This window comes from Jaculus jaculus, chromosome 9 (genome assembly GCF_020740685.1).
Source record: "Jaculus jaculus isolate mJacJac1 chromosome 9, mJacJac1.mat.Y.cur, whole genome shotgun sequence".
Lineage (NCBI taxonomy): Eukaryota > Metazoa > Chordata > Mammalia > Rodentia > Dipodidae > Jaculus > Jaculus jaculus.
The window spans coordinates 129,435,845-129,724,202 of record NC_059110.1 but is presented as its reverse complement, the minus strand read 5'-3'; the positions used below and the strand labels follow the sequence as shown (position 1 = coordinate 129,724,202).

General features: G+C 39.5%; 3 protein-coding genes, 1 non-coding gene and 1 pseudogene across 5 annotated transcripts; 1 reads left to right on the top strand and 4 right to left on the bottom strand.

Moving 5' to 3' along the window:
* Window positions 1–34,892: 34,892 nt before the first annotated feature.
* Window positions 34,893–105,304, bottom strand: LOC101595231 (ABC-type organic anion transporter ABCA8A). 2 transcript variants are annotated; one of them, XM_045158156.1, is made up of 39 exons: window positions 105,057–105,304; window positions 100,869–100,973; window positions 98,965–99,166; window positions 96,949–97,110; window positions 88,120–88,223; window positions 87,202–87,428; window positions 84,243–84,384; window positions 83,552–83,737; window positions 82,043–82,184; window positions 77,774–77,930; window positions 73,610–73,668; window positions 72,897–73,007; window positions 71,993–72,168; window positions 71,173–71,292; window positions 70,549–70,687; window positions 69,593–69,683; window positions 68,942–69,081; window positions 66,842–66,961; window positions 64,553–64,751; window positions 62,263–62,429; window positions 61,634–61,767; window positions 59,743–59,880; window positions 59,393–59,503; window positions 56,987–57,160; window positions 55,219–55,332; window positions 53,288–53,407; window positions 52,513–52,581; window positions 50,967–51,058; window positions 49,231–49,351; window positions 48,028–48,145; window positions 43,317–43,408; window positions 41,675–41,835; window positions 39,785–39,860; window positions 39,620–39,714; window positions 38,828–38,947; window positions 38,115–38,255; window positions 37,073–37,152; window positions 36,168–36,223; window positions 34,893–36,042 (listed from the first exon to the last, which is right to left on the bottom strand). In XM_045158156.1, the coding sequence occupies exons 2-39, from the start codon at window positions 100,962–100,964 to the stop codon at window positions 35,944–35,946; spliced, it is 4,851 nt and encodes a 1,616-aa protein (XP_045014091.1). In that variant the 5' UTR covers window positions 100,965–100,973; window positions 105,057–105,304; the 3' UTR covers window positions 34,893–35,943. The 2 variants fall into 2 exon arrangements, with proteins under 2 accessions (XP_045014091.1, XP_045014092.1); XM_045158157.1 differs by lacking the exons at window positions 96,949–97,110; window positions 98,965–99,166; window positions 100,869–100,973; window positions 105,057–105,304 and having other exon boundaries at window positions 87,202–87,274; window positions 88,120–88,225.
* Window positions 94,534–94,637, bottom strand: LOC123463802. Its single transcript, XR_006639185.1, has one exon. It is a non-coding gene; the product is annotated as a U6 spliceosomal RNA (small nuclear RNA).
* Window positions 105,305–117,250: 11,946 nt separating the features above from the next.
* On the top strand, window positions 117,251–117,442 carry LOC101603671 (annotated as a pseudogene).
* A 26,240-nt stretch (window positions 117,443–143,682) lies between these two features.
* Abca6 (ATP binding cassette subfamily A member 6) lies at window positions 143,683–203,848 on the bottom strand. Its single transcript, XM_045158159.1, has 39 exons — window positions 203,537–203,848; window positions 202,180–202,280; window positions 200,785–200,989; window positions 199,405–199,566; window positions 196,981–197,084; window positions 195,637–195,863; window positions 191,481–191,622; window positions 189,785–189,970; window positions 186,789–186,936; window positions 184,778–184,943; window positions 180,778–180,836; window positions 178,640–178,750; window positions 177,936–178,111; window positions 177,261–177,380; window positions 176,724–176,862; window positions 175,877–175,967; window positions 175,284–175,423; window positions 170,386–170,502; window positions 168,475–168,673; window positions 167,664–167,830; window positions 166,623–166,756; window positions 165,301–165,438; window positions 163,879–163,983; window positions 162,429–162,602; window positions 162,118–162,231; window positions 159,351–159,467; window positions 157,494–157,571; window positions 155,974–156,065; window positions 155,235–155,355; window positions 154,011–154,128; window positions 152,119–152,210; window positions 151,351–151,523; window positions 150,728–150,803; window positions 150,550–150,644; window positions 148,358–148,477; window positions 148,023–148,163; window positions 146,332–146,411; window positions 144,400–144,455; window positions 143,683–144,289 (listed from the first exon to the last, which is right to left on the bottom strand). The coding sequence occupies exons 1-39, from the start codon at window positions 203,556–203,558 to the stop codon at window positions 144,188–144,190; spliced, it is 4,908 nt and encodes a 1,635-aa protein (XP_045014094.1). The 5' UTR covers window positions 203,559–203,848; the 3' UTR covers window positions 143,683–144,187.
* A 17,033-nt stretch (window positions 203,849–220,881) lies between these two features.
* On the bottom strand, window positions 220,882–287,121 carry Abca5 (ATP binding cassette subfamily A member 5). Its single transcript, XM_004655143.3, has 41 exons — window positions 287,036–287,121; window positions 279,616–279,685; window positions 276,794–276,828; window positions 276,547–276,663; window positions 275,367–275,571; window positions 272,145–272,306; window positions 271,216–271,304; window positions 268,430–268,659; window positions 266,379–266,520; window positions 264,858–265,046; window positions 262,807–262,954; window positions 262,089–262,257; window positions 261,261–261,319; window positions 260,222–260,332; window positions 259,012–259,187; window positions 258,305–258,424; window positions 256,135–256,273; window positions 254,942–255,032; window positions 254,645–254,784; window positions 252,669–252,788; window positions 251,303–251,504; window positions 250,200–250,369; window positions 244,734–244,861; window positions 244,101–244,238; window positions 241,860–241,973; window positions 237,309–237,479; window positions 236,276–236,389; window positions 235,788–235,922; window positions 233,453–233,527; window positions 232,420–232,511; window positions 229,356–229,482; window positions 228,979–229,096; window positions 228,787–228,878; window positions 227,634–227,809; window positions 226,979–227,054; window positions 226,775–226,869; window positions 225,802–225,921; window positions 224,197–224,346; window positions 223,730–223,809; window positions 222,315–222,370; window positions 220,882–221,414 (listed from the first exon to the last, which is right to left on the bottom strand). The coding sequence occupies exons 4-41, from the start codon at window positions 276,646–276,648 to the stop codon at window positions 221,307–221,309; spliced, it is 4,929 nt and encodes a 1,642-aa protein (XP_004655200.2). The 5' UTR covers window positions 276,649–276,663; window positions 276,794–276,828; window positions 279,616–279,685; window positions 287,036–287,121; the 3' UTR covers window positions 220,882–221,306.
* Window positions 287,122–288,358: the final 1,237 nt, after the last annotated feature.

The following is a 288,358-nucleotide window of genomic DNA, read 5'->3' as shown; positions in this document are numbered from 1 at the left end:
AAATGAAGAAAATCAACTACCACTAGACTCCCACTCCAGATTAAATCCACTCTTGGATATCCCTATAACATCTCTTTGCCACTTGTACATCTGAGTGGACACTATGTTAAATTAGCACCCGTGTAGTTCTTGAGTTTCCTTGGCATGAAGAAATCCGATGGTGAGGATTATCTCGAGGGTGTGCTTTGAGAGCAGAAGGTGGAGTCAGGCCTAGCGTGGAGGATGTAAACCATTGGGGATTGCTGCCAGAGTTATTGGCAGCAAAGATGAATAGCATGCTGCAACAACATGCCCTGGTGAGAGTGATTTCTGATGAACTGCCTCTTCAGAGCGGACAGGGCTACGGTATCCCTGGGAAACCCTCAATAAGCCCAACTTAGTTTAGGTAGGAGACAAGAGAGTCAGGCTGGGAATAATCATGAGCGAGGGTCCTCCGTGGGAAAGAATGTGCCGCTAACGCAGCATAAGCAGTCGGTTAATGTGGACCGCAGACGTTGCGGACTTTGTAAATAGTACCGAAGGGAAAACCTTGCAGGATGGCATGCCAGGGCTGGTCTGATGCATCTGCTGTTTTGGTGCCAACACACCCTTCCGTCCTCAGCCTCTTGTTATCATGCACTGCTTTCTCCTGTTCCACAGCCCTGTCGCCTGAGCACCGCTGCTCCACACAGAAAACACTGCCGAGGGTCAGCCTGCACGTGTCTTGTTATTTGGTCTCTATGTTCTGTTGCTCATCGTGTCTACCTTGCTGAGTGAGAAGCTGTGTCCTTCCTTTTGCTGTGGACCCCTTTGGTCTGCATTCAGAGACAGTCTCCCTTCAATATAGTTGCTAGCATTCTTTCTTATTTACCCCCAAGAACTTTTCCACAATTTATGGTCTACCAATTATCTCTTTTATTATTTATAATAATAATAGATATTATTATTATTATTATTATTTATTATCACCATATACTTGTTTTCCAATTCCCCCCTGTAATTCCTAATGATTGAGCATGGGGGAAAAGGATACATTTACTTTGAGACATAAATCTCCCATTCAAGATAGAAAGAAAGCAGACCACCTGAGTCAAACCAAACACCTGCCAGGAGGCAGCTCAGGAAGAACCAGGTTCATACTGGCCGATGGTTCACAGCCCGGTTGCATTCTTTCCATGTGGGGAAGGTGCTGTAGCAGAAGCGATGGGTCAGCTGGGCACATTGCAGCTAGATTCAGAAAACAGAGGCCACCAGGAACTGAGGCAGGCCTTTAAAACACTCAGGCCTCGTCCCCACCCAGTGGCACACTTCCTCCGGCAAGCCTCCACCCTGTACAACCTCTCCAAACAGCGCTGCCAGCAGGGACCACGCCTCTGGGGGACACGTCATATTTAAACTGCAGCACCAGCAGGAGTGCTTTCTAATTTTTTTTTTTTTCATTTTCCACCCCTACCAGACTCACCGTCTTTTAGCAAGTTTGACGAAGGGTGAGCACACTCCACAGTGAATCACTCCTGAGTCACTAATGGAAGTACCTCGTGAGAACATTCTGTCCCTTTCTGCACTGCGAACAGCCCCAGCTCTGCTGTTGTACGGGCCTTAGAACTCTGCCCTGCGCTGTGGGGTTCTCATGGCAAGCTTTGGAGAAGTCCCTGGGTGGGAAACAGCCCGCATATTTCTTATGTTCCTACAAAGATTGGACATAAAGACTTTATTGAGTAGTTGGAGTAACAAAAAAGAAAAAAAAACAGCAAGAGGCTCCATTATTCATCTATTTAATTCAGAGCCTGAATGCACTGGGGGGAGGCATTCTTCAGTGCCAGTATGAGGTGGTGAAAACTGGGCTCCTCCCATGCCAACGTCTTGAGAATAATGAAAAGGATAAGTTGTACTTTAATTGCTTTTTCCCAATAGTGGTTTATTTAACAGCCCACGTATTTTTCTACCAACATGTCTCAAAGATTTTTTGAGTTCAGATTTGCACATTTTTCTTCCTGCCTTATAAAAGTCACAAAACATGGCATATGTAGTTCCAAATAACATAAATTCTGAATTTTCTATTAAGTTAAAAGCAGCGTATCATGAATGTTTTCTTCCACTTGTCTCTAATATTTAGTCCAAAATTTGAGATGCCTCAAATTAATTTCCCTCTGAACTTTGAATTGGCAAGGCATTCAAATTGTAAAAAAAAAAAAAATGTTCTTGCTGAAGAAATTGATGTTTGGCTCAGAAATGCATAGATTTTGCCAGTTTAGATGTGAGAAAAGAAGAGAGGAAGCCCCCAAGGAATCCAGGAATTTAATGGAATCTTTCCTGGATCTGGAGAGTCTCAACAGGGTACTGCTGCTGTCATGAGGGAGGTGGCCTGGTACAGAAGAACAAGACACCCACCGGTCATGTCAACACACAGGAAGGTACTGGAAGTGTTCAAATGCAGCCAGAAAATTGGTTGCAACTACACGTAGATCTAGCCAACTCTTTTCTGAATTACCACTTCATCAATATAGTCTGTTATGAAAAATTGAAAGGTATTTAATGAGTAAAGTTTTTGAGATAAATAATAGTGGTTTTGTTTTGGTCTAGAATGAATTACCACTTCATCAATATAAGCTGTCATGGAAACATAGAGAGGTATTAAATGAGAAAATTCCTGAGATAAATAATGGTGGCTTTGTTTTGGTCTAGAATGTTTTATTTGGCTATGGAGAATATCTTATATGAAGTCTGAATATTTAAAACATTTAAGTGCAAGAAAAATGACCGCTGAAGACTTTGAAGAAGTCTATGGGGGTCCTGGAGTAACCTCTCCTCTCCATGGAGGATTGGGTCAAGAACATCCTGTAGCCAGTCTGCTTTCCTTTGGTCACTGAGAGATGCTGGCCTCCCACAAGCACTGCTGTGCCCATCCTCTTCCACATGGTGTCTCCTGAGAAGCTGTGCCTCTTAAGGAGATGTGACGCTTCCACGAGGACTCATTCCTTCCCATCCCCTAAAGCACTGCTTGTTCAAAACAAGCCATTTTTCCAATCTCCATGCACCCCTTCTTCAGTCAAACACAACTCTTCCAAATACTGAAGTTGAGCCTCAGGGGAAGGCAGAATTAGGCTGCCAACTAAGGAAGCCAAGTAGAACAATATTTCTTGGGGTCACTGGGAACATGGGGTGGGCAGGATATTCAGACCCACCAGTGTGATGCTCCTGATCATGTCTTTGAACCAGTGGGAGGTGAGGCAAAGATTTAAAAGCAAGTAGGTGGCACAGGTTTAGTTCAGCAGCATGACCACACGGTTGCCCAGTGAATTGACTATCTGACAGGTGTGGTGCTGACACCGAGACACTGAAGTCAACTGTCCCCAAGTCAGCTGTCTTTTCCAGCCACCTAAAGCTTCCTATGCCTGGCCACTTCCTGAGAGTAACTCTTCAGCTTTTTTGGAACTTCCATGAACTCCTCAACTACCTTTGTAGCTAACCTTTTGACCATCACCAGGTTTGATGTCTGTGACTTCAACTCGCTGTTGCATTGTTGGCCAAGTGATTCCTTGAGGCTTTGTCTTAGGAGTAGAAACCTTCTTGAGTTCCTGAGTTTATACACACAGGTGTGCGTGTATAAATCCACGGACCTGGCTTATCTCATCAGAAAGCTGACCCAAAGGATATCATATATATATATTCAGGTTCCTTTTTCTAGGAAATGTACTATTTTGGTTAAAAGGCCTTTAAGCCAGGCTGGGAAGTTGGCTCATCAAATAAGTCTGCTTTCTGTACAAGTGTGAGGGCCTGAGACTCTCAAAGTTCAAATGTCCATACACCACAACCCACATAAACAGAGGTATGGGCCACACATGCCTGTAACTCCAGTCTTGTAGGCAAGCAGAAATCTTGGAATTGCTGGAGCTTATAAAAAACTATGCTCATGGTGTGCAAAAAAAAAAAAAAAAAGGCACTGGGAGAGCTGTGAGTGGTGGTAAGCACCTGTAACCCCAACAATCTGTGAGATGGATTAGTGTTCAAGACCAGCCTTGGTTATGTAGCGAGTTTGAGACCAGTCTTGGCTACATGATACTGTTCTGTGTCTCAGCCCCCACTATCCCTCCAAAAACCTCAGGATCTAGGGAACAAAGGGCTCATGTGCCCTCTGACTCTTGCTGGTACCTGCCACCCACCAGGAACTATTTGGATTTAAACACTGCTGCTCCATTCTCTTCCCTGTGTGCACATTTCCCACACCATATGCTTTTCTAATCTTTGTAGGGTGAGCGCCTTGTCTTTGTTATGTACGTCCATACTGGTGCATGTTTTATGTCACATGCCCATCACTCCCCTACTCCTAGCTCCTGTTGCTTACATAGCTCATGAAAATCCTTTATGAAAATGAAGGATTATTTCTTATCCTTAAGTGCCCTTGAGTCACTTGGAGACCAGGGCTGAGTGAGGAAACCCATCGTCAGTGTGTCATGGGACAGGCCAGGGATTAGATTAAAATCTCTATAGCATCTTTGTGCTTTGGCGGTCAGACCACAATTTGAGTAGAGGCTGTACTCCCGACACTTTGAACCTGTAAAGGCATCTGCTGCTGCTTGGCCTGCGTGGGGGCTCAGGAGTGTGGCCAGAGATCCACAGGTAGTCAGTCTGCACTGGGACACAGTGCTGGGCACAGCCATCTTCCCAGTCCCACAGATCCTCAGAGCTCTGAGTGTTCATATTTTGCAGGCTATCATGGGTATGTACCATGCATCTATTTGTAGGTGTGTAGAAAGGATGTTAATTATTTCTGCCTCCCTGTGAACAAAATACCTGACAGAAACAACCTAAGGGAGGAAAAAGCTAGTTTGACTCACAGGTTCAGAGGGTGTCCATCACGGTGCGGAAGGCCTGGCAGCTAGAAACACAGTCCCAGGCAGCAGGAGCCAGTGGAGGAGGCTGCACACGTAGTGTGGACAGGGAGCAGAGCAAACAGGTGGGGACCAAGGATAACTTCAAAGACAGGCCCGTCTCTGGCTATCTACTCCTGCCAGCCAGGCCCCATCTTCTAAAGGCTCCAGAGACTTCAAAATACATCAGCAAGCTGGGGACCGAGAGTTCAGAATATGAGCCTAAATGGGGACATTGCAGATTCAGATCCTAACAGCGGGCCTGTGTGGAGAGATTATAATTTTCTCAGCCTTTCTAGGGCCTCTCAACTTCTAGGATCTCTCCCTTAAATTTTTATCAAAGCTGTTCACTTGAATTCTCTTCCTCCAGTGACAGAGCTGTAGGCTTCTTTCTGCTAACTTCAAACTCGGTTTACCACCATTTCCCCCTTGTAAGGCTCCCAGTAGTCTCTGTGGCAGGAGTGAGGAGGAAGGTGAGAAGACTTTTGGGAGGAATACCATGTACTTGCCACCCATTAACTGCATACACTCCTTTTTCAAGAGGGAAATATCCAAAAGTTTTAGTATTTTTCATGTCCCTTTCACCACCTCAAAGTGTCTTCTTTTATTAAATAGCAATTTTGCCTCTTTTTCTACTTATTCTCTGTGGAAAGGAATTATCTGACCTCATGCTGCTTTTACTGGAAGCTGTCTTAATAATTGTTCTGGGAAACAAGATAAATGAGCTTAAAGTTCTCATATATGAGCAACTTATAGTTTTGCAGAACAAATTAAGTTTTTCTTGATAGCATGCCAGCACAATGGAGCCATTTGCTTACCTTCTTACAGGGACAAATTTTATTTTCCCTCTGTTTTCTGGAATGTGGCTCGTGGACCCACCTTTTTCTCCCAGAGGTCTTTAGGAGCTGCAGGCCTTTCAAGTCTCCACTGGTTGTGAAGTGCAGCTGGCCAGATGACATCAACTCCTTTGAGATTAGGTTAGGGCCATTTTTAATAATGATAGATAATGCTGTTTTCTCTTAAAAACACGTGTAGAAATGGAGCGTGTTTTCTATGTGTGTATTTCTTCTTTATCACATCTTTCCCCTTCTCTCATGAGGGATTTCGTACATATTGTTTTTTTTTTTCTGTTTTACACTTTTCTACATAGTATGGTTTTCTTATTCTTTAGCTATAGGCTATCTTTAAAGTTTTTGGTGGTGGTGGGAGGCTGAAGAGGTGGCTCAGCAGTAAAAAGAATGTGCCTGCGAAGACTGGTGCCCTGGGTTTGATTGCCCAGTGCTCACACAAAGCCAGATGCACAGGGGCATAAGGGGTGCATGTGTCTGGAGTTTGTTTGCAATGGCAGAAGGTCCTGGTGTGCCCATCCTTACTTTTTATCTGCTTCTTTCAAATGAATATATAAAATTTTAAAAAAATTATGTGTGCGTGTATATGTGTATGGGCGTGCACCACAGTGTGTGTGTGCGGAGGTCAGAAGACAACCTTGAGGTATCTGATCTTTCACATTCTCTGTGATGCCCCTGCAAGTGAGCACCAGTCTAGGTGGCCTGTGAGCTTCACACTTTTCTGGCTGGCTGGTGTGTCCTATTACTGTAAGTACATTGGAATCACAGATGCATGTGCCACTTTGCATTTGACTTCATGTGGGTGCTTTGTAATCAAACTTGTGTCTTCAGGCTTTGCAAGCAAGTGCCTCTAACTCCCAAGTCATCACCTCAGAGCCTAGTGATCAGATATCTGAACTCTACTGCAATATGAGAGGGTATAAATATAAAAGGTGAGAATGTTACATGCATCAATACTTTAAAAAAATTCTTGTATGTTTAAGCTAAGAGGTATGCTATGGGGCAATTGAAAAACTTGCATTGTGCTTTTGCCTCTGTTACCTATATGCATTCCAAGAGGATGATTAACTAAGGAGGAACAAACACTTTGAGTTTGAGCTTTTTAACAGACAAGGTCCCTATAAATGATAAAAGTATTCCTACTATGCTACTGGCATTATGCAAAATGTATAATAAAAATTAACACCCATGTTTGATTTGAGACAACTTAGTCTATAAGTTGAGTAACTTTGCACTCCAGTGGGGTATACATTAGAGTCCCAAGATCTGTTAGAATCCTGCTCCCGTTCTATTTGAACAGGATTGGATACTCAGGAAAAACCAGCTAGTATGACTATGTGGTAGCTTGGTTCAGGTGTCCCCATAAACCTGGGTGTTCTGAGTGCTAGGTCCCCAGCTGATGGCAATTAGGGAATTAAAGCTCGGAGACAGTGGATTATTGGGGGCAGGCTTAATGGTAGTATAGCCAGCTGCCTTGCACACTTTTCTGTTGCTATTGTCCATCTGATATTGGTCAGGAGGTGATGTCCACCCTCTGCTCATGTCATCATTTTCTGCTTCCATCATGGAACTTCCTCTTGAATCTGTAAATCAAAATAATCCCCCTTTCCTTGCAAGTTGCTCTTAGTTGGGTGTTTTCTGCCAGCAATGTGAACCTCATGGCAACAACTTAATATCTCCCAAATCCCAAATGCAACATGGTTATATTGTTCAGGCTGAGGTCACATATCCCTGTCTGCTCAAGAGAACCAATAGATTAATTCTATAATTTGTTGGCCAACAATTAATTTTGCAACCAAAATTACGAAAACCATATGAGATGCAGTCCTTGCCCATACCTCACCTTGAGATTTTTGGAATGTGCAGTTGATCAGTGTTGTTTAACACTAGTAACAAAGACAGCAGAAGTATATTGTTTGGTGGTTTTTAGTGGGGAAGAAATGATGTTATCCTAGACATCTTTAAAAAATATTTTTGCTTATTTTTATTTATTTGAAAGCTACACAGAGAGGGAGCGAGAGAGAGAGAGGGAGAGAGAGAGGGATAGAGAGAGAGAGAGGAAGAGAGAGAGGGAGAGGGAGAGGGAGAGAGAGAATGGGTGCACCAGGGCTTCTAGCCACTGCAAACGAACTCCAGATGCGTGCGCTCCCTGTACATCTGGCTAACATGGGTCCTGGGGAATTGAGCCTCCAACCAGGGTCCTGAGGCTTCATAGGCCAGCGCATAACCGCTAAGCCATCTCTCCAGCCCTAGACTTATCTTAATTTGGGATATTTGTGCCAGTTACATCATTAGATCTTCAGGCTGGTCTCAGAGGCTCCAGTAGCTTAAACATGTCTCAGTGGCACATTTCCTTTTGTTCAAATTCTAGAGTTCTAGTAATTTGAATTGCTAGAACTTTCCTTCCTTTCTTCACTCCCTCCACCCTTCTTTCTTTTTCCTTCCCCTTCTTCCTAGGACACAAATGGTGGTAGATCCACTCTCTCCCTTTCCATCCTTGTCCCCCCACATTTTGTTTCTTCTCCTTTCTCAATTTTCCAACATTTTATCTTCTTGCCCTGCTGTGGATTCTTAAGGGATGCAGGGTTTTGAACTTTGTGAAGCCAGAGGATGTTCCTTTGTAAGTTCCCATGTTTTGAAGAGGAGATCCGTGGCACAGCGTTGCAGAAATCTGTGTCCATACAGAGAGCAATGTCCTCATGTATGTTCAAGCGGCTCCACTAGCCAAAATGCTCTTTTAGAGAAAGCAGAGGAAGTGGCCCTTCACGGAGGAACCTGCAGAGTTTATAGTGGAGCAACTGGACATGTTGCTGCACAGACAGGGGCACATTAAGTAAATGCTCAGCAGCTGTGGTTTGCAATTTGAATAAGTACCCAGTAAAATCTGATACTGGATAACCACTCTCTATGGTCATGGTCATTATATAAAGCATAGTCAAAAGGCCTGCAGTTCAGGGTGGCATAGGTCTGAAAATAAGGTCTTGTTTTTTTTTTTTATTTTAACTACCAGTCTTCCAATTTTCTAAGAGGCTAAAAAAAAAAATTACTTCATGTCTACTGGGCTTACCCTTGAGGGATCACCCTTGTCCACCTCAGAATAAAAGTAAACCACTCATCTCAAAGGAGAGCCATATTCCTAATTGCTTTGCTCAAAGTTTCATTTGATATTGAATTTGCCAGTTTTTTTTTCTCCAGTCTCTCCCTTTTTTTTCTTTCTTTCCTCAATCTTTCCCTCTCCTTTCCTCCCTTTCCTTCCCTCTTTCCTTTATTCCTCTCCCCCCTCTTCTTACTTGTTATCCTCAAGTTCACACATGTAGCTGAGAATGAAGGACCTTGATCTCCCAGTCCTCCTGCCTCAGCCTCCAGAGTGCTGGGCTTACAGGTCTATGCCTCTAAACCCGGACCTGTGTATTTTATCTAGAAATGTCCAGATCATAGCTGGAGACACCAGTCAGCAGTGCTCATGTGCTCATGAACTTCTGCTCAAACAACGTGCAGGCCACTTTTAGTCACATGCCTTGTTTTGAAGGAAGAACAATTTATTTTTCATAATCCTTTGCTTATTTTCCATTTATCCTACTGCTTTCCCTCATACACTTGATGTTTCCTTCAAATTTCCAGCAGTCTATGATAGACAAAGATCAAACTGGGTCTGGAGAGATGGCTCAGGGTTTATGAACCTTTGCTTGAAAAGCATGAGAGCCTGAGTTTGATTCCCCAGTATCCACGTAAAGCCAGATGCACAGAGTGGTACATGCATCTGGAGTTCATTGGCAGTGTGGCCAGAGGCCCTGGTCTGCCCATTCCCACCCCCCTCTGTAAAAATAAAAAAATTAAAAAAACCCTTTAAATAAAATTTATCATACTCAGAAACAGACACAGTTGTATGACATAAATGTATTTATTTGTCATTGTACAAAGGAGTGGAAGTAGGGCAGCCTGGGGGAGGCAGAGGCTAGAATGCTAAGGACCCTGTCCCTGCAGGCTGGCCTCTGCCCAGACTTGCTCCTCCGCTCTTCCTAAATGAACCATTGCAGTGTTCATATCATCATTAGAATATATAATATTATAAAAATGAACCTCTTTGACAGTCAACACCGGCCTGAGGATTTTCCTGAGGGAGGGGCCTCCACTTTACTGGAGGGTCAGCTCCCTCACCTAGTCCAGCTCTTGCTCCTTGGAGAGCTCCAGAAAGACCTGGAAAGGAAGGGAAAGAAAGATCAGAGAACACAAATTCTACACTTAGTTTGTATTTTTTTTTATACTTAATTGTTTATTCAATATATTGTGCTGGAAGTACATGGCAGCTGTCATCCATCATCTCTGTAGCTTAAAATTTAGCAAGAAAATTTGTATACACCACTAGCTATATCAAACTGGGTAAGTTCTATATAATACTTAGATTTTATAGATAGTGCAAAACCGTGAGAGCTGACTTGCCTGCTCCCGAGTGGACATTGAGAGGCTGTACTCCTCCAGGTTGAAATTCTGCTCAACTACATCAGGAGAATGTATGTTAAAAGCTCAACATTTGTCATCTCTAAACGGCTTTATAAGGCAACACACAGAAACCATAGTTAATCACCTTAGATAGGCTAAGGCAACATTTGTCCATGTCTTAAGTATATCATTCAGTTAAAATATTTTTTTAAAGATTTATTTGAGAAAGATGCAGAGAGAAAGAGGCAAAGAAAAAGAGGCAGTGAGAGAGAGAGAAGGGGGAGAGGGAGAGTGGATGGGTACGACAGGGCTTTGGCCACCATAAGCAAACTCCCAATGCATGTGCCACTTTCGGCATCTAGCTTCACATGGGCACTGTGGAATCAAACCCTGGCCATCAGCCTTTGCAAGCAAGTACCTTTAACCACTGAGCAATCTTTCTAGCCCTGATTAAAAATATTTTAAATATGTTTATTAAACTTGGGGAAAATTGCTTGTGTATCAGGCAGTTTAAGAAAATGCTGCCAAGAAAGCTTCTTCCCAGTACGTGAGGCTGTGTTTCTGCGCAATCAGCCCAGCGGGCGTGGGAGGAAGACCCTTTGAGAAAAGTTGTATCGAAAGATTACAGAGAAAGCTGTGTGCTTTGTTAGGGAGTGGACATCCTCATGGACCTCTTTCTTCTGTGGACTTCAATGACACTTCCTCTGAGCTGAAAAGACTTTCTGTTAACCAAAAGAAGACTGGAAAGGGACGTTAGGATCTCAGTCGGAACCCAGGAGAGTGGAATGTGCCACCCACAGCCCGGGACCAGCGCTGGGCTTGGTGCCAAGCTCCCGAATGCAGCAACGGGTGAGATGGCCCAGGAAGCAGGAGAGAGCTCAGCTCTGAGAATGCGCTGCCCAGGACTCCCGTGTAAGCCAGGCCACACAGCTCTGAGAATGCGCTGCCCAGGACTCCCGTGTAAGCCAGGCTACACAGCTCTGAGAATGCGCTGTCCAGGACTCCCATGTAATCCAGGCCACACAGCTCTGAGAATGCGCTGTCCAGGACTCCCGTGTATGCCAGGCCACAAGGAGACACAAGTGCACAGGTCGCCCATAAGCACAAGATGGCACACACGTCTGGAGATTGATCACAGTGGCTGGAGGCCCTGACATGCCAATTCTCTCTGTCTCTTTCACTCATTTGGTAGTGTTTTCTTTCATAACAATTACAAAAAAAAATTTCTTTAAATGTGAATTTAAATAAATTAGTTTGACTCAAGTTGTATTGATATGTATGCCCAGATGCATGGAAGAATCTAGAAAGCAAACTTAAAATAATTCCCACTAACCCCTACCACAAACAGATTCCTTCATCTCATTGTTTTTGATGCTCCTAAAATTTATGTCAGATTTTATTTTTTGTCATTAAGTTATTGCATTATTAGTATCTATCATCTTTTGGGGGTCTTATTTCAAAGTCATGGTTCTTACCTTTCTCTAATTTGAAGAAAGCGTGTGCTAAAGGTCGCGCAACGTCTACTGGTAACTTATGAACCATCAGAGAAGAGTTCCTGAGAGAGAAGGGAGAATATCCAGAGAAGATGTAAGCTGATAGCAAACACTACTCGGGCCGTTTTTAATTATTTTTAGTTGTGGTTAGGAATGCTTAAAATGTTTGCAAGAGGACAGATCTCTTGTCAAGTGCTGAACGCAGCAGTGGTGGCTGTGGCTATAACGGACAGTGGACCTACAGTGCTTACTCACCTGATTAACTGAAACCCTTCCTGCGCCTGACTTTCCTGACTCTACTTCCCATTGCTATAGGCATGTTGGCACCGCAGATATGTGTACCATGTTGCTTAGGCTTTCCATGGCTGCTGAGAACTTGAACTTGGGCCAGTAGGCTTGTCAGCAAGTAACAGTCGCTGCAGAGCCATCATTCTAGCACAGTAAGTGTTTTTGAAAATAATTTATTTTTCAGAAAAATGTAAAAAATTATATTTTATATTTTATTTCACAAGAGGTCATTTCAATGTAATTACGGGACAACCATTCTTCTCCACTTAACTTATTCTTCATACCTTCATGATGTATTTTTATCCAGTCCTATTCTGCACATTGAGTTATAGCATTGCTTAACCTCATGTAGTAGTGTATTTCTCACCTTATCATTATGATTTGTTTCTCTGTATTTACCTTGATTTCCTTCCTTAACTTCTAAGTCATTTTTGTGATGTAGGAAATTCTAGGTGTGAAAATAACACTGAAGACTGAAGTTAGTCTTTGATTTTTGCTCTCTTAGTTTCATCAGAATGGTTGCATTAACAGATTTTTATATAAAATTCAAAGTGTTAATAGATTTGAAACAAAATGATTAGATTTGCATCTTGGTTCTGCCCCTTATGAACTTCAATCACGTATACCAGCCAGCCTCCAAGTCTACTGCCTTTTCAAACAGATAATGACCAATTCATTTATAAAGAAACATGTCTTAAAGGCCAGACCCCCAACATATTTGAAGTCCACTCATTTAAAAATCATTTATTTGCATGTTCATGTGTGTATGGGTATGCCAGGGTCTCTTGTGCTATAAATAAATGCTTTATGGGGGTAGTTGGGGAATTTGAACCCTGACCGGTAGGGTAGGTTTGGCAAGCAAGGTCCTTTAATCAGAGAGCCATCTTCCCATCCCCTCACTTCATTTCTGTTTTGGAATAGCCATGAAAAGTCTCTGAGGATTGAATAAGATGACAAGATCTGGCAGCAAGCAGCACATAGTGTGAACAAGGCACGTGCTGCACCAGCTCTCTCTAGTTTACTTCCTGCAGGATTCAGTGAGAAAACCTTCTCTCAGGGGTCCTTTTCAAATGGCCACAAGTCAGCATAAGTGACAGGTGGAGAAGTGGATACTTGGTACCAGATTAAAAAAACAGGAAACAACATCACCTTTGTTGCCGAGCTGCCTGGGGGAAGAGCTTCAGGATCTCCTCATGGAGAGGCCTCACCTGTGAGGGGGTCTTTACCTTTATCTCATGTAATCTTTACCCTATTTGCTCTTGAGCTGTTGGATGGAACCAATACACCTGGAGGCAGAAGGAAGAGGACGTAGGCATACTAGGCAAAGGGCATATAGGAATGATGTTAGAGAACTTGCTTTGTGGCTGGCATTGTCTCAAGACCCTTGCCATTATGTTCTGTTCACAGTTCTCTTTCCCTATCCATGGGCAAACGCATCTAGCCATGCACCTTGAGGCAAGCATGTTCTCAAGACGCACACTCACCTGATCTTCCCAGACTCCATGATGGCCATGTGGTCACACACAGCCTCAGCCTCTGCCATGTAGTGGGTGGTCAGCAGGGCACCCCTGTCTGTGTTTTTTATGGTGGCCTGGATCATCTGCCTGTATTGCCAAGACATTTGCAATTCATTGAATCAGGAAAGGATAGAAAAAGTAGCATGCAACAAAGAGGGCATTGTCAGAGTCCAGAATCCGTGACAGGCCGGTATTCAAAGAGGCACAGAGGAAAGAAAGCAGAAGGGCAAAAGGGAGCAGAATCGCACGGAACTCAGCCACAGGGTCACCTCGCCCCGGGGGAAGGAAGTCAGTGCAGAGCCAGCACCCATGACAGTCGGTTCTACAACTTAATGAGAACTGCGCATCAGCCTAGAAGAGTGCCTGCGTAAGTTCACACAGTGATTAGCCTGGGCCCTCATAATCTTTACTCGTTCCTCATGAGACATGCTTCTGAGAGATCAGGGAAAGATTTGCTATTTTTTAAAAAGGTTTTAATGGACCTGGATCTCGGGAGGAACTGAAGCAGAAACCAATTCCTACTAAGCGTGCTCTAAATCCTCCACCTTGCACCCTACTCCTCGGCCAGGCAAACCCACGCTTCTCCTACGGTTTGGATAGATACAAAGAAACCTCAGTCTTGGGGGAGAAGGAGGAAAATCACCTTTCTTCCAGAAAGAGCTTCCCACTCATTAAAGCCACCTGTGTGGCTACTACGCAGCGTGGGTTCGAAAGCCTTTGGTTCCTTTTCCCAAACAAAGAAGAGGTACTGCCGAGGGATGCTTTGGGGGTGCAGTACTGATTCAAGGCAGGGTTCAGCTCTACTGAGGAAGAGGACCCTCTCCCCTATCTAGGGAAGCCCCGCCTCAAGGCTGGGGGCATAGAACCCAGTCCTGCAGAAGCCAAGGCACAAAACGGTTCATCTCCGTCACATTATCTTCTTGTAGCTTCCTGTGGCAGGCACAAAGCGCCAAACCAACAGCAGCTTGTGGAAGGAAAGGCTTATTTTGGTTTTTAGCCTCGAGGGGGAGCTCCGTGATGGCAAGGGTGTAAAAACAATGGCATGAGCAGGGGTGGATATCACCTCTTGGCCAACGTAAGGTGTACAGCAAACAACAGGAGATTGTTCCGAACACTGGCTGTAGCACTCATAAGCCTGCCCCTAACCACACCTCCAGCATAGTTCCAACTCTCACATGGCCCTCAGCTGGGGATCAAGCATTCAGAACACAGGTTTATGGGGGACACCTGAATCAAACTGCCGCATTCCATCTCCAGCCCTCATAACCTGAACCATATATGAAATGCATTCAGTCTGACTTTAAAAGTCCCGTAGTTTTGGGGCTGGAGAGATGGCTTAGTGGTTAAGCGCTTGCCAGACTCCGCTGGCGGGGGCAGGTAGTGCTGCGGAAGGACCAGGCCTGCTGGTTCCTCCCAAGGGGTTAAGGAGGAAGATGAGTGTCAGACGACTCAGACCTCTCCTGGCCTTGGAGAAAAACCACACTGAGTCAGGAGTCTTGTGGAAGCAGGAACTCGCTTTATTGCTATGAGCAGTTGCCTATATAATGTTGGGGACGAAGGTGGGGATTTTAGAAGGGGGGGAGAGGTAAGGGCCAATAGTAAACTGTGACTATTGAAATGGTAATTTCAACTCCTGTGCGGAAGTAGCAGGCCAGGAGCCATTAGGCGACTTGCTGAGTCATAGCTGGCCAGAGACAGGTCGCCAAACTTTAGCTAGGCTCAGGAAGTTCCACTAGGCCTCACGCCTGGGACTTTCAGGGCCCAACAAGCGCTTGTCTGTGAAGCCTTAGGACCCTGGTTCAAGGCTCGATTCCCCAGGACCCACGTTAGCCAGATGCACAAGGGGGTTCACACGTCTGGACTGTTTGGAATCGCTGGAGGCCCTGGTGTGCCCATTCTCCCTCTATCTGCCTCTTTCTCTCTGTTGCTCTCAACTAAAAAAAATAAGTCCCCATAGTTTTTTTAAAATTTTAATTATTTGCAAGCAGAGAGAGAGAGAAGAGACAGACAGAGAGAATGGGCACTCCAGGGCCTCTAGCTGCTGCAAACAAACTCCAGACTCATGAGCCCATTGTGCGTCTCGCTTACATGGGTAATGAGGAACAAACCTGGGTCTTTTGCCTTCACAGGCAAATGCCTTAATCACTAAGCCATCTCTCCAGCCTAAGTCCCTCTAGTTTTTCTTTCTTTCTTTCTTTCTTTCTTTCTTTCTTTCTTTCTTTCTTTCTTTCTTTCTTTTTTTTTTTTTTTATGGTTTTTCGAGGTATGGTCTCACTCTGGTCCGGCTGACGTGAAATTAACTCTGTAGTCTCAGGGTGGCCTTGAACTCATGGTGATCCTCCTACCTTTGCCTCCCAAGTGCTGGAATTAAAGGCGTGCGCCACCATGCCCAGCTTCCCTCTAGTTTTAAATCAATCCCAAAGCTATTCAAACATCCCCATAGTCAAAGATTTTTTTTTTCTTTTAATTAAGAATGTACTTTGCATGGATACATCATGTGTTGGTACCATCTTTCCCATCCTCCCTGCCCCATTCTACTGAAGACTTTTAACTGAGCCGTGATATCATATATATATATATATATATATGATAAGCATTTCTTAGCTTATCAGAAAAAGAAAGATTGAAACAATATAAGATTTAAGACAAACAGGGCAAACATCAAATTCTGTAACTCCAAGTCTGGTAACTGTAGGAAGTGACAAGTCTGAATTTCCAATTCTATCTGGGCTCCTCAAAACCCTGAAAGAAACTCCATCTGAGCTGATAGCTCTTCTTAGCAACCATCCCATAGTCCTGGCACTTCCACTGTGTCTCCATTGCAACCCACAGTTCGTCCTCATGGCTCCACTGGGCCTCCCACACAGACACTACAGTAAACCTGCTTTACCTTGCCCATGGCCATTTCCATAAAACAAAGCCACATCGCAAACTCCATGGCCCTCTCTTTTCCATATTTGTTCTACTCCGTAGTATCAGGTGGGCTACGAATTTGTCATTGGTTGGGGGTCGGGGGAGGAATAAGGCCGACTTTGAAGAGCAGGACACTCCTTCAGAATTCAGGCACTTCCTTTGAAAAGTGTGAGCATTCTTTCGGCTGCCCTAACGCAGAACAGCTGGCCTAATCTCCATGGTGGTGATCTCTTAAACAACCGCAGCTGAACAGGCACTGTTACCTTTAGCCTGAGGCTTTCATTTCTTGCTGTGCCTTGTCCTTCTGCTCACACTAGTACGTTTTTACACAACACAACCCTGCACAAGTTCTCAGGACACACGGGGCAGACCACATCAAGCTTCTCACACAAACTGCATCTAGTCCAGTCCCAACAAAGCCCTTCCCTTCATCAGCCAAACCCCACTGTTCCTAGTTCTTACTGCATCCGCATCTTCAGCTGTGACCAGAAGCCATCAGGCTGTACTTAAAGCAAGGCATCTCATCTCTTAGACCAAGGTTTCAAATCCTTCTATATGTCTCTCACAGGTCAGTTCCAACAGCCACCCAGGAAAGCAATGACCCCACTGCTCTACCCATTTTATTGTTGCTTTACATTACTAGTATTGAGGGAGGAACATTGTTTACTCTGACTTACAGACTCAAGGGGAGGCTCCATGACGGCAGGGGAAAATGTGGCATGAGCAGAAGATGGACACAACTCCTGGCCAACATCAGGAGGACAATAGCAGCAAGCAGTGGCAAAGGGAAGCTGGCTATAACCTTCCCATGAGCCCACCCACACCAACACACCTCCAGGAAGTACCAATTCCCAAATGGCCATTAGCTGGGGATGAAGCATTTAGAACAAATAATTTATGTGGGATACCTGACTCAAATCATCATATACTTCAAGCACTGAATTGAGCTACAATCCACACCCATCTATGAATGGACTGGGAAGAGAGAGTAGACAGGAAGTCCTTCTGTGGCTCAGGTGCATAGGGCCTTTGAAAGTTGAGGGTGAAACAGAAACACAGAGGCAAACATCTCAGTGATCAAGAAATGAGATTGTTATTGTATTTGAGGCATCAAATAATTTTGGTGAGAGTTATTCTCACAGCTGAATACACATTAGCTAAATGCTGCTGTTCATACGTCTTAGAAATATTTGGTCAAATTTCTTCATAGAGATATAAAAAGCCAGTTGCAATGGTATTCCATTTATTCATTCAGGTAGCTGACTCTCTATCAGGAGATGAGCTACCCCTTCGCCTATCAGCTAGGACCCAGCTGAAACCACAGAGGAATTGGCGGAATGAGCCACAGTGCTGCTTCTCTGTGCACTTGACAACCTGGGCTGGGTGATGGTGACGGACACTGAGACAATCAGAATGTACCAGGGCAGAAATGCAGAAGCTACTGGGAGCTTATTACTACAGTGGATTTAAAACACACCCACCGTGGCTCAGGGAATTCTGCAGGGGAAGAGGGAGAAAGATTATAAGAGTCACGGGGTGAGAGGGAACATCCGGAGGAATTGCCCCTCCCTCACATCCACTGCTGTCCTCATAACTCATAACCCACAACCCCCTGGTGAGTGCCAGCAGTCCGCTGAGAAGGTTCTCAGTGGGATGGAGGAAAAGAGGAGGGGAATGGTAGGTAGTACCAACACATGATGTCAACACATACTAAGCTTCTACTTAGTAAAATAAAAGATTTTAGCGTGTAGAGTTTTATTCTACATGGATTTTTAAAAAAAGCTATTAGGTTTTCCAGTAACATTATGTACTTTGAGTCTCTACAAAAGTTTTATTGAATGCTTGTGCCAGATTTACAAAATTTATAACTGTGTTTAGCTTTTTAGTGTATTATATGCACTGGTAATTGCTGACCTACAAAAATGCTATGGATCCTGTATATCAGTCTTGGATCTTAGAATAACAATGGGTTCTCTAGTGAGTACAGTATTTTAAAGATGAAGACTCCTATATTCTAAGATAGGTAATTGCATCATCTGAAAATTTCCTTTTAATATCTTACATTCTTTCTTGTCCTAACAATTATAAGGTTAGGGTTATAGTGGGTACCCTTATCTCATCTTCCTGATTTAAGACAAAATACATGAAATTTTTACCTTGATGAATGACAGTATATTATGGAAAATGATATTTACTAAATTAAGAATATCAGTTGCTTACTACCTTTCTTAAAATTTTCATTCATAAATGAAGTTTGCATTTTATTTTTGTATTTTAGCAAATACTCTCCTATATCACTTATCATACTATTTAGTATGATCTGCTAATTGATATGTTATACAAAATTTCTCCTGTTTTCCAGCAAATACTGCAATTTGTTATGTTCAGCATTTTATACTTTATGCAACTGGATTGAATTTGCCAATATCTTCCTTGAAAATATAATAATAAATTATTGTGGATCATAACTTAAATTTTCATCTGTTGTCCTTGTCTAATTTTAATGTTAACATTATTCCAGCTTCTATTCTGGGTAGTAGTTGTTGTTTTTCAATTCTCCAGTGCAGTTTGTAACACATGGGATGATTTGATATGAAAACCCTGGCATACTTGCTGATGAAACCTGAGAAGTTTGATGTCTTTGACATGAGAATGTACTGTATGCTAATTATTGTTAATTATCAAAGATTTAACTATTAATGATGCTTGGTTGATTTATTATTTCTATTTAAGCTTAATGCAATTGTAATAATTTTCATGAAAAAATATCCATTGTATTTAAGATTTAAAATTTAATAGCCATAAGATGTTAGTAATTAGGATCTCTGTAACTACAAATGCTATAAAAACATATGTATTTGTCTCTCACACTGCATGAAGTTCAACTTCCGATGAGTAAAAGCCATCATTGTAAAGTCCAAATCCCTGAAATGCTTACAGGAAAAAGTAAGGTATGGAAGAAAGTTCTTAATGGGACCCTGGTGGCCCAAGAAATAATGCAAAAAAAAAAAAAAATTAATGGAAACTCATGAAACCAAAAGCTTCATATATATGATTAAGTATACATTGAGTATAATATTTTTAGAGATAAAGCCTCCTGTATTCTAAGATAGGGTATTTGCTTTTCTGCAGCTCCCCTGTGCTCCTTGGTTGAGATAGATCACTAGTGTGAGCAGAGTGGCTGAGAATACCTACTCTGGAGTGGGGTTAGTGATCACATGTATCACTTCTGGGGAGCAACATTAAGCACTGAGCCATCTCTCCAGACCTGATGTTTTCTGGTTTTAATGACTTGTTTTTTTAATAAAAATGTTAATTTTATTTGCAAGCAGAGCGACAGAGAGAGAACGGGCACACCAGGGCCTCCAGCCACTGCAAACAAACTCCCCATGCACGCACCATTTTGTGCATCTGGTTTTACATGGGCACTGGGTCGTTGGGCTTTTCAGGCAAGTACTTTAATCACTGAGTTATCTCTCTAGCCCCTTTTGTTTTTATTTTTAACAAATACAAATAAAGAAGCCACTGTGAGGATGGGTGGGAAGGGAGGCTGCAGAATGGTGTCTTTTGGATTCAAGTCTGCTACCCTCAATGGACTCACAGCAGATGTGGTTTCCTGTGCATGAAGGGGTCTCATCACAGCAGAGGGAAGGGTCCATGAGATCCTACACCTCTGGAGTAAACAATGGAAGCTGATGATTGTGTGAGAGGGGGCATCATGTCCTTCAGAGGTGTAGCTTCTGGAGGACTGTCCACTTGGCAATTAACAACCTCCTATTCATGGCTATACAAGTGGTCCTGATTTAAATAGGTAGGTCAAAAAATAGTCAGAGCTTGGGAGTAGGATGAGAGTCTAAAGAGAAGACTTTGAGTATTGTTCTTAGTGAATACAGTAAAGTTGATATCATTGTTAGGCTCGTCCATGTTCTACCCTCTCCCCCTGCCCCTCCTTGTTGAGGTACATGGGTCATGGATTGTGGAGTTAGTCCACAGTTATGGGTAGGAGAAATGTCTCTGCATATAATGACCCAACATGTGGCTCTAACATGCTTTCTTCCCCCTCTCCTGCAAAATTTCCCTGTGCCATGTTGAGTTCATTTTTGGTTTGCTTCAATAATGAGGTGTTGGGAGCCTCTGTTTCTCTGGATATCTGATTTGGTAGGAGTTGATTGTTCTGAAGAAAACTTTTGATTGATCTTTATCTTCTACATCATTTGAAGAGAGTCTCTCATTGATGTTCAATGTTAAGTTCACAAACTACCAAGAAGGTCTCCTGTCTCGGCTTCCTTTCCCCACTGAGATTATTGAAACCAGTTCTACCTTTTGGCTTCGATGTGGAGGCCGGGGATGTAAACTCAGGTATACAGAGTTAGATGGCAAGTACCTTATCCACTGAGCAATTTCCCCAACTCCTTTTTTATTTTGGAGTATGTCAGGGAATTATAACTAATTTTTATGAAATTTTAGCATTATTATCGATCTTCTTTTAACAAATACTATGAAGGTATTTTGATTCTCTGATGAATTTTAACTTGATCATTCTGGTTATTATATAGAAATGTGATTCGAACTAGTAACCTAATGTATGTAATGCAATGTAAATTCATGTCTACCAGTGATAGCTCATTATATTTTCCAGTGAATCATGTACACGTTGTATCTGGAATGGTCTTGAGATAGAAGTGAAAACTCTACTTGCACTGGGTTGAATTGGGTGTGTTTGTCACCCATGGCACTTTGTCCTATGCATGGGCTGTTTCACTGTGACAGCATCCCATGGAATTTACATAGAATTACCTGCAGAGAACAGCATTATTCTTCCATGGACATTGCACTGGTCACCAGTGAGCAGAACAGCAGCTTACTGGTTGGGTGGACCAGCCAGAGAGAAGCAGCAACTCAGAGTCAGCATATTCCACACTGAGAAATAAGCATGCACATGAGCGAATATGTATGTGGATGGGTGGTTTAGAAGGAGAACTTATGCACTTATTTCATTGAAACAGGATTGTGAAACACCAGAAAGAAAGGAGATGCCTTGGAGCATTGGAACACTGCATCCTTCCATAGACCCACTTGACTAATATTATGCCAATATGATTTGCTGAGCTTCTCTTTAAGCCTATGAATCATTAAATGAACTGTCCATAGTCATGAGGTGGGTCTGTCCTTACTGGAGACCCTCAAGATGTTCATGAGGTAGAAGCTCACACAGAAGTGTGTTGTAGAATCAAAGCTCAGGTAATGTATTCAGGAGTCATTCTATTGGGAGGCACATTAGGCACAGGGGGCATTGCCAGAGAAGGGACCTACATTGGGCTGTATACTGAGAGGAAAGATTGAGACACAGATGGAGAACAGGGAGGAGTGGCCATAGAAAGAGGGGAGGGAAACATAGCTCTAACCAGGCAAACAATGCAATGGCATCAGAGCAGAGTGTTCATTGAAAGAGAGACCAAGAGCACAAGCTGAGGAGTCCCATAGATTGTTCTTAATCCATGGAAAGCAGGTGGACACTTTCATGGAGATAGGGAATGCTACAGAGGAAGAGAAGTTGGCCAAGACTCATCTCCTCACCGCAGAGTCAAGCACAGCCCTACAGGGCATCTACTCTTCAACCTAATTCCGGTCCCCTTGGATTGTCTTTTGTGAAATCGTGTTGCTACCTTATGTCTCCCCAGCTAGCATATGCTCCACAGTTTGTACAAAGATCAATATGATGGAATTGGAAAAAAGATATACTGATGTATCTCAAGCCCAGAGAAAACAAAAATCTCGTGTTTTCTTTCTAATATTAATTCTAACTTTTAATGTTTGTACATGTGTAAACAAGGGAGTGTGAGACTGAAGGCTATGGCTCTATCTACACCCACAAAAGGGACAAAAAAGGTGATGACAAGGGGAAGGACAAAAGGAAACAGGAAAGTATAAAAACAGAAAGGAGGCTACGCTGGAGGAGAGCATAAGGGAAAGAAGAAGGGAGAGAGGGGCTGAGAGACGGATTAGTGGTTAAAGTATTTGTCTGAAAAGCCAAAGGTCCCACATTTGATTCTCCAGGACCCATGTAAGCCAGCTGCACAAGGGGGTATTTGCATCTGGAGTTTGGTTGCAGCAGCTAGAAGCCCTGGCACACCCATTTTCTCTCTCTCTCTCTCAAATAAATAAAGAAAAATAAAATATTAAAAAAGAAAAAGGGAGAGAATGAAAACAAAAGTGTATATGAAAACACCATGATGAAACAACTAAATGTGAATAAATTACTTTTAAAAAATCTTATATTTATTTATTTGAGAAAGAGGGAGAGAGAGAGAGACAGAGAGAGAGAGAGAGAGAGAGAGAGAGAGAGAGAGAGAGAGAGAGGGAGAATGGGCATGCCAGAGCCTCCAGCCACTGCAAACAAACTCCAGATGCATGCACCACCTTGTACATCTGGCTAACTTGAGTCCTGGGGAATTGAACGTGGGTCCTTTGGCTTTGCAGGCAAATGTCTTAACTGCTAAGCCATCCCTCCAGCTCTGAGTAAGTTACTTTATAAAAGACTAAAATAATTTTCTTTTCAGAAGTGTGTGTGTGTGTGTATGTATGTAGTGCCTGCAAATGTATGTGTGTTTGTATGTGACCACTCATATGTGTGGACGCATGTAAAGCCAAAAGACAACCTTGGGTGTCATCATCAAGAACACTCTCCACCTTCTTTGAGACAGGGTCTCTCTCATTGCCCTTGTGTGTATCAACTAGACTGTACTAGCTGGTCAGCCAGCCCCAGTGCTCTTCCTCTTTCCCTTCCACCTCAACAGTGGGATTACAGGCATGAACGGCCACAACTAGCGTTTATGTGGGAACTGGTATCAAACTCAGGTCCTCATGCTTATGAGGCAAGCACTTTATTGATTAAGCCATCTCCTCAGGCCCAATTCTTATACATAGGTTTCCAAGGGGAATGGCTGATTCTTTTTCTTCTTACAAAGTTAAATTCAGACCACAATTATTTTGTATAAATTTTTTTTTAAATTTTTTTGTTTACTTTATTTGAGAGCAATGACACACAGAGAGAAAGAGACAGATAGAGAGATACAGAGAGAATGGGCGCACCAGGGCCTCCAGCTGCTACAAACGAACTCCAGACATGTGCACCCCCTTGTGCATCTGGCTAACGTGGGTTCTGGGGAATCAAGCCTTGAACTGGGGTCCTTAGGCTTCACAGGCAAGTGCTTAACCACTAAGCCATCTCTCCAGCCCATAAATTTTTTTGTTGTTTATTTTTATTTATTTATTTGAGAGCAACAGATAGAGAAAGAGGCAGATAGATAATGAGTGCACCAGGGCCTCCAGCCACTGCAAACAAAGTCCAGATGTGTGCACCCCCTTGTGCATCTGGCTTATGTAGGATGTGGGAATCGAGCCTTGAACCAGGGTCCTTAGGCTTCACAGGCAAATGCTTAACCACTAAGCCATCTCTCCAGCCCATAAGTGTTTTTTTTTTGTTGTTGTTGTTTATTTTTGTTTATTTACTTGAAAGCACAGATAGAGAAAGAGGCAGATAGATAGAGAATGGGTGCACCAGGGCCTCCAGCCACTGCAAACAAACTCCAGATGTGTGCACCCCCTTGTGCATCTGGCTTATGTAGGACCTGGGAATTGAGCCTCAAATTAAGGTCCTTAGGCTTCACAGGCAAGCATTTAACCACTAAGCAATCTCTCCAGCCCCAGACCACAATTCTTAAACCACAGGAATAGGTCACTTCTGTTTATCAGTGTGCATTGGAAATTATATTGTTATAAAGAAAGCTACATACTTCACATTCAAATTGAACTCATGGTATCTAAGAATGAAAGAGGGCTGGAGAGTTGGCTTGGTGGATAAGGCGCCTGCTTGTGAAGCCTAAGGACCTAGGTTCAACTCCCAGATCCCTCATAAGCCAGATGCACATTGTGATGCATACGTCTGGAGTTTTCTTGCAATGGCTAGAGGCCATGAAATGCCCATTCTCTCTCAATCTCTCTCATAACTAAATAAATAATAAAATAAGGATCCTCTAAAGAGTGAAAAATCTTGGAATGCATGTGCATTTCTGAAGTTCTTATTTTCCGAGAGTCAAAGGGAGAGACAGATAAACTATTCTGTAAATGTTCCATGGTCTTTGTAAACAGTCTCCAACTCAGAAAAGTTCCAATCCAAAATGCCGTCAAATTATTGTGTCATCAAAGTACATATAACTTCAATGTGACCCAAGCTTCCAAATCAATTTTGAAGATTCTAACTTTTTCACTATGAATTTGTTGTTTATTTCCATCTCATTCCTTCATACACATTTTGACAACACAATGTGACATCTGTATGCTTTAAAAAACATTTTAATTAAAGCCTTTATTTGTTCATACTACAAGTTACAAAAAGCTTTAGAATAGCACACTGATTTTTAAAATAATGTTGGCAAAGATATTTGACAGTCATTCATAAAACTATCTCAAGTTCATGGTAGGAAAAAAAATTCTGAATACTAAAACTCTAAATCCCACAAGACAAAACAAGAACAACATGCACTTACTTTTGGAAAACTTGAAGCAAGGAATCTAGAACACAGTTTATCCGCTGGCAGTATTTAGAAGGAAATAATTCAGACTATCTCCTGGTCTCTAACACCTCTGAATTTACTTTCACTTTTTGACTTCTGTGAACATGTTCCCTGAAGGCAGCTGTCTGCAGTGACTTTACGATCTCAGCTCTGCCCATCTTGCCAAATAACACAGTTCATGTGACTGCTTTTTAGTGATGCCCAGCCAGTCCCTGCAGAGTGCTGCCATTTACACTGGTTGCCCAGTAGGTCTGTGGCATAAAGTGCACTCCCACAGGGAAAATTCAATATTCTAAGCTTTAAATATTCCTAAGCTTTGTCTTTAACTAGAAGAAGGTAAGGCAGAGAAAAGTTCAGAGTAAAGCTCTTCTCTCCACCCCAAACTCCAGATTGTTTACTCAGCATCTTCACTGACATGACTTGCATTTTCATTCCTGTTTTCCATTTTTTAAATTAATTTATTTGCGAGAGAAATAAGGGAAGAGAGAGAGAGAGAGAGAGAGAGAGAGAATGGGCCTCTAGTCACTGCAAACAAACTCCAGACACATGTGCCACCTTGCATCTAGCTTATGTGGATACATGGGAAAAGACCCTGGGTCCTTAGACTTCATAGGTCACGCATCTTAGCCGCTAAGCCATCTCTCCAGCTCTGCAGTTTCATTTTCATTCCATTCCACCTTTTGATTTCTCTTATTCTTTGCAACACTGGGCTTATTTAATTATCTTAATTGCCAAATGCCTGGAGAGGGTTATCTTTTGGTTGTTGATTTTTACTCTACTTCTATGACAGTCAGAAACTATCTGCACGTCAAATTGCTTGTTGTATGATGCGTGATAAGGTCTGCCTCAGTAGAGACTTCAAATGCTCTTGAAACGATGCAGTCTTGTTGTCACTTAATTAACCAAACAATGAAATACGTTAATATTCAGCATTGCCTGTAATGAGGGCTGTGGTGATTTTATAGCCCAAGGTTAATGAATTTCTCAGGTTGATCTGTTACCAAATTTACCGATAGAAGAGCATATAATCAGTTATACTTTTGTTTCAAAAAATTTGGCAGAGAGAATAAATGAATGAACAAATTACCTGCCCTGTAATTCTAAGTAAGCACAAAGCTATATTTGTTGATCCACATGTAAAGTATTATATTACCGCTACACACTAATATTACATATAAGGTATTACATTACCTTCTCACACTAATATTACACATAAAGTATTACATTGCTGCCACACACTAACAGTACATATAAAGTATTACATTGCTACCACACACTAATGTTACATATAAAGTATTACATTGCTGCCACACACTGATATTACATATAAACTATTACATTACCTTCACACACTATTGCATACACGTTCATTACCTTCACATACCAATATTACATATAAGATCCTTTAATGCTGCCTTAGAGACAGTGGCCTTAGGGAGGCCCATATCCTCTAGGTCAAAAGTCTAACTATAAAAGGAAGAATTTATTTATTGTTAAGTGTTTATTTATTTGCAATGGGGGGGGTGTAGAAAATGGGCTCACCAGAGCATAATGTCACTGCTAACAAACTCCAGATACACGCACCATTTTGTGCATACAGCTTTATATGGGTACTGGGGAACTGAACCTACGTTGTTAGACTCTATAGGCAAGTGCCTTCCTTAACTGCTGAGCAATCTCCTCAGCCAGGAAGAAGTTATTTTAAAAGTTCACAAAGTAGTCTGAAAAAAATTACACAGGATACAAATTGTAAATGCAAAACTATCTCAAATGCAAAAGATAAAGCAATAGATATGTAGGAACTGCTTGTCATAATGTCCAATATAACAGAGCATTTGCTAGTGTTTGAGGAAAGAAAATATTTCTAGGCAAATGATAGATAGCTTGGGATATGGAACTTCAAGGGAAAAAAGGACGCTTACAGGGCTGGAGGGATGACTTAGCAGTTAAGGTGCTTGACTGCAAAGCCAAAGGACCCAGGTTTGATTCCCCAGTATCCACATAAAAAAGCCAGATGCACAAAGTGGCACATGCATCTGGAGTTTATTTGTGGTCTCCAGAGGCCCTGTAGCACCCATTCTCTCTGTCTCCTCTCTATCTCTCCCTGCTTGCAAATAAATAAATAAAAATAAATTTTAAAAAAAAGGACACTTAGCAGTCTCTTGCTCCAGACAGCATTCCCCCTGCCCCATCTCTTGTACCCTCAGCTGAAGGAGGAGGAAGGAGGAACAGGGAAGCAGAAAAAGGCTATGAAGAAAGACATCAGCAACTTCCAAGGGAGCCTGGTAGACCTCTTTCATGATGCCACTGCCCTTTGCCCTAAGGGGATTGAACAGCCTCCTGATTGGTCAAAGTCACCTGGGGAAAGGCAGTAAGAACATCAACAGGATCTCAGCCTATAGAAAACACACTAATGGTCTCTGGCCAAGCCAGAGCACAGTGGTGACCCAAGATGAATGACAGCAGTGACCATGTGACGCAGAATGCTGGCGTGCTCAACCTCACCAGAGTGTGCATAACAGTGCCACTGCCACAGATGGCTTGCAACAGGGGTCAGAAGGGTGTCAAGAGCCTCGAGGTCCAAATCTCTTCCTTAGGATAAGCGACAGGCAAATAAAAAAAGTCACTGAGCAGAGACAATAGTGTACGCAGACAGCTGGGATTAGCAGAGCTCCTAGTCTAAGGCAGCAGGGAAAGTAAGCACAAAGGCTCTGGAGTTCTGGTGGCCTTGATGTAGGATGCTTGGCTGTAGAGTGCCCCTGACTGAGGAGCCATTTCTTCTTTTTTTATTGATAATTTTCATACATGCACATCATGTTTTTTGTTGTTGTTGTTTGTTTTGTTTTGTTTTGTTTTGTTTTCAAGGTAGGGTCTCACTCTAGTCCAGGCTGACCTGGAACTCACTTTGTAGTCTCAGGACAGCCTTGAACTCACAGTGATCCTCCTACCTCTGCCTCCCAAGTGCTGGGATTAAAGGCGTGCGCCACCACACCCAGCCGTCACGTATTTTGATCAGAATCCCTCCTCATTATCTTTTGCTTCTCCCTTCCCACTCCTTTCTTCTTGAGTCCCTCTTCTATTTTGATATCATTTTTTAGCTCTCATCCATCATCTATGATGCAATATTTATGGGCTCAATATCATGCAGGGTTTTGCAGGTAAAGACAGCCCCTGTGAGGTCATGACTATAACCACCACTTCATGTCCAAAGACAGTGTTCCAAAGTCCTGTTCCCCACTCTCTGGCTCTTGCCTTCTTTCTGTCCCCCAGTTCCGCAATGTTGCATGAACCCTGGTGGGGGTGATATAGATGTCTCATTTAGTGCTGAACATTCAATAGTCACTTCTCGGTACTTTAATGAATTTTGAGTCTACTCAATGCAGATATGCTTCTTTAAAATTTTTTAAAGTATTTATTTATTTGCAAGGAGAGAGAGGTAGAGAGAGAGAGAATGGGTGAGCCAGGTCTGTAGCCACTATCATCGAACTCCAGATGCGTGCATCACTTTGTGCATCTGGTTTTACATAGGCACTGGGGACTTGAACTAGGGTTGTCAGGCATTGCAGGAAAGGGCCTTAACTGCTGAGCCATCTCTTCAGCCTTAGACCTGTCTCTTAATACATGCTATAGACTAGTGAAATGACACACATGTTCAGGCAAATGAATAGTAAATGTCATGTAATTGGTATGTGTGCCATTATAGCATTAAAGAATGTGACTTCCTTTGATGGATGCAGAACTGAGTTTTGTCTTTTCCTCACATGCACATTCCATGTGGCAACCCATCCTCAGAAATGCATGCATGCATGCATGTGTATACACATACATACATATGCAGAGTATATGCCTGTTGGCTTTATGATCTTAGGTTCAGTTTGAAACACTAACACTTTATCAATTTTTATCACAATTCAATGCATCATATAGATAATCTCAATTTTGAAATCAGTTATCTCCTTCCTAGAATCCCTTTCTTTTTTTCTTATTTCTCTCCCTCCCTCTTTCTCTTTCACAGGGTCTCATGTAGCTCAGGTTAGCCTCAAACATGCTATGTAACTGAAGATGACCTTGAATTTCTGATTTTCCTGTTTTCAACTCCTGTGTGCTTATAATACTGGGTACCCCTCCATACCTGGTTTATGAAGTGCTGACCATTGAATCTATGGCTTTGCACATGCTAAGCCAAGCACTCCACCACCTGAGCTACAACTTAATGTCACAGAGTCCTGTGTGGAAATTCTCTTTCTCACCTATCTTTAGTTTGTAGAAAATGTGGGCTAAGTGTTATTCATTCACACATTTTCTGCTATCAACTTTTGGATGCTCAGGAGAACACCTGAGCGATTTGAGAGGGCTGGTACCTGGATTTTTAGATCACAACCTCAAGCTTGTGCACACCTTCAGGAAACATCTTCCTGGGCTTTTCTCTGGATGAATACAAGTCTGGTACAGTAAGTTAAAAGAAGTAGAGACAAAAGAAAACTAGTCAGCATAATGTTCAGGGTGAGTGTAAGGAAAGAGAGTAGAACCAATTTAAATGGCATTTTGAACCTTAATTTTGGCACTTATTACCTTATTTTTAAAGCTGCATGCTTGACCTTGAGCATTACTACCCTAAACCCCCCAAAAGAATGCAATCTTCTGTTAGCACCCTGCAGTTTCCCAAAAGTTCAGTTATCATGAAAATCTAGTCATGATCTTTACAGAGCCATTGATATCTCCTTTTATTCCATTTGTACAAGTCTAAGTATAGATTGGTATGATTGATTCTTTGATTAGAAGACTGAAAATATTCATGAATTTAACATCAAATTCTATTCAGAAATCATTAATAATCACAGTTTGGGAATTAATGCCTCCTGGAAGCAGTGTATTTTGGGGGACAGGCTTATGGGTATCATAGCTACTGTCCCCCTGCTAGTGTTTGGCACACTCTGTTATTGCTACTTTCCACCTGATGTTGGCAAAGGGGTGCTGTTCACCTTATACTCATGTCATCTTTTCCCCCTGCCATCATGGAGCTTCCCCTTGAGTCTGTAAGCCAAAATAAATCCTTTCCCCCAAGCTGCTCTTGGTCAGGTGATTTCTGTCAGCAATGCGAACCTGGCTGCAACACCCCTCCACCTTACAAAGGCTGACTGCTGCTTTCACACCTCACAACCTGCAAACCTGGGGTGATGCTGGCAGTCTGCCTGAGGAGGGCCCTCAGGGGATGGGGCAGGGAGGAGGGAAATGATGCTGCTGACATATGATGTATCCATACAACTTTCTACTTAACTAAAGAAAGAAGTAGTAAAAAATGGCAAACTTTAGTAGTTTATGGAATTTCTTCTCCCTCTCAGCTTCATTCTAAGACAGTGTAACAACCTTTCTCTTTGATAGAAGATTTTGCTCTGCTTGGAGATAAACAAATAGGAGGAAACAAGGTAAGAGAAAAGTACATGAGCATAGGGAGCAGAGAATATTTAGATTGCTCAAAATATATCTTTAGTTCTGATGTGACTTTGAAATTGTTATTTTATTATATATTTATTTATGTGGGAGAAAGAGATAGTGAGAGAAAGAGGCAGATAGAGAGAGAGAGACAGAGAGAATGGGTGTGCCCATTTATCTTATGCTCTTACTTTCAGGACAGCTCTTCCCACTTTGTCTCGGGCCTGTGCCACAGGATCACTGGAGTGTGAGGGGGCTCAAAACACAGAACCCATAATGTTCCCTCCAGTCCAGAAACAGGATGCGTTTGTGACTGCCCTATGAAGCGATCGCACAGCCTGAGCAGTTCCTCCCTAACAGCTCCATGTGTTGAGCGAAAGGAATAATTTCCTCCTACTTTCGGTGTCTTTATGGTCATGTACTCATGGAACTAAAGGATGCAAGAAGCAGAAGTTACAGAAAAATGCAGAAACAGATATGGGAGGGGTGGCAGGAGAAAAAGGCTGAATGTCAACAAATAAAAGAGGCTTTGAAAGCAAGCTAGGACCTCCAAAAAAGTAGCATCTAAACATCTGACTCAGAGTAAACCAATGGACCATCAACCAAACTAAGGACAGTCTGAGCCCTAGAAAGAACTCATTCATATTGTCCTGAGGAAACAACACCCGGTAGCTGGGTACAAGAGGCCTATGCTGACAAGGATGACTTCCTCAGTGAGAGGGGAGCATCCTTGGAACCTGCCTTGAGGGACAAAAATCCATCAATGCAAAAACTGTTTTTTTCTTATGAGACAGAGAGAAAGAGAGAGAGAGAGAGAGAGAGAGAGGGAAAGAATGGTCATGCCAAAGTTTTTTAAAAATATTTTTTGTTCATTTTTATTTATTTATTTGAGAGAGAGAGAGAGAGAGAGAGAGAGAGAAAGAGAAAGAGAGAGAGAGAGAATGGGCACGCCAGGGCTTCCAGCCACTGCAAACAAACTCCAGACGTGTGCGCCCCCTTGTGCATCTGGCTAACGTGGGTCCTGGGGAATCGAGCCTCGAACCGGGGTCCTTAGGCTTCACAGGCAAGCGCTTAACAGCTAAGCCATCTCTCCAGCCCCATGCCAAAGTTTGTGGTTGCTACAAACAAACGTTAGATGTGTTTGACCCCTTGTGTGCATGTGCAGCCTTGTGTGCTTGCGTCACTGTGCATCTGGTTGATGTGGGACCTGGAGATTGAAACATGAGTCCTCAGCCTTCACAGGCAAGTGCCTTAACCACTAAGCCATCTCTCCAGCCCCACCCAAAAACGTTTTTTGTTTTTAAATCTCAAATGGAATGAGGGGTAGTTGAATCTGGAGCCAAACATGGACTCAGGTTACTCCAAATACCACCTTCCAAAGTGCTAACAGTCTCATGTAGCTTTTTTAGTTACAGAACAAAAGAAGGTCAAAAGTCAAGATGCTTTCAAATGCACTTGCAGGAACAACAGTCAGATGAACTGCAGCGAAGCAGGGAAATGTCTGCTGTCGGTCCAGATGCTGTCTGATGATGTACTGAGCTTTTGAAATTTAGTTCACAAATATTTACTTGGTGTCACTGTCTTTTGCAAATATTTGACTTATTTTGATTATACAAGAGGTCACAGTTAAGAGATTGTCTGGGTCTCAGTAGAGACCTTGCACTTTTGGACTTTGGACAGTGTTGGAACCACACTGTTGTTAAAGATTGTACAAGGATGATTGATCAGAATTTTCATGGCTGTGGGGAAATGGAATGTCACAGAGCTGGACCCAAATTATCTTGGGCTATCTAAATGTCTATCCATTGCCCACATCTGTGTGTGACCTAACATTCTTGTGACTATCACATGGATCCATATGGAATTCATTACCAGACCACCAGCTTCCAGCAACTCAATCTCCAGGTCCTACCAGTTTAGGTTTTGGGTTATATTACTGAACCTGTCTGGATATTGACTTACATATATAAGAAAAAGAGAAGAGCTTAGTGTCTGGGGTCCTTTTATTAGGAAGGTGATAGACATGAGCAGTGGAGCTGGGGAAAAGGCATTCTGAAATATAGCCTAAGCCCTGGTCCTGGTTGTAAAGCTCTGGCCACAGCTTTCAAGATAAAGACCGGTATTAAAAATGACAAAATGTCTTTAACTGTTGGCCAGTCATTAGCTCACTCATGTGGCCCTTAACAGTCTCAAAAGGGAGGTAGATGTGAAATATCCAGTATACTACTGTTATTTTTTAGTAGCTATATCTCCTGACCATCAGAATGACCAGTTGTGTTTAAACGTCCTCAAGACTGCAGATAGACAGGGTATGTCAGAAACTATTGCAACAGAAAGTTACATGTGCATTAATTAAGAGCTTGCACTCTCAAAAGATCTAGGCTTCATCATAATATCATTTCCATTTGACAGCTCTTCTCCCTGACTTTGTGGGCTTTTGGGGATCACAAGCAGCATTCTAAAAGGGAAATTTGGATCCACTATGGTTTGGAAGTGAAAAACGTCACCTTACCTCATGACTATGTCCCTCATCTCATAAATATTCATCAGAACTCCTTATAATTCCACAAAGCATAATGTTTGGGACAGCCACTTCAGTGTCTCTTTGGAGTGCTTGCTTTGCTAAATAAACTACTTAAGCTGTGTCTCTTGACTGAATTCTTTCTATCAAAGAGATGGACATGAACCAAAGCAATCTCCTAGAACACATCTTCTATAAGTGTGCCATACATTAAGGCTTGGCAGGGCTCTGGAATTTACTTCTAAATATATATCTAGAAAAAAAGTCAGCCTGGACTCAAGTTTCTTGGGATTCCAACTCAGATAAGCACTTCATGTATATCTCAAAAGTGAATTAAATAGGCAAAATCAAGACTAAGACAAACAAAATATCAGCATTCATTATGTTATGTTAAAAGTAAGTAGGAGTTGCTATGCTTATATGCAACAGAATAGACCTTAAGGTAAAATTATATAGAACGGATAGATATAGGCAAAGAAAGACCCAGGGATCTTTCAAAAAAAATAGAATGATTATATATATATATATATATATATATACACATACACACATATATATGACTATATATAGTGTTATTTAGAGCACCCAGTTTACAAAACAGATACTACTTGACATAAGTGATGAGATAGACTGTTGATAGCAAGAGGAAGAGCAGAAATCATAAACACAATGAAGTTGGGGAAAAAAAAACACAACAGAATGAATAGTAGACCATCAAGGAAATCAGTGAAAATGAAAGTTCAGTTTATCGTATAATGTGAAAGCAGTATCTGCAGGGAGGTATGTAGCAGCAAGTACCTACTTCAAAACTACCTACTCACGTACATCAAGGTCTTATCAAAACAAAACCCACCAGATGTTAAATTATTAGAGAATCATGAGTAATAAAGATCAGAAAGGAATGAAATAAGATGAAAATAACCAATTAAGCAATGAGGTGTTGTTTGGAAGATAAAGTTAACAAGAAGCAGATAAGCTAATTGAAAGATAGAGAAGACCCATATGAATGACATTAGAATTGAAGCAGCAGACATCAGAACAGTACCACTAACACCACAGAGCATTAGGGGATATTTTGAATTAGTAAGCTGGAAAATCTGGAAGAAATAGACAAATGGTTAGGCACCTATGACCTACCACAATTGAACCAAGAGGATATAAATACCTTATATATATTAATAATAAGATTGAAGTGGCAATAAAATCTTCTAAGAAAGGATAGGTGTAGTGGTTAGGGTCAGATGTCTCCTATAAAATACTGTGTACTGAATTATTAGTCCCCATTTGGTGTAATTTGGGATATGGAGCCTTGCTGGAGGAGGTGTGTTTCTGGGGATAGGTTTTGGGATATTTTTATAGAGAGCTCTCCTTTGCCAGAGCTTGGCTCACTTTCTTGTTGCAATTTGACATTTGCTCTGACAGAGGTGATGTCCAGCCTCTGCTCATGCTGTGCTTTTCCCTGCCATCATGAAGCTTCCCCTTGAGAGTATAAGCCAAAATAAAAACTTTCCTTCCACCAGCTGTTTTTGGCTGGGTGTTTTGTCCCAGTAGCATGAAGGTAACTACAACAACATGGGATTAGATAGATTTACTGCTGGATTTTATCTGACTTTGTTTCTTTGTTGCTTTCCTCTTCCTTCTCTCTGTTTACCTTTCATTTTTTTGTTTTGTTTGTTTTTGAGCTGGGGTCTCACTATAAACTCCTAAAATGTCCTAGAATTTACTCTGTAACTCAGGCTGTCCACAAACTCATGGCAATTCCCTTGCTTCACTCTCCCGCATGCTGTGAATACAGGTATTATCAATCATGCCTGGCCAAATCAGAATTTTTAAGAACTGGTGCAAAGTTCCTCAAATTATTACATAAAATAGAAAAACAAGGAAAACTTCCAGACACTTTCTATAAGAGCTAGTATTATATTGATCCTTAAACTTAGAACAAAATTGAGTAACATAAAACAGATAGCTGCACACCCTTATTTATTGTGGCATTAATCACAATAGATGTGGGAATCAACCAGGGAATGGATAAAGACAATTTGTTATATATATCATATATATGATACATATATGTGTATATAAAGAAAGAAATCTTATTGTTTGTAGGAAAATAAATGAATCTAGAGGACATTGTGCAGAGCAAAATATACCAGACAAAGAAAGCCAAGTATTGTAATTTTTCTCTCTTATATGGTAACGAACATAAAATATACAAAATATCTGAAGGTAGCAGATGGACATTAAGGACTGGAATGAGGCTGAAGGGAGAGAAAGGATGATGAGAGAGGACAAAGAACAGGGAAGGGTGTAACCCATGCACAATGCACACATGTATTGAAATGTCACAGTAAAGCCATTAACTTGTATGATTAATATGTATTCATAACTATAATGACCAAGGCATTCCAAGGCTCAGGGAACATTGAGGAAGCAGGGGTAGAAATAAATGTAAGAACCACAGTGTGGGAAGGTACCCACTGAGGCACTATCTGCCACACAGAGACTGACTGGTGCATTCATGACCTCAGAGTGAATACTGATAACTCCACCGAGGAGGGCCCTCAGTGGAATGGGGTGAGGGAGAGGGAACGTAGCAGTATAACCCAGTGGGAATATGGCCAGTATGTAACATGTTTATATAATAAAGATCTCAAAAATATGCCAAAAATTGTAATGACCAAAAAGACTTTAAGAAGAGAATGAGTTAGCTCAATGGTTCTCTTTTTCTGGGCATGAATCCTATTCACAAGAGCACTGCCTCATGATCCAATTACTTCTTGATATCTCTATCTTTGAATACTTCATTGACTTATAATGGATAGGTAGCAATAAAGACTTTTTTTTTTTTTTGCGGTAGGTTCTCACTCTAGCTCAGGCTGACCTGGAGTTCACTATGTAGTCTCAGGGTGGCCTTGAACTCAGGGCGATCCTCCTACCTCTGCCTCCTGAGTGCTGGGATTAAAGGCGTGCACCACCACGCCTGGCCCAAATTTTATTTTTTTAATAAACCACTTCTGTTGGGGAGCATGCACCCATAGGCAAAAGCACAGAATATCTGTAGACTTTAAGGGTCTTCCTGTGGGAGGAGTTTCCACTTCACTGACTGATCCAGTTCCTCTTCAAACCCATCCAACTCTTGCTCCTTGGAGAGCTCCAGGAAAACCTGGGAGTGAAGAAAGAAAGTGTGTGTGTGTGAGAAAGAGAGAGAGAGAACCTCATACAACTTTGGGTTAATTCAAAGACTATGCATTTAATAGCTGGGAAATAAAGTGACCAAAATTGACCTACTTGCTCCAGGGTGGACTGCGAGAGGCTGTACTCCTCCAAGTTGAAGTTCTGTTTAACTGCATAGAAATGGATAGACATCAGGGCTTTATGCTATTTTGAAATCTGGTCGTTTTGTTAAATCATCCCAGGGTACAGCATAGCAACAAATGCAAATCCTCCATGAAGTGACCAAACAAGCATTCCTGTTCCAAGGAAGCTATGCCTGAAGGGCTAATGCATAATATTCAAACTTAAACTTAAGTCTACTGGTGGATATTGGGTTATTTATCTTTATACAGGGAATTTGTTTCTTATTATAGCCTAACCCAATCAAATAATGTGTATGTTAAGGCCATATCTCTTATATATGATATATAAAGTAACTAAGTATCTCTGATCCACAATAATGTAACATTCCAGGTATAATGAGGTTTATATTGCTTTGTACTCTTATATGTGCAAAGAAATAAGATGAAAAAAATTAAAAATAGCCTTGCCATGCTCACGTTCATACAGATGCACTTTCCCTCCTTGGTTTTCAACTGGAATTCAAATGAACTTTTTTTAAAAAATTTTTATTTATTTATTTGAGAGTGACAGGCACAGAGAGAAGGACAGGTAGAGGGAGAGAGAGAGAATGGGCGCGCCAGGGCTTCCAGCCTCTGCAAACGAACTCCAGACGCGTGCGCCCCCTTGTGCATCTGGCTAACGTGGGACCTGGGGAACCGAGCCTCGAACCGGGGTCCTTAGGCTTCACAGGCAAGCGTTTAACCGCTAAGCCATCTCTCCAGCCCTCAAATGAACTTTTAACGGGGAGGATTAGCATGCGCTACTCTGATCCATCATGACATTTATCATCACTGGATTCGTTTTGAGCTTTAGAGTGGTCTGCTTCTCAGGGACTCCTCCCCACTGGCCTCTCTTACCTGTCTCCAGTTTGAAGAATGCTTGGGATAAGGGTCTCACGTCCTCCATGGGCAATTTATAGACCATCAGAGAGGCGTACCTGGGAGGAGAGGAGACCTGAGTTGATCTCTAGCTATGCATGTCCCCACTTCACGGCATTTCCCTTAGCTGTTTTCATAAATAAGAGTGTCACAGTTGGAACTGCCACAGTGAGCTCGTTAAACAGGTCAGTTCACTGGAAGGACTGCGGGATGCGGAATGTAGTTGTCAGTTTAGTACTTCAGGGTACTTGGAGGAAAACGGGTAGAGCCAGTCTACACCTTTTGAGACCTGCCTTTCTCACCAGCTCTCAAGGAGAAACTCAAGCTCTTTACACCACCTGAGAGCTCCTAAATACAGTAGCCATCTAGATGCATTTTGTACGGAGCCTGGCAGCCCCTCAAACGCATCATAACGTTTCACTGATAAAGCAAAAAGGCTTCAGAGGCCAAAGTGGTCTTCAAGAGATCAGCATGAAGTTTCCTTCAGAAGGGGTCAATGGCTATCAATTACTGCTCAGGAATATATTAATGTGTGTACTGTTTACAAATAAACTAAATTTGATTTTAAGGGATTTGTTTTATTTTTTTATGGGACAGCCAATTTCACCCACAAAACACATCCATGTAAGGCATTTTATATGAAATTAGGTTTCTTATAAACACAATAAAATAACTTTGCCATCAGTCAACTATGTCATATGTCCTCATTTGTTTCTGTAGAAAGCTTCTATTGATAGACATGTTCACACAATCCACTCGGCACATTCCGTATCCAAGCAATTCGCTGGGATCACCCTTTAAAGATCTGGATGACAACTGACACAAGCCCAGCACACCCACAGCATATGACCTGAGAATTCCAATCAGCACTCTCTTCTCTAGTCCACTTCTTGTGGTATCCCACAAATGCATTCGCCTTTTTGTGGAATAAACATGACACCCAATGTGTATAAACTCAAGCAGATCTCAAGAAGAAGAAGGGGGCATTTGCTACCAGACCAAAAACAGGAACTTTGCTTACCGTTCCTGCCGAGCAGCCTGGGGAAAAATTCTCAGGATCTCTGAGTGGAGGGCCTCCACCTGTGCAGGGGTCCTCACCTTCATCTCCAGTTGGTATTCTTTGCCAAATTTGCTCTTCAGGTGTTGGATAGAACCAATACATCTGGGGCAGGAGCGAGGAATTGTAAGTAGACAAGGAAAGTAGGGGAGACACGCACGGGAGAGCGCATTACCGGAGCCCTCCCGCTTGTACAAAGAGAACCAGCAGCTCCACCGCCTACTGTTGACTTGTTCAAGAGCAAAGTCTGGAGGCTACTGAGGTGGATCAGTGGGTGAAGTGCTTGGCACATGAGCATGAAGACCTGAGTTCACATCTCAAGAGCCCACATATAAGCCTGGAATGGTGGCGCGTGCCTGTAATCCCAGCACTGGGGAGCTGGGAAATTGGGGGATCCCTAATCTGGAGGGCTAGCTAGTCGAGCTGAATCAGTGAGATCTAGGGTCAGTGCAAGTCCTTGTCTCAAATATTAAGGTGAAGTTTATCTGAGAAAGACACCCAGCCTTGACCTCTAGCCTCCACATACACACATGCAAACATGTTTCTGTACATATGCACATACCATACACACATGCAAAAAAATTATTTTAAAGCAAAACCAGTGTTTCTTTGGTCATAAAACAATAACAACAACAACAACAAAAACATCAGGCGAGGGCTGACACCAAGCACCCCACCTCAGCCTTCCAGACACCATGATGGCCACACGATCACACACGGCCTCGGCTTCTGCCATGTAATGGGTGGTCAGTAGAGCTCCCCTCTTGGAATTTGCAAAGGTGGCCCGGATTGCCTGCCTAAATGGCCAAGAGAAGAGTTGCAATTAATTGAAGTCCTCTAAGTCATCTGGAAACAGAGAGGGAGTCCCACTTGGTGGAAGTGAGATACAACCCCTTCAGACAAAGCAAGAGGGAGGCAGAGAAGCTGAGTGTTCATGGTTCAATTTAGAGAACTTGGGGTGGTCATGGGGTAAAATACAAACTTAGTGGAGGGATACATGAAATGAAAAATTCTGAACTGAGAATTGGTTACAGGCAGCTAAGAAAATAAAAGAGAGATTAGGAGACGAAGTCACATGTGTCCTCAGGGCTGCAGAGCAGTACCCAGGGTGGTGTACACACGTGACAGAAACGGCAATCCCAAGCCTCACAGGGCAAGAGACCCCAGACGCTCCCGCTAGCTTCAGTTACTGTATTCACAACTTTTACATTACCGTCCTAACAGGACACCTCTCGCAGCTACAAGGCCAAATAAGCAATTCTAAGAATAATGTCTGATCTTAGAGATAGTGATGTTACCCATTTTCTGTTTAGCGAGAACTAGATTGTAAACCGTCTATGTACCCAATGTGAATGGTGCTTGCCACACTTAGAAGGTCTTAAGGGAAGGGTCTTGTTTAACAATATCAATACAGTTCTCTGAGTCCCTGCCAGGCGTCTGTGCATCCTCGATGGCAGCGAGCCCCTCACCACATCTGCTGCTGGCCCTCGGGGTCCATCCCGGTGGACGGCTCGTCCAGAAGCACCACTGACGGGTTCCCCAGGACGCTCAGCACGAAGCACAGCTGCAAGGACAGGGACATCCGTCAGGCCCCCGCCTGAGGGCTGCGCAGACCACACCGAGCCTGCCCGTACCTTTCTCTTCACCCCCTCTGATAGGGTCTTCACGGGAGCCTTCAGCTGGTCCTGCAGCTTCATCGCGTCCACCAACCTGAAGGAAAGACAGCCGAGCATCACGGTCTGCTCCACCGTGGGGAGAGCTGAGGGGAGGACCCGCTGAGCCCGGGCAAGCCGGGGGAGCCGGGCTGAGACAGGCAGTTCTAGAAATTCACAAGGACATTCTACCAGGCCAGTCTGACAACTGCCAGAATGCTCTAGAATGAGATTTTACTTCTTGAAAAAACTGTAAGAATTGGTGTCTAGATACTTCTGTAATTATTAAATATACTTAATTACTTTTGTCTTTCCATGCTCAAAATGAAAGCTAAGGGTTGGAGAAATGGCTCAGCCACTAACGGCCCTTGCTTGCACAGCCTGCCAGCGCAGGCTCATTTCCACAGTATCCATGTAGGGCTAGCTGCTGCACGAAGGGCACAGGTCTCTGGAGTTCACTTTCAGTGGAAGGCGGCCCTGGAATGGCCATATTCCTCTCTCTCTTCTCACAAATAAATAAATAAATATTTTTATAAAAAAAAACAAAAAACATTTGTCACTGGAGAGGGTAGGATCAAGACTGACCTAAATCTCCTACATCTTCCCTCCCTCCCTCTCCCCCTCTCCCCTCTATCTCTCTTCTCTCTAACTCTTGTATATTAGTTATCTTTTTCCTCAATTTCTTAGTGGACACTGACCTGTAACCCCCACTTCCAGCTTGGGCCTACAATCCACAATGAGCTTTTGATCAAAGAAACCTACAAGGTTTCCCAAAACAATAACAGACTTCTGTCAGAGTAATTGATGACCCACCAAAGGCCAGTGGTAAGACCCTATTGCTGAAGACTCCATACGCAGCTGACACGTAAAATGGAATGACATGGCTGGAAGACAGGAGAGAGTCAGTCCCCAGACAGTCAGCGTGTCTAGTGCCAGAAGGCGCTACATAGGCGACTGGGGGAAGTGACCAAGATCTGTCCAAGCAACACATTGTTTAACCTAAGTAGCAACAATTAACCGGATGTGATACCCATACAAGTGCAATAGTGGTATACAGCCATGGTGAGGAATCAATTGCTCTTGATTTGGCTAACTGATCCACTAAGTGGTACTAGACCCTTAGCTGGAGCTGGGAAACAAGTCAGAACCATACCCAAACACAAGCCCACTCTACAATATCAAGCTACCATCAATCACGGGGTATAAGAGGGCCTACACCTATCAAACTGTCTATCAAAAAAGTAAGTGTTATCTCAATTTTCTGGGTGCTAACTCACTCTCCGTTGGAGAATCTGCTTCTCTTTTCCAGATAGATGCAGATCCTAAGAAGAGAGCTGCCCCAACATACCTCAGAAGGGGCCCAACTGAAACTAAGGACAACTGGCGAAATAAGCAAGGGTGATGTTTTCCTGTGAACTGGATACCAGCACAAAGGGGAAGGAGATCAACGCAGAGAAAAATCAACTCCTACCAAATCAGAGAGCCAGAGCCTCAGAGGCCCCCAACACCTCAGCACTGAAGCAGACCAAAAATGAACCCAACATGGCTCAGGGAAATCTTGCGGAAGAGGGGGCGGAAAGAATGTCAGAGTTACATGTTGGGTCATGATTTTCAGAGACATTTATCATACTAATAACTGGGGGCTAACTCCACAATGCACGACCCATTTTCAATAATAAGGAGGGTCTAATGGGAGGGGGTAGATCACAGATGAGCCTAAATAATGGTACCATACTGCCTGTATTTACTGAAAAGAAAACTAATAAATTAAATTAAAAAAAAAAAAAAAACATTTGTAAGGTTTCTTCTTGTTTGGGTCAACATTCAAGCCTTCTAAGTGGTTGTTACCCAAAACCTGGGTGAGGAACGCACCGTGTAATGGCCACCATGGCGTCACCTTTGCTCAGCCCCTTCACTGCAGCGAACACCTCCAGATGCTCCCTCACTGTTAGGTTGGGCCACAGATTATTCTCCTGAGGACAGTATCCCAGGAAACCCAGGTCATCTCCTCTGCTGCTCCCATTTAGTAACACCTGTGGGGAATAGATCGTGGTCAGAGCCACACTCTGCACTGTTTCTTGGAGTGCTTCTTTGATGTGGTTCTTTATTAAGTGCCCGTCATAATCTTCCAAAAGAGAGAGAAAGTTCATTCAGAGAATTAAAATGCACACCCAGGTGTGTGCAAAAGTAGCACACTATCTTACGTTACAAATTATTGGCAGGAAAATGCAAATTAAAACCAGGATGTGATATCACCACAAACTTGTTGGAATGACTACTATCAAAAAGTGGAAAGGTAAGTGACGAGGAGATAAGGAGAAGGGAAACCTTGTGCACCGCTGGTGGGAGTATATATTAACAGAGTCATCATGGAAAATAAAGTGGCATCTAAGAAATAAAAGACCTAAGGTATGATCCAGCTATTTCTGGGACTGAAATGATAAATCACAACGAAGCCTGCACTCCTGTGCTCTTTCAGCATCAGCCACAACAGCTAAAATATGAAATCCCCAGGTGCCCACTCATGAGCCTTGGCTCTGTGAACAACAGAATACTCCTCAGCCTTTGACAGGTGGAGGTGCCCGATCCATGACAACGTGAGTGGACCAGGAGATCACAGGGAGTGAAATCACACAGGCACAGAAAGACTGATGCTGCTCAACCTCACCCCCATGTGCCACATAAGCATATTGGGTTTTTAGGAGCAGAATGTAGTATGGCCCACCCCAGAGGGTGGGATAAAGGAGTGGGAGATGCAAGGGGAGGCTCTGGTGCAAATGCAAGGGGAGGCTCTGGTACAATTGTCCAAAGGTTTTCTTCTCTCTTTATTTTTTACACAGGAGAAATGAACTTTCATGACCAATGCCACAGAATTCTTACTTTAATAAACAGTAGATTTCAGAGTATTTCCAAAGGAAGTTTTAGAATGCAGGTGGGGATATTGTTTGTCTCTGGCCTATGACATCTCTCCCTTTGATAATGCTAGGTAGGCTCTCTGACTGTTTGCCTGGCCACTCTGCTTCTAATACAGGCAACAGTGGTGGCTAACTCAATTCAACTTTATGCCCATGAATCTTGATGCCCTTCTACTCTGAGAAGCTGTTTACTGAAATTGTACTTGGAAAACTAATGAGATGTGTGGCTCAATCTGTGACTTGGTAGCAGCTCTTCATGAATGTCAATGAATAACTGAGTTCTCTCATACAATTCTATTCAAGGTAAATGGTAGCAAGCTGGAATGACCATGTTCACTGAAAGTTATAATCCAAGAGTTATGTGGTCCAATAAACAGGATTTGATAATGAATGATTCCTGATCAAAGGCCTCTCATAATACAGGATATAGGAGAAGAAGGACCTCATTTTAATGACCAGCATCAGTACCCTTAAAAGTAAGATATTATTTATTATTAAAATAATATTTTAAAAGCTCTAAATAACCGGTGAGTCATAACATGTATCAAGTTGTTATCTGGGTATTGTGGATAAAAATACTATCACTCTCATCCACCTACCTGTCCTGCACTTGGTTTTGTCTCTCCGGTGATCATCTTAATGCATGTGCTTTTACCAGCTCCATTGTGTCCCAATAACCCTACAACCTCTCCTGAAAAAAAAACATGAATAATAATGGTACAGATTATGACAACCCTCTCTGTGTGATGGGCTAGCCTATAAACCTTAATATATCGTGTTATATTTTAATGATCTAATTGTGAATGCTATGTTAAAAGCCTTGAAATAAATAGGTATAAAATGATCATACCCCAGAAAGATGCAGACTATTGAACACAAATTCACAGCCAGCATCATCATATAGAAAGAAAACCCAATGTGTTCCTCTAAGATTGATAACAGAGCCTAGGGCACAGAGCACTCCTTTCATACTGTACTAGAAATGTCAGCCAGACCTCCAGGCAAGAGGAAGACATAAAAGGTCCTTAGACAGGAAATGAAAAAACCAAGTCACCTCTATAAGTCTTCGAGATCCCAGTAGAAGATGAGTAGAGCTGATATATCCAGTAAAATAGCAAGCTAGACAGCAATATGCAAAGTTAGTAGCTTTTCTATGTACCATAGTGAACTTGCTCAGGAAGAAATCAAGAAGTTTGTTCCATTCACAATAGCCATAAAATATAAGATACCTAGTAACAAAATCTAAGGGGGTTAAATGATCTTGACAATGAAAAATATAAAACATAAGGAAAAGAAATAGAAAGCATTAAAACATGTCTAGGCCAGGCTTGGTGGCACATGCACTTTTAATCCCAGCACTCAGGACACAGAGGTGGGAAGATCGACATGAGTTCGAGGCCACCCAGAGACTTTATAGTGAATTCCAGGTCAGCCTAGACTAGAATGAGACTCTACCTCAAAAAACAAAATAAACAAACAAACAGAAAATTATGTCTGGTTGTGATGGTTTGAATAGATGGCCCCCAATATATTCAGTTTTTCATTTGTTTGTAGTTTGCATCTGCAGCCACCTGGCTGGAGGCAGTGTCACTGGGTGGATCTTAAGGTGTGGTGGTAGGTTTCAGATTTCAATCTAAAGATATGCGAAGTGTGTTTACCTGGAGTTCCTAAAGTGTGCTCTGTGGCTTTTGGCTTTTTGGCTTGTGCTTCTTTCTCTCTGCTTGGTCCTGTGAAGGCAGGCCAATTTCTTCTGCCATTATGGAACTTCCCCTGGATTAGTAAACTTCAATAAATATCCCTTCCTCCATAACTGTCTGGTCTGAAAGTTCATCTCAGTGAACCTGAAGCTGTCTGCTACACTGGTATTCATAGATTTGAAGAAATAATATTGCTAAAATGTCCAAATACAAAGTGGGGTTGGAGAGATGGCTTAGCCATTAAGGTGCTTTGCCTGCAAAGCCTAAGAATGTTTGTTCAAATCTCCAGGTCCCACGTAGTTAGATGCAAAAGTGAAACAAACATGCAATGTCGCACAAGGTGGTGCATGTGTCTAGAGTTCGTTTATAGCATCTGAAAGGCCCTAGCGGGCCCATTCTCTCTCACTGTAAAGTAAAATAAAATAAAATTTAAAAAAATACAAAGTGATCTGTAGATTCTATACCCCCCACCACCAAAATACCAAACGCATCATTCACATAAGTGGAAAAATAATCCTAACATTCACGTGGAAGAACAAGAGACAGCAAATAACCAAGACAATTGCCAAGTGATCAAGGCCAGCGAGATCACAATATCCAATTTCAAAGTGCACCACAGTTATGTAACAAAAACATATCATTAACATAAAAATGCAAAGAACAATGCAATAGAATAGAGGACTACAAAATCAACCCAAATATCCTCAGCTAAAGAACTCTTTACAAAAGTACTAGAAACATGAGTGAGAAAAAAAAAGACAGCTGGGAAAAGTGGACATCCACATGAAGACTTAAATCAGATTCATATCTCTCACGCTGTAAAAAATTAACTGAAAGTGGGCTGGGAAGATAGCACAGCAGGGAAGAGTGAGTGCTGGGCAAACATGAGGACCTGAGGCTGTCTGGACCGGATTCTTAACACCCACATGAAAATCCAGGTATGGCCACAATGCCACTCCTTCAGGAAATGGAGACTGGAGGATCACTACGGCTCACTGGACAGCATGCCTGACCAAAATGCCAATTCTGGGCTCAATGAGAGACTCCATCTCCAGGAAACAACGAGGAAGTGAGATAGAGGATGACACCTAAGCTTCTCTTGTGGTCTCCATATATGTACATAGGGTACACACACACACACACACACACACACACACACGCATGCACTGTATGTGCACACACTCCACCATAATGCTACACAGGCATACAGAAATCAACTGAAACTGAATCAAAGGCTTTAATGTAAGACCTAAAAATATTGGGGAGACAGTTCCAGATTCTGACATGAATAACAATTTCTTGGATAAGAAACAAAAGGAAGGGGCTGGAGAGATGGCTTAGCAGGTAAGCCGTTTGCCATCAAAGCTTAAGGACTCAGGTTCAATCCCCCAGTGTCCATATAAAGCCAGATGCACAAGGCATTACAAACATCTGGAGTCCATTTGCAGTGGCTAGAGGCCCTGGGATATCCATTTTTTCTCTCTCTCTCTGTGTCTTTCTCTCTTTATTTATTATGAATAAATAAAATATTTTTTTTAAAGAAACAAAAGGGGCTGGAGAGACAGCTTAGCAGTTAAGCACTTGCCTATGAAGCCTCACAACCCTGGTTTGAGGCTCAATTCCCCAGGACCCACATTAATCAGATGCACAAGGGGGCACACGCATCTGGAGTTTGTTTGCAGTGGCTGGAGGCCCTGGTGTGTCCATTCTCTCTCTCTCTCTCTCTCTTTGTCTCTTTCTCTCTCTGTCGATCTCAAATAAATAAATAAAAAGAAACAAAAAATAAAAAAAGAAACACAAGGAAGAAGGGACAAATTCAATTTTTACCAAATTATAAAACCACTGTACCACAAAGAGAATATGAAGAGATAACCCATAGAATGGGGAAAATATCTTCAGTAATTTGTCTGAAGATTAATGTCCAGATTACCTACATAAGTCCAAAAAATCCAACAACAAAGAAACAAAGGAATCAATAAATAGGGAAATGAATCAAAAAGACCCTTCCTAATGAAGAGATGTAAATTTACAATTTAAAAATGTTCAATATTTGTATTGACCAGGATGTGCAAGTCAGAACTACTACAAGATTCTATACTGCCTCAATTAGAATGGCTGCTATCCACCCCCATAACAAATGCTGGCAAAGATGTAGAGAAAAAGAAATCCTTGCACAGTGTGGATGGGAATGTAAAATAGCACACATTCTGGAAAATAGTATGGAGGTTTCTCAGAAAACTAAAACTGGAGCTATCATAAGATCCAGCTAGCCTATTTCTGCATATACATCCAAAGGCAATAAAGTCAGCATAAAAAAGAGGTACTTTTATGTCCGTGTTGTGACACTGTAGCCAATATTTATTTATTTATTTATTTTTTAATTTAATTTATTAGTTTTCTTTTCAGTAAATACAGGCAGATTGGTACCATTATTTAGGCTCATCTGTGATCTACCCCCTCCCATTAGACCCTCCTTGTTATTGAAAATGGGTCGTGCATTGTGGAGTTAGCTCCCAGTTATTAGTATGATAAATGTCTCTGAAAATCATGACCCAACATGTAACTCTGACATTCTTTCCGCCCCCTCTTCCGCAAGATTTCCCTGAGCCATGTTGGGTTCATTTTTGGTCTGCTTCAGTGCTGAGGTGTTGGGGGCCTCTGAGGCTCTGGCTCTCTGATTTGGTAGGAGTTGATTTTTCTCTGTAGCCAATATTTATAATTTTTAACCAGCCTAGATGCTCATCAAGCTATTAGAATTTATATATTTATATATATATTTTTATATATATTTATATTACATATGATGCAATATTATTAAAACACATAGAAAGAATTCCCATTCTTTGCAGAAAATGGATGGAACTGGAAAGTATTGCTATTGAATGGAATAAGCCTGATAAGGAAAGTCAAGTATTAACCAGTCGATCCAGTAGAAGGACATAGAAAAATGAAAAGAAGATGACCCAAACATTGAAGAAGAACTACTAGGGACTGGAAAGGTGCAGAGGGTGGAGAGGAAAGTGGGGGTGAGGGTAAGAAAAATGTGGCTTGGCATGACCCATGTGCCACATTTGCATGCATGGAAATGTCACAGTGAAAATCTGTACAATTCCTCTGTGCTGATTATGGAAAAATTATATAATGTCATGAGTAAATTTTTGTCTTGATGACACTGAGAGAAGTTTAAACTCTCAGGGTTTCAGTCACCTGCCTAGGCACACAGAGATTAGAGGTGACATGGCCACATTGTGTCAGAGGGAGAAAGGCAGAAATCAGCAGTAGGTTCCTTTCACCCTTGTGCTCAAGATTTCAGGATGGAAGCAAGGTCAGTCCCCCCTCATGAAGAGTGTTAATCATCAGGAGACAAACTCATGTTAATTGAGTGGGAAGATTTCATTTTGATGATTTATCTGAAAAAATTTGAGATTTATGTTAGTGTAACTGTGCCCCCAACTCAAGGGGAAAATAATTTACATGGGAAATGACAAATTCAAGGTCATTCTGCAGACAAGAAAGAGGTAGTCCAGCTCTGGAGGATACAAATGCTAAGCATCAAGGGCTCTAAAGGATGGAGGATGTGACCCAGCCAAAAATAAGAGCTCCTGTATCCAACCTTTTCTAACACAGAAAGAGATATTTCTTGTTGCTATTTTCTTCTTTTTCTTAAAATAGAAACACTTCTTCTTGTCTGAGTATTCCTTGCGAAGGCAGCTGGCAATAATGGCAGGCTTCTGTAAATGATAAGCCACAGAAGTGAGTACTTTTTATCAACAGGTAATTTATAAAATTTACATGTTAAGTATCAACTTGGTTTGTCCTTGCTGCTATACTCATCTTTAGATAGTACAGTTATAATCTGTGCTACCACATTACTATTCAAAAACTAGGTATTTTGGGGGCTGGAGCATTGGCTAAAGAAATTTAAACATGCCCAAGAAACTAATGAAGCCTGAAACAGTTAATACTTTCCAGTGTCTGCTGGGTGATAACACAGTGAAAGAAATCACAGTGGTGACACCTTGCAACAACAGAAGTTTTAACTGCAAGTATGAAGTCTGATCTTGTGGTGGTCTGAATGTGAAATGCCCACCTCCCCACCCCACTGTCTCATGCGTTTGTGATTAGGCCTTATACTTTGGGACATGGAGCTTCAATGGCAGAAGTATGGCACTTGTGGCTGTCCTTGTGGTGTTACACAGCCCAATCCTGGAGCTCACAGATTCTTCCTGCATCCCTACTGATGTGTTAAGATGTGATACCCAGCCTCTAGTCTGCTCTTCTCTGCTCTGCCATGCCATGATGAAACTGCTCCTTAAAACTGTAATTTGAAATAAATCCTTCCTGCTCTTAAACTGCTTTTGGTTAAGTGCTCTTTCCCAGCAGCAAGAATGTAACTGTAGCGGAGCTCACAGTTCATATACAGAACTAAACTTTAACCTTTCAAGTTTATCATCTATTATCAGAGACAGTGATGCGTGGGGCCAGATTTAGCAACAAATCAAAGCATGGATAAAATATTCGGAGTGTTGGGTCAATTCTGAACCTGGACCATGTATGGTTATAACTTTACCAATCATGCAAAAGCAACAAAGGGTGAAACTATCAGAGCAAAATCCAGCAATGGCTAATTAGTGAATGGTATACCACCATGCATACTGGGAAATTACCAATTTCTTTCAAACATGAACTTGAAGAACTAAAAGGATTCATTATTTTGAAGTGTAATGCTCAAATACACATTCTATTATCCTGAATGTCCAACGAAGAAGACAGATAAACACACCTCACTTCTGTGCCACACGACTCTAAGATTTACCTCTTCAAAGTCTGCTGAAGTCAAAGCATCAGCTGTTCTTGCTCTCTCCCGAGTAACATCTTCATCCTCCCCTTCTGCCTCTTCTGGATTAGGACATACATGGGCACTTCTGGAAGCAATCCTACAGCCAAAGTAATCTGTTAATAACTAATAGTGTCTCAGGTTGTACCAAGATCATTTTGTTCTCTGAGTTTTGTATTTCATTAGGTCTGCTGAGCAATGCATCTTCATAACATCTAGCCTTCTTAGTAAACTTTTGACCCTTAACAATGATCTTGCTTTTGTCTAAAGTGTCATTAAACAAAGCAGACATTTTGTTTATCTCTATTATTCTCTTGACTACAGAACTGCCATTTTTTAAAAATATTTTAAAACTTTTGGTCAACAAACTTCACACATATACACAAGGTACCCTGATCATAACCCCACCTGGACACCTGGACACATAACGGCCACCTGGACACATTTTTCTTTCCAACTAGTCACTCTTTGCTTCTGATGTCATCATGGCCTTTGCCTTCATATCATGCAGGCCTTGCGTAAGTGGCAGCAGACACTGTGAGCTCATAAATGCAATGGCCACTTTGTGTCTGACAAACAATACCATCATTTGCTCTTATGTTCCATCTGCACCACTTTTACAGTGGTCCTTGAGCCTTAGGCTGTGTGACAGAGATCTCTTTTAGTGTCAAATACTCCAATGGCACCCCTTCTCAGCACTTTTATGAGTTTTGAGATGGAGACATCATTTGTAATCTCAATGGACAGCACAATAGAGTGTGGAAAACCCATTTCATATCATAATTCATGAGATAAGTACTCTAGGAACCAAAATTTTCACATCAAATTATGAATATTGTCAAAACTTTTGTGAGACTTTTGGACCAGAATACTTAAAATCAAGATCATCACAGAAAATTTTAGCTATGGGATTAGGCACAGACATTCATTCAAAATGCATGTCAGATTAACCCTTTTCTTTCTATGGTAACTCAGACCTTTATGACTGTGATGAGGTAATTAGTCTAGATTCTTTTCCTTTAATCCCTTCTTCATTTTGGTAATGATGTCTTGAAGGCTAGCTGCCATGGTAACAATATGCTACCAACTTTGTCTAACTTCCAAAGACGATATTAATTTGGAAGTGGCATGGTCAACCATCTTTGTTTGCCTGGAACTGAGGTGTTGCCTGGGATATGGGACTTTTAGAAAATGAAGACTTCTAAATGAAGAGTTTGAAGATGAATGAGGACTCCTAGGAACAGGATGCTTCTGGCTTAGTTCTTGAGTCATAAATAGTACATTTTTTACTTTCAAGGTCTTTTGTTATCTGTTCTGTTATAGTTGAATAGAAATCGTCCATGGCCACTTAAAGATAGGAGTTGTTGCTATCATGGTCTATATACTCTGGGTGCCTTCCTGGATCCACTGTTCCTCCAGCTGCCCAGTGCACAAATCCTTTGTGATTCAAACTCAGTGCGCTGCATGTACACAGTATCAGAGGAAGCCTTAGATTTTTGGTGTTTCTAGTGTGGTACAGCTGTTCTCATCACTATACCACAATCTCCTTAAGTCTCCAAACCCCACATTCTGTCTATATACACTGTCCTTTAGTTCTTCATTATAAACAGACAACACAGGCAGGATATCCTTGATAGATGATTGTTCTTTCCTTTGTGCAATATCATTTAACAATTATCATTAAAACAATAATAAACCATTTGACATCTGCAAACCTAAAGACTGGGTCCTTCCTCATTGTTTTCTTCCCAAGCTTGAATTCCAGATATCGTAGAATAACAAGAAAGATGATAATATGAACAAAAGGCTAGAGAGAAAGAAGAACATTCAAATTAGAAATTATGCATGGTAACATCAGATGTACGTTAGTAGTTATTTGTAAATGTGCCTTCTACAAATAAGTGTTGGGCAAAACTATTAAGCATTCAAGGACAAGCTATTCATACACTTACAAAAAATGAAATTCAGTCTCATTTTTTAAAAAACAGAAACAATGAAAGTATATTTATATTATTCAAGTACAATTTATATTATGTTAAACATAGAACTATATTCATATTTTGCTACATCTTTGTCTCTAGCAGTTAAATATTATTTTTAAAATTGAGAGCTATAAATTATATTACTAGATTATTGTAAAACTTGTTTATATGTATAGAAGCATTGCACTTTTTTAGGGTCTAGTTGTATAAAAATTCTTTTTTTTTTTAAAGATGCCTAGGCTTTATTCTGTAATGTTTCTAAGATTGTATCTATTAAATGCAAACAAAAACAAAGGAGGAAGCCTTGGCAGAACAGGAGAAGTGGTGCACACTTGATGACCAGATCGACTTAAATATTGTTCATGGCACATAGCCTAATCCATGCTCTTGCTTTTGGTCTTCCACTGCTCGGCTACATCATTTGCTAACGGATCATCTGGATTGGGAGCTCTTAATGCCAGGGCTGATAGCAGAACTGTGTGGATCTGCAGTGCTGGGGACCACTTATTTTTCAAAATATCTTAACATATTCTTCCCAACTTGTTTACATTAAGATGATAAAGTTTGGTCATGAAATGTACTTTAGGAGCTGCCATTGGGTATTCTTCTGGAAGGAATAATTCAAGTTTAAAAGTCCCTCCCTGAAAGGGGGGAATCCTGGGTGCCAGCAATGACCAAATGAAAATAATGGGCATTGCTTTCATCTGGTTCTGCTTTGATGCCAGGAATGGGTTCTGCCAGCAAACGCTGGGTTTCCTTAATTATCCTGCAGGGCGGCCTAGCCATCTTGTTAGATCCCAACTCCGGCCTTTCTAGTGGCATAAAGATTCTTAATTTTCATAATAGATTGGGAGATACAGTTCAGTGGTAGAACATTTGCCTAGCATGTATAAGGTTCTGGGTTTGAGCTCCTGAACTGAAGTTATTTTTAAAATTATTTATTTATTTATTTACTTGAGAGAGTGAGAGAGGGAAAGAGAGAGAGAGAGGGAGAGAGAGATAGAGAGAATGGGCATGCCCGGGCTTCCAGCCACTGTAAACAAACTCCAGACGCATGTGCCTCCTTGTGCATCTGGCTTACGTGGGTCCTGGAGAGTCAAACTGGGATCCTTTGGTTTTGTAGGGAAATGCCTTAACTGCTAAGCCATCCCTCCAACACTGAAGTTTTTTTTTTTTTTCTTGTTGTTGTTTAAAAAATACAATCCAGGAAACACAATGATAGAGTATATTTAATGATATCCTCCCTGTGCAATAATATTCAAATGAGAGGGCTACTTACTGTTAGGAACAACAAATAGACAAATTTCCTTGCTGGTTCTATAAAAACAAGGTCATTGTATGCACGATACTGCAAAAGAAAAGACAATGCTAAATACAAGTTTTATGATTCATGAATTTTATCCAAATAAGTATGATGGGCCCTTTGGCCAACACTGCTAATATTTTCTCATGGGGTACAAAGGGTGTTCCGACTTGTACATATATGGTAAAGAGGCTGTTTTTTTTACCTCTTGGTCTGTGAGACAAGCCACTACTATTCTGGATGAGTGGGACTCAGTGTTGATGGTTCAACTGCTAAGGGAATCTTTGGCTCTGTGTTAGAAATGGCAAATAGTAGAGGAGAAAGGGCCACTGGTAAGATGCCCATGCTTCTATAAATGACTCTAATGAAATCCACTGGATTATCAAAAAATAAAATAAAATAAAAGGACATGTATGTAGAAGGGAGTCAGATGAAGGAAATCAGCATGAATGGGGGAGGACAAGAGAGACTAACAGGGATGGATGAGTAAGATCACAATACATGATATACATATATGAAAACATAATGGAACTCATTATGTATAATGACATATACAATAAAAATCATTTAAAATATAGTATCAAAATTCATACTAGGGTCCATCGAGAAGTCAAGTTACTTCAAGTCCCAAAGATTAGGGGAAATTTTTATGTTTGCTATTAAGATTGATCACATGTAAAGATTATATTAGTATAAATACTTTTCATCACTGCTCACTACCCATCTCCACATGAAAAAGTAGATGCTTTACCTCAAAGTGCAGTAATGTACAGCCAACCAGCGTAGCAGGTGGAATTAACAGAGTAATACAAAACAGCGCTGTCTCTCTATAGTATTCAATCAGCTCAAAAGTTACAGAAAAAAGGGTAACCTAAAAGAAAATTAAAGATACATAAAGCTGCCATCTAAAATTCAACATATTTCCAAATAAGGGAAAATTTACTTAGAGTGCATTCTCATTTGGAATTCCATTCCAATGTCATCATCAACAATTCTTTGTAGGCATAAATTTGACAAAGCTGAACACATTTAGGATCTTATGGATAGGCTAAAATTGTTATATTCTGTTTTAATTATAAAAGAATGAAAGTAAAGTTGGTATTATTTTGTCTTTGGACTTAAGGATTGAATAATATGTAGATAATAACAAAATGGAAATAATTTTGAAACTCATTAGAAGAAATCTCAGATATATTGGTGAGAGAAATATAATCATGAGGCACATTCCTCAATGGCTTAGATGCAAATGTTATTATAGCAATTATTGCAAATAATTCAACAAAAAGCTATAGGCATATTATAGCCATGTACATGTTTCCACATTATAACAATGCTTCCCTAGAAGGTTCAGTGTGCTTTTTATTTTATCATGATAGTGCCAGAGAAGTGTGCCTAAAAGTGTGCTCTGATGATATTTCTATTCTTAAAGCTTAAGTTCTCCCGCCACAAAGCATGAACTCCTGCAGAGTAAGTCTGTGAGCGTGTCATCAGGGCCAGTCCTGGGCAGCTTCAGCTTTTCTTTTCCATCTGTGTTAGCTAGGTCCCTGCCTGTGTTGCATCTTCTTTTCAGACACATGCTACACCAAGTCCCTGCTGCTTCCTAGGAGAAATCTAGCTCTTTCTCCATCTGGATTTTTGTTCTATGTGCGCAATCTTCTAAAGAAGAGAAACATTTCTTCAGGAAATCTCTTCTCTAGGAAATCTTGCCTTCTTGCCTTCTTTCCTTCTTTCTTTCCTTCCTTCCTTCCTTCCTTCCTTCCTTCCTTCCTTCCTTCCTTCCTTCCTTCTTTCTTTCTTTCTTTCTTTCTTTCTTTCTTTCTTTCTCCCTTCCCCTTTGTTTCCTGGTTTGGTATGTTTGTGTGTAGAGTATGAGTGCATGTGTGGCGTGGGTTGGTGTGTGATGTGTGTGATCTATGTGTTTGCAGGTGCTCACGCCCTGTACACATGGGTGTGGAGACCAGGAGAGAATGTTGGGTATCCTCTTCTTTTCACTTATCTGCCTCACTCAATCCAGAGTTGTCATTTCATCCTCCTCAATCTCAAGTTCTGGCACAAGGAAAACCAATGAATATTTATTAGATGATAATTTGACACATTTTTTAAAATAACAAAACAGGATAAATGCATGTGATTTACACATATTTCTCCTCAATTTAGAGATAGAATTATATTTTTTTTCAAATAATCATGAGTAAGGGATGTAGAGAATCTGTTTTTAGTTTTAGCTTTTTATTAACAGTATTTATGGTCTGAAAATTCCTGGGGCCCTTGAGACCTCAGGTAACTTTTATTTTTACTAAAAGTTGTTTTTGGAATGGTGTTGAGGTTTCTTTCAAACTACAAATAAAAATTAATAAAAATAAAATTATACATACACACACACACACACACACACACACACACATATCCATTCCATTATTTTTATTTTACTTATCTTGCTTTAAAAACTGTAGCCAAATTTCTTAGTAATATATCTCCATAATTCTATCATGGAACAACTGAAAATTTCCCAGAAATATTTTAACTGAAATATTTTAAAGTGCCATTCATTCTCTTATAGAAATTTAAGTATCATATCTCAACCACATGATAAAAGAAATAGCACTAGGGGCTGGAGAGATGGCTCAGTGGTTAAATGCACTTGCTTGCAAAAGTAACAGTACTTACAGTAAACATACTTACAATATAGAAGCAAAATGACCAAATGCCACTGTTTTTTCTTCCCTTGCGAGAAAGGAACGATATCATGTATGTCATGAAGATAATTGATGTGGCATAGCCAACAATGTACAGGATCTGAAATCAGTAAGCATGTAAGAAGAAAGGCAAGCTGCTTCGTGGACATAATGCTGGACATTATTTTTAAGTTCTTTCATCTGTAATGGTTGATGATTTAAATGTTCAGAGGAGCATTAGTAGTGAATGACACAGTATGCCTCCTGGATTTCCCACTGTCCAACAGAAGCATACAAAAAACAAGCAGGACTGGAAGAACCAATTTTGAATGATCCAAGCAACAAATAGTTTTAAAAAAAACACCTTTAGGGCTGGAGATAGGCCTCAGCACTGAAGGCACTTGACTGTAAATCCTAAGGACCCAGGTTCAGTTTCCCAGAACCCACATAAATCCAGAGGCACAAAGTGGTGTCATGCTTCTGTAATTCATTTGCAGTGGCTAGAGCCCCGGCGTGCCTGTTCTCTTTCTCCCTCCCCCCCCCCCCTCTCTGCCTCACTCTTTCAAAAAAAATTTTTTTTTTTCAAAGAACAACTTTAAACTGTTTGGGAGTGTCTTACTTTGTTCTTACCCAAACAAATTCCAGATTAGTGACAGCCTTGTAGATAGAAGCCTGTATTCTCAGAGCAGGACCTTGGGTTATGGCCCCAGAGGAGGCAGAGGAGATCTTACTATGAAATTACAGTAAATATCTGCTCCAACCTTCTGGGCACTATCTAAATGGCTAATCAAAGCACAAGGGTGAAGGACACTCAACACCTACCAAACCAGAGATCCAGAGGCTCCTAAGAGCCTATCACTGAAGCAAATTTGAAACGTACCAAACCTGGCTCAGGGAAATTTGTGGAAGAGGGAGAAGAAAGTGTTAGAGCCACAACTTGGGACAATATTCACAGAGACATTGCCTCTCCCTCATAACTGACTGCTGCCCCACAATGCATGAACCACAATCCCCGTGGGGATGATCTGCACCCCCTATGAGGAGGGCCTCTTTGGAAAAGGGGCAGGGATGAGGGAAAGGGTGGTACCAACATGTGTTATTTACATAAATATGTCCAGAACCAATAAAAAATTAAAAAATATATATATGCTCAACATCATTACTCATTAGCAAAATGGAAATTTAGACAATGAGATACTGGACCCTCATGTTGGCCATGATAGTAGTAATTAAAAAATGAAAGACGTGTTGGTGATAAAATAAAAAACTAGTACAGCCACTGTGGAAAACTGTTTGATCTCTCCTCAAAAAACTAAACTTAGGGCTGGAGACATGGCTCAGCGATTAAGGCATTTGCCTGTAAAGCCAAAGCACCTGGGTTCGACTCCCCAGCATCCACTTAGAGCAGATGCACAATGGGGCGCACGCGTCTGGAGTGTGTTTGAGGTAGGTAGAGGCCCTGGCTGGCCCATTCTCTCTCTCTCTCTCTCTCTCTGTCTTTCTCCTTCTCTCCCTCTCTGCCTTGCTCTCTGTCAAATAAATAAATACATAAAGTATTAAAAAAAGGCAACGAACTAAACTTAGAATGAGCATATCTAAAACCAAGTCATTCCACTCAGAGGTATATGTCCAAGGAAGCGAAACAGCATTGTAACATACACGCTTGTGGCAACGAGTACTGAGTGCCGGATGATTCACAGCGGCCTAAACGTGGAAGGCGGCCAGGTCTGGTTAAATCAGATAATGATCCTACTTTTATGAATGCTGTCACTTACCTGAATAAACAGATCTAGTGTTGCAAACACGACCCCTTGCAGGTGTACGGCATAGTACGCGACGTACATGAACAAGATGAGCAAGCTGTAGATGGGGACTTCCACCAGAGCCTGCCCAAACCAGTAAGCAGATGGGTAGAGGCCAGAAGCCCACAGCTGGAACTGGGTTTTGCTCTGTTAACAAAGCGGAAACATCGTAAATTGGTTAGTGTAATCTGTGTGTGGAGGGAGAGAATGGGAGTAGTGGGAGGGAATTACGGTTTATTGTCTACACTTAGGGAAGTTGTGAATAAAAAGTATTTAAAAATATAGAACGAATAGAAAATGATCAAAGGATTATCCATAACTACAATAGATCCCATGGATAAAGGCTACACAGACTAAGGGGTATGTAGAGGCCCAAAACTAATGTGTCTCCATTTGCTGTTACAATTCATAAAATCAAATTTATTCAAATTTGCCCTTATGATTTTCCTGATATAGCTTATATTGTGACCTTAAAAGTCCTGTCATTGTCATTTTTGTTTCTTTGTGGTATGAATCTTTCTTTAGGGTACATGTAAGATATTTTTATCACTAGTTTCAGAAATTTATAATTTATAATTTTAATTCCTATCTCAGGGTCTACTTTGGGCTTACTTATTTTAATTCAATGAAGTTATATCTGTGCAGTTATGGTTTTCAACAAAGTTTGAAAATTAAAATATACTTCTGTTACTTTATATCTCCTTGGCTTTAGTGAGTCCAGTTAAAAGTATGGTGGACCGATTGGTATTTTCCTATAACCCTTTAAATTCATAAAGCCCTGTGTATTTATTAAGAGATTTTCCCCTCTGTGTATTAATTTTGATACATTCTTCCAGTTCATTCTTCTTTTCTTTTCTTTTCTTTGTTGTTATTTTATTTTTTATTAGTGTTGTTTATTTATTTAACTTTATTCCAGTCACTGATAAGAAACCTGCAATCATTCTTCTTTTCTTATAGTGTGTTGTGTTCTGTAAATTACATTCATTGCTTCTTTTCATATAGAGACTATATTATTTGCTCGTACCTTGCACAAATTCTATTTCATTTTATGCATAGGTAGGATGTGTGCTCGTGTGTGTGTGCACATATGAGTGTACCCTGTGCACACATGTGTAGAGGCCAGAGGAGGACATGGATGTCCTCTGCTATTACTATTTCCTCGAGACAGGGTCTCTCTTAAAGCTCATTCTGCTTTGGCTAGTCGGGCTGATGAGTTGCCCTCCTGTCTCTGCCTCCCTCAGTGCGTACAGCAGGTGTGTATGGCCACGCCCAGCTTTCTACATGGTGCTGGGGATTTACTTTTACAACTCTCTTAAATTACCACCTTTACCATATTCTTTAATTTAGTTAAGTCCTGGAGTATATTAATATTTTCTTCATTAATGTTATGATCATTCCTTTATAATTTGGGTGTCTTTTCTCAATAGATTTCTATTTGTTTTTTCCTACTTAGAATGCCAAGGAATTTTTCTTAGATGTTGGTCACTGTGGATTTACATGGCTATGAATCAGATTCTTTTTTCTTGCTTTAAGAATATTCAGTTTTGTTCTGGAAAGTGATTAAGCTGCCTATCAATTCACACAAGCTTTCTTGTTTCAAAGAGTGCTTTATTCAAGCACTAAGCCCTATTTTGAATGGCATATTCCTTGGTTGAATCCTTTGGCAGACTCTTAAAACTGTTTATAGGAACTAAATACTTTTTAGTCTTGTATTGATTCAACAACTTGTATCTTGTAGAGATCCGTAGGTTCTGGACTTTAGGAAGTTTGGCTCCACTCACATACAGCTTAGTATCACCAACAGATTCCAAAAACCCCTTATGCAGAGATTTATAAACCTTTTGCTAATAACATCTTCCTTTTCAATACACAGTTAAGCAAATTCCAGCTACATCAGCCTTATAAATGATCAAGTCCAATGTTGTCAGTTTAACAAAGCTGCTTGCCTGTTGGTCTATTTGTCATTTGTCTATTGCTTGAAATTTCTCCTTTTCTGGTCCTTGAAATATTCCCTAAAAGTAATTTGTGACAAGTATATAACATAAATTTATTGTTTCTTACCTCTAAAGAATCCCATTTCTGCCCTGAAAATAGAGTCAAAAGTATTCAGGGTATGAAGTCAAATTTCATCACTGTTTACCCATTAGCCAGAAATAAATGAAGCTTTTATGTATCTATCTCTAATTTTCCTCTCCCTCTTTCTATCCCTCCATTTATTTCTCCACCTTTCTTTTTTCCTTACTTCACTCTTTTATTTAACTCCTATAACCTGTTAATATGTGAAAATTGACTTTTCAGAATGTAAACATTCATACCATACTAAATAAATTTCCTACAATAACAATATAATTTATTTAAATCAACTAAATTTTCCATTACCTTATAGTCATCAATGTTGGTCATGGATATATAAGGAGAAACGCAGGTCATCAAAAGGATCCAGGAGATGATATAAAACATGAAGTTATACTGTCCAGGCTCACTTTCACCCTAAAAACACAGGCAAAGACATAAACTAGAGACACAAAATTGAAATTCACTGCCTGGATTACATTCCCAAACACATGCATGTGTAATCTGATTATCTGCACTCTTGCTTTTCTTTTTCAAAGCCAGAAAACAAGATGGATCCTAATGCTATACAATTAAACCCATGGGGATTATTCTGGTAGAGCAATCTAAGAACTACCAATAGACAGAGTAGAATCTATGAGTAAGCATCCACCTACCTTATAAAAAGTGCTACGGTCAGTCTGAATGCGCACTGATGGTGTGAACAGTCCAAGTAGCCCATTACTAACAATATCCATAAGAACTGGGAAGCAATTCAGTCTTTTTGTATTGCATGATAATGTAAAGTTGTAATTCTAAAACATAATGAAAGGTTACAAGTCCTGAGGAAGTGAACATGAAACTGATAAGCAAAATGTGCAAATATACTTTTTTAATATGAAAATTTTAGTATATTGTTTTTATTGACAATTTTTACATGTATAAAATGTATTTTGATCATAATCCTTTCTTATGACAGTATTTTGAATTCCTTCCCAACTGGTCCCTCTTAAACTTTGACTTTCTTTAGGACTGTCTTCATCAGTTTGAATGGGGAATTATTTACTAGAGCAAAAATCAACATTATAATTTTTAAATGTCCTAAGTAAATTATGGCACATAACTAAAGTTCAAGAAAAATCCAACGGAGGACAAAATAATCACAGGCATATAGCTGTTTCTGCCAAAGTTAAACATTCCCTGCTGGAGAGAAAAAGGGAGATTAATAACCCTCAGGAAGCTCAAAGAATTTTAAGAATCACAATGCCCTTCTCTAAGGCTAAGCCATTGCTAACACAGTAAGCAATTGCTGGGGAGAGGAGACTCTTCAGTGGAGCTCCCTCTGAGTTGAGTACAGAGCTCTAGTGATGCAGCTTTCCTGAGTTGTTTCCAGTGCGGCTGTTATCACTCACCCATGCTCCTGGAGGAGCCCAAATAACTCACTGTTTCCCTAAGATAGACTTGAGTGGAATTGTTTCTTTGGTCGTCATCCTTTCCCTCTTCAATGTATACAAAAATCACAGACTGTTTCTTATTTTGGAATTACCTTTGAGATCTCTACTCTAAGGTTTATTTTCTTTAATAAAACTTTTCTTTATTTATTTTGAAAGAGAAGCAGAGAAAAACAGGAAGAGAGAGAGAATATGTGTGTCAGGACTTCTAGCTACTGTAAATGAATTCCAGACTCATGCACCAACTTGTGCATCTGGCTTACTTGGATACTGGGAAATCAAACTTGGGTTGTGGGTGCTGGGGAACCAAACCCAGGTGTTTAGGCTTCATAGGCAAACATCTTAATCACTAAGCCATCTCATCAGTTCCTATGGTTTCTTATAGCTAGGAATAAGGAGTTTATTATTTTTATATATCAGTTGCAGAGTATGTGGATTATACATTATATTGTGATATTTTAGATGATAGTTTTGCTAATAAGTATTGATTAATTAAGAGTTAATAGTGAATACCAGTTAAGTCTACCATCAATTTCATGAATACAATTCACTGATTAGTAAATAAAATGTACTCTTAAGTAAATATGAAGTTGAAGTGATTTAAAACAAACCTGGATTCTCTCCAATGTTATGAATTGTTTGTTTGCATATAGATAAATATTTTTCAACTAAAATGGTATACTATATAAGAGATCACATTGCGTTTTATTTGAAGTACTATTTTTTTGTGTGTGGGGAGGGTTGTGAGTGTGGGCACAGGCATGTCATGGCACAAATGTGGAGTCCAGAAGACAACTTTCAGGTTATCCAGCTCATTTGAAGCAAGAGTTTTTCACTCTGGATTCTCCCTCCTCTGTCCATGGCTGTGCTCTACATGAGTTTCTGGGAACTTCTCCTGTCTTGCCATCAACAAGCTGGGATACAGAAGCTCACTATGGCTTCTCACTTTTTATTTGAGCTCTGGGGATCAAAGTAGGGTGATCCAATCTGAGAAGTGACCACTTTATCCATGAAGACATCTCCACAACCCCTCACATTACATTTTTTTATTCACCTTAACATTACACTATCGAACTCACAGCTCTGTAACAGAATGAATAATTGGTGATTCACAAACCTTTTTGTCACCTGACACAATGATAGCACCATTGTACAGTGTCTCATCGGTACCATTTCTAGCTCCGAAAGCATCCACTTCCAAAGCTATGTTTTGCTGTTCCAGGGCATGTATAAAGTCATCAATCTTTGTTCCTAATAGTTAAATAGAAGAGGCGCCATGAAACTAAGAGACATCTTTCAAGATGCCAAAATAACCCTTTATTGTCACTTCCATAGACTGTCAAAGACTGCATGCTTATTCCATGACTATCCTTTGCTCTTTTATACATTTTGTAAGCATAGTTTAATAATTATAATTTTACCTTACTTATGACCTCTGCCTTTAAATAGATAATTTATTCCTACCTATAAGATATTTAACTTGCTTAATCTCCTTTTCTTAGTATTACTATTAGTAGTATTAGTAATATTGGGAAAGCAAGTTTTCAGTATTTTTGTATAAACCATTTTGCTTGTCAATATGTAATGACATGTAACATTTATTGTTTATCAAATTCAGCATTATAGTAGCTTAGGATGGAATTTCTTAAATTGTAAGACACACTCATTTATTCTTTATGTTGGTGTTCTCTGACAAATGTCTATCATAGTGAACACATCCAGAAACAATATTTGCAACATTTTTACCTGTCTTATTGATGATCAGTAAGTTAGTGAGAGGATCCCGCGGCTGTTGGTTAGGAGCAAGGAAATACATGTTAGGAGACAGATCCCAACAGTAATCATCTTGATATGCTATCCTGTGAGCATTTGATGCCAAGATATGAAGAAGTCCGACTCCAAAAGCCAGAATCCTATTAATAAGTAACAATAAAGACTAATCATTTACAGTTTTAAAAAAATTTCTTTTGGGACATGAACAGAGTGAATGCATGAAAATATTTTTTAAAAATAGGCATATAGGGCTGGAGGGATGGCTTAGCAGTCAAAGTGTTTGTCTGCAAAGCCAAAGGGTCCAGATTCAATTCCCCAGGACCTAAGTAAGTCAAATGCAAAAGGGGGCACAGGCATCTGGAGTTTGTTTGCAGTTGTTGGAGCCCTGGCACACCCATTCTCTCTCTCCCTCTCTTTCTCTCTGTCAAATGAATGAATAAATAAATAATAAAATATTTTTTAAAACAGGCATGTACATATATTTCTCTAACTTATTTCTTGATTTTTCTCTTTATTTGTAAAATGAAACTGATAAGGGTATCCTTGGTCCATTTCTCTCACTGTTTTCTGATCACAGCATAGCCCATGCAATTTTAGGAAGGTGGCTTCTCATATTTCAAGATGAGACCTAGCCTCATTTTCACCATCTCCACCCTAGTACCCATTCTTTCTGAAGCGTGCTCCACCAGTGTTGCAGACTTGGGGCTCTGGCATTCTCTCCCGCCTCCATGGTCCCGAATCATTGCAGCATGCCTCTCTAAGTCTCCAGGTTCAGAATCTCTCTAATGTCTGTGCTCTCCTTTCCTTGCATTCTCCACTTGCAGAGGTTAGGCAGGTCTTCTCTTCTGTCAGCATTACAGTCCTAATCCTGAACCTCACTCCAAGCTGTGGGACCTGTAGGCATCCCTCTCTACTCACGTCTCCCTGTCTGCTTTGCTTTCAAAGATTCTTCTTCTTCTTTATTTAATTATTTGCAAGCAGGGAGAGGTAGAAGAGAGGCAGACAGAGAGAATGGGTGTACCTGGGACTTCAGGCACTGCAAACCAGATGCATATGCTACCTTGTGCATCTGCCTTGATGTAGGTACTGGGTAATTGAACTCTGGTCTTTAGGCTTTTCAAACAGGCAATTTAACCACTAAGCCCTATTTCCAGCCCTAATGATTATTCTTTAAATTTTGCTCTCACTAATCTCTTTGAGGCCCTTAAAATTGTAATTACCAATTTATTCAACAAAGATAGATTGTAATCCTACCATAGGCTATGCTTCCCATGTGTGTATTGATTGAAATTGTTGGTTAGCTATGTGTACTGAAGGATACAGGAAGCTATGTGATGTTGCAAATGCCTTAGGAGCCAGCTGATGTCTTCCCTTTCCAGCTCCTAAAACTGCTTGACTTAGACCGATAATTGAAAGGAAGGAAGGAAGGAAGGAAGGAAGGAAGGAAGGAAGGAAGGAAGGAAGGAAGGAAGGAAAGAAAGAAAGAAAGAAAGAAAGAAAGAAAGAAAGAAAGAAAGAAAGAAAGCAAGCAAGCAAGCAAGCAGTTGCTTAAGAGTCATAAGGAAACAGCACCAACTTGAAGTGTGTCAGCTTGACAGTTCCAGAAGATTTGGGAGAGCTGTAAGACAGAATGATGTCCACATACACTCATATGCTCACACACATGAACTGACAGTTATGTTCTGGATTGCCTCTCACATCTCCATGGAGCCTTTTAAAGAGTAACAATAGATAAACTTCTGTCTAAAAATACCCCTGACAGATTATAAATTCTCCAAATCAGTACAATAATGGGTCAATAACAGGAATGTAGACAAAAAGAACAGCTATGATGCATTTAGAGTTTTCTTGTATCTTTTTTTTTCCTGCTATTGCTAGGTGCACTTTTAGGTATACTTAGGCATACCAGGTATACTTTTTTGTGCCTCTGTATGTATAACATGCATGGTGAGTGGTTTATGCAGATGCACATGCCCCATGTGCATATGTGTAGAGGCCAGAGGACTCCTCTTGAGATAGGATCTCTCCCTCAACCCAGAGCTACTGTCTATCAATGAGCCTCAGAAATTCTGCAGTCTTCATCTCCACCAGAGACTAGGGTTATAGTGCGTGTGAGCTCTGGGGAGTTGAGCTTGGTGATCATCCCGAGAGGCCTTCATGCTTGAATTGCGAGTGTTTTTAACCCACCAGCCATCTCCCCAGCCCATTATTCAGATATTCTTAATACAATAACTAAAAGTCTCTGCAGCGTCTTAATACTCACAGCATACAGATAGCTTTTCTTTCATGCTTTAACTTCAAGAAACGAAGTCTCGTAACTGCACGGAGTTGTTGCCACCAGAGAGCCATGCCTTCCTGAGTCTTTTTCATGCCATTTAGTGAACAGACAAGTTGCTCCATCTCTACAAACCCTGCTGTGTCTCTTGTCCCTGCAGCCTGTGTATCCAACAAAGCACTGGCATCTATAAAATAAAAGTGGTCTCTGGTAAGTGATAACTCACGTGGTGAGAGAGAGAGAGAGAGAGAAGAGTGCATATATGCATGATTGTATCTGTGTGGGTGCACATGTGTGCAGGCGCCTTTGGAGCCCAGAGGTTGACACCAAGGCACTTGCTCAGTTGTTTTTCATCTTATTTTTGGAGACAGGTTTTAGTGCTGGACCTATAGCTCATTGATTCAGCTAGATAATCCAGACAAGGAGCCCCAGGGTTCCTCCTGTATCTGCCTCCCCAATGCTGGGATTACAGGCATGTGCCACTATGTCCAAACTTTTTATGTGGGTGGTCTGGGAATCCAAGCTCAGGTCCTCATGCTTGTACATCATGCTCTTTACCACTGTCCCATCTCTCCAGTCCTCTGAGATTTTCTGAGATGTTCCTGATTAAACTTCATGAGAATTTAATTCAGAGGTTTAATAAAATGCTCAGATAGAAGGATGCAGAAATTCTAAGAAAAATTAAAATATGCATCAATAAGATCTTTTAGAATAATGTTCATAATAACATTGTTCCAAATACCTTATATTATTAAAAAAAAAAAAAACCTGAGAGTGGCAAGCTTAGTGGATAAAGGCACTTGCTTATGAAGCCTAAAATACCCTGTAAACTACACATAAAAAGGGACACAAATAACTGGAGTTAATTTGCAATGGCTACAGGCACTGGTGCATGTGCACACACACACACACACACACACATACAAAACAAATGTCTGTGTATGTGCAAAATAAAGAAATGAAAATAAAGCAAAAAGTAGAAAAAACTTCAAATTATGTCTCCACGAATAAAACTGTTGAGTGTCACTCAGCAATGAAGGGCAGCAGTCATATGATACTCATAGTGACAAAGCCGACCTCCAGGGGTGTAATACTGAGAAGCACTGTCTTTCCATGTAAGTCATAGAACAGAGAGACACAAAGTTGCTTAAAGAAATCTCATGGGGTGGTGCTTGGGAAGGGCACAAAGCAGCTTCCTAGGGTGAAGGAAGTATTCTCTGTCTTGTTTTAAGTGGTTGTTTCAGGACAGCTAATATCAAAATCCTCAATGCCAAAAGTTGGGCACTTCATTTTATGTAAAGCATGCCTCATTAACTCATAATGACAGTGACCCATGGTGAAACTCAGCAAGTTCTACAACAAACTATACTAGGATAAGAATCCACAATGTTTGGTGAATAGGTCAATTCACACAGATTGGACATATTTATATGCTAAAATATTCAGACTTGAATTTGTTTATTTATTTTTGTTCTTCTTGAGATGGTGTCTTGCCCAGATTTCCTGGAACTCATGATCCTTCTGTCTGAGCCTCTCCAGTGTTGGGAGTGAGAATAAAATAACAACCATAAGGAATAAAGATAGGAAGGATTATGAGTTACTGGGGATTCCTTTACCAAATGTGTAAGAGCTTCATGGACAATAAACTTTGGAGAGTGACATAAAAGATATTAAAAAATACGAGAGAGCCAAGCCAAATTCCTGAATGGGAAGACACTACTTTTAAAATGTTATTTTCATAAATAATACAGGAATTCAATGCCTAGAAATGACACAAAAAGGGAAGCCCTGTTCACTATCTGGGATGGCTATATCCCAACCCTGTGACAGTTGAATTTCTTGAGCAAGTGGTCCTTTGAGAACATGTCCACTGGTGCCCCAGTGACACACACCCCTGTGGTGAATGTGCTGACGAACTGTATGATGTCTCAGTGTTGGGGAGAGAAAGGGGTTAAATATGTGTATCCTTCCTTTTAAGTAGAAATTTAAAAGGAAGAGCTTTGATAAACACAGGCTACAGCATTTGGGATAAATGAATGTTTGGTTAGCTCTTGATAGTCAGGAGTAGAATCACATTGTACAGGCTAGGAGGTGATTAGTATTGAGAGTGCAGGTGACATAGAATCAGTGAACTTACCCACTGATCAGCTTTCTGAAGAGTGACCAGTGTTGTAGAACAAAATGCAGTGACTGTTGAAATGGAGTGTTTTCAAAATGGACACACCACACAATATAGTAAATACCATCTATATGACAGTGGTCATTCAGCTTTTTTACCTGACTGGTCAACAGCTGATTTTCCTTCTAGGCTCAAGAACACCTCATTCAATGTTGTCATAGAAACACCATAATTCTCAATTCCCAGGTCAAAACAGCTTTCGAGATCTCTATAAAGATCTAAATAATAGGACCAATCATAAATCAAGAGAAATATATCACAGACATGCTGGTTAATTACACTCTTCTAATTCTACAGAGGAAGGTCTGAAATTGTTATTATGTGAAAGACCTCCATTACAAATTAACACTTTATAAGAGGCCAAGTTTAACCTATAGAAAATCTTCTTTCATTTGATATCATGTATTAGAGCTCAAACTTAATTTTCTCCAAGTAAAAAGTTCATCATACTTACTCTTCATATTTCTACTTAAAATTTCACATTGATTTTTATCTGATAGTGCTTAAAGTTAAATTCATGAGGCACTTAATTTTTTTCTAACTCTAGGCCTAATTATGTAAAAAATGATTTCCAGGGAATAGAGTTTCCTTAAATTGTTTTAGGGACAAATAGTTTAAAATACAAATGGAGAATCATATAAAATATAATCAACAGAAGATAAAAAAATTAATACTCCAAAGGCATATAGGTAATGCTGAGTCATTTTCTCTTTAGAAAATATCAGTCTAAGAGACACTATAGGGACTATGTCCTTCATTTCTGCTTCTGGGTACAGAAGGAAAAATCAAACATAAATTCATATATAAAAACAGTGATCTGATTTTCCCAGATGTCAGAAAATACCAAGGAGACCCAAGACTAGAAAAGAAAGCTGACTGCTTAGGCTGAGTCAAGTCATTCCTATCACATCTGCCAGGGCTCACAGGAAACATTACTGAGGAAGAGGTGGCTTAAATATTAGAGCTTCTTTCTCTGTTAGTCTGAAAACCTCCTCCAGGGGCATGGAGGTAGATACTGAGGAGACTCAAAACTCATCAAAACAGGCAACCAGAGGCTTCTGATAGCTCAACACTAAAGGAGACTTCTAAAACACCCTTCAACCCAAGACTCAAGGAACATCATGGAAGAAGAAGTGGAAATAGTATAAGAGCCACAGGCTGGGAAGATGTATTCTGAGGCCTTGACTCACTCCCCTCCAGAGTCCTGGTGGTGCATTGTTGACCCCACTGTGATTACCAATAACCACATAGAGGAGGGCCCTCAGTGAAATGGGGGCAGGAAGAGAGAACAGAGTATAACCTGATGGGAATATGACCAATGGTAATATGCCTATATAATAAGGTTCTCAATTTAAAACATTAAGAATGGGAGGTTGACTTGGAGCATACTTTGGCCAGGATAGGATACAATGCTAATATTATTCCTTGCAATTTGGCATCTGTATTCCATGGCAATAGAAACAGCCACATGGGAGGCTATTAATGAACCAGAAAAGCAGATGCTTTCTAATTGCTACATTCATTGTAGATTTATGAACATAAAAATATTTTTTAAACTGTTTCATTTTATTTTATTTATTTGGGAGAGAGAGAGAGAGAGAGAAAATGGACGTGGCAGGGCCTCCAGCTGCTGCAAATGAACTCCAGACACACGTGCCACCTTGTGAATCTAGCTTATGTGGGTCCTGGGGAATCAAACCCAGGTCTTTTGGCTTTGCAGACAAGGGCCTTTACCACTGAGCAATTCCTCCAGACCCAAAATATGTTCTTAATAATTAAAAAAAACTCTGAACTTTAAAAATGTATGACTCAGACATCCATAAACTTAAAAACATGACACAGTAAGTTTATCTACATTAGCCTAGAATGGGCACCACTATTTTGAAGAGTTCATTGAACCCAGAAAAAGCTCTAGCATTTGAACCAATAACCACAAGATTACCACATCATGTCCTCTTTTCTAGGAGAATGAAGCCTGAGGCACAATTCCTCTTTGGAACAGTGACTTAGTAACTAACTTCAGTCCATTTCCTCAGTCTATTGTGGGACAGTTATTGCCGCAAGTTCATGGTTATAGTGAGAATTCTGTGTCATGATCCATTTTAAAAGCTTAGCATCATACTGCATACATAGTAATTTGACACTATAAGTTACTTATTACTGTAGATTTAATTTCATGTTTATACGTAATGAATTACCTGGAAATTTGTTTGTTCTTTCTAAGGGTAATATATAGCTAAGTTTATCTTCACTCTCTGCTGACAATCTGGCCTCAGGGATGTGCAGTCTGACAAGTGATGTGATTTTTTCTTGCACACACATTCCATTCAGCTGCAAACTGTAATGCAAACATGAGGACATGTTATTTGAAATACATTCTCCAGTATCCATGAAAGATTACCAGAAAAGAGCATTAACATATCTAATACAAGGAACAAGTCATGCAAACATGAAAAAAGGGAAAAAATATAAATATGGTACAAAGTAACTGAAATTCTAGTTGAAGAGAGTATATTACATTCTGAGTGAAGGATAAATACAGTCTTGCAAAGGTTGAGGAAGTTGTAGGGCTACTACCATTTAAATAAGCAAATAGTATAGACGTTTACCTAAATCTATCCTAAATTTTATTATTCCTCTACAGCATGCCAGGTACCCTATATTCCAGCCTCACACATTCTTGACCTTTCTCTTTCTCACTCTGTCTCCCTCCCCCAACACACAGAAAGAGAGAGAGAGAAGGAGACTCACAACCTTTAAGTATGCGCACATAGGTTTCTTATGCATTACAATGATTGCTCACTCTAGTCTGTCCTCATTGGCCTGCAGTTTTTCTCTAGTGATCTTACCTTAAGTGGTATCCAATCCCCCACTTCTTCTTTAGAAATAAGGATGAACCTGCACACTTTAGCTTCCCTTTGGAGAGGAACACTTTCCTATCTGAAAAAAAAAAAAAAAGACACAAAGTATGATGATTACCACCCCCATTTCAGAGAAGTATCAGGTAAAGTGCTCTACATTGAACTCTGCAGAAGTTTGTGTAGCTGTAAAATCCACTTTGAGGAGTACTCGGATCATCTCTGTGTCTCCAATTAAGTGACTTAGGTATATTTTTGACACTGATAAGTGTGGTAATTTGAATATATGGCCTCATAAACTCAGGTTTGAATCTTGAGTCTCCAGTGGGCAGACCTTATTGGGGAAAAAGAGATGTCACTGGGGAAAGATCCTGGAGTCCAGCCCTATGCTGTGTTTGGGGACAGATCTTCAGTGCAGCCCAAACATGGAAAGATCAGTTTGATCACTGGGTGGTTGCGTGTTGGTGCTGGTGTTTGCTTGTTGCAGTTGTTTCTCTCTGCTTGGACCTATGGCAGTAAGCAGCTTCTTCTGCCATTGATGGCACTCTCATGGAATTTGTGAACTTGAACTAAACCCCCTTTTGTCCATAAGCCACATGTGGTTGGTTGTTTGTCTCAGCAACGTGGAACTGACTGCAACAATAAGCATCAAATTATATATTTTACTTGATCATTCACGGACTTTTCAGGTTGATTTCTTCAGTTGGTGGAATTGGATCTAATGGCATTTATTTTGCAATTAGTGAGATCCCTAGGAGATCATACCCTACATATCCACAATGCTGTAGAGTATGAGGGGATATAGATGCTCAACAGTTTTATCAGGAAGATCCACTGGCCCTGGTTCACAGCATCCAGCAGTATATAGAGAGGAGTAGGGAATATCATCAAAGGTTTCCAGATCTTCTAAAGTCCTCTTCATGGAACTGAAGGAAACCAGTAATTACCAGCCAGGATGTCAGCCTCGTCCATGAACTGGGTACTGAAGAGGACCACACGGCCAGCTTTGCGTTCCTTAAGGAGGTTCCATACTCGGTGCCTGGAAAATGGATCCAGCCCAGCAGTGGGTTCATCCAGTAGGAAAATCTAGAGGTAAGAACAGATGAAAGAATGCATTCACCCCAATGGAAATAGGTAGCACAGAAATTAGCTATGGTTTTAAAAGACCTAGTCCTTCAAAGAGGCCAGAGCTTCCACAACCTCCTAGAAGCTGTTGTTTCCTATGTAAGACCTAAATAATACTGGACCTATCTACAAATTGTTATGGATGATGAAAGGGGGGTACAAAACTGATGACATCAAATTAGAAGAGGCACTAGTTGGAAAGAAGAAGGTGTTCGGTGGAGGAGGGCAGGGGATGGGGACAAAGGAAGATATTAGGAGGGGATTATGATCAGGGTTCTTTGTGTATAATATATGGAGGTCATCAATAAAGTTATTTTAAAATGACCTAGTGCCTAAGCATTTACTATCATATTCAATGTTCTACCATATAAATTTTATTGTACATATCCTATGTAGGTTAAGTGCTTTTAAATTTGTATTCATTTATACATCTAGTCTTACTTTACCTGAGGGTCTCCTAAAATGGCAATTCCAAAGGTTAGTTTTCTTTTCTGTCCACCACTCAAGTTCTGAGCAAGGACATTTTGAATATTTTTCATTTCCAATTCCAGTAGAATTCTTTGTACCTAAACAAACAAACAAAAGGAATATTTCTGCAATAACTAGAATTTTTTTTTTTTTTTTTGAGATAGGGTCTCACTGTAGTCTGGGCTAACCTGGAATTCACTATGTAATCTCATGGTGGCAACTGACTCATGGTGACCTTCCTACCACTGCCTCCCAAGTGCTGGGATTAAAGGTGTGCACCACCACACCTAGCTTAGAAGTTTAAAAATAGATTTAAATACTAAGTTATAAAGTACAGTGATTACAATTATGATGGGTTGGAATGTGCTCCATGCTCACTTGCTACAAAACTTGGGGAAATGTATTTGTCCCTTCGTATTTCTATTTTTTTTGTAAAGTAGAGAAAATCAAAGTATTTACCTCGAAGATTGTCCAAATGGAAGTTAGTATATTTAGAGCTCTAGGACAATATTGTAAGTTACACATAAGTGTTTGCTGTTACTAGATTTTTCTGTCTAGCATTTGCACATTGACTTTCATATAGGTGATTTAACAAAATCAACATCAAGATAAACTGAATTAACCAGTTAGACTAACAACACATTAGCACTTTTTATTGAACATTTTTATTGATTTTTTATAAAAGATTGCACACATAGATCCCCCTCTCCCCTGCCCCAATTCTGCTGAGAGTCTTCAGAATGGTTATTGGTATTCAGCACTTTAAAATTTTTACATTAATCTTAAAATATCATGTACCTCATTATTCACTTCATGCGGATGAATTCCTTTTATCTTAGCGAAGAGCCTGAGATTTTCCCTCACAGTGAGGAAATCAAATTGTACATTGCATTGTGGACAAACTCCAGTGAACTTGCTAATACATTCTAAATCATTCATTTCTGAAAGTTTGTTATTATAGATTGTGACCCAACCTATAAACAGAGGTTCAAAAGACACTATCAGAAATAATATAACAGTTTTAATTTAAGATTGCTTCAAACACGTTACTAACTGAAATTGGACATATGATTTTATCTTTAACAGTCATATGACCTATATATTCTGAACTTCCATTCTGGTGTTCCATCTCCCTGCATTTGAAAACATGTGTGTGGAGGTAAAGTCAATTTCTCTCTCCCTTGAATAGACAATGAATCATGTGACTTGGTTTGTACAATGAGATCTTAGCATCAGACATCTAGGAAGACAGAAAATGTGTATGCTCTGATATTTGTTCTTTCTTGCTTCTCAAAATCCTAAGAATCCCAAGTCTAGAAATCTTTGTGGGAGAAAGAGACATATCCCAATGGAAATCCCAGATATGGCTGAGGCTATCTTAGGTCATAGGCTGCAACCAATGCAGTCAGACTCATTTAGTCATAGCAAATAGCACATTATTGATTTTTTAAACATCAATATATTTTGAGGAAAATATACTTGATATTTATTGAAACAGTATTTGGTAATTCTATGTAAATTTGTATATTGTAAAATATTAAAAATTCTGTATATTTTTATTAAAACTATATTTTATTAAGTATAACAAATTAAATATAAATTTTGGTCACTTGTCTCTAATAATCTGTGTCTATACTTGGTGCTCAGAGGACAAACAAAAGCACAAATGATTCATTTATCAATGTTGAGGAACATCTCTCACCTTTGGTGGGAACACATAGTCCACCAAGAATATTTAACAGTGTTGACTTCCCAGCTCCACTGTGACCAAGGATTGCAGTGATCTGGCCTTCATATATGTCCAGTGCCAGATCTGGATGAAAAACAAGGAGGTATAGGAGGAAGGGATGTAATTAATCTAATACACAAATATGGGTTTAAGAGACCCACATAGTTTCTACGTATTTCTTTTCTATGGCTATAAATTGTGATTGTATAAATTTGTTCATTTGTAAACAATTAATAATATAGTCTTCAATTTTGCAAGTATGCACTTTTAAAGGAGTGAAGAATATTTCAGAGGTATAGACTCAAGATCATTGCCTTGGTACCATTTAGTCATTTGATAATGATTTATTAAATTAAAAATCAGCCAACCTTGTTAATACATGGCTAAAAGTACTATGGACAAACTATACTTTTGTCACCCCTTTAAAATAATATTCATGAAATATTAAAAGTATGAGGTGCAGAGGAAATAATCATTCAATTTCTCTAAACAATATACAATATATATATGATTTCCATATAATTCCAAAAATTATATCCCAGAGTGGTAATGAATAGTAACATTGAAAAGAAAAGTAACCATGAGATTTAATACTAACTTTAAAGTCTTGAATCAACCTGCTAGTCATTCATCAAGAGAAAAATTGCATAAAAATTAAGTTTTTGCATAATATATAATATTTTTACCTTTCAAAGCTTCTATACATTTTGGTTTTCCTGAATATTCTTTTGTGAGGTTTCTGATTCTGAAAGAAAAAAAAAGGAAGAAGTTAGGTAAAGGGTCATAATTTTCTGTAACTTGCACTCTGAAATTTGGTTAAAAGATTTGGATAATTCCTGTCTTTAGAATTCCAGGATATATGGCAGAACATTTGAACTTCATTTAGTTGTGGTTAAAGATGGAGCAGTGCTTGGGATTGTCTGGGAGAGCTTCTGTTCCTTTGGTAGGAGCTGTGGCTGAAGCTCTGTAGTGGATGACCAGTGTCACTCCTGAGCTAGACCACCTCAGCTGATGGGGAAGCTAGGCAATGAGCTGACACAGCTCAAACAAGACAGAGTGAAGCACAGGCAATGAGATGTCACAGCTAAACTGACAGGACAGGGTGGACCACAGACAATGAGGTGACACAGCTCAATTAACCAGACTGATTGAACCATAGCAGCAAGCCAGCAATGAAGTCTCCATGTGGTCCACCATTTCTTAATATCACTCATGCAGTGTAATAATGGAGGCAAGAAGAAATGCCATGAACAAAACAAAGGCTATTTGGTATCATTCTACTGTTAGTATTTCATACCTGAAAAATATCATAAACTCTTATAAGTCACAGTTTGCTGACTTTGAAAAAGGGAATACTGGGCTGGAGGGATGGTTTAGTGGTTAAGGCACTTGCCTGCAAAACCAAAGGACCCAGGTTTGAGTCCCCAGTACCCCCATAAGTCAGATGCACAAGATGGCACACGTGTCTGGAGTTTGTTTGCAGTGGCTGGAGCCCATGGTGTGCCCATTCTCTATCTACTACTCTCTCTCAAATGAGTAAATAAAAATATTTTTTTAAAGATAAAGGGAATACAAACCTAACAGACTTATTTCAAAGACTGAACAGAATGTTTCTTTCATGTTTCATACAAAATGAGTAGCCTGTGGAAAACATTTACAAATATTTTTTATTATTGATTAGATTATTGATGTTAATTATTGACAATAATAATTAATTAATGATAATTAATATTATGGTAGTATAAGCAACTAGTTGTTATTTTACCTTCAGAATTTTAGGTAACTACTATGTTGTACTCCATCTGATAAATAAGGAACTTAAAAAATTGATCTAAGTCATGTCTGTTGTTACCTATAACCTATTCATCTAAAACTTAGGCTTCATTTATGTTGATTAAATAAGATTTCTCATGCCTACTGATACAATAATGGCATGACTGTTATAGGGGTAACCAAGTGCTCTCTGACTATATCTAAGGCTCATTTCACAGAAGGAAATACATACCTGGTACTGAAAACCTAGTCAAAAACCAATGACTGAGAAGACCCAAGAATGGGAAGTTATTGCTTCTAGTGATACAGAAATTGAGAGCACTGGAGCCTTTCTTGGCTCTTGAGTGGGCAATAACTCAGAAGCTAGAGTACCAGACACATGGTCACACAAAGCTTCTGTTCGAGTGGCATCTGGGTTCTTGTCTTGAGAATTTTGATGAATGAAACCCACCGACCAAAGAATAAAGTTTAGAAAGATTTTATGGCAGAGCTTATGAAGATAGAGCTGATGAGGAAGAAAGCAAACTGACTCCTGTCCAAAGAGGACAGAGGAGGCTCTGGGAATGTGGGAAAGCCCACTTAGAGACCCCGACTGGGGACTTTTCTTGATGGGAGCTGAACTGACCCTGACCCCAGATGTACCACTAGGTTTTCAGGAAGGGGAAGGATCTCATCTCTTAATTTTCTCTTCTAGGAAACAAATATATGGTATAAACCTGACTCTCCCCTTATGTTCCTGACCTTGAGCAAAGTGAAGACTGGCAGGACTCCTTTGGGTGGGAGGAGATAAGGCAATCCCGATTCTCCCCACAGAATAAAGAACATCCCTCACTATTATTTTCAGGGCACTGTGACCCCTAAACACTAATTATTTGGCTAAGTGGATATGTTGTACTCACTGAATACCTTCTGAATATTTATGTGTATGCCCAGAGATTAATGCTGCTCTCTCCTTTGGTCAGAGAAACTTCTTTTTGCATTTGGTGATAACTACTTGTGAGATTCAAAACTTGTCATCAACATGCTGAGAATAAAGTGACCGTTACTTTCTCAGCACTAAGTGAGATATCTATGTCACACCCTTAGGCTGAGTGAACATTGTAGGAGAGGGGGCAGAAAGGATGTTAAGAACCAGAGGATGGGGAGTAGTGCTTTGGAAGGCTGTCCTCTGGAAGTGATTGCTGCATTCGTGACTTCCGTGTGATGGGCATTCTATGTACAAAAGCTGCACAATGTTGGGCCCATCAACACTCCATCATGGGTGTTGGAGGCACAAAAGACTAAGAAAGAAAGAAAGAAAGGGAGAGAGAGAAGAGAGAGAGAAAGAAAGAAAGAAAGAAAGAAAGAAAGAAAGAAAGAAAGAAAGAAAGAAAGAAAGAAAGAGAGGAAGAACAAAAGAAAGGAAAAAGGAAGAAAGACAGAGTATAGAGAGGGACTAGCTGGAAAGAAGGTGTCAATGGAAGGGGTTGAGGAGAGGCTGTGAACATTATAGACATTGCATACTTCATATACATGCATGGAATCTTTCAACAAGCATAAATACTCATAAACAAAAGGGTTATGGTAATAATTTCATAATCTAGATGAACAATTTTTGGTCACATCTTTTGAGATGTAGGATGAAATACAAATGGGTATATTGTGCATGATTCTTTCAATATTGTACTCAACCTGGGCATTACTATAGCATTTTATACATATGAAGTGATTCTTTTCTTATTTTTAGTGTTCTTGGGGAAGTCATCTTCATTTAGAACAGCTACCTTTAAAATGGAAAACATGGAGAAATCACCATATTTATTTAAGTCTCTTCTCTCATCAACACATTTTTCTTTTCAAAGGGAAATTCCGACAGATTATATCCTAAATTTCTCTAATTATAGAAATTGCCAGGGTATTTGCCAAAAATGTATGCTACCTGTTCCTAGAATTGAGAGGGGTCAAGTAATATGTATTTTATACTACTCAATTATTCTTTTTTTTTTTTTTTCTTGGTTTTCCAAGGTAGGGTTTCACTCTAGCTCAGGCTGACCTGGAATTCACTATGTAGTCTCAGGGTGGCCTCAAACTCATAGTGATCCTCCTACCTCTGCCTCCCGAGTGCTGGGATTAAAGGCGTGCACCACCACACCAGGCTTCAATTATTCTTAACATTGAGGTTATTTGGAATTTTTTCTTATTTTATGGTAAATTTATTTTAAGAGTATTATTGTCTCATAAAGTTAAAAACACAGTAAAAATAGATTTCTCACTTCTGTTTAATCCTCTTTTCTTCCACAGCCCTTTTCATTCAGTGAGGTAGCAACAATAATGTGAGAGAGAGGCAGCTAAACCAAACCATTACCCTGGTATGACTTTCTCTGCCTGTAGTTAACAGTGACTCAAGCCCATTGCAAACAGACCTATGATTCTAACTATGGAATAAAGTATCGATCAGAATCTGCATTGGTCTGTAAAAAAAATCTGTAATGATCTAGGACAGAGCTCAGGAGTTAACAGGAGCTGGTACTGATGGAGGGAATGGTTGAACACTCTTATTTTGAAATAAATGCAACTAGCATCAGATAATTTATTGTCACACAGAAAGTAAGTATACACGATTATGAAAGGAGTATTGTTCTGAGTTTCTTTTTTTTTTCTCACTAACCTTTTTCTACCTTCCCCTTCCTCTTTCCATTTTGTCTTCTTTGTAGAGGGAATGAATGGATAAGGAGACTGAGATGAGAAAAGAAAACTGGATGACATACCAAATGAGATGGGGTAATTTGTGAATTATTGACACAAAAGAAGTCATGAAAACATGGAGCAGTATGTTCTGGGCAGAGTGGAGATGGTCTTCACTGAGATTTCTGGTTTCTTAAATCTTTCATGTGTAGTTTGATAGGAAAGACAGCCATCTTACAGTTTTTAAAGGAAGTGGGGCCACAGGCTATGGACAAACAAGGTGACATCCAGCGGGAGCCATGTGAAGGACTCAAAGCTGGATTCAGGTGGCCTTGATGTCTGCAACAGGCTTGAGGCTGAGGGGAGCACTGGTGCATCTGACCTGATTCTCATCAGCGTCCACGCAACCTTACCTTATTGCTTCTTTCCCATGGAATTCTGTAGACACTGGCTCAAAAGACTCATCAGAAAATTCATAGTCCATTTCATTCTCAAGGACCACCATTTTTTGTTGTGACCAGAATGAGGACTTCAGGAAAAACAAGGGTGAATACCGATGGCCATATTCATCTGTTTAACCAGGACATAATCACATACTGTATCAGTTATTGTTCTAAGGGCTACCACCTAAACTCTAAACATTAAAACATGTTTAGCAGTCAACATATTTTGGCATGGAGAGTAGTAAGGAAGAAATCACTAAGATATTTGTAGTAAAATAATAATCCTTGGGCTGGAGAATGGTTCCTGGGCCAATGAAGGGTTCTGAAAGACTGCTTAACTTTGGTCCCCAGGACAAACATAAACAGCTGTGCATGGTCACATGCATCTGTAACTCCAATCCTGTGTGGAGAAGAACCTCAAGAATTGATGGAACACACACAAAACAGGAAGCTCCAGGATCAGTATGACACTTGGCTCAAATAAGAACTAGGAAAGTGGGAGGGAAGAGTGATGGAGCACTACACCCAAAGTAAAAATGTAGCGAACATTTTTGCATGTGCAGCATGTATAGTTGTGTGTGTGTGTGTGTGTGCAGGAATGCACACACACATGCCTGGGTGAGTGTATGCAAGCCATTCAGAGTCCTTCCTCTATTGTTCATCCAAGGATTTCCTTGAGCAAAGTCTCTCTAAATCCAGAGATTCAGTTTTCATGAGCCCCAGTGCTTCATGGCTATCTACTAACCATAAACCAGGATTACAGTGGTGTGCGGTTAAACCCAGCTGTTTATGACATGTGGGGTGGGACTCTCAGGCCCACATAGGTCTTAATGCTTGTAGCAGGCTCTTTTACCTCCTCATTCATCACTCTAGCTCAAAGAAGGAATTTTGATACAAGATTCACAATATTCCTAGTCTCAAGATAGCCAGAATGCAGAGCCAAACATGCGGCATGACACAGTCAATGCAAAGTTGAGAAGTCACTGACTATAAAGCACAGACACTGAATATCTTTAGGGAAGACAAACCACAACTGAAGAAAACTATGTAGTAAGTCAGAAGAGAGAGGTGACCAACAAGTGAAAGGCAGAAGAGGGTTAATTATACTGTAGTGCAAACAAATGTAATTTATTTATGCAGATGTTCTGATCATGTTAATTCATTTGGTGGCAGGAAACATTAAAAATAGAGCACTAGTGAGCTATATGATAGTCTCAACTGGCTTAATAATATACATATACATACATATATATATGACATATATATATATGTATATATAGATAGATAGATAGATAGACGATAGATGGATACATAGATAGATAGATAGATCTAGATCATAGAAAAATCAATAGAGAATGTGCAAATGAGAAAAATACCCTCAAATAACATTTTTCAAGAAAAAGAATTAGAAGGCAGCAGTTTTGAGTTGTCTTGAAATAAACACTCAACTTTGATCCCAAAACAAACATCTTTGCAGTGGGTCAATGAATACAAAAATTCTTAAAGAATTTGTTGTAAGCTAGATAAATATTGCTTTGAATAGTTTTTTGTAGTAGGTTTTTCTCTGTGTTAGGAAAATAAAATCTAGAATATAGCATCATACCAAATGAACTGCATACTCACCCAAACATATATGGCTATATATGTATTTGAACTACTTATAACTACTTATAATGTATGTATGTATGTGTGTGTGTAGATATATATACAGTGATAAACCAAATACAATTTTATGCTAGAACTAAATAAAACAGAAATAATTACCATACCTCAGCCTTTGCAGAGTACTGAGATTAAAGCTATACACCAACTTTCTCAGCCAAGAAGTTTCTATGCATTTGTATCTTTTTTCCCTCAGTATCTTTTCCTAAGTCTCATTTATTTATTTGAAAGAGAGGGAAAGGGCAAAGATGGCCACGTCACATGGCACATGCACACTTTGTGGGTCTGGCTCCACAGGGCTGCTGGGGAATCGAACCTGGCCTGTCAGGCTTTGCAGGCAAGAAGGTTTAACTGCTGAGCCATCTCCCAGCACCTCTCGCATCATTTAAGATTTTTATCTTTTCATTAGTTTTAAGCCCTTTGATTTTGCAATAAGCTTGCTCCGTGTGTGTCTCAAAATCCGCATGATCAATTAACTAGACCCCTCTGTTGTCACTTCTCTCTCTGCACGTTCGAGCTGTCAACAGGGCCTTCTCTGGGATGAAGCCCTAGTTATTGTAGATTGCATGAAAAATGCAGGTGGGGAAAGAAAAGTTTCTATTTGTTTTATTTTTAATTTATTCGCAATCAGAGATATAGTGGGAAAGACAGACAGACAGAGAGACCATCCAGGGTCTCCAGTCACTGCAAGTGAATTCCAGATGCATGCATCAGTGTGCATCTGGCTTTATGTGGGTACTAGAGAATTGATCCCAGGCTATTAAGCTTTGCAGGAAAGTGCCTTAACTGCTGAGCCATCTCTGTAGACCAAAGTTGCTATACTTTTTTTTTTTTTCCCGAGGTAGGGTTTTACTCTAGCTCAGGCTGACCTGGAACTCACTGTGTAGTCTTAGAGTAGACTTGAACTCATGGCAATCCTCCTACCTCTGCTTGCTGAATGCTGGGATTAAAAGCATGTGCCACCATGCCTGGCTAGAGTTTCTATTCTTGATAAGAGAGGAAATAATAACCAAGAACAAAATAGTATCCTGTTCAAAGTTTACTAAGTCAGGCTGGAGGGATGGCTTAGCAGTTAAGGCATTTGCCTGCAAAGCCAAAGACCCCATGTTCAATTCCCCAGGACCCATGTTAGCCAGATGCATGGGTGGGAGGGCACACATCTGGAGTTTGTTTGCAGTGGCTGGGGGTCCTGGCACACCCACCCCCGTTCTCTGTCAAATAAGAAAAAGGTTTACTGAATCCCTAGGATGTCTCAGGCCCTCTTTGGGTACCCAAGATTTTCCAGCCAAGAAGACTAAAGCATATGCCTTTGAGGGACAGATTAATACATTGCAATGAATTAAAATTACACATATATGATTGTATACCGTGTATGTATTACTACGTTAGGCGGGAGCCCTGGTGGTGCTCTTCAGCCACTGAATAAGAATGTCTTGGATTGAGCTGGGTTTGGTCTCACTTTAAAATCCTCTGCAGACGTTATGTTAAGTGAAATAAACTAAGCACAATTAAAAAATACCAGCTGATTTGAATTATGTATGGAATTGAAGGTTGAATTCATAAAAGCCGAGTAGAATGGTGACCAGCAGAGCTAGGGAGGGCACCATGGGACTAGGTAAATCTTGGCCGAAGGACACAGAATTTGAGTTAGACTAGAGGGAAAGGCTATGGCATGGTGACTATAGAGTGTGACAGTGTGGTCTACTCTTGAAAATCCAAAGATCACCTTGGATAGAAATATGAGAGCTCTGCTTATGTTCATTAGCTCCCCTAGGTTAGTCCTCACTCTACACATTGTTCAAAACACTATTAGAGATGATCAATGCACACAATATTTATTTATCAGCTTAAAAAAGCAAATTAAGCTCCCTGTGTGGTTCTCCTCTGATCTCTAGGCAGAATTTAGAGCCACTGATCTGTAAGAAACTACTGATTCCTATGATGAACCATAAAGCCAGAAAACATTTAAAAACTGTAATTCCTAAATTGTAGGAAGGAGAAAGGGATGGAGAAAGAGAAACTAACTATATTCTTGAAACTAAAAGACGCTATTTACAAATTTGAGACTTCAATTCTGAGCAGGTAGTTTCCAAGAAAGAAGTGATTGCTTTCATGGGTGGTGATAATGTCTATGGGCATTCTGTTTGTTATGGTTTGATTCTGGTGTCCCCCATAAACTTAGGTGTCCTGAATTCTAGGTTCCCAGCTGATGGACATTTGGGAATTAAAGTCTCTTGGAGGCAGTGTATTGTTGGGACAGACTTATGGGTGTTATAGCCAGTGTCCTCTTGCCAGTTCTTGACACACTCCCCTGTTCCTGTTGTCCACCTGATGTTGGCCTGGGGGTGATGTCCACCCTCTGATCATGCCATTGTTTCCCCTGCCATCATGGAGCTTCCCCCCAAGTCTCTAAGCCAAAATAAACCCCTTCCTTCCCTCAAGCTACTCTTGGTCAGGTGATTTCTGCCAGCAACATGAACCTGAACCTGACTGCAACACTGTTCATATCTAAATTTTTGCAATATAGACAATGCTTTGATGGGCAATATTTTCAACAGTACAATTGCTACAACTTACTTGGTAAAACCTTTTCAAAGTAAAATGTAAGCACCAGGTAAAGGGAAGTGTCAAAGAACAGCATGAAGGTTGTAGCCATGATCAGATTTGAGTTGCTCATTGTGTCTGTATTAGAATTAATATCAAAATCCACATGTAAGAGCTGAAAATTAAAAATAAACCATTCAGTAAAAGGGAAATAATGTCTTTTGTTTTAGCTAGTGCATAGATTATAATTGTTACCTTTGTTCAGATCCTGAAAAGACAGTGAAACCATATAACTGCCTAATTCACAGGTTTCTATTGTGTTACAGGGACATATGAAACATATAATATAATTTAGTAATGGGTACAAAAGGTATATGTCCAAAGTAGGAAATCAGAGGAGGTGAAAGATTTGAGCCAGTTATATAAAAGCCTTTCACTAAATTGAGGATGGGGTAAAGGTAGGATATTATGGCATATGTTTGGATGAGAGTCAAAAATGTGATGAGAATTTTTGTAGTGCTTAACCAAAATCTAGTAAAAAGAAAGAATCCATAATTCACTCTTTTTCTTGGCAGATATGCTGGTGAAACACTCCAGGATTGTCGTTTATTTAATTACTATAATAACATAATAATGGAGATTAAATGGTTGGCCTTAGTCCATAGTTGAGGGAAACAGATGGTCTGTTCAGTGTAAGAACCAAATAGGTAAGGAAGGAGAAGAAACATAATTTAGTAATAAAAAGGAGTTTCCCAGCCCATGCTAGGTCAAATAAAATTTTATTGTTCATTTTTCCATTTTATGGTCTTCAGATTATCTCACATATCATGTTAAGATAAAATTTAGTAAAATGATTAAGTGAAATATGTTACTTTAAATTCAACTCACAACATCAACTCTGTCTCTGGAGTGATGAAACATGGCATGAAGTATGTGAAGATATCAAAGTCGAAGAAAGACCAGTTGAGAGAAGAAGGAGTTTAGTGGAAGCAGAATTATGAGGAGGATTAAAAGAAGGTTCTGGAAGAGTGTTTGATCAAAATACATTAGATTTTTATGTTAATAAATTTTTTAAAAAGAAAAAGAATTATGAGTCTACTTCCACTTTTACCTACAAAATAACTTATTAGCAAGAATGAAATATATTCTGGTTTTTAAGGTTTTCTGTTAAAACCTTACAAGTATGTTCCATTAGACCATAAATCTTTTTTCCTATATATTCATTTCAATATTTTATTGATGTATATTTTCATACATAGTATGGGGCTTCATAAAGATAACTTCTTTTCTTTATGATCAGGATTTATTTATTTTTATAATATTTTTAATTAATTAGTTTTGTACTCAGTGAATACAGTCAAGTTGGTACCATTGTTATCCTCCTCTATGTCCTCCCCTCACCCCTTGGCCCCTCCTTCTTGAGGCATATGGTAGACCATAAATCTTAAAAGGCTAAATATGGAAGTGACTTTAGATTATCAAATTCTAGTGGGGAAAGATATTTGGAGGTTACCATTAATAAACACACAAATGACTTCCCACCTGGGCCATTCCAAGTGTGAAGGCAAAGGGACTAAAAACACACAGAATCCATTCCAAGGGCATAGGAATGTATCTGTACAAGGACGCAAATCCCAGACTTCCCCAGAAGACAGTGAGAATGAATACCACGAAGTCGGTGAGGAAAGACTTCTTCAGCAAGATGCTCATTAAGAAAGACAATGTGATCTACAATGAGAGAAGACCAAGTTTATTTGAACTCATCTGAGAATTATTACCATAAAACAAAACATTGGGCTGGAGAGAATGCTAAGTGGTTAAAGCATTTGCTTGCAAAACCTAAGGAGCAGGATTAGATTCCCCAGTATCCATGTAAAGCCAGATGCAGAAAGTGGCACACACATCTGGAGTTCATTTGCAGAGACTAGAGGACCTGGACCTGGCTTGCCCATTTTTTTCTCTCTCTCTCTTTCTATGTCTCCTTACTTTTATCTCTCTCTCAAGTAAATAAATGAGTAAATAAAATATCTTAAAAATTAAAAAAATAGTGCACAGAATTATAGTTTTCTGTACAAACTATACTAACAGTAGGAACCACAAAGCACTACAGATCCAATAGTACTTGTCTACAGGTTGTCTCATGCCAGTAGAAAATAAATATATTCAACATAAGCCAGTCACCTAACTGGATAGTAGCATTGTTCTTTGATGTGAAAGCTGAACACCAACTCACCAAAGAAAGGCCATAAAAGAAGAAGAGACTGAAGACTGCCATGAAGCCAGTCCGAATGACAAACTGGACCTCCTTTACAATAAGTGCCAAGAAAAGGGACATAATGCAGATAATGGCAGTGTAGAGCAAACCCCAGGAGAGCCTGAGATAGAGACAAAATTTATTTTAGTATTGTGTTAAAGTTTGAGGGCTTCACATTGGTACTCACGTGATCTTTCACTCACTGGTGCATTTGTCAGGTATTCATAGGGTCTTCTAGAATATGTGATCAGAACATGATTATTTGAGAAGAACATACTCTTTTTAATACGAAGAAAGAACATTATCTCTCATCTCCATGTGATAGATTTGGATTCAGGTTGTGTCTCTAATGTGTCTGGCTCTGTGGCCATCAGTAGCTAGCTCATTGCCTCAGGCTGCATGTCCTCCTCTGGACAATGGAAACACCAGGGTGTGGATTCAATGAGCTGATGCATGCACCATGTCAATCCTTGAGTGAAGGTGAGTAAATTCTTTCTGTTATCTATGAAGGTTCACTGGTCTAAAATTATTTTCCATGAATTCATATGAAAATAGGTAATGCTTCCTGATGCCACATACTGCACCTCTCCTTTTCCCTACTGGGCGAATCATCAAAGTTAATTTTTCTCCTTATGTGATGTTGCAGGTAATGCCATGTGGCAGCCACAGAGCACCTGACCTAAAGCAACTTGTGGGAGGAAAGGGTTTATCTTAGCTTACAGACTTGAAGAGAAGTTCCATGATGGTAGGGAAAGGGAGGCATTAGCAGAGGCTCGACATCACCTCTGCCATAGCAAATGGAACACTGAAGCATGAGAGTGAGCTGGACACTGGCAAGGGGAAGCCGGCTATACAACCCACCCGCCTGCCCCCAGCAACACGCCTCCGCCAGCAAGGGTCAATTCCCAAATTGCCATCAGATTAGCGAGGAACCAAGCATTCAAAACACATGAGTTTATGAGGGACACCTAACTGAAACCTCCATAGATGGATGACAAATATTCTATAGGTTTCAATACCAGCAAGGAATTATTTATGATAAAGTTGCCTTCAGTCTGTTGTTGTTGTTGTTATTATTATTATTATTATTATTACTATAGAACATATAATCTCTTCCACTTTGTGCTTTTAGGATAGTTCTTTTCCCTTATTTTAATAATTTTAATACTTTCTCTGATCAATTTTAGCATTATACATAGTCTTAAAAATACTTTACAGGGATGGATGGATTGCTTAGTGGTTAAGGTGCTTGCCTACAAAGTCAAAGGACCCAGGTTTGATTCCCCAGGACCCACGTTAGCCAGATGCACAAAGTGCCACATGTATTTGGAATTCATTTGCAGTGGCTAGAGGCCCTGGTGTGCCCATTCTCTCTCTCTTTCTCTCTCTCTCTCCCTCTTTCTCTCTATTAAATAAATAAATAAATAAATAAATAAATAACAAGCAATAAAATTGCTACCTCTACTAATCTCTTATTATATTGATAATAAATTATCTTGTGTTATACTATTATTGACACCACTTCACAGACCAAAACACTGAAAAGCAAAAAGAAAAAAACAGAAGAAAAAAAAGCTGATTTTTTTTCCTTTGGCCTCAGAGCTATAAGAACTAAACTTGTAGAAAATTAATCATAAGACAAATGTTTCCTGCTTCTACTTATACATTTAATTCCTACTCATGCAGTGTAAATTAATTTTTTCATGTGAAGAATAGTAAGTTCACTCCTTATTTCAACTGATTGTCCCATCTTCCACTGACCCATCTAAAAAAAAGATGTATAGACTCCACCTGCATAACCCCTAGGAACAGGAAAACTACAGATAGCAAAACACCTGGCAATTTCTGAACTCGAGAGAGGAGAATGGGATACATGGAACACAGTGCAGTAACGGGGCAAGTAAACTATACTATATGGCACTGTCCCTGTGGCTATTTCGTTCCACATCTGGTGAAAATTACTTAGCTATACAACAGGGTCAGCTCTAGTGTGGTCTATACTCTTCCACTTGATGAAAATGAATCACACTGGTTTACCAATTATGACAAATATATTACTGCAAAGTTTTACCAATAGAGGAAAATGTAGAGGGCTGAAGTGAATTGTTTCTACTCTCTGCTCAAGAAATTAGTGCATTATTAAAAAATAAAAATTTTAAAAATGTTCTGACCATGACATGATTCAGACATATCATATTACATGATGAGCCCTAAAGACCAAAAACTTGGACTCTCAGCTTGAAGCTTTACATTCTTTAATATACATATAATTACCCATGCTGTCAAACCTTGATCTAACACTAATAGTTATCATTCACTGATCATTCAGTAATTTTCGAAGGAGAGGTTAGGGTTTTACACGAATTGTTCTGGCTAGCCATGTCAACAATCCTCAAGGTTGGCTATTATTCTTTGCTTTTGGAGAGAGGGAAACTGAGACCAGCTAATATAGGCAGTAGGGTGAGGGGAATTGGAGACATGAGTAGATGCTAATTTTATCTACTCTGCTCTTTGGAGTCTTGTGACCAAAGCTACTTTTCAAGGAAGATAACAGGTCTTAAGATAATCAGCTTTGTGGTGGACTTTTCTATAATGCTTTCAGAATAATGTCTCATTAAAGTGATCAAGTCAATGGCTTCATCATTCAACAAAAAAAATGCTATGATGGAAATATTTCATTTAATGTCAGACATGTTAGATTGTCGTTCATCTGAAAGTAAGAGATGTTGATTGTCCACTATATGAGATATTTCTCAGGATGACTACCAATTCTTTCTTCAACGTAGGCTTAAGTGTGGGAAAGTTCAACCTTTTCCCAGTAAATGTTACATCATGGGAACCAAAGGAAAACATAACTAAGGATTTTTTTTGTGTGTGTATAACTGATGATGTTTAGAAACCAAAATCTCACCTTTACAGAGTCTCTTCATTGACTTACCAGAAGGCAGAATCTCGAAGACCCATCGCTTTCATCAAGCCCTTCATCCTTTTCCGTTCTCTTGTGACACCAGCTGACACATAGTATGTGAATGGAGAAAAACAAATAATGCAGATGAAAATGAAGAAATCAGTCATTATTCCTCCTTGAGCAATGAAGGGATCTGTTTTCATATATGTTCCAGTAACAGACATCAACTCTTCCATCACTGAATGATTTGTTGTGACCTAAACCAACAAGGTACCAGTGAGCAAAATGTGTGCACTTAATGGAGCACAAACGATGTAGGCTATCTTCAGAAATGGGCTTGTCTAGGCTTGAAGCTTAAGTTTCCACTTCTGTGTTCTACCATGGGAACGCTGGGCTCCCAGAGTCTAACAGTTCTCTCTGGTCTATGCATGTTTCTTATAATTCACCCTGTGTTTATTCACCTCCACGTTTATCATCTGCTGCTCAGTTTTCTTAGAATTTCCCTTCATGTCATGTAAATGAGACATATTCCTCACAGGATAATTCATTTATGACTATTACTTTAGAGAAATTGTTCTATCTGGGCTAAGAATAGTTTGCTTCTGTATAGATAAAAGCATTAGACTTATAATTTTATGTTAGCACATTTCTGTTCTAATGATTACATGAGTACATGTCTGCCTTCCTAACACTACTTACTCCCTATAGAAAAAGCTCCTGTTTTATTGATGTTGCTATGTATATTGTTATGTTGTTCCTGGCAACAGAACAACTTTGGTGAACTTCCTTAGAAAAAAAGAGTAAATAAGAGTAAGCAAATAAGTAACTGTATACGTGAACAAATGGGAGAGCAGGGATATATACTTACACCTTACTAACTTGGAATTAATTTGCACTGAACATGGCTTTGCAGTGAACATTAATTTGAATTGAGCATTTTGTACTCACTTCTATAATTGCAGCATTAATGGCAGCTTGAAGAGTCACAAAACCATCTGTCCAGAACATGGAGCTATCACAAAACATTGTCATTCCATACATATGACAATGAGCTTTGAGAAAAGAAAAAAAATTACTATCACAATGGAATATGTTAGTGCTTTATACATGGCAAACATTTTATTTCACAATGTTCCCAGGTTCCCAAAGCTTGTGTACTGACTCAAAACCCATAAAAATACAAACTGCAGTAAGAGCTCTCAAAGTGCAAACAGAAGAGAAATCCCTCCTGGGGAATCTTCCTTATTTCTCTTATTCTGAGTCACTCGGCTTATTTTGGTTTTGCACTGTACATCTCTATCTTTCATGACATTTGATAGCTTTTTCCCTCTGTTTTTGTGCTACTTTTTTTTTTTTTTACAAAAAGTAGTAATATTCACTGGAAGTACCTCTGACAGAGATTTAATATTGAGAATCTACAAAGAACCCAAAAGCCTAAACAATATAAAATCAAGCACCTTATGCAAAAAAAAAAAAAAGGCAGGAAGTTGAACAGAGCGTTCTCAAAGGAAGAAATACTAGTGGCCATTAAACCCTGAAGAAATGTTCATCATCTCTATTCATCAGAGAACTGCAAATTAACATGACTATGAGATTCTATCCCATTCCAGTCAGAATGGTGACATCAAAAAATCAAATGACAGGCTGGAGAAATGGGTTAGTAGTTAAGGCACTTGCCTGCAAAGCCTAAGGACCTGGGGTTAAATTCTCCAAGTCCCACGTAACTCAGATGCATAAAGTAGTGCATGCATGCGTTTGGAGTTCCTTTGCAATGGCTAGAGGCCCTAGCATGCCAATTCTCTCTCTCTCTCTCCTTGCAAATAAATAAAAAAATTTAAAAGAAAATCAAATGACAATAAATGTTGGTGAGGATGAGAGGAAAGAGTAATCCTTGCTCACTGCTGGTGGGAGGGCAAGCTTGTACAACCACTATGGAAATCAATATGAAGACTCCTGAACAAGATGAAATAGAGCTACCATCTGACCCAGGTGTTTTCCTACTGGGCATCTACCTTACAGGCTCCACTCTTCACTGCAGAGATATTTGCTCAACTTTGTTTATAGCTGCTCAATTCACAATAGCTAAGAACTGGAATCAACCCAGATGTCTATCATTTGCCAATTGGATAATGAAGATGCAGCACATATACACAATGGAAATCTATGCATCAGTAAGGAAACATGATACAGTGAAATTTGTAGAAAAGTGGGTGGACTTGGAATAGATCATGCTAAGCAAACTCACACAAGCTCAGGAAAACAAATGCTGCATGTTCTCCCTCATCTGTGGTTCCTAACCTAGAATAGTGTGAGTTGCAGGCACACCTGACAGGCAACTTGAGAGACAGATAATAGGTATGGAAGGGTTTTAGGGAAGGGAGATAAGAGGGCAGTGGTGGGGGATGCACACAAAACTGAAACCAAAAGGAACTGGTACTATAAAAACCTTCCTCTTGGATATCAAACTGAAAGATATAACCTTCAGTAGGAGCATGGAAGGATCATTTCATAAGAAGGGACCCTGGAGAGGGTGGAATGAAGGCTAACCCTAAAATACTTGGCCCTGGCTTGTAACTCCCAGCACCAAAAATTAGTTAGAACCTTCACTGAGCTGTTGATCGGAGAGAACTACAAGGTCCTCAAAACATGACAGACTTAATTACCCACTTCAGGTGAAAGGTAAGACCCTATTCCTGAAGACTCCACATGCTACTGACCCAGAACATGGAGGGTTCCAGCTGAATCTGGAAGGAGCCAGCTCCAAGATGGTCAGCCCACATAGCGCTGCTTGGTGAAAACAGCCAATACTGCTGTGAGCCAGCCTGGGGCCTGGCTAGATGTAAACAACCAGCCTGACAAGATGTACATTCCTGTGCCATAGTGGCACACAGCCTAGGCGGGGATAAGAGATCCACTCAGGGAAAAGGAACCCATAGGTGGAACTGGAAACCAAGTCAGGATCCTAAGGAGACCAAGATTATAGACTCCAATGAGAAGCTCCCACTAGTCTTTGGTCACAAGGGAGGCTACATCCATCAAAAGATCTCTAAATTAACAATGCTTATACCCTTTAGCCTATCCTGATCTCCATTGGAGAATCTTTCTTTTTCAGAAAGTAGTGAGAACCAAGGACAACCAAAATCCATCAGAAATGATGGTACCAAAATATGATATGTCCACACAAAGTTTCTACTTAATAAAAAAAAAAACTTTAAAAAACCAAATGACAGCACATGAATTGTCAATGAAGATATGGTACATATACACAATGAAATTCTACTCAGTGGTAAGCAAAGATGAAACAGTCAAACTTGCAGGAAAATGGGGGACTTGGAAAACTCATGGTGAGTGAGGTCACACAGGCTCAGAAAGGCAAATGCTGCATGACCTCTCTCATAACCAGTGTCTAATCTGGTCCATTGTCAGTTAATTGTAAGCTGAAATAAATATCTACAGTATGGACATGGTACTAGAATGAAGATGGGAAAAGTAGGAAATAGTGAGGGAAGGGAGGAAGGGTTCCTGGACAATAAGTCAGTGATCAGCAGACAGAAAGAAAGAAAGGTATGGAAAGACCTGGGCGCGGGGGTGGGGTGGAGGTGCTGTAAAGGAAGAGGAAGGATGGCGGGCTACAGGAAACTAAAGGCAACCTGAGTCAGTCCCACAGAAACCTTCTTTATGTTTGCCATTCTACAAGTCATTACCCTCAATAAAGGGAGGGAGACCCGCACAGAAAAACTCAATAAAAGGCAGAGAAAGTCTATCTTAAAATCATGGGCTGTGGCTGGTAACTCCCAGGGCCAGAATGGGGTCACTCCAACAGTGAACTGTTGGTCAGGGAGACATGAGGTTCCCAAAATAATGCAAGCTATTGACAAAATGTTTGGTTACCTCCAAGAGTTAAAAGGTAAGTCCCTATTGCTGAAGACACCATAGCCTGCAGCCACAGGACATCAGTCATACTGGATCTGAGATCCAGTGATCATAATGGAACTAAGAGGGAATCCAGTTCCCTCCTGTTTGGCCCTCATAGTGCTGGAAAATGCAATGAAAGGGATGAAGAAAACAGTTGCTAACTGATTGATTTAGCAGGAGATCTTTCCAGTTACAAAATCAATCAGTTGAGTAAGAAATGTACACTTGTGCAACAGTTGCACACCTCTAATGTAGGTAACCAACTGCTCCTGGATTGTACATGAGTTCAGATCAGTGAGATGAACTCCTATCTGGCTCTGGGAACCAAGTCAGATTCCCTATAACTGGAAACCAATAGGCTTCAGAGAGAACCTCCACTGCTCATGGTAAGAGTGGATATACACATCAATATGTCTTTCTAATGACTGGACTTACACCCTTTTATTCAAACTATTCAAACTGTTCTCACTTTTCCTATTTTACAGGTGGATGAGAGTACAGGGAGAACAAGGATGCATTGATACATCGAGAGAGAGAGAGAGAGAGAGAGAGACCCAACTGTCTACCAGGAGATGGGTCGCCTCTACCTCGTCTGGCTGGGCCCAGAAGTCATTGCAGGGGAAGTGATGACATGAATACTGCTTTCCCAGCTAGCGTGAAAACCAGTTACGGGGAAATGGTGATAGACACTATGGTCACTCAAACCTCATAGAAACAGAGATCCAGAGTCTACAGTCTAAATCACCCAATCTCTACCTTTCCCACCAAGGCTCAGGGAGCCTCTCCGAAGAGGAAACAGAAAGACTGTAAGAGCCTCAGGGTGGGTGGGAACAGTCTGAAGACACCGTGTTTCCCCCATTCCTGCAGAGACTGACTGAGGCCTATAGGACCCCACAAAGAGTACCATTAATCTCATCGAAAACCCTCAACAGAATTGGGGCAGGGGAGAGAGGGTCTATGTGTGCAACCTTCTTATAAAAAATCAATAATTTTGAGGTATGATGGGGTGGTTCTTTCCTTAGGGTCTGACTAAGAATAATTGGTGAAACAAGCAAGGGTGCTGTTTTCTTGGTGAACCAGGTACCAGCACAAGGGTGAAGTAGATCAACACAGAGAACAATTGACTCCTACCAAATCAAATATCCAGAGACGCAGAGGCTCCCAACACCTCATCACTGAAGCAGACCCAAAATGAACCCAACATGGCTCAGGGAAATTTTGTGGAAGAGGGGGCAGAAAGCATGTCAGAGCCACACGTTGAGTCATGATAGGCAGAGACATTTATCCTACCCATAACTGTGGGCTAACTCCACAATGCATGACCATGTACCTCTACAGGGAGGGGTCAGGGGAAGGAGGTAGGACATGGACAAGCCTAATAATGGTACCAACTTGACTGTATTCACTGAGTACAAAACTAATGAATAAAAAATTTAAATCAATAATTTTTAAAAAGTAGTTTTTCAGGTGATTATAAAATAGTAAAGTAGTGCAAAACAAGGACTAAAACTACTGAAATAAAATGATTTCCAATAAGGTAAATATATAACACAAACCAATGGGCAGGTAAAACTTTTCATAAGATAATAATTAGGAAATCTTTTGAGATTTTTTTATAAATGAAATTTTGATATACAACCAAGTAAAAGAAGCATTACTGCGTAGATCCTCCATGTCAAGGAATAAAGCTCTTTGTTGACTAATGCTAAGACACATAATTGGTCAAAATTCTGAGAATAAGTAAGTGATAAGTGCTCAGCACTAACCAGGACATGTATATCACCCTCTCAAGGCTCAGAGAACAATGATGAAGAGGGGATGAAAAGAACAGGTATGGAGAATGGAAAGATGTTCTGTGGGACTCTGTCTTCCAGACATGACATGGTCTTTGCACTTAAAAAAACTCATGACAGGTATTGATAACTGAACAAAATGGGGATATTCCATCTTGGGGATGAGAGAGGGACTCTTGGGGTTCCACCTCTCCATGACAAAAAGGTTGGCAGCTGGTGGTTGCTCAGGAAATCACTTGCGTCAGTAGTGTAGACACTGGTATGTGTCCGTGCTCCAATAAATAAGCTCCTCTCACATGCTTATGCAAGCAATCCCAAGTAACTTCAGTAAGTTAATTAAAAAGAAGACATTAAAATAGAAAGGGGAGTGTTTTGGAAGAAGAAGGGATTCAGCAGGCATGGTAAGGGGAATAAAGAAGGCAAATAGAGGTGAGCGTGATCCAAAAACTATATTTTCAAGCAAGAAATTGTCTATAAATATTATAAGAAGAATTAAAGGGGCTGGAGGGATGGCTTGATGGTTAAGGCATTTGCCTGAAAAGCTAAAGGACCCAGGTTCGATTCCCCAGGACCCACATCAGCCAGATGCACAAGAGGCACATGCATCTGGATTTCGTTTGCAGTGGCTAGAGGCCCAGGCATGCCTATTCTTTCCCTCTCTCTCCCCCCGCCTCTCTGTCAAATGAATAAATAGATAAAGATAAAATATTTTAAAAATAATTAAAGCCCTAGAAGGCTGAAATCCCATGTCTTTTTTAGTCTACCAATAAAATCCACTAACATCCCATGACAAGTACTTTTCTGAACTTTATGCTCATCTTCAGTTTTCTTCAAGATATTTGCATTACTAAGCATTTTTTGAGTAGGTTAAAACTTTATGCATGTTGTACCATATATTTGTTGTTAATACGACCTTTAATATATTCAGAATCCTAATCCTTTGTTTGTTTCATTTGCTTGAAATATCACAATGGGACCCCTTTTGTGATCCCTTTTTAGAAACAGAATTATTGTAATGTCCTTTAACAAAATTTTACCATTTTTCTCATTATAGTTTTCCTTAAGAGTTACAGATATATACTTCCCTTAAGATAACTTCATATTTGCAGTGTCTCTTGGATTTCCTGATAGTATGCTTTTTATTCTCTTTTTAATGCTCAAATGAAGTGTATATAGCATGTAAGGCTCATATGTTCTAAAGATAAACAATGCATCTCTTCTGTCTTGAGAAGGAGTCTGGTTTCTTGCTCTTTTATTATTATTGTTGTTGTTGTTTAGAAACTTTGTATGGGCATATCATATGTTGATACCACCATTTCCCTCCTCCCTGCCCCCCTTCACTAGGCCCCTCCTTAGTGGGGCTTCTGGTATTCACCACAGAGTTGTGAGTTAAGAGTTGTGAGAGCAGCGGTCATTGGGGGGGGGGGGGCAATGTCTCTGGATATTCCCTTTCACTCTATGGCTCTTATAGTCTCTCTGTCTTCTCTTCTTCAAAATTCCCTGATCCTTGGTGGGTGTGCTTTAAGTGTACATTAGTGTTGAGCTCTCAGAAGCTTCTGGATTTCTGCTTTGTTGTGTTTTGAATACACTCGGTGTCTGTCTCCATCACCCTGGCCCAGGTTGTCAGGCTCGCCATGGAAGAAGCACTCTTGCTCAAAATATGGAATGCTTCATGAATCTGTGTGTCAACCTTGAGCAGGGGTCAAATTTATGTTCTCTGTATCATTTCAATTATGCTGGGTCTATACTCAATAATTGTATTTCCTGAATGTCTGATTATCTCTACCAACTCTTATGCATACTATCAGTAACTGTGGATTGAGATTGCATATGCAGGGATGACATGACTTTGGGTTCTGATTTGGGACATAATACAGATAGGTTTCATAATTGCTTCGATTAGACATTCGCCATGCAACTCATCCCTATCATTATTGCTGTTTGTTGTAAAATTTGTAATCCAGGTCTCACTACTAGGTAGGTATTGCTTTAGAATCAAATCCATCCTACATCAAAGTAAGAAAATACTAGAAATTATTACTATTTTATCCTAAACCAGAGAACAAATAAAACACAGAAGCTTCTTTGTTCCTTTTTTCACCCATTTTGATCACTTGCATTGTAGGTGTATCTTTTGATGTTGCTCATTTTTATTATTTATTTGTAAACCAACTGCTAGTTTATTTTTAAATTTACTTATTTATTTATTTGAAAGAGAGAAAGGGAGAGAGAATTGGCATGTCAGATCCTCAACCATTGAAACTGAACTCCATATGCTTGTGCCACCTTGTGGACATGTGCGACCTTGTGCTTGCCTCTCCTTTGTGCAGCTGGCTTACTTGGGATCTGCAGAGTTGAACATGGGTCCTTAGGCTTTCACAGGCAAACACCTCATCTGCTAAGCCATCTCTCCAGCCCCATTTTTATTTAGTATTGTTTTTTAAATTTACTTATTTGAGAGAGAGACTGATATAGAGAGAGAATGGGCATGTCATGACCTTTTGCCACTGCAAATGAACTCCAGACACATGTGTCACCTTGTACATCTGGCTTATGTGGGTTCTGGGGAATTGAACCTGGATCCTTAGGTTTCACAGGCAAGCACCTTAACCAGTAAGTCATCTCTCCAGCCCCTTATTTATTTATTTTTGTTACTTTTTTTTTTCCAAGGAAGAGTCTTACTCTAGCCCAGGCTGGCCTCAAATTCACTATATTTTCAGGCTGGCCTTGAACTCATTAGCAATCCTCCTACCTCTGTCTCGTGAGTGCTACATATAAAGGGATGTGCCACTTTACCCAGATCACTTCTATTTATGTTTTTAAAGTATTACACAATGATTTGTTCAATTCACTCTTGTATTAATCAAGGTTCTTCAGAGAAGCAGAACCAAAAGAATGAGTGTATGTGCGTGTCTGTCTGTCTTTCTGTCTGAAGAGATTTATTTTTATATTATGATTATTATTAACAATATATTTTGTATGGATACATCATATGTTGTTTCCCTCTTTTCCTTTGTCCCTGCCTCCATTCTGCTAGGGACTCTCCTCAGTGGTGTTGCAAATACTCTTTTTATTTTTTTGAGACAAGTGCCACTCTGTAGCCCAGGCTGACCTAGAGCTCAGTATGTCACATGAGCTGACTTTGAACATTTTTTAAGATATATTTTTATTTATTTGTTAGAGACAGAGAGTGGGGTGGGGGAGAAAGAGAAAGTGAGAATGGGTGTGCCAGGGCCTCTAACCACTGCAAACAAACTCCAGACACATGAGCCACCTTGTGCATCTGGCTTACTTGGGAACTGGAGAACTGAACCTAAGAACTTAGGTCTCTCAGGCATGTGCCTTAACCACTAAGCCTTCACTCCAGCCCTGGCTTTGAACTTTCTGTGATTCTTTTGCCCTACCCTCTTGAGTTACAGGCATGAGTCACTGATCCAGTTAAGACTAGATCTATTTTTAAAATTTTTTTGTTCATTTTTATTTGTTTATTTGAGAGTGACAGAGAAAGAGGCAGAGAGAGAGGGAGAGAGAGAGAGAAAGAGAGAGATTGAGAGAGAGGGAGAGAGAATGGGCACCACAGGGCTTCCAGCCACTGCAAACGAACTCCAGATGCATGCACCCCCTTGTGCATCTGGCTAACGTGGGTCCTGGAGAATCAAACCTTGAACCGGGGTCCTTAGGCTTCACAGGCAAGCGCTTAACCATTAAGCCATCTCTCCAGCCCAAGAATAGATCTTTTTGACAGTCTTCGGGTGATTAAGTCAAAACATAACATGATTTGCTCCTGATTGCCTTGGAACCTTAAGCTTCTTGCCTGCAAAGACTGGAGAACTTGCTGGATGTCATTACACACGAACACTACATTTGTTTCAGGGATCCCCTTCACTGTTGGGTACTGGGCTTTCCTAACTGTGATTTTACTTTAGGATGATTTTTAAGGTATATGTCTTAACCTAAGAGTTTCAGTTTATCTAACTTTGCTGAAGTATATTATTTTGTCCCACTGAAACACCCTACACAGTTCTGTCATAGAATTGAAAACAATGTAACTTTCTAGCCACAAAGTTACCTGAATGGTCTTCATGTTCCTTTATGGTTGGGATTCCAGCTCCTTCCGGAAACTTCAAGTGATAAGAGTAAGTATTGGTAAAAATAACTCTCACAGCATGTTCATCACTTGAATGTGATTCTGTCATATTTCTTTCTTCTGGAAATGCCATTACTTTTATTCCTAATATTCCAAGAAAATATTATTATCATAAATAAATTACTACAAACAAAAGCTAAGGAAAACCATGTTCTATTTTTTATTTTTTTATTAAATTATAATTATTTTCTGGCATACAGAGAATTAATATTAGCCATCATGCCATTTTCGAATACAACTTTAGTTGATTCTCATTACACCTCCTCTCCTGAGTCCTCCTCCTCCTCCTCCTCCTCCAGTACCCTCCCCTTTCTGCTGACATCACAAGAGTAATGATTAGGAGATGATCAGGAAGAGAGGTGAGGTAAGAGTGAAAGGACACATATGCTAGTCCTTTTTATTTCTTTTGTGGAAATCACATGTTGATCTTGAATAAATCACTCAGATTAAGGATGAGAATAAACAAATTTCTAATATTGTAGATAAAATAAGGCTACATGTAACTTATTTACTTGTAACTTTACATGTAACTTATATACTCTTATTAATGAACAAACTCCACTGATATAAAAAATCAGGCATGGCATATATATGTATAAATATATATAACAGCCTCTCAATCACATTATTTATAGGAAAATATATAAGTACAACAATAGTGTAAAGCAGTGACTATGTATGTAGTTCAGCTATGCTGTGCTTTTACATAACAGACATAATTGTGCAAGATTATTTCCCTTAAAAACACCTTATAAATGAGCAATGGGTCCAAAGTTTTTATAATTCCTAACAGAATATACCAATAGAGTGTATATTATTAATTTTCTACAGATACTCATTGAACTGCCTAGATATACATTATATGAACATAAGTGTTTAACAAGTCTGAAAGTATACTAATGATTGTTTTCACCTTGGAACAGGATTGCCATGCATAAAAGAAGAAAAAGCAGATATCATGTGTTCTTATAGAAAAGATTTTAATCCTTTTTCCTTAAGCTAAATTTGTGGGATTCATAAAAAGCCACCAAACAGGGCTGGAGAGATCGCTTAGCAGTTAATGGCGCTTGCCTGCAAAGCCAAAGGACCCACAAAAGCCAAATGCACAAGGGGGTGCTTGCATCTGGAGTTTGTTTGGAGTAGCTGAAGGCCCTGGCACACCTATTTTTTTCTCACTCTCTCAAATAAATGAATAAAATAAACAATATTTTTAAAAGCCACCAAACATATTTCACAATAATCTTAGAGCTCGTATGTTCATTATGGTCTCTAGGTAAGGATCTACCACACCACATTCATCTGATGAGCATCATTATTATCGCATGTAGCTTCAAATGAAGGTACTCTGCAAGGCGTAACTCAGGATATTGGGAAACCCAGGAATACTTCTGTGAAACAGAGGATGAGAACAAATGCCTTTGAGGAGAAGTTGAGAGACAGGCCCTTCAGATCAGAGTATGATCTCAAATCATTGAATCAGAGTAGATTCAGTGGTGAAAGGTAAGATGCCCAGTGCAGACATTGAAATCTAGATGTCAGAGTTAGGATGCTTGATGAGGTGCTATGGGAAGGTAAGGTGGGCATGGCTCATATCCACATGTCCCTGCTTGTATAAGGAGGTTTAGGCAGGAAGAAAAAAAACAACTTTGTTTGGGAACTGAGGGCACAGTGGCTCTCAATAACAGGTGTCAGAACACCTACTAGAGTCTGCTTTTTAAGTCAAAACCCAAGTCCTAGGGCACTGGAGGCTGAGGAAGGAGGATTGTGAGTTGTACATCAACATTCTTTGATCAAGAACACAATCAAAGTATGTTAAAGAGCTATGTTGTTTGGTAACCTTAACAATGAAATGTTTATCAAAGAATTGCAAATTAATCCTCTCATGTTTATGATCAAATTAACTAGAAACAGAAGCTTCTGATCTTGTAGAAAACTTACCTTTCATGAAGGAAGCAGAAGAGACTTTATTCATTATTCTCTGAGTTGTTTGGGTGTCTGGTGTGTATGCGATGGTGAATGTAGAATCATTGAATGAATCAATACGTCCCAGGCTCACAGTAGGAAATGAAAAATCATAAACTTGATGTACTTCAGGAAACATATATAAGCTCACTAACAGAATGGCTGAATACAAACACTCCTACAAATTTAGAGGAAAATAACAAAGACTATTATTCCAAGGAAGTCAGTCACCAGCAGTCTGTCACACAGCTGGGCTTTTGTTGGCTAATATTCCATTTCCTCTGTATCTCTTGAGATACACTTTTTGAAACATGAAGACTACAAAAATCCAGCTGTTCTTATAATTACCATGGACCTCTTTTGAGACATGGGTTTTTATGTAAACTTAGGCTGCCTTTGACATTGTGACATTTTGGCCTCAGCCTCAAATGTTGGGATAAAGGAGTGTGTCACTACACATAGCCTCCTTCAGTGGGCTTGAAAATCATTTTATTTTATTTATGAGAGAGAGAGAGAGCAAGTGATAAAGACAGATAGAATGGTCATGCCATGAGCTCTAGCTGCTGCCAACGAACTCCAGACGCATGTGCCACCTTGTGCATATGGCTTATGAGTGTCCTGGGTAATCACACCTTGGTCCTTAGGCTTTGTGGGGCAAGGGTCTTAACTGCTAAGCCATCTCTCCAGTGAACTTTCTTTTTTTTTTTTTTTTTTTTGGTTGTTCGAGGTAGGGTCTCACTCTAGCCCAGGCTGACCTGGAATTCACTATGGAGTCTCAGGGTGGCCTCAAACTCATGGCAATCCTCTTACCTCTTCCTCCCAAGTGCTGGGATTAAAGGCGTGCGCCACCATACCTGGCCTCTCCAATAGACTTTTGATGGAAATAAAGTTGACTGCTCTAGTGCAAGAATGTGCATTGGTTCTAAAATACAGCAAAGATATACATGGTAGGCTGTGGTGAGGGCATAAATGCAATGCACTACTCCTCCATTAGATTTTGCTGCAAACATTAATGGCAAGAAACAATGCCAAGATATTAATAATATAACATTAATACATTACCCTGGTCACAACTTAGATTGCAGAACTAGAAACTCAATTTTAAAAAGCAGACACCTTGGAATACTGGCCTGAATTGGCAGGAGTTGGTTGCAGAATCCTGTGAACTACAAATAAAATACTTCTCAGGTTTTTCAAAATGCTTGGTCTTTAAAAGAAGTTTACTGAATGAGTATTTAGCATAATTTTAATTTAGTTAGTAAATCCTATCTAGTTGTACCTTTGTAATACTTAAGTGATATGATTGTAAGAAGGGAAGATTTCTCTCTACAACATAATATCTTTGAAGTCTTGATTTTCTTAAAACTAATGTCCTTTTAAAATAAAATGATATCCATGGCTGGAGAGATTGCTCAGTGTTTAGGGCACTTCTGAAAAGCCTAAGGACCTAGGTTTGATTGCCCAGATGTGCAAAGTGGCACATGCATCTGGAGTTTGTTTGCAGCATCTAGAGACCCTGGCATACCCATTCATCCCCCTCTCCCCTAGCAAATAATAAAAAAGAAAATGATATTCAAGAGTGAAAGCCAGTGATGTCTAGATGTGTTGGTTAATACTTGACTCATTTCTTTAAACTTCCCTGTCTTGGTCTCAGTGTAAATGAGTGATAACATTTGTATTTTTAATGATTTTGTAAAATTTTAAGATGTCTCTTGAATTGTCATTTGATGTAATCTTTTATTATACTTAGTCCTTAACATGTGATCTCCTGCTTGTGTCATGTAAATATGTGATTTACTTTTGAGGGGTCATCCAAAAGGCACTTGCACATAGGATAGATGCATTGTGCTAAGAAAAAAAACATAGATACTGAGTCATACCAATATTGTGTCTCTTCTCATTCTCTTTTTTCTAATCAAATTCTTGCATAATAGAGTCCATGTTTGTTGGCAAACACTTATCTCTCGGTTAACCATTTTGCTCTGCTAAATGAGAAGAGAGAAGAAATGTTAGGTCCAGAGAAGAAATAGCCAGCAAACATGTCATAGCCTAGTTGTTTTACATTTCCAAAGAAGTGCTTAGGTTATGGGAATTCCAAATTTTGTTATTGGATCAATCTCTGCTATTTAACTTCAGCGCCTCTCACATCCAGACTCTTAAGTGAATGTACGCCTCTTGAATTCACAGATACATTTTAACACATTTGCATTCAAACTTACATAGTATACTTAGCTTATTTAAAGACATCAATACATGTAATATTTTAAAGAAGTCAATATATCTAGTATAATTTTAGACTACCAAATTCCCCTTCCTCTGGGGGAAAACAATCTTCTATGCAAATATTACATTGTTAAAGTAGAAAACATAGCAGAATTTTGGATCTGAGTGATTCTAGGTAATGTAAAGAGGATGATATTGTGAATGGTGTTGACTCCCTGTGCATATGTGTGAGAATGTATCTGGTAATGAACCTAGAAAAGATGTTACAGAGTTACTGGACATAAAATCTCCAGTCTTCATAACCCTTGTTATTGTTCTAGAGAATCTCAGTTCTACCCTCTCTTTATAGTACACCAAAGAAGACACCTTATTACAACCAGGAGTTGAAGAGATGCAGAACTGATTCTGCAGATTATCATGGGAAGTCATAACTTGTTTGAATATGTGCTTGAGGTGATGTGAAGAATCTCCCTTGCAACTGTGTTTCAAATAGGCCTGATTACAATCCCCTGAACTGTGACCTGTTGTTTTCAGCTTCCTATTACGTTTCATCTGGGAGCATCTAATGTGTGGGTAATAAAGGAAGTGGCTGCTATCTTAGTAGGGTTCGCATAACATAGTACATAAAAATTAGATGGATGTGCTTAGTTGGAAGAACCTGGGAATGAGGAGAAATGGCATTTACTGCTTTTGACTTACTAGTAGCAAGACTGAGGGTTCATATGTAACGGAATATGAACCTCCTACATACACTTCCCTGGTGAGTAGTGCTTATCAATGTAGACACCATGCCCAGCCATTCTATAGTAGATACTCAGGAGGATACTATTTAAAGCATGCTTGGTTTCTGGTCCAGGGAGAATGTGAAGAACTTGTTTCAGGTTTCATAGCAATGTACTGTTTTTGCAATGTAACTCCACAGTTTTGTCACTCATTAAAAGTAATTGTGGAGTAGAAATAACACGATCCTTTATTGGGTGGTTCAAGAGACGCTGGTGAAGAATGTTCTGGGAGGATAGGGTTCTTTCTAAAGCTGACAGCAGGGGTGGAGCTGGAGTCTGCCGAACTGCACACAGCGGTTTCCATGGAGAGGTGTGCCATGAATGAAGGTACAGGCTACGTGGTGAAGATAGATACATTATTTGGTCCAGTTCTCCAGGCCTTGGGAGACATGGTAACCACGGATTGCTGAGGACACGAGTCAATGGTAGTTCTATTGGGTGTGTGTGTGTGTGTATGCGTGCACGTGTACTTGCCAGTGGGTTTGTGTGTGTCTGGAGATGATCTGCTGAGAGACAGAGAAATGCAGAGATACAGAGATGGATCAAGATAACCCAGATCTGGAGGTCCTTCAAAGTCGTGTGCATGAATGGTGGAGAGCAGAAACCAAACAGGCCCTCCTGTGGCAGAAATAGCAACCCACAATTCTAGCTTATACAAAAAAAAAAATTCGCTGAGCCTGTGAAGAAAAAGGGGGAGCCTCAGAATTTGGTGACTGTATTAATCAGGGGTCTCTAGATGGAGACAGAATAGGACATTGTTAGATCAATATCCAGTATTTTGTTGATAAGAGAGAGGGGGGAGAAGCAGATACAGATTAATTTATTTTCAAGAACTGAATCACTCAATGGTGGGGCTAGCGATTTCAAAATCTGTTATAGGCAGGCCAGCAGGCTAGAAATTGAGGGAAGAATTGAAGTTATAATCTTGTTAAGGCAGAGTTTGCATGTTACAATCCTGAAAATAATTTATATTCTTTTTTAAATTTTGTTCATCTTTTCTTTATTTATTTGAGAGCAACAGACAGAGAGAAAGAGGCAGAGAGTGAGAGAGAGAATGGGCGCGCCAGGGCCTCCAGCCACTGCAAACGAACTCCAGACGCATGCGCCCTCTTGTGCATCTGGCTAACGTGGATCCTGGGGAATCGAGCCCCCAACCAGAGTCCTTAGGCTTCACAGGCAAGGGCTTAACCGCTAAACCATCTCTCCAGCCCAGAATTTATATTCTTTGCTGAATTCCAGCCTTATGTTCTCAAGGCCTTTAGGTGAGTCAATAAAACCCAATCACCCTATGGACAGTCACTCACACTGATTTAAACATGAATTATATCTTTTTAAAAAAAAATGCCTTGTTAACAGAATCTAGACTGGCATTTGGACCAAACAGCTGGGTCCTGTATCTTAGCTACACTGAAATAGGAAATTGACCATTAAAATGGTGGGTTTATTACTGTAGCAGAAACCTAAAACATCCCTTAGAAATTTTGATGCATGCTTGAACATTCCATTTTCCCATGCCCCAACCAAAAATCCCATGCAAATATTATTTGAAAGATTTTTCTTGACACTTTATCCATGAAGGAAAAACAAAGAAATAGAAACAGAAGCAATTGTTGGTCAAATGTTCATTAAAAGTCTACATTACATAAGAAAATAGATTGCTTGGTCTGAGTTACAAAATCAAACATTAGTTTTCTGAGAAACATGTTAGAGCCATGGCTTGCATAATCAGACTGGGAGTCCAGGCATAAAGCCAGCAGCTCATTTTGGCCAATGTGTGTTGGTTCTTCAGTGTTGATATTTAAGTAACCTTTGTTTCTCAACATGTTACCTAAGAACAGTCTACACAGTTGTGATGGACTATTGCCATAGAGATAAGGAATGTGTTTGTCCTTCCCTGAAGCTCTCATGTCATTCATGAGATGGAGTCATACATAGGGGCAGTGTGTTTTCAGAGTCATAGCTCAGATAAAGAATCCAAGGGATGTTCCAATGGGCAGCAGCGTGGCCTGGGAAGCAAACCACACGTGGCTGTTCAGTGTGACTGAGACACAAATGTAGATGCCAGTAGATGGAGAAAGGAGCTTAGAGAGCCCACAGAATGACAGTTGGAGGGAAGAACACAGACCAAGAAAAGAGTTCTAGATTAGTGTATCTAGGAGCCCCATGAATTGTCCCTGGGAGGGGAGATACTTAAAGAGATTGTTGCACAGCAGGTGAACTAGCTCGGGATGATGGAGTCTGCCACCACCCCAGCCTGAACAACTGAGTATGATCCCCAGCCCCTGGGACTTTCCACTGTAAATCAGCTCTCAGTCTTGCCGTGTAAATAAGCTCATTTAGAGCATCCTTCCTTCCCCGATTCATATATATAAACTCTGTGCTCTTTAGCTCATCTGTAAATAAAAAGTAAGGCTGCTTCACTGTGAGTAAATATTACTGACTCCCTATGTCAATAAATGAGAGTCTGCTTATTCCAAAGTATGCTGAATTTCAAAGCATATGAGCTTTGAAATAATAAATATAAAATGAAAAGTATGCAGTTCTCAATCTAAGAACATATTGCATTCAAAGAATAAAAGGTGCAGGAAAGAATATTACTCTGAGAAAATGTAAGTCCTAGAAAGACAGGCAGAGACATCAAATCATGACTCCAAATGTTCTAGTTACATACAGTTAGTGAAAGTAGATCTACAATGCCTGAAAAGTCATATGCAATAAAATCACATATAGAATTGCAATTTGAAAATTCATTTACATTCAGATTTGCATAGAAAGTGCTTCCTAAAATTTTACTTAAATTCCTTCTGGTAATTCATTAGCATGAATTTCTAGCTTACTGTCACATTCACACTGCTTTTTTTTTTTTTTAACGTGATATCATGGTTACAATGTCTTTAAAGTTAGGTACAAACCTAACCTTTTTCTGTAGATTGTATTAGCATAAATTTAGAAGCATTAAAGCCATTTATTTTGAAAATAATTTCTCCATAATTGTCATTAAATATATGGAATCTCATTTATAATTACATTATACAAACAAAGCAGGAAAAACAATGAACTTACTTTCAGGACTTGTGAAGAAAGTGATCCAGAAGCTCAAATATGCCTGTGGCTCGAGACTTCCAGGGCGATGTTTTCCATTTCCTCCTGGACTCTACATCTGTGCTGTGCTGGATCTGTTTGCTGCTTTGGAAGTTCCCAGCCAGACTGCCTTCAGAGGAGGATCACAATTGTAATTCTCTTGGCCTGGTGGAGGGTGAACTTCACGTGACCACTTGAACAAATTCCCCCATTGACTTCCAGCCAGCTTCCATAGCAGAGGACTGACAACATGATTGTTTCACTGCTTGCAGGGCCAGAAAGGGCTATGTTGCGGAGGGAGCCCACGGTTCGTAAACTTTTCATGCCCCAGAAGAAAGTGGCACAGCTCAAAACACAAAGTGTGTGCTTAACCAATAAAAAGTTCTGGACATTCTGATTAACGTGCTGAACCAGATAACCTAGTCAGGTGGTGAATAGTTTTAAAGGCAAAACCTTCATTTTTATTTTTACTTTTACTGTCATATCTTCTTCCTTCTTTCCTTTAACTTGGGAAGCATCACCACCCTTCACTTGCTCAGGCCAAAACTACAGCATGCTTTCTTGAATATCCCTCACCCTCACCCTTGCAATATACTCAACACCCAATCATCCCCAGATGGTATGACCTGCATTCTACAGGACGATGCGTCCCGTGGTCTATCTCCGTTCACCGTCTGCACCCTCCTCGAAGGCTCTAACGTATCTCAAGTACTGTGCCAGTAGCCGCCTACAACGCCCCCTGCAGGCTGCTGGCATCATAATCTAGTCTCCACCTGGAAGCAAAGGCTATCTTCTATATCCGATAACATACCTTTCACTCAGCATCTATTCTCCAGTGGTTTTCTCTCTTCTGCTTTCCGATCTCTGCCTTCATGTTAGTGAGCTCTCAACTTGTTATTCCAGGAGAGGTCTTTAGTGTCGCGCTTTCTCTGTTGCCTCTGGCCTTTCTGAAACCTGACTAGTTACCCTTTTCCCTCCCCTCACTCCGTCCCCTCCTCATATTTTCTTTCTCATTTTTTATAAAAATCTTTGTCAAAAATTTACATTATCTCCTCCCAGCGCCCTTCTTTATTAGCCCTTCCACTCTTTTGCATGGAACCCTTTCATCTTTCTAACTATTCTTCTCTATTTTAAAGTTCTTTATTTTTTCTTTTTTGCTCCTGCTTCCATCATCCATATGTTGATGGGCCAATACTATGTGTGTCTTGTTTACATAATAACATGATCACATGTTTGGTGGTCAAAAATGTGTGTGTGTGTGTGTATATATATATATATATATATATATATATATATATATATATATATATATATTCTCACAATTACAATAAAAGTTTCATTTCAAAGTAGTAAATTTAACCCAATGTTTTAAGTCTTTTGCTTTGAAATTGCAACAGACTCAGCTTAATAAATCCACTCAAGTTACTATCTCTTGAGCTGACACTCTGGAGATGGTGCAATGTATATAAAATTCAGAATGAAGAAGGATCCAGTAGCCAGGGAGACAGCATGGATAAGCATGCAGGGAGACAGGGTGAGTATCCTTGAACTGCAATGTTCTGCTCCAGACAAGGACTGTGGACGACAGTTAGGCAGTTGTGCCAGTGCCCTGCATAAGATACACTTATTCCAGGTTTTTGAACATAGCCTTCTCTTTGTATGAATGAATTTTAGTCAATGTAATGCTAATCATTGTACCAAACAACTCCAAAACCTCAATAATCTTGGTATCTTTGTAACACAAAATATTTGTGGAAGTTTAGTTTTTCTCTCTTAATTTCGTTCCTCACAGCTACTACAGTATAGGCCCACCGATGTTCCTTCTCCCATGATGTCAAAATCTTCAGAGTCAGACAGGGAACACCGCCTCCCTGCTCTGAACCTCCATGACTCCCCCCTTTTGCCACTGGACAGGGAAAGCTTTCCATGTGTGAGGATCAGGTGATGAGAGAAGCAAATGTCATCTATATGTGCCCACAAAGATAATTTTTCTGTTAATGTCAAGTGTGTCCCACGACATATCAAGCACGAAGGAGCACCATCAAACCATATTCATAGGGTCAAGAAATTAGGGGGCATCCTTAGGGAGCTAGTTTGGAAATCCACCTCCCATAATGACAAATATAAATAAAAATAATTTGTTTCAATACTGTTATGAGTACTGCCTAATATTATTATATACACAGACTATTATTACATTATGAATTCTTAGCTTTCTTCTAAATTATATAGTCCCTTCTATAAGTGTCAATAGTTCTGGAACTCTCTGTGGTCCACATTTGCAAGCTCAGTTTCTTTCCTGAGAATATGAGATATAGAGCCACTCTCTGAGACATGCTCACTTGGAGCATCTACACTGACGACCTTCATCTCTTAGCTTTGAGAGCATACTCTCAGAATGGGAAGGGAATGATCTTGGTTGGCTTCCATGGCATAGCACCCTGACACATTCTCTTTGAATTGTCTCACTAAAGTGCTTCCTGATCCTAATAGAGAATGGAATGCTGTTAGGATAAATGAGAAAAGTCTTGGAAAGTTGTGCATTATTTAGTGACTAGCTGTAAGAAAGGTGATTCATAAATACCAAGGCAGTTATTTAGTGACTAGCTGTAAGAAAGGTGATAACTGCATAGGTTTGTAAGGCTCAGCAAAATCCTTTCTTCTGGGTAGATACTCAATGGACTTTACATCCTACCACAGAGATATTTGAACATCTACACTGTTTACAGTAGCTAGGAAGTGGAACCAGCCCAGATGTCCATCAAAAAATGAATGAATAAAGAAAATGTGACCCATGTATACAACGGAATTTGATTCAGCTCTGAAGAAAAATTAAATTGTGACACTTGTAAAAAAATGAATGGAAATGGAAATTATCATGTTAATCACAGTATCCCTGACTCAGACAAATGTCCCACATTTTCGCTCACATAAAGAGTCAAGATCTTTATTTATTTATTTAAAAGAGGGGAGGCAGATAGAGAGAATGGGTGTGTCAGGGCTTTCAGGTGCTGCAACCAACTCCAGATGCATGCACCAACTTGTGCATCTGGCTTACATGGGTCCTCAGCCCCTTGTCTTTATAGGCAAGCATATTAACCACTAAGCCATCTGTCGAGCCTTACATTTTAATTTATATATGTGTGTATATGTGAGGGGATTGGGTCATAAAATTAGAAATCAGACAGCAAGAAGAGAGGAAAGAAGTACTAAGGGAGGCCAGGGGTGGGGGGAAGAGGATGATAGAATACGCGTAACATATGAGACTAGTGGAGGAAGATAGTGGACTTGCACAAGGGGCTGGGTCAGGGGAGAGGAGTGGCAGAAGATCAATAATAATAATATGAAAATGAAAATACTGAAACACATTACTCTACAGGCTAATTATAAAAATCTAACTAAACATAAGTAAAGTACTTTTAATATGTTGATATACATCAATAGATTTGTCATTCATAAATACCAAGGCAGTTAGTGGGATAAACATTAGTGCCTTTTTTTTGAATCAAAAGCTTGGAACTTGTTGCTCAAGCTCTCATGTGAGTATCGTCATAGGTGGAGGAGAGTGTGTTATTTGCATAAACTAGAAACATACAACACTACAATCAGAAGAGAGGTCTTTCATATACCTGCCTTTCACATCCTGCTTGATTAGTTAGTAATAGTAAGAGTTGTAACAACAAAATCTCACATAAATAAGAGTGTGCAGGGTGATTGTTTTGATTTCAAGGTTTTTAAGTTTTCAAGTACACAAATAATAACATATACAGGTTTGGCCAGTTAAAACCTGTAAAATTTTATTGCTTTTGCCCAAGAACCTTGCATCATTAAAACACCTTAGAAATTTCGGGCTGGAGAGATGGCTTGGCAGTTAAGTGCTTGCCTGTGAAGCCTAAGGACCCCGGTTCGAGGTTCGATTCCCCAGGACCCACGTTAGCCAGATGCACAAGGGGGCACATGCATCTGGAATTCGTCTGCAGTGACTAGAAGCCCTGGCGTGCCCATTCTCTCTCTCTTTCTTCCTCTTTCTCTGTCTGTCACTGTTAAATAAATAAACCAAAAGTAAAAATAAAAAAAAAACTTAGAAATTTAGAAATATGTTTCACATTTCTATGCAAATATACTTTTTAAAATGTCCAACTTGATTATTGAGCACTTAAGGTCATGTGTGTGTGTTGTGTTGTGTTGTATATGGGAGATGGATGTGCCATGGTGCACGTGTGGTGGTCAGAGTACCACCTAGGAATATTGGTCCCCTTTCTACGTTGTTTTCAAGACAGAATCTCTCTTGTTATTGTTTTTCCTGCTTGGAAGGCTAGTCTAGGTGGCCATTGAGTTCAGGATTCTCCTGGCTATGCCTCCCTTTGCTTTAGGATGTTGGGAGTTACAGACACAAGGGCCACTTTGCCTCCGTCTTTACGTAGGTGCTGGTGATCAGACTGTTTGACCTAGTTGTGCACCTGGTGTGTTTAAATGCTGAGCAATGTCCCAGCTCCTGATAATGTAGATTATCAATGCAAATATTAACCTTCATGAGTTCTGAATTTCCTTTGTATTCATAGTAGACAAAACATTTACTCTATAAATGAAAATATGCAAAACTTCAAAGAAGAAGAATCAGTGAACGAACAGGTTAATGTGAGTTGCAAAAAGTAAACACTGTGTGGGTGAATAATCAAATGATTCTCTTTCACCTAAACCCAACAGTGTTTAAATTGTTTAAATTTATATCTTAACTAACCAAGAAGAAAAATATTCAATATTTTGGAATTCTGGAGGAAAAAATCAAGCAGCCTTTGTATCATCTTCAGAGACAAGCAATTATAAATATATTACATTTTTGATGTAGGGTCTCACTTTAGCCCAGGCTGACCTGGAGTTCACTCTGTAGCTCTAGGCTGGCCTGGAACTCACAGAAATCCTCTTACTTTTGCCTGCTGAGTGCTGGGAGTAGAGGCATGCACCACCACACCTAGCTATAAATGCACTTTTTTAGCTTAATGCTGTGTGTGGTGGGACTGAGTTGTGGGTTCTCTGGCCGCACGGTCTGCCCAGCTCTCACTTTCCCGCTCTCATATGTACTATTCAGAAGAATTATGATGTGAATTTCAAAAGTATTTTGTGCCATGCGTCTGGAGTTCGTTTGCAGTGGCTGGAGGCCCTGGCGCCCATTTTCTCTCTCTCTCTCTCTCTCTCTCTCTCTCTCTCTCTCTCTCTCTCTCTCTCTCTCTCTATCTGCCTCTTTCTCTCTTTGTCACTCTCAAATAAATAAATAAAAATGAACAAAAAAATTTTAAAGTATTTTGTGCCATATCTGAGATAAGAGACACTTTGATGCTACAGAATATTATCTTCAAAGGGGCCACAAACTTAGACAGCAACCAAATGTTGGGAGTGTGAAGGTTGTTCTGCAGGGAGCAGTTGCCACTTCACTGAGGAGTCAGGTTCTTCATCAAAACCATCCAGCTCTTGCTCCAGGAAGACCTGGAAGGGGTAATACATAAGTACACAGTGAACCACATCAACAAATGCAGAAATAAGAAGTACATAAATAAATGGAGGGCTCGAGAGAAGGCTCAATAGAGGTACTTGTTGGAAAAGCATGATGGCCTGGGTTTGATGCACAAAGTGGCACATGAATCTGGTGTTCATTTGCAGTGGCAAAAGGCCTGTCATTCCCATTTTCTCATGTTCTCTGTCTCTTTCTCCTCTTAATAAATACATACATAAAAATAAATACAAGAATGGAGAGATTTGTCACACTGCCTTTCATAATTACAACTAAGGGAAAAGGTCATACACATACTATGCACTTCTTTAGGAGTGATTACAAAATCATTTACAATAACCCACCTGTTACAGAGTAGACTGTGAGAGGCTATACTATTCCAAGTCAAAGCTCTTTTTAGCTGTAAGGATGAATTAAATATCCATATATTTTTATTCAAGGAACTTTTTCCATGTTGTGTATGAAAAGGACAGGAAAATAATAGGGAATAAATGTTCTTGTGCTAAATGCTAGAAAGTAAGTAATTATGTAATTATATAACAGGATACAAATTCTGTCTTGTTTCCTTAGAGTTTGAGCAGAGTCACTGCAAAATTGGAAAACAGTATAAGATATTGCAGGCCACTGACAGAAGATAAGCTGAAGCAGGGTTCTCTCTGTGCTGGAAAACCACCATGATCCTTCTATATATGACCTTGTTCTTCTCTGTCCAAGTGGCTGATGTGAAGAAACATGTCCTAGTATGTACTCAGCAAGAGGGACAGAGGACAGGAAGGTCGTGGTATGAAGAGAATGTGACACTCATTCTTTCACTCTCTTTGACACCAAGCGAGTTCCCTTGATTGAATGTCGCTATTTCTTTCACGAAAAGTAAATCTTACACAACTCTACTCCCATATGGTGGTTGAATGTAAAATGCCCCCATAGACATATGTGTTTCAATACTTGATCCTCAGTTGGTAGCAATGTTTGTGGAACTGTCAGGAGGTGGAGTCTTGCTGGAGGAAGTATGTCACTGGGGGTGTTTCTTGGAGTGTTATGCGCCAGCCCTTCTTGGTGTTTTTACACATTAGTCTTTTCTACTTCCTCCATGTTGATGTGAAGATGTGAAAGTGAGTGTCTGCTTGTGCCTTGTTTTCCTTGCCAAGATAGAAACTTACCCTTGAAACTGTAAGCCAAAATGAACTCTTTCCTTCCATAAGCTACTTCTGGTTAGCTATTTTGTCGGAGCAATGAGAAGTGATGGATACATCCCATGCTATAGTCACTGCTCTGTTGCTCTGGATCTAATATTGTAGGAAACATTTTGTTTATGTAGCCCCAAGATAATGCAATGTAATCCTAAATAGGAGTTTTAGTGCTGATTATGGTGCTAAGCTTGTTACATTACTGCCTCTTATCCCTTTTTTTTCTTTTCTTTTTGTTACTTTTTAAAATTTATTTTAGAGAGTAATAGAGAGGGAGTCAGAGCAAGGGAGAAAGAGAGAATGGGCATGCCAGGCCTCTAGCCATTGCAAACGAACTCCACAAGCATGTGCCACCTTGTACATCTGGCTTACATGTGTCCTGGGGAATTGAACTTGGTTTCTTAAGTTTCTCGGGCAAGTGAGTGTCTTAACCATGAAGCCGTTTCTCTATCCCCCTTCTTCCTTTCACTGCACCCCGGGAAGGCTGAGAACATGGCCTTTAGAGTCTAGGATGACTGGAGTAAGAAGAGAGGTGGACGTGACCATGCATCTTCCTAGCGGCTGATTTTCATAGTGGGGATAATTCTCATCTGAGAGAGACTGGTAACATCAGTGTTTTGCTGGAATTTGCATGACCCAAATGTGACCTTCTGCAGAGGGATGATGAGTCTATGCAGCAGGATAACGGAATGGTCACTCAGCATGCAGTTTTGCGTGCAAAGTACTGGATGGGCCTATCTTATCCAATGAGTGTGTGCTAGCTGATAATATAAAAATGTCTAATGGCATTTGGGGAGAAAAAAATGCTAGTTATATTTCCACATTTTGAATCATGTGTCATTTTCATATAATAGAGTGGGAAATTCTCATAAAATTGTGTTTTTCCTCTTACACGAGGAACTCAGTTTTAGTAGGTCAACTATAACAGAAGGAATTTGAGATAGGGGAAGATATTGAAAGCAGCAACATTGGGAGGCTTTTTAAAGAAAAGCTTTATTATATTACAGAGAGACAGCCTTTGGGGAACCTTACTCCCTTTAGCACTAATCTGCTAGAGAATGCTTTTTGTTTACCAGAGCCACCGTGAAAACATGTCCCATTGGAATGATGCAAAACTTGCCAAAAGGCCTAAATGACCAGTATGAAAAATAGACCATAAAATCAGGTTGCCTAGGAAAATAAGAAAAGAAAACCCAATAATGTGGCAAGGAGACACTGTAATCTGAGAAAGGTGAGTCTTTAAAGGGAAGCCTGAAATTTGCTAAGACCTACAGTACAAGTCCAGAGGAGGCATGGAAGGGTTGCCGTCTGAGTACGAAGTGTCCTCCATAGGCGATGCCTGCACCGCTTGGTCTCTGGCTTGTGGACCTGATTTGAAGGTCATGAATCCTTGAGGAGGTAGGACTTCGCTCGTAGAAGTAGGTTACTAAGGGTGAGACTTTAAAGATGATCCCAACCCCTCATCCTGACTGACTGGCTCCACTTCCTGTCTGTCACCATGACTTGAGGAGACGCAGGAGCATTTGGCCACAGTAACACAAAAGTAATGCAGAAAACTGGTACTGGAAGTTGGGGCCATTTCTGTGACCAAACGTGACCATCTGGTTCTCGGGTCTTTGAAATTGGTTTGTGGGAGAAATGTAGGAAGGTTTGGAGAGGAAGACTTGAGAAACCCTAGATTGACTTTCCCATAGTTCATGGGCCATTCTGGCTTAGAAGACCAGAAAACCAATGGGAATGTACATAGTAACATTGTGCGCATGAAGTCTCCATGGGAACAGGCACTGTGTTTGAAATTGGCCAAGAAGTCACCTGCGGTACTTTAAGCAAATGACTTGCTGCATTCTGCCAGCATCCTGAGATTTTAGGAAGTACAAGTTCAGAAGTAATGGACTAAATTCACTCGGTGGAGGGAATATCAAGCTAGCACAGCATTGCTTAGTATGGGCTGCTTTCTGCTTTTATCCAGGTTTCCACAGGGAATCAGGAACAGAAAATGAAGCAAAAGAATTTCAAAAATGTGCATTTTGGGAGCTTGGGTATATTTATAGCTGCTCTAGAACAGGTGGGTGTCAACAAAACGCCTGTACTGTGGAAGGGATCTGCACCATGAAACAGAAGGTATGCACTTTGGGCTGAGAAAATAGGAAAGTTGCCTTGAGGGTCAGACTTCAATCATCAAAGACCACAGGGCATAAAAATATAAACTCATTCAAAAGATTTTCATGTAAAAGATGAGATCTGGATGGAAAGTGAATGAGGGCACCTTGCCAGAAAAGGGAAGATGTCTAGAAGTGTCGTTTTGGTTTCAGGGTTCCAAGCATTCAGAGTTCGCTTCAGTTCTGATAAAAGGGAGCCTGGCTAGTTCTCAAGCTGACATCAGAACTTTGCATCATTTTCATGGTGCTAATTTTGCAGATATCCCAAGTGCATATGTTGCAACCTGTTGTATAGCAAATTTTGAATGTAACCTTCCCTCCTAAGGGGAGGAGGGAGGCTCGGGAGACTCAGGTGGTCAACCCTAGGAGAGCTGAAACTTGAAAGGTCACAGGACCACTCCCCAGGGTTATAGGAATGGTATAGGTTGAGGAACAAACTTTGACTAGTGCTGTGGAGCAATTAAAAGTCCTTCCCAAGGGTTAGAGGGAGTCAAGAAGTCTGGGGGAAAAGGTTATGAAGCCTCTCCCTAGAATTACAAAAAGGATAAACAACTGCTTGGAGAAGAGACTCTCCCACTTGTGCCTGCAAGCCCTGAAGTGTGCTTTGAAACCCTCGGGCATGTCCTGTTGAGCCTGCCTCAAGACTCTCCAACAAGCTGACCTGCCTGCAGCTGGTGCAGTGAAGTCCAGAGATGCAGCTTCTGTGAGTCATCACTACGTGCTACCTGGGCTTTGGGGTGACGCAGCTGACTTTAAGTCATCAGTGCTCCTCTTTTGTTAAGCACCCTGCTCTGACCCCAATAATCTCATTGGTTCACCCATACCAATTTTGGTACAATCATGCTTTAGTGTGTCATGTGAGTCCTGTCTAGGGTGAATAGATGAGTGTCCATGTCTCTCCAGAGGGGGGAAAGTGTTTCACCTGTGACATAAAGTAAAAGGGGCTTTGCCAATGTTCCAGAGAAAAGCCTGGAAGGCCAGACAATGTGTGGCAAGGTCAAATTCCTAAGAAGGATATGTGTGAATCTTTCAGGGTGAAGTCCAAATTGTGAGGGAGACTCCAAAATTGTGAAGATTCCAGTAATGATGAATGGCTACTTAGGAGAGCTGAAGGGCCCCACTGGAGCAGGTTCAAGAGAAAAGCCACATTTATGTAAATAGCAAGGTCATATGGTTGGGACTACACAAATCTGTTGGTAATTATATCATGCAAAATAATGTACTATATGTCTGAAATGTAGCTACAGAATTTAATGTTTGCCCTATGAATTTTGCTCTTGCTTTTTGGTTCAGTCTTTCCTTGCTTCTGTTCCTCCTTTTGAAACTGGAATATTTTCTCTGCACCATGGTTTAGTGGAAATATGTAACTTTCTTTCTGCTTTTCACAGTCAAGAGTCTGCCTTGAGTCTAAGAAGAGACTGGACTTTACACTTTGAACAGCATTGGGATTATTAAATGGGGACTGTAGGAGCAAACTAAGCACCTGACTAGAAACATCTATGGAAGGAAAGTGTTTAGGTTACAGTTTAAAGGGGAAGCTTCATCATGGCAAAGAAGGCATAGCAGGAATGGGAAGTTGGCTCACATGATCACATCTCAGAAGTCTAGAGAGGGAGCTGAGCTCTGAACACCCAGTGGGCCAGAATAATAATAACTTAAGACCTGCCTCAACTGACAGATCTCCTCCGGCAAGGTTCCACCTCTCAAAGGTACCACCAGCTGGGGCATAAGCAGGAGGCTTCATCACAAACACATAAGGCTAAGGGTGCATTTTGCATTCAAACCATCACATGGACACTTGCAGTTAGCCTGACTGAGTTTTGCATGATGAGATGGCCATCAACAACCCCTTGTTGAGAACCACTGCTTGGACTTCTTAGCAATTTATGATTCTATGTTATAATTCTTTGTATACTTTTCAGTGCTAGGTTAAATTTTGTTTTCTTCTGTTTCTCAGAGCATTATTTCTAAACAGTCACTTACTTCTCTCCAGTTTGGAGAAAGCCTGTGATAAAGGCTGTACATCTTCAACAGGCAACTTATAGACCATCACAGAGGACTATCTGTGAAGAAAAAAGAATGAGGTCAAACTCTGGGTTTCAAGGTCATGGCCTCTGATGGGTGCTTGCCTGAATAGTTACAAAACTGCTGTTAGCCATTTACTTAAAAAAATATATATATATATATATATAAAGAAGTTATTTAAATATGCATTTAAATATATAAAATCTATTAAAATATAGACTGTGATAATTACAGGGTAAGTGCTTTTTTTTTTTTTTTTTTTTTTTTTTTTTTTTTTTTTTTTTTTTGGTTTTTCAAGGTAGGGTCTCACTGTGGCCCAGGCTGACCTGGAATTAACTATGTAGTCTCAGGGTGGCCTTGAACTCATGGCGATCCTCCTACCTCTGCAACTATGTAGTCTCAGGGTGGCCTTGAACTCATGGCGATCCTCCTACCTCTGCCTCCCGAGTGCTGGGATTAAAGGCGTGCGCCACCACGCCCGGCTAGGGTAAGTGCTCTTTGATCAGAGGAAGTTAGTATACTAAAAGCAATGGGATACTAGGCAATATATATATATATATATATATATATATATATATATATATATATATGACTTATGCCTTACAAGAGAAAGAAACAAGGTTACTTTTCTTTTTCCTTAAAAAGAAGAGCACTTTAAAAAATTTACTTGTTTACTTAGAGAGAAAGAAAGAGAGGCAGTGAGAGAGATAAAGGTAGGGAGAAAGAGAGGCCGTGCCAGGACCTCTAGCCTTTGCAAACAAACTCCAGATGCATGCGCCACCTTGTGCATCTGGCTTATGTGGGTATTGGGCCCGGGACATTAGGTTTCTCAGGCAAGCGCCTTAATTGCTAAGCCATCTCTCCAGCCAGAAAAGAACATTAAAGTAAAATAAAGTACTTATGTGGTATTACCTAATCTGTAGCACTGCTATAGAAAAAGAGTAAAAGTGCTAAGATACCAGACACTGAAATTTAATGCCCGGTACTGCTGCATGGGTTTCATGCAGAGGAATCTCCTTTAACAGTGATTTTATTTTTACCCTGTAGCAGTAGCCACTGAGACATATGATAATTCCTGACACATTATGAATGTCTGCAAATGCTAATTCCCTTGTTGGAGTCAGCCTCTAAGTCAGCACCTTGTCTTTCTAGTTATTTCCTGTTGTAGTCCTTGGAGTTGAGCCTTTCTCTTAGCGGTTAGGACATTCACAAAGCTTGAGAAGTTAATATATGTCCTGAAAAGTTAAAGCTTTTATTTCTCATCACTGTAATAAAACAGTGAGGCACGGAGCGGTCATGTCTGTCCCGACGCCGCTGCTGCTGAGGGCCCGACTGGCCGGTGTGGCATGCGCAGCTCCACTCCCAGCCTCCGCGGGAGCAGCTCGGGGACATGGAAATGACCATTGCGCTCACCTCCTCTTCCTGTGCTGCCTGGTGCCTGCAGGCTGGGTCCTGTCACATCTGGAGAACTATAAGAAGCGGGAATAAAGGGGCTTTTCCTCATCTTGTGACCAGAGCACCCCTGCCAGCCTGCCCTGATCATGTTTCATGCATTCCTGGCTGGCCTTCCCTGAATCATGTCATCTCAGTGTCTCCATGGTGACATCTGGGACCCCATATATTGGGCTCTGCTTGGTGGGGTCCCTCTTGTAACAATAAAGTCTATTTGAAATTTGCTCTGAAAAAAAAAAATGAAAGACAAAGATAAAATAATACACCTGTATTTACCTTTGCTGCCAAGCACCTTGTGGGAAAAGCCTCAAGTTCCCGTCATGGAAGGCTCTGTCTGTGAGGGGGTCTTCACCTTCATCTCTAGCAGGTAATCTTTGCCAAATTTACTTTTCAGGTGTTGGATGGAACCGACACAACTAGAGGTTGGAGGAGAGTAAAGTTAAGCAAAGTGAGGAAGATACCTGCTGTTTACGGTGCTAAGTTTATGGAAGTCAAAGGCAAGACCAGCTAGAGGCAAGCACAGTCTCTCTAGCTGTTTTCCATGGGTAATCAGAGCAAGTAACCAAGGGTTACAATACTCACCTCAGCCTTCCAGACACCATGATGGCCACATGGTCATACACGGCCTCTGCCTCTGCCATGTAGTGGGTGGTCAGGAGGGCACCCCTCTCTGTGTTTATAAAGGTGGCCCAGATTGCCTGCCTACAGTTAACTCAAGGGGAGAAATTAACTAAGAGAATGTTCAAGGTATCATAGAAAACTTTCAATGACTTTTTTTTTTCATTGGCACAATATGAAATAAGAAGTAAATTCAGGCCAGATCAAAAGAAAGATTTTTATAGAAATGTTAGGCATGGAAATAACCAGACTACTGATTAGAGCATAAAATTTACATTAAAAAGTTATTCAGGGTGAACATAGAGGTTGATATCAGGGAGAGGTTTGGTTAGAAAAGTGCTGGTCTTCAGGGGTATTAGTGAGTAGGCTGAGGGAAGAAAGTGAGAGCTTACTAAAATATGTGATATTTGGAACACATATCATACAGATACAAAACGGTGCATTTCATAAATTCCTGAAATAATTATAAGGCAGATTGAGAAATTGTGCTATTCATTTTCCTCTCCCCAAGACTAACATGCAAAATGTTATGGCAGAAAGAGTTAAAGGCTAATGTTGATTGAATGGAGTAAGTATACACAATATGACACCCAAAAGACCTAAGAAAACAAAAGGCTTGCAATAGGTATCAAATGGAAAGAATATATCATTTCTCTTCAATAAAAAACTGTTAGTTTTGCTTGAGAAGGAAAAAACTCAGTAGCAGAGGCCAGTATGTTAAAAAAGATATAAAGGGAAGAGAAAGGAAGGGAGGAGGGTACTTAATAGGTTGGTATTGTATATATGTAAGTAGAATGATTGAGATGGGGAGGGGAATATGATGGAGAATGGAATTTCAAAGGGGAAAGTGGCGGGGGGAGGGAGGGTATTATCATGGGGTTTTTTTATAATCATGGAAAATGTTAACAAAAATTGAGAAAAAATAATAATAAAAATGGAAATGAAAATAAATAAATAAATAACTGTTGGTTAGGGGCTGGAGAGATGGTTTAGGATTAAGACCCTTGCCTGCAAAACCTAAGGACCCAGGTTCGATTCCCCAGGACCTATGTAAGCCAGGTGCACAAGGTGGTGCAACTGTCTGGAGTTTGTTTACATTGGCTAGAGGCCCGGGTGCACCCATTCTCTTTGTCTCTCTCTCTCTCTTCTGTCTCTCTCAAATAAATAAAAAAAATGTTAAGAAAACTGTTGCTTGGGACATGAAGTTGGATATTTGTTTTTTTTCTTAACATTGCTTTTCCTGATAATGGATGGATACCTTTTTATTTCTAAGTAAACTGTGTTGAAATAGTATATAGCTATTGCACACAAATGCTAGTAAAATAGCTAGGCTATATTAACCCAAGAGTCACCCCTAGCATGTCTGTATCTCCTTCAGCAAGAATCTACCTCCTAAATGTCCCCATAACTTTCCCAAATTGCTATCAGCTAGGGACCAAGTACTGAAAACCTATGAGCCTATAGAAGGCATGCATTTTCTCCACACCACCACAGAAGTAATGGTAAGAGGCATTGTGAATCTTTAACTGGTTGTTGCAGGCTCCATGAATCCTGAGACCTCACCACATCTGCTGCTGGCCCTCGGGGTCCATCCCGGTGGACGGCTCGTCCAGAAGCACCACTGACGGGTTCCCCAGGACGCTCAGCACGAAGCACAGCTGCAAGGAGAGGGACATCCGTCAGGACCCCGCCTGAGGGCTGCGCAGACCACACCGAGCCCGCCCGTACCTTTCTCTTCACCCCCTCTGATAGGGTCTTCACGGGAGCCTTCAGCTGGTCCTGCAGCTTCATCGCGTCCACCAACCTGAAGGAAACAGAGTCTTTTTCATTATGTCTGAGCACTGGGAAATATATGTGAGAGAAAGAATAATTCAGACCAAACACTGTGGAAAGTCACCAGGGTGTGCATTACTTTGAAAGTACTAGGGCACCGTTGCTGCTCAGACACATTTTGCTCCTCAAGAGTTCGTGTGCTGACAACTTGGTCCTAGGTGGTTGCCACAGTTACCCTCTTAATGCTGGGACAAAATACTGAACCAGAAGCAGCTTGAGGAAGGAAAAGGTTTATTTCAGCTTATGGTTGGGAGCAGACAAGCAGGTGAGCAACACACCTCCACACCGGTAAGACACACTTGATGCACGAGGCTTGGATTGAGCTATGTTACCCCAGCCCATCCCCAGAAACACATGTTGTCCAGGAAGTTTCCATGTCCCAAAGGCCCCACAACTTTCCAAATTGCCAACAAATTGGGGCCAAGTATACAAAACACATGAGCCTATTAAAGACATCTCTTTCACACTACCACACTGTGATTTTAAGAGGCAGTATGAACCTTTAAGTGATGGGTGATGGAAAAGAGTAAATTGGGTCAATTAGGAGTGTCTTCAGAGAGGATGATGGCATCCTTGTCCCTCTTTGGTTTCCTGTCTGGCCATGTGCTCTCTCCCTCTTACACACATTCTACATTGAGATCACCTGGTATTTGGCCCTCACCAGAGGCTGAACCAATGGGCCTGCCATCTTGGACTTTCAACATCTAAGTCTGTGGGTCAAATATATCTTTCATCTTCAAATATAGCTAGCCTCATGTATTTCGCTAGAATAATATAAAACTGGCTAATATAGGTACTCCATATTCATATGTTCCATGTTTTTCCATATTGAGTAGAATCAATAATATTTTTCTCTCCAGGCTTAAAACAGGAGAAAATGATAGTGAACTGAGTTCTAAATGACCAAGTGACAAACCACTTTCTTTAATTTTGTGTGAACATCAACAACATCATGTCCCCACAGCATGGAATGAGTGGGTTTTCCCCGTGTAATGATGATCAAGGCGTCCCTCTTCTCCATCCCCTTCAGTCCAGCGAATACTTCCAGGTGCTCCTTCACCATCAGTCTGGGCCACAGTGTTCTCCTGAGGACAGTATCCCAGAAACCCTGGGGTGTCCCCTTCACTGTTCCTTTTCAAAGTTACCTACACAAAAAGTACTTCATTACATTGGGGTCAAAATTGTGTGTGTATGTGCATAATATAAAAAATATAAAGTGATTTATTTTCATGCATATGGAGGCAAGAGAAGTAAGTAACCATTTAGCTCAGGGGACAAGAAGATAAAGCATTCAAACACTGAACAGTCAGATATTCTACATTATGACATCCCTGCATTACAGTTTAGACTTTATCTCTAATACCCCCACCCAGGTTGAAGGTTGCCTTTTTTGTGGTTGGATGCTTGAATTCATTATTAATCTGATCATTCAAAACAACAGCTATTATTAAATATTTCCCCCTGAGGGGTTATTCCCAGGCAGGGCAATTCTCTCAGAGCACATTTAGCAATGGCAGATGTATTTTGTTGTCATAACTGTGTATATTTGGTAGGAAGGGTGCTGCTGGCATCTAGTGGGTAGAGGCCAGGCTGTTAAATATCCTACTACATTACATATACAACAGTTATTCAATCCAAAATGCCCTTAGTTTGTATCATTAGTCTAAGGGTTAGACAACTTAAACTAAGTAAGTGAGAATTGAAAAGCCATTAACATTATGTCTAGTACATGGTGATCAATAAATTAATTATTGGATTCTATTTTTATGAGCTAGACACTGTGCTGTGTAGTGCAACATTGAGCCTGTGTATACTTCTCCATCGCTGGGGAAGAGTACATGAGACCCCACACCTCCCAGAGTAGCTAATAGCAACTAGAGGTTGCGGAGAGGGAGAACTGGATCCAACAGTGTCATAGTCACTGGTAAGTTTTCCATTCCACAGTAAAAATCCTTCCACCCATGATCATGCAAGAAGCCCTAATTTAACTCAATTGCCCCCCCCCAAAAAAAAACCCACATGATGGGCTGGAGAGATGGCTTAGCGGTTAAGCGCTTGCCTGTGAAGCCTAAGGACCCCGGTTCGAGGCTCGCTTCCCCAGGTCCCACATTAGCCAGATGCACAAGGGGGCGCACGCGTCTGGAGTTCGTTTGTAGAGGCTGGAAGCCCTGGCGCGCCCATTCTCTCTCTCTCCCTCTATCTGTCTTTCTCTCTGTGTCTGTCGCTCTCAAATAAATAAATAAATAATTTATTAAAAAAAACCCACATGAAAATAAGATGGGAGCTAATGGGGGAGATGGAAGAAGATTGTTAGTGAGAAAGAGAGGGAGATGCGAGAGTAGTGGAGGAAATAAGATCAAAATACTTTATATAGGACCAAAGTTTATTATCTACTTGTATGAAAATACCAACATGGAAAAATGAATAAAATTTTCTTGAATGACATCTAATGTGTATTCAGTGCTGTTCTGTGATGGATACAAGCATTGTCTGTACTTGAATCATGTTATCCTTATAAGCACATTCTGCTAGCCATGTTAGCTTTTATCTCTCTTGCTTTGGATATGCTGGAATCTCCTGTGACTGGTCATGTCATTATAGTCATGTTCCAAGTATTTCTCTCAATTATTATAAGAAAGTGTTTGTTGGATATTTTCTTTGAAAATACCTTTGTAGTTTTACTTGCATATGGTATCTTCTACAAGTAGCACATAATCTTCAATTACAGCCCCAAATCAGAGAACAGTTGTGAAAGATGAAAACTCAATGTTTTACTAATGACATCCACTAGGACAGGAAAGCAGTTTAGCCTCTTGATGTAGTACACTACTGAAAACCTGGGATCCTAAAATATAACAAGTATGTCTAAATCCTGAGAAAGCAAAAAAGAAAATGTAATGCTGAATATGTTAGAAAATCATTCAAAAAGGCAATACAGCCACAGCCTATATTATTTGATTAATTCCCAGAATTCTTAAAGGAAGCCAGAGTTTTGGTTTCTACTCCCTCCATATTTCTACCAGATGGATTTGTGCCTAGAATCCCACAGATTAAGGTAACTCAACTGATTTTTAGCTTCACCACAAAAATTCCATAATGCAAATTTGCTTCAATGTGGCCACAGACATATTTCCCAATGTGATGCACTCATTTCACAAGTAAAGATGTATGCATACTTAGAAAGCAAGAGGCACATAGAGGAAATGAAACCATAGCTTTTCCAAAATACTGAGCTTACATGTAAAATTTCTTTTAAAGTTATATGTAACATAATATTCTCACACATATAATATGATTATGTCTCCTGATAAAAATAAAAGTAAATTATCCAGATTTCCAAAAATACAGAAATACATCAAAATTGAACTTTAAATAAATAACAGAGAGTAAGAATTAGAAAAAGAGAATGAAAGGCAGAGAGAGAGAGAGAGAGAGAGAGAGAGAGAGAGAGAGAGAGAGAGAATGGGCATGCCAGGGCCTCTTGCCACTGCTAAAGAACTCCAGATTCATAGGCCACTTTGTGCATCTGGATTTATGTGGACTTGGAGGAATGAAGCCTGGCCTATTAGACTTTGCATGCAAGCACTTTTAATCACTGAGCCAACTCTCTTGTTAAAAGCAATAAAGCAAGCATATTGTATCCTTCCCAATTGCCTAAATCAATGTTAAAACTACTTCAAAGAAATGTTTTCTTGGTGTATTGGAAACCAACTCCATGAAGACTTGTGGGGGAATAGGTTGATTAAAGATAATTTCTTTCATTTTCTTTTCAAGTCAATATCTCCTTGTTTAGCTGGGGCTGACTTGAATTTAAAAAACTCCATACTCGGAGATAATTTCTAAGTCTATTGCTGGCTTGGATATTATTCCTAAAATATAAGCTTTGATAAACATTAGGCTTTATGACATCTACTGAGGGATTTATACCTTTAAATTCATTTTCTCACTACTGACTTCTGTGACCAGAACTCCTGCAGGGTCCGAGTGTGACACATGAGTGAGGCAGTTGAGAGATGCAGTAAACAGCGGAGGGAAGGCCACGTTTCAATCAAGCAGTTGTTCTCAGTGCCATCTGGGAACAAGATTTCAATTGATTGCTAGACTGGGATCTAACTGACAAGATGTAAATAAGTTGCTGTGACATTGGTAATTCATTTCTAGTGGAATGTAGCAGAGTCCAACACCCCTTCTCTCCCCTGACGCAATGACAGCCCTGCTGTACATGGTCTCCTCTGTACTCTTTCTTGTTCCTAAGGCTTCTACTTCCAAAGCTTCCAAAGCTATGTTCTGTTCTTCAGTGAATGTATGAAGTCATCGATGCTAGACCCTACCATGGAGGTAAAGACCAAGGGAAGCAAGAGGAAACAAAAACATAAAAAATTGCAACAAAATAATAGTCAATTGCTATGAAAAACTGAAACAACCAAAATTAAAGGACATTATTCATTATCATATGTATGAACTATAGATTTCTATAAACGTCTACATATCTTTTTAAAAGGTAGAATTTGGAGGCTGAAGAGATTGCTCAGTAGTTAAGTCCGCTTCTTGCTCAGTCATGAGGACCCAAGAGGTTCTAAAACCACATTAGTTTGAGTCTCCAGAGTCCACAGAAACACCTCAGTATGGCCCATGCCTGGCGCTCTTGAACTGTAAAGTCTGAAATCAGTGAGAGATTCATTTGCAAGGGAAAACAGGAAAGTGAATAACAGAGGGGGAGACTAGTCCATAGGCCAGGATATAGGACACAGCCTCACCACACACACATGCACACACTACACACACACACACATGCGCACACACACACACACAACAGTGCTGGGGTAGATAATAGTTAAGATGCATTCTAATATCATGGGAATAATAAAGTTTCTTTACCTAGAGCCAAAATTGACTTGTATTTAAAAATCCTTCTTAGTGGACAGGGAACATAACTCAGTCATAGTGTATGCATGAAGATCTGAGTTTGAGTCTCAGTGCTACAAAACAATGATTAAAACTGGAACTCAGCTACTAATTCATGTTGTCATTGTTGAAGCTATGAGCCATCTATCTTCTTATGACATGGGAACAGGTTTTAACTCCCCAGAGGCAAGAATACAACAACTTACAAAATGACACGGAAGACATCTAAGGACAATTAAGGACTGGCCTTCCCAGACCCCGCCCGTGTTTACGCCTCATGGTTTACGTCCTCTTCAAGTCTGCTCACACAACAAGCACGACACTTGTACTTTTTATTTTCAATTAATGTTCTGTTGAGTGGGCCTCAAAAACATTTTCTAAAACCTACAGAATTTATCTTTCTCTTTATGTTTCATGTTTTCTGAGCAGTCTCCCAACACATGTTAAAGTTGTATTTTGACCTCCTGTTTACCTGTTTTACTGATGACCAGTAAGTGAGTCAGTGGTTTTTGTGCCTGTTGCCCTGGTGCAAGGAAGTGCATGCTGGCAGACGGCCTGCACGAACGATTTTTGTGGTATAGCTCATAGAATAAATGCTCCAAAAGTTGAGGCAGAAAACTAATCCCAAAAAAGCAATAACCGAGGTAGAGGACCATAATATTAAAACATAATTTATGGAAACTTTTTTAGGTTATTAGATTTGATTAGACACTGTATTTAATAACAAAGGAATAAAAAGCACCAAGGAAACAATTAAACTGTGGCCTTTCTCTCTTTTTCTTTTTTCTAAAATGAAATGGTTCTTAAATCTCGAGCTTTGAGAGTTGTTGTTGTTGTTGTTTGTCTGCCTGCTCCTCTTCGAACACTTCATCTTGGTCTAAGAAGTCTTCTGATGGTGACTTCAGTCTCTCCAGTGCTCACTTCGCTGCTTCTTGCCAGCCCTGCATTTCTCCCTTCATCTAGACCTAGTAACCTAGCATAGCACCATCACCCAAACTCTACACTCTGAACCTTCTTCCTATCTGGTGCCTAATTTCTGTGAATTCTAACACTGTATCTAGCACTTGTACTCCAAAACTAAAGCTAATCTATCATCTAGTCCACACAACAATGCAAAATACATCTTTAAAATAAATCTTTTGTAACTAGGCATATCTATAACATATGTATTGTATATAATGTATGTGAATACATATATATGAATGTATATATGTACATATAATATATTATTAATATATAATAATATATAATATATAATTATATATATCATACATATAATTATATGTAATAAAATATATAATTGGTTATAATATATAATATATGCATATATGTATATATAACTTATATGTATTATATATAATATATGTTATATATATGTTTATAAAAAAGATTTTTTACAGTTGTATTTTAGATAAAAGATGTATTTTAAATATATATATATATTACTTGTACATTAAGGATGTATTTTATTTTATTTTATTTATTTATTTTTTTAATTTTTTGTTTTATTTGAGAGCAACAGACAGAAAGAAAGAGGCAGAGAGAGAGACAGAGAGAATGGGCTTGCCAGGGCTTCCAGCCCCTGCAAACAAACTCCAGACGCATGCACCCCCTTGTGCATCTGGTTAATGTGGGTCCTGGGGAATTGAGCCTTGAACCAGGGTCCTTAGGCTTCACAGGCAAGCGCTTAACTGCTAAGCCATCTCTCCAGCCCAGTATTTTAAATATATATATATATATATATATGTATATATATATGTGTGTGTGTGTGTGTATGTGTGTGTGTGTGTGTATAAATTACATGTACGTACGTACTTTTTCATTTCAATGAAATTATCTTTCATTCTGGGATTTTCCCCTTAACAGACTCACACTTGTTTGTAGTGTGTGTGTGTGTGTGTGGATACATGTGTGTGAAGAGCACACATGCACATGTGTGTGCATGCATGTGAAGGTCAGTGTTAGATGTGATTCCTCAGTCACTCTCCATTTTATTTATTGAGACAGGCTCTTTCACTGAACTTAGAACTCACTGATCTTACTAAACCAGCTAGCCAGTAGTCTCAAGGATCTTCCTGTCTCTGTTCCCAGAGCTGGAGATGTGAACATGTGCCACCATGCCCAGATTTCACGTGGGTGTCAAGGATCCAAACGCAGGCCCTTGTGCTTGTATGGCAAGCGCATTACAGACTGAACCGCCTCCCCAGCTCTGAACTTGGGGAGGGGAGAGGTGGGATTTCGAACATTCCAGATTAAATTTGGAATGTTATATTGTGCATAATTTTGTTAAAAATATGCCATTTAGATGAGTGCACAGTGAGAACTATCTAACAGCAAAATATCTACTATTAACATTTGACAGTGGTAGTGTTTTGATCAGATGTCTAAGACAACAAGCAATTGTCAAGTTTGGAAAGTGTATACTTGAATAGTTATTTTATTGAGTAGAATACAAATGGTTACTTAACCCACATTTTTGTAGTCTGAATTTTGTTGAGTGTGTGCTTCTGATATAATTCAACATCTTCCCTTATCTTCAATGGATTTCCTGAAGCACATAGTTGCATTCAGAGGATTAATCAGACTCTGGCCTACCTAAGCCTTTTGGCCAAACTATAGTTGGTGCATTGTTTGCTCAAAAGCTCATAATTCCTGATCACCACTCTTTGGGAATATTAACTGTTATTAATGCTAAGAACCTTAGATCCAGTCAGTCAGTGGAAGTTTCAAAACAGTGCTGTTCTATTTTTTTTTTTACTTATTTTTCATTTATTAGAAAATATTTACAAGGTAGTACTTTTTATTATCTGTTTGGTTATACAATGATACAGTTTATATAGGATCCATGTTGGTATTCTCTCTTTATTTAAAAATTTTATGATAAGAGTTTACCTACTATATCATCTTCTACTGTAAAAAGCCAGTCACATTTTTCTTTTAGTCTCATTATGAAAACATGGACTTAAATATATATTTGATGAGTTTCAAATCATTGAACTTGCAGAAGAAAAATTTATGCCAATTTGACCACTGGGTTCTTTTGACATAATTCTTAGTTCTTGAAGGCTTCCTAGCTATCTGGAATGATAAGTTTCCTCATCCTATGAATTTACTATCCCAGAACTCTGCATCTCATATCTTTTAAAATCATTATATTTATTGAGGGAAGTACAGAGCCAAGGAAAGGCACCCACATGGCTTGAGATCCCATGTTGAGGGTATGGGAAACCTGAGGACAGAAAAGAGAAAAAAGAAAGTTCAGGGCTGGAGAGATGGCTTAGCAGTTAAGAGCTTGCCTATGAAGCCTAAGGACCTCGGTTCGAGGCTCGATTCTCCAGGACCCATGGTTAGCCAGATGCACAAGGGGGCACACATGTCTGGAGTTTGTTTACAGTGGCTGGAGGACCTGGCGCACCCATTCTCTCTCTCTCTCTCTCAGCCTATCTGCCTCTTTCTGTCTGTTGCTCTCTAATTAATTAATGAATGAATGAATGAACAAAAAGAAAGTTCAAAGAGCTCCTGCCATGTGTGGAGCTGGAGGTGATAAAGAGCCCATGAGGAGAAACGGGCTAGAGGGCTGTCCACTGGCTCAGGCCAGGCCCAGCCAAGGACAACTCACCAGCAGCTCAGAAAGTGTACACTACTTGCTTCTTGCTTTGGTGAACCAGAGGAACAGCTGATTGGTTAGGGCTAAGAGGCTGTCTCGGGAAGAGGCTAGTCAAGTTCTGGGATCTAAGATTGACCAACCACAGTGTAAAGACCTTCCTCCCAAGAGGGGCCCAAGTTGCTTGTGGAAAAATAGGTCTAGGGAACTAGGTAATAGATAAGAATCCAGATCACCCTTTGATCTGCAGCAGTGCAGATTATTTTCCTGCCATTTTTAAAAATTTATTTATTTATTAATTACTTTCAGGGGCCCAGTTGCCCTAACTGCCTGCTTCCTCCCATTTTCCACTCTCTTGAGAAGGCACAGTAACTGCTGTTGAACAACAACCAATCAATCTCTGACTGCTTCCAGTTGAATGGGGCTGTAAACATATGGCAGTTAAAGTCTCTCCCAGAAAGGGGAACTACTCTCAATGACCCCAAAAGTGTATTGATGGAGTGCAGGAAGGTAGTCTTGGAAGAAAATGTTGGGGAGAAAAAATAAAAGTAGGGTGTTAATGAGAAGTGAGAGCACAGCAAACTGGTCATCTTCAGGGTTGTCCTTCTTGTGGACTTGTAGGCCTTGGGGAGCTTTCGAGGAAACCCAGAGAGATGGGGTTGGATTGTCTCAGGACCATCTGAGCACGAGCTGGCTGAGATTTTCTTCCAGAACTGTTCACCAAATGGCACAGAAGGGTCTGGCATGGTCTTAACCTGTTTCTGTATGGTTTGTAAAACAGATGATATGTTAGCAGAGTTGCCAGGAATATGCCATATATTGTATAATAACCTCCCAGAGTGTACCATTTTTAATATGTCTGGGGGCAGTCAGGGACAAAGATTGGTATCATAGAGCCATTGTGTGTCATTAGGGCCCCTACAATATAGCCTTGGCCTTAGGACTTATTTAATGATGTCCTAGCACAGTTTTGAAGGTACTCACCATTATTCCCAGTGTAATTAATTCTTTTGAACTAATTGGTTCTTGGTTAGATTTCATATATATATTTATATCTATCTATCTATCTATACATATATATCATATGATATATTTGTATATATAATGTTTGAAATAATTATACTTGCAAAAGAAAAATGCCAAGTTGGCCATTGGGTTCTTTTGACATAATTTTTACTTCTTGAAGGCTTCCTAGCTATCTGGAATGATTAGAGAGGGGGCCAACATGTCTGAAAGCCTTGTTTGTTTGTCCTTTTGGAAATCTCTTGATGTATTACTTACTAGGTCATTTTTATAATATTTGCGCATCCCATGTCTTTAATAGTGAGATTCCTGGGTTTCAAGGTCAGAAGTGAGAGAATGAGACTATTCCATAGATACTTATTTGGTCTAGTTCACTTTAAACATCAGAATGTCATTCTAATATTCTATTACATAGTATTATAGCACCAGTATAATTACTGAAACATAGTCAGTTGCTATTCTCAAGTTGACTGTATCTGCTTCCCAGTAGATGCTTATAATTTCTGAAGGGCCTTCCCCACACTCTCCTGATAGCTGACAGCTTCCCACGCTTTCCTATGAGCCCCAGAGACATGATAGGGTGCCAATATAAGGGCAGTAAATGCTTCTTCCTTAATCATTTATGTTTTGGGGTACAAAGAAGCATTTTATCATCTACTTTTATTATAAATATTTCCTGTGGGTTTGTGGCATTTTTTGGAAAGATTAAAGAGCAATCCTATCACTGCTGTCAAATATTCCCAGAATTCTTTCAAGCCTACACACGCAAATCAGCTACGCTGAGTACCTCATTTTGCCATGCTTTGTAAAAGTAATAAACTTTTCAATATAGAATTGCTTAAGTAGGACACTAGTGAACATTGTAAAAAAAAAAATCCTTGATATTGGAGAGTAGTGTACATACATGCTGTAAATGAAATCCAGGAATACAAACATTTAATATAATCAATCAAGGAAAATCCAAAAATGAATATGTGTACTTTCTAAATAAGGAAATTGTTGGGAACTGACAAAAAATGTACCTTTCATGAAGGGGGTTGATGCCACCTTGTTCATTACCTCTTGAGTGGTTGTGGACTCCGGAGCAAATGTAATGACATAATTAGAATCATTAAAAGTACCTACATGTCCCAGATCCATTGCTGGCATTTGAGGAGAGTCATGAACCTGATGTAAGTTTGAGGACAATAGATATGTGAACGGCACTAGAAAAAAATGAGAAAAACCATTCCTAGGCAGCAATGAGAAATAAAAAATGAAGTGAATCACTATACGTGCTGCCACGACAGTAGAAACCATTAAATTTTATATTCTATTTCCCAATTTTATAAAATAGTTGATTTTCTAATAGGGTGAAAAGTCAACGGTCTGAACCGTCAGTGGCCCTGTGAGGAGCACATCTGACCAGGCGAGATGTCTCACTGTGCCGTAGTAGCATGTCGGTTACGGAGTAACCAGCTGCCCTCCCGTAGGATTTGAGGCCTGCTCCACAGCAAGAAAGTCATACCTGGTACTGAAAACCTAGTCAAAGCCGATGACTAGAGAGTTCATAGGTCCCAGGGGAAGGGAGAGAGTCTCAATCTTACTTTTGCTCTTTGATTGTGTGTTTGATAATGTGTTCATTGTCCATCAAGAGAAAGTTGTGACATCAACTCCATTTATTGAGAATGTTTCCTGGTGCTTTTATTTATTTATTTTTTATTAGAGATAGATAGAGAGAGAGAGAGAGAGAGAGAGAATTGGCACACCTGGACCTCAGCCACTGTAATCAAACTCCAGATGCTTGCGCCACCTAGTGGGCATGTGCAACCTTGTGCTTGCCTCCCCTTTATGCATCTGGCTTACATGGGATCTGGAGAGTAGAAAATAGGTCCTTATGCTTCTCAGGCAAGTGCCTTAAATGATAACCCCGTGAGAATGTTTCTCAATTCTAATGCAAGGCTACATTGCCAGATACACAAAATTGCACCTATGTCTGGAGTTTGTTTGCAGTGGCAGGAGGCGCTGTGTGCCCATACTCTCTCTCTTTGTCTGTCTCTCTCTCTCTCAAATTAAAAAAGTAAATTTTCAAAAGAAAAAAAATCTAGCCTTTTAATTAAGGTCTATAAGAAGCATTAAATGAGGACTGTGCTTGTGCCACTGCAGAAATACTTGTGCTTTTGTAAATATGAAGACAGAATGCAGAATATGCCAGCAAGGTCGCCCTTGTCCTCCTCCCCTTCTTAAGACTGTTCTTGCAAAGAAGAGCCACACTTGCTGACCCACTTGCAAGCGCGTCTTGCACTTTGTGACCTATTTATTTTGAAAAGGAAAGTAAATGTAGAAGTCTGAAAACTTTGTGCAATAAGACCTAAAGGAAACATTCTAACAGCTGTTTCCAATTATATGCTTGGAGAAGAGGGATGGGGGGGAGAGATTGTTAAATTGAGCATTGAAAGAAGTAAAAATTTATAAAAAGTGAGTGAGCATCATTTTCTCATCAGGCTGATATGTTTGAGAGTGTCAAGTGTTGCTGTCCCACAGCAGTTGAAACTTGTCCCATGGGAATGAAAGAATGCTACTCTAACAGAGGCATAGAATTGCCATTCGTCGAGGTGACTTAACTGTAACCCTTACTGCTCTTCTAGGTACATGTCCTGAGGAATGGTTGTACAGAGGTGCTTCTAAATGTCGACGACCCTGGCATGGCGTGTAAAGCAAATTGTTACACCGTCCAAACATAACTGTCGGAATCAGAACCAATATTCAGCTGATATCCATGCATCCACATGAAGAAATATGAATAAAAAACAAGGTCAAGTAATTTTTAAAAGGTAAAATTAGTTATATCACAAATTTATATGAATTCATACCATATGTGCTACATATTTTCAAAGGAAATTCTGTGAGTAAATGATTGCTTTCTTTAGATATAGTTTTAGAAGGTTCCCTTTGGCAATGAGAAATAGCAATGGAGGTCAGGAGTGAGATAGGAGTTAGAGGTCAAAGAAAGTAAATAACAACAACAACAACAAAAAATTCCTGGACAATTTGTATGTTATGAACTAAAGACAATAAGTAATTCAACCTTTCTTTGGTCTTTTATAATTTAACTCAACACACACACACACACAAAATCCAAGTCTAATAGTGTCAATATACAAAAGTAAATGAATAGAAAATCCAGAGAAGTTCATTTTGCATATTATGTCTGACTTGGCCAGCTATGTAAATGACCTCCTAATATTAACACCATCAGGAATTTTGGGCCACTGCAAACCTGGTTAATATTAGCCTACAACATTTTCACTTATGAAATGAAAGTTGTGCCAAGTTCTGGCATCTAAAAGTATTAATCAAGTGGCTACTCTTCTTTCATGGTGTGAATTAATGTATATTTTACAAAAAAAATCTAAATCAAAATAGTTATCATGATTTTTATGTTCTTGACTTTTAAGGTTAATTGTTCCAGTGCACATGCTGATGTAAATAACAGGGAGAAAAAACCTGCTTATCATAGAAGCACAAAATATCTAGTTATCTTAAATTAATTGTTATGAATAGTAAATTGTGTAATTTAAAAGTACTGAATTTTAAGAAGACAATCATTTCCCAATTAGACAAAATTCTTGCTGTTCAGAGAATACATGCATCACACAGCAAATCAAATATTTTTATATTCGGTATGATGTGACCAAGAAAGTATTTCCTTAAGCACCCTTCAGAAAATATGCATTATTTTAAAACAATTTAAAATTTCTAAACTCTTGCGTCCTGAAAGTTGTGTTCCCTCAGCAGTAAAGCTGCTTGTGGATGAAAAAGAAGCAGCAATGCAAATAACTTTGGAAAACGTTCAGATGTCCAGAGGCAACATGAAGTTAACATTCCTTTTCTATGATCCAGTAGCCTGTTCCATTGCATGTGCTATTTGTCTAAAAATTCTTTGGTCATGGGGTAAAGAGAAAAATTTGAATTTTCAACTTCAATTTCACTGTGCAATCTAAAAATCTCAGACCTGGAAAAAAAAAAAAACTCACTAACCACTTATTAAATTGAATGAGGTCCACCCAAATGTTTGGCATGCCTATTGTAATATATTACATTATATTTCTAAGTGCTAACCAGCACAGTTAGAAGTCAATGTACTCTTAGGAAGGTTGAAGCAGACAGACTGTAGACAGTTAGTCCACAGATCTCTGCGTCCTAAGGAAGAATTCACACTTCTTCTGGGTTACTCCTGACTCACGGCTTTCATTCCGTGTGCATCATGGACCGTTTTGTTTAGACCCACTCCTGAAGAGGATTCCTGCTGTGTTCTCAATCAAGGAGGCCAAAACCTCTCTGCTGTCATAGTGACAACCCTATCCTATTTCTTTGTTTATAGCCAGCTCCTCTGCAGGGAGTGTGTGGTTTAAAAATGGTTGGCTGGATATTAGCAACTATCAGACTAAGCCAAAACTAGGAGTTCTCATGTTTATGATTTTCCCGAGTAGGCCATCATAGGAGAGTTGACACAATATTTTAAACAAAAATAAGACAAAAAAATCCAGCTCAGAGTAGAATAAAGCAGAAGGAAGCTTTTTTTCCCCTCTCTAAATAACAGGAATCAACATACAAATTACATCAGAAAATATCTCAAAAAATTTTAAAGGTTCTTTTACTTTTGATGGACAATTTTTATACATCTACATAATGTATTTTTATCAAAACTTCCCCATTACCATATCTTGTCTCCCCTACCCTGTCCACTGAAGCCCTTCTTTCCAACTAATTCCTTTGATTTTCTTTTTTTCTTTTTCTTTTTTTCTTATCTTTCTTTCTTTTTTGTTTTTGTCCTTCTCCACTGAGACAGAATGTTGATGAGCTCCATACTGTGTTGGTCTTGGACAGGTAATGTCTTACAGATTCTTCAAAGCCTTACCTAGAAGTATAGCTTTAAAGCAATGCAGCTTTTTTATAATAACAGGGTAAATTCTGAATTTTCACAGCTTCTTGTATGTGCGCTACAGTATATAATCTCGGGAGCATTCAAACACAGCCAACTCACTCATATTAACTTTATTTTGACATTTTATTGCTTAAATCTCATGTGGTCTATGTTTTTAAATAAGCTTTAGAATCAGCTTGCCAATTAAAAGAAGTTAACGGGGATTATAATCAAAATACATTATGTTCATGTATGAAAATTGTCAATAAAAAAGTTATTTTTATTTTTTTTCTTTTTTTCCTGGCCAGCCCTGCCCCCCAAAAAGTTTTTTTTTTTTAAGGGAAACTCTTCTGTGTGAACTTTTAGAGTGAAATCCTGTTTACTATCATATCCTTATGCATGAGAGGCATGCACATAACTAAAATCAGATGCTCCATTGATAAGGACATGTGCAGTAGAGGAAAGCTTATATAAACCCAAGCCTGTCAATCAAAGCAGAGATAAATCATATCCTACCCCTAGCAATGAGCCCCTCCTCATGGACCCCATAAAAGGAAGTCCCACATGATAACAAGCACTCTTGGACACATGAGCCCACTCTTCCCTTGCAGCTTGTTCTGTACCGTCCATTTAAATAAATTTCTTGTTTATTTTCTTTAAAGAAATAATAGCCCTACTGGTTTTCAAAAATGAACATCAATGATTTTTAGCATATTTGTTGAACATCTACTTATACCATCTATTACATGTCAGATACATTTGTTATGACTATTATTAGTGTTACTACTGTCTGAGGTACACGTATACAATGGAAATGCTACACCAATGAGCTATCCTCCTCAGAGGCCTCACTTTAAGCCACACAATAAATGCTATAAAGTAGGCACTGTTAGAACCAACCCAACTCTCCAGAGGAAAAGAATGTGGAGTTTAAATAGTTTTCCCAGATTCTCAGTAGATGAGCAACTAAATCTGCCTTAAAACCCAGACCACCTCTAGAGTCTTGCATCAAGTACAAATGCTCTGCTAGGCATCTGGTATGTAAGTATGTAAGTATGTATGTATATATATGTATCATATATGTTTGTGTCTGGTCATGCATGTCTGTAAAGCCCAGTGAGGAAGAGTGCAAAGACCAGAGACTCTCTGGAGCCTACCTACCTAAAACCTGCACCTCAGAGTTGAGGGAGAGACCGTATCTCAAGGAAGAGCAATAGACAGGGTATGCAACATCCTCCTCTGGCCTCCACATGCATATGTATCTGTGCACAAACATGCAAAATATTTATAAATACACACACCCAAGAATGTATATCTGCACATACACATGCAAGCATATCCACACATACATGTGAAATATCTACAAACACAATGCACATGCATACATATCTACACACACACACACATCTACACACATGTACACACACATGAATGCATATATCTGCATACAAATATGCTGCATATCCACACATATGCAACAAATCTATAAATATGTACACACACTTATCTGCACATGCATGCATATATACCGACACATGTGCACATATATCTACACACATCATGCACACACATATACATGCATGCACATATATCTACATGCATGTGCACATACCTACACACGTTAATTGCTCATCTGCACACACATATGCATGCCTATCAACACATACTGTGCAAAATACCTACAAATGTGCATGCACACATATCTATGCACAAAATGCATATTTATAGTACATGTATGCACATCTACACACATGTACACATGTATGCATATCTGCACACACACATGTGCCGCCGACTGGCAAAGCCAGGACCACCAGTCCAAGGGAGAACAGGGCCTTGGGAGGTTGGCAAGGAGTCGGCGAAGTGACAAACAGACACACACACAAGGTGAATGTATCTGAGTGTATTTTACTGAAGTAGAGCATCAGGTTATATCCAATTCTGGCTGCGTAAGCTTAGCCTTTGTTTATTCATACAGTACAATTTTTATGAATAGCTTGTTCCAGGGGAGGCATAAATACATTGAGAAAAGGTTACAATCACAAATTTAATAGTTAATATCTCATCAAAATCAGTGTTAGACAGTCAGTGGTTACAAATGACGTTTGGTTTTTAGCCTGCTTCAAGCATCAAGTATTTTTAACAAAAGTTCTAACAAGGCGACTTCATAACTCTAATATATTTTCTTCTTTGAACAATGCCACAAAAATGTAGGTGTATTAAAGCCTGCTTTCTCATAATTGGATCCCAGTTGTTTCCTAATGTTTTCTCTTTGTGCTTTCGTAAGCAAGCACCAAGGTAGCCTCGACCTAGCAAGTCTGTCCAAAAAAGTTAAAGATTACCAAGAAACATGCTTCCCACCATTGTTTACTAGCGTATCCCCATTCCTATACACTCCTGTACAAGGTAATGGTTCATTGACTGGTTCTGGTCCTTGGAATTCTGACCATGGCTTAAAACAACAGCAGGGTCTTTGGAGGAAGAGTCACACCATCAGGTGACTCAATTTTATCTAATTTTTACTAAACTGTGAAAGAACATCATGCTGCTGTCATATGCCAGGAACACAACAGTAGTAATGAAGAAAAACAGCTATTAGAGAGCAGCAAAAGGCACTATAAGCCTGGAGAATGCATGTTCTTCCAGGAGGCTTTCTTCCTTGAAGCTTTCGCCTCGACCTGGTGAACAAGTCACACAGACTCCACTGGAGTTGGCGTGGCACACATGCACACATCTATACACATGTGCACATATCTGTACACACATATGTACACTACACATAAGGACACCTCCCAACATGTCACATACATGCAAAAGAAAATAATGTATAATTTCTTTGTCTTCAATGTAACTTGCTAATAAAAAATGCTTATATAATTGTTTCTTCATTAACTTGAGGATTTTAATTTTCTTACTAGGAATCTTTAGGATTATACTCTTTGGCTACCAGTGTGTAAAATGCCACGAGTTCAGGTGCGGGTTTTTTTTTTTTTAAAGTTTTTTGGTTCATTATTTATTTATTTATTTGAGAGCGACAGACATAGAGAGAAAGACACATAGAGGGAAAGAGAGAGAATGGGCGCGCCAGGGCTTCCAGCCACTGCAAACGAACTCCAGACGCGTGCGCCCCCTTGTGCATCTGGCTAACGTGGGACCTGGGGAACCGAGCCTCGAACCGGGGTCCTTAGGCTTCACAGGCAAGCGCTTAACCGCTAAGCCATCTCTCCAGCCCTGGGTGCGGGTTTTATATTATCTTGCTTGGCACTTTGTGGTCACTTGCAAAGACCTTGAGTTGTTTTCTTTTTCAAGTATTTGGAAATTTACAACTAATACTTTTGTCAAATATCACTTCATTTGTAGTCTTTGTGTTTTCCTGGCAGCTTGTAGGATGTTGGGATAAGTCATCCATGCATCCGTCTTGTGTCTGTCTGCCTCTCTGGCATGAGGAAGCTATCCTTTCTCACACGGCATGAAATTATTATGTTACCTGAGGCTGCTTTGAGGGGGCCTTGCTTGCTTTGAAAACACAAGACTTGACCAGCTGGTACTGCTTCTTCCCTGGCCTTGCCCCTTGTCCAACTCCAGTCATAACTGAGAAACTTCTTCTTTAGTGACTGTGCCATATTCTCATTAACCTCTGTTTTGTCTTTCATAAGAAAAGAAGAAAATTATTCTCATTTGGAATAAAACCTACAACCAAAAGAGCTTAGGGTTTTAGGCAGTAGAGAACAGGAAAGGCCCCCAAAAGGCCCATGTTGGTGTAAAGAAATGCACCTCTGACACCTGCCTCTTGGCAAAAAAGGAGTTGTGTAGGACAGTGATTTTAGTTTAGTATTTTGTGTGTGAGATGGAGTCTTGATGCACAGTCCAGGTGAGCCTGCAACCCGTGGTAATCTTGTCTAGGATTATAAGCATGTACCACAATGCCCAGAATGCCAGTGATTTTTGCCTCTTCTCCCCCTCCCCCCGCCCTTAGAATTAATGCCTGCTCTCCATTGGCCTTCCCCTAATGACAGCAGCTTCCTATCTCATGAAACCCCCTTTAATTATTGGCTCTCACCTTTTCTTCCCCCAAGAGGTCCTCATTACTCTAATTGTGGGTTACACTCCGCTCCCAGGTGCTCTTACAACATGCTATGATTACCAGTATCTTAGCATACGCCTCATTTTATTTTATTATTTTATTTTATTTATTTAATTTGTTTTTCGAGGTAGGGTCTCACTCTAGCTCAGGCTGACCTGGAATTCACTATGTAGTCTCAGGGTGGCCTCAAACTCACGGCAATCCTCCTACCTCTGCCTCCCGAGTGCTGGGGTTAAAGGCATGTGCCACCACGCCCTGCTCTTTATTTTAAACTAGTTATATTGAGCTCTCTTCCACTAAGTTAGAATAAGCACCCAAATGATATGAATTGGTCCTGCTTGGCTCCTCACACAGCCTGGGACATGAAAGTTGTTCAGTCCATGTTTGTGGTTTTAAATGTGGTAGCAAAAGAAAAGGCACTGATTCTTCTCTAGAAGGCATGAAGGGAAGGAAGTTGGGGTGAGAACCAAAATGAGTTGTTTTGGTCAAAGGGTAGGTTTTATTTATGTGGGTTTTTTTTGTTGTTGTTGTTGGTTGTTGTTGTTTGTTAGTTTTATTTTCTGAGATAGGGTCTCACTCTAGCCCAGGCTGACCTGGAATTCACTATGTAGTCTCAGAGTAGCTTAGAACTCATGATGATCCTCCTACCTCTGCCTCCAGAGTGCTGGGATTAAAGGTGTACACCACCAGCCCAGCTTTATGTTATTTTTTTTTTAAGATGGGATCTCACCGTATAAGCTAGGCTGTCCTTAAACTCATGGTAATCATTCTGCCTCAGCTTCCTAAGTACTAACATTATAGATGTGTAAGCCATCATGCCCGGTTTTGGTTTTGGCTTGCTTTTTGAGATGAAAAATAGAAAGGGGAAGTAAAGACGGAAACGCTAAGAACCCAGAAGAAATCAAGGAACAAACAGGGCTGCTTTTGAAAGGGGTGTGGCTAAGAAGAAATTGGAGCAGAAGGGAGAGGAAATGACAATCTCACAAGGGAGGAGAACTGGTTGTATCCTATAATAAGAAATAATGGAAGCACCAGTGGAAGCTGATAGAATGCTTAGACATGACAAGAAGTAAAGATTTCAGTTGAGAGATATTTTCATAAAGTATAATTATATAAAAAACAAGGAGAAAATTTAGGACTGGAACAGCAAGAGGTATAATTGAGGATCACTGTAGAAATAGGCATCAAGGAGAATAGAAGATTACCTTACTCATATTAAGAACTTGCAAGTCTTGCTTATTTAATGGAGAGCTAATTAACGCAGCAGTCAACCTGGCCTCTGCACTGATGCCTCAAAACAACACCTATCCTAAGGCATTTACTGATTGACACCATTAGTGGAGTGAGAAAGACATCAGTGGCTGCTGAAACTGATAAACAATAAGAAACTTAAAGACTTGATGAGAAAAATGCTTCTGATAAGGGTATGAAGTTATTTTTCTTTATGCCATGGTTAAAAATCTAACAAAAGGAACTTAAGGATGAAAGGGTTTCTTTCAGATCGGAATGCAAGGTGATTTAGTCCATCAAAGCATGTGAATTCATGAAGCAGCAGGTCAAACCAAGTCACAATCAGGAAGTAGAGAGTGGTGAATGATGCTCGTCTTATCTTCCACTTTTTATGCAATCTAGGTACCCAGCACATTGAATGATAATTGGTGCCACCCACATGTAAGGTGTGTCTTCCCAGATCAATCAACCTAATTTAGAATGTCCTTCACAGACATGCTCAGAGATTTGCTTCCATACTGATTCTAAATCCTGTCAAGTTGACAACTGAGATTAACCATCACAACTGAGATTAACCATCACAAGTCTACCCTTTGTCAATTTGACACTTAAACACATTACTTACAAGTCCACCCTTTGTTCCCGTAGGTTCATGACCATCAAATGCTTTGGGCCTAACTTCAAAAGTCATCATCATCTTTAACAGTTCCTATCCTGTTCAAAAGTATAAGTTCAGAGTCTGGCCAATTCTCAACTATCTTCCTGTAAGATCAAAACAAGTTAATTACTTCCAACATGCCATGGCACAGAGAAACCATTCCCAACCCCAAAGGGAAGCAAAGAAAGATCAGAGCAGAGCAAGACCAAAACTCAGCAGTGCAAACTCCAAATCTTGCATCTCCATGCTGGCACTGGAGACAAATGATGGAGTCATCTCAGCTCTGAAAAGGCTGGCTACCCGCCTTCAGCTTTGCTGCTTTCATCACGTATGTAGTGGTACTTTGGGACAATGGTACTCCATGACTGTAGTTTCCCTTGTAGACATCCAAAGTCCTGGCATCTCCAATGCTCCAGGGTCTCCAGTGCTTAGAGTTACCTTCATAGCTTCAGGCAGTGGCATCTCTGGTCCTCCTAGCAGGGTTGTTGACCTTGCCACACATTGTCTGAGCTGAAGCTTTGTACAACTTACATGTTTTGTTGCTCATTCTTTTTACCTGTCATATTTTATTCAGATGCTTGATTGAATAAACATGGTGGATTTCTTTTTCTCTACATCAAAATTATTTTGTGATTATTACTGTAGGAAGACAAGGTGTTCAAACTTTTTGAAAGTGTTCAGTGGGAACTTAAAACAAATGTACTGTCATGTGAAAACAGGGCTTATGACACACAATCATTACTCTTCTGAACCCACTCCACAAGGATTTTTGCAAGTTTTTTAATGTAATAAGTTGACATCTTTATGCAAAAATTTTCAGAGTGGTCTTATCAGGGTTATGTCGGCAGGAACTATTAGTATCCTCAGTAAATTTATCTCAGAAAGGAGTAGTTGCAGACTTTATGTTTGCAACTTAAGAGGAGAAACATGACCACAGCTAAGTTCCTTGGATGCCTTATAACTCAAGATCAGTGCCAAGCCAGACATGGTGACACACACCTTTAATCCCAGCACCTGGGAGGCAGAAGTAAAAGGATTGTTGTGAGTTCAGGGCCAGCCTGGGACTACATAGTGAACTCCAGGTCAGCCTGAGCTACAGTGAGACCCTACATTGAAAAAACAAAATGGAAAAAAAAGATGATGTGGTGGTTTTATTCTGGGTATCCCCCATAAACTTAGGTGTTCTGAATGCTAGAGCCCCAGCTGATAGAAATTTGGGAATTAAAGCCTCTTGGAGGGCTGGAGAGATGGCTTAGTGGTTAAGTGCTTGCCTATGAAACCTAAGGACCCAGGTTCAAGGCTCGATTCCCCAGGACCCATGTTAGCCAGATGCACAAGTGGGTGTACACATCTGGAGTTCATTTGCAGTGGCTAGAAGTGCTCTCAAATAAATAAATAAAAATAAACAACAACAACAACAACAAAAAAGGCGTGTGCCATCATGCCTAAAAAATAAATAAATAAATAAAATAAAGCCTCCTGGAGGTGATGTATTGTTGGGGTGGGCTTCAGGGTGTTATATCCTGTTTTCTCTTGCCAGTGTTTGCCACACTCTTTTTCCTGCTGTCCATCTGATGTTTGCCAGGAGATGATGTCCACCCTCTGCTCAAGCCATCATTTTCCCCTACCATAATGGAGCTTTTCCTTGAGTCTGTAAGCCAAAATAAACCCTTTTTTTCTCATGAGCTTCTCTTTGCCAGCTGTTTTCTACCAGCCATGCAAACCTGACTGCAACAGTAAAGTTGGTACCAAGAAGTGGGATCATTACTGCCAGAAACCTGACTGCATGGCTTTTGGCCTTTTGGAGCTGATTTTCAAGAGGAATAAGGAAAGATTTGAAACCTTGGCCTAAGAAATGTACTGCAGTGCTATAAGTACAGATCAATGGACTATTCTGTTCAGAACTGAAAGACTTGAATGCAGTAAGAAGTATGGAGTGTGAGGTTTGGCTTATGAAGGTGAGAAAGAGCTTTGCCTGCTAGAAGCAGTTTGTGTGAGAGGCTTGCTGTTATACCCATGTCTTGAGAACTTGTGAAGGATTGCAATGTGTAGAAATGGAATGGTGTGAGCAGAAGGACATGGTGCAGAAAAAATGAAATCTTTGGGCTGAAACTTCCTGTTCAGCTGCAATTGTGTGGGAGATAACAAGCATTTGAGATTGGCCAGCTGACCTGCATTGGGACAATAGGAAGAATGAAGACTCTTTTGCAGGAGCTTGGTTGCTAAAAGAGTGTCCTCTTCTTCAAAGTCTGTTTTATTCCCCTCTGAATTAACAAGTTGTTAGCCCACCTGGTATTATGGAGTATAACAAATGCAGGAAAGAGAGGGTCATTGAATTTTCAACATGGTTTTGTACACTGGAAATGATCATGTGCAGTGTGAATCATGCTTGCTGAATTGCCTGTGTGGAGCTCTGTAGATTCTCTGTAGGATGAATAATGGGTTGTTGTGGAGACCCAGTGGAGATGCTGGTACTATGAGATGGCTGTCAAGGAGATATGCAGGCACCATATGAAGTTTCCAGGACTGTGAGTAGCCTAGCTGGAGGGGTGGAATTGGAACTCCAGATACTTACTGCTGCTTTGAATTGTCAGACTTGGAGACTTGCCAGTGACTAGAGTTGTTGGACTTGGAGCTGCAGAGTTTTGCTATGTTCAATGCCATCTTTTGCAGCATGTTTATTCCGTGCCATTATGGGTCTTATTTTTTTTATGGCTCAATTAAAAGATCTTGGTCTATGGGAATGATTGAATTTCTCTGGAATTGATTTAAAACTATGGGGACTTTAAAAGCTGGACTGAATGCATTGTATTTTACATCATGTATGGTTATCAGTTTATGGGGGCCAGGGGCAGAATATGTTGGTTTTATTCAGGTTATCCTCCATAAACTTAGGTTTTCTGAATGCTAGATCTCTAGCTGATGGAAATTTAGGAATTAAAGCCTCCTGGAGGCAGTGTATTGTTGGGGGAGGTCTTTTGGTTATTACAGACAGCTTCCCCTTGCCAGTGTTTGGCACAGTCTCCTGCTGCTGTTGTTCACCTAATGTTGGTCAGGAGGTGATATCCACCCTTTGTTCATGCCATCTTTTCCCCCTGCCATCATGGAACTTCCCCTTCGAGTCTATAAGCTAAAATAAACCCTTCTTTTTTTCTCACAAGCTGTTCTTGGCCAGGTTTTTTTTTTTTTTTTTGGCCAGCAATGTGAACCTAACTGCAACAGATGGGTATCAAGATAATGATTAACTTTGGAACTATATCCAATATAACTGAAGCTCACTCCAAGTCGGGATTTAAATTTAAATTAACTCAGAAACCATAACATTCAAATTTTAATTCCTTTACCTCTGACAAGTAAGTCATTTCTTATAAGAAAATCCCTCTATGAAAATTGGAAATTGATGATATTTCTTGCATACATCATAGATTGATGTTTCAGGGCAAACTCCCACCATGAAACACATAGTAATAAAGTGAATTCAGAGAATTTCACACAAAGACAGCTTACCAGAAGTCAGAAATTGGTAGAAATGTATAATGAGGTAGTGATTTGATGAATTTCTAGAGGCCAGGTGTGGGGTATAGTTGGAAATGAGTGAGCTCCTTAATGGTTTTAGGGATGCAGAAGCACTTACTTGAGTCTAATGGGGGAAGACTTGAAGTCTTCTGTTACTACAGGTCTGTCTGTCACCTCTCACCAAAGGTGAGAGGGAGAAGTACTCAGACCCCGCTTTCCCTCCCTCCAATCTTTTTGGGATTCTTTCACAGGATGGTCAAAGCCAACTGGAAGCCAGTCATCAATGAAGAGAATAGATGTTTTTCTGCACATTGGTCATTGTCTTTTACACAACAAGCTATGCTAATTATTACATAAAACATAAATTTATAGGTCATCCACAAAGCATGGTTAGGTCTGAGGCTTTAAGGTTCATCAGAATGAGGGAGGAGTCTCCACCTCATGGTTGTGTCAATGTCTTCATCATCATTTCCCAGTTCTTGCTCCTTAGAAAGCTCCAATATTACCTACGCAGGAGAGAGAGAAAGAAAAGGAATTGTAGAGCTGTTGATTGCCTTCCAAACAATATGTTGCTTTCATTTGTAGGGATAACACCAGGTCATACAAGTAGCCTTACCTTTTCCAGTGTGCATTGAGAGAGGCTATATTCCTCCAGGTTAAAGTTATGTTTCACTGAAAAAATATAAAAGAAGAGGAGTAGAAGGTCTTGATTTAAGGCCAAGAAAATTTTCAGTCATATACACTGAAATAGACATGACTAATATGAATGGAAGATAAATTGAATAAAGAGATGCTTGGCAGAAAAATGAATGTACCTTCTTACACTTCATACTTAACACAGAGAGTGGCATGTGTGACTTCTACAGATTAAGTGTTGATTTGGAGATATTTGTGTGAATTTCTCAAGTAAAGCCTAGCAGAAATAAAGCAAGAGTTGATAGAAACCCATTCTGGATTCATCTTGGTGTTAGGATATTTTCTTCAGATGTTCTGATAATATGTGCTGTGCCTTTCAGAGTTTCCTGGGAGAGAAATATAATTTCCTAAGGAACCACATCACTGAAATATTATTACATCTGAGGAATATTTCAAATCCATTTCTTATACTGGCAAAGACCCAGTACTCCCTTCACGCCCTTCACTGTCATATCGGATCTCTGCCGGGCTTCCTACCTGGAAATCTGAATGGCAGTTGTCATTATAGTCACATGTTCATGTGCTCATGGCTTCCCCTTCATACACTGAGAATTTCCTATGTGCAAGGCACTCTTAGAGGCCAAGCATGGAACAATAAGACAAGCAAAACCTTTAACCTACTGAATTCCTTTTAGTGGGCGGATATGAACATCAAGTTCATAAACACCTGGATATATAATAAATAGCCATCATAATGTGGAGAAAATGAAATCAATAAAGATATTGCCATGAGTTCTTTTTTTGTAGGATGATTAGGAAGGTGATTATAGTAAGGTGGTAGTTAATCAGAAACCTGGCAAAGGGAAGAAGCTACCTGGATATTTAGGAAGGTGAAGTCCAGAAAGAAATGTTAGCAAGTACAGAGCAGTGAGGTGGGGGTATGTGTGTCCAGTCACATGTGGGGAAATCCACGCAGTTAGCTATATAGATTAGGAGCAGCAAGGTGGAGATATATATTATATTATACTAGTTCCATTGTATTATGATATATTATCTCAATCACAATGCACAATGCACCGTGCACTGTCCTAGTTACTAAGAAATTAACTCCTTTACTCCTCAAACAACCTTGCGAAGATGCATTGATAGTAGCCCTCACTACAGAGATGTGTCAGCTACACGTGTAAAGATTGGGTGATTTCACTCAATGCCTCCCAGTTCCTTAGCAACAAGCAATGCTGGGATGATAGCCCAATGAGCCTGTCTGTAGAGTTTGAGCTCTTCGATACTCTACTGTGCTGAGATATTATACAATGATGGTTTTCTGTTGGAGATGATCTAGCTAAAGGTAAAAAAAGAAAAATCTGATGATGTAAGAGGGACCGAGGACAATTTTGAGTGTGAAGAGGAGTTGTGCACCACCGGGATTAGCCTGAGCTGTCTTTCAGCCGACACAAGGCCAAACACACTGGAACAGAAAGAATGTGGCTGGTGGGCCGATGGACGCCTTCTGTGCTGTTTTCATGTTGTCACTGTAACATGAAGCAGGTACATCAACACGCAAAGGAAAGCAGGCAGGAAGCATGTAAGGAAAGAAAAGGAACGAAGCAAGCGTGTAGGACACTTGGTGTGTGGAAGGACTGTGAGCTGTGGGAGAAGCCGGCCACAGTGAGGGGTTTTCTGGAGTTAATAGGGATTCACAGTAGGAGCAGCCAGCTAGCCTCGCAGTTCCAGTCCCTGCATGGAGATGCACCTCCTCCCGGAGGGCTGAATTAGCCTTCATTAGGATTCTTAAAACTAATGACGTGCAGGGTTTATCTTTATAACACACTATACAAGCATCTGCAGTTAAATTGTTCTCCAAGTCTGAGTTGATCCTTTAAAGGTTGTGTTTAAATATGGCCATTCTTACCTGCTTCTAGTTTGTGAAAGGCCTCAGACAGAGGGTAAACATCTGCTATGGGTAGTTTGTAGGTCAACGAGGCAAAACACCTGGGGACACATAAGCATTACATTCAAGGGGAGGTGACCTTCAGAATAAGGCTGTGTTTCCAATTATATCCTTTTTAAAATAAATGTAATGTAAACTAATAGATGGCTTAGAGATGAAAACAAATCATTTATTGATGGAAACATTTTAATTATTTTCTGTAGCTATAGTAGGTATTTCTAGTAATTACCAAACATAATTATTATATTCTTATACTTGTAAAAAATAGATATCCTAAACTATTCCCCTCTGACTAGTTCAAATTAGATTAGGAAGTAATCTCAAATGAAAGTTCACTTGGTCATCAGGAAGCTAACTTGTAAGGATAGAGATTACTTTGGGAGGAGAGACAAATAGTTAAGTATTGTAAGGATCAGAACTGATTTAGGACATTTTGATTCTTTGTGTTAGTTCTGGATTTTCAACCTCATGTCCTATTGTTGGGATTCAAAGTTGAACTTTTAACCCACTCTGCACCTGCCTTGCTGGCACAATACTAATCCCAAACAGTAGATGCATTTCATTAATCTCTCATATGCTGTGGTCACATATTCCCTGTTGTTCTGTTCTGTTTAAAAAGCTGACACCTCAGACAATCACACAAGCTCTGCCACTTCCGCAGCTGGAATGGTTCTATTTCCTCCCTGATCTTTTCCTAGATAGGGTTAGTCTCCGCTCTCTTTCAAGCGTAAACTCCTTTGATGATTAGCCTTCATAAATAATCCCCAGGAGTGCTGCAAGTGCCTTCATTAGTCATCTACTCCTTGAACCTCTTACCTATAACCCTGACAGTGAACAAAATGTGCTTTTACTCCTAGTAAAAGGCAAGCTTCCCTTTCAGCTGTATGCTTTCCAATCAGAGGTTGCTCAGTTACGAGAGACTGTGCGGTCTCACTGGCCCTCAGATCATTCCCTCTCCTTCTGTGCTTGTCCCTGTGATCTCCCACAGCCCGTCCTTAACTCACGCCCAGGTGAGAGCATGTTGCTACCACGCGGGTGTCAGGCGGATCAGCCCTGCAGGACGGGCTCTTTTCAGAGAAGCTCATCCTCTCACCACTCATGACCTTCCCACGTATATCAAAACGACTTCTCTGCTCTGTGAAACCAGAGCTCACACAGTAGGAAGCAGTTACTGGAATGCACTGGAGAATGTCTTAGGTAATTTATTACACTTACTGCTAAAATGAAACTAGCTATTTTTATGTTGTGTTTCTTAGACATGCTTACCCCCACAAGGAATTTTAAATTCACTTCCAGTTCCACACCCTTATCCTGCCACCAATGTCACACAGACATATGCAAACACACATACATATAATGTACATGTACACACATATATATGCTTCTTTCTAGTCTCTCTTTTGAAGCATGAACATTCAATTAAAGGAAAAGTCTGTATCTTGATTGGAGTTTCCCGGGGGTGGGGGATGCTTGGAGACAGAACTCCCTGGGTAATTTCCATATCTCATAAAATCTACAATATTCAACAATTCTCTTTTGAGGATCCAGAAATATTATTATGAAATTAAATTAACAAAATGTTCTCCTGGAGCTCAAAGGAACCCACAGAGTGTGGAAAGAAGACACGTTTCCGTAGTCAGTAGTCTTTTCACCTTTCCTGCCGTGCGGCCTGTGGGAATAGTTTGAGCACCTCTGTGTGGACTAAAGGTTCACTGGACGGTTCCTTCACTTTTAGTTCGAGAATGTAATCCTTGCCAAATTTCTTTTTCAGGTGTTGGATGGAACCAATGCACCTATGGGCAAGAAGGAAGACATGTTGAGAAAAAAAGCTCTGCCCTTGATTTTTATGTTGTTCTTGGGTTTCAAAGGTGGTAGACGTTGTTAGTGAGGAAGACGAAAGGAAAGGTCTCAGCTCTCACAAGGCTCTGCTTTCCCCCCAGGGCCTCTCACGGTGGGCTTGAGGTATAGGTTCTAGAGACATACTCACCTCAGCCTTCCAGACACCATGACGGCCACACGGTCACACACAGCCTCAGCCTCAGCCAGGTCGTTGGTGATCAAGAGGACACTCCTCTCAGTGTTTTTAACAGCTGCCTGGATGACCTGCCTGCAGTGAGCAGAAAGGTTGGTAGCATTTAAAGTACAAAGTACAGAAGAAAAGAGAGAGAGAAATGAAAGGGAAATGTATGAAAAAAAAATACAGCTTATTGAATATCATTATATTCAAACCCTAACAAAACCACCAGGGAAACACCAGCTTTTTGGTAATATAAAGTTTTAAAAATATTTTAAGGCCGGAGAGATGGCTCAGAGGTTAAGGTGCTTATTTGCACAGCCCAATGACTCTGGTTCAATTCCCCAGTGCTCATGTAAAGCCAGATGCACAAAGTGGCCAAGTATCTGGAGTTCCTTTGCACTGGCTGGAGGCCCTGAAACACCCATTCTCTCTGTCTCTCTTCTATCTGTCTCTTTTTGCTTGCAAGTAAATAAAAATGTTTTAGATGTGCTTCCAGTATAATAGGTAAGTTTTCTTAAGCCTTATCTTTAAGAACTACTAATTGAAATAGTTACAGATCAAAAGATATTCTATCTCATATTGCCATCAAAATGATTAGCAGCTAGACCAGAAAGTGGGTAAAGATATGATGTAAAAGGTTGGCCTTCTTCTAGTGACAAATATTGATGCTGAATGGTAGATATGATTCATGAATAATTTATGATTCATGAATAATATATAGGCATAGTTAATAAAATTTTCTGCATTTGCATAAAATTTATTTTGATTATTAAGATAACCAGTGCTTATTTTAAATGGTGAAAAGTATTGGATAGTACAAGCATGGAACAGATGGAAGATGTTAGTAATCCAACAAGTAACTCCCACATGATAAAGTAGGAAGAAGTCAAAGTGACAAGTGGGGCAAAGATCTTGGATGGATTAAGTAGAAGGCTTAAGAGGAAAATGGGGAAGTTATGTCACCAAGTTACCAGTCCTTAGGGAAGCAGGGCATAAATAGGAATAGTCACAGACATCTCAATAATTAACATGTAGAATTAATGCATGTTCCAAGTTAAAATAAATTCCTAACAAACTAGTTAATCTTTCTTAAGTCTAAGTAATACAGCACTATAAAACAGATTGGATCATCCATATGCTAAACATTTGTCTTTCTATGAGAGGAATTATCTCTGCTACCTTTTGCATCTTCCCTAAACGCCCATGGTAATGGCTTCATCTCCAGACTGGTATTATTGGGAGATGTGAAAACTTTTTTTTTCTTAAATATTTTATTCATTTATTTATTTGAGAGTGACAGGGAGAAAGAGGCGGGGGGGAGGGGGAGAGAAAGAGAGAGAGAGAGAGAATGGGCGCGCCAGGGCTTCTAGCCACTGCAAATGAACTCCAGATGCGTGCGCCCCCTTGTGCATCTGGCTAACGTGGGTCCTGGGAAATCGAGCCTTGAAGCAGGGTCCTTAGGCTTCTCAGGCAAGCACTTAACAGCTAAGCCATCTCTCCAGCCCAGATGTGAAAACTTTAAGAAGCATAGAAGTGCAGCCTATGCAGAGGTCTTTAGTGTATTGGGAGCAACTCTTTGAAGGGGATTGTGGGACTTAACTCCTTCTCCCTCCCTTTGCTCTCTGGCTTGTGATGTGACCAGTTTTCCTCTGTCCTATGTACCTACCATAACATGCTGCCTCCCCACAGGCCCAAAGTGAAGCGACCAACCCACCAGGGCCAGAAACCTGCAAAACCACCAGCTCACACATGAACCTTTTGCTCTTTGCAAGGGGATTAACTCAGCTACTTCTTATAGTAGCTGCTGGTCTGGCGGCTGACAGATCAGCTTTCCAGCACTGCGTCAACTACAGAAGGAAGAAGGGTTTTAGGAAGTTCCAGAAGTTTCCATCCATGGTTGATTAGATTCATTGCTTTGGGCCGGTGGCCAGGCAGAACACCACGGTAGGAAATGCTCGGTAGAACAAAGCTGTTTAACCGATGGTGACCTGAGTCCCATACCTCCTTCAAGGCCGGGTCCCTCCCCGCCCCTCGCTAGGCGCTCCCTACGCCTCCTCGGGGTCCTAGCGCCTCCCGCCAGCGCCACCTGCCGGCACGAAGCCTTCAGCACGCGCGCGTGCCGGGCGCTGTGCCAGGGCAGCTTGACCCGTCGCCGCGCTCACCACATGCGCCGCCGGCCCGCGGGGTCCGCGCCCGTGGATGGCTCGTCCAGAAGCAGGACAGGTGCGTTTCCCAGGACGCCCAGCGCAAAGCCCAGCTGCAAGGCACGCGGACGAGGGCCGTCAGCTTCGACCCCGCGGGAAGCCCTCGGAGGGGCGCCGGCGCCCCCCCACCCCTTACCTTCCTGGTGGCTCCTGCGGCTAGGTTGCGCACGGGGACGTCCAGCTGCTCCTGGAGCTTGAAACCGCCCACCAATCTGGGGGTGGGGGGAGGGCGGGATGAGAACCTTGGGCCGAGAGAGGGGCTTGGGGAGATGAGAGCTCACGGGCATTGAAGGGATGCTAGTCAGTATTCTCAAACTTTTCATTGGCAAAACAAATCTCAGAATTAGAATTCGGAAAACGAAAGCACATGGAGCTGCTACAGCATTGAAGGGAATGCCCTTCAAAGTCATTCTGCAAATCCCGTGTCATGACAAAATCGTCAAGAAAAAATCATTTTCACATCGTAAATAAGTGTTTTTATGGAAAACAAATTCCCAGTGAGAATCTGATATTGGAATTAGAAATTCTATTTCTGGGTTGTTTTTTTTTTTTATTAGAAAGCTGAAATAGATGACTACTCATTATTACCAACGCATTTGCCCCTTGCCATCTATTTATTTTCCACAAGCCCTTATTAGGCTTCGTCACTTCCAGCACCCGTGATCTGCAAACGTGGACGTGCCTCTCCTCTCCCACACTGCACTAGTGAGTCCTCCACGGCCCCTGACAGAAAGGAGTGACCGCAGCTCGCAGCTGTACCGGTGGATGACGGCGGCGGCGTCCTCCTTCCTCAGCCCCTTCACGGCCGCGTACACCTGCAGGTGCTCCTTGGGGGTCAGCGAGGGCCACAGCGCGTTCTGCTGGGGGCAGTATCCGCACCTGAGCGCGTCCCGCTGGCGCGCCCCGGCCGGGCTGCCTGCGCTCAGCTCCACCTGCGGGAGCGCGCGCGGTTAGAGGCGCGTGCAGCCCGTCCTCGAGCCACACAGTCCAGAAACCCACGGGGGCTTTGGCTCGGTGACGAGACAGAGCACTAGGGTGAGGATCGAACAGAGCTACTCCAGGTGATGGTGAACAGAAAGAAAGAAGAGATACAACGGGGACTAGAGTCTCAGTGTAGCCTTCACGATCATCCAACTTCCCTATTCTAGGTTCTCCCCAGTACCGTTCGTAACCCCCCCCCCCCAACAGCATCACCTGGGAGCAAACCTTCCACATACCCACCTCTCATTACTACACAAAAGAGCGGAAGCTGCTCACAAGCAAGCGTTGTCTCACAAGTGAGGGAGGCAGGAGAGACCCGTGACTCCAGTGTATCTGGAAAGCTGTGACGAACCAGCGGGACTGGGGCTTCTACTGATCTTACAACTTCTTTTATGAACTTATAAATGTCCATCAAAAACCATAAGGGGAAAAATAAGTGTACCCAAAATACCAGCAGAAGAACAGTGTTACTAAGACATAATCTATCTATATTTATCATAAGATTTCTATTTGAGGAATGAAACCACGTTCCTCACTGTTCACTACCTCTCCAGACGTTGGCTTTGTGATTCCAGCTATCATCTTAATACAGGAACTTTTACCAGCACCGTTGGGCCCCAGCAATCCCAAAACTTCACCTGAAAGAAAGAATTGGACTGTCATACTGGATATACTGATTTACATAAGCCTGGTTCATCAAAGAACCCTTCAGAGGTCTGTGCATGACTCAAGTGTTCACTTTAACTTACAACATATATAGAATCTATGTTTTTTAATCTTCACCATTATCTAAACTGTTAGCAAAAGAGTATCAGTTTGGTAACAATACATCTGTTTTGTATTTTTCCCCTCAGGTTTTCTTATTTCAGTTAAAAACATACCCAAGGGCTGCAGTGGTGGCTCACTGGATAAAGTGTTTGCCTCCCCAACCAGAGCACACAAGCTTGAACCTCAGACTCCATCTAAAAAGCGGGAAGCAGGACTGGAGAGATGGCTCAGTAGTTAAGACTCTTGCCTGCAGAGCCTAAGGACCCAAGTTTGATTCCCCAGTATCCACATAAAGCCAGATGCATCAGGTGGCACATGTGTCTGGAGTTTGTTTGCAAGAGGCCCTGGTGTGCCCATTCTCTCTCTCTCCCTCCCTCCCTTCCTCCCTCCCTCCCTTTTTCTCACCCCCCCCCCAATAAATAAAATGTATTGTTTTTTTTAGAAAACGTTTCACTGAGGCAAAATTTGTATGTCATAAAGTGCACATTTAAAAAACAAAACGGTGGGAAGCAGTGGCGGCCTTCTGTCAACCCAGCACTCAGGTGGTGAGATGGGAGGCGGAGGCAGGAGAATCGCCCTGAAGTGCGTGATAAAAAAAAAAAGCTTTCCATGTGTGGCACTGTGTAATGTACATACATATGTTTGTATGTACGTGTGTAGTATTTTGTGTGATGAATTTAGGTTCACATTTATGTGGAGTTGTGTATGTGATGTATGTATGTACATGTGTATGTATGTGGTGTGTGTTATATGTATCTTTTATTGTATTATGTGGGTTGTGTGTGATGTGTGAATGTATGTGTACATGTATGTATGTGTTGTGTGTGTGCAATTCATATGTGTGCATGTGTTCACATGTGGAGGCCAGAGGGGAAGATAAGCTTCCTCCTCTATCGCTTTCTACATTGTTTCCCTTAGAAGTCTCTCACTGAACTCAAAGCGGCCCTTTTTTTTGTTTTTTTGAGGTAAGGTCTTGTTCTAGTCCAGGCTGACCTGGAATTTACTATGTAGTCTCAGAGTGGCCTCAAGCTCATGGTGATCCTTCTATCTCTGCATCCTAAGTGCTGGGTTTAAAAGTGTGCATCACCACGCCCAGGCCAAAGCTTCCTTTTTTGGTCAGACTGGCTGACCAGCGAGCCTCAAGGAGTCTCTAGTCTCTGCCTCGCATAAGATGGAGTTACAGGACTGTTGACTGTGCCTGAATTATTTATGGGGATTCAAGCTCAGGCTCTCTCGCTTGCAGGGAAGTACTCTTACCAGCTGAGCCATTTTCCCAGCCCCTAGGTGTGTTGTTTTAAAGGTCACTGCCCAAGGGAGGTCTCCTCTCACCCTAATCAAACACAGACCGTGTCATATGTCTTTATTGTTTCATGTGGAAGTATGTAATACTTGATGCTTTCTATGATTGGTTTTTTTTTTATGGATTCTGTCCTAGGATATAAATATACATGAAGGCAGGAAGATTTTCTGTTTTCTTCATAATCATATTTCCACAGCCTAAGGCAGTCTCACAAAAAGTAAGCAGAGGGCTGGGATGTAGCTCAGGGGTAAAGTGCTTTCCTAACTAATATGGATGATGCCCTGGTTCAGTCCTCAATATCATAAAAATTAATCACTAGTTGGTTAATTAAATTTTAAAATGGTCAATTAAAAAAGTTATTGCTCCAAACCTTTTTTAACACAGAAAGAGATATTTCTTGTTGCTACTGTCTTCTTTCTCTTTGAAAAGCAACTTTTCCAATGACCTGTGTACTCCTTGTATAGACAGCTGGCAATGATACCTGGTTTCTAAAAGAGATAGCAATATGGTTTTCTTCTTATGTTTTAGAGATTTTATGTCCTATTTTCATTTTGCTAGAACATAAACCAAATATGTTATGAATTGAGAATATTCATTGTTGTTACAAATATAAATATGCATTCATTAGCATGGATGGTGTTTCTCACTTCCATATACCCTAACACAACACCATAGTTTCATAGAAGCCAGCTCACTGGCGTGCCAGAACAGAGGAGCTAAACTCATGGAAATATCACATCTACATTACATAAAAGAATAACCTTCACTAGGGAGATGGCTCAACGGTTAAAGTTACTTACTTCAAAAGCCTGCTGACCCAGGTTTGATTCCCTAGCACCCACATCATAAAGCGAGATGCACAAAGTGGCACATGCACCTGGAGTTCACTTACAGTGGCAAGAGGCCCTGGAATGTTCTTGCTCTCTCTTTCTCTCTCTTTTCTAATAAATAAATAAATAAGTAAATATACTTAAAAAATTTTAAAAATGAATAACTGTGTGCTGGGAATATAATTCAGCAGTTGGTCATTTGCCTAGCATTATGAGGCTCTGGTTTAATCCCTAGATCTCTACTTAACATTCTCTACCAAAACTTACTTACATTCCTCAATGCATGAAGCCTCTAAAATTCCATTCAAATTGTCAAAATGGACTCTTCTCAAAAGAATAAAATAATTAAAGTTTATATACTTTTAAGTTTCTGGGACACTCAAAGTGTCTGCAAATTTAAAGGTTAAAAATGGGGCTGGGGAAATGGCTTAGCAGTTAATGCCTGCAAAGCCTAAGGACCCTGGTTCGATTCCCCAGGACCCACGTAAGCCAGATGCATGAGGAGGTGTATGTGTCTGAGGTTTGTTTGCAGTGGCTAGAGGCTCTGGCGTGCCCATTCTCTCTCTCTCTCTCTCTCTCTCTCTCTCTCTCTCTCTCTCTCTTTCTCTCAAATAAATAAATAAAATGTTAAAAATATTTCTTAAAAAAGAAGGTTAAAAATGCACCCAACTCCAAATTTTCAAAGTTAAATGAACATGTAAAATTACAATCTGTGCATCTTTTGGATGTCCTCAATACCACCTCACTGCCCCTTGCCCTCCTACCTCATCTGAACTTGAGGTGCTGAGGGCAGCTGATGCTCTCGCCCTTTCTGCCTGGACGTCTTCGTCCTCATCTGTAGGGTATTCTGGACTTGGCTGCACATCAGGACTTCGGGGTGAAATTCTGTGGAGAAAAGCAAACTCATTGCATGTGGATTACCAGCTGTCCCTGTAAATTTTTCACATCCCTGTTTCCTGAGAGACTGGTGGTGCTGATGACTGTCGGTGTTGTTTCTGCTTTTGCAGAGAACTCCCACCCGTTGGATATAACCCTTCCCTGCGGTGCCGTGAGCATCTTTGACCTTTCTAAACTTATCAGTAAGTCTTCTTTCTATTGAAAATTCAAGTCACTCCCATGACCACTGGTCACTGTAATCACATCTTGACCATGTCACATGTTTGTTTCAGCATCTGTTACTCTACAGTCGTTCTACTTGTAGAACACCCTGAATTCCACTGCTCAGTATATTAATTTCCATCTCTTCTATTCAAGGATATAGATCATCTCGAATGGGAGAATGACGTTTTTGGGTAGTCAATTGCAGTTTTTGAGAAATTAGAATTTGTCTCAGCTATTCAGTGGCTGAACTCTTGCTGAAAGATCATTTATTGACAGGAAGCTAGAAGTCCCCCCACCATAATCACACCTTCTCAATATAAATCCACATGAGCAAGGTCACAGTGCAACCATGCAAGAATACTGAGATATAATATTAAATATGAAAATAAGCATTATTCCAACCTGAAAACAGGATCCTTTCGCATTACTTTCTTCCCATACTTTAGCTCCATGCATCTTAGAGCAAAAATGCACAGCAAAGTGTGAAAGTAAGGCTAGAAGCAAAGAGAAAGCTTTATTTAGACACAAGTTCAGAAATATAACCAAACAGACAAAACTTGTCTTCAGGTAAAGTAGGAGAAAAAGCTAATAAATTAGGGGGGAAATCTAGCCACTGTGTCACATTCAGCTTAGTTCAGCCTGTCTCCTTCTTCTCACAACCCAGATTTAGTCTGTCAGTGAATTCTATCTGTTTGATTTTTGAAATTATCAGTAATTCAACTAAGTCTCACCCCTGTAGTATTAATCCTGCCCAGACCCAGGTCATTGCTGTTTATCACCTGGACCATCACAAATCATCCTCACCTGCCCTCCTGGTCCATCCTCTTCTCCTACATAATCTATTTTCACAACAGTAACTAGAACTATTCTTTCCACAAAAAGTCTGACAAGAGCTGGAGAGGTGGCTTAGCAGTTAAGGTGCTTGCCTGGGAAGCCTCAGGACCCAGGTTCAATTCCCCAGAACCTATGTAAGGCAGATGCATCTAGAGTTCATTTGAAGTGTCTAGAGGCCTTGACACTCCCATTTTCTCCCCCTGTCCTTCCTCTCTCTCAAATAAATAAATAAAAATAAAAACATCTGTTGATATAACTTTCCTTAAAACCTTCCAGTGGTTCCTCAGTTACTCAAAGGTACACAGAGTATATCCATAGCCCTGTCCCCAGCTCACACTTATCACTCAAACGCCCTCAGAACCATGTATGGCCCTCTGCTTAGTTTACACTTAATCATTCCGTGTGACCCACATTACTGTGTCACCCTCTCCCTAGCTCACACTTTGCTCCAGTACTTCTGTAATGCTCTATCCCATTATCTCCCCCGACCCCCGTCAAATTCCAAATTCACACAGGCCTCCTGATGACCCCAAAACAAGCCAGAGACACTTTTGAAACCCTTTAGTGGAATGTCCTTCAAGTCTTCCTGAATACATACATACATATATATATATATATATATATATATATATATATATATATATATGTAGTTTTTGTCTAGTTTTTTCATGAGAATATAAGTTCTACACGGGCTCAGAGACTTCTATTTGCTTTTGACACATAGTATTTGAGATAGTAGCTTTCATCATCCTATACATGACAATATTATTTCTCCATTTACTGTTATCTAACCATTTCCATTTTATCTATAACATTAAAATTAACTTAAATTGCTTCTACATATTTGTATGCTTTATCAAATTCTGAGGTGGTACAACAGAAATTAATTTTATATTGAATCCTGAACTTATGAGTTCTGTATGTGTGAATAAACATTGACTCTTGGACTTCAAGACCATGCTGACTACCATTGCTTGTTTCAAGAATCGCGTTAAAGCACATTGAGTCGGTGCACTTGCACAAGGTTAGAGCGTGCTCATCAGTGACAGCCATGCAGAAGGCTAGGCAGGGAGGGAGAAAGGTCTTACTATTAGGCACATTAGATAATCAACTCCACTTATGTCATAATTTGGGTCTTGAAATTCTTGGTAGTTCTCGTGGGCTTTCTGAAAAGACAAAAACATATCTATATGTATTTGCTCATATTATAGCAAATTTCACTCGTTGACAATTTTCTTCATGAAGCACAATTCCAACACTGGTGACAGGCTCTCTCCCGTGACCCCTCCCCCGCCGCAGAGCACCCTCCTGCTAAATACCAGTTCTCAGTCAACACCTATCTCTCACCTGTCCCTCTTTTCCAGTTTCCTTCATCTTTTGGTCTAAAGCCAAAACATTGGCTGGTAGTCAACCGAAAGCATAACAGATAGAGGTGCTGACATTGAAATTTTCTTGGAATTTGTGTCTGATGTTTGCCACATGAACCTATTCATGAGATTTCTTTTCACCTCAACAATGACTGTTTCCCAATCTTAACATGCAATCTGTTTGTATAAATCTTTCTTCATCCACCAGTTATTCCAGGAATAACTCATTACTCCTAAATTATGTATATTAGGTCTAAACTATTTCGTCTTACATAACTACTTATATTTTGAGGTGAAACAGCTTAAGCAAAGACATGAGTTTCCAAATAAGGATCCCAGCCATAGCTATGTTAACAAGCATTTTCTCAGACAAAAGACCTTCCCAGTTCTTCATGAATACAATTAGTGAAGCCATCTCTTCTCTTAAAACTATTTCATCTAGGATGGTACAGATCCCACAGTGTGTTTCCAGTTGAATCATTGTGTCTTGGTCCCTCCTTACACTCTGTCCACTTGAATCACACTTTAGTCCTTGTGGTCTTTCCCCTGCAGAACATCCTACCCCTTGCCTGGGTCGTGCATTCCTTCTCAACGTGCTTTCAAGGAATACATGTAAGCATCCTTTCTCTGGAAGGGCTCTAAGTTGTATCCACCTTGGTTTACATCTGGCCCTACATCCTTCTCTGATGAAAACTTTATGTACATTGCCTTCACTGGAGGTCAAGTGTCCTTGTCTGTGCTGAGCTGTGTGACAGGAAGAACTCTGCTACTTTGTTCATCAGGTGTCCCCAGTAACAAGAAGTGACAAACAGGGAACAGAGTTTGATGAGTGTTTCTGAGTGGCAGAATGCCACTATGCCTGAGATCTTCCTCAGTCATGAGTGAACACATTTCAAACCACAGAGAATTTTACAACCTGGCGTTAGATTCAAACAATATCTAACAGAGCCTGTATTTTGCTACATACATGAGCAGCTGCTTTTTAATAGCTCTGTTGAGGTTTATTTTTATGCTGTTAAAATGTACCACTTTAGGAAGATGGTCCAATGGATAAAACTGCTAGCTGCACAAAGATGAGGAACTGAGTTCAGTTCCTGGTACTCATGTGAAAAACTGGATGTGGCTGTGTATGCCTTTAACTCCAGCATTGAGTGGGACAAAGACAGGAGGGTTTCTGAGGTTTACTGATCCATGTTCAGTGAGAAGTCAGGGAAATAAGTCAGACAAGCAATTGAGGAGGACACCTGACATCCTCCTCTGGCCTGCACAGGCATGCACACAGAGTATGAACACTGGCGCACACACACACACACACATGCATGTATCATGCTAACACCATACGCATGCAAAAGAAAAAAATTATTTACTTTATATAATTACAATTAATATTTCACAACTTGTACAAACCACCACAATTCAACATTAGAACACTTAAATCTTCCCAAAGAAATCCCTATACCCATTTGTTGTCACTCCCAATTCCCACTAATCCGTACATTTTTTTAATCTAAATATATCTGGGCAAAGTAGACAGGCTACATATTCCATACTAATGACACAGCCGATGACATGTCTTACCACTGCAAAGAAGACTAGATATGCACCCAGTGAAATCAAAGGAATGAGTGTCATGCTGGATATCGTAGCTAGGCTGAAGAAATTCAACTGAACAATATCAAACATAAAAGTCAAGACCTGCAGGACAAGTCCAAACACATTGCATCAGATACATTCCACCCACTGATATTTGAGCAAACAACTAAGATTAAGTGTCTTATCATACATCTTCTAACTTCCCATATGGAAATGCATGTGCAAAGCCATCACAGGTTTGTTAATCAGAATACTTACAAACTTTAGCTTCCAATAGAATTTTTTATCAAGAGCCGGGCGTGGTGGCACACACCTTTAATCCCAGCAGTGGGGAGACAGAGGTAGGAGGATCACTGTGAATTCAAGGCCACCCTGACACTACACAGTGAATTCCAGGTCAGCCTGGAGTAGAGTGAGATCCTACCTTGGAAAACCAAAACAAAATAAAGGAAAGAAAAATAATAATTTTTTTGGTTAATACTAGCTCATTAATGTGTTCAATGATATCTTTCTTTTGTGGAAAGTAGAGCTTTGCCAAACATTGAAATCAGGGCCTCATGTATACTAAGTATGTGCTCTACCGCTAAGCCATGCACCAGATGGTGTGATATTTGACCAGATATGTACAGAACATGCAGGCAATTAGTTTTACCCTCACCTTATATGTGTGTGTGTGTGTGTGTGTGTGTGTGTGTGTGTGTGTGTGTGTGTACACATAGAGAGACAGAGACAGAGACAGAGACAGAGAGAGAGAGAGAGAGAGAGACGGGGGGAATTATCCCATTGCGATGAGGAATCCTCGAAATCATTCTTTCTAACAGTTTTTTAGTAGCTATTACCAAACCTTCTTTTACTAACCCTCCCTCTCTCTCATTTCCAAACTTCTAGTAATCACAATTCTACATATAAACTGACTTTTCTTAGCTTCCACATATGAGGGAAAATGTGTGTTGTCTTTTGTGTCTGGCTTATTTCAGTCATCTTAATTTCTTCAGGTTTCATTTTTTTTTCTGCAAAGGACAAGATTTCATTTTATTGCTGTATAATATCCTCATGTGTTTTTGTGCCAGACATCTCTATTCATTCATTGGTTAATGGGCACTGAAAGATGAGCCCATATCTTAGCTATTGAGGATAGTTATATAACAAATAAGAAACGCAGACATGTTTCTTTGGTATACTGATTAGATTTTCTTTTTATATAACTAAATAGTATAGGTAATAGGCAGTATGGTACTATAGAGGATTTTTTAAGTGCCTACATAATTTTAAACCTAAACTTTGTGACTTTACATGTAAAAATGTAATTATTAGTTCTTCTGAGCCTAAATTATTTTGTTTAACATTATGATCTTACAGTTTCCTGTAAATGACATAGATTTATTCTTTGTTATGACTGAGTAATGCTCCATTGTGTATATTTCCATTGTCTTTACCCATTCATCTGCTGATGGGCACCTAGGCTGAGTCTGTGTCTTGGCTATATGAATAGCATTACAACAATCATAGCTATGTAGTTATGTCTTTTTTCTGCTCATTTGGATTCCTTTTGATTCATACTAAGGGGTGGTACAGCTTGATCACGAGGAAATTCTCTTTGACCATAAAGCTCAAGAAACACTTTACTCAAAACTACTTGCAAACACTTACAGTGGGCACAGGCTCTTTACTCATTTCTGCTAGACATCAGAAGAGCAGAGTTGAACATAAACAAACAAGTGTTAGTGAGACTCTCTACTCACGATAACTGTCCAGCATAGCAGGTATCTGTGTAACACTGGACAATCAAGAAAGTCCCCAGGCATATTACATAGGGAACCAGCTTTGGCACACAGAATCCCACGGTTGACCTCTATTGGAGTCATGCAACTTACTGTGTAGTGCTTTCTATAGCTTCTGTACTTGGGATGGACTGTGGAGATAATGGCAAGACAGAGAGTAATAAACACTATTTGTTGGGTGTAAACAAACACAGCCCAGAGAAGTGCAATCAGGTAGCATGCATAGAGGAGGAATAGCATCTTGCAGTAGAAGGTCCATAAGGAAGTCAATTAGTGATGCCAAATATATAAAAATACAGATGATTTTCAAAACTCTTGTTCTAAAAGCTGATAGCTATTGTGTAGATGAACATCCACCTATGACTTGGGCAGATCAGTTTAAAGGCAGCCAGAAATGCATGCAGACCACTGCATTCTGTGACTTCATGCTTTTATAGCAAAGTTCTCCATAATCTTGGACAAACTCTATAGTTTCACACATAGATAGATAGATAGAGTCTTTTATGAAGTTCTCCATGAACTCTGTTCAAAGAGCTATACCTGAATTATTCAGACAGATCATTAATGTGATAATATGAGTTATGTTTCCACTCCCGTGCCATGGTGTAATTTTTTATAATTTTATTTATGTATTTGCAAGCAAAGGGAGACAAAGAGAAGACAGATGGGGAGAGAGAATTCCTTGGTCAATGGGACCAAAATCTAAACAAAAAATTAAGTTATTTTAATGCATACTTTGTATATAAATGCATATATGTATATAGATTGCTTTATATGGTCTATTAGGAATGAGTAACAAGTTGTTCATATGCCTGAGCTTTGACTAGATACCATCATATGAAGTTGAGTATGAGAATTTTCTATGTGTGGTAGTGCTCAAAAATTTGAAATTTGATATTTAATCTATATTTTTAACTTCCAAATGTTTAACTATTTTTCTTGTGTGTGTGTGTGTGTGTGTCTGTACTTACGATATAGTAGCATAATGACCATAGGCCATTATTTTTTCTCCTCTTGCAAAAAATGAATGATATCAAATATGCCAGGAAGATAAGAGAAGCTGCATAACCAAATGAAAAAATAGCCTAAAGATGACACAAATAATAGTCAAAAATTTAGCCAGTACCTAAGGGAAACTTTAAGTAATAAACATATAAAAATATTTTACTGTATTTGCAATTTTCATGTTTGATTTATGATAAAATAATCTCAAATATGTAAAATATTCACATTATGTTTCATTAATTACATTATAAATTTTTTTCTATAGAATGTTACTTACCATAGGTAATATAATTTGAGGTACAGTACTCATTTCTATTATTTTTGTTATATAGAAGATCAAATACATTAAACTGAAAATTAAATTGAAGAGGCTGATGTCCACGATTGCCTGTCCACACCAGTAAGCAGAAGGGTAGAGGCCAGACACCCATAGCTGGGAATCCGCTTTCCTCTGAGGAGAAAACACGGGGTTACATAGATTCAGTTAAATGCAAAGCAAAAGATCATTGTAAAAAATTTTAAGATAAATATAATTTAACCTCATAATATTATTACCAACAGGTTCATGTATATTGTTTAAAAACCGAGGCCCATAGATCTAGTTCTCTAAAAGGTGGATACTGGGATGGAGGGATGGCTTAGCAGTTAAGGTGCTTGCCTGCAAAGTCAAAGGACCCAAGTTCAGTTCCCCCGGATCCACGTAAGCCAGATACACAAGGTGATGCATGCATCTGAAGTCAGTTTGCAATGGCTGGAGGCCCTGGTGCTTACCCATTTTCTCTTCCTCTCTCTCACTTTCTCTCTCTCAAATAAATAAATAAAACAAAAGGTGGATTTAAAAATTATGCTTTCTTATTTGGTGGATTTGATTTGCAGTACCACTTTAACTCATGAAGAATAATTAGAAAAGTAAACTTAGTGATGATCAAGCACAAAGCTCTTTCAAAAGAAAGGTCATTGTGTGACCTGTTGAGCATCAGGAATTGTTGCTGTCTACATATCTTCTCTGAGAGTCACTGACTCTAGATTGTGCAGGCAGACTTCTATTTATCTAATTTTTAAATATATTTTATTGAGAACTTTAGTATATGAACATATCGCAAATTGGTCATATTCCTATTGGACTAGACCCTTCATGTCCCCTCTCCCCTGCTTCCACTCCATGGAGGGCCCTCTTCATGGGGTCATTCTATTCACTGTGGGATCATGAGTGTGGCAGCGAGCCTCTGTGGGGGTGAAGAACAATACCCAAGGATACTTCTTCCCACCCTGTGGCTCTTACAATTCTCTCTGCCCTATAAATCTGATTTTAATGTTTTTTTTCCAGATAATGGCCATTAAAAAGCACAGATAACATAAAATTATAACTTTCAGGGTGCAAACATTACCCAAGTCTTAAATTTGATCTTAAAACTTTAAAGAAAAAGTAACTTATCCAGCTTTCTGCATTACTAACCACATTGAATTAATGATGTGCTTCTGTTGTTCCCTCCAAGAGGACAGCACATTGACTTCAGAACATTAAAGACAGAAGTACTACCAGATGTGGTGGCACAGGACTGATACTAACACTGGGGAGGCTGGTCAGGGAGGTTAGGAGTTCAAGGTCATTTTCAACCACATAGTGAGTTTGAGGTCAACATAGGCTATATGAGTCCCTGTCTCAAAAAAAAAAAAAAAATACAATTACTGAAGTTCTTGAAGTCCCTCTCCCCCATCATTATTACTTTGTAGTCACTGGCGCTGCTCATGGCGATGTAAGGAGAAATGCTGCACACGACAAACAGTAAGAAAATGGAACCATCTGGAAGCCCAACCCAGATCTTATGTTTCTGCAAAGATATAAAGAACTGTAGTGAACATTTTAATAAATCCACACTAAGACTCATAAAAGACATGTTCTTTAAGGTTTTAGAATCTATGCTTTATAAATTCCAGTTTTTTCCCCAGGAGGAAAAAATGCATTTCCCAATATCATATAGGAATGAAAGTGTGCTCTTGGGGTTGAGCAATGCCAAACAGTGTGTTAACAGGAAAAGGCCTGTTTGTTTTGATCTTGAACAAACAGGCAATCCAATCAAGGAATTGAAAACTCAAGAGGAAATAGCAACTGGCTCTTCCTTTCTGGTTTCACATGGTTTCCCTTGTAATGGTGGGGATCAAACCAAAGGTTCTGTTCATGTGAGGGAAGTGGTATGCCACTGAACCACACCCTGATCCCCTGGCTTTAATATCTGAAGAGTTCCCTCCAGTCACCACTGCTTGAATGCCCTGTGCTCTCCTTGATCGCATGGCTGACTTGAAAGCATATGTATCCACCATGGACATCTCGAGTATGTTCCACCCATTTTCTCCATCACCTTCAGAAAATCAGTAATTCTATGTACTGTCAGGACCACTGATTCAATGGAAGCCAAAACCGAACTGGACACTTCTGCATTGAAATGAGTTTCCCTTTTGGCTGATCTATTCCCAATCCTGATGTGAGGCATTGAACTCAGTTTTGAGAGCTGCCTCTTGATATCAGTCCAAAAACTATAACCACAGTATATACTTAAAATAGAGGAGAATTGATGATAAAGGAGTTACATGGATGATGGTCATCCAATAAGAATGATGAAATGGGAAGCCATTGTCACTTGTGGGCTGGAGTGACAAAAGCAGTGATGTGACTATAAATCTTGTGAGGGTTTCTCAGCTCCTGTCTCCCATCAGTGTTTCCTCCTCCTTAACTTTCTGAAGCTAGACTGTCGCCAGGATCTCCAGAATTCAGCCTGTGTAAATCAGACACCCTGGCAGTACGGAGGAACACTGGGTCAGTGAAGACATGCATCTGGATAGTGTACAATCCCAGGTGTGAAAGAGTCCCTTTCACATCAGTAAATTTACTAACTTAGTCAGCAGACATTCCACTGATGCATTGTATTAAGCTCACAGATCCTAAGGTGGGATTCAAATGCATTGAATCCAATCCAGTGCTTTCTTTCCACCTCTGTGTCAGTTTTCTATCTCTGCCCTTTTCTCTAGTTATGGGGAATGATAATAAACTTTAGGATAAGCAAGCAAATATCAGTATTTAAAGGCTTAAAAAAAAAAAGCAAGCATTGTCAAATCCTCAGCTGTTCAGAACCAGCACATCTAACACTTACAAAAGAAAAGCTACTTCTCTCGATGCGAATACGCTGCGTTTGATTAAACATACGGAGGAGCCCATTGCTGATGACGTTCATAAGGACGGGGAAACAGTGCACCCTCTTGGTGTTACACACGACTGAAAATCTGTAATCCTGAAAACAAATAAATAAGATTATTTCTAAATACTTGAAAAATAACAGAAGAACTCTTACATAAAAGCATTGACAGTGCCACATCGCAGCCATGTTCTACCTCCAGGTTAGCTTGCTCTACTGAGCTAGACTTTCCTGACCCTTGACAGATGATGCTGCAGAGGTTCTTACAAGGTTGAAATGAGAACGTATACATTAGACCATCACACAGTGGATAGTGTGGTCAGCATCTACTTTGTTTTTGACTAGCATTACTAATTTTATATTATTTTGTTCTCATTTTGTTGATGAGGAAATTTTAGACAATGGCCTTTAAAAGTTGCCCAATGAAAAGATCTTGTCAGTTTATGGTGGGCAAGCAAAGAAATGCTTATCTTCTGGATGGGAGACAAACATGACATTAATGAGGTAGTTATGGTCATATCGTTAGTGAAACACTGTTATACTCTCGAAGACAAGGTTTGTGCTTCATGCTTATGGAAATGTTCAATATCGTTTAAATGTTACAAGCAGCTCATTTTAAAAACATGTAAGATAAATGGAGCAGTTGTCAAACAAAGTTGTTCCCAAAAGTTGGCACAAGATGGTTGATGGCATGTACACAATACATTTTGATTAGTGAGAACTGAGTTCAGTGAAACATCTTCAAAGGATTTTGTTTTGTCTCCCTTGTAGAAAGAAATAAAGAGGTAGCTCTTCCAGTTCTTGGGCTGGAGAGATGGCTCAGTAGTTAAAGGAACTTGCTTCCAGCCCAGGAGTTCTGCTTATGATTAGGATGCATTTTCAAGAGTCATTTTCTTTATGGAGCTCTATGATTTGTCCACTTCTACCATAATTAAAATACTTTAAGCTAGCACTTCTTAGAGATTTCACATAGATATCATAGTGTGATCAGTTAGCAATTAAATAGTATTCCTTAATTTCACAATTAAATTGGTTGATGATAATCAGCTATGACATGTTATTGAGTTTGAGCAGTGCAAGTCAAGATAGTTTATAATGGAAAGGTAATCTAATTTAATACAAAGATGTCATTGTGTATTCAGTATGGACTCAAATCCTTCTCAGATTTGCCATATTCTAGTTGGACTGATTTTATATAGTTCTAAAAGTGCTTAAGATGAAGTCCTTACTGTGTATGTATGTTATTGTCATAAAGTAAAAAAAACAAGAGATAAGCATACCTTCTGTTTACCAGAAACTATGATAGCTCCATTGTATGACAGGCCTTCAGTGCCATTTCTGTTTTCAAAGTCATCTACTTCCAAAAGTATATTTTGATGCTTCAGTGATTGTATAAAATCTTCAATATTTGATTCTAGCATAAAGTTAATAACAAAGCAAGAATATATTTATTTTCTAAAGAGTTCTAAGAGGCCTGAAGAAGTGGGTCAGTGGTTAATGTGCTTGCCTGAAAAGCCTAGTGACTGAGGTTTGATTCCCTAGCACCCTTGTAAAGCCAAATACACAAAATGACACATATATCTGGAGCTCATTTGCAATGGTTGGAGGCCATTCTTTCTTTCTCTCTCTCTCTCTCTCTCTCTCTCTCTCTCTCTGTCTCTCTGTCTCTCTCTCTTTCTCTCTCTCTCTCCCCTCTATTTTTCTCTTTAAAATAAATAAATAAAAATATTTAAAGAGTTTCAAAAGTAGATATTTACAGTATACCATGTGAAAGCATGTTATTATATAACCTGGAATTGGCAAAGAACTCATCAAGAGAGAACTTACTTTGGTTTTGTTAAACACCTTGGGGAAACTTAATGTTTTCCCTTCCAGAATATTAGTTTTAAAAAATTACACATTCTTTGGGCTAGCAAGATAGGTTTTCCTGAATCCTGTTGTATCTCACTGAAGAACATGGGTACAGATATACGCATCTTTACATGTCAATCTCTTCATATCATATGTATGGTATATAGGTTAAACTGTTGTAACAGAATCTGAAAATAAAGGGGCTCAACTAAGATAACATTTATCTGTCTTAGGGTTGCCAGGCAGATAGAAGTAGCTCTACTCAAGTAGATTGCGCCTTGACTTGGGGTCCTTCTCTCGGACCCTCCATCACCCCTGTGCCCTCCAAATTCGAGGAAAACACACTGTCTCACATAAGCTCTTTTCTGCAAATGTACATTGCCCTTTTGTTTTAATTTTCTTGTCCTCTCATGTTCTATTTAACAATAAAAGTAATTTCTTTGTGGGTGAAATCTTTGTTTCTTTTCTACCTGTGTTATTGATGATTAATAGGCTGGTACGAAGATCCTGAGGAAGTTGTCCAGGAGACAAGAAATATAACTCTGTTTTAAATTCCCAGTCAGCACCCTCATCCACCATAGAATGAGCTTGCTTTTCCATAATCAATGGGAACAATCCAATTCCAAATATCAATAGCCTAAACAATAAGAAAAATTACCATAGGACCCTAGGGCAATTTTATTTGCTCAGTGAGATGTTCTACAACTATTTGTCAAAAGTTAAATTACCTTATGCCAGCTATGATTCTAGGTGCTACAGTCTAAGTCATAGCTCAACATACTACATAGGGTTAAGTGCCCTTGTTATTTAAAGGTCATGTCTTCTAACTATGAAAATTAAACATAATAGGCTATATTTGTAAGTTGAATCAAGAGCTAGGTATAATCCCACTTTCAATGAAATCAAATGCAACATTTGTCTTTCCTTTCTAAATAATTTTCTGGTTTTAATCTCTTATAAAAGTCATTGTTCAGAGCTGGAGAGATGGCATAGTGATTAAGTACTTGCCTGTGAAGCCTAAGGACCACAGTTCGAGGCTTAATTACCCAGGACCCACATTAGCCAGATGCACAAAGGGGTGCATGCATCTGGAGTTTGTTTGCAGTGGCTGGAAGCCCTGGCATGCCCATTCTCTCTCTCTCTATCTTTCCATCTATCTATCTATCTGTCTATCTATCTATCTATCTATCTTTCACTCTCTCTCTCTGTCACTCTCAAATAAATAAAGATGAAAAAAATTAAAGTCATTGTTTAAAACAATGACAATGCTACAATACTCACAAGGTCAAGAGTGATTTTCTCCCACGTTTTAACTTTAAGAGACGGAGCCGTGCCATTGCGCAGACCTGCATTCTCCACAGACACATGCTGCTCAGAGCCTTGTGCACGTCCGGAAGAGAAGAGTAAGTTGACTCTACTTCACTTAGGCTTTCTGAGTCTCTTACCATTTCTGTGCATTTGAAGCCTACATGAACATATACTCTAATTATCACCATCCTAGGGTATTGTGGCTAATTTCTTACTTAAAGTGTTTATTTTATATTTGTTTACAGTTTTATACATAGATTCAGAGAACTTGTTTTAAAAAACATTTTCAAACATATACTCTAATTATCACCATCCTAGGGTATTGTGGCTAATTTCTTACTTAAACTGTTTATTTTATATTTGTTTACAGTTTTATACATAGATTCAAAGAACTGTTTTAAAAAACATTTTCAAAATCTTATGAAGATCACTGTCTTGAGTATCTTCTTTCTATAATTGTATTTTATAATTACCAAATGTAAAAAAATTAAAATATTCCAAATAAAATTGTGGTTACATTGCAGACCATAGAAGAAACCCAGAATAATGTTCAAATTCTACAAACTCAATGAGAAAATACACAAAATGCATATCAAAAGAAGAGTTGAGGGCTGGAGAGATGGCTTAGTGGTAAAAGACACTTGCCTATAATGGGTAAGGACCCAGGTTCAATTCCCCAGTACTCATGTAAGCCAGATGCACAAGGTAGTGCATGCATCTTGGGTCATTGGCATTGCTGGATGCCCTAGGCCTACTTTCTCTGTTTCTCTACCTGCCTCTTCTCTCTATTGCTCTCTGTCTCTATGTTCTCCCTCTCTCAAATAGATAAATAATTTTTTTTTAGAAAATAAGAGTTTAGAAAATGAGTGACCTTGCTATGCTTAGTATTTTAAAACACGAAGTATCAAATGTAATAATATTCTGGGGGATTCAAAAAATTCCTCATCATGGGCTAAAAATTGGTGATTAAAGGTGCTTGCCTGAAAAGCCTGCTGGCCTGGATTTAATTCCCAAGGTACTCATGTAAGCTGGATGCAAAAAGTGTCTCATGTGTCAGGAATTTGTTTACAATAATTCTGAGAGGCCAGACATGTCCATACATAAATACACACACACACACACACACACACACACACACACACACACACACACACACGTGTTAATAGTAAAACCTCATCATAGAAATAATCCATCATCAATATGTAATACCAAGGCATAAATAATTCAGAATTATAGGGAAAAGCTTGCCACCTCTGAAAGATATGTCCGTGAGTCCCACATACATAAATTAAACAGCATGACTTGGGAAGGATTATTTATCTGCTCTAAAGTCTGATTTTTTTTCACCTGCAAAATGGTACCAACCACATTTGTTACTGTAAAAAGGAAATGCTGTGGTATATATCAATTTCTACCTACCCATATACTGGTTAAAGTATCTGGCAAAGGATGGGCTCCAAAACATCATTTCTTTTGATTATCACCCTTTAAACTACCTAGAAGGTAGTAATGAAAATCCTTTTCAATTTGACCTTTTTGTATTAATAAGCTACAAATAATTTTAATAACATATGAATGCTCAGACTTTCTGCTTAAGGGTTTCATTGTCCGTAAGTATCTAAGAAGCAGTGAGCACCTAGGGATAGGGGAAACTGTTGAAAGATGAAGTAGATAGTAGCTTCCAAGGAGGAATAGGCACCAAGACAAAGTATATGGTTAGTTCTATCAGCAATGTTAGGAAACAATGCAGCCATGCCAAACACAGAGACAACTTTTTAAAGATTCACAGTCCTTACTATGAATCATGCATAATAAATTATAAATACTGAATGGACACAGGTCATTTGCAAACTGAGTTCTGTGAACTATACTACTGATTTTTACCTGGTTTGGTAGTAGATTCTCCTTCCAGGTTCATGAACACTTCATTCAGGGTTGACATGGAGACATCATAGCCCATCATATCCTTACCAGTATATTTCTCCAGATCACTGAAGAGGTCTAAGGCAACAAGTAGTAATACAGACATTTACAAAATAGCATCAATAACCAAACCTAGAAAATATTCGAGACTTTTCTTCTGCATGGGTGGAGGCTTGCAACTGCTCTTCTCAAAGGTCATGAATTTCCCTTGTGTTCTGAATTTCATTCCTTCTCAGCATTCCAAGCACATTCCAAATGTGACCTGCTCTCTCTCTTCCTTTCCTCCATCACCATTTTCTTCTATCCTAGGTCACCCCAAATAATAAGCAAAGCTGCTACAAGACCCATGAAACAAAGATAAATAGGAACAACACTTCCTCTTGCCCCTCCATGTGCATGTGTGGTCAAAGCAGCAACAAAATGTAGTCACTTCCCCCCATCCCCTCCATGTGCATGTGTGGTCAAAGCTCTCCCTGCTTCTCATTGTCACGTCTTAGCACCACAAGTCCATGTGTTGTTCATGTGCTACATAAAATATTCCCTTCAAAATGATCAGTAACTTCAATTTCCCACCCAGTGACTAAGTTTCCATTTTTGTTTTAATGTTTTAAATTTATCTTTCTCTTCTCCCCACTTTTTCTTCTACCTTTAACAAAACACAAGCCGGGAGTGGTGGCCCACGCCTTTAATCCCAGCACTTGGGAAACAGAGGTAGGAGAATCGCCATGAGTTCGAGGCCACCCTGAGACGTCATAGTGAATTCCAGGTCAGCCTGGGCTAGAGTGAGACCCTACCTCAAAAAACAACAACAAAAACAAAGCACTTGGGCTGGGAATACAGGTCATAAAAAATAGGATTTGCTAGTTCTATCCTCTAGAAACATTTTCTTCTTTGATTATGGAAACATCATTTCAATTTCCCTCTAATTGCATCTATAACTCTCAGTTTCTACTACATTCATAATTCCTTGGCTTTCTCGCAAAGTTGTAATCCATTGTCTCTCTCTCTCTCTCTCTACACACACACACACACACATCCAGATCATCTATACGCTGAAGTTTCCCAAATTCATATGTCACTTTGTCCCTTGATGTTGAGTGTCCTGTATACTTGAGTTCTCCTCGGTGAAGTCAAAAGTCATCTTCAAGTTGTTCAAAACAGAGCACTACTGCTGGTGTCAAGTGTTCTACACATCACTTTACAATAGATTCCATCATTTTATATTGAATAAACAAAGCTGAAAATCTAGAGACCACATTCTACATATAGCTATCACCCAGACCTTTAAGCTTTATCACTCATTATGTTTCAAACACACCTATCTCCATCCGTCTTTATAGGTGTGCTGTGGTAGAACAGTCACCATCACCTTTTACCTGGGCCTCTGAAATGCAGTCTAGTCTGCAATGGTCTGCTATTGTTCTGTTGTTCCCCTTTATCCTGACTTATTCTTTCTTCAGAAAATGAAAATATAAGTCATTATCATATTACTCCCAGTTCAATGTCTTTTACTGGTTTCTAAAGACATTTAAAATGAAAATCAGTATCAATACAAAAACCTCTACAGATCCATAAAAGCTATCCATATAAAACTTAAAACCTAAAACTCCTTTCATAGTGCTTTAGACTTAGACATTTTCCCCTCCACTTGGAGTATACTTGACCATTTTCTTATAGCCTTTTATGATCAGTGATAGAGTTGTTAACTAGCATACATGAAGCCATGGATTCAAACTTTAGCATAAGTGTGTGTGTGCACATGCAAACACACACACACACACACACACACACACACACACACACACACAGATGAATGAGTTAATAAATAAATGCCACCTTAACAGCAGTCATCACTCTAATTCATGTGGCTTTTGTGTAGCATTTTCTCATACAATTTTATTGACTTTGCACATATACTTTTTCCTCTCTAGTTGAACATTGCCTGCCTGAGGGAGCAGACTCATATGCCGTGTCTAATTCTGTGTTTCTAGTCCCTGAAGCAGTTCCTTGAATGTAATGGATTTGTGGTGAACATTGATTAATCATGTCTTTCCTAGGGATACTGGGATGTCAGCTTCTTGGGGAATCCAGAATTCTATCTCTCGTTACGTGGGTGGGATGATGGGCCAGCACTAGGACTGAGCAACTAGATAAGCGAGACTAGGCACAAGCAGTGCGTTTCCCTACATGGGCATGGCATTTAAGAGACCTGAGTTCCATGTACTAGGATTGGCACAAGCATGCCATTCAACCATTAGAAGGCTTGGTTGGTGTAAAGTGTCTGCTACGTGGTGAGACTTGAACACCAGAAGCTCTGCCTACGTGGTACCAGAGTATGACTATGCATCATCCTTCTTTGACAAATAAGAGATGGGGAACCAGTTGTACTTCATGTGCTCTTAATCCAAAACACAGGATAACATAATGCAGAATATCAGCTTCCATGCTGCTACAAGGAAAAGAGAGATTCCATATTGGAGAATACAGCTGAAATCTGAGTGAATTCCTGATTATTTCCCTGAAAGACTGCTCTGAAATAGCTTATTTAAATTAGGACAATAGGGCTGGAGAGATGGCTTAGCGGTTAAGCGCTTGCCTGTGAAGCCTAAGGACCCCGGTTCGAGGCTCAGTTCCCCAGGTCCTACGTTAGCCAGATGTACAAGGGGGCGCACGCATCTGGAGTTCGTTTGCAGAGGCTGGAAGCCCTGGCGCGCCCATTCTCTCTCTCTCCCTCTATCTGTCTTTCTCTCTGTGTGTCTGTCGCTCTCAAATAAATAAATTAAAAAAATTAAATTAGGACAATATTCTCTCTACTTCTGTTTACATGTCACCTGTGTCATTTCACCCTGCCCTCACCCCTCTTACAGCTCATTTCTTTATAGTCACTTTTTGTTACCATTCTACCTTTTTGCATTAAATGCTGTTTTAATTAGGAATAATTGCAATAACAAAGCAAACAACACTTACACATTATTTTCAACAAGCTTCAGTTTGAGAAACTGAACAGCAGAAGTAAGTCTCAGGATCTGCATCAGGAAAAACTGGCAGTTCTTGAAATCTGGGCGCTGTACTAGCAAAACCAGACACAACACACCCTCACCTGAAGAAAGCCCTGCACTAGCTTGGAGGATAGCTGAACACTGGCTACAACTTGTTCAGTCTGAAGCCACCTGAGAAGGTGGCCGGAGGAATGAAGACATCCAACGGTCCTGGTGGCAAGCGGGAAGTAAACTTTGTATGGGTTCATAACTGAGCATTTTTTAAATGGCTTTGGATTTTTAAAAAAGTGTAATGCTTCATTGTGTGTGTGTGCTTTTCAGAAACAAATCAAAAGATTAGAGGTCAGCACCAGGTGGGAACACAAAGTGGATGTGGAGTGACTGGAGGTCACTGCAGGCGTGGTATGTGCTGCCCAAGCCACGGCGACACTGACTCCAAGGACTGACTTTCTCAAATGCCATTCTACTTTTACACATTAGATCCTACAGTGGCTTGGAGGAGAACTGGGAGAGTGGGAGAGGAAAGAGTGTGGGGTAGAGGGGAATTGGGGATGATGTAGAAAGAGAAGCAACTAAAACAAATTGTATATGAAAATGTCAGGATGAATGATACGTAAATCTCTGTATGCCAAGTTAAAGATAAAACAAAATAAATTAGGATAATAGAAAGTTACACTTAAAAATAAATGTTTAGCCGGGCGTGGTGGCACATGCCTTTAATCCCAGCACTTGGGAGGCAGAGGTAGGAGGATCGCCATGAGTTCAAGGCCACCCTGAGACTACAGAGTTAATTCCAGGTCAGCCTGGACCAGAGTGAGACCTTACCTCAAAAAACCAAAAAAAAAAAAAAAAAAAAGTTTAAATAAAATAAAAAAGCTGTTTAAATAAACAAAAACTATATTTCTGCATTTCTATAGCACCACCTCAGAGACTAGGTATACTGGATGTCTTGAATGAGCAGATACACATAAAACCATAGGACGGTAACTCACATAATTTGCATGGTATTCTTGGTGTATTTTAGAATGCCCTTTAAAAAACAGTTCTAGATTGCACCTGAAAAGATGGCTCTGTGATTAAGGTATTTTCCTGCAAAGCTTAATGACCTAATTTCGATTCTCCAGTACCCACATAAATTCACAAAGTGATGCATGCATCTGGAATTCTTTGGTGGTGGCTAGAGGTCCTGGTGTGTGCATTCTTTCTCTCTCTCTCTCTCTCTCCTTGAAAGTAAAAATCCTAGTTTGAGCTACCCAACAGACTAAGGGCACATGTTAAACTCAAAATAAGTAAGCTATCTTCTTCTCTGCAAAATAAATCCATATAAATTTTAATTAAAATACAGAATGAAGCCTATGGCATAAACCTCAGTGCCCCACTTACATGTTCTCCTCACCATCTGGACACAATAATTATTAAAAATAAAAATAAAAATCAACTACCTGACAAGATTCTAGGCTTGGCAATATTCTAAGTTCATGTTCCCAGAAAGCCAGAGGGCCAGAACGTTACTATTCCTGAGTATATCCCTTAGCCGGTGATGACTCCTCAGTGGGACACTGAGCCACATACTCATTCCTTTATCCCCCAGCATGTTTCCCTTCAGTGGTCTATCTCAGAAACCTGGCCAATCACGCGAACTTCCCGAGTTTCCCTTCCTCCCTGTCATGTCTCCATCCTCTTCTGGTGCTTCCACACACCAACTGCTAAATGAATTATTCACATTCAAATCTTCATCTCAAGTTCTGCCCAGAAAACGAGGACCTGAGGCAAAATTCAAGTCCACTACATAATGAAAATTACAATAGTTGCACATTCTTATTCTCAAATTTAAATATATTGTAGTCATATGTAAGTTACCTGGAAATTTATTTGTCCTTTCCAATGGCAACGTATACACAAGCTTTTCTTTGTTTTTTATTTTTAATTTTGCATCAGGGATGTGGTGAGTAATGGATGATGTTATTTGCTCTGGATCACATGCTTCATTCCTATATAAACTAATGTTAAAAAGAAATGACAACTACATTTTTTGACTGTTACCACATAAGCGATATCTAAGCCTTTATGAAGATATAAAGAGCCAAGAAGATAATATTTGGAAAACACTCATCAGGACACTATAGCAGAGATGAAACATGAGATTCATTCTGTTTCTTAATTGTAAGCATTTTTCTATACCAATATAAAAATATCTATATCCAGGGCTAGAGAGATGGCTTAATGGTTAAGATATTTGCCTGCAAAGCCAAAGGACCTCGGTTAGATTCCCCAGGACCCACGTTAGCCAGATGTACAAAGTAGCACATGCGTCTGGAGTTCGTTTGCAGTGGCTGGAGGTCCTGGAGTGCCCATTCTTGCTCTATCTGCCTCTTTCTCTCTCTTGCTTTCTCAAATACATAAATAAGTTTAAAAAAATCTATATCCAGTCTTTCCTGAAAAAAAATCTTTACCTTAAGTGATAGCCAAGACCCCATTTTCTCTTCAAAAAGACAGAAGAGCCTGCATACTTCAGACTTCCACTGGACATGATCATTTTTCTATCTGAGTGAAAACAAACAAATGAGAAAGAATATTAGAAGTCATTTCCTTCTCTATAAAATATAAGTAAGACATCACAGCTCAGAATTCAAAAGAAGTGTCCTCTGGGGTATGGCTATACTATCACATTTTTTATATTTATGAGAGAGAGAGAGAACAAGAGAGAGAGAATGGGTGTACCAGGGCCTCTAGCCAATGCAAATGAACTCCAGATGTATGTGCCACCATGTACATCTGGCTTACGTGTGTACTGGGGAATCAAACTTGGGTCCTTAGGCTTCATAGAAAAGTACCTTAACAGCCCCTACTGCACATTTTTATTGGGAATGTTATTTTATGGAAATATTGCATGTTGGTCATATTCACAATTGGGTTATACTATTTTGTTTCCTCTCCCCTACCATTGTAAACTTGAAAACATATAGCATCTCCAAAATCCCACATGAGGGGAGAATTGCAAGGCACCTGTGGCACCTTTTAACAATGAGTGACTACTTTCAAGTAAACATGTTAAATAAGAGGGTGCTTCAGTGAACACATGGCTTATCTGGAAAAAAAAATCATCACTGTTTTTCCTTAGTGGTCAGAAGCTAGCAAACACCCAGCCCATGAGGAACTCCACAAGGGGCCAGCTTTGTATCATCCTCGATGGCTTTGGAGTCTAGGTAATGAGAATAGGGCTCTTCTTCAGGAATAAACATAACATGTAAATGTCCCAAACTGTTCATTGTGACACTGAGATAAGAAGCCCCCGATTACCAGCTAGGATGTCAGCCTCATCCACAAACTGGGTACTCAAGAGGATCACACGATTTGCTCTGCGTTCATTCAGAAAACTCCACACTCGCTGCCTCGAGAAGGGATCAAGCCCAACTGTAGGTTCATCTAAGAGTAAAATCTATAGAGAATAAAGATAAACAAAATATGTCTTCTTCATGTTTGCTATCTCCATATGATAGCAGGGAAGATAGGAAGCAAACAAAAACCAAACAGCCAGGCGTGGTGGCACATGCCTTTAATCCCAGCACTTGGGAAGCAGAGGTAGGAGGATTGCTGTGAGTTCGAGGCCACCCTGAAACTCCATAGTGAATCCAAAGTCAGCCTGGGCTACAGTGAGACCCTACCTCAAAAACCTAAAAAAAAAAAAAAAAAAAGTCTGTTTCCTGTATACTTATGCATAGATACTCAGATTCTCCTCCTTACTCTCCCAGTGAAAACTATGCCACCATTAGTGATAAAAAAGAATGTGACTTTTCACTGGCAATCTCCTTTCCTCCCATGCATAATGTCACTTACTCGAGGCTCTCCTAGCATGGCAATCCCAAAGGTCAGCTTTCTTTTCTGCCCTTCACTTAAACTTTCAGCAAGGTTATCCTGAATAGGTTGCATGTCCATTTCCAATAAAATTTTTTGTACCTGTACAAGAGAATATACGAAGCTAAGAATACAAAATGGCCCATTATTATACAGTTGTTTGGTTGTTTGTTTATGTGTGTGAATGGATGTGGAGGGCAATCGTGGGGTGTCTGTCCTCTCCTTTTGCCTTCATTTTGAGACAGGGCCCCTCTTATTGTCTTGTCCCAGTATGTGCACCAGCCTAGCTGGTCAATGAGCTTCATTGACAATGAGGTCCAGTGAGCTTTCATTGACATAAATGCGTTGGGATCACAGACCTGTGCAGCCCTTTGCACTGTTAGTTACTAGATACATGAGTAATGGGGAACTGGACTCAAGCCAGCAGGCTTGCAAGCAAGTGCTTTTAACCACTAAGTAATCTTCCCAGTACCTTCTGCCCATTATTATACAATTTTAACTGTCCATAAAGCAGTAGATATGTTTATAGGATCAAATGTTACTCACACAGGTTGAGAAGTCACTAAGGAGAATTCTGTGATCATGATTTAATGTGGGCAATGGCTGGCAGTTCCGTGAATCTAACCACACAACAGTGAATCTAACCACACTACCTACCTCTCGTGCCACCTCTCCTGGATGAATCCCTTTCACTGTGGCAAACAGGTGGAGGTTCTCCTTCACAGTGAGGGCATCAAACTGAACATTATGTTGAGGACAAACACCAGTTATCTTTCTGATTTCCTTCAGGTCTTGCATTTCAGAGAGATTTTTATTATAGATGGTTACTGATCCTGGGAAAAGAAGTTAAAAACAAGTGAATGTTGGCAAGGTAATTTCTTTTATTAATTTTAATTTATTTGTTAGAGAGAGAGGAGAGAATGGGCACACCTGGGCTTCTAGTCACAGCCAACGAACTCCAGGTGCATGTACCACCTTGTGCATCTGGCTTACGTAGATACTGGGGAATCAAACCTAGGTCCTTAGGCTCCACAGGTGAGTGTCTTAACCACTAAGCCATCTCTCCAGCCCAGCAAGAAAATTTCATAGATATTTAAAATGATGACTTAATAATTTGACAGAAATTTACTGTTCTTAACATAAATATAAGCCTATAGTAGTATACATTTCAGAAATATCACACTATGGGATAAAGAGGATTCTCATGAAAACTGTGAAATAGTTTCAAAATCATAGAGTTCTAGAAAGCAACTTTAGATAAATACTATGTCTTTCAAGTCACAGAATTTAAAAATAAAGCAGGTATACCCAGGCCTTTGATGATCAAGTAGCTAGACTTTGGGTAATATCTTTCTGCTCACCTTCTGTTGGAACAGATAATCCATTAAGGATGTTTAATAATGAAGATTTGCCGGCTCCACTGTGACCAAGAATTGCTGTGATTTGACTTTCATATATGTCAAAGAACAATCCTGTTATAGTATAAGATATAAATATTATAAACACAAGGGAGTTAGACAGGGCTGGTTCCAAATGTGTAACAAGACAGCTAAATTCCATGGTGTCTTCATCAAAAATTTCAACACTTTATATAATGTTCAGTGTTTCCTAAGTGCCAAAATAACACACTGAAGAGCTGGAGTAACTCGAACAGTGCCACCATGCCATAGTGACATCAGTGCCATGCACATAAGTTAACACAGCATGACTCATGGAAGGCTAAAGTGGGCAAAATGAGTATAAAAATTAATAAAATTAACTTCCAAAATCTTCAAAAATTATCTTCCATTATTTAATAAATAAGATTCAATAAGTTTTTTTTAAAAGTACACTAATATCTTTTATCCTTGTTGTTTTTTAATGGAAAATCATGGTGTTTTAATTTCAAGAGTGAGAGACAGATGATGCCAGTTATCCTTGGAACTGTCTCTTATCACAGCAAAAAGGCAAGGCAAACCTCAGGTTCCCCATATGCAATGTTAGGGAGATTATTAATCTAATTTTCACCAAATTAAATATAAAAAGTATAAAGTACTTACCACAGGTCCCAGCCCATGGTATGTCCTCAGTGAGGTCTGTGTATTTATTACTATTGTCATGTTTAAATATATATGCTTATAAGTATGGAATTTTAGAATCTTACAGGGAAATGAACTGAAATATGAATTGAGACTTAAAATTATTAAGGAAGTGAGCTGCTACCCATTTATCTTCAGGAAACAATGACCATCATAAAGATTGAGCAAGAGCATTCATTCTAGTGCTTGTGATGTTCTCACATCACAAAACAAATAAAGTAGATGTCACACACTTTGGGGGTAGTTGAGCTGATCATGTCAGTACAGTATCACATGTTACTTAGCCACTGTAGATAGGGGATTTTAACATCGTGTTCTCCAAGGTGACCCAGAGCGGACTCAAGGACTAGCTGCATAAAGAAAAGGCTGAGAGCATGCACTCCCACCTAGGACTCGCAGTGAGCAACTCCACGTGGCTCCAATTCTGTTTTTCTGTACTAAAATGGGAAAAATCCTTGAATAATTTAAAGAAGTTTGGATAGGAGAAGTTTGTGGTTATTTATGAGAAAAAGGGTAGCTCATAATGTACTCTGGAAATTTGAATTAAAATTTTAAATTACCTCAAGAAATCCTCAGCCAAAAGTAAAAGAAATCACAGCTCTGGATGGAATTTGATGAGGAAAAAACTCAAGGGAGAATAAAGTTGCTCTCAAACACATTTAACCATCAAACATCCTACTCAAAAAAAAAAAAAAAAGAGTCAATGGCACGTGTTGGAAATGAACACGATAGAAACAGAGTAGATAGAGAACGCTCTGTCTTAGGCAGGGCTTATGGTTCATTTTTCTAGGTTTTAACTTTCGTCTTTTGCAAAATATGCCATTCTCATAACAATTATTTCTTAAGAAAAGCAAGTGAACCTCTAGGAAATACAGTTGCCAACTTTGATATTTGCTTAAATATTTGTTGTATAAAACTACATGTATTAGACCTGCTGGTAATAAAATATGCTTGTTCACACAAAAATTATAAACTATTTTTGTCATAGGACATTGACTGGAGAATTTAATTCACTGCCAAAGATTTTAGTCATCTTGTTTCAGTTTCACTACTCCACTGGTGCTATGTGTGTATTATATATTTTTATATATGTATTTCCCTATTAAAAATGTGTGAGACCCTAAATGTGATGTTCTCACATCACAAAACAAATAACACATGTATTTATAACAAAGTTACATTTAAAAAATAAACTGAAGCTTGATTTTTGCTTGTATGATTACATTTTGTTAAATTAATAGATCAATGACTATCTTGAGGAATTTTACAACAAAACTTCAGTTATTTTTAATGTCCAGGCAGTAGGGTTTAGAGACAGGCTTATTTTCTTTCCATTGTTTCCATATCTTCACATTCTCATATTGAAGGGTTTGCAGTTTTTCCTAATAAAGTGAAAGGAACAGTGAAATATTTTCCTTTACCTTTCAGTGCTTCCACTTTGCCAGACTTTCCTTTATATTCTTTTTTAACATTTCTGATTCTGAAATAGTAAAGGAGTATTTACTCAACTAACACACAGGTAACAAATAATATAGAAAGATGCAGAAATTTATCCAAATATACTTTATGTAAAAACACATGAATGACATAACTGGGATATTCAGGTAAAAGGACCCATTTTTAATTAATTAACTCCTGAGCTTAAAAAAAAAAAGACACTAGGCATACTGAAATCCAAAGGGATATGTTGCCTGATAACTACCCTCAAAGATTTCAATTAAACCCACATTAACTAATCTAAGATGAAGAGCAACTATTTTTTTTTTAGACAGGTCTCATGGCCTCATTCTTGGTAGGTTGCACATGCAAACCTTAAACTCCTTCATCTTTCTGACTTCACTTCCTAAGCACTGGCTTTATACAAATGTGTCTTCATGTCCAAATTAGGATGATTTGCCCCTGAAGATTATTGTATTTACTCCTTATCACTCCTTGGAATTTCCTCAGAAGCCTGAGAGGGAAAGCCAGGGTTCCTTTGGTTGACATGACTGGTTCTTCAGTCATGAGAGATACGATATTGAAGGGGGTCATGAAATCTTATACCACAGTTCTTGAGAGCCACTAAGGCCAGGCAAGTTACTGCAAGGTCAGAGTTCTGGAAGAGGCCATTGTGTGAAGTTGCAAAGGTGACGTTGACACTGCAGTGGAGACTCCCAGATTTTGTAGATACTTAAGAAAGCATGAAATGGAGCCGGTGCCTGAGAGGCTACATGTGCTCCAGGCATGGAGGGAAGGCGTCTGCAACCGGGGAGACTGGATGACTCCACCCCAATTTCAGACGCTGAGCAGGGAGATCCAGGGTTTGGTGTCTGTCCTGCTGAGTTTGGGTCTTGCTTGGGTCTGATCTTTCCTTGCTCTGCTCCCATTGCTCACCTTTGGGATGGGAAGGCTCACTCTGTATTTTAAATGGTGTTGGGACTTCTAAAGACCATGGGTACTCTTGAAGTTGGACTGAATGCATTTTGCCTTATGAGATGTCCATGAGATTATGGGGACAAAAAAGTTAGAAGATTAAGGCTTTTTGAATATCAAGTTAACAAGGGGTGGATTTGTGATGGTTAATCTCTCCTGTGAACTTCGTTGGGTCTAGAATCACCTGAGAGATAAACCTCCAGTCTTTGAGGGAGTTCAAGCTGTGGGGAGTCCCATCCCATGGAATGGGAGTCTCAAACTGAATACAAAGGAGAAAGCTGCCAGACTGTGGACTAGCAGCAGCTACTTTTATGCTCCTGATACCATCCCCCCTCTCCCTCTGTTTCAAATAAAAATAGATAAATAAGAATAAAATAAATGAGACCTTTTTTTAAAAAAAAAAAGCCATAGTAACAAAAACAGTATGGTACTGTCACAAAGACAGATACATAGTTCAATGGAATAGAATAGAGAACCCAGATGCAAGTCTGGGAAGCTACAGCCATCTGATTTTCAACAAAAGTGCCAAAAATATTCATTGGAGAAAAGACAGCCTCTTTAACAAATGGTGCTGGGAAAACTGGATATCTATATGTAGAAGGACGAAAATAGATCCGTATCTCTCTACATATGCAAGAATCGAGTCCAAGTGGATCAAAGATCTTAATATCAGACCTGAAAGTCTGAAATTGCTGGAGGAAAAAGTGGGAGAAACCCTTCAATTTATTGGCGTAGGCAATGACTTTCTAAATATAAACCCAGTTGCTCAGGAAATAAAACCACTAACCAACCACTGGGATCTCATGAGATTACAAAGCTTTTGTACAGCAACAGACACTGTGAATAGAGCAAAGAGTCAGCCTACAGAATGGGAGAAAATCTTTGCCATCTATATATCTGACAGATGATTTATATCCAGGATATATAAAGAACTCAAGACACTAAATAATGAGAAATCAAACATCTCAATTAAAAAAAAATGGGCTGTGGAAGTAAACAGAGTTCTCAAAAGAAGAAATACAGATGGCTTATGAACATCTAAAAACATGTTCTACATCCTTCCCCATCAGGGAAATGCAAATTAAAACTACTTAGAGATGGATGTGGTGGCACACGCCTTTAATCCCAGCACTCGGGAGGCAGAGGTAGGAGGAACACCATGAGTTCAAGACCACCCTGAAACTACAGAGTTAAATTCCAGGTCAGCCTGGACCAGAGTGAGACCCTACCTCGAAAAACAGAAAAAAACAAAACAAATGAACTACAACAACAAAAAATTACTTTGAGATTCCATCTCCTGTAGAATGGCTATCATCTAGAGAACAAATGATGAAACCACCCAGGTTGTTTCCCTCCTCCCAGTTCCATGGTCTAGGTACCCTGTGGCTGGCTTGTGGCTGCCTTGACCCTTTGCACATGCTGTTGAGGTGGGGCCCTTGCTCAGCCTTCGTCATGGAATGGGTCCCTGGGTCCCCAACTCTTGGATCCCCTGTTTAGGAGGGTGCAAGTGCAGAGTAGGGAGAGCTGAGGAGGTAAAGCACCCCTCTCATCTCAGTCAAGACCTAGGTGAAACCACAGAGGAAATGGGATGAAGAGCAAGGGTGCTGCTTCCATGGTGAGCCTGACATCCTGCGCCAGGGTGAAGGAGACAGATAATGAAGATACCCAACACATAACAAAGCAGAGATCCAGAGGTTCCTAAGAGCTCATCACTGAAACAGACTTAAAACATACCCACCACGGCTCAGGAAATTTTGCAGAAGAGAGGGTAGAAAGATTTTAAGAGTCATAGGTTGGGATATCATGCCCAGGGGCACTGCCTCCCCCCAGTGTTGACTGCGGCTCCCACAATGCATAACCCACAACCCCATGGAGAATACCAGTAACCTTACTGAGGATGCCCCCTGCAGAATGGGGGCAGGGAGGAGAGAAAGGATGCTACCAAAATGCGATGTATCCATACAAAGTATGTTCTTAGTGAAACAAAAAAAAAAGAAAGAAAGAAAGAAAGAAAGAAAACAAATGACAATAAAATGCTGGTGAGGATGAAGAAATATTGGAGACCTTCTATACAGTTAGTCAGAATGTAAACTGGTACCATTGTGGAAATCAGCGTGGAGGTTCTTGAGACAACTAAAAATATATTTATCATACGACTCAGCTATACCACTCTTAGGCATATATCTTAAGGACTCTTCTCACTATCTTAGAGATAGATAATTGCTCAACCATGTTTACTGCCACTGTATTGACAATAGCTAGGAAATGGAACCAGCCTAGATGTCCTTCAACTAATGAATGGATAATGAAGGTGTGGTACATTTATACAATGGAGTCCTATTCAGTGGTAAAGAAAAATTAAATTATTAAGTTTTCAGGGAAATGGATGAATCTGGAAAGGACTATACTTAGTGAGGTAATCCAGGCCCAGAAAACCAAATGTCACATGTTCTCTCTACTATGTAGATCCTAGCTACAAATAAAAGCTCTGTAACTTAGCTCTCCAGCTGCCTGGCTGGAGGAGGTATCACTGTGGGCGTTTCCTGGGGTCCAGCCCTAAGGTGTTATTGGGGGCAGATCTTATTTCCCGCCAAAGATATGCAGAGTGTGTGAGCTCTGCCTGGTTCCTGGAGGGTGCTTGCTTATGGCGCTGCTGCTGGTGGTATCTGTCTCTGTGTGGACCTGTGAAAGGGGGTCAACTTCTTCTGCCATCACGGAACTTACCCTGGATCTTTAAGCTTCCATAAATCCTGTTCATCCCATAAACTATGCCTGCTTTGGAAGTTCATCCCAGCAACATGAAACTGACTGTGACAGGAGGTAATCAAAGGGAATTCTCCTTTCAAGGAGCAGTGAGAAAAAAAATTAAAAATTTGGGTTACGGCAGTAGCAGGGTTTAAAGCGATCTCCATGAAGACACATTCCTTCCCCTTCCTTGTTTTGTCACCGGCTCATTGGATTGCTTTGGTTAACCCACACTCATATTAGTATAACCAGACGTGGGGTTACCTGATGGCTTCTTTTCCTTGGAATTCAGAAGCTATGGGTTCAAAATCATCAGTGGGAAGCTCAAGGTCTATGTCTTTCTCAGTGGCCCTATTATTGGTCTTCCCGTGTTGAAAACAAGACGGTGAGTTGAGGAAAAACAGTGGCGAGGAACGGTGCTCATCCCCATCTAGTCAATCAAAAGCAATGTGACACCAGGTTATTAGTGTTAGTACAGTGTGCAAAGAAGACTTGCTCAGAGTCACCCCGAATGTTATGAGCTTTTGTTTTGTTGTGTTTTGTTTTGCTTTTGTTGGTTTGTTTGTTTCTCAAGGTAGGGTCTCGCGCCAGTCCAGGCTGATGTGGAATTCACTACGTAGTCTCAGGGTGGCCTCGAACTCATGGCGATCCTCCTACCTCTGCCTCCTAAGTGCTGAGATTAAAGGCGTGCGCCACCACACCCTGCTTGAAAATGTTCTGAGCTTTTAAACATCATAGCAAAAATATTTTCCTTTTACCTCCCAAAAAAGAAGTAAATAATGAAAACCCAAAGTAAATGACCTTACAAAAGTTAATATAATACCATTTTAAACAAAATATATATGTTTGCATAAAATCTGTCCCATATGAATGAGTACAGTCAAACATTTGAAAAGCTCACATACATTAGTATGGTGCATAAAATTATGGACATTTTTGTAATTTGTAGTAGGCATTTTTATAAGCAAATGTTTTATTAACTTTTATAAATATATTTGATGCATTTATTTGTATATACCAGGGCCACTTGCTGCTGCAAACGAATTTTAGATGCATGCACCACTTACTGCAACTGGATTTACATGGGTACTAAGGAACTTAACACAGGCCAGCAGGCTTTGCAAACAAGTGCCTTTGACCTCAGAGCCATCTCATCATAACCTCTAAAATGTCTTTTTGGGGCTGGAGAGATGGCTTAGCGGTTAAGCGCTTGCCTGTGAAGCCTAAGGACCCCGGTTCGAGGTTCGGTTCCCCAGGTCCCACGTTAGCCAGATGCACAAGGGGGCACATGCGTCTGGAGTTCGTTTGCAGAGGCTGGAGGCCCTGGCGCGCCCATTCTCCCTCTGTCCCTCTATCTGTCTTTCTCTCTGTGTCTGTCGCTCTCAAATAAATAAATAAATAAATTTTTAAAAAATATTTAAAATGTCTTTTTGTTTTTCTTTTATAATTATATAATTATTATTTAGTTTTTTCAAGGTAGGGTCTTGCTCTAGCACAAACTGGTAATTCACTATGTAGTCTCAGGTTGGCCTTGAACTCACAGCAATCCTCCTACTTTGCCTTCTGAGTGCTGGGGTTAAAAGTGTGTACCAACATGCCTGGCTGAAATTGTTGGTTGTTGGCAATTTGAAAGGCTACCTGCATAATTAATGTACTTTTGTAATTATGAGCAAAATATAAAAAATGTTGAGGGAACTGAGGAGAAGACTCAATACTTAAAGGCACTTGCTTGCAAAACTTACTGACCTGGGTTCAATTCCCCAGTACGTACATAAAGCTAGCTGCCCACGCATCTGGAGTCCATTCATAGTGGCAAGAGGTGCTGGTGCACACATTCTCTCTCTCATAAATAAATAAATGAAGTATTGAAAATGTTGAGAATAATGTTAACAAGTATCTGTCAGAAACTACTTCCACAGTGGAGTGGCTTCATACCAGCCAAACTGTAGTAAGAACCAACTTATTTTAGTTTGAAATGATGCAAATCCTCTTTCAAAACACTTTCAGAGATACTTGCAAAATCAATATTATTTATTCATACATAACTGAAATACATTTTAATTGACATTATCATGTAATTATGCCATATTATCATTTTGAACTCTGAATAAGGGTTTTACATAAAAATGTCATTAGACCATGAAATCCATCAATTATAAATAAATTTAGCCTAAGAGAGAAACATTTATTTTACTACGAAACTATACTAATATAACCCTAAGAAAATCTCTTTAATATAATTGTAAAGGTCAGAAAAAAAATCACTATTACTTACGGGGTAAGATTTTATCAAAATATAATGCCAATATCAAGTAGATAAGACCATCAAAAGCCAATATGGAATATGTGGCTATCATTACATATGAATCTCCTGATGGATCAGGAAAGACTACTCCATTCAAGTTGTAGTCCAGGTGGATAATCTAAAATTCAAACAAGCATGATAATAAATGTTTAAACACAAAAAAAGTTGGCATAATACTAAAAATCATTCGTCTACAAATCAGCTTCTTCAAGAAACTTTTATTAGGTAATAGTAAAATATATAAGAAAATAAAGCAGTTAAAATATTTCTGTTATAATAACCAAAGCAATATTAGAGACATTGCTTTTAAAAATACATTTAAGGACTGGATAAATGGCTTAGTGGTTAAGCGCTTGCCTGTGAAGCCTAAAGACCCTGGTTCAAGGCTCAATTCCCCAGGACCCACATTAGCCAGATACACAAGGGGGCGCACGCGTCTGGAGTTCGTTCACAGTGGCTGGAGGCCCTGGCATGCCCATTCTCTCTCTCTCTATCTGCCTCTTTCTCTCTCTGTCTGATGCTCTCAAAAAAAAAAAAATTAAAAATACATTTAAATATAGCAATTTAAAATGAGATTAATTTAATTTAATTTTACTAAATCATATAAATATTGAAAAGTATTTATTTGATGAAATAAATCATGAAAAAATTTCAGAAATAATATAAGAGGGCTGGAGAAATGACTTAGCACTTAAGGCACTTGTCTGTGAGGCCTTAGGACCAAGGTTCAATTCCCCAATACCCACATGAGCCAGATGTACATGGTGATGTGTGCATCTAGAGTTTGTTTTCAGTGGCTGGAGACTCTGGTGCACTGATTCTCTCTTTATCGGCCTCTTTCTCTCAAATAATGAATACAAGTTAAATATGTTTAAAAAAAACTAATATAGGAAACTGGGGCCAGAGTAATGGCTCAATGGCCAAATGTTCTTCCTTGCATAGCCTGCTGACCTGGGTTCAATTCCCCAGTAGCCATGTTAAGCCAAACATACACAGTAATGCATGTTTCTGAGGTTGGCTTGCAGTGGCAATAGAACTTTCTCTGTCATTTAAAAAAAGATTAAAGACTATAAGAGGGCTGGAGAGATTGCTTAGTGGTTAAGGTGCTTGCCTGCGAAATCTAAGGACCTATGTTTCACTCTGCAGGTGTCACGTAAGCCAGACAGACACACAAGGTGACTCAAGGTAGCGCATGTGCGCAAGCTGCCCGCGTCTGGAGGTCACTTTCAGTGGCTGAGGCCCTGGCATGCCAATCTCCCTCTCTCTTTCTCTTTTTACTCTCTCTCTCTCTCTCTCGTTCTCTCTCACACAAAGGCATGTGCCACCATGCCCAGCAAAAAAAAAAAAAAAAAAAAGAATATGAGAAATTGTTTAAAAATGTTAATTAAGGGTTGGAGAGATGGCTTAGCAGTTAAGCGCTTGCCTGTGAAGCCTAAGGACCCCGGTTCGAGGCTCGGTTCCCCAGGTCCCACGTTAGCCAGATGCACAAGGGGGCGCACGCGTCTGGGGTTCGTTTGCAGAGGCTGGAAGCCCTGGCGCACCCATTCTCTCTCTCTCTCCCTCTATCTGTCTTTCTCTCTGTGTCTGTCGCTCTCAAATAAATAAATAAATAAATAATTTTTTAAAAAGTTAATTAATAGAATATATATCATTTAATAGTTTTTGCTGGAAACAAGGGTTTGAATTTATAATTTGCCAAATAGAAATAGCTATTTTACTTTAGGCACTGTTTTCTGTGCTTTCTATATTATCCTATTGAATCTTTATCTAACCGTCTCAGGTAAGTCTTGTTATTTTGTCTTTGCATTTTATATGTAATGAAATTAAAGCACAGCAAATTGAGTAGTTCAGCCAGTCAACATAGAGAAAACTATCACATGGCAAACCCCAAACCAACATCTAAGGCGCCCGACTCCTCAGTCCAGCTCCTCCCCTGCCATGCACAACTTCTTACTTCACATTAAACGGCTCACATGTTCATGACAAAGTTTAGTTTGTTCTAGGAATGCAAGACGGCATCAACATTTCAAAAGTCAGTAAGTATAATTCAGATTGAAAAGGGGAAATGATTGCTGGAGCTGAGCTGAAAACCTCTTCCATGCAGAACAACTGACAGAAAGCTGGAAAAAGTTACACTGCATTCAGCCTTATGGGAGAAAGAAATCATCAGTGGTGAACAGTGGACACTGCAAACCTTAAATGTGGCCAGCCAGGCCAAATGAGCCAATGGGTGCAATGGTGGCATGTCTGTTATGGAGGAAAACAACCACTTTCTAATTGGACTTGAGGTCCACTCCATGGGAGTGAATACATGCCTGATACTAAAAACCTATGATGGGGAAGTCATAAGTCTTAGGGGTGTAATGCCTGCTGCTGTCTGGCTAAATGCATATATTATACCACCAAAAGCTCTTTCTTTCATGTGCATACCAATATAGTGATGCTGCAACGTTACTCTCACTTTTGGTTTAAGAAACTTCTCTTTTCAGATAGCAGTGACTTCTGGCATCACTCACTTAGCTGGTAATGGAAAGCAAGGAAGGAAGAAGAGGTGATTCAGGGTCAATGTCAAATCCTAGTTCTTATTCCAGCTCATGAGTTACCTTACAACATCTGTTACACTGTGTGTGTCCTGCATTGTTCACATTTGACCCACAGTTTATGAAATGAAACATTTTGAAATAAGTTTACACAGCAATTTTAGTAAACTGGCCGTATGCTCCTTTATGTGAAGTTAAAATTAAGGTAAATACCTGTACTACGTAGGGGAAAAAAAAAATAGAAGAAAATGCCTCAGATTTTTACTTTTGTTTACCTAATCAGTGCTAGTTTTTCTGTAGTGTAGTAGCATTTTCAAGTGTAGCTTTACAGTGGATGAGTTACATGTTACATGGGAAAGTGCTCTTTTAAAGGCAGTGTTGAATGCACAAGACCTGGGGCACCACCTTCTCCCGGTCTGCTTTTACCTGAGCCATCCCAGCGGAAAAGGCAAAGGGACTGAAGATACTCAGGATCCACTGCAGAGATGAAGGAAGCTGCCTGTAAAGCACGGTGAGCCCCACACAGCCCCACAAGAGGGACAGCAGGAGCATGATCAGATTGGTGAGGGCAGCTTTCTGCAACAGGACACTCATCAGGAATGTTAAAGCGATCTGCAAGAGAGCAGACATTGAGGGATATTTCGGGCATTGAGGCTCATTGACAGCACAGTAAAACAAAGTTTTGGTTTAAAAATTTGTCAATGAGATAATGATGGAGTATTAAAGCCCAATGCCCCTGTTCTGCTCAGTATCTTTTAGTTTTGTAAAGAAGAGCTTTATTTGTTCTACCCAAGGATATGGTAGAGAGTGGAATAGTGGTCAGTAGAGATGGGGTCAGGTAAGGAACAGGGGACAGAAAACACTGAGGGACCATCTGACCTCAAATGTTTCAGAGTGGCCCATGAAAGCAAATGGTTCCTAGGAGAGGGGTTGTCAGGTTCACCATGGTGGTAGCCACTAGGAAGGTGTCCATTCCAAAGAACATACTCTTGTACCCAAGATCATGCAAGCAACCCTAGTTTTACTCAAAATGTAAGGTGGATTAGTGGAGGGAAAGGAGGCTATTAATGGGAGGCATATAAGAAAGCATAGTTGGGAGAAATATGATTAAAATACAGTATGTGTGTGCATGCATGTGTGTATAAAAATATCCAATTGGGACTGGAGAGATGGCCTAGCAGTTAAGGTGTTTGCCTGCAAAGCCAAAGGACCCAGGTTCAACTCCCCAGGACCCAGATAAGCCAGATGTACAAGGGGGTACATATGTCTGGAGTTCATTTGCAGTGGCTGGAGGCCCTTGTATGCCCTTCCTCTCTCTCTCCTTCTTTCTCTCTCTGCCTTTCTTCCTCTCTCCTTCTCTCTCAAACAAATACAATAAAATAAAGTTTAAAAAAGTTAAAAATTAAAAATATCCAAGTGAGCCAGGTGGGGTGGTGCACACCTTTAATCCCAGTACTCAGGAGGCAGAGGTAGGAGGATCACGGTGAGTTCGAGGCCAGCCTGAGACTCCATAGTGAATTCCAAGTCAGCCTAGGCTAGAGTGAGACCCTACCTCAAATATATGTGTGTGTGTGTGTGTGTATATACACAAATGGAAATGTAAAGGAAAATTTAAAAATTGAAGGACTTTTAGAGACTGGGAAGGGCAGCGGGAGCTCAAGAGCAGAGGAGCAACGTAGAGAGGATGTAGCACCTATGGAAGCATCGCAGTGAGTCTCACGACTAGTAGTATGTGTTAATGGTTGCAAGAAGCACCAGTGGGAGCATGGATGACTTTCTTAATTCTTGAGTACTTTTTAAAGTTAAAATCTTTCATCCTGCTTCTTGATGTGTCATGTCATTAATTCACACCTTTGTGCAAAAAGAGAGACCTGGCCCAGCATAGTGGTATACACTTTAATACCAGCACTTAGGAGGCAGAGATAGGAGGACTGCTGTGAGTTCAAAGCCATCCTGAGATGACATAGTGAAGCCCAGATCATTGTCTCACATCTATGGAGATCTTCTCAAGTAAGCACAGTGGTCATGACAAGGGTGCCTTACTCACTGACCAGACCTCAATCTTTGCTGCAAGGAGCTAAGACCTACGCTGTAGAAGGTGACGACACATGCATAAACTTACCAGGGATAAACCATATAAGAAAAAGAGAGTAAATATGACCATGAAACCAGTCAGGACTATAATCTGAGAAGATGTTATAACAATTGTGATGACTATGGAAGTAATAAAGATGACGCCAGCATAGAGTAAGCCCCAGGACAGCCTAGAAAAGACAAAAATATATGTAAATAGTTCAGCTTCATTTTAAAAAATATTTTAAATATGTGAAAACATCTAAAGAACGCTGTGATTACCCTGGTACCTGCAGCCTAGAGTGCGAACTATGATATTGATAATACAGGAGAAACCTTTGAGTCCACTTCCTCATTATGATTCTCCATCTCTCCCCCACAATAGTAACTGCCATTCTTTAAAAATATTTTTATTGCTGGGTGTGGTGGTGCACACCTTTAATCCCAGTACTCAGGAGGCAGAGGTAGGAGGATCACCATGAGTTCAAGGCCACCCTGAGAATAGAGTGAATTCCAAGTCAACCTAAACTAGAGTGAAACCCTACCTCGAAAAATCAAAAAAATATTAATTTATTTGCAAGCAGTGAGGCAAGAAATGGGCACACCATGGCCTCCTGCCACTGGAAACAAAGTCCAGATGCATGTACCACTCTTGCATCTGGCTTTACATGGGTACTGGGGAATCGAACGTCTAAGCCTCCTCTCCTCTCCAATAGCTGCTTTTGTAAATGTGCTGCTTGTGATTCTCACGTGCTCTGATTGCCTGACCAGCGGTGGTGGTAGACACTGAATGCGAATACAAGCCAATAGGAAGCAATGTCACAATTATGGGACCATAAGGGGCAGTGTGGCCATGCAGGGACCTGAAGGCTTAGAGTCAGATCTGCATATATCCTCTGTAAAAATATACTATGATTGTTGTATGCACAGAATGGAATTGTTTATGCTATTCTGTAACTTGTCTTTGCCAGTCAACCTAAACGATTTACATATACTGCTCTATAATATTTCACCATATCAATATATCCCAGTGTTCTTCTGCCCATGGACATTAGGATACAAATAGAAGAGTAGATTATATATACATCTCTATATGTTTATATGTATGCATGTATTTCAAAATCAACTTAAATTATTTGTGTGATTGGGAAAGAGATGGATGTTAATTTACCAAGCAAATATACTTGTTAAGCCCTTCCTACCCAGCAGCCTATGTTACACATTAGCTGAACACGTTGCAGAGGCTATTTCATTTAACTCTAACAGATGGTATCTACATATGTTTGTGTGTGTGTGTGTGTGTGTGTGTGTGTGTATCTGATGGCCAAGCCCACAAATGCAACTTAACAGTTATAGGACTGTTTCAACACGAGGCAGCCAAGAGAAATCAGCTGACAACTGAGAGCAAGCAGGAGAATCAGGATACCTTGGGTGGAGTCCCAGCCCTGGCGCACATATTTACCTGACCCTGGGCACCTCTCTTCTCTTCCACCTTCACTTTCTTATTTGCAAAGTAGGGGAATAGTGTCTCCATCACAGGGCTATCCCAGACAATAGTATTCAGCAACTTTTAGTGATTATTTTTATCATAACATTTAACAAATGCTAAATGAAGGAGTCAGTAACAAAAGCAATGGTATCCTATGTGTGATGATTTATGGTGAGTGTCAACCTAGAATCACCAGAAAGGGACTATGTAGATTAGGTTAGCCAACTAGCACACAGGTGAGGGATCATCTTGATTAAATTAAGTGAGGTAGGAAAACCCACCTTAACTGTGGGCAACACTTTTCCATGTGATGGTTTGATTCAGGTGTCCTCCATAAACTTAAGTGTTCTGAATGCTAGGTTCCCAGCTGATGAAGATTTAAGAATTAATGCCTCCTGGAGGCAGTGTGTTGTTGGGGGCAGGCTCATGAGTATTATAGCCAGTTTCCCCTTGCCAGTGTTTGGTTCCTATTGTGCACCTGATATTGGCCATTGGGTGATATCCACCCTTTGCTCATGCCACCATTTTCTCCTGCCATCATGGAGCTTCCCCTTGATCCTGTAAGCCAAAATAAACCATTTTATTCCCCCATAAGCTGCTTTTGGTCGGGTGGTTTCCACCAGCAATGCAAACCTGACTGCAACAGTAAAGTGGTACTGAGGAGTGGTATCCTTTGCTGCTAGACACCTGACTGTGTGGCTTTGGCCTTTTGGAGCTGACTTTCAAGAGGAATGTGGAAGGATTTGAAACCTTGGCCTCAGAGACGACTTGCAATGCTGTAAGTATAGTTTGCTGGACTATTCTGGTCAGAGTTGAAAGACCTGAATGCAGTAAGAATGATGGACTGTGAGGTTTGGCTTATGAGAGTGAGAAAGAGCTTTGCCTGGACTGGGCTTCAGTCAGTTTTTGTGAGAGGCTTGCTGTTATGCCTATGTCCTGAAGGTTGCTTTGTGTAGAAACAGACAGGTATGTGCAGAGGGACATGGGACAGAAAGAAATACTTAGGCCAAAACTGCTGCCTATTCAGCTACAATTGACAGATTACAGACTGGGCCAGCTGACCTGCACTGGGACAACAGAAAGAATGTAGACTCTTTTGAAGGTGCCTAAGTGCTCAAGGAGTGTCCTGTTCTTCAAAGTCAGCTTTATTCCCCACCCTCTGGATTAACAAATTGGCATCCTACCTGGTAGTGTGGAGTATAAGAAATGCAGGAAAGAGAGGGTCATTGTGTTTTCAACATGGTCTTGTGTTTTAGAAATGGCCATGGGCAGTGTGAAGCAGGTTTGCTGGATGTCTGCATGGAGACTCCATGGGGCTGTGAGGATCAACCATAGATTGCAGTGAAGACCCAGTGGAGATGCTGGGACCATGAGACATCTGCTAAGGAAAGCTGCCAGCGCTGGATGAAGTTTTCCAGGACTGTGAATAGCCTAGCTGGAGGGGCGGAATGGGAACTCCAGAGACTTGTTGCTGGTTAGGATGATCAGATTTAGAGACTTGTCACTAGCTGAAGTTTTGGTCCTGGAGCTACGGAGTTTGATGTTTGTGCTGGTTGTTTTAAATCTTGTATGGATTGAATATTTTTTGCTGGTCCCAATATCATCTTTTGCAGTGTGAATGTTTATTCTGTATCATTATGGGTTCTGAGGGAATTTTTTGGTATTATGGCTCAGTTAAAAAACCTTGGATTATGGGGAGGTTTGTATATCATTAGGATTCATAAAACTATGGGGACTTTTAAAGTTGAACTGAATGCATTGCATTTTACATCATGTATGGTTATCAGTTTATGGGGGCCAGGGGCAGACTGTGGTGGTTGGATTCAGGTGTTCCCCATAAACTTAGATATTCTGAATGCTAGGTTCCCAGCTGGTGAAGCTTTGGGAATTAACGCCTCCTAGAGGCAGTGTATTGTTGGGGGCGGGCTTATGGGTGTTATAGCCAGTGTCCACACTCTCCTGTCCTATTGTCCACACTCTCCTGTCCTATTGTCCACCTGATGTTGGCCAGGGGGTGATGTCCACCCTCTGCTCATGCCATCGTTTTCCCCTGCCATTGTGGAGCTTCCTCTCGAGCCTGTAAGCCAAAATAAACAACTTTTTTTTTTTTCCCCACAAGCTGCTCTTGTTTGGGTGATTTCTACCAGCAATGCAAACCTGACTATAACACATGGGGTCCTGGGCTGTATAGAAAGGAGACAGCTAGCAGGACACACACCTTTAATCCCAGCAGTCAGGGGGCAGAGGGTGGAGGATCCCATGAGTTCGAGGCCACCCTGAGACTCCATAGTGAATTCCAGGTCAGCCTGGGCTAGAGGGAGACCCTACCTCAAAAAAAAAAAAAAAAGAAAGAAAGGAAGGAAGGAAGGAAGGAAGGAAGGAAGGAAGGAAGGAAGGAAGGAAGGAAGGAAGAAGGAAAGAGAAAGAAAGGAGAAAGCCGCCTGAGCAGCAGGGGTCCTCTCTCTCCACTTCCTTGCTGTTGCTGCTCAATGTGAGCAGCTGCCTCGGCTCTAGTCACACGCCTTCCCTGCCACGACGGACCATGACCGGAATGTCGAGCTGAAATAAGCCCTTCCTCCCTTAAACTGATTTTTGTCAGGTATTTTGTCCCAGTAGCAGGAAGGTAAAAAATATACAGTGAATCCAGTTTGAATCATGGTGTTCTAACAGTGTAACATTTCCATTGCTTTATGATTCCCATACTTGAATTACTCACCAAAATGCTGAATTTTGTAGACCCATCATTGTCATCAAATCTTTACGCTGTTTTCTCTCTTTTGTAACATTTAGTGATACAAAATATATAACAGGGGAGAAATAAAGCAAGCAGAGTAAAATAAAAATTTCATTTTGAAGAAGGTCTTTAGAAATAAAAGGTAATGTCTTCATATTTATGGCAGTAACTGATGTCAACTCCTCCATCACAGAGTGATTTGTTGTGATCTGAAGAAAGAGTATAAACAAACAGAAATTATTTAAGGCTTGGGAGACGGCACTTGCTTGCACAGACTGCAGACCTGGGTTTGATTCCCCAGCACCACATAACCCAGGTATAAAAAGGAGCACAAGTGTTTGGCATTCATTTGCAGTATTAAGAGACCCTGTCACATGCACACACACACACACACACACACACACACACACACACACATACACACACACACATACATATATACATAATTTTTAAAAGAAATTATATTTAAAGAATATAAATTTGTGAAATCTGAAAATTTGTCATAAATTTTACTACTGTCAATTCTAGTATTGTTGTATACTACAGCAATAGTCTAGTATATACTATATAGCACACACTACATAATATATAGCATTGTAACAGTATAGTATTATGCTATAGTGATACAGTAATAGCAACACTATACTATAGCAACATAGGTTACTACCATTAGGAGAAAATGGGTGCAATGTTTCTGCAGTCTTTTGTGGACTATATCAGAATTAACAGCTTAAAAAGAAAGTCTCTTCCTTGTGTAAAGACCCACTTCATTATATAAACAAGAAAATCTATAGATATGCCATTGCCACAGTTTGAATGTGGCCCCCTGAAATGAACCTCCACCCCCATGGTGGCCATATTAGAGGCAGAACCTTTGGGGAAGTGATTCAGTCATGGCCACCACCCTTGTGAATGGATTGGTGAATCATCGAAGGGTTGGAAAGAACTTAGCTGAAGGGACCTTTGTCCTTTTTGTTCTACTGCTGGGTGAGGACACAGACTTCTTTGCTTGTTTGGCTGGCCGGGGTTTCGTTTGGTTTTTTCTCTGACATTGTTCATGCCATGTGAAGAATCCTAGATGGTGACACCAGTAGGCACGAGCCTTCACTGGGCTCTGAACAAGCCAGCACCTTGATCATGTGCTCCCCAGACTCCACAACTGTGAAATGGCCTTCTGTTCTGTACGGACGGCCCACTATCCCCACCCTTGCGGTTTTAGCAACTGCAGCGCCAGTGGACAGAGACGTCCATCTTTCGTTAAGATGTTGATGATGCCTCTGGGATGAGTTTCCAGCAAGTGAGAGGCCTTCACAGCTGAGCACTTACTTCTACAATGGCCGCGTTAAGGACAGACTGTAGGGCCACAAATCCTCTAGTCCAGTAGGTGGACAATGGGCAGGAAAAGCCACTGTATAGATTCCAGCAATGAGCTGTAAGTACAGAGAAGCACATCCACCATTATGAGATGAGAGCACTTGGAGAAAAAGGAACAGAAATCAGACAGAAAATAATGAAGAAGAGACTCTATCAGTTAGAACTTTTAAAAATATTCTTATTTAGTTATTTGAGAGAGCGAAGGAGAAAGAGAAAGAGGCAAACAGAGAGAGGAGAAAAGGTAGAATGGGTGCACCAGGACCTCTTGCCACTGCAAGTGGACTCTAGGTACATATGCCACTTTCTGCAGTTGGCTTTATGTGGGCACCAGGAAATCTAACTCCTGCCATCAGGTTTTGCAAGCATATGCCTTTAATCTCTGAGCCATGCCTTTTAACCACATTAAAAAAAAAAGTGCTGGGCATGGCGGCACGTGCCTTTAATCCCAGCATTCTAAGGCCAAGGTAGGAGGATCATTGTGAATTTGAGGCCAGCCTGAGATACATAGTGAATTCCAGGTCAGCCAGGATAGGTTGATGCCCTACCTGGAAAAACCATAATAAATAAAATGAGAGTTCCTTATAAGGCAATTAAGAAGTCAGTTATGGAAGCACACACCTGTAGACCCAGTACTCAGGATGCTGAGGCAGGAGAATAAAAGAATTTGAGGTCAACCTGGGCTGCATAGGAAGACCCTACCTCAAGCAAGCAAGCAAACATGAACCCTAATAACATCGTTCTGAAACAGGGGTTGAGGGGTTACGACGTGAAGGGGGTGATTTGGAAAAAGCAGCTGCCATACCCAAACCAACTTCCTGGGACACAAAACACAAGGCTTTTGGCAAGAGCTTCCCGCACCTGATCTCCTGGCCTCATGTTCCTCAGCTCTGCCTCAGAATGCTGGAGACTTTCCCTCAACAAGAAGAAACCCTTGTCCAGAAAAACGCTGGCTTCATCTCGCAGCAAAGCGCACTCCTCTGGGTAGAGGCTTCAGAAGTGAGTGAGATGCGCTGTTGGAAGGAGCCCGAGGGGCTGCTGTGGAGGCTGCAGAGCTCTGGCCCTCGGCTACCTGGTGACAGAGGTGGCTGGGCCTCTGGCGGAGGGAGGAACAGAGCAGAGCGGCAGCCCCTGGGTTCTCAGAGGCCCCAGGGCTCCTCCCAGCCCTTAGTCTAACAGCAGAGCTTTCACCCCTGCTCTGCAGGGCCTTTGACTGGTCATTCTGTCAGAAGTGCCGAGGGCCATGGTAGGGTGACAATTGTATTAGTAAAGCCCATAAAATTCAAAGAAGGTCAGAAAAGACCCAAACCAACTTCCTGTGCCGAAAAGCAAACTGCTCTAGCCCTATTGGACTCAAGGCCATGTCTCAAACTACCATCCACTCGAGCTGTCTTTACCAGGCATGTTCTCCCTCTGGATGGACACAGAGCTCCTGGCTCCCATCATCCTGATTGTGCGTCTTAAAGTAATTCCATCCTACAAGGTTTTCCTGCCTGTGAGGATCTGAAACACCTCTTTGACTTTTTTAACCTTCTCATCTCATTGAGTAGATGATGTTATCTCCCAACTCCAGTCCATGATTAGAATGATTACAGCAAGCAGGCTCGGGTATTTTGTTCACAGGACTCTTGAGTGCAAAGAACAGTAGGCAGACTGGCCCTACTGGCTGCATCACACTCCATATGTGGACTGGCCCTACTGGCTCATCCTAGGGGGACTTTTCATCCACTGGCCTTTCTTCCTCTCACTGGCCTCCACTATCATTACTCGCTAGGAGACTTCATGACATTCTTCCTGAACTGTCCATCGTAACTTATGCTCTGTGCTTTAGGAGTGCTTTCATAATCTTGGAACCCTAATCGCATTCTTTTCCTGATGGTTACACCATCATACCTAGGGTTCACACCAGCTACCTCAGGGCATAGCTCCTGTGGAACTTGAGCTTCCTGCTCCCATCACAGCCCACTTCTACTTTTCCAGACCCACTCGCCCGAATGAGTGAGACACAATGTCTGCAGATCCTCACTCCTCTGAGATTAACTTGAATGACACTTTTCTAATTGACAGTTAAATTGGATTCTGGGGACACCAGACACTTTCCTCTCTCTTATCCTTGACTGATGGATGCCTGTCTGTCCTACTCAGCCGAGATCTCTTCTGACATTAGGGCACATCAATCCTGACACCTCTTTAGCCCAACAGATGGATGTAAAATTATCTACAGTGCTTGCTTGTAGGAATCTAGTATGCGTGTCAGAGCAAGATGAGCAATGAATTATAATCCTACGGCCTCAAGTATCACGGAAACATGTGTTGCTCATCCCCACCTGTTCCCGGTGCTAGAAAATAAGAACAATGAGATTTTATATGAAAAGTCACCTGGTAAACTTTCTTCTTTAAATAATGGAATTCCATATCCCAGGATCAGTTTTAGTTTGTAAGAGAAAGTGTCCTGAAATATGACCCCCATGGCGTGTGGGAAGTTCTCCAGAAGTAGTTTATCCATGTGCGTTTTATTTGGTGCCCCAATGATCGTTGCGTCTGTGAATCACAATATAAAACACAGGTGCTAAACTGCTAGGGTTTCATCAAAACAAAATGTGATATTCAACTAGGTCATAATACATCCTAATAGACTTAAACTGAAATCATTTTCCACTTAAATAAACTAAGAGTCAAGATGGGAAATTTATTCCACTCTTTAGAATCCCCACAATCAGGAATTGTACGTGTGAATTAAGTGTTTTAATAATGGCAAGTGTTAAGACAAGCTCAGGTAGAAAAATCCAATATGCTGCAGTAAATATAAGAGAATGATAATAAAGGAAAATAGAAGTAAATGATGCAGTTATTAACCCTGCTCTTAGGATTCCAGATTTCAGATTTGCTAAATTGAGGACAATTTTCACAACCTTTGTCTTATATAGGAACCAAGATAGCAAAGACTCTTTTTCTAAGAGCCACAAATTTCACTGGTTAGAAATTCAACACTAAAGAATAAATAGGCAGACTATATACAGTTTCTCATGAATGAGATATGCATTTTCCTTATTTGATCACATAATAATCCTAATTGAAAATGACTACTTTGAGTGTGTTTACATATTACATTATAAGCAGGAAAGAATGACCTTCATATGGTCCGTCCTGAATATGCACACTTAGAAACTCATACTGAATAAACATGACTTGATCTTTGTTTATACTTACTTCCTATGCTGTAAATCTTTATCATTTCATAGCCATGTTAAAAAATATGCACATTTAGCAATGGCTATGTTTGTCCTAATCACTATTTGGCAAACTGAACCTATAAATCTTTTGTTTGATTATATTCCAATAGAAATAACCACCATCCACTAAACTGAACCTCCATCAAGCTAAAAGCATTTAAAAGAGTAACTGAAATAAGATAAAAGTAACTAAACTGTATATCATCTTGACACTAAATTTTTTAAATTATGTATTTATTTATTTGCATGTGTGTGTGTGTAGGGTTGGACACATGAAGGCCTCTTGCCATTGCAAACACTTGTGCCAATTTTCACATTTGACTTACATGAATTGAACTTGGGGACTGAACCTAGGTTGGCAAGTTTTGCAAACAAGAATCTTTATCCACTGAGTCACCATCCCAACCCCCTTAACACTAGAAATTTTTAGGAGAATGTGCACTGTAACTTCAAACTAGCATGTACACCTCTTATAGAAAACTATAAACCCACAAGACTAATTCTTTCTGGGCATCAGTACACTTACCTTGCATAAAGGAGGCGAATACTGTTTTATTCATTATCTGTTGGGTTGTGTTGGAGATTGGTGTATATACAATCATTGCAGAGGAGCTATTAAATTTATCTACCCTTCCCAGATCCTGAGGAGGCAGTTCAGGAAGCCTTATGTTTTCACTGATGTCTGATATCAGGCCCATATACAGTCCTATAAGTATTGGGAGGCTCCACTCCTTTAAGACATTTATTAAAAAAGACAAGAATGAGTTCAGGTAATCTTCTCTCTGTGGTAGTTAATATCAAAGAACTTTTGAAATCAAATCCCAATTTTTCCATATAGCTGATGTTTTTCTACTATTCACTATTTTGGGCAAGATGATCACCAAATTATAGGTGATGAGTTGGCAGCCACATGTCTATTTTCATCATGCTAGAACTAAAATTTTATATGAAGTCATGAATGACCTTAGAAGCCCTCTAGCAATTTAAAAAAGCACACATTATGATATAAGAATCTCTAGCTTGAGGACTCAATTCTAGAATCTAGAGTGTGTGTTGGCAAATCACAGTATTTTAGTTATTTGTCATACATTTGCATTAGCAATAACAGAAAATAAGAAGAAACCATGATAGAGACTCACTGGTAAACCCCCAATAGCAATGATGTCTCCTTTAATACAAAACTGGATTCATTCCTAAAATGTCCATGGGATTAGATGATTGAGAGTTGGCCAATAAAAAATGGGCAGACACAATATGTGTCACGTCCAGACCTGTTTTATGGAAATTCACCCAAGCTTCTATACAGTTTGTGTCTGTGTTCTTTTTTCCTGGTCTTCTGACGGGATGCAGAGGAGTGAGTAGAGATCACCGGGGTCTGGAGAGATGGCGGAGCGGCTAGATGAAGTCAGTTTCCCTGAATGTCAAGGGAGATTCCTCTGCCCACGCTACTCACTTTTCTTCTATTCCTGACCTTCAGACTGAAAGTAGTGGGAGCTAAACCCAGTACTAGTGACCTGCAGTAAACACATCTGCCAAGATGTGATACTCTGGCATAATTCTTTGATATAATCACTATAGTGATTATAAAGTTAATAGTCTTGGATATAAGACAACAAAATTAGAATTTCTAAACTTACGTCTTAGTTCCAAATGTGGAATGTGTGAAGTTTTATCAGTTGTTACAATTTACTGTGTAATTAGATTTTCACTTGATTGCTATATAATAATGTAAGTAAAAACTTCCAATCTTCACAATTCTGTTTTTGTTCAAGAGTATTATGAGCCTCTCAGTTAAACAAATATAACTACAAAAAAACCCCTCAAAATTGATGAATCAAGGTTTTTTTCCCATTTAATATATACCATATGAAATCATAAAACAATGAAAAAGGGGTATTAACTTTAGAATGTTCAGACATACCAACAGGCTCTCTCTTTTCATTCTCCATTTCTGAAGAAAATTCTTGTGTAGAAGGGCTTTGGTTTGCTGATACAGACTAATCTCTTTCATACTCATTTCACCTGCGGAAGAAATGGAAAACAAATAGTCAACCAGGAAAATGTAATTACAAAACCCATGAGAATGCATTTAAGTAAAGTATTTACTACTCTTAAAAATTGTAATCAGGGCTTGAGAGCTGACTTAACAGTTAAGGCACTTGCCTGCAAAGCCAAAGGACCCAGGTTTGATTTCCCAGGACCCATGTAAGCCAGCTGCACAAGGTGGCACATGAGTCTAGAGTTTGTTTGCAGTGGATAGAGGCCCAGGCACATCCATTTTCTCTCTCTTGCTCTATCTCTATCTGCCTCTTTCTCTCTCTCTTAAATAAACAAATAAATAAGAAAACTGTCATCAAGGGTAGGAGAGATTGCTTATTAGTTAAGGCACTTGCCTGTAAAGCCTACGTACCCAGGTTTGATTCCCCAGGATCCATGTAAGCCAGATGCACATGGTGGTGCATGCATCTGGAGTTTGTTTCCCATGGCTAGTTCTTGGTGTGCCCATTCTCTCTCTCAAATAAATAAATAAATAAATAAACTGTAATCAAATGATGTAAAATATTATTGCAATAATTCAACACTAAATTTTAGCCCAAGTCTATTCATTTGAACGTCTTGCAGGAGTGGGTGATGGCGGGGGATAAAGCAGTTGTTGTGACAGTCTGACAATAACAGCATTACAGTGTAAAAACTAAGATCAGGTTTCAGAGCCTGTATCATAACTTCATAGTTAAACCTTTTGTACTAATCAATATTGTGAGTACAGCAATTTATTTCATCCTAAACAGTCATTTCTTATTCCTTGAAGTTTATTACAAATCCCAGAACCATTAAATTGATATAAAAAAAATCTGCTTTCTTAAGTTAATCTGAATGGTAAATTATGTTCCTTAGACACACCCCTAATGAAATATTTTTATAGTGTTTACTTTTGGATTAAAGTGAAAAAAATGAAAAAAAAATAAGTGAAATACTTTTAACCCAAGAATAAGGCTATGGGAATATTCAGCCAGACTCAAATTACTGGATGCTTGATTCTAACATAAAAAGGAATGCTCCATTTTCTCTCAGTTTTGTGAATTCAGAAGTCACTCAGTAATTTGGATCACAGAGTAGAAATAAGTTTTTTAAAAAAGAGAAAAGGTTAGTTATTAAACTTCCAACATAAACATACAAGTAAATATTGGGGAACATCTGATAAATTGATTTTAGCAGTGTCCCACCCACATATTTGGCACAGTACAAAAAAAAAAACAAACAAACAGAGCTTTACTTACTGTCAGGAAAATCTGAGAACATTATCTGGAAACACAACTGTAGTTCTCTTTTTATGTCAGGTAATAAACAAAATGTGGTCGTTGATCCACCATCAGTCCCTTGCAGAGGTGTCTACTCCCAGCGGTTCAAGCTGAGACTGGTTTCTGAAAAAGGGTGTCAAGTCCAGTGGAGTGGCACAGGATGAACTTCTTTTGTTTCTGTGGACTTTTTCCCTTTAAGCCACTTATTCTTCAGGGAAAAGACTATTCTGTAATTGGTTGGAAATTAAACAAACCCTATGTCTATTTGCGCCTTTCTAGTGGAGGGGAAGAGTGCAAGCCCGTCAGACTGTGAGAACAAGATGGGGGAGCAGGCTGGGCAGGCCAAGAAAAGGGTGAAATTAATAACTAATCAAACAAAGCTGTTAAGTTTATACGGCAAATACTAACCCATTTTGTTCTGTTTTGTTTTTTGCACTGCCAATAGCTAAACATAATTACTTAGTAAGTTAGAACTTGGCAAACTCATAGTAAATGGGAAGAATATGCTGACTGAAAATTTCCTCTTTAAAAAAAAAAAAAATTCCTTGCAAAGCTAAGCAAACCGGTCTTCCTTGGAGAAATTCCTAGGACAGATAAATGAAAAATTATGAGCAAGTTTGTCTCTCCCACTGTATTCATAGGGGATACAGGATTTCATCAGAGAAAGCAGGTTGACAAAGTCTAAAACACACAGAATAATTCAGGTGAATTTTTGTGCTTTAAAATAAAAAAATGAGCACATTCAATGCTTACTTCAAAGCCTATCTTTCTGAAAGAATTGCAATTTTTTTTTAATCTGCCATGGTCAATAGCAAAACAGGAAACCAAAGTCCATGGATTGGGAAATCTCAAATATTTGACATGGCTCCCAGTCCACACATGCTAATCATCATAAATCTGAGAAGTATTCTAACATGAGAGGGTAATTTTAAGACAACAATGGTTAAAGCCATGATAGCATATGTAATATAATATAGCAATAACAAAATATATATCCTCTACTTGGCAATTAATTCGACTTGTAAATGTAATTAGCACTGAAATATCACGTCTTTTACATTGAAACCAGGAGGGAAAAAAATCTATGGGTAACTGAGGTGTTCTAAAGATCTCATGAATTGTGGAGGAAGGTTAAAAACACACAAAATTTTAATAGTAGAATAAAAATTCAAGTTTCTTTTAAAATGTCCAAGATATAAGTTAGAGTTCCATTAATTTCTGTTGCTATAGTTGTTTTATACTCCTTATAGTCTGCTTCAGGAATAATTCTCATTCTGCTTTTCGTATAATTTTATTAAAGCTCACAGCTTTAATATCAACAATTCCTTACATTAAGTAGATTTTACTGGTTTGTTGTTTCTTGTGTATGATTTAGCATTCTCTTCCTTGGATTCTTTATTCCCATTTGCTTTCATTATGGGGAAACCAGCCATTTTCCACTTTAAATGCAGAGATTTCCTCACAGATTGTGAACTAACATGATGAGAAAGGTCCAACCTTTAGCTAGGAGAATGGGATATTATTGACCGGCAGCCAAATTAGCAGCGCTCACCGTGCAGCCAAGACTGAGCACTCAGTTCAGAGGGAACAAGTGCCTTTCTTGTTTACTTGGTTGTGTTAATGCTTCTGCAACTATTCTCAACAGGAGATTTGATGAACTAATGACAAGTATATAAATCTGTTTTCAAATCATTACCTGAGTATCCAAAATGAGCCATTACAATTGGGATTCTGGATCTGTGCTTAACCTTTAGCTGACATGAGAAAACCCTGCTTCCACTATTTCAGGGTACTAAAGTAGATTTAAAACATGCCCATCACAGCTCAGCTCAGTGGAAAGGGGGCAGGAAGATTACAGGGTGGGAGGGAATATCCAGAGCCATGGCCTGCCCATAATGACTGACTGCTCTCTCACAACCCCATGGTGAACACCATCAAGCCCTCTGAGGAGGGCCCTCAGCTGAATGGGGACAGGAGGAGGGAAGTGATGGTACCAACACATTATGTGTCCACACAAAGTATCTACTTAATAAAATAAGTAAATAAATAAATGCCTTTACTAAAGTATTAAAACAAAACAAAACAGGCTCTATCATTTCACTGGGGCAAAGCAGGCATGGAGTCATGAGGCACAGTGAGCTCTCTGGGGGAGTCATGTTCCCTGAATGTTTCCTTGTGTTTCTGTCTTTCAGTTTGTGCATGTGTTGGGATGATTTTATTTGGAGACATCTTAAGAAACAGCCTTCTTTTGAATGCTCCATCCCCAGTACCACTCAGAGAGGAGGAAACAAATTGCCATGAGCAACATCAACACCACAGCAAGGGCCAATATATACACATAATGAAATCAATTAAAGCCAACCAACCACCATAGAAAAGAAAACCATTAATAATGAGGGATGGAATAAGGGGGTAGGGGAAGATAAGTAGAGATAATACAAGGGAGGATACAAGGGAGGGAAGGAGAAGATTATAAAGAAGGGGAAGATAAAAGGACAAGATGTAGCCGGGCGTGGTGGCGCACGCCTTTAATCCCAGCACTCGGGAGGCAGAGGTAGGCAGATCACCATGAGTTCAAGGCCACCCTGAGATGACACCAGGTCAGCCTGGACCAGAGTGAAACCCTACCTCAAAAAAACAAAAAAAAAAAAAAAAAAAAGAACAAGATGTAAGATCATTAACAATTTAAAAATGTAGAGGCTCTACCTTCTCCTGCCTCATGGGTAAAAGCTCATCATATTCTCTCTTCTTTCCTTCTCTTAGTCCAAAAAAGTCTCTCTAAATTTAACAAATAAATAAATGAAATAAAATTTTAAAAATAGATTATGAGATTTGACATCTGTCTTATGTGGGTACTGGGGAATCAAACCTGGGTCCTTTGGCTTTGTAGGCAAACACCTTAACCACTAAGCCATCTCCTCAGCCCTTCTTTTTTATTTTAAGCACTCTCACTAAATGCAAGTATACATTTACAGTGCAAGCTAGTCCTTCCCTAGAAGAATGAAAACACACATCAATAAAATGTGCCTTTTCACTTGTAAAAATGTTATGCATACACACATTGCCATGGTTTCATTCACATATGAAGTGAGCATTGGCATGCTGTCTTGTTGATATCTCTTTGTCCTATCCAAGGTGATGTTCTTGTCTGCGAAACCTGTGTCATAGATGAGCCAGGACTTAGCTATATGTAACTTCTTAATATCTCCTTCATCTCAAATAATAGTGAATATTTGGAATTCCCTGTTGCACTGTCAGGTGTGCTGATTATAACGACACCCAAATTGGAAGACATTTTAAAAGGAAGGAGGAGGAGAAGGAGGGGGGAGGGGAAGAAACTAGTCATTCTTAATATTTGTTTTGTCTACTTGCTTGGAGCAAAACAGAAAGAATTCACAATGACCACAACATAATAGGCACCTACTTCAAATTCCTTCTAATTGAAGAATGACTTTTTTATAACTAACTGAACTTCAGCAGACACCCATGTCAGATTTTTCTATTTTTCTTCCTGGAGAAGCCCAGCAGGACAGCCACATCCTAAGGATTTCAGAGCAGTCTCTGCAACCCATGCCATGGAGATGACCTATAGAAAGCCGCATTTCATCAGAGAAAGTGGCTGGAAAAAAAAAAATTGGTCGGGGGTGGTGGTGCACAACTTTAATCCCAGCACTTGAGATGCTGAGGTAGGAGGATCGCTGAGAGTTCCACACCAGACTGTGACTACAGAGTGAGTGTCAGGGCAGCCTGGACTAGTGTGAGACCCTACCTCAGAAAACCCAAAAACTAAAAATAAATAAATAATCCAGTCTAGCCGCTGAGAAGACAACATATTTCTTGCCAAGTCCTGAGTTCATAATTTTGTTTTGAGACCAATATAAAAGGACTTAAGGTCAGGAAAAGGTCCATTCTGTGGGATAAGCTTCCTGACATGGTCTAGCAGAGGCTTTCAGCCTTCGGGGCCTGCCTGCCCTAGGCCCAGAGACACCTCCTTCTGCCATCTTCCGGGGGGGGGGGGTCAGTTTTGAAAGGAATTGAACAGATGACTTTCTGGGTCCTTTAATACTGGAATCTTCCAGCTGGGGCGTGGTGACAGTTGTAAGTGGGGTCTACTGTCACTCCTCCAGGCTGTGGTGGGCTGAGGGTCCAGCCAGGGAAGGGTCAGGCGTCCCCTTCATGGCTACATTCACTTGAGGAGCTTGTTTTCCTGATGTAACAGGATTCACAGTGGTGCATAAGCTTTGCCGTCTGTGGGCTGGGCACTTCTCACTGGCTACAGAGACCCCCAGGATAGCTCCTACCCAACCATTCTGAGTGCACTGGGGAATGGAAGGCGCAAACAGCATTGAGTACTGAGGGAACCTGGTTAGTCTCAGTGCATGTAAATACTGCCCAGGAATCCCCCACCTGCAGGAGGTAGGAAGATGTGGAAATAGACCATTAGACCTGAGCTCAAAGTTCCCAGTTCCACGTGGCCACATACTGTCCGTTCAGCCTGCTCCTTGTCCGAGCGTAGAGCGCAGATTATCTTCCCTTCTGTAGCTCAAGTCCCTGGCTGCTCAAGAGTCTCAGTGTGATGGCTGACTTTCCCTCTTGTGGCCAGCTTCCATCCACACACTGGAAGATTGCCCCTGGAGTCCTTGAATTGTCAGTTTCATTTCCAGAACCCGGACAAGCTCAGTGTCAAAATGCCACCTGGTCTCCAGTGCTGACATTCCACAAGGAGTCACTGTAAACGCACACCTTCCCGCTGGATTGAAACGCGGCGGGAACAAGGCTTGCCGCTGGGCAAGGGCCGCCTCTGTTTCACTGGGCAGGTCTGGCTTTGCTGGCCAGGCTGGCCCTCATCCTGCACTTGGGGCGTGAGGTGTTTTGTTTTGTTTTCCCCTTGTACATCTGTTTGAGAAGGAGAATCTGTCCTAACACTTTTAATGGGTCCCAGTTCTTCTGTATCTGTGGAATAAAGTCTCTTTTTTACTACTAGGTATTCTCACTCAGTCACAGCAAGGGAGTTTATAATTTGCCATCTTACCCTTGGGTGTGTAAATTTAATGAAGTCCAGGGTCTTCTAGCTGTGGGAAACTTAGCTTTCAAATGTTGTAATAAATGATACTTTTATCCCTGTGGAACCTAAACACTTTCTCCTAACAGAAATTATCAACTAAATCCTTAAATAATAATTGCTATGGTGGACGCAATAAACTAATTGCCTCAAATATGTGAACAGGACTTTTTATTATTTGAAGCAAAAGTGGTGAGAGATAAATACTCAGTTTGGACACTCAAGTTCTGCGTTTATTAACAAAGATGATATGCCAGCAATAACTGTCCTGGCTTCCTTTTGCCATTTACCCATGTACACCCACCCCACACCCACACCCACCCTGCAACTCCCTTGCCATTCCAGTTATCAATAAAACTGGCCTTTGGGATTACCTGGTTCCCTTTTGGAGAGTACCTGAGAAATTGCAGATTTTGATTGCTTAAAGATTAGAACAGAAGGCATTTAAAGCTCGTGGCTTAATCCTGGTTTAACACGCCACTCCAGTCTTTTAAATCCTTATTTCTTTGGCACTTTGACTGGCAAGGGCTGTGTCACCACACATCTCTGGTTCTTAGTTCTGACCTTCTGCCTCGTCACTACTTCTCAAATGAGCTGGCATTTGAGAGGCCATTTAGCAGTGGAGTTCAAGCTGTGGCTCAGGCTCCTTGAAGCAGCCATAGCTCAGCCTTTCTGGAACTAGGCAGGAGCCCTTTGCCAAAGCCCTCTGCTGCCATCTGGTGGTCCCTACTGGGACATGCTAGGAGCCCACAGTTTGTACCATGTGACTTCTACCACCCAGGAAAATTCTATGCTTCATGGCTACTGAAACTTTTTTTTTTTTTTTTTTTTTGGTTTTTCGAGGTAAGGTCTCACTCTGGCTCAGGCTGACCTGGAATTCACTCTGTAGTCTCAGGGTGGCCTCGAACTCTCGGCGATCCTCCTACCTCTGCCTCCCGAGTGCTGGCATTAAAGGCGTGCGCCACCACACCCGGCAACTGAAACTTTTTAAAAGACAGACGTGATGACCCACCAAGGCCAGTGGTAAGACCCTATTGCTGAAGACTCCATACACAGCTGACACGTAAAATGGAACGGCATGGCTGGAAGCCAGGAGAGAGTCGGTCCCCCAGACAGTCAGCGTGTCTAGTGCCAGAAGGTGCTACATGGGCAACTGGGGGAAATGACCAATATCTGTCCAAGCAACTCATTGTCTAACCTAATTAGCAACAAATAACCTGATGTGATGCCCACACAAGTGCAATAGTGGCACACAGCCATGGTGGGGAACCAACTGCTCTTGATTTGGCTAACTGATCCCCTCAGTGGTATGAGACCCATAGCTGGAGCTGGGAAACAAGTCAGAACCATACCCAAACATAAGCCCACTCTCCATTATCAAGCTACCATCAATCACGGGGTACAAGAGGGCCTACACCTATCAAACTCATTATCAAAAAAGTGTTATCTCAATTTTCCGGGTGCTAACTTACTCTCCATTGGTGAATCTGCTTCTCTTTTTCAGATAGATACAGATCCTAAGGAGAGAGCTTCCCCAACATACCTCAAAAGGAGCCCGACTGAAACTAAGGACAATTGGCAAACCAAGCAAGGGTGGTGATGTTTTCCTGATGAACCGGATACCAGCACAAAGGGGAAGGAGACCAACACAGAGAAATCAACTCCTACCAAATCAGAGAGCCAGAGCCTCAGAGGCCCCCAACACCTCAGCACTGAAGCAGACCAAAAATGAACCCAACATGGCTCAGGGAAATTTTGCAGAAGAGGGGGCGGAAAGAATGTCAGAGTCACATGTTGGGTCATGATATGCAGAGACATTTATCATACCAATAACTGTGGGCTAACTCCACAATGCTCAACCCATTTATTAACAAGGAGGGTCCATTGGGAGGGGGTAGATCATGGATGAGCCTAAACAATGGTACCAAACTGCCTGTATTTGCTGAAAGGAAAAATAATAAATTAAATTTAAAAAAAAAGACAGACGTTTGGGGCTGAAAAGATGGCTTAGTGGTTAGGGCACTTGTCTACAAAGCCAAAGAACCCCGGTTCAATTCCCCAGCACCCATGTAAAGCCAGATGCACAAGGTTGCACATGTGTCTGGAGTTTGCAGTGGCTGAAGGCCCTGGTATGCCAATTGTCTATCTGCTTCTCTCTCACTCAAATAAATAGTGTTAAAAAAAGACAGATTTAAAAAATATTTATTTATTAAAGAGGGAGAAACAGAGAATGATGTACCAGGGCCTGTAGCCACTGCAAACACTTCCAGATGCATATGCATCTGGATTATGTGGGTTCTGGGGAATCAAACCAAGGTCCTTAGGCTTCACAGGCAAGCACCTCAACTGCTAAGCCATCTCTCCAGCCCATAGTTTGTTTTTATAAAATATTTATTCATTTATTTGAGAGAGAAAATGGGCATGGCCGGGGCCCCTTGTCATTGCAAACAAAATAAATTCCAGACACATGCGCCACTTTGTGCATCTGACTTTACATGGGTACTGGAGAATCAAAGCCAGGCCATGAGGCTTTCTTTGCAAGGAAGTACTCTAACCACTGAATGGTAGTGCCAGCTCCGTTTTTATTTGTTCTATTTTTTTTTTATTTCTGTTTGTTTTTATTTATTTAGTTTTGGTTTTCCAAGGTAGGGTCTCACTCTAGTTCAGGCTGACCTGGAATTCACTATGTAGTTTCAGGGTGGCCCAAAAGACAGACTTTAATTAAAGCAAGACCCTACTCCCTGCTTTGAAAAACTAAAAAAAAAAAAAAAAAAAAAAAAAAAATTTAATTTCAAATAAATAACCTGACACTGCCACTTTCCCAGTAAAATGCATTCTCCTCCAGCACAAGACTAAATTTAAATTGTAATTGTAAATCTTTTGACTTTAAACTAGACAAATTGACAGGAAACTTGCCAGTGGCTTTCTTTGTAGTGTAGTTTCACTGTCTTTCTTTCCTCAGTGGTCTGTTGTCGAGGTTTTGTTTCCTTTAGACACACAGTACTTAAGAGTAACAATGTATCTGCGATTATGTTAATGGTCATGCATCAAATCACATGTGTAGTAACCTATAGAGGTATTTTTTTCAAATTTCTAAATGTAAGAAAAGGGCTGGACAGATGGTTCAGCAGTTAAAGGCACTTGCTTGCAAAGCCTAATGGTGAGGGTTGGATTCCCCAGAAGGTAAAGTCAGACACACGAATTTGTTTGCAATGACAAGAGGTCCTGGTGTACCGATTCTCTCTCATTCTCTCTCAAATGAATATTTTTTTTAACTTAAGAACAGCTATACATACTTGTGAACACACTTTCTGGGTGGTTTGTATTCATTTCAGAAATCAGCTGGTTTATTTAAAAAACATTTGTTTTACTTTTTTTTTTTTTTGAGAGAGAGAGTGAAAGAGGGAGGGGGTGGTAGAAAACGTGCATGCCAGGGCCTCCAGCCACTGCAAACGAACTCCAGAAGCATGCACCACCTTGTGCATCTAGTTGACATGGGCCCTAGGGAATCAAACCTGGGTCCTTAGGTTTCACAGGTAAGCACCTGCTGTGGTTTGATTCAGGTGTCCCCCATAAACCTAGTTGTTCTGACTGCTAAGTTCCCAGGTGATGGAGATTTGGGAATTAACGCCTCCTGGAGGGAGTGTATTGTTGGGGGCGGGCTTATGGGTATTAAAGCCAGTTTTCCCTTGCCAGTGTTTGGCACACCCTCCTGTTGCTGTGGTCCACCTTCTGTTGGCCAGGGGGTGATGTCCACCCTCTGCTCATGCCATCATTTTCCCCTGCCATCGTGGAGCTTCGCCTCGAGCCTGTAAGCCAAAATAAATCTCTTTTTCCCAGAAGCTGCTCTGGGTTGGGTGATTTCTACCAGCAATGCAAACCGGACTGCAACAGCACCCTAACCACTAAGCCATTTCTCCAGCCCAGAAGCCTACTTTTAATACCTGTAATACAGATATACAAATAATTACCTCCTTCAATAGTGGAAATCTAGGAGATGACCTTAAAGAAACAGTAGCTAGAATGCTGAGTGTGGTGGCACATGCCAGTACTCTAGCACTTGGCCGGGGGGGGGGGGGTGCTGAGGATGGTGGTGCACACCTACAATCCAGCACTTGGGAGACTGTGACACTAGGCCATGTGTGCGTGGTCAGCCTGGGTGTATCTCACAAGTCTAGAGTCGTGTTCGGTTGTCACTTAGCGGGGATGAGCTACTGTCACGTAGTAGGAAGAGAGCAGGGATGCTAGAAATGTTCTGCAGTGCACCAGCGTGCATAGCCCTTGAGAGCGCTGAGACTATTATAATGTAATACCCTGAATGGAGAAGGCATCTTAGTGAAAAACCTGTTTTGCTAAGGAGAAATCTAACATGCTTTGTGCTTCAAAGGGGAGATGGTAACACGTTTAATCATTCTCCTGCAGTGTCATTAGCTTTGAAACGATGCCCTACTAAGATCTGTAATGACCATTTCTTGCTCATGGAACCCATGATGGTGTCCCGAGCAGATCCCCGTCATGTCCTGTGGGAGGATCAGCTGATCCCAGGATCTTTAGAATCTATCAGAGTAGGAAAACCTGCCGTCTAACCTGACAGCAAGAACTGTGCACTTTCTACATACTCCTAATCAGCTGTCAAGGTGTTCCCCAACTGATGAGCCTAGGAGGGCAGCATACAACTCCATGCAACTGTACAGGGCGTTCACTACAACTAGCAATGGTCAAAGAGAGACGCAGCAGGAGCTGGGGAGACAGAGGGCTCCGCAGCTAAATGCACTTGCTTGTAAAGCCTGCCAGCCTGGGCTTGATTCCCCAGTACCCATGTAAAAAGTCAGATGCACAATGAGGTGTGTGTGTTCGTTTGCAATGGCAAGTGACTCCGCTACACTCATACACCTAAACACACACGCACGTGCATTTTTTTTTTAAAGAAACGTGGCAAACCAGATCTTGTTTTATAACTCCTGTAGGGTGTTTCTTTCCAATTGGTGAAGTCAAAAAGTACAAAGGGGGCTGGAGAGATGGCTTAACGGTTAAGTGCTTGCCTGTGAAGCCGAAGGACCCCGGTTCCCCAGGTCCCACGTTAGCCAGATGCACAAGGGGGTGCACGCGTCTGGAGTTCGTTTGCAGAGGCTAGAAGCCCTGGCGCGCCCATTCTCTCTCTCTCCCTCTATCTGTCTTTCTCTCTGTGTCTGTCGCTCTCAAATAAATAAATTAAAACAAAAAAAAGTACAAAGGGTCAGTCAAGGTAACTGTGATCAGGCCACAGCTGGAGCATGGGACACAGAGGTCCATCCTTTCCTTAGCATATTCGTCATATGCACATGCATCATACACACACATGCACACATGGTTGTGTAGTGGTTTTAGGTCTAAGACAGAGAAGCTTCTAAGTTGTAGAGGAGATATTTTCCTGGCAGGAGTGACCTTTTGCAGAGTTCTTTTTTTCTTTGAGGCAAGCCCAATAGACTGGACTTTTTTATGAGAGAGAATTGACATGCCAGGGCCTTCAACCAATGTAATCTAACTACAGATGTGTGTGCCACATTATGCACATATGTGACCTCACACATGTACCACTTCGTCTGGCTGGCTTACTTGGGATCTGAAGAGTTGAACATAGGTCTTTAGGCTTCACAAGCAAGCACCTTAACTGCTAAGCCATCTCTCCAGCCCCAGTTTTTAATGAAGGTCTGGAATGAACTCAGCCATATGGCCTTTTGCTGCGAAAAGACCACACCATGCTTGTTTGGCGAAAGCAGGGGTCTGGATGGAGTTATCATGCCCACAAGATCTGTGCACCTCACTGTCCATCAGTGATTGTGCCTGTGCGGTTTGATTCAAGCGCTGCTGGACAGCCTGGGTTACTCAAGACTATGCCATCCACAGCTACGAGCCCAGGATTTTAACCTCGTTACTGAACATCAGTCTATTACCTCACAGACACCAAATTCAAAGTAACCACGGTGTGCTCTCACCAGTGTGCTCTTTGTTGCTTCGAACTTAACCATCTAGTGTTTTCCAGCATCATATGGTAAATTCACCCAAGCTCCTTTCCAGGTCCTCAAGCGTTTCTGCATCAGAGTATGGCTTCTTCAGCATCTCCGTGTGGCAGCGTGCACTGCGGCCTTTGCTGTGCTTCTAATTGTGTCCCCGGCGTCTTCTGGGGTCACTGCCAGGGTGTTAAAGCTGCTCATTCCTAGTAACAGTGAATGCGATATTATACTTTGTGCTTCTTACAGACCCTCAGGATCCAGTCTGGGAACACTCTCCTGTGGGTAGGCATGGCTGACTCTCTGTGTTTAGTCAGTAAATCATTATGACTTGGACTAGGATTTGTTGAGTTACTTTTTCTTACTGACTTCATGTCCAGGAAGGTGGGAAAGAGCTAATTCTGGGAAAAGGCTTACACTAGTTCCCTAAGGTTGCCCTAAGGACCTGAAAGCTAAGACCTATTGTCTGGAAGCACTCTTAGCAGATGAACAAAGAGTTCTTTATTCCTGAAGGTGGATGTTCATGATTCCTTACAGCAATGGGCCATTCTACTGACTGAGTCCAGGGAAGGGAGGGTTTGAAGCGTCTGACTCAGTTACCAAGCTACAGTACTCTTTGGCTAGCAGAGTCGAAGTCTTCTTAGTAAACTGCCATGGGGGGAGGTCTTGGTGATCTGTACACCTGCTTGATCTGCCTGCATTACCAAGATTCCAAGGGATGGCTGTCTTTAAAGGAGTCACCCTATGTATGCCTCAAGAGGTCCTCCAGAAAGTCAGCTGCCCACTGCGACAGCCTCTTCAATTCCTTCATAGCTGCTGGTCTTATGGGTCTCAGGTCTATCCTCACACCTTCCTTAAGCTTGCAGGACCCTCCTCTTGGCAATGCAGCTCAGCCAATGTCATGTCTTGTACCCGTCAGCATCTGCTCTGCTTTCAATTGTGCTGTTCAACACCTGCTGACTTGGCTCATGAATGGACTCCAAAGCTCACAGAGTTTCTGCGGTCAACCACCCTTGCTCATGGGGCATCTTAAGTTGGACAAGTATCTCCAATGTAGCAAGTTCAATAACTTTCCTAAACTCTGTGTCTTGTTCACACATCTGATGAAAGTAGTAGAAGATGGGCTCGAACAGAAAATAACTGACAATTCTAGCCTTCCAATAGTCCAAACAAAAATAGAAATACAAACTCTTCATTCTGAGACTACATAGTGAACTCAGTTCAGCTTGAGCTACAGTAAGACCCTACCTCAGAAAGAATGAAAAAAAAAAAACCTCTTGTGAGTAATGACTGTATTTTTTATATATTCTAAATCCCATAACCTCTACCTTCAAAACATTCAGAATCCAACCATTTCTTACTACTTCCCTGTTTCAACTTATTATTTCTTGCCTAGTCAAATCAGAGCCTGCTAACAGGTCTCCTCTACACCCTCAAATTTCATTTATCTTCAACACAGCGGGACACTCTTCCAGTTTAGAGATGTCATGTGATATAACACCTCTACTCAGACTCCTTGAAGGATTCTGAGCTCACTCAAAAGTTCACAAAGTCTCCACCTGGTATCTTTAGCGCTATCTGCTAGTGTCCCTCTGACTGCCATGTAAAATCAACAAATATGGTCATGGATGTGGTAATAGAGTTTAGGGTTTCTTATCTAAGTGTATAACGCTTGACAAAGAATAATTTCAAACTCATTCAATTATAAACTTGATTTTATGTACATTAATGCAGGTTTGAATATAGTCAGCACAGAAAAGTATTAGCCATGTAATTATCATCACATATACAAAATTACACTAGGGTGAGGTATAACTTGGAAGTGGAACATTTGCTTAACATGGGTGAGGCTCTGGGTTCAACCTTCTCATGGAATGCATCCAAGAAATGACTGCTGGTTAACTATACCAGAGAATTAATACTCATCTTTTCCTACAACAATGTGCCAAAGATATATTCATAATTAGTCAAAATAGTCCAGAACAATAATGGCACCATTCTGTCAGTAAAATAATGATAGTATGATAGTTAATACCACTTAGGAGAATTAAAAGTGGTTGGAGAATAGTTCAGGAAATAGTCAGTGCTTAGCATACACAAACACATGCACACAAATTACAAAACACAACTGTCATACTGTATCCTATAACTAGGAATAATTGTTATGTGTTAATTCAAATAAATTTAAAAAATTTTAAACCAACTTAAAATTGAAACCCTAGGTAAGTGGGGTTTTTTGTTGTTTTCAGCCAGATTGTAAGATAATGATACAGTCAGAACAGAGAACTTGGCAAGTCTTACTACTGTGAGCTGAGGTAAAACTGATCTTTTTGTGAATGTGTGTGTTATTCATCCACCTGACCATGTGTATATGTGTGGGTGCATATGCACATATGTGTATACGTATGGAAATCAGAGTTCAACATCTGCTGTCTTAACTGCTCCTCACATTTTTTTCCTTGCAAGAGTTGTCTAGGTGCTTGAAAATAATTAAATTTTAAGTACTGTCCAAGAAAAAGAGTCAAATTTATTTAAAAGTTTTTAACAAAAGCCTGGCGCAGTAGGGTACACCTTTACTCCCAGAACATCACAGGCAGAAAAAGAGGATCACTGTGAATTCAAGGCCTGCCTAGAACTAGAGAGTGAGTTCCAGCTCAGCCTGGGCCAGAGTGAGCTCCTACAGTGAAAGAAAAAAAAATTCCAATTAAATAAATATGCATGTTGTGCTCTATAGCAGGGAAAAATTTTAGTCTGTTACATGCTATATAGTATAGATGAGTGTTTTGTTTACATATATACATTTGATTAAATATAAATATCTAAGTTTAAATCTGAGTATGAATTAAAACATTTACTGCCAACATTCCTTCACATTTTAAAATAACCCAGATATTTAAAAAATTACTAACAATATTAGTGCCATGTTTTTGCTTCAATTTTAATTTGAGCCCCTTAGCCAACAATCAATACTAAACAAAGAATCTATTTTGGTATACAAAATAAAGTTTGTTTTGAATTCTAAGATAGCTTTTAAAGCTTATTATTGATAATACAAACATTTATTTTTCTTAACTGGCAACATTATCATTTATATAACATATGAGTAAAAAATAAACTTTTACCTGATAAGAACAGCTGATATAAAAATAATTCACCTGAGAATATTTTCTTTTTATGTAATATGCTATTTCAGGCAAAAATTGAAAAAAGTGTTAACCATTAAATATACATGAAGAGTAAGAATTTCTTATTTTCAAAAATTAATATCCACTTCTATTACATGAAAATGAATAATGGCAAATTAACAAATCCAGAAGTCATAATCAGAATGAGATGCTGTGTGACATCAGAGATGGTGACAACACTTCCCCTAGGGACATTAACCATCTGTGTCCATGAAATACTTTTCTTTTGGATGGCAAAGCATTTTTCAGATCACAGCTAGTTATATATAAGAATCTATCAGAGCAAAAACTGATAGTCCATCCCTCTATCCAAAGAACCCACTTCTGGAAACAGTCACAGAAAGGTTTACTGAATTAAATTCCTTCACAGTGTTCCAATGACAAAAACTAAAATGCTGACTTAAGATAATTATGAAAGTTAGAAGTGCTTTTAAAAAATTCGTAACTTTACTGAAAATAAAATGAAAAAAGAATTACAAGTACATCCACAAGGGAAATGTAAAGCACACTAATGTTTTTCATTGTTACCAGCTGCTGCTTTAAGCTAGGCTTGTCTTACTAACCTGTAAGCAAAGTCACTCAGCAAAGCCTGGCCTCTATTACAATTTGAACTTTTTTTTCTTCAAGGTAGGGTCTCACTCTGGCCCAGGCTGACCTGGAATTCACTATGTAGTCTTAGGGTGGCCTCGAACTCACGGTGATTCTCCTACCTCGGTCTCCCAAGTGCTGGGGTTAAAGATGTGCGCCACCACGACCAGCTACTTTGAACATTTGATCATGGATGGAGAATATAAGGTAGGGAGGTGATGCTGCTTGTCCCTCAGCCTCTGCCTAACAAACATAAATAGACAAGTAAATATGCAGAAATGTGTAAGTAAAAAATACACTTGTGTTAGTTATGGGAAAATGTTCAAAGGTCAGTAATTTAAGACATTTTAGAGTAAATACAAGTGCAAGACATAAACTGTACACTGTATTGTATTGTATTGTATTGTAAACAATGACAAGTTTCTATTTGAAGTTCTTTTCTACTCTTCATTTGCCCTTAGCTTTCATAAGAATTTATTAAATTCTTTAGCTCCTACATCAGGAAGTTTTTATTAACTATGAAAACTTGAGTAGAACATTCCTGCAAAAACTTAATTCATGACCAAACTGTATTTACTGAATATGTAAAAACTAAAAAAAAAAAAAATTAATTCAAATGTCTTATTTGAAATGTTTACAAAAGCTTGCACTCATGTACAGAATAGTAATGTAACTGAATGAACACAATAGGTAAGGACATGGTCAGACAGCATGACCTCACTTTAGGTCACACATTCACAAATGTTAAGTGAAGGTGATCAAATCTACATGCAATTACCTAGTCATGTTCTACTTTAAAAGAACTCAGACTGACCAAATTCTTTAAAAAGTAACAAGATAACTACCTTTTCAGTAACTACCCTGGTAAATTATAAGTACTTTTGTCATTTTATTAAGTGTTAAGTGTTCAAGGTTTCACATATTACCAAATTACATTCCAAAAGAAAGGCCCCTAAGTACTTATATGAGTATGAAATTCTAAAGAGGTAGGAGGATCACTGTGAGTTTGAGGCCACCCTGAGACTACTTAGTGAATTCCAGGTCAGCCTGGACTAGAGTGAGACCCTACCTCGAAAAACAAAAACAAATAAACAAACAAAAAGATGTCTCTTTAATGATGTGACACAACTTAGCAATGATTTGCTTCAAAAATTCAAGGTGCTATTTATTAATTTATCTACCAAGATAAAGGCTTTTTTTTATTTTAATGTACCTTGATGGTATTTTCATGCAGTATTTATTGGCCAAAAGTAAGACAGTCAAGTAAAGAATCCAAAAGTCTACGTTAGTATTAGGAGGCAAGCCACAGCCAATAAAGTCTCACAAGAAAAAGAACTTAGCTGTAGGGTTAAACAGTAACTTTAGGCATGTGTATAGCAGGTGCCAAACAAAGAAGGAGAATATAGTCATGTGTCTCCAGCTATCAAAGGAGCACTATTTTAATCACCTACTAGTCTGAAATAAGATGTTATACACGACAGTATGGCCCATGTTAAGTCTTATAGCATTAAAGAATTTATAGTCTTGTTCAAGAGTTTGGATACTTAAAGTAACTTGGTACAGAGTCCTTCTGTTCTATTATGTTTTAAGTCATAATGAAGTAAATCACACCCCAAATATATTTCTTTTCAAAAAGCTAATACTTTTATATAAATGGCTGAAATTTAATGCCAACAACTATCATTTATATAATTTTATCTATAGTCCATGCAAGAGTTTTATCAGTAAGTTGTCTGAGATAACCTTATCCCTATCTTATTCAAACACCTTTGTGAATGAAATTCTGATTCCTACTAAAGATAACTATGTATTCTGCTTTTTATTCTTAATTTAATCTCTGAAGAGTTTTTGTATTCTACTATATGCCAAACTGATTACAAGTTGGCTTATTAAATGAATCTATAAATTTATCTGCTTAAGACCTATAGAGGAGAGAGCCAAATAATAAAGTTTACCTGTAGAAATCTTGTATCTAACAATTCCTTTGTGTGTTTTGTTTTTCGAGGTAGGGTCTCACTCTGGTCCAGACTGACCTGGAATTCACTATGTAGTCTCACGGTGGCCTCAAACTCACAGCAATCCTACTACCTCTATCTCCCGAGTGCTGGGATTAAAGGAGTGTGCCACCATGTCTGGCTCAAAAAATTTTAATCTAAGAATGACATTAATTGTGTCCTTTGTGAGCAAAAAAATGCTATATTTTCTATGAGATTTTGGGAAGAATATATAAATTAATTCTTCTACCTCTACAGATGTCTGTCATTCTAGCTACAAAGTTAACCACCAGACTATTGCATAAGCCTCTAGCCAGAGCCTTCCCTTAGGAAACATCACTAAAACATATTTGAATTGTTAAAAAGTAACTTGAAATATCTGTCTGAAATCACTTAAAAGCCTCCATTCACTTATGACTGATGACTGCCACCTAGTGGATGCTTGCTACTTCCTCCAACCTCTACACAGACATTTTACAAACTAAAAAGGAAAAGCAATGTTCTCCCATGCCCTATCTTTATATGTACTTGTTAGACATTCATTTTTTTTTTTACTAATAAACACTTGGAAATTATTTAATTATTCAACAGGATTGTATACATTCAAATGCATCCACTCAAAATTATTCTATCACCTTCTTTAAATTGTAAACTGAGAAAGGCCATTTTTAGGAAAAATGAAAAAGACATACAAACTATATTCAATTTGTTTCAGATACAAACATGCAAACTGATTCAATTATACACAAATTTTATTTAAAAGAAAGAAAAATACACAATTACAGTATTTTAGTGAAGGAGTTTAGGAAATTCCCAAGCACTTTCATGTTTCTCCTGCTACTTTTCAAATAACAAACCTTAAAATTAAGTTAACGTGAAATGAAAAATAAATAATTTCGATGTCAGTAAGCAGGAGTGGACAACACAAATTCAAAACACTACTCTGTCTTCTTGAGTTCTTTCCCACCACAGTGTGCTGTTCAAAGTTCCACAACTGTTATCTTCTTCCTCTTGTTCTTTGGTGAGCTCTACAAAAACCTGGATAAAATAAAATGAATGAATAAAGCTTGTTATACATACAAGACTCTTGAACTGGAGGAATGGCTTAGTGGTTAAGGTGCCTGCCTGCAAAGCCAAAAGACCTGGGTTTGATTCCCCAGGACCCACATAAGCCAGAAGAACAAGGTGACACATGCATCTGGAGTTCCTTTGCAGTGGTTAGAGGCCCTGGCATGCCCATTCTCTCTCTCTTTCTCCCTCTCTCTCTCTCTCTCAAATAAATAAATAAAAATAAATAAGTAAATAATTTAAAAGACTCTTAACTAAGTCAGGTATGCTATAGTTATATGTAATTATATTACTAAGCATCAAGAGATTTATTGATATTAATAAGATTTGAACAAGGTAAGTTATATCCATTCTACACACACACATACAGATATACATACATACATATACATTATATATATAGACGAATCTTAATCAGCAGATTAATAAACTGATTAATATATGGAGTAGCACTGTCATAAAATAACTGACAAATGCTTAAACAATTCTAGAAATTCTGAGTGTCATCATGACTCTTTCTTAACCACATTAAAAAACAAAGTTTTTCAAAATAACCAAATGGAAATTGATTTAATCATTAAATATTGTATACATATAGCATATATCTAGCCATCTCATTATACCTCAAAAATGGATACAAATATGATTATTATAATTGTCAAATAGCTATTTTTAAAATAGAATTGAATAAAAAATCAAATAGTAAAAGAAAAAAATCAAATGGAAAATCTAAAGTTTTTAAGATTATGGAGAGTTTAATATTAATCTATAACAATTCTATAACATCACAATCTTCCTCTGCAGTATAAATCTAAATAACTGCTGAAAGGTACTTTTAAAATCTTTCTTAAAACTTTAACTTTACTGTACCTGTTCCAATGTTGCTTGAGAAAAGCTGTATTCTTCAATGGCAAAGGTGTGCTTAGCTATTAGAACATAACAACAGTATTTTGTGTGTCAGTGTTTCATAGTGTTTCAAAGCTGGGCCTGGGGGCGCACACCTTTAATCCCAGAACTCGGGAGGCAGAGGTAGGAAGATCACCATGAGTTCAAGGCCACCCTGAGACTACATAGTGAATTCCAAGTCATCCTGGTGTAGAGGAGACCCTACCTCAAAAAAAGAAAGAAAGAAAGGAAGGAAGAAATGGCTGTAACTAGTAAGGGAGCTTTACACACCTCTATTAACTCCACATTGACTCTATATAACATGCTATTTTCCTCTTTCAACCTTTCTTCCTTTTTGTATGTCCACAGTTCCTCTGCAGCCTTAAGAACTTTACATTCAATGTTTACTTCACCTTTTCCAGCTGTCCTCCCTCCTTCCTTTACCTTCTTCCTCCTCTCTCATGTCTTCTTCACTCTCATCTCCCATCTCACCTCCACTGTAGCTCCTCCCTTCTTCTTCATTCAACTGGATGTTCAACAATGGCTGCATCTTTGTGAGCTTTTCTATATTTACTTACAATCAAAATCCTCTTGCAATATAATGTTTATTTGGTTGTCTTTTTTTAAGATACAATGTCCTAATTTCACTAAGTAGATGAAGCTGGCCCTGAACTCATGGCAATCTGCCTGCCTCAGCTTCTTCAAGTGTACCCTTGAATCATACAGGTATCAGCAGGAAAGCAGAAACTTCACTCATGAGAATGCTCACATTACAGGCACAGAGGTAATTAATTACTCCACAGCTGCTATGAGAATATAAGGAACTCTTTTATAATCAGCATCACCATAAAGAATATTTATAAATTTCTATATTTACTTTGAAAGGTATTGATGGTAAAATAGTCCCTCAAGTTTATAAATGTCATAAAGTTATCTGTCATCTATATCACATTTGTAAATGTCATACAATCACCTGTGTATGACTTACTCTCTACACCACCAGTACGTGCTTACTGTACCGAACACTCACGTTGAGAAGGCCGAAATTCAGTAAGGGTCTAGAACATGAGGAACACGTGTGCTGCACCATGACCCCCACCCCACTACTGCTGCTACTAGTGGTGACAGCCCTGGAGCTTACATGGCCCAGCACATTAGGAATTCACAAAATGAATTGTTTCTACAGACATCATACTGGGAAAATGACCCAAAGTTTCTAAAAGTCTCACCCTACAGTCAGTACATCTGACCTATGTGTTTATGTGTCTTAGCATACATCAACACAAGGCTCTATTTGCCATAGCTTCAACAAGAAGCTTGCTCCCCATTTCTAAGCTTTGTAGATAAAATTTTTTCATAATTTGAAAAATATTTTGGAATATTTTTGAAATACTACTCACCTTGTTCCAGCTTAGAAAAACACTGTGAAAGAGACTGGACATCTTCCTTGGGAATTTTATATGCCAAAATAGAAGAAAAACTGAAAAGATAAAACAAAGATGTATAAAAATTACTACTGTATTCTAAAGCTGGAACTTAAAATTTTTATAATTATAAATAAACTCTAATAATGTACTTTTATATTTATTTGTACAAATAATGATGCCACAGGAGTACAAAAATTTCAACAGTACGAAATAATGAAGGCTCTAATTCTAAAGTGGATATAAGCTTTCATCCACCAAACTTGTCTTGCATTGGAAATAATGCAAGCACATTAATGTAAGTCATTCAGAGACAGATATAATCTCTGACAACAAAGAGGTTTCATCTTAATCCTTAACATAAAACTTTATGATTACTGCTCTATAAATAAGTATAAATACATTTACTTTTTTTTTTTTTTTTTTTTTTTTTTTTTTTTTACCTTTCCTGGCGGCTTGCATTTGGGAAAATATATTGAATTTCTCTTAGAAGGTGGTCTATTTCTGCGTTTTCTATCCAGTCTTTTAATTTGATTTCCAAAAAGTAGCCTTTTCCATATTTACTCTTTAGATGTTGTACTGTCCCGATACATCTGAAGTTATTGCCAAAAGAAAGAGCAGATATATGGCTTGACACTCTCAAAGGATGATTTCTCGTTTATATTTCTACCATGTTCCTTGCATAAAATCCTGCTGGTAAACTTTTAACACGTGCAGAAAAGTTGTAAAGACAACATAGCACCCCATGCATTCTTCACCCACTTGCACCTCATACCCACAGTGATTTGTCAAAGTCAAGAACCCAATATCATGACATGAGCCTAAACAAGAGCCGAATGCCATGTGCATTTTGCCAGCTTTCCTTTTCCGGTTCTGGGTTCTTATCCAAGTTGTGAGTTGTATGTGCCCTTAGTTGTCAATGGACAGTGACAATTTCTTACCCATTCCTTCTTGTTCATGACTTGCAGTTCTGAGAAATACTGGCTGCATGTTTTGTTGGAATGTTCTTTAATTTGGCCTTGTCAGTTATTTTTCTACTGATTAAACTGAGGTTATGGGGTGAAGAGATGACTTAGTGGTTAGGGCACTTGGCCGCATAGCCTAAGGACTCAGGTTTGACTCACCAGTACCCATGTAAAGCCAGATGCACAAAGTGGAGCACATGTCTGCATTTTGTTTACAGTGGCTAGGAGGACCTGATGTACTCTCTTTTCTCTTTTTCTTTCTCTGTCACCTGCCTCCTTCTCTCACAATAATTCTGTATGTAAGACTTACCTGGTCCATATTGATTCAATCTATCTATATAGATAGATAGATACAGATAGATATATATACATACACACATACATATATATAATTATGAACTCAGATGTCCTCTTTTATGTTTCTTGTTGTTGTTGTTATTGTTGTTTTTGAGGTAGGGTCTCACTCTAGCCACGGCTGACCTGAAATCTACTATATAGTCTCACGCTGGCCTCAAACTCACAGCAATCCTCATACCTCTGCTTCCCAAGTGCTGGGGTTAAAGGTGTGAGCCACCATACCCAGCTTGAACTCAGATATTTAAAGCTTAGTGTTATAATCCAAAATAATTCCCAACAATTTTTAAATAGCATATTTTTTTTCCTAACAAATATCATGCCTAAACAGTAACATTTCAAAATTAAAATAAGGAAACAAGTTCCAAATGAAAACATCCAGCCATATTTTGGGGGAAAATTTATATACTTCTAAATAATTGTACTAAAAACTAACTTCCTCAAAAATTCAAAGGAAGCCAGGTGTGGTGGTGTATGCCTTTAATCCCAGTATTCTGGAGACAGAGATAGGAGAACTGCCATGAGTTTGAGGTTACCCTGAGACTACATAGTGAAGGTCACTCTGGGCTAGAGTGAGACCCTACTTCGAAAAACCACAAAAAAAATAAAAATTAAAAGGAATGTTTTTAACACTTAAGTTAGTGCATATTACTCTAAGTTTATTAAAGGATCTTAGTCAAAACCCACCCTGTACTCCTTCCCTAACAGGCATGCTACATAAACATCTACCTTAACTGCCCAGACACCATAATGGCCACTCGGTCACAGACAGCCTCTGCTTCCTCCATGTAATGAGTGGTCAGAAGAGCAGCCCGCTTCTTGTTTTTAAATGCAGTTCGAATTGCTCGCCTATAAAACATAAATAAAATTAATACAAGAAGAATGCACCTGCTGATGAAATAATAGGTTTTTTAAATTTAACTATTTGACTAAAACTTATCCAATATCAGTTGCTGTAACTATTATGTTATGGCCAGCTATGATTTTTCAATTCTAAGTTGGTTTGCCTTCATTTTGACACAGGTCAAATTTCATGATTGCAAAGGTATGTATTGGGTCAAAGTATAATAACAAGGTTGGGGTAGAGCTCAGAGGTAGAATACTTGCTTACAATGCATAATATCCTGGTTTCAATCCCAAGCATTGAAAAAACAAGCAAATAAGTAAGATAGGTAGATAGGTATATAGGCAGATAAATAAAAACAGAAAAAAATAATAATCCATGTATTATGAGATTTGATGACTTTTAACATTATAAGAAAAATAGCCATATGATCTTAAGGACATGTATCTCAGAAATAATATTCTTTCATCTAATAAGTGCTGTAAACCACCTGAAAGAACTGAGACACAAACTCAATATAACACTGTGAGAAATATAACTTGTATATTAAATGATTTTGAAGAAAATCTTCTAAAGGCTATTCAGACAGTAGAACTATTAATTTTAGTAATATCTATATATTCATTTCTGCCTGTAATACAAAAATATTACAAACATTTTAAGAAGCATGACAACATTTTAAAAGGTCAAGAAAAACTATAAATCTAAATATTCAATTTTAATTACTATTTCATCAGCTATGTAGGGTTTTAAACCAAGATGTACATATTACTAACATTAGTAGACATGAAGGAAACTACTTCTTTCTAAAGCATGACATGATGTGCTATGCTCAAGTGTCTTTAGGGTCATACTCACCACATGTGCTGTTTGGCTTTAGGATCCATACCTGTAGAAGGTTCGTCCAGCAGAGTCATCTGAGGGTTCCCAAGCATACTGAGGGCAAAACATAACTAGGTGCAAAGAGAGGAAGTGCACCAATCAGATAAGGTGGTCTAAGAAGACAGTAACAATGCACTAAAGTATCAACAAGAGAGCTGTTTGCTGCTTAAGGCAAAGTACCTTTCGCTTGATCCCTGCAGGTAGTTTCTTGGCAGTTTTCTGAAGATGTTCTTTCAAATCAAGGGCATTTGTTATTCTGCAAAATGGACAAAACAAATGTGCCAGGGTATGTAAAAAGACAAGAATGAATAGTATGTGGCCACTGATACTGGCTTTTCTAAAACAAGTAATTAGTTGAAAGCTTAGTATAATTAGTTAAAACAAAATTCTCAAGTTTATATCGTTTTAAACAAATTAACTAGCTTAACAAGATAAATTACTTAAACTGCTGCATGGTATTTATAGGTGCATGCATGCTATAACTAGAAAAAGTACCTTTGGTTTTCATCTCTATCAGAATTTTATAAAGAATACATGAAAGCAGGGCATAGTTGCAGAGGCCTTTAATGGTAGCACTTAGGAGGTAAGAGGATCACTGTGAGTTCAAGGCCAGTTGGGAATACAGAGTGAGCCCCAGTCAGCCTGGGCTAAAGTGAGACCCTACCTCAAAAAATAAATAAATAAATAAATAAAACAAGAAAACCATGAAAAAGTAATAACCATTTTCTATAAAAATTATCCATAAAAACGCTTCTCATAAAATTTTAAAATTGTGAGATGTAAGCCCACCCCACCCCACCAAGTAGCACAAGGGGTCTAAAGGTGATTTTCTTACCCACTGGTCACTCCTTCCACGTCACTCGCACTCATTCCTTTCACAGCTCCGTAGATTTCAAAGTGTTCCTGCACTGTAATATCTGGCCACAATGGATTTATCTGAGGACAGTAACCCATACATTTCACGGAGCCATCATCATCAGTTGCAGGTGAAGTATAATCCCCTAGAAATATCTACAGAAATGCAACAAATTTTAGTATATTTGCTTATATTATATGGTGAAGGGGGAGAAATTAATTCAAACCCCTTTCCTCAGTGAGAAGTAAAATCAAGTAGGATCTTCACTACTATTTAATGATAGAAGGACATATATAGATAATTTGGAGTCCAGTAATACAGCAAGAGAGGGTGATTAACACTGCAATGTTGGGTAAACAGGCTAGCCACAGTTTTATCCACTCTCAGCAGGGGCTTCACTATAAGGTAACATTTAAGCCAATGAGTTAAGTAAAGAAAGGGGATAAAGGATATACAACAAGATGTAGCTCAGACAATAACTCAAGGTGAAGAGGATGCCTGGTAGTTTCTAGGAAAGTAGTGAATTTATGTAGCCAGTGTGACATGAGCAATAGGGAATGAAGTGGGACCAGGGTAATGCTTGTAATGCTTCTACCCAGTGAGGAGTGACAGGATAACCACTAATAAAGTTTTTATTTTATTTTACGTATAAACAGAGAGAGATGGAAGAGAGATAGACAGAATGGGCATACCAGAGCCTCTAGCCACTGCAAACACACTCCAGATGCATGTGCCACCTTGTGCATCTGGCTCCGTATGGGCACTGGGAAGTCAAACCTGGGATGTCATGCCTTGCAGACAAGCTCCTTAACCACTGAGCCAACCCCAAGGATAGCACTTTAAGACTAACTGATTGTAGATCTTCAGAAATTGACATAGCTATTTCTAGTAAGCAGGTATGTCATTCAACTATGCATGGAAAGAATTATAATATCGGAAATGGCATATAACTGTCAGCATTAACATTTTTATCACTTTTACAGATAGCCAAAAAACATAATTTCATCAAGCTATACTAAAAATACTACAAACACATAAAGTCTGACGAGTAAGTTCCTAATCTGTCATCAGTTAACTTACATTAGTTTAAAATGTAGTCCTACCAGACATTACCCACTCTTACATAACATACCTGTCCAGAAGTTGGTTCAGAATCACCAACCAGAATATTCATGATTGTGCTTTTGCCGGCACCATTTGGACCCAAAAGTCCCAAGATCTCTCCTACGAGAATTAAAGGAAGAAAAATTATATTAAATACAGAATGAAAATGGAAATTACTCTTCTGAAACATTTATTTAGGAAAAAATAACTAAATGCCAACCTTTCTTCACACAGAAAGAGACGTATTTAGTTGCCACTTTCTTTACTTTTCTTGACTGAAGAAACTCTTTCTTATCATCATATTCCTTATACAGGTTGCTCACCATAATGGCTGGCTTCTAATCAGCAAAAACAGGATTGACAAAGAGTGATAAAATAGATAGCTGTCACTTTATGATGATGTTCACACCATGAGAAGTATGTTCACTTGTGAGAGGTAAGTGAACATTTCTACTTACAACTGAAATCTATGGCTTATTCTAAAGTTAACAAAAAATTTTCCCATTTAAGATTTTTCATACAGATTCTTACTGATTAATCCTACACATTAGTAACTTACCATTTCATATTTAATGACAGTGCTAAAGATTAACTTACCTCCTCACAGCACTGGCAACTCATTAGCTCTTTGACCTTCAGTCTTTCGGCTTTGACATCTTCATCTTCATCCTCATTGTTTGGTGGTTCTGGAAACTTCTTAATTTTGGATTTTGATGAAAAAGTCCTAAGTTTATAAAAATAATGGATCTTTTCAGTTGACAAAGTGCTGATCATGCATAGATGAACTCACACATGTGCACCCTCTACAGACACATACATGCACAAAAAACCACAGATTTTCAAAATAACTTCAAGTAGAAAGAAATTTAGACACTAGAGGAAAAGGTTTTAAATGTACATGAACATGAGATCTATTTTACAGGTAGAATAAAAAAATTTTTTTTTCACTAAACTGTTAACACCTAAATATCCTAAATCATTCATTGGTCAACATTATTAAGCGTGACTGATATGTTTTAGGTATGAGTACTTAGAGAATTGCTCCCAAAGAATTTAAAGCGTGGGTATAAATGAAACTGTTCAAAAAGAGAAGATATGACTAAAGACAGAACCGAAGGAAAACCATGCTTAAGAGTAAGCAGAGGAGGGCTGAAGAGATGGCTTAGCAGTTAAGGTGTTTGCCAGCAAAGCCATAGGATTCTCCAGTATCTACAAAGTGGTTAATGTGTCTGGAATTTGTTTGCAGTGGCTACACGCCCTGGTGCCTATTCTCTTTCTCAAATAAATAAATGAAATGTTTTTTTGAATAAAAAACTAAACAGAGGAAGAGGTGCTTGCAACAATCAGGAGATAAATGGAAATGACATCCTAAGAAGAAAAAGGACAACAGAAAAGCGTGAGGGTTAATGACTAACATGTTAAACAGACTGCTAGACAAGCAAAGATAAAACCAACAGTTCTTACTGACAACAGTATCAATGAAGAGAGGAGGTAAAACCCAAATTACAGACTTGAGGGTAAGAGGAAACTGAGCAACTCTATCCAAAAGGCCTTTGGCGGGCTGGAGAGATGGCGTAGCGGTTAAGCGCTTGCCTGTGAAGCCTAAGAACCCCGGTTCGAGGCTCGGTTCCCCAGGTCCCACGTTAGCCAGATGCACAAGGGGGCGCACGCGTCTGGAGTTCGTTTGCAGAGGCTGGAAGCCCTGGCGCGCCCATTCTCTCTCTCTCCCTCTATCTGTCTTTCTCTCTGTGTCTGTCTCTCTCAAAGAAATAAAAAAAAATATTTAAAAACAAAACAAAACAAAACAAAAAGGCCTTTGGCTGTGAAGACAAAGATGTGGTATATTGAGCTGGGGAGAGATTCATATTCAAATGAGAGTTACAGACTGTTTTGCATGTAGGAAAAAGTGATACTCCTCTGCCTACTGATTTAAGATTCAGAAAGAAGATATAGAAAGAGAAAAGAAAGTTGTCTGAGCAACAATCTTAAGCATATGTGATAAATGGAGACTTGGGGCAAAGGGACACCTCTTCTCTGAGACAAGAAAAACAGGAAAAACTCATGGAACATGGAGATAAATTTATACAAAATTGTAATTGAGTATTCTTTTCAGAGATACATGGCAAGATATTTAATTGGGAAGCAGGGAATGAGGTGATTTGGGGAATGTAAAGAATGCAAGGCACACTGGGATGACTACTGAGATACATAAGGTGCTAACTGGGAAACAATGAAGAGCAGCCAAGCAGGGCTGGTTTACATGTGCTGCGAGTGACCCACTCTCCAGTTGCTTTCCTGTTACTGTTCTTCAAGATAAATAGGAGATTTAGAGGACAGGGCAAAGGCAGAAAGCTGAGGATGCTGACAGTGGGTTAGGCTCAGTGATCATGAGAGCACTGCCAAACAGAGGTGAACTAGTCACAAGGACTACTGATGAATTAAGCGAGCAGGAACCCCTCAAGGCTACAGAACAGAGGAGGAGAAGGCCAACAGAACCACAAAGAGGTACGAGGAAAAGCTGAGCAGAAGTGGACTGACAGAAAGGGTGCTAGTGCAGCTGAGGCGTAAGCAAAGCAGGAAGAGGAGCACAGCAGTGGTGACTGGTGTGGAAGGTCCTTCAGGGCAACTACTCTGTGGCTATGAGAGACCTCTCCAAGATTAAGGACATGGGGAGAAGAGGAAGAAGAACCAGACACTAAGTTACATGGTGATAACCACTGCTTAATTCCCATTACAAAGTTATCTATAATTTCTAGTTTTTTATAGCACATTGACATTTGGGAAAAAAATATATAAAGAAATATGTGAAAAGTATAAACAAGAAGTTGAGAACTAATTTATTACCAATATCTACATTTCAATGAATAATTCTTTCAATTTAAAATAATCTGGAAGATGTAATGAGTAGGCATTTTTCAGAATGTAAATGTCAGAATATAACCATACAAATCAAAATATAAGCATAAAATGTTAAAATAATGCTATTTGTCAAAAAAAATTAATGAGGCAGTACTAAATGCCACCACATAATGAACCAGCAAACATTATGCTTAGAGTAAAACCAAACATGTAGATACTTATGACTGTCAAAATTCTACAATCTGATGATTTCCCAACATTACTGTACATACAAAGTGAACAGTCCCTAGCTATAAAAATTAAATACACTTAAGGTAGTTAAGAGAACCACAGTCTTGTAGCTTATGTCTTTCAAAACAGATCTCACTGTTTTTTTTTTTTTTTGTTAAGAAATGCTTTAAATATCTTATACTGGTATTTAAATCACTGAGCATGTAGTAAGTATAGTGGGATGGGATATCATGAACATCACTATGCACAATAGGGTTTATTTTGCAATAAAAAGGAAAAAAAAAACTGTGCTGAGCATAAGAATATGAACAAAAAAGAAAAAGAAGGCTACCTATGGCCTGTCCAGGTGTGTGAAATGTTCTGAACAGGCTGACTTCAGAGTCAGAAGACTAGTGCTCACTGAGGGCTAGAAGCATGGACGGTAAGTATGGAGGTGACTGTTTCAGAGGTATCAGGGTTATCTCTGAAGTGCCAGAACGGTTTTAAAATTATGCTATGATGATGGTAGATACACACTGCACATTTATCCAAAACATTAAAAGTTAAGCAAAAGAAAAAAAAATTGACTAACCTGAAAAAGGGATCCTTTCTGATTGATCTTCCTCCGTGTTTTTTCTCATAGTGTTGTAACAGGAAAATCCATAGTATACACTGGAGGAAAGGCTAAGAAAAGAATTTGTAATAGCTCTGACTGGATCATCTTTTTTTCCCCCTTTATCATGCAGAACCAAAAACACATACATGTAAGGTTCCTTAACATCATCAAATAATTCTTAAGTTTTTATGCTGTTATGATAAATTAAGTTGCTTTGTTAAGTTTTTTTGGTTCTAGAAAATAAACTAAGGACTTCATATATGCAAAACATGTTCTCCCACTATTCTATAGCCATAAATTTTAACATAAACTAAATTAAAATTATTTTTAGTAAAATAACTAGCCATATATTTTCGAACTCTATAATACTTGATTTCTGTTTCATAAATGTAATCAAGGTACAAAGCCTTGAACAAGAATGTACACGTGCTGTAATCCCAGCACTTGGGAGGCCTAGGCAAAAGGATCTTGAGTTCTCAAAGCCAGCCTAGATTGGTATGTAAGACCATCTTCTCACCAGCAACAAAACAAAAGGCTTTGTTCTTGTCTTTAAAAAAGCCACAACTGGGGCTGGAGAGATGGCTTAGCGGTTAAGCGCTTGCCTGTGAAGCCGAAGGACCCCGGTTCGAGACTCAGTTCCCCAGGTCCCACGTTAGCCAGATGCACAAGGGGGCGCATGCGTCTGGAGTTCGTTTGCAGAGGCTGGAAGCCCTGGCGCGCCCATTCTCTCTCTCTCCCTCTATCTGTCTTTCTCTCTGTGTCTGTTGCTCTCAAAAAAAAAAAAAAAAAAGCCACAACTGTATTTAAGTATAATTAATACCATGAAAAAGCTAGTGTATTAAAGTGGGAAGTCAGTAAATAAATAATAAAATACAGATTAGCTAGGTGGCTTTAACACACTTGACTTGTTTTTTACTACAAGAGGATAAAAGCTAACATAATTAAAACCAGGCAACCAAATTACCCTGAAGAGACACATTAGTTCGCAAAACTACTTGTTATTTCTTACCATTAGAACAGCAACTAAGAGCCTATCCCATGGATCATGGAGGCTGTCATTCCTTCGTATATTCTTCCAAGATACCTTAAACAAAACATTTTTATAATGCATAGGCTATATATGTATACATCTGGATTCAAAAATTTAAAATTATTTGTAATAAGGCTATATAGTATAAATTAAACATATAAAAGAATAAAAAGAATTAATCAGTAATCCTAAAATAACATTTCACAACAATTTTATTTCTAATAACATGAAAATGTCCTTAAATAAACCAGGCTTAAAATTAATCTGCATGTTTATTTGGGGGGAGGGTGGAATCTTTTATATTTTATTTTTTTCCTCATTGTTTTATAGTATAATACATTGTTTAATCACTGAAAACTCCTGAAAATGAATACATCAAAGAACTTGTAATGAAAATGGTTCATTTCCTTTGAAATTTTAATGTTAAGGAAAGAAAGAGCTCCTGGTTATTTTAAATTGTCATACAAAGATTATTTAGTAAGTAATGGCAATTAACCTTACTTTTTCAGTACAAGAAAGAAGATCTCAAAAATAGGCAGTATGTATTTATGCTTTGCAAATTTTAATAACTGTGCTCTATTCACAACAGACAGGAAATGGAACCAGCCTAGATGTCCTTGAATTGATGAATGGATAATGAAGATGTAGTACTTTTATATAACAGAGTTCTATTCAGCAGTACAAAAAATGAAATTAAGAAATATGCAGAGAAATAGATGTATCTGGAGAGGATTATACTAAGTAAGGTAACCCAGGCCCAGAAAGTCAAATGCCACTTGTTTTCTCACATATGTGGATCCTAGCTACAGAAGTTTAGATTTGTATGTGAACTGAAGTATAAGTAGAGGCCAGGAAACTAGAAAGAAGCTATGAGGGAAGGAAGAGAGGGAAGGGCTTAAAGGGAGGTTAAGCAGAGTGACAGATTAGTGGAGGCAGAATGGCCTATGGTCTAAGTGGGATCAGGGGAAGGAATAGACTAAAGGGAAGGTGGGAGGTAGGTTAATCAAAATTTAAGATGTTATGAATAAGCCATATGGAAACCTACTTCTTTGCTATACAATAATATATATGCTTAAAAAAGAGAGTATGGGCAGAAGTATCCTATGGACATGGATAATGATACTCCCAGAAGCCATAGGTTGTTATTAGAAAAATTTCAGTACCAGGGGTGGCATACCTTCCAGTGAGCTGCTGTCCATGGAAGACCCTGATGACCCCACAAAATTACGGATTACTGCCAAGGAGCTAGGATGCCCACAAGAACTAAGTAGTAAGACCTTATTGCTGAAGACCCACATACTTGGGCTATAGGTCACTGAGAAATCAAGCTGGATCTGAGCTGAAAATCTCCCTGTTAACTAGCTGTCAGGAAGCTAGGAAGAGCTATGCTGCATGCAGTCTTTTGGGAGAAGGAGGTCATCAATGGTGAAAAAGCAGCAGTGGGCCCTGCAAGCCTTAAGACTGGCCAGCCCTATCAAATGTGCCAACTGGTGCAATAGTGGCATATCTGTTATGGGGAAACCAACTACTCTCTAATTGGACTGGAGGCCCACTCCACAGGGGGGAATGAATGCCTGGTACTGAAAACCTGGTCAAAAACCTGGCTTGTGAGGTCGTAGACCCTAGGAGTGCAATACTTGCTATTACTTGGCTAAATGCATATATTATGCCCACCTAACTGCCCTGTAAGCATTTTTTAATGAGTATACCCATATATTAATACTACTCTCGCTTTTATTTAAGAGTCAAAAGTCACCACAGTAAATAACAAGGGAGAGTGGAGTATTCAGCACTGAGGCATCTCTATCACATTATCGAAGGCTTAGGGTCTATTATAGAAGAGGTGATAGAAGGAATGTAAGAGAGAAAGGTAGGACTGCTTAAAATGCAATCTTCCAGACACAAAATGGCCTGATATTTATGATCTCACAGTGCCTGTTACCTACACAAGACCCTCATAATAGAAGGAGGAAAATGATGGCATTAAAACAGAAAAGAGATTAATTAAAAAGAAGAAGGGATTCCATGAAGGGTGAATGGGAGAGGGGTAGAATGGGAGTAGAGGGTGGTAATTATCATGGCTTACTGCCTATTGTTATGAAAGTGTCAATAAAAAGTTAAAAAAAAAATGCCAACATGGTGGCACATACCTTTAATCCCAGCACTTGTTGGGGCAGAGATAGGATTGCTGTGAGTTTGAGGCCAGCCTGAGACTAGACAGTGAATTCTAGGTCAGCCCGGGCTAGAGCAAGACCCTACCTTGTAAACAAACAAAAATAGTTTTTAAAAACTGCTTAAGATTTAACAGACTTACCTTTATGAAAGAGATCAGGCAACCTAGAAGTGGATAGATGGGGATGACTATGCAAAAGGTGTAATGTAAAATACTTGTAGCTGTGTATCCCAGAAAGTAAGTAACTTCGGTGATTGCAATACAAGCCAGTGCTGTCTAAAGAAAACAAATGATAAAGTGTTTAAAAAACCTCACATAAGCTTACTCATAAAGTGGTGCCTAAGCACGAACTATGTTTTTCCATTTTTACAGAGCTAGAGATGAAACCAGCTAGACCCATCAATATGCTGATATCTGTTTATAGCTACTGTTTGTCCCAGTTATGAATGTTCTTATCTTCAGGGGAGGGATGCAGTGGAAGATAAGCATACACAGAAAGATGCTGCTAGTTCTCTAAATTCTTTACTTCAAGTAAAGACATGTAGTACTTTTAATAGACTCATGAAAGACTTCATGCCTTTTAAATAAGCTACTATGAAAAAATAAAATAATATAAAAGTATGACTTACCACAGAATAGATAAATGACCAAAATTCTTTAGTATTTAAAATTTTCTTAAAGGAGAATGATGCAACATAAGTGAACAGAATAACAGATGGGACATAACCAATGAGGCAAAAAACCTGCAAATCAGAAATGCATATGCTTCAATAAAAACATGAATAACTAATAAATAATCACATTAAAATATTAAGTCATAATTATCTCTCAAATTTTATTCAAGAAATTATTTCAAAAACTGTCATTGTCATTACTTGAAGAGTTACTATCCACATCCCTATTTAAAAATCACTCACTAGAAATTAACTTATTGATTCAATGCCTAGTAAGTCATAAACTGAACAATATTTAGTTTTAGTACCAAATAAAATGCTCTCTTGATAAGTATGGCAAGCACATATAGTAGTCTCTCAACAATTAGCTACTATTTTGCTATGTGACATACATTAACATAACTCTTAAGAGGCATACTGTTATATACCGCATAAATTAGTGTGTCAGTTTAGCATGACCTCTGGCATAAGTGGTATTTCCCTTCAGCACCTCACCAAGCTGTTATTTTTCTTTCCTAGAAGAATCCTTTAATAAGGAAAGGACTCATCAGACATTTCCACAGAATATAAATGTAAACTAGACTTTTCCTTCCTGTTTTCAGACACGCTACAAATTTTACAATAAAAGAGCTTGTTCCTCATAAAATTATGGTCAGTTGCAGAAATATACAGTGAAGACATTGGTCAGGTGCAGAAAAAGACAAGGAAGACACAGAACAGAAGGGCGGCCTTTCTGTAAGCCTGATGAGAAGTACTTAGGTGGGCATCATGGAAGGCCACCACAATTTATTGGAATTACTTTAAAATAGTGGTTGTTTCACTTGCAGTAATAAAAACTGAGTTAACTGCTCCATGTACAATAATAATAAGCATTCTCTTCCATTTTCTTTGAAACAAGTTAACATACAAATTATTCAGCCACAGTTGTCATATACATGTGAACAGATCTTTAAAATAAGCACTCAGAGGGCAACTGACATTAACTTACCACAGCAAAGAATTTTATAGGATAAAAATACAACCCATGATGAAATGTAAACAAGCTTCCGAGCATCAGTGTAAGAATCACAAAAAATAAGGGGATGTCAATAACAACTTGTCCAATCCAGTATGCAGAAGGGAACAGACCTGAAAGCTTAAGCTGAGTATAAGCTTTGATCTAAAATAAAAAAAAATAAAATGTTTCCATCATAATCTTGGTTTATAAACAAGCTATTAAATTATTGCTGAACTTTTATTATTATTTATCGAAACAAAACAATAAAGGTCATATTCCAGGCCTTCAGGTAATACAAAACCTATGGCACTAAATACTGACAGAATTTTTAGTCCGTAATTAGTTCATTTCTGAGATGTGAGAATTTCATCAGAATTTTTATAGGACTTTTTTATAAGATTTATGGCAATGAAGATAGTGAGCAGTCAAAAATACTCCCATGAAAATGTGTAGAAATCCATGAATATACACATAAATGGAAAAAGATTCTTATGTTTAAAAGTAAACTTAGGGCTGGAGAGATGGCTTAGCGGTTAAGCGCTTGCCTGTGAAGCCTAAGGACCCCGGTTCAAGGCTCGGTTCCCCAGGTCCCACGTTAGCCAGATGCACAAGGGGGCACACGCGTCTGGAATTCGTTTGCAGTGGCTGGAAGCCCTGGCGTGCCCATTATTTCTCTCTCTCTCTCTCTCTCTCTGTCTCTCTCTCCTCCTCCTCTCTGTCATTCTCAAATAAATAAATAAACAAAAAAAAAATTTAAAAAAAAAAATTAAAAAAAAAAAATAAAAGTAAACTTAATAAAAACACATATAAACTGCCAAATACCCTCATATAAACTTCCAAATACCCTTTGCTACCTCCCACAGGACTGCAGCTTAAGTATGGAACTTTATACAGAAGTGTATTTGAAAGCCTTTTATCTAAATCATGTATAACATGCATGTAAGGTGTTATTACTATCACAAGAAAATAGCATTTTCATGTATATTAACAGAAAAAAAACTTAAATGACCAGTTTTGTTTCACGTTCTCACTTAATTTGATTTTTAAAAATCTTTCATAAATCCATGTTCCTAATAATCTTATTTATTTGTGATGTTATCTATTTCTAAGAATTAAAGCTATTATATGAAAGAGGAAGCCAGAGAAAGAAAGAGAGACAGGAGCTAAGAAATACAAAGATTAGTAAAGAGAGGAAAAAAGATTAATGGATATTTAATGAATCATAGTAGCATCAGGCCAATACAAGTGTAACAATATTAACCAATTCAAATGTATAATCAGCTTGGATAATGTAAACTTTTCTCATTCACATACCACTGGTAGGAATATAAAATGTAATTATATACTTGTGGAAAATAATTTGTCAATTTCTTACAAAACTAAACATGCAACCAACAACCACAAATTGACCTTTCTCAGAAATAAATGTAAATTCATAAAAATACAATGTTCACAGAATTTTACTCATAGTAATGAGAAATGGAAACCATCCATGTATTCATGAATAGGTAATAGCTATCTGTGATATATCCATACCACTGAAGAATATGCAGCCAATGAAAAGGAATGCACCATTAATGCATAAAAAATTAATTAATTTCAAAAAAGCACTGGAGAGCAATGATGAATTTACAAAAGCCAACATACTGGGATTCCATTTATAGGCTCTTGAAATATGAACATTATAAAAAGAGAAAACAGATTAATGTGAGAGACAGGGTGGGAAACAGAGGAGAACAAGGGGACAAAGGGAAAGTGTGGTGCCATCCGAGGAAGAGCCACCTCTGTCCCTGGGACCACTGGGTACTGTGCTACCACTGCAGGATGGGTCACGGGGCTAAGATGAGGACAGTGCAGAGGGCTCCGAGTGTCCTCTCTTATAAGTAAAAATGCGCCTCTAATTATCACAAAATTAAAAGTTTCATTAAGAACATGTTGAGAGTGCTAGAGATGGCTTAGCAGTTAAGGTTTTTGCCTGCAAAGCCAAAGGACCTCGGTTCGATTCCCCAGGACCCACATAAGCCAGATGCACGAGGTGGTGCATGTGTCTGGAGTTCCTTTGCAATGGCTGGATGCCATGGTGTACCCATTCTCTCTTCCTCTCTCTCCCTCTTTCTGTCTCTCAAATAAGTAAATTAAAAAATAGTTAAAAAGAAAGAACATGTTGAGGGGCTGGAGAGGTAGCTTAGCAGTTAAGGTCCTTGCCTTCAAAGCCAAAGGACCCAGGTTAAATTCCCCAGGACCCACGCACGTTAAGTCAGATGTACAAGGTGGTGCATGCATCTGGAGTTCATCTGCATTGGCTAAAGGCCCTGGAATACCCTTTCTCCTTTCTTTCTCTGCCTCTCTCTTTGTCTCTTAAGTAAATAAATATTAAAAAACAAAACAGAACATGTTGAGCCAAGCATGGTGCTCACACCTTTAATCCCAGCAGTTGGGAGGCAGAAGTAGGAGGATCACTGTGAGTTCAAGTCTACCCTGGGCTAGAGTGAGACCCTACTTCAAAAAAAAAAAAAGTTGAAGTAAAAATGAAAATAATGAATAAATTTTACCTTTGAGTGGTAGGTTATAGATTTTCATCATCTTTATACTTTTCTGTATTTTCTAAAATACCACAAGAAATATATCTTCATAAAACAACACATCTTTATTTTTAAAAGACTAAGACTCTTGGGGCTGGAGAAATGGCTTAGCATTTAAGGTGTTTGCCTGAAAAGCCAAAAGATCCCAGTTCAATTCTCCAGGCCCCATGTAAGCCAAATGCACAAGGGTGGGCATGCATCTGGAGTTCTTTTGCAGTGACTGAAGGCCCTGGGGCACCCATTGTCTGTCTGTCTTTCTCTCTTCTCTCTCTCTGCCTCTTTCTGTCTCTCTAAAATAAATAAATAGTATTTTTTAAAAGATCAAGACTCTTATATTGCTTTTACAGTAAATTAATTTAGTTTCAATAAAATTATAATTGGGTTGGAAAGGAGGCTTAGTGGTTAAAGGTACTTGCTCGTATAGCCTGAAGACCAGGGTTTGATGCCCCATTAGCCATGTAAAGCCAGATGCACACAAATGCATCTGCAGTTCATTTACAGTGGCAGGAGGACCTGGTGCACCTACTTTCTCATTCTCCCTGTAGCTCTCTCTACTTGCAAATACAAAAATAAAATTTTAAGTTATAATAAGCATGTGAGAAATGTGGGCTGAGTGGCATAATCCTGTAATCCAAGCTATGGGGAGGCTACAACAGGATGTTCACAAGTTCAAAATAGTCTGGACTATAGAATGAATTCAGGGTCAGGCCAAATAGCTTAATAAGATCCTGTCTCAAAATTAAAACAAGTTAAAAATAGGGCTGGGGAGAAAGAGAAGTGGTAAAATGCTTGCGTAGCATATATGAGGCCCTTAATTCAATCCTTAGTACTGCAAAAGTAAATAAGTAAATAAAAAATAAAATTTGCTATTAAAAATTTTTAAATTTAAATCAGCTTAAATAGAAAGTTTATCACATTTTGTTAATTTCAAATCAAGATGATGGAGAATGAGCTGAAGAGATGGCTTAGGTTAAGGCTTTTGACTGTGCAGCCTAAAGACCCAGGTTCAATTCCTCAGTACCCATGTAAGCCAGATGCACAAGGGAGTGCATGTGTATGGAGTTTGTTTGCAATGGCTCAGGCCCTGGTACATCCATTCTCATATTCATTCATATTCATTCCCTCCCTCTCTCCTTCCCTCCCTCCCTTTCTCTCTCTCTGCTTCTCTCTCAAAGAAAAAAAAATTTTAAAAAAAAATGAGGTGGTAGTGGTGAGGGCTAGCTGGGGAGAGGTGGTCCTCTGGCCAGCTTGGGAGGTCGGTGGGGGTGGTGCTGGGGCAGGCTGGGATGGGGTGGTGAACTGGTACGGTAAAGAGAAAAAAAATGCTGGAGAGGATTAAAACAAAGAATAATCAACCCCTACCAAACAAGATATCCAGAGACACAGAGGCACCCAAGATCTCAACACAGAAGCAGACCTAATATGAACCCAACATGGCTCAGGAAAATTTGCAGAAGGGGGGCCTGAAAGAATGTCAGAGCCACACGTTGGGTCATTACACACAGACATTTCCTCCTACCTGAAATTAAAGGCTAACGTCACAATGCATGACCCATATACCCCAACAAGGAGGGTCCAGGTGGAGGGGGGGAGGACAAGAGGAGGCTACCAATGGTACCAACTTGGATGTATCCACTGACTACAAAAATAAAAAAATAAAAATAAAAAAAATGTTATTACACTTGATCTTAGCCAGAAGGCCAAGGAGCTGTGAGAGGATTAAAATGTTAACTCAAGTAAGATACAATCTTAACTGTAGAAGGCCACCACATACCATTTATTCTTCACAGTGCTGTAAGGACTAGTGGATAGACTTTTTAAAGCACAGCCATGCTGTGATATATAGTATGTTGTAATAAAGTATTTATACGCCGTTTATTTACCCATCAAAAATGATTACGGTTGCCGTGATATGAAGAGCTGCTTACGAGCACTCGGCATGTCAATTCTGACTAGTTACCTTGTGATGTTCTGCATTTTCCATGGCAAAGTACGGTGGCATTGCAGTAACGATGATCCCCAGCAAAGCTGCTTGAAAATACAGCTCAACTCTAAACACTATGTCAGTAATCTCCTAGAAGACAACCACAGAACAAGAGATGGAACTGACAATCACTTAGAATACGGTAGCATATCCTAACCCTTTGCAGGAACACAGTAGGGTATCTACCCTAGGCACAGTCCTTATGAAAGGGAGAATATAGGCTTTTTACCAGGAGGTGGTAGACACTACTACCAATTCTGTCTCCAACTAATCAAATATCTCTATGTCCTAAACAAATCACTGAACTCCCACTTTCTTACAACACTGAATAATGTGGTATGTACACTAAGCCTTACCATTTCATAAAAATAACATGCATGGTACACAATTACCACATCCACCAATGGTCCTATGCAATGAAGGGGAAATATCTAAGAATGGTCTTTGCTGCTCTGTTCATTGGTTGTGTGGACTGTGTGTCACAAGGGGTCTTTCTCCCTTGAGAAAAACTGTACTCAAGCTCAGCTCCTACGGAAGTCAGAAAAGGGGCAGACTAACTTCTATGGTGCCCAATATCCCCAAATGGCCCTACGAATGAGGGGTAGTAGTTATCTCCTGCAATCCAGTAACTAGCAGACATTCCAAATATAGGAGATGCTGGAGACCAAGGGAACTATATTATCCCCAACTAACTTTAAACAGGTCTATTGCCCTACCTTTGTTTTCTCTGTGTGTATATGTGCACATGTGTTGGCTAGAGGCCAATGCTTGGTGTTGACCTCAATCTCTATCTACTTTTTCAAATAAGAGTTTTTCACTGAACCTGGAGCTCACTGATTCAGCAACAGTAGCTGGCCAGCAAGCCTCAAGGATCCTCCTGTCTCTGCCTCTCTAGCACTGGGATTACAGGTACATGTTGCTACAACAATTTTTGTTGTCATATACTAAAGTTTAGGGCAAATGCTAAGAGGTCATATGTCATGAATTAAGTAATTAGCTTTAACACTAAATAGCAAATCTTGAAAGGCTAGGAACAATAACATAATGACGCATGGAAGAATGTGCCAGGGTCAGGTACCTGCTTATACATGATGTGGCTTCTATTCATTTTCAGGGAATAAGGACAGGCAGGGGGTAGGGATTGATGGATTTAGTTCAGTGGTAAGAGTGCTTATCTAGCAAGTGTACAGTCCTAGTTTCAGTCCCCAGCACCAGGCTGGGGTGGGTGGGCAGGCAAGGGTGTGGGGAGATGATTCAGTTTGTAAAGTGCTGGCCTGACTTCAGGTCCTGAAAAACCACATAAAAAGGAACTGACATTATAGATATTTCCCACTTATTTTTCATTATGAAAAACCAAGCATTGGGCTGGAGAGCTTGCTTCGAGGTTAAGGTGTTTGCCTGCAATATCCAAGGACCCAAGTTCAACTCCCCAGTACCCATGTAAGCCAGATACACATGGTGATGTATGTGTCTGGAGTTCATTTGCAGTGGCTAGAGGCCCTGGCATGCCCATTCTCTCCGTATGTGCCTCTCTCTCTAGTTAAAAAAAAAAATTGAGGAAGAATAATATTGAATATGTTTCTGGAGACATAAGTTGACCCTTGCTATAATATACAAACATACTCCTGTTTAGAGTAAAAGAGTGGTCTTGGTGATGCTTCAAATTTTCTTCAATTCCAAATTTTAAAAATTAGCATTTCTAATCTATGAGTACTATAAAAATATATTATAAGCCAGGCATGGTGGTGCACACCTTTAATCCCAGCACTTGGGAGGCAGAGGTAGGAGGATCGCTATGAGTTCGAGGTCACCCTGAGACAACATAGTGAATTCCAGGTCAGCATGAGCTAGAGTGAGACCCTACCTCGAAAAACCAAAATAAATAAATAAAACTATATATATGTATGTATGTATGTGTGTGTGTGTGTGTATATATGTAATTACATATATATACACACATATAATTACATATATATACATATATATGTATGTATGTATGTGTGTGTGTGTGTATATATATATATATATATATATATATATATATATATATTACAAAAACATCAGTACTAAAGAGAACTTCTTTGCTCTTGAACCAAACTAATCCTAGATAATTCTAATACTTGGCATAAAGTTGTAAACTATTCCCACACCATTTTTTTTTAAGAAAAACTACAAGATTTCTCAAGGTAACTTTTATCTGTGTGCATATTTGCTTACTTGGAAGAATGGGGTGTTCCAGACCTGGATAGTCTCAGTCACGTTCAAGTTATAAAGATAGTAGTTACTAATAATATTCATCATCACAGGTAAAGAATAAACCATTGTACTGTTGAAAACAGCAGTAAAAATATAATCCTATGATAAAAAAAGAGCGTTATTACACACTTCATAGAAATTTAAGTGGCTATTACTGCTCTCTACCAAACTTTTCTTGCTAAGTAAAAGGATTCTCATTAACTACAGTGAAAAGCTGCTTCAACAAAAACAAACAAATGGCTTGGAATGTGTAGGTATTTTGATATTATAAGCAAAAATATACTGTTATTCATTGGGACATAAAATTTATCATAAATGAACAGACAACTAAATCATAACTAATGAGGTCAGTTCAGTACATTCTTACTTTTAGAACAATTTTAATATTTTCAAGCCAGGTGTGGTGGTGCACACCTTTAATTCCAGCACTTGGGAGGCAGAGGTAGGAGGATCGCCATGAGTTCAAGGCCACCCTGGAATTACAGAGTGAATTCCAGGTCAGCCTGTGCTAGAGTGAGACCCTACCTCAAAAAAAAAAAAAAAAAAAATCTGTCTTGAATGGGTATTCACTGACACGACACGTTGTGTGTTTACCTTTTCTGAATTTGCTACATTTAAAGCTGCGCTATGGGGAGCAGCAGACACATAGTCACTGTCGTTGAACATCGTCACCATGATGTTCTGGTGTGTGAAAAAGCTAATAAGATCACTGATATCTGAGTCTAGAATTAGAAAATAAGAAAATGAAAAAATTAGTTTTACAAAGAAGACATATTGTTTAACAACATTAGAACGACCACACTCTTTTTAGGGAAATATTTTATCTTCAGCTAAAACACTATTAAGAACACTAACTTTGTAGCAAGTCAAACTGGATCCAAATCCCAGTTGTACCATTTGTTCTGCATGTTCTTCAAGGTGATCAAGCAGCTCTTTGTAATGTGGGGTTAAGTACATTACTTCCTAGATACATTGGTTTGACAAGTAAACAAGTGAATATATATGCAGGGCTTAGAATTGAAGTTGGCACACAGTAACTATGCAAATTTTACCTGCTGCTGCTAACATTAATAATAATGAAGTTATCTATGAAATTTGGTTTAAAAAGTAAAATACCCTACTTGAGAGTTGTAAATAACAATATAATTTGCTAAGGTCAGAAATATACCAGCTAGGCAAGGCATGGCAACATCATGACCCAAGTTGTGTTTGCTATGGGCAGACAAGTTTCTAAGTGCCAATGGCCTTAACTATTCCAAAATATTCAAGCACATAATTTTCTGTCTATATTCCCTAATGGCTTGAGGCCAAAGAAGAGCTCTGAACTCTGCCAGGGATTAACTCTTCACTAACAGGTCTGGTGAATGAAGGTGGTATATCTCTACTATTATTAATAACCAGGGATGAAAACCGTGATGCTGAGAGAAATCCAAATCACTAAAGTAAACACTTCAATAACTGAATAGTGTGAGTGACAGGGTGGCTCAGAGGGAGCAACAATGCTAATGACATATAGAATGCAATTTTAGGCACACAATGACACAACACTTACTCTTAATTACGTATATCATACCATCTCTTATTTCAGCCTTACCAACGTAGCTAATACTCTGACAGCTACACTACAAGTGAAGTGACCATGCCACTATGCTGTGCAAAGATGGCACGAAAATAACATATACACACACACACACCACACCAGTAATTCCTTAACAGAATACAGGATACAAAACCAGGAAAATTTAAAAGGTCATTAACAAAAAGAATACTGCTGGAGTTATCAACACACCTGGTTTCAAATACTACTACAGAGCCACAGTAATAAAAACAACACAGCAGTGGCACAAATCCAAATCCAGACATGTGCAACAATGAAACAGAATACAGGATCCAGTCCACACAACTACAGCCACCTGATTTTTGACAAAGATGCCAAAAATACACACTAGAGAAAAGGCACCATTTTCAACAAGTGATGCCAAGAAAACTAGAAGAATGAAGTTAAACCCTTACCTCTCACCATTCACAAAAATCAATTCCAAAATGGGTCAATGACCTCACCATAAGATTGGGAAGTCTGAAAGTGCTAAAATAAAAATATGAAGGATGCTACAAGGTACAGGCACAGGCAAGGGCTTTTGAATAGGTCGCTGGTTGATTTCTCATCAGAAAATAAGGCCAACAATTGGCAAATGGGACTTCATGAAATCAGAAACTGATTATACAACAAAGGAAACTTTCTGACAAATGAGGCAGCCAATAGAATGGCTTTTCCAGCTATCTATCTAGCAAAAGATGAGTAACTAGAACACAGAAAGAACTTACAAACTAAGCATCAAGACAACAGACAACCCAATTAAAAAATGGGCCATGGAACTGAGCAGAGAGTTCTCAGAACAAGAAATACAGAGGCTGGAGAGATGACTCTGCAGGTAAAGGTGCAAAGCCCAAAGACCCAGGTTCAATTATTCAAAAAAAAAAATTGACCATTATTTTAAAGTGTCCAAAATCCTTAGTCATCCAGGAAACACAAATCAAAACTACTCTAAAATTCCATGTCACCCTAGACTATTATCAAAAAAACAAATGATAGCAAATGCTGTCAAAGATATGGAATCCTTACTCACTTTTGGTGAGAGTGTCAAGTGGTACAGTCATTAAGGAAATTAGTGTGGCAGTTTCTCAAAAAGTTAAAAACAATGGGCTGGGGAGATTGCTTGGTGGTTTCAGTGCTTGCTTGCAAAGTCTGTAGGCCTGAGTTCAATTCCCCAGTACCCACATAAGGCCAGGTACACAAAGTAGTGCATGTCTCTAGAGCGCATCTGCAGAGCAAGAGGCCGAGATCTTCCCATTTTCATTCATTCATTATCTCAAGTAAAAAAATAAATGAAATTTTAACTTAAAAACAGGACTACAATATGACCCAGCTATACCACTCCTGGGCATATATCCAAGAGGATTCTATATCATAGAATTGATATACACTCATATCCATGTACACTGTTGATCTATTCGCAATAGCTAGGAAATGGAACCAGCTTAAATGAGCATCAACTGATGAATGGATAATTAAAATACAATAATATATACTATGAAATTTTATCCAGCTGCAAATAAAGTGAAATGATGGAATCTGTGGGATAATGGAGCCAGAAAATATTATGCTGAGTGAGGTAACCCAAGCCCAGAAAGATAAACACTGCTTTTTCTCGCCCATACACAGATCCTAGCTTCACAGTTTTAGATCTGCTTGTACAAATTGAAGTGAATACCTGCAGAGGACAGGAATCTATAAAGGGACCACGGGGGTACTGAGAGGAGCGAAGTTTGGGCTAATAGAACACACATGGTATGAAAGAAGAAAAGAATAACCTGGGGGAGGTGAACAGGGAGGGACAAGGGATAACCAAAGCTAAGGATGAATGAAAAAGCCATGTGACAGCCTACTACTTTGTAAGCTAACTGAAAATAATGTTTTAAAAGACTGAATGGATAGATAATGTTGCTCCCAGAAGATACATGTTATTAATTGAAATCCCAGTGCCAAGCTGTATCAGTTACTTTCTTGTTGCTGGGACAAAAGACCTGACCAGAAGCAGATTTGGGAAGGAGAGAAGTTACTTAGTTTTAGTGCCAGAAGTAAAGTGCCCATATGGTGGGAAAGACATAGCTGGCCTGAAGGGGAAGCCTAGATCATTGTTTACATCAGCAGAGAGGAAGTAATAAGAGACAACAGGACTAGGTTGTAATGCCTCAAGGCCTAACCCCAGTGACATACGTCCTTCCAACAAAATTCCACCTTCCAAACACTGCACAAGTGCTCAAATACTCAAATCAAGGATTCAAACAAGGATTCTATAGGGGACATTTTACATCCAAACCATCACAGATGCTTCCCTATCAGCTTGTAAGTCAGGGAGGTCCCAGTGGCCCACAAACCAACATAAACCAATATAAGCTATTCCCACTGTTGCTTGTCCACCAAAACTAGATGGTAAATCCCCAATGCTGAAAGCACTACATGCTTAGAGAAATCAAGCTAGAACTGAACTGGGGGCTCCCTCCCTGCTGGTTAGCTATTCATAGTGCAGGAAGGTCCTGTTCTGAGGGAGAAACATCATCATAGCCTTACCCAGCTGTGTGCTCCATAACTGACCTGTCAGGTAAGATATGTCTCCTGGTGCAATAGAGGCATGATTGCAATTGGAGTAACAAACCATATTCTGCTTGTTTTCTGAAGCTTGTTCCACCTCAGGGAACTCATGAGTGGTATTGTAAATCTTGTCAAAAGCCCATGGCTGGGGAGATCACAGGCTTGGGCGGGGTACTAATGTTGTTATGCTCAATGGACAAATTGTCAAATTATGTTCAAAATACCTATGTTTACACCCATAGCTTTGTGCTTGCTGCTCTCAGCCTCTGTCACAGAAGTTTCTGTATGCAGTGGGTAAAAGTTATTGCAGAGACACATAGCTGGCAAAAGTGCTAAGAATGTATGACTATTGTGTGCTAAACCTTAAATAGGACCTCTAAGGCTCCCCTCCGAAGCTCAGGGAGTATCACAGAAGAGAAGGGAGAAAGAAGGTAACAGCTGCAGCTCAGAGGACTACTGTGCAGGCTGTTTTCTGAACATGAAGTGCACACTGCATTCGTGAACTCACAGCAGCAGTAATTTCCTGCACAAGATGGAGTCTGTCAATATTCCATCTTGGAAGGGGGATGGGCGCATGAGATACAACTCCTTTTAGAGAAGTTAGGAGCAGTTAGTGGTTGTTGGGGGAGGGGCAGCCATGTTCTTCAGTAGTGAACCCACTGGTAAATTACCCACTCTAGTAAGTAAACCCCACCCATGCTCATACAGGCAACACTAACTCAAATCAGTGTGACACAAAAACAAACAAACAAAAAGACACGAAAGTGGAGAGGGGATTAGTTCAGAAAGGTGTTTACAAATAAATGAATGGGAAGGGGATTCCAGAGGGTAAGGGGGGGTGAGTATGATCTAAATACAGATTTCTAGGTGAAAGAAGAAAACTGTAACACATAACATATTCTCTTCAAGAGTAATTTTCACGTCAAATTCATCTTCCCCAGGAAGGATTGACTATGTATATACATGACACCAGATTTCAATAGTAGTTATTTTAAAAGTAATTTAGTTTTTTTACAATGCCTCAGACTAGAAGTTATCTATAAAAATGGGAGATGCTGTAAAAATAATTGATCATGCATGAACATTTTGTATTGGGTTTTTATATTTTGGAAATAAGAACCTTCTGTTATTTTTATTTGTAAAAACATGAAATTTTCTGTGCTAGAGAAATGGTTACAGCACTTGCCTGCAAAGCCTAAGGACCTGGGCTCAATTCCCCAGTACCCATATAAAGACACAATGTGACACTTGCACATGGAGTTCATTTCTGGTAGCTAGAGGCCCTAGCTCATATTCATTTTTCCTCTGTCCCTCCCCCTCACCCCACTTGCAAGTAAATAAATATATAAAAATATTTTTTGAGAAGAAATGCTATTCATATTTGTCAACTATGTTGTGAGAACAGGCACAGATAACAGAGTATAAACTGTATTTTAACAGTCAACTGTAGACTTTTATATGTAAGGTTCAAGTTTCTTAACTTTCACCGATTCTTTAAACAGTGCTTCAAGGACAGAACAATTCTATAAAAATATTTAATGATATATATATATATTAACTGCAATTCTTTTCAAAATAAATTTTATAGCTTCTCAGGTTTATTTGCTCATCATGAATTGATAAAGCAGTTTAGTAAGGGGTTTATTCCTATTTTTAAAAGAACTTAAATTTTGTTTATAAGCAGTACAAATTTGAGTTTTTAAATGTCAATTACAAAAACCAAATTTTACTTATGTAATATATTGTTCAGATCAGTAAGATAAATAATTTAAATTTTGCAGTGACAGGCTATGCCTTTACCTTCATTAAATGCAGTTCTGCTGTCTCAGCCTGTGAGCTGTGACTACCCCTCAAACCCACGGCCCACCCAACACAACATCTACCTTCACACCTTCACATGCTCTCACCAGTAGAATTTTGAAGCAAGAGACTCGTTTTGTATTTATGAGGCTTTTCTCCAGGCTTCAGGAAATACAAGTCTGGAACAAGTTTGACAGGAACTACAGCATTTTTAAGTGAATTGTGGACCATAAACATAAAAATCTGTACTGCAAAAAAAATCAGAAGCAGGAGCAACCTGGAAGAAAAATAACAGCACAGCTGAAAGCACACAGCTATGCAAATCCACCAGAAGTCTTTACCACATTGCATAGATTCAGGCCTCAGACAATTCAAAAAGTAACCAGCAAGACAAAACAATTCAGCAGTAACAACAAAAAAGACCACCTTTTAAGAAATCCACTACCAAAAATGATCTTATAACAATATTGGAGTTAGTATATTAAATGACAAAATTAAAAGTTATGAAGTAGAAGCAAGGACAGAAAAAGAGCTGTAAAAGTATATTTTAGATCTGCTTCATCCATAAAACATTACAGACAATGTAAGCATAGTCTTAATTGTGAAAGAATCAGACATAAAGTCAGAAAGTTTAAAACTTTACCCCAATCATGACTTAGTCCCATGCAGTGCTACTGCTCCTCTCAGGTAGCAAAGCGAAGGACTACCCTACACATGATGTCCTCCTACCCAAAAGATGTCCTTGTCCTACAATCTGTCTCCACTTTATAGAGTATCACATCTCATTAGTAATTCACAATGCTCGGTTACACCATATATATTCTTAAAAAATAATTCTTGCCAGGCATGAAAAAGTAATTCTTCCTAGCACTTGGGAAGATTTGAGTTTGAGGCCATTCTGAGTTATATAGAGACCTAGTATCAAAAAAGAACTAGACAGGTGGGGTGTGGTGGCACATGCCTTTAACCCCAGCACTTGGGAGGCAGGGGTAGGGGGTTCATCATGAGTTTGAGGTCACCCTGAGACTACATAGTGAATTCCAAGTCAGCCTGGACTAAGTTCCAGAGGCATGTGATAAAATGACTGTATTTTTTCTGATATCATAAAATTACCATTTTAGTATTTTAAAAATTTAGTTATTATTTTAAAAATTTAGGTGGTAATTCCAATTTGCACACAAGCTTTCAAAAGAACAATCATTATACTTACACTGATTTCACCGATTTGCTTTCTCGTTTCAAGGTGAGGAAATGAAGCTTCGCAATTGTGGACACCTGCTGTCTCCAGAGGCTCATGGTGCTCACTAGAGAAGCTCTGGTTTCAGAAAGAATAAGCAAGCTCTGCTCCATTTCATCACAGGACTTTGAATCCATCTCCTCTTCTTGTGGCTGCTGTGTAAATACGCTATAATCTATTTGCCAACAAAAGGAAACAGAAAAAAATCTTGAAGTATTCCTTTAAAAATGACAAGACTTTTCTAAATCATGTCAATTGAAAAAATATTGACACATTATAACAGTGATGTCAAGCAAATGGAACTCATATACCTTGGCTTTTTTTAAGCACAACCTCTATTTAACTTTAAAATTTCTACCTTCAGCATAGCTCTACTTACTCCCAGATACATCTCAAACAATACAGGTAAAAGCCATGACTATATTTCATCTTTTTATAAACTTCTTCCTCCTGTGATGTCAGAAAGCGGCAATCTCATCCCCAGTTTTCACAGCAAAAGCTGAAAAAGTTTCCTGATTCCTTCCTCTCTGCACCAGTCTGCAGCAAATCACCACGGGGCGCAGCAGGTGAAAATCAAGCATCAAGCCTGCTGCTCACAGATTTCACTGCCACCCTTCCAGCCTGAATTAGCTAAGAATTTTCTAACCACTAAGTGCTAGGGGATCACCCAGCATATTGCTCATGCCAGGCAAGTGCTGCCTACTGAACTACATCCCCAGCCCACAATGTGTTCTTTCCAAACACAAGCCAGACCATGGTATGCCCCTATGTTAAAATTCTGACAGCTTCACACTTCACTGAGAAAATTAACTAAGCTCTTCACAGATGTTCAGGGGTAAAACATGACCTGTCCCATGATCTACAGCCTTAAACTTCAGTTACAGTCACTGTCTAAATGATCTAGCTACTGTATACCCTCGGACTTCAGTTACCATTACTGTCTAAATGCTTCAGCCATGGTGGTCTTCTTTTTGGTCCCACAAAGACATTCAATTAATTAATAGCTAAGCAATAGTACTTTTTGTTATTTTTTTAATCTGGTAAATTTTGTCCCAAGATGCTTGCATGCATGGATTGTTCTTGTTATTCAAGTCTCTATTCAAATAGCTCATCAATAAAATCTTCCCTGACAATGCAATCTACGTTAACTGCCTCCTAGGAACAACTATTTACCTGCTTCATAATTGCTATCACTATGAGTAAACACTTCGGCTATTTATTTACTATTTCTTTTCTTGCTTCCTTCCCTAACATAACATAAATTCCGTGTGCCTATATAATTGTCTTGTTAACCATTGGTCCATTTCATTCCTAAAATTGTTCTAAGTTCTGTTTTTACCTGCTTGGTCAATTTCTGCTTCAACTTCTAGCTTTAAGAATACATCTTCCAAAGTCGTCATGGAAACACCATAAGAAATAACACCCAAATTTGAATGAATATCTAGAGCAGAAAACAAACCTACGTAGAAAAATAGATGGTATAGTTAAACATACTACCAAACCACTGTAAAATATCACTCAAAATGAATCTGGGGCTGGAGAGATGGCTTAACAGTTAAGACGCTTGTCTGCAGGCTCGATTTCCAGTACCCACATAAAGTCAGATGCACAAAGTAACACATACATTTTGAGGCTGTTTGCAGTGGCTAGAGGCCCTGGCATATATATATTTCTTCTTTTCTCTCTCTCCCACTCTTGATCTCTCTGCTTGCCAGTAAGTAAGTAATTATTTTTTTAAGTGAAAACTAAAAAACTGAATCTGAACCAGGCATGGTGGTTCAGGCTTGTAATCTCAGTACCCTGCAGGCTGAGGTCAAAGGACTACCATGAAATCAAGGCCATAAGAAGGCTGGCTACCTGGTGAGTTCAGGCCAACATGGATCGTACAGTGAGAGCTTGGCTCAAAAAGACAAAAGATACTACAGTGTGATTAAATTTACTTAGCAAACACAGTGGTTCTCAATATTTTGGTCTCAGAACACTTTTAACATTTTTAAAAGTTTGCCAACTACCACAAGGAAGCTTTGCTTATGGAAATATATCCATGAGATACCATATTATACATTAAATAAAATATTTCATAGTACTTGAAATTAAAAGAGCTTGTTGCTGGGCATGGTGGTGCACGCCTTTAATCCCAGCACTTGGGAGGCAGAGGTAGGAAGACTGCCATGAGTTTGAGGCCACCCTGAGGCTACATAGTTAATTCCAGGTCAGCCTGGACCAGAGTGAGACCCTACCTTGAAAAAAACAAAAAAGTAAATAAATAAAAATAAGAGATTGTTATATTAAACAATACATAGTAATTGCTAACTATTTTACAAACAACAAAACTATATGTTAATATAATTTATTTTTAATTTTTTAGAACTACAAAAAGAGAAGACATTGCTTTACGTCTACAAAATCTCAGTGGGCAGATGTATTCTCATAAAATGGTTTCTACATTAAATCCACTGTGATGGCACATGACATGTGGAATGATGAGACAAGGTGCATTAAGTCGGAATGGCTGTATCAATCCAGTTAATAAGTGATTTCTTTTTGTTGAAAGGAATCAATTAAGCTCCTAAAGAAAACATATTCCTAACTTTAAGATAAATGCTATAAAAATTCTGCACAATATGTATCAGTAATCTTTTTGGCTAAACAACTCCTAAACAGAAGGAAACCAAATTTGAGTTCCTCATTGTAAAGTTGAAACAAAGATCAATGATAATAGTAAATATAAATTAAAACAATTACTTTATAATTTATTCTGAAATTGGAAAATAACTTGAGAACACACACCAACACATATATACAGCCTTATCCTCAGGAATCCTCAAGGTAAAGTGATGAACGTTATATTAATTTTTTTGATTCTCTCTCCTTTTTTTAAAGCCTCTGTTATATAGGCCTAGCTGGCCTGGAACTGGCTATGTACACCAGAATGGCCTCAACCTTGCAGTGACCCTCACACCTCTGTCCCAAAAGTGTTCAGATTACAGGCTCACACCACCAAAGTGAACCTCAATTTCTTTTTGTATTTTTTGACATTCTGATAAATACAGCTGTTTTTAAGTTTTTCTTTTATTAAGTATTTAAATTAGCATATTACCATTCCTGGTATATTATTAATAAAAAGATGCAAACAAACACAAACACACATATACATTAATGTGTAGTAGTTCAGATTTTCAACAGCAACAACAACAACAAAAAACAACAGAACCAAATATTAGATCTGGCCACCAGGGAACATGAAAATATGACAGAGAAATAAATGAAAAAGGAAATGAAAAGACCTGTCCCCAATATGAATCTCAGAAATACCTGAGAATTTGTCCATGTCTCTGAAAGGCAGGCTGTACACAAGCTGTTGGTCATTCTGCTGCAGTAAGGTAGCTCCAGGGACATGCTGCCTCACCAGCGAGGACAGGGACTCTGAGGCACAATACTTGTCTATGTACATGCTGAGAAAAACCAGAAACCGTAATTAACTTCTGAATGCTTTAAATTACTTTCTGCATCACAAAAGATGGTTATGGCACACTAAGGCAAGTAAAATAAAGTAACAGTAGCTAAAGAATAAACACAAAGAGAATGAAGTGAATAAAGAATGAATGGTACCTCAGGCGGTAGCCAATCCCCCATTTACTTTTGAGGAAAATTGAAGAACCAACACATTTCAGCATTCCTTGTGATATTACAGCTTTCCTATCTGCAAACAAAAAGTTACATTTCAATTTTCAGCTAACAAGAGCATTAGGAATTGGTATTTACATTTTAGATATTATTGAATGAAAGCCATCAAAGCACTGTATCATCAGTCACAGCAAACTCCAGATAAGATCCGGGGGCAGAGAGACAAACATTGCTTGAATATGCTTCACAGGACTATTGTGTAACACAGGCAGGAACTGTTCCCAAGTCGTTTGAGCCCAGAATACACTTTCATCACTACTACTTCCAAATAGCTCAGACTCTTCCTAAAAGGCTTAGAAATACAGGAATTTTCATTATAACCTAATATACAAGAAAAGTAACAAAACTGACAAAAATAAAGCTTGCTGGCTTTATTTTATTTTAAGAAACTGCTGAAGAACCAGGCATAGTGGCGCATGCCTTTAATCCCAGCACTCGGGAGGCAGAGGTAGGAGGATTGCTGTGAGTTCGAGGCCACCCTGAGACAACATAGTGAATTCTAGGTCAGCCTGGGCTAGAGTGAGACCCTACCTCAAAACACCAATAAAATAAAATAAAATAAAAATCTTGGGCTTGAGAGATGGCTTAGCAGTTAAGGCACTTGCCTGTGAAGCCTAATGACCTAGATTCAAATCTCCAGTTCCCACATAAGCCAGATGCGCAAGGTGGTGTATGTGTCTGGAGTTCATTTGCAGTGGCTAGAGGCCCTGGCATGCCTATTCTTTCTCTCCCTTTCTCTCTCCCTCCCTCCCTTGTCCCCTCTTTCCCTCTCTTTGTTTCTAATAAATAAACATTAAAAAAATTAAAATCTCATGTGAATTTAAACCTAGATTCTTTATTCATGCATGAATACACAAAATGGTGCAGACAATGGTAACCCTAACAGGCCAGTGAGTGTTACCCTTAGAATGGCCTGCTTCCAGTTGGAACTTGGATGACATCTGTAAAGACACTGCTCTGCAAAGCCTCCTGGCCTGAGTTGACCCTGATTCAATTCTCCAGTACCCATGTGAAGCCAGATACACAGACAATAGCTTGTTTATTCCCCAAGACTTAGTGTTCCTATGTCACCCTCTGTGCTGGCCCATGGCCTTTTAAAAATAAAATGAAAATCTCACCAGCAAGAATGTCAGCTTCATCCATAAAATGAGTACTAAGCACTGTCACTCGATTGGCTTTCCTGTACTTTAAAAGATTCCAAACAATATGACGTGCACAGGGGTCCATGCCAGCTGTGGGTTCATCCAGCAGTAGTATCTGTGTGACAAGGAGAACAGAAGAGCAAGAAACAAGAATGTAAAGAACATGTGGATACTGTAAAGCATCTTCACCTCAAGTTGGTATTTTCTTTTCTTCCCTCCCCACACATATAATAGTAACAAACAAAAACTAAAGTAGTCGAGCTTTTAACAATTGTGAGTAGCAAGTAACGTAACAGGCCACCTAGCACTACCAGTGTTGTGGGGCTGGAAGTACATGCCACCCAACCATGAGGGCCTGAGTTCAAGTCTCAGAACCCACATGAAAAGCCAGTTACGGCCTTGCGTGGCTCTAGTCCCAGTCCTGCAGAAGGCTGAGAAAGAAGAATTGCTATGGCTTCCTGGTCAGCCTCTGACCCAGGGCAGTGGGGGAAGGGAAAGGAGTGGAAGCTCTAGGTTCAGAGAGGTTCTGTCTCTCAAGGAAATAAAGTAGAAAAGAGAGAGAAGAGGAAACCTGATGTCCACCTCTGGCCTCTGCATGAGTGTGTGCAGGACACATGCATATGCACATACATACATACACTAGACATACATGCACTACCAACAGAAGGAGAGATTTTCACTCACAATCTTAGCTTACATAGAATTATGAGTGAATATTCTCCTTGGTATATTTTTAAAATAATTTGTGACTGTATATAAGGTATTAGTATCATTAGTATCATATAGTATCATAATCAGATAATAATATACTGTTATCATCCTTAATAATTATATTTGTAGAGAGAATTATATTTGTAGAGAGAATTATATTTGTAGATATTTTAGAGAAGCATGTTCTATACTAGTTCATTAAAAGCAAAAATTTTTGACTTTTAACAGTCTCACTATGCAGCCCATAATCCAAAATGGCCTCAGCTCAGGATCCTCCTAGCAAAGCCTTTCAAGTGTATGTGCCACCACACTTGGCAAAAACCATGATGGTAGGTGCTGGAAGGAAGTCCGATTAGCAAAGTATCAAAGTCCACAGTCACCCAACCTCCAGCAGAAAGGAGGAGTACAGTGGGATGGTGAGGACCACCAAGGCTCTCTCCAGTGTGCGCAGCAAAGCCTCAGCTGCTTCTGGTGCTGCAGTACAAACACGTGTGAGACCAAAGCACCAGGACAGGGACACGCTGTCCTGTGCCTGCGATGTTTCCCTGTCTTGACTTGTATCACCAGCTCTTACGTTTTTTAGAGCTATAAAAAGTAACTGAACAGAACTGGAGCCATGACTCAGTGGCGAAAGCACCTGCCAAACAAGTGTGCATGCCTGAGGCTGGACCCCCAGATCCCACGCAAAGCCAGGAGTGCCACGGACGCTCACAGGCAAGCTACAGGCAGTGGAGATGTTACTCTAACTTCAAACAAGGTGAGAGGCGAGGACTGACGCCCAAAGTTGTCCTTTGGCCACCACACATGCACTATGCCAGGCGCCCGTGCCCATATTCACACATATGCACAAAAAGTATAACAGACAAATACTGCAGCCATGTTCAAATTTAACATGTTAGTTGGTGCCTTATTTTCTTCAGATTTTTTTCTTTTTTGCTTGTTTTGGGAAAGAGTCTCCCTTTGTAGCCCAGGCTGGTCTTAAGCTTAAGGACTCAGGCTATCTTCCCACCTCAGCCTCTTGAGTAACTGGGATTGCAGTATATGCCACTGTGCCCAATTGGATCTTTTTTGAAATTTAAAAAAAAAAATGCTGCAGGACCAGAGAGATGGCTTAGCAGTAAGGTACTTGCCTGTGAAGCCCAAAGACCTAGATTCAATTCCCCAGTACTCACATAAGCCAGATGCACAAGGTGGCATGTGCATCTGAAGTTCATATGCAGTGGCTAAAGACCTTGGTGAGCCCATTTTCTCTCTCAATTTAAAAAATGTTACAGACATAACTGAGTCCATCACTTACATTCTTGTCCCATAATTATGTTAAATATATTTTATGTATGATTAAACTTTATACAATGCTTTTAAATGTTTCCATAACTTTCATCCTTTCTAATGTAACTTAAAATGATCTTATGAGTTAAACTTCTATTTTATTTACCTTTGGATTCCCAAGAACAGCAATTCCTAAAGACAGCTTTCTTTTTTGACCACCACTTAACTTTTTTGCTTGGTTGTCTTTGATGGCCTGCATGTCCAAATCTAGTAAAACTTTCTGTACCTGAAAAGTAACGTGAGAACAAAGCTGTTTTTAAAGTTACCATTTACATGACCACTTGTCTTGATACATTTTAAGTTATTAGTTATGTTAAGCATCATTTCAATAATATAATTCCAAAATACTTTTAGTATCAATTTTAAAAATACTCATTTACTGTGATGTTTAACTATGGCAAATACTTAACAATTTTGAAAATAGTAAGTCACAAGATTCTTGGGGAAAAGTCTATTTTACTTTTGTGCTTTTATGGGTAGAGAAAAGAAATCCGATCAGATCAGCATGAAGGCCCTGCATCTATGGGAGCATTAGGAATGAAAGTAAAGAGGAGAATGGAAGCAAAGGCAGAGCAAACAAGTGCGGTGGAGGGGAAGACAGAAGTAAGTACCCTCCAAAAGGAACCAGAGCTGTTCATGTGTGCTAAAATGTGCACTCCAATATCTTCCTAGTATTTTGTAGTAACTTTCAGTTTATCTGCTCAGAACATATCTTATATGTTTGTATTTTCAAGCATGTTTATTATACTAGTTATGATAAAAGGTTATTCATCTACAGGCAACACAATGATCATTTCTATATGAGTAACATACTTCTTGTATAATATTGTTGGCTGGTATTCCTTTGATTGAAGCCAAAATTGACAAATTTTCTTCTACTGTCAAAACATCAAAGTTTATATCTAACTGTGGACAAATGCCAATCATTTTTCGTGCTTCAAACATTTCATCTATTTCTGAGACTCTATGTCCATATATAGAAGCAACCCCTAAAAGCAAAATAAATATTTACATTTACATTAAAGACACCGAGTGTTAAAAATATCTAAGTTTTGATGCATCCTAATAACTTAGTGATATGATTACAACACATATATGTAAAGTAAGAATTAATCTCATTTTGGAAGCTATAATGCATCTTTATTTCCATATTATTGGTAATACATTTTCATGTGTATTTCAATGTCATTTTGCTTCACTTCCAGGTCATGTTACATGGTGGAAAAGGCAAGAAACTACAAACTTAATGCCAAATATAAATAACATAACGACAGTTGCATTACTTACATTCCTTCATTCTGGATACTAAAAGAAAGAACTAAAAGTTATACCTTAGGTAGTTGATAATGTAAGAACAACTGCAGGTCTTTCAATAAGGCTGGGTACTATGACTAACGCAAGCAAGAACAAGGAAAAGAGCAAAACTCATTTTAGAAGTTACGTTTCATTCACAAGGTTGAAAGAACCTTTGATGAAGTAACTTATGCTGCTGCCACACTGTGTGATTAATGTGGAATCACAGGATTCTGTATGGAGTTCACATCCGTAACTCAATCACAAGCCAAAGTTATCCCTTTGATGTACTGCCCTTACATTTTTATTTGAGGTGATGAAGTTAATACTTATGGTTTTATCTAGCTGCATATTTATAAATTTGTATTTAATTTCTTAGTCTGAATTAGTCTAGAAGTCTGATTTAATTTTCAACCAATTATTGATTTATCTTTCCTTAGAAATAAAGAATAAGTATGTATACATATAAATATGTACTGGAAATAGGAACAAAATTAGATCTTTTTAAGTGTATTAATAAGCATTATAAACTCATTTTCATTTTTAATAAAAACAAATACAGTGAAGAAAAAGAAAAACACTTTTCACAGATACATAAAGAAGTTATTTCAAATCACTGACAAAGTCATCTAGTATACATGAGACAACAAATCACGGCTGCATACAGTGGTTCAGTGGATAGCAACACTAAGAAAACACAGCAAGGTTTTTCTGAAGTAGAAACTCTCACCATCAGAAGGTGGGCACAGTCCACAAAGGATATTCATCAGTGTACTCTTTCCTGTCCCACTATGGCCAAGCAAGGCAGTGATCTGACCTTCATATATGTCAAATGACAGATCTGATGCAAGGAAAAGAAATTCTTATTTCTGTTCAGCTATGTAATACAACTCATCAATTTGAGCAATCTTAAAGTAAGAAAACAAACTTCAACAAACATTCAAAGTGTTGAGCATGGTGGCACTCGCCTTTAATCCCAGCACTCAGAGGCAGAGGTAGGATCACCATGAGTTTGAGGCCACCCTGAGACTATATACTTAATTCCAGGTCAGCCTGGGCCAAAGTGGGACTCTACCTTGAAAAACCAGTTAAATAAAACAAGCATTCTAAGTTACTATGTTTATATTTAGAGTAGGTTAAGCAGCTTCTTGGCATAGGTCAATGGCATGAACAGTAAGAAAAGGACATGACTATGAACTTAATTAGCATGTTCCTATATTAAGACTCAAGATGTATATACAAAATAACTGAGGGTTTTCTATATACTGACTTTTGGAAATTCCTAAGAGAATTAAAGTCAAAGAAGAATTAATCTTAATTGGCAAAAAAAAAAAAGCTATAAATTAATCAGCAGTACAAAATTTGCTAAGTAAGCTGGGCATGGTTAAACACAGGCACAAGGATCAGCATGTGGTGTATTTTATTGTGTCTGTACTAACAGACAGACACTCTACTAAATATCTACAGATCTCAGGAAAGTTATTTCCAACAAACAAAATAAAATGGAAAAACTAACATGTATATACATACACAATAACAACATTTAAAAGAACATAAATTGGTTCAAATAACTGGGTATTTTTCATGCTGATATTCCTTTTGGCTTTGCTACTTTCACATTACAAATTTTATTGTGAACACTCATCATACCAAATGTTTCTAAGGCAAGACAGAAAATCATGGTAAGTTTAAATTTGCCAGTATCTTTACAAATTGCTTCTCAATTTGTACTTTATCAATGTAGACCAAATACGAGGTAAGCTACTTACTTCTCAAAGCCTCCACAGTTTCATTTTTCTTTCTATATGTCTTCTGAATACCATTTATTCTGAAAAACACAAGTTTTCTGAATAACATTTATTCTGAAAACACAAGACTGTGCAAGCATGCTTATAATTATGTGTGTTTACATGTATAGTATTTCTAACAAGCTATCTTGTTTTAAAATGTACTTTTCAAAATTTGGACTAGATGTATGTCTCTAGAAATACAAAGATACTTTCTCCTTACTTTAAGCAGTATTAAGATAAGATTACGGTTGTTTAAATTTTAAAAAGAAAAAAAATGCCATTAGGGATACTTTGTGATCATGTGCCCCAAAATAAATAAATAAATGTGCATTCTTGTGCCAAAAGTTGAGTCTCAAAAGGCTGTCATATGTAATACGAATAACACTAAACTACCTTCCCACTAAAACATAGCACCAAAGAAAATTAACACTAATTGTATTACATTAAAGAAGCCACAAAAGTGTAATACTTTCTCATTTTATGCATCATTGATTCATGTTTCATGCTATGACAACTTCTAAAATAAGTAAAGATCTTATTCAAGCAAACAGTAGATTTCTTTTCATCTCTGATTTATCATTTCATTACTACATTAGTTAAGGGAATATAAACCAGATGTCACTTCATGTCAGCACATTACAAAACTGAAATGTCATGCTCTGGCTTCTCTTCAGATCATACAAATCTTTTGTCTTTTATAAATGTGAACTGTCTTTTTCCATATCTTATATGGTAATCAAAGAGAATTTACACATGGCAATTTCCACCCACAGTACTCATACCTAACATGCCAAAGATGAATCATACCTTATAGCTTCTTTGCCTATAAATTCTGAAGAAATGGGCTCAACAATTTCATTAAGACTAATATTCCCATTAACATTGCCCTCTGATAACTCCTTATAATTTCTCTTGTTTTTGGACCAATAAGATGGTTTTAGAAAGTATAATGATGATCTCCGTAAGCCAAATTCTCCTAAAAATAAAAATTTTTAAATCAGGTTATAACAAATCTGCTGAACTATCTTCTAAATTGTAACTTTATTTAATCTTAAAAAGTCACCCAGGCTAGTAAGTTACAATATTAGACAGGCTTCACATATAGTCAAAAGTAATGAGGCGTTCAAAAAGAGGGAAGGAGTGCTAGATACTAAATATTGTGAGTAATAGCTGACTGCACACTTAATGATAAAAGGTGAAGGTTACAAGATTACTTCATAGTTTTGGACATCAGAAGGTAAAATAATAAAACACATTAGTTTCAAAAGACTTAAGGAGGGATTAAGATATAAGGTCCAGCTTGGGTCACAAGACTTTCAAATCAAACTTGTCTCTTGTTACACAATCTCCTTATATTCATTAATGGCTAAGACATGCACTAAATACAGTCTGTGAAATAAAATTAAAAGTTTTAACACCCAATATGACTTAGAATACTTTGGATAGGGGGAAAAAGATAAAATGACTCTATGTGAGCAAAATCACCTAGCCATCTTTAAAAACTATCCAGTAACCAGCTGCATACCTGGGATGACCTGATCAAGATAGACAGCCAGGAGGACATAGAAGATGCTGTCAAGCACTAGCATGGCGATGGTGATGATCAGAGGATAGGGGCCTTCAGTCAGATTAAAAAATGAAGCGCCTTCATGAAAATCTTCTAGATGCATGACCTATAAAACACGAATACCAACATTATTACATAAAAATGACAACAGCAGGGCTAGAGAGATGGCATAGCATTAAAGTGCTTGCCTGTGAAGCCTCAGGACTCATGTTTGACTCTGAGTCCCATATAAGCCAGATGCACAGTGACACGAGCGTGCAATGCTGCATATGTGCACAAGGGGACATAAGCATCTGGAGTTCAACTGCAGTGGCTTGAGGCCCTGGTGCACCAATCCTCTCTCCCTCCTCCCCCGACCTCCTTCTCACAATAAAAAAGGGGGCCAGTCTGTTGAGTTTGCCTCAAAAAAAAAAAGATGACAGCAAAGCAATGCTATTGAGTATAACTCATCACATCCAGGGTGAGAAAAGCCACTTTAGTAGACCAGTAATATGAACTTATAAAGAAAACAAAAAAGACTACCACTATACAAGTTCATCAAAACATATCAGTTAACCATGTTTTCAAACCTATGTGTCATAAACATGTATCATCAAGTCTGTAAGTCATTCAAATCAGAGCAATAATAATCAAAAGAAATAAAACTAAAATGGAATGTTCACAGAAACTAAGACCTGACTTTTGGTCCCACATGGAAGTCAAGTAAATGCTAGAGACTAAAATCATGATCAGCATGTCTATAATACTACTAGTGAAGGAGAAGTTATTTTGATTATGGAAGCTGTTAAAGTATTCATAGTATACATGTGAGATTACAAAGAGAAAGGTTCTGGAGGTTAAGGATTCATGTAGGTATTGGTCCTTCTACTGTGTGAATAAACTATATCATCTGAAGACCAGGTCTTCCATCTGTGAATGAGAGATAAACTGAATGGCACTGAAGGGTTCTACCACTTCCAACAAAAGCCCATAACTATAACTCGAATTTCCTAAGAAAATATGTAACAATAGTTTTTAGGCTTCAAGAAATTAAATTTTGTCTGACTTGATGTTTAGAAACAATCTATTGTAATTTAGTCTCACAAACCATAAGGTTCTATGCAAGATAAGTAATCTTATATAGTACGGAGTTATATTTTTCTCTGTATATTAACTGAATTACTTTCTGCTACGCTAAGCCATTTCTTTTCTGTTTTATTTTGTTGTGTTGCATTTGAGGTACGCACTCACCATATCCCAGGCTCACCTGCATCTCACTCTGTAGTTTCAGGCTAGCCTTGAACTCACAATGATCCTCCTACCTCTGCCTTCCAAAAGCTGGGATTAAAGGCATGTGCCACCATACATGGCGGTTTCTTGTTTCTGAAGCAGGATCCTACTCTAGCCCACTGACCCAGAACTCATTCTATCGCTCTAGCTAGACTCAAACACACAGTGACCCTCATACCCAATCGCCAAGAGCTGGGGTTACAGGCATGAGCAGCTACACTCAGCTAAAGTAGTTTCCTACAGGCTTTTTTTCATTTACATTCTCACTATACCAATAAGGAATAATAAATTTAAAAGTTATATATCTAAATATGCAGAGGAATGGCAATTCCATTAATCCTCAGCCAGTAACATCCACCCATACTGGTGACAAGCTTGTCTGCCGCGCGAGCACTCTCCTTGGAGGTGTTCTGGCATGAACTTCCAAGGTAGCAGTAAGTGATCTAGACTACTTGGCACTTAGGCCCATGACTTCTTATAAACTAAGTCATTACACTGAAACAGGTTACTATGTTACAGCAAAAAACCAAGAACTTATAAACAAAATATTTAACTTAAAGCTTGAAATTAGAGATACCATTTTAAAAAGTAGATATAAAATGCACTCTAGTATATTTCTTTATCATGACACTCAAATATTTATTTGTAAATCAAAGGAAACATTCATGTTAGTATAAGATGCTGTATCAAACTGGAGAAAAAAGAAGCTTGGTGAATGAAATATAAACATAATTACCCACCTGTGCAATACCAATCAGAAAGGTGCATTGGCAGAAAGGGCAAAAGAGCCACACCAGTGACTTGGGGAAGCTTTCCATGAGGACTATCAAAAGGCCAACAAATCCAAATGTCACAGTGGCAAAAAATTCAACTATCCCAACATGTTTTGATTTTTTAAATAGAGGTGTCAGCATTAAAGCAAAAAATACCTATAAAATATAAATATTAAGGTTAATACATTGCTAATGTATACTGCTATGAAAACAAAAATAACTTCTATTTGTAAAAGAACAAGTTATGGGGCCTGAGAGATGGCCCAGTGGTTAAAGGTGCTTGGTTGCAAAGCCTCATGGCCCAAGTTCACTTCACCAATACCCACATAAAGCCAGATGCACAGGGTGGCACATACATGTGTCCAGAGTTTGTTTGTAGTAGTAGCAGGAGACCCTGGCATGCCCATTCTCCCTTTCTTTCTGTCTCTGTCTGACTCTCACTCTTTAGTAAACACATGAACAGTTTTTCAAAAAGAGCAAATTATTTCATTGGAAAATATAGCTATAAAGGGAAGAGAAAAGCAGGGAGGAGGGTAATTAATAGGTTGGTATTGTATATATGGAAGTAAAATGATTGAGATGGGGAGGGGATATGATAGAGAAGGGAATTTCAAAGGTAAAAGCTGGGGGGGTTATTACCATGGGATATTTTTTATAATCATGGAGAATGTTAATAAAAATTGAGAAAAAAAATAAAATTATAGTTTCTTAGTGTTATGATAAAGTAATTCAGATATACACACTTTAAAATTAAGGTAACAAGTAGAGACTGCATTTGTATCATAGGAAAATGTGACCATATCTACAGAAACCATAAGGACCAGTATTATTGCATTTAGATATATAAAATATATGAACATTAATAAGCTTTTAAACAAAGGACATTTAAAATGAATATGTTTAAGTGATCTAAAATTAGGCTATTATATGTGGAAAAGCATAGGTTACTTATAATTCATTATTTTAAAGTAACAGTCAAAAGACCAATACTATACAGATGAGCACATAGCCAACAGGCATGCCAAGGCCTCATACAGACAAATTCTAGGCACATTTATCATTTTGTGCATCTGGCTTTATGTGGGAACTGAAGAATTGAACTAGGGCTGTCAAGGTTTGTAAGCAAGTGCCTTTAGGCACTGAGCCACCTCCCCAGCCCAAGTTTTAAAAAAAAAAGCCTTTAAATAAAAATAATAATAAACTAACATGAAACAGTCAGAACTTCTTAAAGGGGAAAAAGTTCAGTACTAGAAAATCTTACACACATTTACATAAAGATAATAAGAAGCACAACTATTTACATGAAAGGTAAAACATATAAAGATATAAAAACCTGAGAGTTGTAGCTTTTAAAAAATATGGTAGTAGAATCCTGCATCATCTACTACTAAGTTACTGACCATTAGTGGGAGGCTGGGCTCCTAGGAAAGAAAACAAGAGCTCATTTTACTAGCAAGTGTTTTTGAGCTTCCAGGGTGAAGTACTTACAGATGATAAGCCATACACGAAGAACAGCAGAAAAATCACAAGGCTGCTGCTCTGAGGGAACAGGGAGGACGCTGTTGCAATGACAGCCATAAGAAGGGACATAAGAAAAATCAAACTTGCATATAGAAGAACCCAGGAAAGCCTAAGGTGGAAATAAAAATATACTTAGTCAAATGCTGCACAGGTTTTAGTGGTGGAAAAAAAAAATCACTTGACACTAAACGTCCGGTTTATTTTAGCCATTTTATTCTTTATGTCAATTTATTTCCACATATGTTCAGGTAAAGAAATTAATATTCATATATAATTAATAAATATAACATTAGTCAACTTATAAGTAAAAGTCTAATTAATTGACAAGAGATAAAATGGTATCTTTCAGAGTAAAAAAAAAACTTGAAAAACAAATAACAATTCATGATCAATTTAAGGCTAATGCTCTCAAAAGTCTAAGAGGGTATCAGCATGCCTTAATTTTCTTAAAACTAGGAGTGTAATAAGCTATCTTGATTTCCACTGTGGTATGTGCTATATTTAACCCTATGAGAGTTTTCATTATTATAAACAAAAACCAGTTCTTACCAATCAAGGACACAATCACCAGATTACACAATGTGAGCTGTCAGTCAACAAGATCTCAGCAATGGAATCATTATCCTCACTCAAGCTTTCATTTACTCAGAGATCACTGGAACTGCTACAGAATTTAACTTTGCTTTATTTTTTATCTTTTCCAGTTAGACATGAAAAGCCCATTTAATAGAAAAACTTCCAATTTCAGAATTTTCTTTATGAGTTAATATATAAAAATAACAGAAAACTGGGTGTGGTGACACATGCCTTTAATCCTAGCACTTGGGAGGTAGAGGTAAGAGGATCACCATGAGTTAAAGGCCAATCTGAGACTAAATAGTGAATTCCATGTCAGCCTGGGCTAGAGTGAGACCCTACCTTAAAAAAAAAAAAAATAGTTAGGGATAAAGGCAGCTAACTTGACAAAAATGAACCAATCCATTTTACAGAGTTAAAACTGGCATACTTGAATGATTCGCCTACTCATCTAGCTATTTCGCCACAAAATAACAATCCAAACCTTCTTAAAAGCCAATCATTTCTGAAACATAAAAATGAAAAGTAAGCCAGGTGTGGTGGCACATGCTTTTAATCCCAGCACGTGGAGGCAGAGATAAGAAGATCACTGTGAATTCAAGGCCAACTTGAGACTAAATAGTGAACTCAAGGTCAGCCTGGGTGAAACCCTACCTCTAAAACAAAAAAAATAATAATAATAATAAAATAAAATAAAAAGTTAAAAAAAAGTAAATGCACTAACCCAGGTGTGGTAGTGCACACCTTTAATTCCTGCACTTGGGAAGAAGAAGTAGAAGGATCTCTTAGGACACCCTAAGACTACATAGTGAACTCCAAGTCAGCCTGGGCTAGAGTGAGACAACTACTTTGAAAAACAAAACAAACAAACAAACAAGGTAAAAGTACTGTCAACACAAGCTTTCCCCTTCCCTTGTGTTAAAAAGAAAAAAGCCAAATTGAGTGTAGGCCTTTAGTCACAGCACTTGCAAAGCTGATACAGGAGGGGCGCCATGAGTTTGAGATCTGACTGGGCTTCAGAATGAGATCCAGGACAACCTGGAGTCCAGTGAAACCCTACCACGAAACAACAAAAACATTTTTAAAAAAGAAAAAAGGGGCTGGAGAAATGGCTTAGCGTTTAAGGCATTTGCCTGCAAAGCCAAAGGACCCAGGGTCGATTCCCCAGGACCCACATTACCCAGATGCACAAAGGGGTGCATGTGTCTGGAGTTCGTTTGTAGTGGCTGGAGACCATGGTGCACCCATTCTCTCTGTCACTCTCTCTGACTTGTTTCTCTGTCAAATTAATTAGTTAATTAATTTTAAAAAAGAAAAAAGAAAAACGGACAACTTGCTGAAGCTTGTTGACTAATCACAAATTTTTACAACAAAGGCCATCATTGTCAGGAAAGCAGGATCAACACTTTGTCAAACAAGGTAAATAAATCTAAATAACATACCAAAAGGCAGTGTCATGAAGTCCCATTATCTTTAAAAATTCCTTCAACTTTTTTTCTTTTTCTGCTACAATATGAATTGCCAAAAAATATCCAAAAGGTGAAAATGCTATGACTAGGTATATTAGAATTACTCCTCGGGGAAAGGTGTCTATTTCTACAACAGCAGTTTCTCCCATGATAACAGCTTGAGTAGATTCCAGCTCCTTCCAAAGAGAAACATTGGTCTTCAACTATAATCAGAAAATACAGATAAATTAAATTAATTTAGTTCTGAGAAAACTCTTAATAAAATGTGATTATAATGCTAATTTTAGTAAATAACCTCATGTAAATAACATCCTCAAAAAGTCACAGACTTCCTATAAAATGAGAGACCACAGCATCATGATATAAAGTAGAATGCTGGGCAAGAGAAATGGCTTAGTGGTTAAGGCATTTGCCTGCTAAGCAAAATGACCCAGGTTCGATTCCCAAGGACCCACATAAGCTAGATGCACAAGGTGGCACATTCATGTTTGCAGTGGCTAAAGGCCCTGGTGTGTCCATTCTCTCTCTCTGTCTCTCTCTCCTTATCTCTCTGATTGCAAGTAAGTAAAATTTTTAAAAAAACTAAAATAAGTAGAATGCTGCTTTCATTTCATTCTAAAACCTAAAGCTTTTAGTAGGAAAATGTTATGTTTTCATTAATTTGTCAAATAAAATTGTGTAATTTTATCATCTTCAGCAGTCTACAGGCATTTTAATACAAATAACATATCTTCCAAGCTAAGGCTCTCAGGCATCATGCATGTAATCATTCCTATCACTGTTAAGATGGTTCTTGTAAACGGCAGGCCTACCTGGCGCTTTAAAACCCAGACACACAGATTTGTACAGGTTGGTCTGGCTTGGGAAGCTAAAGTTTTTAACCAAACGCCAGTAAGGACTACAGGGCCATCACTGTGACACACCCCCTATTTCACTATCTTTACCTGTGCCACTGAACTGACACAGTATTACAAGAGCCTGATAAGTGTGTACCACATAAGTTGTAAGAATTTATAAAACATTCCATGTACAGCGGCTCATTTGGTTCTTACAGCAATCCTGTCATAAAATTATTACTGTAATAGTCCGTTCACTACCTGGCAGTCTTATACTTGACAGACAGGACTTCTCTGAATATATGGTTTAGTAGAGAACATTGTTTCTGTGCATTTTTCAAATGATAATTATTTCCCAGTAAATTTAAACTAGAAATACAGAAAAACATCACAGATCCTGGTGGAAACTGAGGAATGAGCTATGATTAATTTTTAAAGTTCTAACCCTAAGACAAAAAATGTATGACTTCTAAAAATACATTTCATAACTCGTTTTGAAATGAGAAATGCTAGATCATGTCTAAATATGCCTTTAAAACATAACTTATCCAGGCAGGGCAGCTCACACCTTTAATCCCAGCACTAGGGAGGCCAAGGTAGAAGGACTGCTGTAAGTTCAAGGACAGCCTGAGACTACATAGTTAATTCCAGGTCAGCCTAGGCTAGAGTGAGACCTTACCATTTAAACATGATTCTAATAACAGCATAATACTAAGGCATATATTAAGGAGCCAAACGTCTACAGCTTGAATATCTACTTTGCCAGGAATTACCTAAGAAGCTTCAAAGGTACGTGACATACCTATATTTTATTTTCAATCTTAGAGGATTGTTAAATAGTAAATGTGTTTATACTAGAATATAAATTAGAAACAGTGTTTAATAAGTGATAAATATTAAACAGAAAAAATGAAAATATAGTGAAAATGAAATATAGTCACTTGTTTAAATATTTTACTATCATTTGTTTATTTATTTGACAGAGAAAGAGGGGGAAAGAGAGAGAGAATGGGCGTGCCAGGGCCTTCTTCCACTGCAAACGAACTCCAGACACATGTGCCCCCTTGCATATCTGGCTAATGTGGGTCCTAGGGAATCTAACCTAGGTCCTTTGGCTTTGCAGGCAAATGCCTTAACCACTAAGCTATCCCTCCAGCCCTATGGTCACTTTTTAAGTTATTTTTATTTAAGGGAGAAAGTTTTGGAGAATATATATATGTGTGTGTGACTCAAAAGGCACCACAGTGCTAAGAAAGGATAGAGGAGTGCTCAGCACTGAAACATCTCTATCACACCCTCCAAGGCTCAGGGTCCATTGTGGAAGAAGGGCCAAAAAGACTGTAAGAGCCAAAGGAAGGGTAGTTCTGTTTACAAATGCACTTTTCCAGGCACAAAATGGCCTGGATATCCATGACCTCACAGTGCCTGGTACTACCTACACAAGACCATTATAATATGAGGATAAAAATCATGACATCAAAATAAAAGAAAGACTAATTGAGAGGGGGAGGAAATACAATGGAGAGTGGATTTGTGAAAGGGAAAATGGGGACGGGGAGGGAATTATCACAGTTCATTGTCTATAGTTATAGAAGCTGTGAATAAAAAGTTTTAAAAATAATATATATATATGCAATCATGTCTCAGTCTTTTGCTAAGATAATTCGTATTTCATAACAATAAATATCTCATGACTATTAGCTATAGTTAAAAAAGATATATATAGATAGATAGATAGATATAGAGAGAGTCCTACTCATAAATAGAGGGTTTCAAAAGGTACTAAACCTGAAAATATGACTTTTACCTATCTCTTTTCGCTAAAAGTTAGATTTAATTATATATTATATACCTCTACAAGCAATTCAACCAAATCCAACTAGAATAAAATGTGGTTTGGTTTTCTTCCTTTATTACAATTACCTGTATAATAGCAGCATCTATGGATGCCTGTAAAACTATGAACCCTGAAGACCAGTACTGAGCCGCCTCGCATGACTTTGAACAGCCAGCTGAAGGGAGAAAAATGTGAGACAAGAGATTTATATGGTATGCAAGTGCTTTCTTCTAAAATATCATGTAGAAGGTTACCAAAGAAGCATCATCTATCAGTCTCTACATGACCAAAGAAGTAGGCTAGTGCTCTTCAAAAGTGAACATATATAAGATCTGTAACTGTTTATTTGAAATTCTGAAAGAAAATTACATGTGCTAGGATACTTAATGGTAATGAATAAAAATGTATGTTAACTGTAAACACAGTTGTTTAAAATGAGTCAAGTTTCTGTTTTATGTTATATCATTCTACAGTGCCTCTTGCAATGCATCTCCAGACACAAGGACAAATTCAGATTAAGAAAATAGTAAAAACATTTCACACAGGCTTTCTGGAATAAAATCAAAAATTTCATACTTAGTATGCTGACTTTAATATTGTTAAATAAACACTTATGGTTGACAATATAAACCCTTAAGGTTGTTCCCCATATTTTAAACATAAAAGTTAAAAGTTCATTAGTGGGAGAGCTTGAGACTTTAAAATCTGTACCAAAGCAATTACAAAATATATATATTTAGAAAGTCATATAAAGTAAGATCTAGTTTGCTTTTATGTTAATATGACATTTACTTAGTGTATTAAAATGGCTGATTATATGCGCATATATATACTCACACCGAGACAGACCTATGTGCGTACCTAAACACTTCATGCTATACTAATCATTTTTTCATCTGAAAAAAATAAGCACATTTGGAAGTGACAGTGTTGGACCCCATCACATTTTGCACACAAGCTGTAAATTGCAAAGATGTGCACTGAACAATTTTAGTGATTACTTAGAACTATTCACCTCTTGAGTCCATATACACAGAAGATACTGGAATCATATCCGGAAAGAAACGGAGCTCATAGGACATGAGATCTTTAAAAACCACACCCACGAAGTTGCTGGGCTTAGAGAGACTGGAGGCTACCATTTCTTTTTCACTTGCATATTCTTCAGTAACTACAACTATAAAATATTAGAATGATATAGTTAACTCAAAAGTTAAAATAATAGAGCAATGTTATAATTTCTATGATGGATAGTTTGTGCTTTTGTCTTATTCACTACCTTATTAGAAAACGAAGATTAACTCTTCTAAGACAATGCAACATAAAAAACAGCTAAAAGCCTCTGCAGGCAACCAACTGTTCTCTGATTGGACATGAGGCCCACCCAATGGGACAGAACTCATATCTGATACTAGAAGCCAAGTTAGGATCCCTCAGTCAGGAAACTCAGACTTCAGAGAAAAGTCTCCACTGCTCTCTAAAGAACAAGAGTGAGTGTGCACAAATAACTGCATATCCTCTTTAATACCAGCTGCCCTCACTCTTCGTTTTATAGAAGTCAGGGGAAATGGAGAACCAAAACCCACCGATAAGACAAAAAGACTGCCAGCTGCCCTCACTCTTCGTTTTATAGAAGTCAGGGGAAATGGAGAACCAAAACCCAACGATAAGACAAAAAGATTGCCAGCTGCCCACCATGAGACATGCCACCTCTACCACATCTGCCAGGGCCCAGGAGAAATTGTACAGGAAGCGGTCACATGAACACTGCTCTTACTGCTAGCCTCACAACCAGCTCCAGGGCAACAGTGATACATACAGTGACCAATCAAAACCCATCACACAAGAAATCTAGAGGCTACAGAGAACTCAACACTAAATCAGATGGCCAAAAGGCCTGCCATGGCTCAGGAAACATGGCATAAGAGGGGGCAGAAAGAATGTAAGAGACATAGTGGCTGGGAACACCTTGAGGCAAGGTTTTCCTTCCTCACCTACTCCACAGGGACTACCAAGGCCTTCATAGCTCCACAGTGAATACCACAACCCCACTGAGGAGGACCCCGGGAAATAGGAGCAGGAACAAGGGGATAGAAGAGTATAACCTCTGATAATAAAGATATATATATTTCAATTAAAATTTTAAAACACCTAACAGTATAATTGTATTGATAAGCTGTGATTTGATTATATCAATTGTGTCAGTATAATATATAATTTATTACTATCATAAAGTATTAGATAAAATAATGAAGCATCTTTCATCAAAAGATTACTATCCCCAAATCTCAATGAACTGTAGCCTTTTTTTCTTCTTTGTTATTCAAGGTAGGGTCTCATGCTAGCCAAGGCTGACCTGGAATTCACTATGTTGTCTTAGGGTGGCCTTGAACTCATGGTGATCCTCTTACCTCTGCTTTCTGAGAGCTGGGATTAAAGGCATGTACCCCCATGCCCAGCCACTGTAGTATTTTTTTAACAGTAATAAAAGTATGGGTTTTTTTTGTTTTCTTTTAAATAGTTTTGATATTACCTCTATTCTTCATAATTATTTATTTTTGTGGTACTGAGGGGATGAACCAAGATCCTCATGGATACATTATTTCTTCTTTTAAGGTTCATTTACCAGCAACCTTACTTTCAGACAAACTCTTACATTTAAGATTTTAGGCAGCAATAAAATTATAGAAATCATAATGTGGTTCTCACCATTTACCTCAAATTAAAGTTGAATTGTTCCTTAATAAGTGGATATTTCTTCTGAAGAAAGTATGTATTTTGCCAATAATGATACAACTCTTTGAATGAAAACTACCACTTAAACCTAATATTGTTTACTACTTTTCAGCAGATGAATGGAGAAAATGCTATTAATCAGACTATCACATTAGTTAAGACAAATGTTTAAATATTCTCCTGAAGCTTTAATAGCAAGATACCTTCTGTACTGCAATTCCAGAATTTGTGGTCAAAGGGGAAAAACTTGAGATTGGTACCTAACTTCATCATTCACTTCATGTAAGTAAAGAGAAGTGACTTAACTCCACAAAGCTTGATGGTCTCATGCACAACACCCAGCTGAGCACATTGTGTTGTTCAGAAGACCAAGTTTAAAAAAAAAAAAACAAGAATATGTAAAACTGCAAAATATTACTTGAATGTTAATTATTTTCCAGACGCAGACATGGAACTCCAAAATGACCTAAATAAAGAGGATGTTGGTTCAAATCCTATCATATATGTGTGTATAATCCATATTCACATTGGTCTGCAGTTAAAGCAGAACTTGAAAATAAAAACACTCTACCACTCTGATTTGTAAGCAAGTGGATATATGCTGGCTTGCACTTCTTTTGTTTACATTGCCTTCCTCCCACTCAGGATAAACAGTGAATTTTATTCTCAACGTTTCTTATCAGTTTTTGTGCTTGTACATTAAATTCTCCTGGCTTACCAGGCAACTTGCATTTAGTATGATAGACTAAAACAAGTACTACACCAGTAAGACATATATTTGCTAATTTGACTAAAATGGAGAGCAATGGGAAATTTATTTGACTCCTATATAACTAATGTGATGTACTCAGTAGTGTACAATATCTCATGCACTAGCTAATTACAATTACTCTATAAAAAATAAAACATGCTGGTCTGCTATTTTCTACAGTTCAGCAGTTCACAATTTATTGTAGTGTAAACATTCCTCTCAATTTTGCTAGTTCTTGCTTTTAAGTTTGCTCACAGCCATTTAAAACATTACATTTCACTGCTTATCCAATTTCTACTCCATTTCTTCACGATAAGCCTACATGAAACAAAGCAGAACAAGGTACTTTGGCCACTGCCGTGGTCTTTGGTAATCAGGCAGAAAATCTGAAAAAATTACTACTTTGTAACTTTACAACATGTTTTATGTTGTTAATTATAATGAATTATAATTAATTATAATGAATAGGAATAAAAATAAATATTCCTTCAAACTTCTAAGCTATACATTATGCTTAAGGATGATATACAAGATATCCATCACAATTATAAATTCATGTTGTTTAAGAAACATAAGGTCACAGAATTACATGATTTTTTTTTTACTTTATCTAATTTTGTAGCATTTCTGTAAAATTATATATCAATGAGAAAATATGGCTAGGTGTTAAGAATGTTACTCAAACTTAAGCTAATAAATAATGAAGAGGCCTTGGGTTACAGAAAGAACCCATACAAAAGACCACAATACCGTCAGGAAGATGATCAATAGATATTCTCTGCATGATGCTGCGTGTAACATTAGTCACAGGAGTATATCCAAGAATTAGGTCAGACAGCATGGACTTGTCCATAGGATTAAGTTCTGTGTCAGATGCTTCTTCATATTTCTTATTTGGATGCATCATGCTAATTAAGATTAGCCAAAACAAAAAGAATAGTGGAAAGAGAATTTCCTATAATAAAAGAAACCAAATGATTACAAATTATAAGGGTGGTAACAAAAGCAGAGATTTCTATGCACACAATCCTAAGAAAGAACAAGAGGGAATGATTGTCTTGGCATGCACAGAAAGTAAAAGCAATTCTATCCCAAAAGAGCTTCTGTGTTGACCATCGCACAAGGCTCAAAGGCATTTTCCCTTTATATTCAGTTTCACTAAAATATATGGACTCAAGTTATATAACAAAGTGACATGAAGGTAGTATTTAAATATTTTAGGTTACTGATGATATAATACATATACTCATATAATTGTGTTTAAAGTAATGTGCCAAAAATTTCTAAAAGGATCACCATAGAAGGCTTTGAATCTGGATTTTAAGCACAACTTGAATTCCTAAATGTATACAGTAATTAACTTTCATTGCCTACTTTACCAGGGATGAATTATTATATCATCTTCCTACTTGATTGCTCTACTGATTTCAGAAGATACTTCCAGACTTGAAATTATTACTAGTTTGCTAGCTAAACCTTACTTTCTTTTACCAAAAGTAATCTTTGCTATGGTATAGCTCCTTGATAACATTTTGGTATTTTTGGACGTCTGAATCCAGAATTGACTGAGTGGGAAGACGTGGGGAATAAAATTGTGGAATAATGTTCCACAAAGTGATTTGCAGAAAGTTAGTTCATGAACACTGAAAAATGCACGCCTAAAGCTCAAAATCCAGTGTGGATGTTAGAAATTAACTGAATTTAGTGATCATTAATGAAATTTAAACATTTAAGAGTAGTCGGTAATTCTATTTTTTTTCTGGCTTATGACAAATAACAAGCTTTTACTTTATAAACAATCAAATTAAAGAGAGGAAAGGAAATAAAATTCTATTATGTGTTATACAACAAAACTAACTATTAAAATGGAATGTATCAAAACAAAATAAAGCAGAAGAAAGCAAAATAAAAGAGTATTTTTCTAACTTACCTGAACACTACTTTTTTTAGTCCTGCATTTAATTAGGTAACTTTTCAGTAAAAGTGTTCTGGTTTGTCTCCAAACTCCTACATCCCTAATCGCAGTGGCCATGTTTGTCTGGGTCAGCTTGTTAAAAGAGAACACAAACAAGCCTTGAACCACACAGGAAAGCACATGTCACTTTTAATGCCAACAACATGCATGTGTTTAATCTAGGTTACACGACATTAATTACACTCAAGTCAATCTTTCCTACCTGTTCAGATGATGTGAGACAGCAAGTTGACAAGTCTGAAAATAAATAATAGATGTAGAGTGAGAAAAACAAAAATGTGAAATAACCACTAACCCCATAAGCTCAATACTTTTCTCCTTTGCTGTCCTTCACAATGAGCACACAAGCAGGCGAAAGGACAGAGAGCTCAAGAAGCTAACCTCTAATTATGGCTTGGGGAAAAACTAGTCTTAACCCTTGGGAGAATGTGGGAATACCAAATCTGTTTTTGTTCTTTTCTGTCCTGTGCCCATCCTCAAGCAACTGCACGGTTGTACAGCTAAGAAAGCCCAATATGTTGGGCTGAAGACATGGCTTAGCAGTTAAGATGCCTGCCTGCAAAGCCAAAGGACTCAGGTTCTATTCCCCAGTATCCATGTAAGCCAGATGCACAAGGTGCTGCATGTATCTGGAGTTCATTTGCAGTGGCTAGAGGCCCTGGCATACCCATTCTCATTCTCTCTCTCTCTCTGAAAGTATATGATTTTTTTTAAGCCCAATATAAAAACACCCTACAAAGGACATTCACCACCACTCTGGAGTTCCAAGAGAACTGAGCCATGTTTTGTACTTTATCCTCTTGTCACTGGTCCTGAATATGGAATAATTTCAGAAGTGTCACAATGAGGCTTTCAGTCTAGAGGACAAAAACAGCAGCCACAGGAACACAGAAAGCAGCAGAGAGATCAAACAAAATGAGCACTGCTAGACACAAATACAAACTTCTTCATTGCCACTTGGACTAATTCCCAAGCTGGGCATATGTGGATGTCACTCAATGTATACTGACAAAGACTAGAGGAGCCAAACCACAGGCCACTGCCCAGATCCAGACCAGTCACTAGGAGGCACATGCAGGACAGATGTAGACCCATCACTGGAAGACACATACTGGGTAGATGCAGACTAGACTGACAAAGCTGTTAAAATCACAAACATTTCAAAGAATGTGGGTGTAAAATTCCAAGCAGAACCTCAACACCTTGGCAGCCTAATGCAAGAACATATCAGGTCTGGAGAATTACCACAGCCTGAGGACTAAGCTTTGCTCCCTAGCACTCAAGTGGACAGCTGGTGAGCGTGGCAACCCACATGTAACCTTGCTGGTACTAAGGACATGGAGACAGGAACCCTGGGACCAGCTGGCTAGCCAGATAAGCCAAGTCAGCTCTGGGTTGTCTGAGTAAGAGATGCTACCTCAGTAAAGGAGGAGGAAAGCTGGCAAGACAGACACCCAATATCAACCTCTGGCCTCCATGCACAGGTGTTCCCAAACACATATGCCACCACAGGAATATAAACATGTACACAAGCATATTCACACCACAAGCACAGGCAAAAAAAAAAAAAAAGAAGTATCTATATCCTCTACAAGATTGAATTAAAATACCGAATCTCAAACAACACAAAATTATTTTGCAAGTGACCAAGTTCCCCCCAAAAAGAAAATAAGTGGATACTACTGTCAACCTGACAGTGACCCATGAATTTCCCCAAGAATCATAAAAGAGACATTTGATGCTGGCATGCATCACAGCCTGTGTATAATACATATATTATAATTATAATTATAATATATATAACTCTGGAGGCAATTCTCTGACTGAGTGTTTTCTACCAAAATCTGTGGAGGAATGGAATATTCACATGCTGGTGTCAAAATAGGCTGACAAAAAGGTAACATACAGTTACCACATGACTTCAGAGTTTTATCCCAAGAAATATCCCCAAAGAACTGAAAATGGAGATTCAAACAAATACATGTTCACACATACTCATACTAGCATGCCCTCTCTCTTTCTTTGTGTGTGTGGGGGGGTCTGTCTTTCTGTCTCTCTGTATACCCCCAAAGCCCAAATACCCATTAATAAATGGACAAGCAAACGGTTGTATAGGTACACTATCAACTACCATTTGCCACAGAAAGAAAGGAACAGGAGGTGGGGGCTGGAGAGATGGCTTAGCAGTTAAGGCACTTGCTTGTGAAGACTAAAGAGCAAGGTTCAATTCCCCAGACCACATAAGCCAGATGCAGAAGGTGGTGCATGTGTCTGGAATTCGTGTGCAGAGGCTAGAGTCCCTGGTGCACCCATTTTCTCTCTTTCTCTCTCCCTCTCTCCCTCTCCCCCGCCTCTTTCCCTCTCTATCTCTCCCTCAAATAAATAAATAAATAAAATATTTTTAAAAGGAATGGAATATTGACAAATGCTATCATGTAGAACAACCTCCAAAACATTGTCCTGAGTTAGAGCAAAGACACAAAAGGTAAAACTAATACATGCCTTCACTTACAGAACTACTTTAGGATGGAAAAACCAACAGAAACAGAATGCACATGGAGGGTTGCCAGAGGCTTGGTGAAGGAGGGAGGACAGAGAGAAGCTGCCTAATGGTTAATGAGTTTTACTTGTACAGAAACGAATTTCAAGTCAATAAGTTGTTTGTTTTTTTTTTTAAAATGGTGTAAGCCAGGTGTGGTGGCACAGGCCTTTAATACTAGCACTAAGGAGGCTAGATCACTGTACCTATCACAGGTCCAGCATCCTCTACCATCTGAAGGCCATGGGAACTTGTTCTCCTGAAAGACTTCTCAGATCTCAAGAGATTTCACTTCAGGAGAGCACTACACAGAAGTAGACACGTCTTAACTGTCATCTCTAAGGTTCATATTCAGATTTGCTCACCATAGCTTTCTAGCCTCTCCGCATACCAAAGGATACTGAAAGAGCAACTAGAGAGTAACACACAAAGGATCCTGGGAAACCTTCCAGCAGTTAGTACTGCCTTATTTTACATAAGCCTACCTGATGGAGGCCACGGAGATAACTTCTATCAAAAATAAAGATTATCTGTCCCAGACTCCGATGGTCTTCACTAAGGATAAAAAACAACAAGCATTTTTTAGGAGCAGTTTATCTTCTCCAAAAAGTAAGCATTTATAATTAAAGTTTAAATGAAATAAGCATCCTCTTTACATACATAGAAAAGACTAGACTAGACGTTTTAAAAAATTAACAATAAAATTATAACTTTTACTTTGGATTTATATTTTATTACTAATATAGTAGTACTTATACAGAAAAATTCAATTAGACATTGCAAAAATATTAAAAGAGTAAAACAAAAGATTGAGAATGGACTGATAAGCATCTTCACAAAGGTGACTTGCTACAAAACAGCAACACTAACCAACTCAACATGAGCATTCTTAAGCTGCTTGCCAGAACACAGTGACTTAGTAAACCCCACTAAATTATTAACTCAAATCGAATGCTGGATTCTTAGTATTTTATTTTCAGATACCAGATGCTTCCCAGAGTAGCTGGATTCATAGTATCTTTACTTCCTGGAATGATTCTCTGAATTCACATTTGATTTTCCCAATGGTCATGTCTGAATTTCTTAAATATCGTGCCTTCCACATTTAGTCAGGACTTCATAAGATAAAACTAAACCCAACTTCGCATATATCACCCCAGCACATGCGCTGACACCGTCCTCTCTTCCTCTACCACCACTAGTCTTGTGACGCATTGGTGATGTTTTCTCCTGGAAGTATGGGACTTTTAACCAACAGATCTAGAGATTAGAAGTCATGGAAATTGAATTTGTTTACCTTAAGGACATATTTATGAAACATACATGCATTTTGCTATAAAGCTTTCTTCTAATTGTCAAAAAACTTAACCATACTCAAAATTTAATTTTTCTTCCTTGACCTCCTCATTCTTCCTTTAATCTCCTCATTTTGCATTGAGCTGACAAGAACCATATTCTATTTCTCACAACCAAAAGCCTCTCAACCAAAGTAACAGAAGCATCAAAATAAAAAAAAATTAAAAAAAATAAATACAGGAACTGATAGTGCTTGAATTAGCATGGTGGTAAAGAGTGTTATCTCTGGAATCAAGCCAACTGAACATGAATCCTGCCTCTACCATTTAACAGTAGTGAGACCTTGAGAGTCATTTAACTTTGCTGTGCCTACATTTTGTTTTTTTGTTTTTTTTTTTAAATTTTTTATTTATTTGAGAGCAACAGACACAGAGAGAAAGACAGATAGAGGGAGAAAGAGAGAATGGGCGCGCCAGGGCTACATTTTGAAATCTATCAAATAATTACAATACCCACTTAAAATGATGTTCTTCAAATGCTGAAGAGAATACACATAAAACTGAAAATGATACCTAGTACATGGCAGGTAATTATATATGTTGATCACTACAGTATATAAAAGTTGTGTCATTAATACCCACTAAGGAGTGACAGTGTATCATATTCATGAAAAAAAAAAACAAGAACATTAGGGTAAAAGCAATGCAAACCAAATAAAGTGACAGAAATAAACAGCTCTGAAAATGGGGTGAATGACCTCTGAAGACAAAATGAATGTGCTAGAATAAAGCCTGAATCAAAGGGATCCCCTGGAGTGGATGGCAAAATTGAGAAGAAAACAATAATTAAAAAGGCAAGAAATCTGTTACAGAAGAATACAGATAAGCAGGATTGTGACCAATCTCAACCATCTGATACTTCTTCATTGACAAATACATCTAATGATAATATCTGCGGTTTTGAGCTTTCATCTTATGTGTGTTCTTAATATAAAACTCAACAAAAACTCCTACAGAAGAAACTCGGGGGCGGGGTAAGTCAGTCAGTCAGTAAAGTGACAAAGTGCCATATAAGCATGAGGACCTGAGTTCAAGTACCCAACACCCATGCAAAAGTCAGGCACAGCGACATGCACCTGTAATCCCAGGGTTGAGGAGACAGGGACAGGAGGGCCCCTGGCGCTTGATGGCCAGCTAGCTAGTCTAATCTAAGCAATGAGCTCCAGGTTCAGTGAGAGCTGAAAATTAGGTGGAAAGCAATTGAAAATCAAGACAACCAAAATCTGCCTCTGGCCTGTACATGCATACACAGACACAAGCACATACACAAGCACACGTGAAGCTAGACATGTGTATACCCACAAACATGCATACACACATACAAACACCACACACAAACATATACATACTTATGCAAAACAAAAACAACTAATTTTTTTTTACAACTTTTCTTCTTTGAAAAAAAACAGAAGAAGCTCAGTTGCTTGGTTTTTCACAGCATGAAATGCTTAGTTTAGATAAAAGATGAAACATTCTTAATATTGATTCTTCATAAACCTTTAATGATGGGCACCTAAACAGTAACTCCAAAGCTCTCATGTCTTTGAAAACTGTAAGTTTTCTTTCCCTCCCTCCCTCCCTCTCTTTCTTTTTTCTTTCTTTCTCTTTCCCTCCCTCCCTCCCTCCCTCCCTCCCTCCCTCTCTCCCTCTCTCCCTCTCTCCCTCCCTCCCTCTCTCTCTCTTTCTTCCTTCCTTTCTTTCTTGGTCCTGGGAATGAAATCCATTTGATTTTGGTAAGCAAGCCTCTTCTACCGAGCTACTTCCCAACTCCTAACAGCTTTTATTTGCCCTCCCCAATGACCCACACTCTCTAACCCCAACTCTCTCTTATCCCCACACATAATGCCCAGGGTCTAAAGCTCATCCATTCTTTAAAGGTATGTAGGGAATCAATCAGGCCAGGACAGTTCCACACATAAATGAAGTACAAACTCTACAATAAAGACTAGTCATGAGTTACATCTTTGGCATTTTGATTCTTCAATGTTGGGGCCATACTGTCTATGAGAATTAATGTTTGTCCTTTGGGGAGAAGATAGATAAAGAAAAAGAGATGTCTATAATTCACACTGGTAGGGTAATCACAAAAGTTCTGCCACAGTCTGGCCAAGTCCCAACTATTCAAGAGGCTGAAAGGGAGAGGGAAGGAGGACTTCCTGAGCCCAGCAATTCAAAGCCAACGTGGGCGAGAGAGAACTTATCTCAAAAATAATTGATTTGCAGCCTTTTCTTCTCGCCCCATGCTCTCCTGTTTTTAAGAATCTTTCGAAGAACACCAATTATCCTTATAGGAAGTGGGAGCTGCTGAAAGGCAGATATATTGAAGAACATGCCCAAAAATAAATTATGGTGTCTTGAGATGAGACCAACTCCAGGGGTAAGAAAATTAGGTTTCCTGAAGGAAAGATGGAAGACCACACAGCAGAGATAACATGAAAGAGGTGCCTCTGGCAGAGCAAAGTATCTGAAGCAATTTTAGGACAAGGTAGGGCCAGCAGAGGAAAAACTTTATAAAGGGTTTAACTTAGGAAGTGCCTTTTCCTAGACTCTAAGTCACTCCAGATTTAACACAGAGCTCTAGCTTTCCTCTTGTCAGGCTACAATTCCCAAACATGGTAGCCTCTGTTTTGGCATTTGAAAGAATAAAAGAAACAGGCAACAAATGGTTCCTTGGCCAGCATCATGTCTAACATTGGCTGCAAATGGAAACAGCATTCTACACACATTATCCAGGAATTAATTCAATAGTGATGGTATGAATCCAAGAGTGCAGTACTCTTGCCAATGCAATCCTTCACACACGTTAGCAAAGCACTATTGCACAGTAGCAGGCACACCAAAGCAAGGTATTATCAGTAAAACATCATTTTCCATTGTTTCACAGCAAACCTGGTGAGCACATCAAATCGGTTGCAGGGCTTGATATAAATGTTAGGTAAATTTTAAACACTTGAACTACTAAAGTTTTAATCAAATCTGTAACTTTTTATAGATAATTTCCTATATAAAATAATTTACACTAAATTTAATAAAGCATAAAAAGAAAAACCGAAATCCCACTAGGTATATCCCTTTCTAATGCATCAATACTTGACTTAAAAATGAAGCATTGCAATATTACAAAGTCATTTATTATTAAGGAAATACTAATTCCTGTACTCCATGTGTTATAAATCATATCCAAAAAGAATTACTAAAACAAAAAAGTATATAACCTTACAGAAAATTTCTAAATTTTAAATTTATTAGACAGAAAGAGAGGAGAGCAAAAGAAAGAAAAAGAGAGAGAGAGGGATTAAGAGAATATGGACGTGCCAGGACCTTTAGCCACTGCAAATGAACTCCAGACACATGTGTGGCACCATGTGCATCTGGCTTATATGGGATCTAGAGAATCAAACCTGAGTCCTTAGGTTTTGTAGGCAAGCACCTTAACCCACTAAACCATTTCTCCAGCCCCTTAACTTTTTTTTTAATTAATTAAAGCAACAAAGTTTAAAACTATAGTATGTTTGTAAAAGTCTGAGACAACTCTACCATTATAGTTACTGGCCTTTGTAAAGCATTCCTTTATTATTTATCAAACATTACCATAAATTCTGTCAAACAGTTTTTGGCTTGAAAAACTTGTAGCACAGCTCTGAAGACCACAAAATATTTATGGAACAATACCTTTTGATTATATAGAAAAAAAAAAAAACCTTGAAGATTTATTTTTATATGTACAAGCCTAGTAAAAACACAAATGGGACTGGAAAGACTGCACAGTGGTTAAGGCATTTGCCTGAAAAGTCTAACAACTGGGGTTTGATTCCCCAGTACCCATGTAAAGCCAGATGCACAAAGAGCTACATACATCTGGAGTTTGTTTGCAGCAGACAGGGGTCCTGGTGCTCAGTCAATCTCCCTCTCTCCCCCTCCCTCCCTCTCTCTTTCATCTTGTAGGAAATAAGTAATTTTTAAAAAGTACAAATGGTTGTGTGTGGTAGTACACACCTTTAATCTCAGCCCTCAAGAGGCAGAGGTAGGAGGAGTGTTGTGAGTTCAAGACCACTTTTAGACTGCATAATGAATTCTAGGGCAGCCTAGGCTGGAGATAGAGACCCTATCTCAAAAAAGGGGGGAAAAAAAAAGAAACGAATGAAGATTTGAAAATTACATCCTATAAAATAAGGAGGAATGTAATTAATCCTTATGTTCACAGCCATACTGATAAGAGATGTAGTCAGTTCCCTTAGCATCCTTGAAACATTCTTGGAAAGGATTTAATAGGTTCTATACCTCCAAAAGGTGACTTTCTTGGATATTTCTGGTCACCTCAAGCACAGTTGATTACCAATGCTTTGTTCTAGCTCTCACTATAATATACATAAACTGTAACCAGTTGTGACACTGTATTGCCATCATTTTTTGGTCTTAATCTTGAGCTAGACCATGAGATCCTTAATGACTTATTTCTACTTGCTTCTCTACCACCAATCTTATGTTACTGCAAATTCCTTTGTCAAGTCTTTGCCTGAATCTGTACTTATCAGGGGTCTTCTGCAAACTAAGATGAAGGAGAAAGTGAGGGCTAAATGCAAACTATGGCTGGCTATTAACAATGCCTGTTTTTTGTGGTTTTTTTTTTTTTTTTTTTTTTTTAGGTAAGGTTTCACTCTAGCCCAGGCTGACCTGGAATTCACTATATAGTCTCAGGGTGACCTTGAACTCATGGCGATCTTCCCACCTCTGCCTCCTTCCTAAATGCTGGGATTAAAGGTGTGCACCACCAAGCCCAGCGCTAACAATGTTTCTGCATTTTTAAATGGTTGTGGGGGTGGGGAATCAAAGAACAGTAACACCTTGTGATGGGTGAAAATATGAAATTCAAATTTCAGTGTGTATAAATAAAGCATTAAGAAAGATAGCCATGCTGATTCATTTATGTACTGTCTACAACTGGTGCTACATTACAGGCTTCTCAATTTATACAAGAAAGTTTTTAACAGGAGAACAATTCTTCACTGATGTACCCAAGTTTTAAAATTTTCTAGGAGTGGACCAGTAATAAAGCAAAATACTAACATCAATACAACTCAACCTAAATTTTATGACAGTTTGTTTTTGTTGTTGTTTTTGTTTGCTTTGTGTTTTAGTTTTTTGAGGTAGGGTCTCACTCTAGCCCAGGTTGACCTGGAATTCTATATATATTCTATATATATATATTCTATATTCTATATAGTCTCAGGCTGGTCTCAAACTCACAATGATCCTCCTCCCTCTGCCTCGAGAGTGCTGGGATTAAAGGTGTGCGCCACCAGGCCCAGCTGTTTCTTATTTCTTGATGGAGAAAAAAATGCAGTACTATTCACATGACCAGTTACCTAATAACTTTTCTCATGTATATACCTACTGTGTATAAAAGCTTGTGCTTAAAAGAATCTAATTATTTCACACACAAATAAAAATTATAATTTATTAGATGATAAAATACTTTCATATAATCACTGTTTCAATTCAGTTCAAGGACAGACATTATAAACTATTTATCTTGGTACTCTTGGCATAAAAAATACTTTCTGGAATATAAAAAAACACAACGAGCACATAACGCCTTAATAAATTTATAACTCCTTCTACCAATTGAGTTTTACCCCATTCAAGGGCACCTATGATTACACAGTGCAATTCAAAGATCGATGTCTCTTTAGTCTGATTTTTAATACAAATATCCCCAAAGTCCCTTTCTGAAAATATACGATAATATACATGATAATGATCTCTGGATAAACAAACGCAATGGACAAAGTTCTGACAGGCCTGACTTGGAATTATCAGCTCCTCTTTTTTTTTTTTTTTTTTTTTCCTTTTAACTGTCTGGGATCGACTAACGTTATTTAACTTATTTTAAGACCCATTTTGCTACAGCTGCCCAAGCGTATTAACAAGTGCATCCTAAGGGAGCTGCCGTCAGGATTGAATGAATACTGGCCTGGCTCTGAGCCTGAATCCAACCTCTCCTCTCTTCTGGAAGATCCTCTGCAGAAAGTAAATGCGGCCGTAATTTTCCTTTCCCCCCTCTCTCGGGCTTGTTTATTTTGAAAGGTAAAGCACGCCCCAGCCTCCCGGGGGAAGCCCTCCCCGGGCTACGGAGCTCGCTCTCGCTTCGTCTGGAATCTTCCCAGCCGGGGTGGAGGGCGGACTTCGCGTCTAAGTAAGAAAAGGCGGCGGCCCTGCCCCGAGCAGGAGGACGCGTCACGAGCCCGGCGTGATCCTCTCCTCGCCCGTGGCCGTGGCCGTGGCCCGCGCCGCCGCTGAGGAGGGACACCTGCTTCCGCGCCTCGCCGAGGATGCTCGGGGCACAGAAGTGGTCCAGGGCCGTCCGCGCCGCAGCGGGGCGACCCGAGCCCCACGTTTCCCCGGGTTCCGGGCGGGCAGGGTGGAGGGGGGGAGTCCTGCGGGGCTCGCACCGCGCCTCCCTCGGCCCCTTCCCGACCAAGTCGGCAGCTCACGACCCTTCCCCTTGCCGGCTCCCGTCCCCTGCCGCCGGCCCCGGCGCCCTCCTCACCTCAGCGCCGGAGCCCGCAGCGCCCACAGGCCTCGACGCGCTCGCGCGCAGGACTCGGCCCGAGTGACGGAGCTCGCCAAGGTGCCGCGCGTGCCCGGGGCGCGTGCCCGACGCCGAGGCCCCCTGAAGACGGGGCCCTGAGAACGGCAGGCCCGACGTGCGCGCTCCCGCCGCTCGGCCTCGCAGAGCGGGCAGCGCGTCCCCGAGCCGAGAGCGCGCGCCGACGGAGCCACGCCCCGTCCGCTGCCCAACGCACCTGAGGGCGAGGCTCTGAGGAAACGCGCTCGCCCGACGTGCGCGCTCCGGGCTGTGGGCCCGGTGCGTCCCGGCGCACGCCCACTGAGGGAGGCGGGCGGAGGGAGGAGGGAGGGCAGCGCGCTGGGGGCGGGGCCTCGAGGAGGCGGGGCCAGCGGGGTGCCGTGGAGCCCCCTGTCTTCTGAGTGCTCACCTGTGCTCCGGACTCGTCCTCAGGCCCTGGGCGCGGCGCTTCCGCCGCCTCCGTGGGGATGACAAAAAAGTGAACTTGGGATCAGGGTTTCGGTTTTAGTGGGTGACCTTGGTCCTCTTGCCCTTGGTCTCCTCTGCTTCCCTATTCATGAGTTTAGAATATTTTCTTGGGCTGGGGAAGATTTCCTAGCGGTTAAAGTGCTTGCCTGTGAAGCCTGAGGACCCAGCTTAAATTCCCCAGGATTCTATAAATAAGTCTATAAATCTGTGTACCTCTCATACACGGATTTTTTAAACCTTTTTTATGCTTCTGAAATTTAAACCAATGCTAACGTTTATTTTATTTTTAGAAGAAAATAAAATCAAGGAGTCAAGGTGATTTCACTCACTTTGCCTAATATGGATTATATAGGACATTTAAATAAAGGGGTTCATTGGTATGCATGATAATTTAAATATTTGGCAGTGGGAATGAGGGGAGGGGGTCAGAATGCCCAAGACACTGCATCAGAAAACCAAACAAGGCAGGTAATACAAAGTATTCATGTTATAGTTTGTCTCTCAGGATTATCTAAAGTATCTTAGCTACAAATTTATTAGAGGATGTATTCTCAAATGCCTGTGATATTTGGACAAGTAGATAAATGTAAGTCAAGGTAAATCTGGGCTGAAGAGATGGCTTAGTGGTTAAGGCACTTGCCTGTGGAGCCTAAGGATACAGGTTCTGCACCCCAGAACCCACCTAAGCCAGACGCACAAGGTCACTCATGCACACAAGTTGGCACATGTCTCTGGAGTTACAGTAGCTGGAGACCCTGGTCTGCCAATTCTCTCCCTTTCTCCCTTTCTGTTGCTCTCTCTCTCTCATTAATAAAA

Bases quoted from the DNA above. Each gene is read 5' to 3' on its own strand.
- LOC101595231 (XM_045158156.1), bottom strand. From the start codon at position 100,964: ATGGTTAACCGAGAGATAAGTGTTTGCCAACAAACATGGACTCTATTA. The intron at 82,185-83,551 runs GTGGGAAGTCAT...TTTAATTTTCAG, and splicing joins TCACACTTGGAATGGCCCAG to CTCTTACATGTGGATTTTGA. The intron at 51,059-52,512 runs GTAAGTAGCCCT...CTTTCTCTCTAG, and splicing joins TCTATTTGTTGTTCCTAACA to CCTTTTGTTCATATTATCAT.
- Abca6 (XM_045158159.1), bottom strand. From the start codon at position 203,558: ATGTTCTCAGATTTTCCTGACA. The intron at 150,804-151,350 runs GTACAGCTGCGA...CCCCACCCCCAG, and splicing joins GCCGCCGCCGTCATCCACCG to ATTGGTGGGCGGTTTCAAGC. The intron at 144,290-144,399 runs GTAAGGCTACTT...TCTCCTGCGTAG, and splicing joins CTCAATGCACACTGGAAAAG to GTAATATTGGAGCTTTCTAA.
- Abca5 (XM_004655143.3), bottom strand. From the start codon at position 276,648: ATGGCCACTGCGATTAGGGATGTAGGAGTTTGGAGACAAACCAGAACA. The intron at 224,347-225,801 runs GTAGATGTTTAT...CAATAACTTCAG, and splicing joins ATGGTGTCTGGGCAGTTAAG to ATGTATCGGGACAGTACAAC. The intron at 222,371-223,729 runs GTGAGTAGTATT...ATGTTCTAATAG, and splicing joins TTTTTCTAAGCTGGAACAAG to CTAAGCACACCTTTGCCATT.